General features: G+C 36.8%; 1 protein-coding gene across 7 annotated transcripts; it reads left to right on the forward strand.

The window, feature by feature from the left end:
- Positions 1-67,483: 67,483 nt before the first annotated feature.
- NOX4 (NADPH oxidase 4) lies at positions 67,484-238,132 on the forward strand. Of its 7 annotated transcripts, none has more exons than XM_045038630.1 (18): positions 67,484-67,609; positions 68,802-68,897; positions 90,312-90,422; positions 92,262-92,346; positions 95,686-95,783; positions 99,614-99,665; positions 106,630-106,702; positions 111,000-111,080; positions 130,594-130,810; positions 133,142-133,306; positions 133,439-133,501; positions 158,331-158,391; positions 184,833-184,914; positions 211,607-211,726; positions 213,960-214,068; positions 221,977-222,045; positions 223,473-223,573; positions 235,984-238,132. In XM_045038630.1, the coding sequence occupies exons 2-18, from the start codon at positions 68,889-68,891 to the stop codon at positions 236,102-236,104; spliced, it is 1,617 nt and encodes a 538-aa protein (XP_044894565.1). In that variant the 5' UTR covers positions 67,484-67,609; positions 68,802-68,888; the 3' UTR covers positions 236,105-238,132. The 7 variants fall into 7 exon arrangements, with proteins under 7 accessions (XP_044894565.1, XP_044894566.1, XP_044894563.1 ...); XM_045038631.1 differs by having other exon boundaries at positions 90,316-90,422; XM_045038628.1 differs by lacking the exon at positions 67,484-67,609 and adding an exon at positions 67,635-68,148.
- The last annotated feature ends 27,812 nt before the right edge of the window (positions 238,133-265,944 follow it).

Here is a 265,944-nt window from a genome sequence, read left to right on the forward strand (position 1 = left end):
TAATAATGACAATTAAATAATATAATACAGATCAACTCTCTCTCTCTACTTACATACACACAGACACACACATCCTTGCTCATATGCTCACACAGAATAAAGCTAAGAAAATAAGAGTCCTGGCCAATAATTAAAGAGTCGCATTTTGGAGAATCTCCTAGAAGTTCTTATAATGCTTCACTGTACTTCTCTACATGCTTCTGTCCATCCTGCCCCTTACACTTGGGATGTCTTTCTCATCCCAAATTTCCACTGACAACCTGGAGAACACCTTACCTTTCAAAATTCCATGCAAATATTGCCTCTTTCTTTTTTTTAAGTTTATTTTTATTTTATTTTGAGAGAGAGATAACAAGTGAGTAGGGGAAGGGCAGAGAGAGAGGGAGACAGAAACCCAAGCAGGCTCCGTGTTGTCAGTGAGAGCCTGATGCAGGGCTCGAACCCACAAATCGTGAGATCATGACCTGAGCCGAGATCAAGAGTCAGATGCTTCACTGACTGAGCCACCCAGGCACCCCTGCAAATATCACTTCTTATTTGAAGTGTTTTATAACAATGACAGGAAATAAAGGATAAGAAATAATAGTAAAAGCATTTTTTTAGAATTCTGGTGGTAAGTTCCAGCACACACACACACACACACACACACACACGCACGCACACACGGGCTGTATTGGAATACAAAGTGTATTTATTGTCATGGATTGTTTTAAAAAGAAGTTTGAAAATGTGGCACTATATAATACATGTAAAGCATTTCACACGATACTAACACATAGGAGGAAAACAGGTTTTGCCACAAAAGTCAGGATAGGAGATTGTCAAGGATGGGCTGATTAACAGTGTGTAATATAGCAAAGAACAAAGGGGATGAAACCTGGGAGAAGGTTATTGTGTTGGAAATAATTAACTTGTAAAAAATCAAAGGTGATCTACACAACATGATTTAGTCCATAAATATTTATTATTAATAGGATGCACAGTAACATTGCTTTATAATGCTAAATGATAGTGAAGGATATAAAAGAAATCTATACATGGAAAGAATTAGACAAGATGATTTCTACACAGAAACTGTAATAAACAATGAATAGCAGCTCCATCCCTTTAAGTTTGTTCTTTTTTTTAATTTTTATTTTTATTTATTTTTTTTTAAGTTTGTTCTTTCAAAGGAGGTACAACAGGTATACACACACACACACACCCACACACATATATATATATATATATGGTAAAACATATATATATATATATATATATATATATATATATGGATATAGATAATATAGATACAGACATAAGTATAGTTTTCTTGATCTTGAAAAATCTCCAGTTAAACAAACAGGTTTGGGACTTGGGGCATATGAAAACGTTAAGAGACTTTTTTTTTTTCCCCCATGTCTATCAGGGCATGATACTTTGGTTGCATTCCCAGTCAGGGATGGGTCAGTCTGGAGATAAGCTTTATGGTATCTCCAGCTGGGTCTGCAGACCACAAACACAGTGGTGGCTTCTAGTTCATGGTGTAAAAGAAACAAAGACTCTTGTCTGGTGCAGATAGCCTTTCACCCACTTTCTCATAAAAATACCAGCTGGGCTAAGGTTCTTAAGGTGTTCAAAGAATTATCCCCAAGGGTCTGGAAGAGTGGCATGGAAAAAAAAAAGCAGGAGAACTGGGGCAGGTTGACAGAGAGGAAGGGGAATACCTCAGTCCTCTTTCCACTGTTAAAGGGAAGGCCTCACTGCCTGAGCCTCACTGGGAGGGTCCCAATGTGCTGCCCTCACACCCCAAGTTCCCTGATCTCTTGTCCATACCCTCTAGACTTTAGCTTGTTTTCTCTAACAAATTCCACTTCTTTGCATTGTCTCTGGAATCAGTCACCCTTTGCTAAAAAAAATTATATATACTTAGTTTCCCTCTGTCTCATGGAAGGTCTTGCCAAATTATCAAGTTCACAGGTTACATTTTCAAGGCTTTTTTCTCTGTTTAATTACTTTTCCCCTGTAGGAGCACATCCATGTCTCTTTGTCCATCACTCCCTCAAAAAAGGCTCATATGTTCTTGGTCCCACACATGAAAGGGTGCAGAGAAAGACTGGGGATCTTTTGCTACATCCTGTAGCTATATTCTCCCAGCTGTGATTCTCTACCACTTCAGTATGTAGAATTACTGGGGAGCCTCCAACAAGACCCAGCCCTACGCACATCTTAACCAACTACATTAGAGTCCCCAAATGGGTCCCGAATATCATTTTTTTTTTTGGTCTCTTTATTTTATTTTTAAGCTGCTCAGGTAATTCTAATGTATGGCCAACTTTGACAACCACTGCCCTAGACAGTACTTCTCAATCTTTAATAGATTCTGTGAAAATGCAGATCCTGTTCCTAGGTCTGGAGTGGAACCTAAGGTTGTGTGTTAATAACAAATGGCCAACACATGTGAATGCTGTTGGTTCTATAGCACTACACTTTGAATAGCGAAGTCCCAGAATATTTAATCATGTCTCACCATTTAATTGCCATCTGAAATATGTCCTTTCCTACTTAAGCCCCAAGTAGGCGAATTCTATGAGCAAGCCCTGGTTTCAGACGCTGAAAAATAACTGCTGGAAAGTAAAGAGCATCTCGCCATGTCAGAAAATTCACCTCATCTTACCTCTCCTGCTTATTGCAGTTCACCCAAGTCACTGAATTCAGTTAACTACATTAACAGTATTCACTGTCCCCTGTGGCTCTGTGGAAACATATGGGGCATTGGGAACTTTTTTGTGTGTCCTACAGAGACAGAAACAGACCTAGTACAGTCCTGGATTGGGATTTAGCAAAATGGAATTTAGCCTCAGCTCTGCTGAATTCTCCTAATGAGGTATTTGGTTTTTCTAAGCTTTTAATATTTTCCTAATTTCTCATTATGGCATCTCTGAGAGTACAGAGTGGGACCAAACTCACCCTGGTAGGTCAAAGAAGCCCCTTAAAGAAGGTGATTCTTTAAAGGGGTTGAATCCATAAAAATGAGGAAGAGTTAGCCACATGGTGAAGCCAGAGGACAGAATGAAAGAACATATGCAAATGTAAAGAGATAAGAGACAGGAGGCATTACAAGTTCTATAAGTAGTTTGGTAAGGCCAGATTGGAGGGGACATTTAAGGCAGGGATGAGACAGACATGAGGCTGGAGCGAGGAGGGCCATTTCATTGACAATAATGTGGAACATCCATTATATACCTACAGTGTATAGGTATATAAAACGTCTGACACTTTCCTGTATGCTATATATACATGACTTTATATAGATTTCTTCACTTAATTCTCACACAAAGTCCACAAGGGGCAGACACTGAAAAGAAAAATCTATGAAATGGCTTAGAAACCATAAGGAACTGAAAAGATTATGTAACTTTACTTAGGTCTTGTAGCTAATAAATGCTAGAGCCAAGTCTTTATGTCTCTTGAATCCTTGCACAAATCCACGCTGCCAGCTTGAATAGAGAGTCAAAGACAGGTTTTAGACACAGAAAAAAGATAATCATTTTTCTTTTCATTTCAGAGAGATTGTCTTATCCATGTGAAGGATCAATTGGACAGGGCAAAAATGGAGGCTTGGAGACCAATAAGGAGTCTTCCTTTGAGTCACTACAATCTCATGGGTTTATCAATATCATTGAGAATTGAGACTATGTCTTCTTTTTCTTTTGATTACCAGCACCTAATACAGTTTTTGGAATATAGTAGACATGTATTGAGGGGAAAAATGATTACTACTATAATTATGTGAAAGAGAAATTATGAATGCCTAAACTAAGGCAGTGACAATGGATTTAGAGATGGAATGGATTACAAAACTCGATGAATAAATTTCTGCCAACCAAATAAATTAATGTTACTTTTCATAGCCAAAAAGTTTGAAATTCAGAGGGCTTTTCTAATACTGTTAATTCAAAGGATACACTCTAATGATGGATGTATCACATACCACTGGAAGACGAAAAAGGAAGTAATGAGGATAATGAGCTCATGGGTGCTCTTGAAATCATTACATGCAGGCAGCCTCATCCTCTGGATTAGGCAGGTGGAATTTCTGCAGATGAGGGAAGGTGATGGAAAGCTCTGATTTTCACATCAAAAAATTGTTTTCAGGACTCCTTTTTGCAGGAATAGGTAAATGACGTTGGTTAAATCAGAGCCTCTGATTTTTCATCATAACAACAGAGTATTGGTGCAGGGAAGAAATGAAATAATAATGATAATAGCTCTTTTAAAATGTATTTTTGCTGGGGCACCTGGGTGGCTCAGTTGGTTAAATGTCCGACTTCAACTCAGGTCATGAACTCGTGGTTTGTGAGTTCAAGCCCCGAATCTGGCTCTGTGCTGACAGCTCAGAGCCTGGAGCCTGTCTCGGATTCTCTGTCTCCCTCTCTCTGCCCCTCCCCTGCTTGTGCTCTTTCTCTCTCTCCCTTTCAAAAATAAATAAATATTAAAAAAATTAAAAGAAAAAAAGACGCTTAACCTACTGAGCCACCACCCAGGTGTCCCTAATTGAGTTTTAACATGTAAATCTGGTGACTTATCATAATCTGTAAATTTCCCTCTTATGACAATATTAATACTAATATTGGAGATTATTATAACTTAATGTTATATTATAAAACATATAATATTATAAAAGCCACTGGAAAATTATCTACACATTTGTATAAAATTTTCCACAGTTTTTATCATCTGCAAAGGGCTGAAATTGTTATTTTTCAAGATGCTGAAATTATATTTGCCAATGACTTTTATTTAGGAGTTATGACAGAGAAGAGGTTTATAAATTTAAAATGAGAAAAGTAATTTTTAGTGTTTCCACAGTGGTTGTCCAAGGAAGAAGATATACACAGAACTGAATGTCCAGCACCTGATATGGGTGACATTTTGCCAATCATTTGGAACAGCATTTGTTCTGCAATAACTGTCATGTATGGACAGAAATGGGACAAAATTAAAGTTATTTTAGTTTCCTTCTATTCAATGTAGAGATTACAATAGCAAGAGCACAAACTACTAGCTAATATAAATTTATTTATTTATTTATTTATTTATTTATTTATTTATTTATTTAAATGTTTTTTAATTCATTTTTGAAACAGAGAGAGACAGAGCATGAGCAGGGGAGGGGCAGAGAGAGGGGAAGACACAGAATCTGAAACAGGCTCCAGGCTCTGAGCTGTCAGCACAGAACAGATGCAGGGCTCGAACTCACGGAGTGTGAGATCATGACCTGAGCTGAAGTCGGATGCTTAACTTACTGAGCCACCCAGGCACCCCGTAATATAAATATATAAGTTCATGAGACTTTGCTAAATACGTATCCTGTTTGTTACTCAGATTACACCAAGTATTTGGACAAACTAATGTTGTTACCAGGTCTAGGTATTTCAGTAAATTCAGTATTTGGGTGGGTCACAGGATGTATATTTTCTTTGAAATAAAGTAGGTATGAATTCAAATGCAAAGTCTACATCTTTCTAGCTGGATCATTAAAGGCAAATTGCTGAATCAGTCTCAACCCTCTTGTCTTTACTGCAAAATCAGGGTTGTTTTACATAGCTAACAGCATTATTGTAAGGATTAAGAAAGACTGTGCAAGCAGAGAATCTTCCCTTCTTAAACTTCTCAGGTATTCAATAATACACATTTCTTCAATGCAGGCATCCCAGACAGATGGCCAACTAGACTTTCTGTGAATATTTTGAGTATGGCACTATGCAAGCTTACCTATTCCATTGGTGAGCACTTCTTTTACTTTATGACTTCTCTTTGGTCATTTTGTGAGAGTACTCTCTGACCCTCTGACCCACTTACCAGTTTTTACTTCTGCATTTGCCTGATTGTGCCTTTAAGAAACTGCTTTAATTCTACAGTGGAAGAGGAAAAAGCTAAAGTGTTTGTCCTTGCCCTCATGTTTTATAGTGTAGGTGAGAAGGCCAGGCAATAAATAAATATATAAAATGGGAACAGAGGTCAGGAAGATGTAAACTAAGCTAACGACAAATATTTGTTGAAATGCATTGAGATAAATTCAGCCAAATCATTGCCCATGCCTGGGCCTGGAATTCTAGAAATATAGTCCTTCATATTAGGAGAGTCTGAGGTATTAGGAAAATGGCCGTTAAGATATCTTTTCTATTTTTAAAACAATACATTTATATATTTAGAAAATGAGAGCACAGAATCCCAAAATGAACAGGAATAGGTTCCCCATCTTTCCCCTCCAGCCTCACTCTCTAAAGGCAATTACTTTTAATCTTTTCTACTTTCATTTCTCCTAGTGGCCACCTCCATTATTAGCAAAATATTTATAATTCTATTGACTGATGTATTAAATTCAGATGGCATCTATTTACTTAGCATAATGAAAAATGAGGTGTTAACTATTTGCCACCCTAAATCTGCCAATTTTTTTTATAATTCCATTACTACATATCATCATTTCTTAAATAATTATATAAATTTATAAAACATACTAAACTCTGTTTTTCAGTTTTTTCCTCCAGATTTATTGAGGTAAAATTAACAAATAAAAATTGTATATATTTAAGGTGTGCAGTTTAATGTTTTGATATACACAAACATTGTAAAATAATCACCACCATCAAGCTCATTAACATATCCATCACCTCACATAGCTTTCATATTCTTATCTTTTCTTCTGTGTTTTTTTCTTTCTTTTGTTTTGTTTTGTTTTGTTTCCTTTCTTTTTTTATTTTTGTGGTCTTTTATTTTTGTGGTCAAAACACTTAAAATCTACCCTCTTAACAAATTTCAAGTTTGCAATACAGTTGAAGGAGCGTTGACAACCCTGACTCCATCTTTGGCCCTCCATCTTGTACATGTCTGTGCAACAAACTACCTCAGGGCTACGTGTTCCAGGCTCTATGGAAGTTAATGTATGACCTGACTGGAATGCAGTAAGGCTTGTTTTGATCTTCCCTAGTTTCACACAAAAGGCACACAGAAGCCTCGCTTTAGGTAACTAGTAGAGATCCTCTGACTCACAGATGGTGTCACTTTAGATAACTACCCTGTGACCTTACCATCATATCCCTCACTCTATAAGAGCTGGAGATCAAAGTCTGAGCTGTGTGGAGAATGGGGGCAAAGAAAGGCTGCAGAGAATGGCTGCTTCTGGCCTGGATCACCAGTCTGCCTGATTCCACACCTCTCCACCCCTCTCAGTAAGTTATCCTGAATAAAACTCTGTATAAATGGTATGAAGTGGCTTGCTTTGTTTTTTGTCTTTAAAGTACCTTCTGAGTTTGGAGAATACATTACTAACTCTCCTCCACCTTCTAACAGCAATATTGTTATGTATAGTCACGTTGCTATGTATTAGATCTTTCAAACTTTCCCTATAAAATGGAAACATGTACCCCTTGACCAATATCTCTCCATTTCTCCCTCCCTCAGATCTTGGTAACCACAATTCCATTCTCTACTATTTTGGATTTCACATGTAAGTGAGATCATATAGTATTTATCTTTGTGTGTCTGGCTTGTTTGAATTAGCAGAATGTCCTTCAAGTTCTTCCATGTTGTCACAAATGGCAGAATTCACTTCTTTTTTAAGACTGATAACATCCCATTGTGTGATGTATCCCCAGGAATGGAATGCCTGAATCATAAGGTAGTTCTGGTTTTTAATTTTTTTCAGGAACTTCCATACTATATTCCAAAATGGCTGTACCGCTTACTCTCCCACCAACAGTGCAAAAGAGTTGTTACCAAACTGAACCGTTGGGTTCTCTAAAGCAAAAGAAATTGATGAGAGGCAGGGACACCTGGGTAGCTCAGTTGGTTAAGTATCTGACCCTTGATTTCGGCTCCGGTCACGATCTCATCCTTGTGAGATGAAGCTCCGAGTCAGGCCCTGCACTGAGTATGGAATCTGTTTAAGATTCTCTCTCTCTTTCTCTGCCTCTCCCCTGCTCGCTCTCTCTCTCTCTCTCTCTCTCTCTCTCTCAAAATAAATAAATAAACATGAAAGAAAGAAATTGACAAGAGGTCCAACAGGAGTTTCAAGCAAGGCTTTACTGGGGCTTATGCTCGAGCACAAGGGAGACAGCACAAAGCAAAGAATCCTAAGACTGACTTCCCGAGGAGAGGTCAGGAAAAGCTTCTTAAAGAAACTTAGGTAGGAAGAGGGTGACCTCTAAGCATGTAGAGGTGGGAATTTATTGACACTTGCACACTTAAAGGTTATATTTCTTCATGTGTTGCTTGTCTAATTAACATGTTAAGTTTCCACCTATGGGTGTGAATTTTAGTATTATAATGAGGGAAAAGTCATTGAAAGTTCAGCACTGGGGTCCATCTTGGCACAGACTGGTTTGGTCTAGTCTTTGCTAATCTTGGTAGTTGAGTCACTCCTTTCAGTGAGCATCCTGTCTCTGTATTCCAGAAAGACATGCTGCTCAAGGGCATAAAGGTTTAGCTATCTTGGAAGATACACTATTCAAGGGGCATAGAGTTTCAGCTACCAAGGAACACAGGGTTGAGAGGACCTAAATACAGTATCTGCTTTGTCTCAAGGTTCCCTTTTCTCCACATAATTGACAACATTTATTACATCTTGGATTTTGACAATAACCATTCTAACAGGTGTAAGGTGATAGCTCATTGTGGCTTTGATTTGCATGTCCTTGATGATTACTGATGTTGAGCATCTTTTCATATACCTGTTGACTAATTCTGTCTTTGGAAAGATGTCTATTCAGGTCCTCTGCCTGTTTTTAAATTGAATTCTTTGGTATTTTTGCCATTGAGTTTTATGAATTCCTTACATATAGATAGTAATCATTTATCAGATGTGTAGTTTATAAATATTTTCTCCCATTCCTAAATTGCCTTTCATATTGCTTATTGTATATTTTGCTGTACAGAAGCTTTTTAGTTTGGTGCAATCCCATTTGTCTGTATTTGCTTTTGTTGTGATATCTAAAAAATCATTACCCAGACCAATGTCAAGATCTTTTTTCTTTATTTTTTATTCTAGGAGTTTTATTATTTTAGGTCTTATGTTTAAGTCTTTAATCCACCTTGAGTTGACTTTGGTGTTTGGTGTGAAATAAGGTCAGATTTCACTCTTCTGCATGTGGCTATCCAGTTTTCCCAACACCGTTTATTGAAAACACTATCCTTTTCCTATTGTGTGTTCTTGGCATTATTGTAGATCAGGTTACCATAGATGAATAAAGTTACTAGGCTCTCTATTTTGTTCCATTGGTCTACGAGTCTGTGTTTTATGCCAGTACCATAGTATTTTGATTACTATGGCTCTGTCATAGATTTTTAAATTGGGAAGTATGATACCTTCAGCCTTGCTCTTCTATTTTGAAATTGTATTGACTATTCAGTATCTTTTGTAGTATCATATGAATTTTAGAATTGTCTTTTCTAGGGGTGCCTGGGTGGCTCAGTCGGTTAAGCATCTGACTTCAGCTCAGGTCATGGTCTCAAGGTCCGTGAGTTCGAGCCCCGCGTCGGACTCTGTGCTGACAGCTCAGAGCCTGGAGCCTGCTTCAGATTCTGTGTCTCCCTTTCTCTCTGCCCTCCCCTGCTCATGCTCTGTCTCTCTCTGTCTCAAAAATAAATAAAAACATTAAAAAAATTTAAAAAAATTGTCTTTTCTACTTTTATAAAGAATGCTTTTGGGATTTGATAGAGATTGCATTGAATCTCTAGATAACTTTGGGTAGTATGAACATTCTGATAATATTAATTCTTCCAATCAATGAACACAGGATGTCTTTTTAATTTTCTATGTCTTCTTTAATTTCCTTCAAATGTACTTTATCATTTCCAAATTATACAAATAAACAAGTCTTTCACTTCCATGGTTTATTACTAAGTATTTTATTCTTTTTGTTTCTACTGTGAATGTTTCCTTAATTTCCTTTTTAGATAGCTTGCTGTTTGCACATTAAAAAATGACTGATTTTTGAACGTTGACTTTGTATTTTGTAACATCATTGAATTTGTTTATCATTTCTAAGGTTTTTTTTTTAAATTGTTGTTATTAAGTCTTCAGGGTTTCTACATATATGATCAAGTTATCTGCAGAGATAATTTTACTTCATCTTGATCTAGTTGCCTTTTATTTCTTTTTCTTGTCTAATTGCTCTGGTTAGGACTTTTAAGACTGTATTAAACAGAAGTGGAGAGTATGAGTATCCTTGCCTTGTACCAGATCTTAGAGGGAAATCTTTCCATTTTTCACTCTTGACTATGACATTAGCTCTGAACTTTTCATATATGACCTGTATTGTGGTGAGGTAATTTCCTTCCATAGCTATCTTGTTAAGAGTTTTGTTATGAAAAGGTGTTAAAATTTGTCACTTTTTATGCACTTATAGATAATCATGTGGGGTTTTTTCTTCTATTGTGTTAATGTAGTGTATCACATCGATTGATTTGCATATGTTGAACCATACTTGCATGCCAGGGTTAAATTCTACTTGGTCATTTTTATGGTTAACTTTATGTGTTAACTTAACTGGTCTCAGGGATTTATAGATAGCTGGTAAAGCATTATTTTGGGGTGTGTCTGTGAGGGTGTTTCTGGAGGAGTTAAGCATTTAAATTGATAGACTGAGTAAAGATCTCCATCACCAATGTATATGGTCATCATCTAATCTGTTGAGCACCTTAGTAGAACAACAAGGTGGAGAAAGGATGAATTTGCCCTCTTGGCTTGAGCTAGAGCATCTATTTTTTTCCTGCTATTGGACATTGGCCCTCCCAGTTCTCAGGCTTTTGGAGTTGGGCTGAATTACTTTACCAACTTTTCTGATTCTGCAGCTTGCAAATGGAAGATTCTGGGACTCCTTGGTCTCTATATGTGCCATTTGCTATAATTTCCTCTCATACAGATATATATCCTATTGGTTTCTTTCTCTGAAGAACTCCAATTAATAGTCACAGTATATGATCCTTTTAATGTGCTGTTAAATTCAGTTTGCTAGTATATTATTAAATCTTATCTTTATTTTTCTATCAATTTTAGGCAGTATTTCTCAACTTCCTATTGTATAAGATGAAGATATTAGCATGTTTATAATTCTGTCATTTTTCCTTTCTCTCTCCCTTCTCAAAACTTCTGTCAGAAGTACATATTGCTTTTCCATTTAGGAGGGAGTGTTGAAATATATGTTAAATAGTTGATCCAGGGAACCTACTATAGGATGAAGACAGAATAGAGATTTGGGTCAGAGCTAGGGATGAAAATCATATGTGCAACTGGCATTCTCTATGTCATATGTGCTTGGATACAAACTCAACTTCCAGGATAAAAATGGGTCTTAGAATAGAAAAATTGTTATGTGTGATAGATTTTTTTTTTCTCAATCATGATGGCATACGTAGACATCCATAAGTAACAATACTGGATCTAAAAATAGGCAGTTTGGTCTCGAGGGGAATCTATGCTTACAATTCAAAATTAAATTTGCTTATGGTAGACTGAAAGAGAAAAAAAGGAAATATGCATGCTTTTAGTATAATTCCTTATACAGAATATATGTAAGAGTGTTTATAAGCATTGCATAATAACAATTCAGGGATATTTTGATATGAGTATGCCTTCTAAATTAAAATATCTTATTATACATTTTGATGCCCAATATGAAAAAATCAAATAATATATTAATTAGGTCACAATGTTTGCCTAACATCTTTAGAACATTATGAAAATAAAGTAATTCCCAGTTTTGACTAAGGACATTGGCTGACATTTTACTTCCAACATGTTACATTCTGTTTTTATATTTTTAAACAATGGCAAAAATTCAGAATATGAGAGGCCAAGCTGCTCATGTTGGCTCTGGATACGCCTTGCTTTTTTGAGTTTTAGTCGAATACTTGGCACCAGTTCAGTTTACTTTCTGATTGTTAATTTCAGAAATGGGCATAATCCCGCTTATGTAGTTCAGATGTGCTTCTCTAAGTTCTCCAAGTTCATTGTTTACAAAATGAAGATTCACAAAATGCAATCCTCTAATTGGAAGTGATTAGGGTATGAAAGAGGAAGCAAGGTTTTAAGTCAGACGGTCTGGATGCGAGTTCTGGTTTCATAACTTTTAAATCTTCAGCGATTGACTTCAACTCTCCCAGTCTCATTTCCTTGGGTGAAAGATGGGGATGGTGATACTCATCCTATGTTAGCCATAGGATCTGGCAAATCATAATCATAACCATCATTGGTCAGAATCCTGATAATGAGGAGGAGGAAAAGCAGTGGCAGTTGTGAAAGCAGTGGTAGTGGTAGTAATAGTGCTAAGAGAAACTAGGAGTAGTGTGAAGAGTGGTTACAGTAACATTTATTGCATTGCTTTTGATGCGCCAGCTACTACTTGAAGTGTTAGAATGTCTAAATCAATTTAATCTTTGCAGCAACCTCCTAACCCTAGATCTTTACATCTGAGTGGGAGTGGCAAAGGAGGCAAGAGAGAGAGAAAAACTGCCCTGGTAGAGAAGGACCAGATCAAGAAAGACTGCTGAGAACACTGCGCTTTAGTGAATGAGGTGACAGGGTTCTGTCGAAGGTGATCCAATGGGAGAGTAAGATGCCTAGAAAAAACCCCAAGAGCAGCATGAAGACAGGGTTTGGTAAAGTTTCCAGAAGAGGAAGTTCAGGTCTGTGAACTGAGAGACTGGGCTGTTCTTTCTCACTTAGGTTCTCTGTCTTTGGAAATTGTTGTCTTTCTCCATAGCTGGAATAATTCTGATCTTCTTTGTTATGCTGGTTTTTCAATGGTGTCTTTGGAAACGAAATTCATTTGTAGTGTATTATGATGGAGTATAGCTATAATTAAATTTTTATGGTTGTCATCTAGTTTCTCAAAAACTTTTGTTGAAAATTGTGAATTTAGATTCTCTTTAAATATTCTATTTAGTTAAAACTTTGTGTAAATTCTCTTATTCGTCTCTGTATCCTCAGATATTTTGGCACAGTATCTACTGCTGGAAGATGGGAGAGAAGAAAAAAGAAGAAAAGAAAGGAGGAAAGACTGATCGTGATGATAAATTCCATGGAGCATCTGATAAAGGTCTGTGCTATTGCGTCTGGCAGTTAGTTCATTGTTATTCAGGTCATTTTTTTGAGGGAGGTAGAAATATTATCTCTCACAGCTTTAGGGATAAACTAATATTGCCTACTGGACATTTAGATGCCCCTGAAATCAGTAAGAAAAGTCACTCAGGAAAAGTCACTTATGTATCTCTTGACTCAAGCACTTAAGCAAAAGGTGGTTAAAGAGAAAATAGTCAAATAACTAAAATTCCAAATGAGGTAGGATAATAAGTAACAACAAAATTTCAGAAAAATACCAACTATGATCGTAATTCTGTTTGTAACGTCTGTATTCATAAGAAATAAATGGAAAAAGAAAACAGTAGAAAAATGCTAATATTTCTTGCAGAGTGCTGAGATTGAATATTTATTTTCTTCTTCCCTGAAGTGTGTTTATATTACTTTGATACAGAAAAAATGTGGCAAGAATAAAAATAAAATTTTAAGATTGTAAAGATAGATCAAGCCCCTGTACAGAAGCTTTATTTTAAGTCACCTTTCAGTTTTATAAAATTAGACTCCAAATTCAAAGCATTCAAGTTAGGAAGGAGTTAAAATCCAACATCTTACTTAGCTTCTGTGTCAGAATTGATAGTTATCATCTACTCCTGTGCAGAGGCAGTCATAATGTAAACAACCCTATGTGCAAAGTATGCTGAAACTGGATGGTAAAGCCAAAATGATGGAAGCATAGTATAACAAAAGTCCAGTAAGGACAGCCAACCTTGTCAAAGCACCATGTCCCAAATGTTCATCTAGTTCAAGTGTGCTTTCAGGGAGGATTCCTGGGCACCCCATCAAATGAGTAAAAATAAGGATGCATGGTTGGCTCAGTTGATAGAGCATGTGCCTCTTAATCTCAAGGTTGTGTGTTCAGGCCACACTTTGGGTGTGGAGCCTACTTAATGCAAACCAAATATTCAGAAGAGCAGAATCTGGGAGAATTCTGAGGCCATTGGAACCTGATTCCCTTTTCTAACAGGACCTAACTCATAGAACTGGATCTAGCCCCAGGGAAAAGACTCTGAAAAAAAGGCTGACGGAGAAACCTGAACCAAGTCCTATGGGATGGGATATAGGACACAACAAAGTTCTACCATGAGGAGGAAACTCATGGACAATGGTGTGTGTGGTGTAGAGATGGTGTGCGGGTAGAGGAGGGAAGGTAAAGAGGGATGATGGGGAGAGTAGAGGAAGGATCAAGACTGTAGATTGTGCCAGTGAAAGTAGAGAGGAATTAGGAAACACTAAATCAGAAAAATAAGGTCTGTGCTTGCCCCAAACAAAAGCCATTCTTCCTGTTAAACCTACTCACAAAGTGTCACTGAGAGTAAGGATGACTTACATCCTTGCAGAATTAGGAGAAGGTTAAAGAGAGAAATGGAGACCTGGAGTATGTGGGAATGTGGAGTTAAAGCTGCCCTTTCTGCAATAAAGACTTTGTTCTCCCCATCGGCTCAGCATAGTTAAGCAGCTAGAGACAAGACTGACACTGTGAAGAGTGTCAGATGATACCATCAGATATCACCATGGGCTTGTGTTGGGGGAAGGGTGTGGTTAGTGGTGATTAAAAGCGAACTGGGATGGGTAAAACGGAAGGAGGTAAGACAAGCTGTGTGGAATCAACAACCTTTGCAGCAACAAAGTGTAGGAATGTGATTCTTGAGTCTAGTCTACCCGCAAAGTATCCATAGCCTGGGGCCTCGTGTTCAGAGATAGGGTTCAGGTTCTTGGGAACTAAGTTAATACAATTAATGTTAGTTGTTATGACAAAGAACCCCCAAATCTTAATCACTGAACAGAAAAGAATTTTATTTCTCACTCATAGTGAGGCTGAAAGCAGATATAACAACTCTCCTGGGAAGATTTTTTTCTAAACAATGACTCAGGGAACTGGGGCACCAGGTAATTTTTTCTGGACCCCCAGTCTGAGTTTGATGTTCGCATGCTGTCTCCTGTATTGCTACACCCAGCCTGTGCTGTTGTGTGGCCATGACCTTTCTTTCACTAGACTGTAAACCCTTGGAGGCCGCAACTATGTCTTTAGTTTGTGCTTCAGATAGTCAAAGAATGTTTGAGGCAGGAGAAAGGAAGGAAGAAAAGAAAAAAAGGAAAGAAAGGAGGGAAGAGTCTGTTATAAAGGAAGATTATATAGAAAACCAATGTAGGGAATTTACATACATGGCAATGTTACTTATTAGTGATAGGATAATAAGGTCAGAATTGTGACAATTTAAAAATAGCATTTATTGAGTGCCTACTATATGCTACACATTGTGTTAAGCACTTCACACAGTTTGTTTCTAACACATACAACCATAATTTGAGATACATACTATTATCTCCTTTTTTAAAAAAAAATCTGAGATTTAGTGAGACTAAGTGATTTTACCAAGATCACTCAGGAAACTAACATCTGGGATTTAATTTAAATTCAGGTCTGTTTGACCCAAAGTGTGGGTCTTAATAGTACTCATTTACATGACTGGTTTAGGTGTTTTAAAATCCCTGTTTCCAAAAAGAGATTTGTTGCTCAGCAAGAGGGTGAAGCCAAATGTGTGGCCTTAGGGGCCTCACAGAGAGAAATACAGAGAGAGATCTACCCAGATCTTTGTAAGAAGGACATAGCCACCAGGGTCAACTTAATCTTTGAGGCCAGTGAAATCTTGCCTGTTTATCCTTCTGATGAAAATCAACTCTGGCTTATTTGGTGTTAGAACTCTTGGGTTCCAAGGAGGGAAAGCCAGCTGGAGCTAACTGAAGCAAAACAGGACAACAAATCATAATGGAACAAGGGAAGGAACATCATGGAACTCAACAGGAAGAGTGTGACTGGGCCACAGGAAGAACTGGAATTGAGTTCTGAGAATAGAAACTATTAAGAGCGCAGGCAAAAATGGCCCTTTCTCCCCTCTATTTTTCTCTGTACATATGCTTCTCCTCTTTCTGTACAATTTGGTGTCCTCTGCTTCCCAGTTTACAAAGCCATACATGTTGCTCTTAATGCTACTTACTTGTCATTCATTTTAAAAAGCCAGAGAAAGACTATAATTATCTCAGCTTGTATCAGGTGCCTACCTCTGGACCAGTAAAACCCGGCCAGAAGGAGGGCATTAGTGTGCATGAAGTGGTGAAATGAATCATCATCTAAAAAAGCAGACTTCGAGAAGAGCCAGTATAGACCAAGTAAGAATGTATGTGTTGCAAGGGGAAGGCAATTAGGGGGTCGCTGTGAGTTAGACAACTCTGAAAGGAGTCCAGTACATTGACCATCCCTGTAGGCAGTAGTTGAGAAGAACATGAGATTTGGAGCCAAGCAGATCTGTCTCATCAATGCCTGTAAACTCGCATAGATCATTTTAGCTCTATTAATAGAGCTAAACTCAGGCTTCTTTTTATATGTAATATTGGCATTATAATTCTTAAACTTCATAATTACTGTGATGCTTGACAACAGAGTATGTAAAATAAATAACACACAGTGAGCGTGAGAAGCTGATATTTGCCATTACTAATTCTTCCTACATTTTCATTTCTTTTGTATATTCTATCCATACGAAATGTGCTGCACCCTCCAAAAAACATATACGTTTTATAATAACTTCAAAATCCGGTGAAATGGGAACCAATGTGCTAGGATTATTCTCCACACGGGTTTCTTCATCACATCCAGTCCTTGCACATTGTGTCTAATTTGGTAAACAACTCTTGATTTATTTTCCAGTCTTGGATAGATTTAGCAGTGAAAGCTTTCCAGTGTGTCACTGAAAAAAATGAAAGCATTAAACTGTCTGGAGACAGGATTTTGGAGTTTGTAAATTCCCTCTGGTCACAGTTTATCTTTTTTTAAGTGATTGGTGGTTAGCATTTTTGTCTTCTGTTCTTTTGATAGCTTCTTCAAGAATCTTCAGTTTCTAAACATCTCAGGAGACACCCTGGAATTAAAATGAAGTGAAGTATCCAAACATCATATTTGTGGCTTTTTAACAAATAACCCTTGGCTTCAGGACTGTCTAGGATCTGTTCCCAGGGTTTTACCTGTTTAAATATATTTTTTAATATTATTGCTCATTTGATATGCTGAAGGTCCATGTGTTCAGCCTACTTTTCCCTGATTTCCCCAATGCTTTCTTTCCTTTGGCCTTGCACTGACACTTCCGTTTTACTGAAATTGATTATGGCTGCAAATTGAATACATTTATACTTTCCAGTCCCTGCCTTAAAGTCAGGCTCATCAAGAGTCACACTAAAAATAAACACAGTTCTGCCCCCCCCCCAAAAAAAAAAAGCTTCAAGAGGAGTATAAACATTTAATGAGGGTCTTTTGAAGACAATGAGAATGGGATTCGATGCCACATCAAACTTAAAACTTTCTAAGAATCCTACTTGTCCATTATTATCCTCCAAAAGTCAGCTTCCTTACAGTTGCACACATTTCTTACTCTTTTTTTTTTTACTCTTTCTCTGAGTCTACACTTTCTGGGATTTGGCTTCCTCACTCTGTATCCTCACCTTCTACCAGCTCACAAAGCATAAGTTATCTTTATCAGAAACCATGCTTTATAGAAAAGGAGGGAGAAGGGGATTGTGTTAATTATAGTTTAATATCTTGGCCCTGTCACATAACAATAGTCATCATAATTCAAAGCACAGTAATAAATGCTATATATATTTTTTTTCAATAGGATATCAATACCATGGAGATAAAACATCAATCTCTCAAGTTTATATATAATAAGTATTATATATTAACCTATGTATTATATATATATATATATATATATATATATATATATATATATATATAACCTTGAAAGATTGGTATTTTTATGTCCAATTTATTAAGAAGGTGATGAAATTTCATGTGGGCATGCTCAATGTCACACAACATAAGATTTATCCCAACTAAGGTTTATATGATTCAAAACTCTGTGTTCTTAATCACTATGTATAGTTCATCACTTTGTAAGCCTTAATGCACATTTATTCTTCTCACACTCTCATACAAACATAAAAAGGTGTAAAAAATATTTATTGCCTTTAAATATCACTCTAGAGATCTCCTTAAGAAGGAAATTTTCTTTCTCAAAACACTTTGATGAGCTCTGGGGGCATCAGGAAGGCCTAAGTACTTAGTTTGCTGCAGCAAGTTTTCAGAGAAGAAATATATTGTGTGCCAAATATTTCTATTTGGAAAGATTTATTTTTAAGTTTATTTATTTTGAGAGACACAGAGATAGCGCAAGTGGGGGAGGGGTAGAGAGAGAGGGAGAGAGAGAGTCCCAAGCAGTTTCTGCACTGCCAGGGCAGAGTCCAATGCTTGCTTGGACTCACAAAACTGTGAGGTCATGACCTGAGTTGAAATTGAGAGTCAGACGCTTAACTGACTGAGCCACCCAGGTGCTGCTGGAAAGATTTTTTTACATATAAGTTTCTGGCTCCATGCATTTCAAGCCTTTTCTCCTCCACTATGCAAATTTCTACCAAAGTCAGAAGAAGATCACGTCATAATAGACCTTTCCACCAGGTCACAAAGTTGGGTCCATTGGCACAGAGGATTATCCCTACATCAGGAGAGCCTGCAATAAAGAAACTATAAATGAAAGTGAACTATAAAAGTATTTAGCTATAAACTCAAACAAAATGAATCCTCAACTCAATATTGCCTTAGTCACATCTGAAAATACCTGTCAGACACCACATCTACATCACAAGGGAGAATGTAATAAGTTGTTTCAAATGAGTGTGAATATAACTTAATGTTGCATATTTTTAAAGCGTACGAATCCTTAAAAAAATATTATCAAATTGAATCAAACAATATATAAAAAGTAACCAGTAGAATAAGGCCAAAAATCAAAACCCAAAAGGCACATCAAATGGATGAGAAACTAAACTGTTTAATTTGTAGATGGCATGATCATCTATGTGGAATTCTAAGGCATTGCAAAAAACAACTAAAACTAATAAGCTAATCTAGTAAGGTCAGGATACAAGGCCAGTATATAAAAATCAATAGCATTTCTATAAAATAACAGAAAGTTGTAACACAAAAGAAAAAATAAAATTTGTTTTCAAAAGCATCAAAAACATGAAATACTTAGGGATAAATTTGACATGTGCAAGACCTATGCAATGAGTACTACAAAATATTCTTGAAAGAAATTTAATACAACCTGAGGAAAGATATGGAAGAAATGGAAAGACATTTGCTAACTGGAAGGCTGAAGCCTTGTTAAAATATGAATTTTCCCGGGGCGCCTGGGTGGCGCAGTCGGTTAAGCGTCCGACTTCAGCCAGGTCACGATCTCGCGGTCCGGGAGTTCGAGCCCCGCGTCAGGCTCTGGGCTGATGGCTCAGAGCCTGGAGCCTGTTTCCGATTCTGTGTCTCCCTCTCTCTCTGCCCCTCCCCCGTTCATGCTCTGTCGCTCTCTGTCCCAAAAATAAATAAACGCTGAAAAAAAAAAATTTAAAAAAAAAATATGAATTTTCCCCAAATCAATCTAATGATTCAATTAGATCATGGTCAAAATTGTAGCAAGCTTATTTTGCAGTGAAATCGACAAGTAGAGTCTAAAATTTATATGGCAATTCAAAGGACCCACATTAGTCACAGCAATTTTAAAAAGAAAGATGCAAACTTACACAACTTGACTTAAAGACTCATTATAAAGTTACATTAGTCAAGACACTGTGATATCAGTATAAAGATCAGTGGAAAATAAGAGTATCCAAAATAGACTCACACATATATCGTAAATTTTGGACAAAGATGCCAATATAATTGAATGAGGAAAGTATTTTTAAAAAATGGTGCTAGATGGGCACTGACTTTGGCTTAGGTCATGATCTCATGGCTCCTTTTGAAGGTCTGAGCTCCTGTGGGTCTCTTTTGTCAGTGCAGGGCCTACTTCAGATTTTTCTGTGCCTCTACCCCCTCTCAAAAAATAAAATAAACATTAAAAAAAAAAAGTACTCAACTTCAGAGAAATGTAAATCAGGACCAAAATGACATTCGTTAGGATGGCTACATTTCGCTGTTGTTTTTTTAATGACAATACCAAATATTTGCAGGATATGAGACTCTTATTTACTGCTGGTGCAAGTGTAAAATGATATAACCATTTTGGGAAACCATTTGGCAATTTCCTCTCAAGTTAAACATACATCTATAATATTACCCAGCTATTGCACAGCTAGGCATTTAACCAAGAGGATAAAAAGATATGTGTGCAAAGGGATTTATACTCAAATGTTCATAAGAATTTTATTGGTAATAGTACTAAACTGGGAACTGGAGCCAATCTAAATATCAACCAACAGGTGACTAGATTAAAAATGCAGTATATCTTTATGATGCCATACTCTTCAATAATGTAAAAGGACAAATTACTTATAGACATAGCAATATGTAATCATCATGAAATTATTACCCTGAATTATAGAAGTCAAACAGAAAAGAATACAATTCTATTCATATTCTTTTTGAATAAAAAATTTGTATTCAACATAGAAATATAAAAATTTGCATGTAAGAAACTGCAAACTATTCTATCATGAGAGAAAACAGGTTAATGGTTGATTAGGGTTGATTGCAGCAGTTAACTGAGAATGGCATTAAAGAAATGTTTGGTGTGATGAAACTATTTTCTACATTGCTTGTGATAGTGATTGCATGAGTAGTTACATTGATTAACTCTTACTAGAATGCTCACTTAAAATGGGTACATTTTACCGACTGTAATATGTACTTTAGTACGTTAAATAAACAAATCATAAAGGAATATGAGGCAATGGTCTAAATGATCTGAGACTCAGAGGAAATTCAATAAACTTTCCGAGACTTGCGTTTTTTTCATTTACAATGTGGATTTAATTCCATCTATTACATTGAAATATATGATACAACATAAGTAAAATGTTTATATGTAATAAGTGACCAATACTTGTTAGTTTTTTCCCTTTAGATTTTTAAAAATAATTACTCTTTTGGCCTTTAAAATGTTAAATTAAAAGAATCCTCTCAAATACTGTTCAGGAAAAGAAAAACCTACTTAACATTTGTAGTAACTAGGCATTAAACAGTGCTCTGCTTTAAAAGTTTTTAAAGTCCACAAATTTTCAGCAAACCTTGTTTTTTTTATTGATTTTATTGAGGTGGAATTTATGAAGAATAACCAAGATCTATTTAAAGTACAATTAGATAAATTTTTGGCTGATGTATACACCTGTAAACCACGCGGCATCAATACAGAATATTTGCATCACCCCTGGAAGATTCCTTGAACCCTTTCCAGTACATGTTCCCTCTCCTTCTTTTCCCAAGTAATTATTGTACTTTTTTTTTTTAAGTTTATTTATTTATTTTGAGAGAGAGATGGAGAGAGAGAGAGGCAGAGAGGTAGAGGAAGAGAGAATTCAAAGCAGGGTCTTCGATGTCAGTGCAGAGTCTGACTCGGGGCTCAGTCCCACAAACTGTGAGATCATGACCTGAGCTGAAATCAAGAGTCGGTGGCTTAACCGACTGACTCACCCAGGTGCCCCTTTTGTCACCCTGGATTAGCTTGCATTTTCTGGATTTTTATGTTAAGATATCACACTATATATATTCATTTGTGTCTGATTCCTTTTGTTCAGTAGAATGATTCTGAGATTTGTCCAAATTTTGGGGTCTATCAGTAGTTGCTCCTTTCAACTGATGAGTAGTTTCTTCTTGTATTGATATATTTTGTTTACCCTACACGCCTCAATGCACATTTAGGTTTTTCTAATTTGAGGCTATTGGGAATCAAGCTACTATAACATTCACGTGTGAGTCTTTGGTGTGGACAGATGTTTTCATTTCTCTCCATTAAATAACTGGGAGTAGAATATCTGATGAGAAGATCTTTAATTTTGACCTCTATTGGGGGAAACCAATAGAGGTTAAATAATGAACAGTTAAGTGACAGAGACTGTCTCTTCTACACAGACAAATATTGTGACTTACAGGGCATCTCTTAGCCCCTGTTTGGGTGCCATCCTCTTGCCCTCATACTATTTGGCTTTTTTCAATTCTCGTCTGTCTCTACAGTCATTGTTGGGTTGTCTTTTGTCCTTCCTCCTGGCTATCATTATGCTGCCACTTCAGAGTTCTCTGCTTTCTCATTTTTGGCTAATCTATTATTGGAAGGAATCCATACAGCTGACTAAGTTAAGTTTGTCACAAGGGACGCTAATCTAAAGACATAAAACTCTGAGTGAGGCCTTCCAATTACCCAAGAACATGAGTACCAAAGATACCTAGTTTAATTACTTGAAGGACTTTGTTTCCTTTCCCTTTTCCAAATAACTGTGGTTGCTGACAAATATCCTATGATAAACTACTGTGGATTGACTCTACTTTCCTTGGTAGACACATTGCTGTATTTAAGAAAATTAAGAGTTTCGTTTTACTTTGTGAAAAGTCTTTTAAAAATTTTTTGAATCAAGTTCTTAAGTATTTTTAGTGGTCCTCATTCAAAAGTGCTAATAATTTTCTTACCAATATTTAGGATTTTTCAGCATCACCTCGCATTTTATTTATGGAATTTAAATCAGAATTGTTTTACTTCTGGAATGTGTGTGTGTGTGTGTGTGTGTGTGTGTGTGTGTGTGTGTGCGTGTGTGTATTTGCTGAGGGGCAAGGGATATATGTTTTGGAATAAAATTCCTAAATATTTTGTTTTGGTGGAGTCGCATCCTGAAATGTTATTGAATACTGGACACTTAGGGAAACCATTAGTATGTTTCTTTTAAAACCAGTAAATATTTATCAAGCAGTGACATGACAGTATGTACTTTCACATGTAGCAAGGGGGAAAATAAGGGTTTGCCCATTTTTTTTCTCAGCTCCTCAGGGCAGTAACAGTAGTGGATAACCTTTTCGTCTCCCAGAATCACTAACCCATATGAGAACTACTTTTCCTCACTCCTTCCCAGTTTTAAAGGGACCATCAGGCTAGATGGGTGATGGGTACTAAGGAGGAAACTTGTAGTGATGAGCACTGGATGTTGTATGTAAGTGATGGATCACTGAATTCTACTCCTGAAACCAATATTGCACTGTATGCTAACTAAAGTTTAAATTAAAAAAATAAATAAACAAAGGGACCATCAGTCACAGCACACTGTCTGCTCTCTGGCCACAAGGTTACAGACATGCCTGGCCAAGCATTGTAACCCATTTTATACTTCATGTTGATTAGTTTACGTAATGAACAAAGAAATGGTAGAAGCCTTCAGTGTGTTTTATATATGAATGATAAAACACAAAGAGAAATGATTTTGTAGCTGCATTGCTAAGGCTTAAAGATGTTAGCTTAGGGGTGCTTATAGGAAAAAAAGAATCAGGTCACCATTCATAGAAGATCAGAGAAAATGAGAGTCAAGAGAAGAGAGTGAGAAAGGTGATACCATTTATCTCTGAAAATAAATGTATCTGTTATTTAAAAGATACACTTGAACCCCCATATTTGTAAGCCTTGGTAATCCTATTTCCTACCTCCATAGGATTTGGTAAGTGACATTGTTGGCCACTCCTTAGTTCTGGAAATTTGGCTTAGTAAATCTCTTCTTTCTGGAATGCTTCCCCTTGTCTTTTTAATACCAGTGGACATGTCACAATTTTCTTGAAGATGTCCTTGACTTCTTTAATTGGAGGAAATTTCTGCTTCTTTTATTTTTAAAAAATTTTTTAAGTTTATTTATTTTGAGAGATACAGAGACAGGAAGAGAGAATCCCAAGCACGCTCTGCACTGTCAGCACAGAGCCTGAGGTGGGGCTTGAACTCACAAAACCGCAAGATGGTGACCTGAACCGAAACCGAGAGTCAGATGCTTAACCGACTGAGTCACTCAGACACCCCTCTGCTTCTTTTAAAATGATGAAAATTTGTATAGGTAACTTTTTTGTTGCTTTATACTTTTTATCCAATACCTTATTTACCTTCATTTTACTTTCTGTTCAAAAGTGCAACCACTTTGAAACTAGGGGTTGTTCAGTGGCATCTATAAATCTATGTATTACATAGCACAGTTTTGTATAGAAAATATCATCTACCTTGAAATGCTTTCCCTAACTTCCTGAAAACCAGGTGAAGTAATTTTGGTGTGCTTTCAGAATACTTTGCATCTATTCAAATCATAGCACTTCTCACATGGTTCAGAATTTTTCTGTTGTCCTGTCTCCCTTATTTCTTTATAATTTACTTGAGGCCTTGATTACCATTTTATATCCATAACCTAACATAGCAGCTAGGAACATAACAAACACTTAGTAAGTATTTATCGAATTAATGGATAAATGCAATGCAATGAAATCATCCTACATAAGGACTGCAAGCTACTATTTACCATCTGATAATTTATAAAATTAATCCCAATACTTATCTTCTCAGTAAAGCCTTACATCCTGACCACAGAGCGATCTTGAAGTGGAAAATTATTTGAACAACAAATTACGAAATTATTTTTTTTTAAAGTAGAATATATCTTAGATGCCCTCTTGTTGAGTCTCCTTGCTCAGCTAACGAGAGCATTGATGTCTTACAGTTTAGTGAAACAGTCCAGGTCACACAGTTCATTAAGGACAGATCTTCTCATTTCCTTTCGTATTGTCCCCTCTATTATACTGTACAACTTTTCATTAGTATCAGATCATCCAATGTGGCAAAAGTGCAGAGAAGTGATTTCAGATTTTTTCTTTTTCTCAGTGAAGGGAGAGTTGACAGACATATCTTTCTCCATTATCAGAGTATCAAAAGGATAGAGTTAACCCAGACCAAAATGCCTTGACCTATTCTTTTTTTTTTTATATGAAATTTATTGTCAAATTGGTTTCCATACAACACCCAGTGCTCATCCCAATAGGTGCCCTCCTCAATACCCATCACCCACCCTCCCCTCCCTCCCACCCCCCATCAACCCTCAGTTTGTTCTCAGTTTTTAAGAGTCTCTTATGGTTTGGCTCCCTCCCTCTCTAACTTTTTTTTCCCCTTACCCTCCCCCCATGGTCTTCTGTTAAGTTTCTCAGGATCCACATAAGAGTAAAAACATATGGTATCTGTCTTTCTCTGTATGACTTATTTCACTTAGCATAACACTCCATCCACATTGTTACGAAAGGCCATATTTCATTCTTTCTCATTGCCATGGAGTATTCCATTATGTATATAAACCACAGTTTCTTTATCCATTTATCAGTTGATGGACATTTAGGCTCTTTCCATAATTTGACTATTGTTGAGAGTGCTGCTACAAACGTTGGGGTACAAGTGCCCGTATGCATCAGCACTCCTGTATCCCTTGGATAGATTCCTAGCAGTGCTATTGCTGGGTCATAGGGAAGATCTATTTTTAATTTTTTGAGGAAATTCCACACTGTTTTCCAGAGTGGCTGCACCAATTTGCATTCCCACCAACAGTGCAAGAGGGTTCCCGTTTCTCCACATCCTCGCCAACATCTATAGTCTCCTGATTTGTTCATTTTAGCCACTGACTGGCGTGAGGTGGTATCTGAGTGTGGTTTTGATTTGTATTTCCCTGATGAGGAGTGATGTTGAGCATCTTTTCATGTGCCTGTTGGCCATCTGGATGTCTTCTTTAGAGAAGTGTCTATTCATGTTTTCTGCCCACTTCTTCACTGGATTATTTGTTTTTTTGGGTGTGGAGTTTGGTGAGTTCTTTATAGATTTTGGATACTAGCCCTTTATCCGATATGTCTTTTGCAAATATCTTTTCCCATTCCGTTGGTTGCCTTTTAGTTTTGTTGATTGTTTCCTCTGCAGTACAGAAGCTTTTTATCTTGATGAGGTCCCAATAGTCAGTTTTGCTTTTAATTCCCTTGCCTTTGGGGATGTGTCAAGTAAGAAATTGCTGTGGCTGAGGTCAGAGAGGTTTTTGCCTGCTTTCTCCTCTAGGGTTTTGATGGTTTCCTGTCTCACATTCAGGTCCTTTATCCATTTTGAGTTTATTTTTGTGAATGGTGTAAGAAAGTACTCTAGTTTCATTCTTCTGCATGTTGCTGTCCAGTTCTCCCAGCACCATTTGTTAGACTGTCTTTTTTCCATTGGACATTCTTTCCTGCTTTGTTAAAGATTAGTTGGCCATACTTTTGTGGGTCCAATTCTGGAGTCTATTCTATTCCATTGGTCTATGTGTCTGTTTTTGTCCCAATACCATGCTGTCTTGATGATTACAGCTTTGTAGTAGAGGCTAAAGTCTGGGATTGTGATGCCTCCTGCTTTGGGCCTTGACTTATTCTTGTAAGGAACACCAAGATTGCTGCTGCATATAAATTATATCTGTATATGCATATGTATATGCATATGCATATGCATATGTATATCTATACCTATACCTGTATCTATATCTATATCTATATTTATATCTATATGTAAAGATGGAATCACAGAATCATCATATAATTTTAGTTTGTGTAGCTAATAGTTCTGATTATGTTTTCCTCTGGTTTTATTGTTTTCATCATAAGCAAGTAGCACTTTTGCACTCCACACTTACCCCACCCACTTTCTGTAGTCATTATAAGAACATTGATAACTGAATTCTTGTGATCATTTTCCATAGCTGTCCAGAAAACATTTCCAAATTTTACTGGTATGAATGTGACCTGTTTTTGTTAAAGCACAATAAGTATGTTCTTATTAAATGTTTGTCTCTCCCACAAACATTTTATTTTATCTTCTTATTTCCATCCTTTACTTATTCCTAAGTGCAAATTCCTAAGTATGTCTCAACTTCTGTGGGTTTTTTTTTTCAAAGTTAAAAAAGAAAAAATCCTGACTGTATTTAGCCAGTTCATTTAGTCTTTATTCTTGTGGGATTTTGTTTGTGTGTTTAATTTCCAGTGCGACTTAAGGTCAGAAGTTTTTATACCATTGATGTTTGTTGGAATTGCTTCATTGGGACTAGAGATTATTTTAGTTTTGAGTTTTATAAATAGTTCACCAGAGATTTTGTTTTATTCACTCAGTCAATGTTCATTAAGCACCCATTATGTTCTAAGCACTGTGCTGTGTGCTGGCCATACAGTGTTACATGAGACACACTTAATGCTTATTCTTTGGTGCTTATATCCTCATGAAAACAATATATGTTGAAGTAGCTATAAGGTAGATACGCTTAAAAAAGGGGTACAGATGCTTTTGAAGCACATAAAAGGAGTCATGGAAAGATTACTTGGTCAAGTAATGTTTAACCAGACACCAGTATATTGGTAATGGTCAACCAGATAACATGAAAACTTGATGACTACCTGGAGTTATACTTAATAACTTATATGAACCTATATGAAGTTTACAAACTGGACAAATATAAAAATAATTACTTAAATTCCCAGAAGACATTGCAAAAATGGAAGCCAATGGAATTTACTTTAAAAAAAACTGTAGCCAAAAAGAAAAGAGTTACACTTTTTTGACAGAGGGTACTCCCAAACACCCAAGGGCAACAGGAAATTGCAGCTTACTAGCTCAAGGCTCCAGGGAATAGTACTTATACCTGGAATAACAGGTGTTGATAACCTGACAGTCACAGATTTCACCAGTAACCCCCCCAAATTTTGGCTCTAAGTTGCCCAAATACCAGGTTGATAGCTAGACTTCACATGCAAGGGAGATCCTAGGGGCACTGGAAAAAATGCAGCCAGAGATCAGAGAAGAATCTACACCTAAAAGATTTGGCTAAAGTTCGGGTAAGACCTATGTTTGCTATTTTTTAAACTGAGTCCATTCTCAACCCTTTGTAGATCAGAAAGATGGAGTATTGTTTTCTGAGGTATGAGAGGGAAAGCCTAAAAGGTTGGCAGAGCAGCTGAAGATTAAAGCAAGGAAAATTAGAAGCAAGAAAACTACAATTTGACTATGGTATAGCCAGGAGAGTTTTCTTTGCGTTCACCATGTTTAGAGTTTGTTAAGCATCTTGCATTTGCAGTTCCTAATGATCTGTCTTCAATTTCGCTGATTCTTTCCTCTTAATCTCTTTAAAAGGCTATGGTTATTTAAAGCCAAAATTATAACATTATATTCTGGGGTTTATAATATATATAGATATAATACATATAACAACAGGTACTAGGGATGAGGGACTGAGTGGAAATGGACTCTTAAAGGTCTGATATTTTTGTTTTCATGCTCAAGAGAAATGATAACATGTGGCACCTCAGATTTAAAGAAATTAATAAAGAGAAGCAGATATGTAAATATAAAATATATAGTAAACAGAAAGCAAGTATCAATAGAAGAATGAAAACAAAACAAAGAGACAGTGTAAACTCTTGATAAAACTATAAGTTTACTACATGAGCTCAACAGTAAAATAGAGATAACAGAAGATATAATTGGTGTAAGAAATGTTTTTCAAGATATTTGGGATATATTCAGCTAATTTTTCTGCAACAGAATAGTAAATCTAAGTAATTACACTTGTATACATGGTCAATTGATTTTCAACAAATAATGTGTTTTAAGCAAGGGATGCTAGAACAGCAGATTCCATATGTAAGAAAACAAACGTGTACCATCATCTCCTGCCATACCTAGATGGCATACCAAAATTATAGACCTAGATGTAAACGCTAGATAATAGATGTAATAGATGTAATGCACAGATAATAGACCTAGATGTTAATGCCAACATTATAAAATTTCTAGAACAAAACATAGAATAAAAATTTGGAGACATAGAATAGGCCAAATTTTCTTAAGCAGAATGTAAAAATCATAAACTTTAAATATATTAATTAATTGAACTTTATAATAATTAAAGCATTTGGTTTATGAAGACATTAGCAAAATGAATCTGCATCAGGGGCAGAATGGGAAAAATATTTATTGTACATATATGTGAAAAATGACTTGAATCCAAAGAAAAAAATAAACAAAAGAGGAAATACAACTTGAACACTTTGGAAAAGAAGATATGTGAGTGACATGGGTAATAAACACATGGAAAGGTTTTCAACATTGTATACATCCATTAAGAATGCTAAAAAAAGACTGACAATAAAAAGTGTTGGCAACGTTGTAGAACAACTGAACTTTCATATACTGCTGGTGAAGATTTAAAATGGTATTGACTACATTGGAATAAAATTTATCAGTTTCTTGTTGAGGTAAACTTCCATATACCATATGACCAGAAATTGCACTCCTAAGTATTTATCCAAGGTAATTGAAGATGAATATTGACACAGAGACTTGTACACAAATATTTATAGCAGTTTCATTAATTCTAGCCAAAACTTAAAAGCAAACCAAATAGCCATTAACAGGTAATGGGTGAAAAATATCATGTTCTACGCATATCACAGAACACTATTAGCAATAAAAACAAATGAACTACTGTTATATGAAAGAGCGTGGATGAATCTCAAGAATATTATGCTGGTCTGAAGAACAGGAACTTATTAAATGATTAAATGTATATGACACTGGCAAACCAACATATAGATTTATCCAAGAAATGCAAGTTTGGTTGATTATACAAAAATCAATCAAATGTAATACATCATATTAATAGGATAAAAATCAAAAGCTACATGACGCATCACAATAGACACAAAAAGCATTTGACAAAATCTAGCACTTTGTCATTATGAAATACAGCACAAAGCAAAAAATGAAAAACAATCCATTGACTGTTTAGGAATAAAGGGAACAGTCTTAACCTAATTAAGGGCTTCTACAACAAACCCACAACTAAAATCATATGAAAGACAAAATGTTCTCTTCCTAAGATCAGAACCATGACAAAGTTGTCCTGTCCTACTTTTAATAAACATTATGCCAGAGGTTCTAGTCAGAGAAAATAAGAAAGAAAATGAAATAAAAGGCATACAAATTATCAAGGAAGAAGAAAATTATCTCTTTTTTAAGATACATGATCAGGTACATAAAAAATCCAAGGAATCCACATAAAAAACTATTAGGGCTAATAAATGAGGTCAGGAAATTTGTAGGATAAAATATCACTTTACAAATATCAACTAAAATTCCATACACTAACAATGAATAATCTGAAAATTAAATGAAGAAAAAATTTCATTTACAACAATAGCATTATAAAAACAAAATAATTAGAAATAAATTTCACAAGGAAGTGTAACACTCATATGCATTGGAAATCATAAAATGTTATGGAAAGAAATTAAAGAAAAGCTAAATAAATGGGAAGACATCCCATGCTCATGCATCAAAAGACAATATTGTCAAGATGACAATACTCTCCAAATTGATTTACAAACCTAATGTGATATCTACAAAATCTTAGCTGTTTTTTTTTTGTGTGTATGTTGTTTATTTTATTTTTTTTTTGCAAAAAGTTGACAAGCTGAGTATAAAATTCATATAGCAACTCAAGGGACATAGGATAGATAGACCAGACAATTTTGTAAAATAACAAAATTGGGGTACTCACATTTCCTGAATTCAAATCAAAATAGTGTGGGCTGTCATACGGATAGACATAAATAGACTAGAACTGATAGTCCCGAAACAAATTTATGAGCAACTGATTTTCAACAAGAGTGTCAAGAAAATTTAGTAAAAAGAGAGTATTCTTTTTGACAAATGGCGTGAAGAAAACTGAATAGTCATATGCAAAAGAATCAAGTTGGTTCTCTTGCTTACACCACACTCAAAATTTAACTTGAATGGACCACAGACATAATTCTAATAGTCAAGGTTATAAACCTATTAGAAAACAGGAGTAAATCTCTTTGACCTTAAATGAGACAACGGTTTCATTGGCATGACACCAAAAGCATAACTTGAAAAAATACACAAGCACATATATACATAAACATACATATGTACATAAATTGGACTACATCAAAATGTTTTAAATGTGCCAAAAATCCATCAAGAACATGTAAAGACAGCCCACAAAAAATGTTAGTTAAGTCGTATCTCTGATATACATCTGATAAGGGACTGTTATCTAGAAAATAGAAAAATAGTTTACAACTTAATAAGAAGAAGACAACTAACCCAGTTAAAAATGGGCAAAGGATTTGAATAGATACTTTTCCAAAGAAGATCTATAAATGACCAAGAATCACATGCAAAGACACCCTACATTATTATGCATTAAAGAAAGCATATGAGAAATCACTTCACATTCACTGTGAGTTGGTTTTTCAGTGAGCTTGTGCTCCCTGCTATGACTTTCACAAGTGCTTCTCAGTCCCCCTCACCTTTATTTGAGACTAGAAGGCTATAAAGGACTAGAGCTGGGCATTTGCCTTCCTCACAGGAAGGGTGTAACAGGTTGCAATTGGGTATTTCCCTTCCGTATTCCTCCCAGGATTGTTTGGTTCTGGTATAATCCCAGTTGGTTAGGCTCTAGTAAAGTTTCTTTTAAGAACGGTTCTTGTTAAGACAGAATTCTCTGGAGTATTTATTTAGAAAAGGCTGCTTTGCTCCTCCCCTTGCTGGAAGTCTGAGAGTAGTTTTCCATGGTCTTCATTACGAGAACCAGGCAGGATTCTGAAGGTCAAGTTTACAAAATTGTGAAGGCCTTCCTTTAAGACTAGCCCCTCCTGGGGGCACCTGGGTGGCTCAGTTGGTTAAGCAGCTGACTTAGGCTCACGTCATGATCTTACGGTTTGCGAGTTCAAGCCCTGCATCCGGCTCTGCACTGACAGCTCAGAGCCCGGAGCCTGCTTCAGATTCTGTTTCCTTTCTTTCTGCCTCTCCCCCACTCACCCTCTCTGTCTCTCAAAACTGAATAAATGTTAAACAACAACAACAACAACAACAACAAAAAGACTAGGTCCTCTTGGCGTTTTTAACTTTCAAACTTGCCCACACTGAGCCTCTAGCAATTCATCAATTACAGTTTGGGTTTACCCACTCTGGTACCAGTTCCCAGAGACTTCAGTTCATGCGTCTCTGCTTCACTAATTGTGATTCTTTGTTATCTGCCTGTCTGTCTCTCCAATTTTGGAGGCAGTGGTCTGCCCTGTGACCTCCATTCTACAATGCATCCAAGAAGAGTTGTTGATTTTTGTTTTGTTCAGTTTTTTCCTGTTGTGTGGATGGAAGTGATGACTTCCAAACTCCTTACCTGCTGGACAGGAGACCAGAAGTCCTATTCTAGGTACATACCTAAGAGAAACAAAAACATTTCTACACAAAAATATATACATGAATGTTTATAGCAGCATTATTCATAATAGTCAAAAAGTGGAAACAATTCCAATGTCCAAGAGATAATGAATGGATGAATAAGGTGTGATACATCTACACAGTGGAATATTTGGTAATCAAAAGTGGAATACTGATACATGCTGCAACATGGATGAATTTTCACTTATGTTAAGTGAAAGAAGCCTATCTCCCCCCAAAACATATATGGTATGATTCCACTTATGTGAAATGTGCAGACAAGGCAAAAAGTAAACTAGTGTTTATTGAGGGCTTGGGATGGGAACGCTAGGGAGAAAAGGTGGAGCTGGGCTGTAACTGCTAATGGGTAAGGGGTTTCTTTTTGAAATGATGAAAATGTCCTAAAATTAAAATATGGTAATAGTGGCACAACTCTGTGAACATGCTAAAGACATTGAATCGAACTCTTTTAACAGCTGAATTTTATACTGTGTGACTTATAGTCAATAAAGATGTAAAAGTGTAAAAGATGTAAAAGATGTAAAAAGTGAAAATAAAAACATAATGATTTCCTGGAGTAGAGACAGGACTGAGTAACTTATGAGGATTGAAACTTATGAGGATGCTATAAATATCCTAGAACTACGACCTGGGAAATATCTCAATTGTGGTGGCTGTTCCACGGGTGTATACATTTATCAAAACTCAATCATACCATTAGAATGGACGCATTTTATTGAACATTATATTAGGATATATATATATAATTATATCCCAATAAATTTAATCTTTATTTATTATTTTTTTAATGTTTATTTTTGAGAGAGAGAGAGACAAGAGAGACAGACAGAGCATGAGTGAGGGAGGAGCAGAGAGACAGGGAGACACAGAATCCAAAGCAGGCTCCAGGCTCTGAACTGTCAGCTCAGAGCCCCACGTGGGGCTCGAACCCATGAATTGAGAGATCATGACCTGAGCTGAAGTTGGACACTTAACTGACTGAGCCACCCAGGCGCTCCTAAATTCAATCTTTAAAGAGTCATGAGTAGCAGGAAGAAAGCTGAATAGTTGACAGGAACATGGATTTATAACATGGTATAGTTATTCAGTGTTCTTAGGCAAATTACTTACCCACACTAGACTTGTTTTCTTCCCTGTAAAATGGGGATAAGAGTATATACATCACAGATTTGTTGTGATGATTAAATAGAATTTCAAAAGTGCCTTATTTACCTTATGTCAAATTGGAGGGACTTATAAATTGTATTTTCCACCCTGAGAATGTCAATTTTTTATTTCAGGACAATTTTACTGATTGATTGATTATTTGTTTTTTTGTTTTCATTTTTTTTTAAATTCCAGTTATTTAACATGCAGTGTAGTATTAGATTCAGGTGTAAAATTTAGTGATTCAACACTTACATACAACACCCAGTGTTCATCACAAGTGCCCTCCTTAATCTCTATCACTTATTGACACATTTCCCCACCCACCTTCCCTGTGGTGAACAGGACAATTCATTTTAAACCAGTGTCCGAGTAATTGCAAAAATTAAGATCTTTAATCAGAGGTTCTATGTGCAGTGATAGACATTAACTAGATTTATTGCAGTGATCATTTCACAATATACACAAATGTTGAATCATTACCTTATACATCTGAAACTAATAAAATATGTCAACTCTATCTCAATAAAAAAAATCAGAGGTTCTAACTTGTAATGAACTGCTTTAATGACTGAATATAGGGGATTTCCCTGACTACCATCATAAACCCCATACTCTTCAAAAAATACATAACTGGTGGGGCGCCTGGATGGTTCAGTAGGTTATGTGTCCGACTTCAGCCCATGTCATGATCTCATGATCTGTGGGTTCGAGCCCCACATCCGGCTCTGGGCTGACAGCTCAGAACCTGGAGCTTGCTTTGGATTCTGTGTCTTTCTCTGTGTCACGCCTCCATTCAAAATAAATAAATTTTAAAAAACATTTAAAAATTTTGAATAAAATGAAATAAAAATACAGAATTGAATTACTGAAGTCTTAAACATGATTTCACAGTGATATTCTTACCAAGAAGTTTTTCTATTTCCCTATGTGCAATGACTAATGAATTTCTTTATGAAAACAATTGTACTGACACTTTACAGCCTAGTTTGAATAGCGCTAATAAGAATCATCATACTGAGGGATTTATGAAGCTTTCAGCTTCTTGGATAATGAGAAATGCCCTGTCTGGTGTCTTTACAGGTGATAAATATGTGGTGCCACCAGTACCTTACGTATCACCGAAATGCCAGCCTATAGTTGCAGCCAGTCATTTGTGTGCACTGCAGGGAATGCTGGAAGGTCCTAGTGTCTCTCAAACTAACCCTCTGAAGATTGTAGTTTCTGAGATCCACATGACCTGTGACTAACCAATATCACCTAAGTAATATTACTTGCCATGAGGATTCTTAGACTTTACTGAACTTAACTGAAAAGTTCTTAACTTGTTTTAGTTAGAAGCTGAGATAGGAAAACTATGGGTTCTCTCTCTAGGCAAAGTACTTAGACATACTTGAAATATTTTCTCATAATTTCAGGATGTTTATGGACTTTATGAAGCTAATCTATGCCCCACCAAGTTAAAAAGTTCTCAGGATACAGGTGTGCTGTTTTGAAGGACACATGCACCCCCATGTTTATAGCAGCACTATCAACAATAGCCAAAGTATGGAAAGAGCCCAAATGTCCATTGGTGGATGAATAGATAAAGAAGATGTGGTATATATATACAATGGAGTATTACTCAACAATAAAAAAGAATGAAATCTTGCTGTTTGCAACTACATGGATGGAACTGGAGGGTATTATGCTAAGTGAAATTAGTCAGTCAGAGAAAGACAAAAATCATATGACTTCACTCATATGGGGACTTTAAGAGACAAAACAGATGAACATGAGGGAAGGGAAACAAAAATAATATAAAAACAGGAGGGGGACAAAACAGAAGAGACTCATAAATATGGAGAGCAAACTGAGGGTTATGGGAGCGGTTGTGGGAGAGGGGATGGGCTAAATGGGTAAGGGGCACTAAGGAATCTACCCCTGAAATCATTGTTGCACTATATGCTAATTTGGATGTAAATTTTAAAAAATAAAAAATTAAATTAAAAAAATCCTCTTATAAAGCAATTTGAACATCATTTCCTCTAAAGATAGCCCTTATTTGGGCAAAATTTCTAATCTGCATTCTTAAATCAAATGGTACATTAATATGTAATAATCCAGAAAATAAACAGTTTTTCCCCATTCTCCTTGATTTTTTCAGCACTTAAAAACAATTTTTTAATAATTTTTTAAAATATTTATTTATTGTTGAGAGAGACAGAGACAGAGTGTGAGTGAGGGAGGGGCAGAAAGAGAAGGAGACACAGAATCTGAAGCAGACTCCAGGCTTTGAGCTGTCAGCACAGAGCCAGACATGGGGCTAGAACTCATGGACAGCGAGATCATGACCTGAGCTGAAGTCGGACACTTAACCAACTGAGCCACCCAGGCGCCACCCCTTAAAAACTATTATTTAATATTATCCCCTAGAATTTTTTCTGGGATCTCTACTCAATGCATAGATTAATAATTCACAGAATACATCCTTTATGTATATGAAGATCATATTTTTCCCAACTCTAAACTTTTGCCATGTCTCTTATTCCCCAAAATTCCTTAAGGACAATTGACACTTATTTAACAAATTCATCTGCTGGTTGTCTCTACTTTCCCCAGTAAAATTTATCCAGGTTGGGGGACTTCAATTTATTTAAAGCAGGTACTCTCTTAAATTCTTCTCATTTATGCTTAAACCTGTAGGGAAGTAAGTTTACAGACCATCTGGAGGATATTTTCCCTAAACAGGGATTTTTAATGACTAAAAAAAAAAAAACAAACCTGCATTTCTTTTGCAGGTGAACTTTTTTTTTTTTTGAATAGAGCCGACTGCATCGCAAAAATAGTTTCGCTAATGTTTGAAAAATTGTATTATAAACAGATCCCTTAATGTGTGTGGCCTGTGGTCACCAGTCTCACTGGCTAGCGAGTTTCTCATTGTTTTGAATTTCTGTTTTGTGTTTGCTTTTCAATGAGATTTAAAGTCAAGGTTTTCATAGGGCCCAGTGAGTTAAGACACAGCTCGGTTGGAATTCTTTCTATAAGTGTAGTAATATTATAACAAAGAGTTTAAAGAGTCTCACAAATATTCCTCCAAGGATTTCAATTAAATATTCATTTATTCAACATATTTTCAGTGTTGAGTATGTTCTCAGCACTCTGCTAGAGTGGTCTTTAAGGACATGCAGTGGTATTTAAGGACAGAACCGTACTCCGATGTGACTTGCATAGCATCAAGTGTGGTGGTATATGCAGACCAGTAACTATAAGTGTGATGAAGGGGATAATTTGAAACATATGGCAGATTCGGGCTGATCAAGGGGTGTTTAACCTGAGATTAAGATGAATATATTGGCTTAAACAAGAGGAAAAAATGCAATATCTAAGGCAACTCTTATAATGAATCAATTAAAACATTTTTTTTAAAGTGCTCTATTGAACTCAGCTTCAAGCTTAGCAGTACAAGTACCTACAAATTACATTTATAATATTCAGACAGAGAAGATTGGTGATCTTGGCGAGAAGATGTTCCCTTAGTATGTTTGTGAATTCAGTAAATTGTGATGATTTTAAGAGGAGTAGGGTCTGTTTGAAAACAAGTCTGGGGTGTTACAGAGGCCAAGGAAAATCTAGACAGTGGTTCTTCTCTTTAGAAATTTTTACTTTGCCCAGATAAATGCAAGCCTTGAAAAACATGAATCTTGGAAAATGGTGGTTCTAAATCCTTAAATGTGCTCCAATGAATCAATTTTAGGGAGGTTCTACTCCAGCTTTAAAAATTGATCCAATTCGGTATTATTTGAAAGAAGACTTAGGCTGTCTTCTGATACATAGTATTTGTGAACAGGATCTTACCTTTGTCATCAGGATATCTGTTTGCAATTAGATAACCCAAAAAGGGCTAACCTTAAACAATAACCCTACTTAGGAAATTCATATCAGAAAAATCTTCCCTAATACTCTGTATCAAAAAGGTATAGGAACTTCAGGCACGCCTGGGTGGCTCAGTCAGTTAAGCAGGGAACCGGTTAAGTAGTCTTATTCTGTTAAACTCAGTGAGGCAAAATGTGACCTCAGGAATATGGAAAAACCTTTTGACTTCATATTTTTGCCTAGAGTGAGTTTACCCTCCTTCAGTTTAGGCAAATAGAAGCTATGCCCTGGAACAGTTTTTATCTCTAAATAGCAAACATAGGCTTCATAATAGCAAACATAAATAGGTTTATGACGAATTTGCTTTCTTCCTAACAAGTAGTTCAAATGGTAACTCTGTGTAAAATCTGAAGGAGGATACCTCCTAGAATAAGCCTGAGGGTGTGATTGCTTTGGCAAGCCTGGCCATCCCTGTCCTGGCTAGAGGCCCCAAAGGTACAATGCAAGTGCCTTTTCCATACCTTCTGATTAAACCAGGATCTAATCTCTTTATAAGTACCCACAGGTTCCTAGGAGGAAAGCAGGAATCTATTTACTGTCCTGTGGGTTCTAATTATCTTCATTACAGGAGGTTATGCCTATTTCTACTACCAACTGCCCCCAGGTCATCTCATTGACTTGTGGAACTTAGCGGTTGCCTGGCTTCAAGGAGGTAGAGAAGTGTGACTTGATGGGATACATCTTTACACGAAGTGACCGTGGGGTTTAGGTGGTTAAAATCCGGAGACACAGACAGACACACTTGTGGCTTAGTTCTGCCTCCAACCTTCAATGACCATGTGCCCTTGGGCAGGTTACTGAACTTGGCTAAATCCAACATGGTTCACTTCCTGTGGTTCCTTTCTCTATGCCTTCAAGGCTGACTCTGGCTGATATGTTTTTTCTTCAGATACCTTGTAAAGTTTAGTTTAAGTTCAGTAACAAAATTCTGGAGGTCATGATGGCTCCTTCAGGTGGTTTTGCACAGTTCCTTCCTGAATCATTATGCATTTGTTTTACAATTGCTACTCATGTCCCTAGGGTGTACTTCTCTGTGCCCCGCCCCCAACTTCTATCTCCATCTAATGCAAGTTGGGTCTCCTAGATGGACAGAGCCAGCACTAGACAGGATTTGTCTGCTTTGTAATTCCAGACAATTGCTGCCCTTACAAGTACCATGACAAATGGCAGTTGGGGGCGGGGCAAGACAGGAAGCCTGGAATGGTCCCTGACAGCATATGATATTGCCCTTTTGTTTCTGTGAAGTTCATTTTTATTCCAGATTGAAACTATTTTCAATTAATTGTGCTAGTTAATGTCTAAGAGACACTATCTGTTATATTAGTAATCAAGATATATTGTGTCTTTTGTACTTCCATTATCTTTTGGCCATGTAATTCCGCTGGAAGAAAGAAAGTAATTAGGTTTGCTCAGAGTGATTTATTCCTTACGAATATATCCTACTTATTGTTTCTGATTCTATTATTTCTTTTTTTTTTTTGAGGAAAAGAATCATAGCATTCATAACAAAAAAAAAAATAAAAGCAGTGTAAGACATATTTTCTTAAAGTCCTCCATGACATGATCTGAATTTGGATCTGAATTATGCTTCCTGAATGATATGAAAACACTTAATTTTTCCCTGTGCTGAATCTTTCTGCCTGGGAGGCTATGTAGTGCAGTGGAAATCCTATATAGTCCTTCAACCCTGAGTTTAAATAACAACTGTTACTTTGTTGCTTTGTGAATTTGGCTTAACATTTCATAGCCTCAGTTTTTCAGTCTGTAAAATGGGCTTCATAATAGCTACCTTACAGAATATTGTGAGGATTATATAATACAACATGTATAACATGCCTGGGGTAGCGCCTGGTAGATTGCTGATATTAGTTTCCTGAACTATCTCTGTAACTTCACCCTCATAAATCTTCCCAAAGAAATGTCTCCCCATGAGCAATCCCTGGTCAATTCTGAGAGTAAGGGAATAAATGTCATTTGTCAAATGATTAGGTCTTATTTCAGTGGTTAGAAACTGACACATCCTGGGTATATTACAAACATGATAAAATAGGGTTTGTTTTTTTTTTTTCAGAATACAACTGCTTTTAATTTCCCAACATGAGTAATCTTAGACTAAAGAAAAAACGGTTTTGAGATAATCATGATTATCTGGCAAGCTCTAAACAAAGAGTGGACCTGGGCTGTCTGTCCCTGGGCCAGCCAGAGAACTGCACTTTTTAGAGGGTCAGCACTCATTTATAGGACATATCACATCTATAGAACAGACATACTAACTCTGAGACTTTAGGTGAAGTCGTTTTTGAGCCTCAGTTTTTTCCACATAATGGTTTGGATCGGTGGCCCATATAACTGTGTGGTATTAAGATTTTTATGTCTGAAGAATCCTGGGGATTAGAGGAATGTTAATTAGTACACCAATAGTTACTGCATTATGCCTTTTAAAAAAGCATGTTTGATATTCCTAGTGTTATATATTCCAAACCAATGGGTGCTTAGTATAAAAATAAATTTTGTTCTGTATAAACTATGAAGGCAATACAAGGTTTCCATTGGTTGAAGTGAAAGACAATGCTTAACTATTTGGGTTTTATTTCCAAATTTTTTAGGTTCTTTGACTTTTGAATTAAACTGATTTTTATAAGAGATCTTTTTTGGGGGGGGGCACCTGGGTGGCTCAGTCAGGTGAGTGTCTGATTTGGGCTGAGGTTATGATTTCAGGGTTCATGAGTTCAAGCCCCACACTGGGCTCACTACTGTCGGTGCAGAGCCCTCTTGGGATCCTCTGTCCTCCTCTCTCTCTGCTCCTCCCCCACTTGCACTCTCTCTCTCAAAAAAAATAATAAAACAAAACATTAAAAAAAAAAGCAAATCATTTTTTAAAATTTTTATTTAAATTCTAGTCAGTTAACATATAGTGTAATATTGGTTTCCGGAGTGGAATTCAGCGATTCATCATTTACACACAACACCTCGAGCTCAACACAAGTGCCCTTCTTAATGCCCATCGCCCATTTAGCCCATCCCCAACCCTCGGTCATTTTTGTTTGTAAAGTCCCATCACTGATAACCTTGGGGGGAAAATAATTCCATCTAGAAGATTACTTCTACTAAATTCACCCATGACCTAGCTAGAGTTTGCCATCTGGAGAGTACTAAGCTGGGCACTGCAGAAAACAAGAGAAGAGTAGAGGAAAATAAGTACAATAAAGCAGAATATTACAAGAGACATCTAAAGTGAGGTAATCCCATACATTTAGGATACTGAATTGCAGCAAGGGATAGATTTAAGAATGGCTTTCAACAGAAAGTTACTTATATGTCTACACACCAGTCACTTAATCTTCTTGCAATATATATTTAATACATGTATATATACATCCTTGTATCATTTATTATATGTTATTATATATTATACATAATATTGTGTATTATTACATATTTCATATGTATTATATACAGGTTTCCCTTGTTACCCAAAAGTAGAGCGTTTCTATGAAAACTTCTGTAAGCCAAAATGGTGTAGAGCAAACAAGTACACAATGGTGTGCAATTTTATATGGCAAAATTTTTGAGCATTCCTACACTCAAAAAATAACCTCTCTTAGGCTTTTCTGATACCTTAGGATACATCTTGCTAATGAAGGCACAGAATAAATGGAGACAAAGCACAGTTCAAAGCCATGGCAGCTCGATGCTGAGACACTGAGACGCTGAGCATAGCTCCCTGGGCAGGAGCTTGGCGGGTGCCCTCTCCTTCCTCCTGTTGGGCGCTGCCTCTATAATGTCTCCCTGCAAAACAAGTGCTGAACGCTATTTTTGCTGTTCCCCTTTTTTCATAAAAGTGAAAGTCCTCTTCAGATTACTTCCATTTAACAGAAACAGGTACTAGTGTGGGTCTTCTGTAACATGACATTTTGCAAAATGGGGGATACCTGTATATACATACACATGCACGGATGCATATAACTTTATTGAGGTATCACTGATATAAATTAAGCCACACAAAATGCAGTAATTTAAAGGGTACAATTTTATAAATTTTGACATACGAATACATCCATGATACCATTACAACTAGGATAACGAATGTATCCATCACTGTCAGAAGATCCCTCAATGTCCTCCCTCCTAGATACAATCCCTTGTTGTAATTACTCCTAGGCACCCCTCCCTAGTCCATCCTACCCCATCCACAGGATATCACTGACCTACTTTCTATCAATATAGAATAGTTTGTATTTCCTAGATGTTTTTAAAAATCAAATCATGCAGTGAAAACCCTTTTATGTCTGGCTTTCACTCAGAATAATTATTTTGAGATTCATATACATAGTATATATGAAGAGTTCATTCCTTTTTATTGGTGAATAGTACTGCATTGTATGGGTATTTCAAAGTTTCCCCTAAATTATTTATTGATTCCTTAGTATCAGATAGTTTTTTTTTATTCTTAGATATTCTGATAGGTATGCAGTGATATCTCATTATAGTTTTACTTTTCCTTTTTTAAAAAATGTCTATTTATGATTTTGAGAGAGGGAGAGCAGGGGAGGGTGTAGAAGAGAGAGGGAGAGAGAGAATCCCAAGTAGGCTCTGCATTGTCAGCGCACAGCACAGCCTGATGCCAGGCTCAAACTCAAGAACCCCAACACAGGGCTTGAACTCACAAACTGTGGCATCATGACTTGATCTGAAACCAAGAGTTGGACACCTAATTGACTGAGTTACCTAGGCATCCCTTAATTTTACTTTTTCTCACTAATTAATGGTGTTTCACATCTTTTCCTATGCTTATTTGCTAACCATATAACTTTAGTTAAGTATCTCTATATTTTTCATTGAACTATTTTTTTTGTTTATCATTAAGTTTTGAAAGTCTTTTATATATTCCAGATACATGTGCTTTTCAGATATATAGGTTGCACATATTTTCTCCAACTCTATAGCTTATGATTTCATTCTCTTAACACTATCTTTGATGAGCAGAAGTGTTTTTTTTTATTTTGATGGAGTCTAATTTATCACTTTTTCTTATAAATCTTTCTTTTAGTGTTGTATTTAAGAAATTTTTGCCTAACCCAAGGTTACACCATCTATTTTCCTATATTTACTTCTAGAAGTTTGGTAATTGTTGGTTTTAAATTTAGGTCTATAATATATTTTACATTAATATCTGCAGAATAATGGAAAATAGAAATAGAACTCTCTCTTCCTCATCTTTCCTTTCTTTCTCTTTTCTTGCTTCTTTCCTTTCTTTTCCTTCCTTCCTTCTTTCTTTCCTTCCTTGCTTACTTTTCCTTCCCTTTTTTCTTCCTTCCTTCCTTTATTCCTTCCTTCCTTCCTTCCTTCCTTCCTTCCTTCCTTCCTTCCTTCCTCTTCTTCCTTCCTCTTCTTCCTTCCTTTTCATATAGGAGTATCCCAGTATTTCAACACCATTTTTAAAAAGAATACATTTTCTCTACTGAATAGTCATTGAAATTTGGTCATGAATTAGTTTTCTGTACATGTGTGGATCTATTTTTGTGTTGTCTATTCAGTCCCATTGCTCTGTCTATATTTATTCTAATGCCATACTGCCTTGACAACTATCATTTTATAAGTCTTAAAATCAGGGTAGTGCTAGTTCTCAACTTTTTTCTTTATTTGAAAAGTTGTTCTAGCTATTCTTGGTCATTTTTATTTCCATAAAAGTTTTAGAATCAACCAATTTCTACCAAAAATTTTTCATTGAGATTGCATTGAATCTACATATAAATTTGGAAAGAATTTACATTCTAACAATATTGAGTCTTCCAATCCATGAACATGGTATATTGGTCCATATGTTTAGATATTCTTTAAAATCTCTCAGAAATTTTATTTTAGTTTTTTGTATTATTAAGGTTTTATATTTTAAGAAAATTTTTAAATAGAAGGGGGGTACAGAAATTTCCCATATACCTCCTGCACTCACACATGCACAACCTCTTCCATTATCAACACCTCCCACAAGAGTGGTACATTTGTTACAATTGATGAACCCAAACTAACACATCATAAACACCCAAAGTCCATAGTTTACATTATGATTTACATTACATTACATTACAACATTACATTTAGTGTTGTATATTCTATGGATTTGGATAAATATATAATCATATATATCCATCATTATGGTATTATAGAGTATTTTCACTGCTCTAAAAATTCTCTATGCTCTGCGAATTTATCCATCCCCACCCCCAACCACTGGCAACCATGATCCTTTTATTCTCTCCATAGTTTTTCTTTTTCAGAATGTCATATTGTCAGAATCATATACTATATAGCCTTTTCAGATTTGATTCTTTCATTTAGTAATATGTATTTAAAGTTCATGTCTTTTCATGGCTAATTAGTACATTTATTTTTAGTGCTGAATAATATTCCATTATTTGGATGTACCATTTTATCCATTTACCTTCTGAAGGACATCTTGGTTGCTTCCAAGTTTTGATAACCATGAGTAAAGCTAATGTAAACATCAACATTTAGGTTTTTGTGTGGAAATAAATTTTCAACTCCTTTGGGTTAAATACCAAGGAGTACATTTGATGGACTGCATGGTAAGAGTATGTTTAGTTTCATAAGAAATTGCCTAACTGTCTTCCAAAGTGGCTGCACCATTTTGCATTCTTACCAGCAATGAATGAGAGTTCCTGTTGTTCCACATCCTCACCAGCCTTTGATGTCAGTGGTCTGGATTTGACCATTCTAATAGGTGTGTAGTGATATCTCATTTTAATTTGCTTTTTCTTGATGACTTAAGTTGTGGAGCATTTGTTCATGTGCTTATTTATCATCTGTATGTCTTCTTTGGTGAAGTGTCAGTTAAAGGTTTTTGGCTCTTGTTTTATTTATTTTTTCTTTCTTATTGTTGAGTTTTGAGAGTTCTTTGTGTATTTCATATAATGATCCTTTATTTCAGATGTGTCTTTTACAAATATTTTCTCCCTGTGACAGATTTGTCTTCTCATTCTCTTATTATTGTCTCTTACAGGGCAGTCGTTTTAAATTTTAATGAACTTCAACTGTCAGTTATTTCTTTCATTGATTATACCTTTGGTGTTGAATTTAAAATATCCAAGATCATCTAGGTTTTCTTCTAAGATGTTTATAGTTTGAGTCATTTTTAAGTCTTGTGATCCATTTTGAATTAATTTTTGTGAAGGGTGTAAGGCCTGTGTCTAGATTCACTTTTTTGCATGTGGATGACTGTTGTTCCAGAACCATTTGTTGCAAAGACTATCTTTGTTCCATTGTATTGTCTTACCCCCTTGTGAAATATCAGTTGACTATATTATATGGATCTATTTCTGGATTCTCCATTTTGTTTCATTGATCTAGATGTCTGTACTATCACAAATACTATACTTTCTGATTACTATAGCTTTATTGCTAGTCTTGAAACCAGGTAGTGATAGCCTTCTAAGTTTGATATTGTCCTTCAATATTGTGTCACCTACAATATCCAATATTGGATCTTCTACCTCTCCATATAAACTTTAGAAGAAGTTTGTAGATATCCACAAAATAATTTGCTGGGATTTTGATTGAGATTGCATTGAATCTATAGATCAATTTGGGAAGGACAGTCTTTTAAGCAATATTGAGTCTTCTTATCCATGAACTTGCAATATCTCTCCATTTATTTAGTTATTGGATTTCTTTAATCAGGTTCATAATTTTCCTTATGGATGTTTTGTAGTTTTTCACTAACACATTTGGACAGATTTAGCCATTTTTTTTTTAATTTTATTGATGTTATTGTAGAAGGTATTACATTCTAATACCAATTTATCTTTTTTTCAAGTTTATTTATTTATTTCGAGAAAGAGAGTGAATGAGAGAGCAGAGAGAGAGAGAGAGAGAGGGAACCCCAAGCAGGCTCCATGCTGTCAGTGCAGAGCCCAACACGGGGCCCATTCCCATGAAACAAACTGCCACAAGATTATGACCTGAGCGGAAACCAAGAGTCAAACCTTTAATCCACTGAGCCACCCAGGTGCCCCACTCATGTCAATTTCTGATTCTTCACTGCTAGCACATAATACAATTGATTTTTTCCCCTTGATCTTTCCTCCTGCAAATTTGACTAACTTCCTTATGAATTGTACAAGTTTTTTCCCTGAGCACCTGGGCATCATTTGGTTAAGCATCTGACTTCTGCTTAGGTCCTGATCTTAGAGTTTGCAAGTTTGAGTCCCCCATCAGGTGAGCTCAAGCCCGTCTTTGGGTGACCATGAGCCCTGCTTCAGGTGAGCATGAGCCCCACTTTGGGTGAGACCTGCTTCTCTCTCTCTCTGCCCCTCATTCACTTGTGCCCCCCCCCCAAAAAGAAAAAGTTCTTTTCCCCCTTAGATTCCAATTGAATATTCAGCTTAGATGAAAATGTCACTTGTGAGTTAATATTATTTTATTTCTCTCTTTCCAATCTGGTCACATGTTTTCCTCCTTATTATATTGGCCAGAACCTCTTGAACGATGTAATGTTGAGTTGAAATGGTAAGAGGGGATGCCAACTTCTTGTTCCTGATCTTGGGATAAAAGCAGACTTTCATCATCAAATATGAGGTTTGTTGTAAGCTTTTTGTAGACGCTCTTTACCCAGTTGAGGAAGTTACTTTCAGTTCCTAGTTTTTATAGAGTTTTTATCAGATATGTAATTATGATTTTATTAAATGCCTTTTCTGCATTTGATATTGAGATTATCAATATTGATTGATACTTGTTATTGAGATTATATTTTCCCTGTTCTAGTTTTTTATGGTCAATGTATTTATATTTATTAGTTTATTTTTATTTTTATTTTTTTGAGAGAGAGAGCGAGTGAGATTAGGGGAGGGGCAGAGAAAGAGGGAGAGAAAGAAACTCAAGCAGTCTCCACACCCAACACCCACACCCAACACGGTGTTGATCTCCCAATTATGAGATCGTGACCTGAGCTGAAATCAAGAGTTGGACCCTTAACCAACTAAGCTACCCAGGTGCCCCTATATTTATTTTTAAATATTAACAAACTTTGCATTACAAGGACAAAAGGGACCATTTAATAACGATTAAGAGGTTACTTCATCAAGAAAACATAAAAATCCTAAACATTTTACTCCTAATAACAGAGCTTTAAAATACGTGAAGAAAAACTGACACAACAAAAGAACAAAAAGATAAATCCTCACTTACAGTCAGAGATTTAAATACCTCTCTCTCAATAACTGGTAGAACATGTAGACAAAAAAAATGCAATTTGAAGATGTGGAATATTTAACCAACATTATCAGCCAACTTGACCTGACATGTGCTGAAGACTCCACCAAAAAAAAGAATATATATTCTTTTCAATTTAATAAAATGTATCAGATTTATGGCCAGAAAACAATTAACAATATGTTTAAAAGGATTCAAGTCATACAGTTTTTTTCTCTAACCACAAAGGAATTAAATTGGAAACTGAAAACAAAAAGCCTCTGAGCAAATCCCCAAATATTAGCAACCAAGTGATAAACTTCAAAATAACCCTGGCAATATGTTTTACTATGAAATCTATTTTGTCCCATCTGAAATAGCCACCCATCTTTCTATTTTTAGAAGCTAGAATAATATATCTTTGTATATATTTTTTTAAAGATCTTATTTTCAACTTACTTATGTCTTTGTACTTAAAGTGTGTGTTTTCAAGTGGTTTGTATAGTTGCTTCTTGCTTTTTTGGGGACAGTTGTTTTATGCAGTTGGACAATTCCAGATTATTAATTGGTATAGTTAGATCATCTTAATTTAATGTGATTAATTTTGTTTTGTATTTGTCACATCTCTGCTTTGTCCAATTTTTACCCCTTTTGTGCATTATTTTGGATACATTGAGCACTTTTAATGATTTAATTTTATCTCCTTTGTTAGTCTGTTAGTTAACAACCTTTTGTTTTGTTATTTTAGTGATTACTCAGGGTTAACAATATACATCTCTCACTTTTCACAATTTATATTCAAGAGATTTTATACCACTAAACATTTTGTGTAAGAATCCTACAGTGGAGAGTTCTTTTTCTCCCCATCTCCAAACTTCAGCTACTGTTGTCATATATTTTACTTTTACATATGTGTTAAAGTCCATATTGCATTTTTGATAGTTTTGTTCTATTGATTTTTTAACATTTAAATACTATGAAAGGGGCGCCTGTGTGGCTCAGTCGGTTAAACGTCCGACTTTGGCTCAGGTCATGATCCTGCGGTTCTTGAGTTCGAGCCCCACGTCAGGCTCTGTGCTGACAATTCAGAGCCTGGAGCCTGCTTCAGATTCTGTGTGTCTCCCTTTTCCTCTGCCTCTCCCCCACTTACACTCTGTCTCTCTCAAAAAGAAACATTAAAAAATATTTTTTTAAATCATATGAAAAAATCTTATACACTTACCCATTTTAGTCTTCCTTTGCGATGATTGTTATTCTTCTGTATAGATTTATATTTCCATATGGTACCGTTTTTCTTTTGCCTGAAGGATTTCATTAACATTTATTATAGTGTGTGTCTGCTAGTGATAAATCCTTTCAGCTTTTGTGTATATGAGAAAATATTTATTTCATCTTTATTTGTGAAAGATGTATTTACTAGGTATAGGTTTGCAAGCCTGGGTATTTTATATTAGATAGTAGACATTGAATTTTACTTTATTTGGTGTTGGATAGTTTTGTATTCCTGTAGATATTCTTGAGGATTTTTTCTGGGTCTCAGTTAAGTTACATAAAAACAGTGATTCTGTTGCATATTGATTTTAAGTTTTGTTTTGTGGATCAAGACAACATTTAATCTAAGGCAAATTTTTCTCCACAACTGACATAAGAGCCACCTGAGTACACTTCCTGATACCCTGTGAATTGCATAATTTCCAGGCTGAATGATGTGAAGGGGCACTCTTCCTGGCCCTGTTTGGCCACTTTGTGTTGTTCCCTCTTAACTTTTGGATAGTCTTTCTCCATTTTCAGGTAGTTTCTTCACATGCATTTACTGACAAATACTCAAGGGAGACCTCTGAAGATCTCTGTAATTCTTTTGCTGTGCATTTTCTCTTCTATGCGAAACCCCTTGGTCTTCCAGACTCTCAGCAGCATCCTGCCAATTCAGGAAGGCCATTGGGTTCCACTTTGTCCCCATTCCCCACACCTCAACCTAAAAACTCGTAATACAGTACCTGAAGCAATTGTAGGACTCACCTTCTATTGTTTCCCATTTCTAGAGTTCATTATGCTTCATCATCTCATGTCCGATGTCTTGAAAGCCATTGTTTCATATATTTTGTCTGGTGGTTTAGTTGATTCAGAAGGAACACTAACTCCTACTCCCTGTTTTACCATTCTGGTTGGAAGCAGACATCCAAATAATTGTATTGGAATGTTTTTATGCTGATAAATAGTATCACAATTTATAGTTAATTTTAAAGTTTCAAGATCTCTGTGTTTCCTTAACATTACACTTCCAGCGAATGACACAGCGTGCTTACTCTTCGGTAAATTCTTCCCCCAGTTATCTCCTTACTAGGTCGAGTCTGCCTGTATTAGCACGCTAAGCCTCATGGACTTCTACACTGATATTCTTTCTGGAATATCCTGAACCCAAATTTTCGCCTAACTAAATTCAACTCTTCTGAGTTTCACCCTAAATATCAGCTTCTCAGAAAGGCCTTTCCTGACCCTCACTTTTCCGTTATTCCCATTTATTCTCCATCCAGTGCTTTTTTTTTTTTTTTTTAAGATTTATGCCACTTCTGAATTTATATTGTTTACTCATTTAACAATTATCTGTCTCATTCAAATTTAATCTCTCTATACTTATTTTGTCTTTCCCCCTTGTGGACCCAATTCACTTAATGTACTTTGTGTCTAGCAGTTAAGACAGACAATAACAATGTCTAACTTAAAAAGTGCCATGAAGGAAAAAAAAAACTAAGGTGATACAGGAGTTTATAATGAGGAGAACTAATCGTCCGGTGTCAGGCTTTTCTGAGACCAAAGTAGTCATTAATCTGAGACCTGCCAAATAGATGAGTAACAGCTAACAAAGAGCGATGGGTAAAGAAGAAATTCCTGTACTTAGCCTGGGGAAAAGAGGGTTGCCGTGGAAGCTAGACAGAGGTAGAAGGAAAGGTGATAACTGGCATAGCTACCTTGGCATGTTTGAACTGTGCCTTGTCAAAGAGGAATTAATCATAACCTCTATCACTTTGGTGTTCAGAGGTGAGATAAGAGAATTAAGGTGGTAATTAAAGTCAGGAAATTTTGACACAGTATCAGGAAGATCTCTCTAACATCTGGAACTGTCCAAAAACCAATTATCTTTAAAATGCAGTAAATTCTCTGAAATTGGAGGTGCTCAAAGATTGTCTGACCACAGCTTAAAGGAATAAATGTGTACATTTCCGCATTCACTCAAAATGTAATATTCTATTCACAAGGACTCTGAAATATAATTTACACTGGGACTTAGACTAGCAATTGAATTTATCCATTCATTTATTCAACAATTATGCAGTGGATACCTACTATATATCAAATTATTATTATAGGTACTAAGTGAATAGAGGTCTTTAAGATAGCCCCAGTTCCTGTCCTTGAGCTTGAAGTCTAGCAAGTATCAGTCCAGATATAGCAGTGAGACTTTACATGCAATACTCCTCCTTTGAGAACTTTTTTGAAACATCTTTGTGTCCTCAACGTGGCTAGTGCAGACCTTTCCTTGAATGAAAGCAACAATTTAAGAATGAATTGATTTACATATCTCTACATGCTTGTTTTTTGGGTTTTTTTTTTTTGTCTAGAACTTTTCCTAACACCTCTTCTTTTGTCTTGCTAACTAGTACTTACACATAAGACTCAGCTCAGCAGTCACCTCCTTCAGAAAGTCTTCCCTGAACAACTATCAGTACTTAAGAGTACTTAGTGAGTACTTTGCAGCACTTACTCTTCCCTCCTAGCAGCTGGTTTGCTGTTCCCTCCTCCTCAGTTCGTGCTGACCCTAGACAAACGGTCATTCTGGGCAGGATGTTTTGGCATCGCTTCGAAATAAATTCTTTAAATGTTGTTAAGTGTTTTTTTAATGATAAGAGAAACTGAGGCGAGGGTAGAGACAGAAGACTCTTGTCATGTCCAGCGACATGCTTCTCTCCTTCATTGCTGCCAGCGCTGACTTTGGACGCATACTGGGCATTTACACTACTCAGACTTGCTGCAGTTAAAAAAAAAGCTCTCATTTTGAAATCCTCAGACCAAACCTCCTTTGTTTTGGAGATCCGCTTCCAAATTATTTACATGAAACCTCTTCTACCATTCAGAATTATGGCATCCAGTTCGTTGTCCCTTCTATTTTCTCTCTATTCATCAGCCTCCTCTCCCTCAAGTCCTGTACGTCTAGCATATATTTTTTAGTCTGCTGCCACAAGCATTTTTATCATCTTTCCATTTCCTTGCCCCTTTGTCCAGCCAAGCATCACAGGTGACTAAATACAAGATTCTCTCTGGATTTCTGGCTCTGTGCTCATGAAATTCACTTAAAGACAATGGCCCAGTGAAGCCGGGAAGTTGTTCTCTGACTCATGATTGCCTCTTTTAACTATCTCAACCAGGTCTGGCAGTATTCCTGTGTTTCGCAGGTTAGCTATTTTTCCTACTTTCTAAAACTAGTATTTTAAACTTTCTCCATTCTCTTCAAACTTCTGATCTCTTACCCCACTTCCACCAATTTCAGCAGGTAAAACTTCTTCTATTTTGCAGAGAAAAATGGAAGTCATCATGAGGAGAGCACTTCAACTTCCTGTTTCCAAATTTATAAATCTTCCTGTATCTTTACTGTCTTTTTTCTCCTTCCTTCCTGTTAAAGGATAAAGTCTACCTGTGATATGGATCTCATTCTCTTCTACCTGTTTAGGAACATTTCCTAACAGCTAGTCCCCTTCTTCTTCTTCTTCTTCTTTTTCTTCTTCTTCTTCTTCTTCTAACTTTTATTCTTATCCCTATTATTATTCGTTCTTCTCCTCCTCCTCCTTTTTCTCCTTCTCCTCCCTCCTCCTCCCCATCCTTCCCTCATTCTCCCTCCACCTTCTACCTTCCTCCTCCTGTCCTTCCTCTTTCTTCTTTCGCCATTATCTACTTTATTGGATCCTTTACATCAATGTTTAAACACATTCTCCCATCATTAAAAAAAAAAAAATCCCTGGATTTTTTCACCCTGAACTTTCAGCAAGTGTCCAATTTTTCTTCACCCGTTCATGGTCAAACAGTTGCAAAAGTACCCATCTCCATTACTTATCTCCTATTAATTTCTTAGTCCACTCACCATTCGTCAGTCAAAACCACTTCTGCTAAGCCCTCTAATGACTCCTGCGCCAATTATATTAGTAGCTTCTTTAAGTCCTCACTTTGACTTTTCAGCAGCTTTCTGTATAGTCAGTCATACTCTATTTCTAGGAGTAGCATCTTATTTTGACTTCTTAACACTAAGTGTTCTGGCAGCCTCCACCGCTGCCAACCTCTGCTACTTTTCTGATCACTTATCAGTTTTCTTGGGTTTTCTTCCTCTTTGATGTGAACATTAGATGTTGAATATCCTCAATGCTCTGTCCTGGGCCTTTTCCCATTTCCTTTTCTGCTCTCTTTTTCTGTTCTTCTCTCCTTTTCTGCTCTTTTCTTTCTATACTTTTCTACCTTGACAGCTCAATCCACTCTCATTATTTTATTTTATTTTATTTTATTTTATTTTATTTTATTATTTTTTTAACGTTTAATTACATTTGAAGGAGAGAGAGACAGAGCGTGAGCGGGGAAGGGGCAGAGACAGAGGGAGACACAGAATCTGAAACGTGCTCCAGGCTCCGAGCTGTCAGCACAGAGCCCAACACGGGGCTCGAACCCACGAACCACATGATCATGACCTGAGCTGAAGTCAGTTGCTTAACCAACTGAGCCACCCAAGTGCCCCCACTCTCATCATTTTAAATACCATATACATGGTAACAGCTCCTGTCCTCATTTTATATATATATATATATTATATATATATTATATATATTATATATAATATATATATAATATATATTAAATATAAACATTATAGATCCCAAACATCTATGAAAATTTAGACCTGTATATCCAAATGCTACTCAATGTTTTTCTTGGGTGTCACATAGGCAGCACAATTCATTATTTCAGGTTGCAATCTTTATTCTCTCTTCTTCACAAGGGGATGTAATACAAGTTGGTATATGTCATCTGCATCTACTAGCTGCTGAAGCCTGAGAGTATGGAATGACCTTTGAAATCTCACCCTTCTTCAACACTAATATCCAAATTAATCACAATTTTGGTAGTCCTAGCTTCTAATATATCAAAAATCTATCCATTTATTTCCATTTTAACTATAAGAACCCTGTTAAAATCACTGTCATCTCTCATCTATCTGCTACATTAGCCTCTGATCTGGTTTCCTCATATCTGCAATTGCTATCTACAGTACTCCTCAGGAAGAGATAATGTTTTAAAGGCAAAACCACATTGCATCCTTACTTAAAACCCTCCTATCTCTTCCCGCATACCTTTGTACAGAGTCCAAAATACATACATTTGTGTTTAAAGCTCCAAAAGAACTGACCTTGCTTGCTTGTCCTGTTTCACTTTGCACCACTTTCTCCCTCATTCTGTGTTCTCCAGCAAGACTAGCTTGATTTCAGCAACTTAATTGGGCTAAGAACTCTCTTCCATCACAGGGAATTTGCTCAGCCTTTTCCTTTACATGGATTTCCCCTATGCTTTAGGTGTCAGCTTAAACATTGTTTTTTTAATTTATTTTTTATTTTTAAGTTTATTTATTTACTTTGAGAGAGAGAGAGAGCAAGAGATAGCAGGGGAAGGGGAGAGAGAGAGGGAGCGAGAATCCCAAGCAGGCTCTGCGCTGTGAGCACAGAGCCCAAAGCAGGGCTCTTTCTCAAAAACTGTGAGATCATGACCTGAGCCAAAATCAAGAGCCGGGTGCTTAACTGACTGAGCCACCCAAGAACGCCTCGGCTTAAACATTTCTTAATCAGAGAAGATTCCCTAGCACTCTAGACTAAAACAGCTTTGTTTGCTTTACATCTTATATCATTGTCTACCTTCCTTGCTGTTAATTATTTAGTGTTATAATTATTATTATGTTCTTTGTCTTTCCACTTGACTGTAAATTCCAGAGGGGCAGAGATCATGTCTATCTTGGTCATTTACCTTCAACTTTGATCTAACATCATGCCTAACACAAAGTGCATTGTTCAACTAACATATGTTAGATGAGTTTTTAATGTTACAGGATGGATTGGGAAATGTGTAGAATCATAAAACTACAACCAGAAAACACCTTAGTAATCATCTGGCCCATCCTACTCATGTTGTAAGTTAAGACTTCAAAGTTTAGAAAGGTTAAATTACTTTTCCAAAGTAAAAGAAAACAATTCAGTGGCAGAGCCAGGATTCAGTGCACTCTGGTCTTTGAACTCCAAATTCATTTCTCTGTCCAATAGATCCCAATGCCTCCCTAACACAGCATTTGCAATTTCATAACTGACATTTCACTTATGAGGAAAACAATACCATATCCAGTATTAATGAGCTTGAAGGAGGAAATGAAATTTGATAATCAACAGGAAAATGAGTGGTAGTTTTTCCTTCCATTGTGTTAAGTACTGTGGCCCAGTTATATTATTCCTGTGCTCTCCACACATATTCTTTATTTATTCTGTTAGTGACCATATTAATGAGTATTGCCACCCAAGTAATTATCACAACGAGAACTGGATGCTTTTCCTATTTAAATTGGGTTTGCGTGGAAGAGGTTATTTGAGGACTTATTTCTGTGTGACCTCATAATATTTTGGAATACTGTAGTATGGAATTTGCCACTGAAAATTTGGCTGTGAGACTATAAAAAATATGAAAAGGAAGTTTTAAATCTTCTGCTAACAAGCACATCTCCACACTTACTTACTAAATACTTTGTCTTCTGCTGTTCTGTTGCTATAAAAGTAAATGATTAGAATTTTCTAGGACAAATAAGTCAGGATAAAGGGCAGTTTTCATTCAGATAGGACAGATATGATGAGTAGTAAGTAATTCAATTCAAACCTTGATGAGAAGGCACAAGGCTAGACATTAGGGCAACAACTATAATTAATAGATAAAGGAGGCAGATTAATGTTCATTTAAAAAGGTATTTGAATCACACAGCCATTCTTATACTTTGCTATTGTCATTATGTGAATTACTTGATTAATTAATGAGAGAAATATGCATTGATTACCATGTCAGACAATAGAATAAATGCTAGGAATATGAAGATAAAGATACAGTCCCTTACTTATCAATAACTTAAGATGTACTGACAACATTTAGAATGTTAATATTGTTGTGTTTCTAAATATCAAAAATAGTTCTTCATGATCAATCTATATTTTTATAATCTAATTATAATACATAGGGTTTAGACTAAGCTACTGTAAGATTAAAAGCACCAAAGACACAGTGAATTCATCAAGGTGGTACATTTTTCTCTCTCTAATATAGGAGTTTGTTCAATCTTGACTAGCAGGGATTTTGCTCCAAGGGGATCATTCAGGGAAACAATTTCTCCTACTGTGTTGTGCAACTTTCCTCCAGAGTGTGGTCCTCTTGATAAAAAACAGTTCGCTGACCCATCTTTGTTCCAGTGCTATAAAAGGGGAAACAGAGAGGAAGTGAAATGTAAGCGATTCCTATGTAATGGATGTGACTAGAAGGTTTAACACATTACTTCTGCTAACATCCAGTTGTCCAGAACTTAGTCACCTCTCTCTTACCTTAAAGGTAGGTCAGGAAATGCAGTTTCTTACTGGAGGTTCTATGCTTAGAGAAACTCTGGGGGTTCTATTATTAGTAGACTAGGGCAGAATGAATATACATGGACACTTAGCAATTTCTGTCATACTTTTCCCTTTTAGCTACCTATGTGTGTATCCTCATCTTTCCTCAAAAATACAGTCAAACCTTCTACAAGGGAGCTGCCTAAAATCCTTTCTAGTAATCCTATCTAATGCAGTTGAAAATCCAGGATCATAGCATAATAGTCTTCACTATTCAGTCTGAAAGTGGTCATATGGTCTGGTAACCCATCAACTAAACACAAGTTGTAAGTCTTTCCCAATTCCAATATACAATGGTAGAGTAGGAAAAGGGCTTCCCCCCCAGTTGTGTTATCCTGAGAAGGACACATTGCCTATGGAAATTTCCAGTCACAAATATATACAATGGAATATTAATCAACCATAAAAAGGAACAAAATTCTGACATTATGCAATAACATGGATGAATATTGAAGACATTATGCTGAGTGAAATAAGCCAGACACAAAAAAAGGGACAAATACTGTATGATTCTACTTATATGAAGCACCTAGAAGAGTCAAATTCACAGAGAAAGAAAGAAAGCAGAATAGTGGTTATGAGGGGACAGGGTGGGATGGGAAGTTGTTGTTTCATTGGTACAGAATTTCAGTTTGGGAAGGTGAAAAAGTTCTGGAGATGGATGGTTGGTGATGGTAGCACAATAATGTGAATGTCATGAATGCCTCTGAACCGCATACTTAAAAAATGGTTAAAATGGTAAATTTTATGTTATCTATATTTACCACAGTTGTTTTTTTTTTTAATTCAAGAAAAAAATTTAAAAAAACACCCTTTGAGAAATGTAAGGAATGTAAATCTCAGTACTTTTCAGCTAAATTCAAATGTGAAATTTTTCCAGACAGGAACTGTGAAAGCTTACTGCTGGTGGAGGAAGTTTCTTGGTCACCCTGCCCTAAAGTATCTCCCTTGTTCATTGTTCTCTTAGGCTTTTGTTATGAGTGTTTGGGAGGTTTCTCCTGTCCACCATCCATATCAGTGGAGGCAAGAAAGAGTGGAGCTTCAGGAAACTACGCATTGGGTTAGAGATTTAATAATCATAGGCTCTTGCACACTAGACTTGTGATTTCTTGGGTAACAAATTTCCTCAATACCTTAGTAGTATTCTGGTCTTTTTGCTTCTAGTCAGTTCCACGTGCAATAGCCACATTCAAAGACCTCTTTTGGATAAATTTCCACAGAGTCTATAGTCACTCATCTTTAATTTATTCTCTTCTCTACACTGCTCATCTCTCTTCCCCTTAACTTACTATTGGCTACCTTACTGCCATCTGAAATTGAAGTCTTGGGAAGCTGGCTGGGAAGCCGGTAATCTTTAACTGATCTTTGCCCCTCAGCTGGCTCTGACCACAATGTTATATCATGCTCTTTGGGGAATGGAAGCACTTGACTTTCCCAACCTTCTAGGGCTTCAAGTCAATGGCATTTTAATCCATTAAATTGCATTCACAGACAGATAGGCTCCACATTCGCAGAGCTATATTCCTTTCCATCTCTATATGCGAATGGGTCATTTTTGTCTAACTTTACCTCATGCCTCTTCTAGCACTTGGCTAAAAATTCCAAGTAGCAGCCAGTTCTCAAAGTTGTTTTTTTTACCTGATTCTCCAAAGCTACAGGCTTGGTAGCAATGTGGTCTGTTTCCAAGTTAGCATATATTTTCAAGCAGCAAACACCTTTCTAGCCTGACTATGGTTCTCTCTACCTGCAACACAACTTGCTAAATGAATGTCACATATTTTGATTTTTATGATGATGGTATTTCATTTCCAGGAGCCAGTTTCTATAATAATAGAGTACAAGCTCAACAGATATAACCTAAAATATAGCCCCTGATATAAAGCAGAATTTTTATTTCTTTCCCTTACAACAATCAAGAAGTGAGCTCTATAGAGGGGAAGTTATAGCTCACCTGCAAAGTTATCTAGGTTCTTAGTATCTTATTTCTTCATTACCATTCATTGTCCTTACCTTCATGTTTGAAGCATATTTCCAGGCTGCGTGACAGGCAAAAAAGAAAGTGGAATGCAAGCAATTTCCTTTGTAGTAGGGATGTACACATCCCTTCTGCTCACATGGCATTTGTAGAAACATAGTCAGTGCCTACTCCTGACTGTCAGAGAGGCTAGGGCATGTAACAGCCAGCTGGACAGCTATGATTCAGCTGAACCTCTGGGTGGTTTATTACTAAAATGAAGAAGAGGTATATAATAGGGGATGATTTTCAAACTCTGCTGCTCCAATGAAATCCCACTGATACGGAAACAAATATGGGTAGCAAATAATTGCATCACAGTGTAATGTCTGAGCCTATCTAAGTTTGAACTAAAGAATTTGAAAGATTAGAGGAGGCACAGTGCTTCCTTTGGTAGGGATCTGATTCAAAAGGGGCTCCAACTAAAGAATTGAGGAAACTTTGAAGAAAAGGGGAAGAGGAAGCAAGAATGCAAAGCTTTTCTCCAAAAGTTTCAATTGTAGAATATGAAGCTGGAACTCTAAGTTGTAAGATCATTCCAGTTTCTTTTAAACCTTTGATCCCATACAGTATATTTTTTCAAGATCAGTTAGACTACCCATACATTTAAGTTGTTCTGTTGGTCTAAGTGAGTCAATATGAGAGCATGAGAATAAAAACAATACTTCAAAATCCCCAATCTCAACTTTTTGGAGAGTGGAAAAAAAAAAGTTTTACCTGAAGGTTAAATTCCATGAAAATGGAGGAAGAGATAGACAAGGAAAAGTGAGTTTCTTTTCTTTTATGTTCTTGAACTTATTTCCCATCAATTCTAATGTTAAACCTTTGGCACATTCTGGGAAATTAGAATAAGATTGGTGAGTGCTGATTTCTTATTTTGAAAATAACCTTAACTGTTATTGTGTGCTAGGCTTTCATTCGTTCACTCATTCATGCAATATTTTGTGAGCAACTAGTATGTGCCAGGTTTTAAATAATGAAGAAGATTTTTCTGTTCTCAAAGTGCTCACATCTAGTTGAAAAAACAACAACCTAGGAAGTGCGTCAGTAAATGCACCTTGATAACTGCTTGGAGAGAGGGCTGCACACAGGGTGAGCCTGTGTTTCTGATCCAGCTGGGAAGAATCCACGTGGGCCCTAAGAGGGAAGCATACTTGTTGTGAGTTTGGAGACTAACTGAGTACCACTAGGTAGGGTGTGCCAGGAAGCAAAAATAACATGCACACATGGATGAAGATGGGGGAAAACAGGATAATATATTTGGGGATGCTAAATAATTAAAGAAGTTCAGAATACCATGTCCGTGTAGAAAAGGAAAAGTCAGTGTGTAAATATTATGGTAAGAGAAGCTGGGAAATCTATTCTCCTGGCATTCATCTCTTTAACCCAAAATAATCACTGGGCACTTAGTCATGTTCTAGGCCCTGGGAAATGAGAATGAATAAAAACATTACCTTTGGGGAGTTCACATTTTATAACAGAGATGGACGTGAATCAAGTAAGCTCATGAATGAATATATAAATGCAAGCATTCAGGTTGTGCAAAGGCTCAGTGGTATTGAGGGATGTTGGTGAATTTTAAGAGCAGAGAGAAGGGCTTCGGCTTCCTCTCTATAAGTGAAAGTTATGATGTTCTCTAAAACTTTTTCTCATTCAGATGTTTTTGTGACTCTAACATGCATATCATTTAACATAGATTCTAACAGCTATGACTTCAGATTTTTTATGATATGTTCAGAAAGTGATGCGATTCTGGGAAAGAAGTCCAATCTTACTTCCTTAATAGTTCAAAGCTATTTGAGGATGTGAGCAGAAATATGGAAGCAGGTGTTAAGAATATCTTTTGGCACCCTGGGACACTTCTATTTAAAACTTTAAAAACAATAAAATAACACAAACATCCAGGAATTATTCTGTTAATGGCTATGTTTAGGGAATGCCATGCAATAAAAGGACAAATAATATCATAAACAATAGATGAGACAGTCTTTTGAGAATGTGCACCATCTGGGGAGTATAAAAGCCCACTGGTAAATCCCTGTACACCTCAGATGACTGGGTGACTTGCCAATCATAGCTCCACTTGGAGTCTGAAATATTAGCTCAGAACTCATGGAAACCCTAGTCCATAGTGTCCAGGAAGGAACAGGGTATCAGCTTCTGGAATCTACTCCTTAATGTCTTGGTGATTGTGATATTGTGATTTATGATATGAAATGTATATTTGGTCTTTGTTCCCATTTCTGGCACAGAGCTTCTAAAACCTTTGGAATTTCCAAAGAGAGGGATAAAAGATATAAAAGTATCTTTTGTTATATTAAGGAGGTGAATTTTGGAAAGTACCTAAGGATGAGGGCTGGTTGCCTAAGGAGCCAACCATGTGATTAGAAGGTGGGAATTTTCAGTCCCAACCTCCTTCCATCCCCCTACCCCAACCCTGAAAGGTAGGGGAGAGGGAGTGGAAGTTGAGTGGATCACCAATGGCCAATCATGGTGATTGGGTTAATCAGTCAGGTGTATGTAACGAGGCCTTCAAAAAACTCAAAAGGACAAAGTGTAGAGTTTCTGGCTTGGTAAACATGGGGTGCTAGGAAAGTGGCACCCCTGGAGAGAGCATGGAGGCTCTACACTCTTCCACATTCCTTTCCTTATGGATCTCTTCCATCTGGCTGTTCCTGAGTTATATCATTTTATGACAAACCAGTGATCCAGTTAGTAAAATGTTTCTCTGAGTTCTGTGAGCTGCTCTAGCTAAATAATTGAACCTGGGAAGGGGGTGGTGGGAACCTCTGGTCAGAAGTACAGGTAACAACCTGGACATGAGACTGCCGTCTGAAGTAGGGTACAGAGTAGGGACAGTCTTTTAAGACTGTGTCCTTAACCTGTGTAATCTGATGCTATCTCTACATACATAGTGTCAGAATTGCGTTGAATTGCAGGACAGGCAGCTGGTGTGTGGAGAATTGCTTGTTGGTATGAGGAAACTCCCCTCCTTCTCACTCTCCACACATTGGAACTGGGTCCAGAAACAAAAGAGTGACCTTGGGCAAGCTAGTTACTGTTCATGTGCCTCAGTTCCCTCATGTATAAAATGAGGGTGAAGATAAGAATGTCTGTACCCATCTTATAGAAAAGATTATAGGCTCGAGTAATGAAAAATAATCTGAGGAGAGAGGAGGAGAAGGAGAGAGAGAGAAAGGGAGGGAGAGAGAGAGAGATAGAGAGAGAGAGAATATAATGAGTTTCTGTGGAAGCTAAAGGTATTCAAAATTTCTTACAATTTTTATTTATTTTTGGTAGAAATGAATTTTCTTTAATAAATATGGAAGTGCATGATATTCTTTTTTTTTAAAAAAAATTTAATGTTTATTTATTTTGGAGACAGAGAGAGATAGTGCATGAGTGGGGGAGGGACAGAGAGAGAGAGGGAGACACAGAATCAGAAGCAGGCTCCAGGCTCTGAGCTGTCAGCACAGAGCCTGGCATGGGGCTCGAACTCACAAACTGTGAGGTCATGACCTGAGCCCAAGTCAGTTGCTCAACCGACTGAGCCACCCAGGCACCCCAGGAAGTGCATGATGTTCTTGTTTATTTTTCATTTTAGAAGTTATCCTTTGCAGCAAAATTTGGATGGTCTGTGTTGGTTTCATTTTTTTTTTTTTTTTTCTGTTGGAAATTTTGTCGGTCTATGAAATCTGGAAGTTTAGAAAACTGTTCTATATAGGGCAATTCCAAACAAAAATTTATTATTATTCAGTTGTATTCAATGAAACTATGTCCCTGAGACCCTTGGCAAGAAAGAGCCCCTCAGGAAACCAGTGAGAAATTCACAAGTCTGGGGACAAGTTCCAGACAGTGACTCATTGTCATTTCTATACAAAAACAAGTGTAAACCATCATCTCAGTTATTTTGGAATGTCTACTGTGCACTCACACAGCTAGGTCAGTTCTTTGAGAAATACTGAAGCTAAAGAGGTTCTTACTCCCTCAAAGATACTTTGTTGGAAAATAAGGCTTACAAAGTAGTTTGCTTTCTCTTTAATGTCAGTTACTCCCACCTCTGGGATTCTCTGTCCACTCTGTCAGTAACGCTGGCATCCTAGGACAGATTTCCTATTTTCCTCTTTTCTGTTCATAAGAAAAACACACAGGCTCTTTTCATCTTGAGTTTAATGCTTATCACTCCTGATAATCAGATATGGGTTAACAAAAATAGTAAATCCAATCAGGTCAGGAAGGGGCATGGTTCCTGACTTCTTGATTTCTTGCTAACTAGTAGGAGTCTCAAATTTTACTTCTTTCTTAAAACGTTTTTTTTTTTTTCATGTTTATTTAGAGACACAGAGCACGAGCAGGGGAGGGGCAGAGAGAGAAGGAGACAGAATCCAAAGCAGGCTCCAGCCTCTGAGCTGTCAGCACAAGCCCAATGCAGGGCTAGAACGCACGAACCATGATATCATGACCTGAGCTGAAATTGGGTTCTTAACCTACCGCCACCTAGGCACCCCTCAACTTTCATTTCTTAAGGTGAATTTCCTACTACAAGCCTGACATATCTACTAGGGAAATAAAATTAACACATGTTAATTTTGGTGTTATAGCAGGGTGAAAAATGACCACCAAAATATATCAGATTCTAATCCCAGAAACCTGTAAACCTGTAAATGGTACTTTAGAAGGAAAAGGGGAAAAATGGTTTTACAGCTGTGATTAAGTTAAGGATCTTGAAATGGGGAGATTACTTCAGAGGGGGGCCAGACCCTAAATCCCTGAATATAATCAGGCATCCCTAGAAGAGAGAGGCAGAAGTGATTTGACACATACACAGAAGGCCAGTGCCCGTGGAGGTGGAGAGTGGAGTGGTACAGCCAGAAGGCAAGGTATGCCAGCTGCCACCAGACTGGGGAAGAGGCAAGGAACACATTCTCCCTTAGACTCTCAGGAAGGAGTGTGGCCCTGTCAACATCTTGATTTTGAACTAATAGTCTGATTTCAGACTTCTGGCTCCCAGACTTGTGGGAGAATACATTCCTGTTGTTTTAAACCATTGAATTTTTTTTTTTTAAATAAAGCTTATTTATTTATTTTGAGAGATACAGAAACAGCACCAGCAGGGTAGGGGCAGAGAAAGGGAGAGAGAGAGAATCCCAAGCAGGCTCTACACTGTCAGTGCAGAGCCCAATAGGGGGATCAAACTCATGAACTGTGAGATCATGACCTGAGCCAAAACCAAGACTTGGGAGATTAACAGACTGAGCCACTCAGGCACCCCTAAGCCACTGAACTTTGATAATTTGTTACTGCAGCCCCAAGAAACAAATTCAAGTGACAGCTTGTCTCAATTGCATATCTTATGGTTTGTGGTTTAGGTGACACTTATATTAAGGGGCTCTGGATCTATTGTTTGTCCTTACTGGTAATTAACTACCAAGCAGAGCAGAGACTTTTCTTCCATTACCAGAAAGTGACACTGGAGACACGAGTTTGAGACAGGCACAGAAAGAAGGAGAATATACTTAACTACTATTCACTCTGTAAGGTCCTGCTATGTTTTTTGTTTTTGTTTTTTTAATGTTTATTTATTTTTGAGAGAGAGAGAGGAAGCCAGTGAATGAGCAGGGGGAGGGCACTGAGCAAGGGAGACGAGAAACTGAAATAGACTCCAGGCTCTGAGCTGTCAGCACAGACCCTGATGCAGGGGCTCAAACCTGGGAACAGCAAGATCATGACCTGAGCCAAAGTCGGACACTTAACTGACTGAGCCACCCAGGCACCCCTAGATTAAATGAATATGTGGAAAATGCAGTAGTGATTATGGGCACGGAGTATACGAGCACACAGGATTTGGGGGCGGTGGCTAGGAAAAGTTTCCTGGCAAAGACATGCTTCTGAGCTGACACATAAAGGAGTGAACAAAGAAAGCAGGCCAGAGGGGTAAACTCTGATCAATATTTTTCCCCATGGATTTCATACTCTGAAGGACACTGTCTACCTTAGCCAGTATTTATTAAGTAATAAATAATAGATCAAAAACATCTCTAACTGCCAAACAGAGATTATAATCAGCATAGGATGGCCACTACTATTTTACTATTATTTAAGCCAAAAATAAAGGTATTTGTCATTTGATTTTTTTCCTGTGAAGTCTTTTCCTGGCAAAAAGTGATTTGTTTTTCCTTCCTTCCTTCCTTCCTTCCTTCCTTCCTTCCTTCCTTCCTTCCTTCCTCCCTCCCTCCCTCCCTCCCTCCCTCCCTCCCTCTTTCTTTCTTTCTTTCTTTCTTTCTTTCTTTCTTTCTTTCTTTCTTTCTTTCTTTCTTTCTTTCTTTCTTTCCTCTTTCTTTCTTTTACTATGATTTTTGGAATGCTGATATAGCAACAGAATTCCTCATTACTTTCAAGGACAGGCTTTCCTATCTTGGTAAAGACAGTAACTACTTCACTAAACAATCTGGCCTAGGGGAAATGATATTGAAAAGAATTGCATTAATGAGAGTTCCTGCATGACAGAGTAATAGCTCTGTCCCCTGAGGGTAGCTTGCAGTATTGTTTCCCTGTAAGGCGACACACCCAGTCAGAACCTGGGCCCCTTCTGCAGAGCTCACACGAGATAATAGTGATCAATGTAATAATCAACACTTGTATGGCATTCTGTTGTTTTACAGAAGGATTTCACAAACGGGTCTGGTTATGGGTTGTTAGAACTGGAAGCAAATCCTGTTTTGCTATTCTGATTTTGATTTTTCTATCTTTATTTTAATGTTCTTATTCTTTCAGTTAACATAATATTTTTCCAGATTTATTGAGATATAATTGACGTAGAACATTATATAAGCTTAAAGTGTTCATTTTGTTGATTTGGTATTAAATATGTTGATTTGATACTTATGGATTGTGAAATGATTATCATTGTAGCTTAGCTAACACCTCCATCACCTCATGTGGTTCTTTCTCTCTCTCTCTTTTTCCCTTTCTTTCTTTCTTTCTTCCTTTCTTTTTTGAGAAAGAGAAAGAGGAAGGCAAAAGGAGAGAGAGAATCTTCAGCAGGCTCCACACTCAACACAGAGCTGAACACAAGGCTCAATCTCACTATTGTGAGATCATGATCTGACCTGAAATCAAGACCTGGACACTTAACGGACTGAACCACCCAGGCACCCCTCTCATATCTTTTTTGTGGTGAGAACATTTAAGATCTACTCTCTTAGACACTTTCAAGTATATATTACAATATTGTTACCTATAATCATTGTGCTATATATTACACCTCCAGAACTTATTCATTATATAAATGGAAGTTTATACTCTTTAACTAACATCTGCCTATTTCTCCCACCCTCTCAGGCAAGGGTAATCTCTTTAAGTTTCAGCTTCTTTATCTTTAAAGTAGGGGCACTGACATCCACTTGGAGAACTATGAAGTGAATTAAGTGAGATTTTGAATATGAAGTACCAAGGACAGTGGCTGACAAGTAGTAGGTACATAGCAAGAGCTGGGTCCATTATTTTTGTTTGTTTTCTCCCCCCTAGAAGTAGCTGATCTGTAAAAAAAAAAAAAAAAAAAAAAAAAAAAAAAAAATGGTCTTTGACCATCAACAAGGTGAAAAGACAACCTATGGAATCAGAACAAATGTTTGCAAAACATATATCTGATAAGTGGTTAATATCCAATATATATAAAGAACCTATACAACTCAATAACAAAACCAAAAGCAAAAACAAAACAAACAGAAAACCTAAACAATTAAAAAATAGGCAAAGGTCCTGAAAAGACCTTTCTCCAAAGAAGATATATGAAAGATCACAGGTATATGCAAAGATGCTCAACATCACTAGTTTTTGGGGAAATGCAAATTAAAATCACAATGACGTATCATCCCCTACTTATTAGAATGGCCATCATCAAAAAGACAAGGCATAGATGTGGAGTAAAGGGAACCCTTGTGCGCTGTTGGTGGATGATAAATTGGTATAGCAACTATGGAAAGAGTACAGAGGATCTTCCAAAAAATTAAAGACAGGACTGCTATACGATCCAGCAATGCCACCTTTGGAAATATATCCAGAGAAAATGAAAACACTAACTAGAAAAGGTATCTGCACCCTGGTGTCATGGCAACATTATTTACAGTAGCCAACACATGGAAATGACCTAAGTGTGAATGGATGGATGAATGGACAAAGAAGTTGTCTTTATTTTAATGTTCTTATTCTTTCAGTTAACATAATATGTACAACAATATAGTTGTACATCTATATACAATGGAATATTATTCAGATATTAAAAAAAAAGGAAACCCTGCCATTTGTGACAACATGGATGGACCTTGAGGACACTATGCTACATGAAATAAGGCAGAGAAAGACAAATACTATATGATCTCACTTATCTTTTTTAAAAAATTTTTAATGTTTATTTATTTTCTGAAAAAGAGAGAGAGGGACAGAGCACAAGTGGGGGAGCACCAGAGAGAGAGACATGCACAGAATCTGAAGCAGGCTCCAGGCTCTGAGCTGTTAGCTTAGAGCCTGACACGGGGCTCAAATTCACAAACCACGAGATCATGACCTGAGCCGAAGTCGGACACTCAACCGATTGAGCCACCCAGACGCCCCATATGATCTCACTTATAAGGGGAATTAGAGAAAAACAACAACAACAACAACAACAACAACTCAGAAAACTAGACCAGACTTGTGGTTACCAGAAGCAGAGGGTCAGAGGAAAGGGGATTAGAGGAAGGTGGTCAAAAGTACAAACTTCCAGTGATGAGATAAATAAATATTAGAGACATAACATACAACATGATGACCATAGCTAACACTGTTATAGGATATATAGGAGTTAAGAGAGTAAATCCTAGGAGTTCTCATCACAAGAAAAATTCCCCCCCCTTTTCCTTTTTCTTTATTTTCATTTTATTTTATTCATATATTTTTATACGACATGATGGATGTTAGCTGATCCTATTATTATAATCATTTCACAATATGTAAATCAAACCATCTTATTGTATGCCTTAAACTTCTACAGTGATGTGTGTCAATTTCTCAATAAAATGGGGGAAAAAAGAACTAGATCAATTAAGTCAAGAAAAATTGCCTTTTATTTTACTATTCTTCAATTGCTTCATTCTTCTTCACTCATGGCAAGAACCAAAACGGTTTTCTGGACCTTCTATACCTCCCATCCATTGAACTTATGGCTCTGGGATGGTTACTTAGGGTGTAATTTGAGGAGTACCAGTGTGTCCCAGAATTTGACTTTCCCAGTGGTGACTCTCCTTGGGTTCTTTGTGTGGTATTTTTTGGGTCCTTTAGATATTACATGGTCAATATGAGTTTATAAACATGGGTTTATTCACTAATAAATTCAATAAGTAATAAATAACAAATTCAATATGAAATTATAAATAACATGCTTCTTATCCCCGGAAAGATTTAAAGCAGTTTTCAGGATTTGATATTGCATGAAACAGGAAAGTCCTTTACCAATGGAAAATGACAGGCTATTAGAAAGTTCTCTGCAAGAAATGTAACCCACACTTGATAGGGATTAATTCAAATTCTGAACTGAGGGTTGCAGTCTTTAATCAGTTCATGAAATTAGTGAGGGAAGTACATTGCTGTAGTAAGAGAAGAAATTTCAGTTTCAATTACATATTAAGGCATGTGTTTTAAAATGAATTTTGTTTTAAAAAAAGCTTAAAAGACATGAAATTAGGCTACTAGTGGTTTACCTTGTCTACCACTTGTTAGTTGTTAAAGTTTGGAAAGTCCTGATTTCATAAACTTTTGTTGAACACTTACTGTGTATCCGACATTCTTCTATGTGAATGATTTTTTTTTCTTTCCTAATATTGATAATTTGCGGTGTGCGAAAGGTAGGTAGCCTGTGTCAATGTCATACTCTCCGCACCCTTCACCAGGCCTCTGGCACAACTTTGAGAGGATTCCTATTACTAAACAGACTCTGATACTAGGTAATAAGACGCACATTTCTAAACAGAGTGAATCGGAGCTTCCCTAAAGCCCCTGAGAATGACGTCATCTTTAACCATTAAGCCGCCGGGCTCTTTTTTATTCAAAATTTTCTTAAAAGCTTCGCAAGAATGTGGGTTGGGGTAGGGGTGAGGGACTGCGAAGAGGTAGGCAGAGGGAAGCTTTAGGTGAAGGTTGTGGAGGAGGGCCTTCGTTGGGGTTGGGATGCGTTCCTGAGGTTGGGCGGGAGAAGGGGGATGTTAGTACACAAAAGGCTATTTCCGGCTCAAATTTCGTTCCCGAGCGTCTTTGAGTGGAACTTTTTTGGGGAAAACGACCCGTGCCTAAGAGCTAGGTGCGTGCGAGCGTACGAAGGGTCGGCGGGGTGCCCAGGGTACGGGTATCACTCCCCACATCGTGGTCGGTCTCCGCGAGCCTGCGGGGGGCGCCTCCCAGTCCCCAGCCGGGACATCCTGAACGGCGGCAGCCACAACAACAGGCTCGCCCGCAGACAAAGGGACCGGCGCGGCGGTGCAGACTCGCGCAGCCGGGCGGCGGGGCCGGGGAGCGCGCGCTCCGAGCGCGGGGCCGGGGCCGCCGAGCGCGCAGCGCAGACCCCGCGCGGGCCGCAGCCGCGGCGCCCGGAAGACCCGGCTCCGGGGCGCAGACCCCGCCCGGGCTGGCTCGGCGCCGGCCTCCGCTTCCACTCAGTCTTTGACCCTCCGTCCCCACCCGGCTCCCCCCCCCGCAGGCCGCACAACTGTAACCGCTGTCCCGGCCGCCGCCGCTCCTTCGCGGGCCGGCGGCCGGAGAGCGCAGAGCGGCGGGGCCGGCGGCATGGCTGTGTCCTGGAGGAGCTGGCTGGCCAACGAAGGGGTTAAACACCTCTGCCTGGTAGGATGGCGGGCAAGGCTCTCTCCCTGCGTTTTGTCTGTCGTGCAGCAACTTTGATTCATTCTCTGAGCGTGCGCGGGTGGGAAGTTGGAAGTTTTGCCTCTAATTCCAACATTCTGAACTAACAAAACTTTCCGCTGTTAATACCTGGAGATAATAACGACACCCTCCCCTCACCCCTACTCCAAGTGCATGGGAACTCTCCTGCTCACTGTTGGGAGAGCAGATGTGGAGGAAGAGAGATCACTTTTAGTGAACACAAGTTTTTCTTAACCCTTTAAACTTCTTTCCCCCTTTGCTCTTTTCCCGGATTGTTCTGTTTGGTGTTGCATTTTAACAACATGCCATGCTCGGGACTGAGTGATGTCACTAATTTCTTAGTCTCGTTTTGTGCTGCAGGGGATATTTGCAGATGGTTTAGGAGACCTGCTTGCAACCCAGAATGCTTAATCTCAGGTGCAGGGACTGAGTGAGGTCAGATTTGTTTTCCTCTGAGTGGTCTTAGGCTTGCTGGTTAATTAAGAATGCTTTCTGCAACTACTAATCCAGCTTCCACTGAAAGTATTGTGTCCAACGAATGCACGTGAGGTTTCCACTTATCAGGTAACGTTTATTTTTAATTTTTGTTTTCTCTCTTTCTTTGTGTGATCTAGTTTGTCTGGCTCTCCCTGAATGTTTTGCTTTTCTGGAAAACCTTCCTGCTGTATAACCAAGGGCCAGAGTATCACTACCTCCACCAGATGTTAGGGGTAAGTGGGACTTGGGTGACCTGGTAGAATGTGTTTAAGGCGGGAAGACATTGCTACAAGGCTTGGTCAATTTTTCCATCTATTAAAGAAACTTTGGTTCTTCACTTCAGAAAGGTTTGTCATTCTCTAAAGCGGTCAGGTTTTCCTGATGTATTATTTACACTCGTCTATGTTAAAATGATCAACTCTTTTAAGAACCAAAAGATAACTATCTGCTGAAGTCGAAGGAATGAACCTGCAATACCAGGCTAGTAGTACCTGAGAGAAGTTGCTACATCTTGCCAGCTGCCAAGTGCCTTGAAGGATCTGCTTCACCATCAGGACCAGCCAATGACGGGCTTGTAGTTTTTACCAGTCAAGCCTTCAGCCTGCCCATAAGCTTATCCGGAGGATTTCTGCACTGTTTCCTTTTACTGCCAGTTCTCACAAAGTCTGTGTCCAGTGCAGTTATTCATTTCTGGGCATTTCTCAACATCTTACCCTAGGTTTCTGGTTGATTGTGGTTGCAGGGTTCTGGTCTAATATGAGAATGATTTTGTGCAGAACTTCACTCTGATTTATCTCATGTTGATATTCTTTTCTCTATTCCATGACATTTCTGATCTCATTATTTCCACTCCCTTTCTCCTTGACTCCTTAACAAAAGACAGAGGCACTGAGGACTTCTTACTTTGTATTAGGAGATAGCATTTTCTAAGCAACAAGCAAAAAGTATAAAATGTATTGAAAAGTTTTGGGATGTCTGAAAAGGTAGATTTTGTCTTTCCTTTTCATTGGGCAAGAGAACCCATTGTGAGTAATAGATCCATGGTTTTCTTTTCCATAGTTTAATGATTATTTAAAATTGCTATCAGCTCACATGAATTTGGTGGAAGCAGCTTTCCAAAACCTGCTTTACATTTACAGATCTTATTTAGCTTTAAGCCACAGCTCTGAGAGTAGTGTGCTTGGTACGTGCTAAGACTGCAATAAATTGCGGCTGAATTAGTTAGCGGGTGTTTTTATATAACAGAATACTATTTTTCATTATCTATTGATCACACAATGGATATTTTTAAGTTTAACACCTATTTTTTTAAGAGTTTTTTTTGTTTTTGTTTTTGTTTTTTTTTTTAGAGCTGTTTAAGGTTCACAGTAAAACTGAGAGTAAGGTACAGAGATTTCCCATATGCTCCCTTACCCCCACACATGCATAGCCTCCCCCATTATCAGCATCCCCAACCAGGACGATAACATGTTATAATTGATGAACCTAACCGACATGTTATAATCATTGCTCATCTCTGATTTTAACTAATGGGTTAAGAATAATAGTCTCAAAGATTAAACTCACTGGTAACTCTTAAATCTGAAATTTTCTTTCATTTTTCATCCAACCAACCTTCCATTTAACCAGCAAACTGTTGTGAAACCTGCACCTTTCAAATGGGTACATACAGAGCAAGAGCTTGCCCCTGGCCTCAAGTTGCTTATAGTCTAATGGAAAATCAAACAAGTAAATACTTATAATTGAAGAAACAACTTAAGAAAAATTTTCTCTAATAGACATATGAAGGTCTGCTGACTTATCTTTTTAATTTTTTTTTTTTTCCCCTAGAAAGTCCCCCTTAGGTGTGAATTAGTGAACACGAGATTTTTCAGTAGGAGATAGCTGGCCTATTATGTAACTATATGAATAACTTGGAGAAAACTCTAAAGAGTTATGATGGTAAATTTTGCTATCAAAAGTGGTACATTTTCACCAGGAGATATTTGTATTAAAATAAAATCTAAGAATAGACAAGTTGGAAGCCACAACTGAGTATTGGATCTCACTCTATGACATTTGTATAAGCTAAAATAATAACTTACTTACAAATTATGTTGGAAACCGAGTTAATTTTTCTGAACTTGGATGCGGTGTGATAACCTCAAATTTATTTTTGTTGACAAGTCAGATATGATGAAGAATACACACATACACACACATCTAACCCAACTAATAAAAAAAAAAAAAACAAAAACAACGCTATGTGTGTTTTGCCTCTCTCTACTTCCATCTTACATTAGTGCTTTTGTTTGAATAATATGACAGGCTAGTGAGGTACAATGGTGAGGCCTGCAGACCAGCTGGCACACAGGAAAGGCTCAGTAAATATTCATCAGATGAATAAAGAAAAAATGATAAAAGGACTAAATGGAAAACTATGAGTGAAAAATACAAGAAACAGATTAAAGAAGAGAGAGGTCATTGTAAATTAGTTTTTTTTTTAATTTTTATTTTTTAATTTTTTAAAATATTTTTTAAAATGTTTACTTATTTTTGAGAGAGAGACAGAGCATGAGCAGGGCAGGGGCAGAGAGAGAGGGAGACACAGAATCTGAAGCAGGCTCCGGGCTCTGAGCTGTCAGCACAGAACCCAATGCTGGGCTTGAACCCTTGAACCCTAGAACCAAGAGGTCATGACCTGAGCCAAAGTAGGACGCTTAACCGACTGAGCTACTCAGGTGCCCTGTAAATTAGGTTTTATGGAAACATAAGAATGATTGTATCGCAGTGAGCTGACCCTTAAGCCATCCCGTCAGGAGTCAACATTGTATGAAAAGTCACCATGGGGAAGGATGGTTTTTCTTCCAGGCATCCTGCTGAAATGTGAAAGATGACTCCCAAACTTCTCACTTTTCAGTAATCACCTATTGAGTTTTCTAGGCATTAATTTATCTAAATCATTTTGGAATATTTTCAGTCTATATTACTCTACTTTTTAGTGAAAAAGGAACTCTATAATTTAGCTATTTGCTTTATGAAGGAGGATTTAATTTTATTTGTCGTAAGCTTATCTTTCCTAATCTTTTGATTATTATGGTATTACTTCATAGTATAAGAATTTGCAGGCATTTTTCAAATCGCAAAGAAAATAGAGTATAACAATAAGATATAATTAATTTTTAAATAAATATTTCTGGCTCCCATATTTTACATGTTTAATAACTATGCTTCATTATTATTAACTTAAGGTCACAGATAGAGTGTCTTTGGGCCTACTAAACACTCATAAGAACAAGGTCCCACTGTGATGAATTTTAGAAAGCCTGAAAAGAACATAATAAGTATTCTGATATTATTAAGTGTCTTTAAGGTGAATCCTAGGTTCATAAAAATCATGATGGTATTCCTGGAAATGAATTTGCTTCCACTAGAAGACACAAATGGAAAAAGTACCTCCAGTTGTTGAATATTTTGATAATAACATTGAGTATAAAGGTTGCTATTACTCATCTTTAAAAGTAAGGTAATAATAAAGTTGCACTAGTATTAGGGGAAGGAAGGGTCCACAGAATATAGCCCATTTGCAAGAAGGCATAGATATTGAGAAGTAGTTAATTCTTAGTAGGTTGAGATCTCTGCTTTCTACTGAAAAACAGCTATTCAACTGTTTCTTTATTGCTATGATATAGCAGGCACTTTACAAATGTTTTTTTTTTTTTATGCGAGGAAACTATTCTTCCCATTTTACACATAGGAAAATGTAGGCTGAGGAAGCTGGCGACTTGTTCAGTGTCAGAGCTAGGATGTGAATACCGTCCTGCCTGACCTTTTTTGCTTTTTGCTCATGCTACGCAGATTTTCTAAATCACTTCACTGGCTCATCTCTGATACTTGTGCCACTGGTTACTGTTACTCATCATCATTGCTGCCCAATAGAAATGTAGTATGAGTCATATGCAATTAAAAATTTTCTATAGCCCACTAGAAAAGTAAAAAGCAGTGGCATTAAATTTAATAATTTATTTTATTTTAAATAATAATAATATCCAAAGTATTGTAATAGATTGAAGTATTCAACATGTAGTCAGTATTTTTAAAAATATTCATGAGATATTCTATATGCTGTTGCCTACTCTTTGAAATATAGTATGCATTTTACACTTGTGCACATGAAAATTCAGTCACCAAATTTTCCTCAGAAATACTTGACCTGTGTTTAGATTTTGTAAAATTCTACAAATCAAAAAGTGAATGAATCCACATACCCACGTTGTTCCAAACTTATTTAAACATTTTCTGATAACACAAAGGAGTGTCAGCTCTTAATTAATTAATTAATTTGTACAGTTTATTTATTTATTTTGAAAGAGAGAGAGAGAGAGAGAGAGAGAGAGAGAAAGAAAGAGAGCCTAGCATGGGTGGGGGAGGAACAGAGAGAGAGAGAATCCCAACCTGGCTCCACGCTGTCAGCCCAGAGGTGAGGCTGATGTGGGGCTGGAACTCATGGACCATGAGATCATGACCTGAGCCAAAGTCAAGAGTTGGATGTTTAACGAACTGAGCCACCCAGGCTCCCCTCAGCTTTAAGTTTAAATTAAAAAAAAAATTAATAAACCTAAAAACTCAGTTTCTTGGTAGGTGGGCCTACATACACTTCAAATGCTCAGTAACTCCCTGCAGTGAGTGGCTCCATCTTGGACAGTGTGAGTGTAGACTGTGGGGGAAAATATTCCTACTTTCATGGTCATATGCATGTATCATTTTGTTTTACAGCAAACAGCTGGCCACTAACCAGCCCAATAAAAAGACATCGGGATGTGGGTAGTTTTCTTGCTCTCTGTCTCCAAAACAGGAGTTGATATTGGATGGGAAGTTGTGGGCTCTAGTTATTTGTGTGTAACTATAAACAGATCTCTTACTTCTCTCTAAATATCAGAACTTTTTGGTGGTGGGAACGTTTGAGAATGAAGGTAAAATCATTTAATTCTCAGAACCAGTGTACCCATTTTTTTATTTTTTTATTTTTAAAAGATTGGGTGATTGTTCAGACCAGAATTAAAGATTAAAACAATTGCATAAGAATTGATGGAAAAAAGAAGATCTAAACTGATGGAAGATAAAATAACATTGAGGTTAATGTATCTTAAGGAGTTTTCATCATGACTGTTCTTTCCCAGGCTGGTCTGACCCAGACCTGGAGGCAGCATGGTCACGGCTGGTTTATGCCTGAGTTAATGTGCTAATCAGACTGTGTAGTTCCTAGAAGATGTTTAATTATGACATGCTGTGAGTTTTGGAATCTTAAAATTAAGCTATGAAGAAACGAAAGTCTTTTGAGGGAAGCAAAACAACACACACACATACATACGCACACACTCAACACACAACCAAACAATAACCCCCTCCTACTTCCCATAACAACCTTTTAAATAAAGGAGTACTTTGATTTTTTAAGATGACATCTATTTTTGATTTATTTATTTTCAGGGAATGGAAAATGTGATTGCTTGTGCTTTACTAGAAAGTCCTAATGTGTTGTGACCAACTCAGAACTTTCGTTTCCTAGATTTTTTGAAATGTTGGAGCAGTTCAACTCAAAATATTATCCATAGAAGCCTTCATACTCAAGTTCACCTGTTTCTGAGTTATATTTCTGACACTTAATAATTAACAGATATAATTTAAATGATAAGAACATGTTAATTTGAAAAGAGAATGTGTTTTATGGTACCAGATTCAATGTGTCTTCATTTTATACCTTTTTCCTCCTAAACTAACATTTGTTTAATGACTTTAATTTCATCCCAGTTATTCTCATGGTGCCATAATGAGAAATTTAATTTTGTTGCTTTGTCACACAGTTATTATTTTATTTTTTTAAAGTATTTTATTTTTAAGTAATCTCTACACCCAGCATGGAGCTTGAATTTACAACCCTGAGATCAAGAGTTGTAGGTTCTACTGATGGAGCCAGCCAGGTGCCCCTCACAATTATTATTTTAGATCTGCTGCATGGTCATGAAGATCTTCTCTCTTTTTTTTAAACCCCCCCCCCAAAAAAATGTTTATGTATTTATTTTGAAAGAGAGAGAGAGAGGGGCAGAGCACAAGCCGGGGAGGGGCAGACACAGAGGGAGGCAGAGAATCCCAAGCAAGCTCTAGGCTATCAGCACAGAGCCCAAAGTGGGGCTCGATCTCACAAACAGTGAGGTCATGACCTGAGCCAAAATCAAGAGTTGGACGCTTAACCTACTGAGCCAGGTGCCCCTCATTTTTTAAACTTTGATTGAGATATGTATGTTAATTGGAAGAGAGCTGTGAGCACTGAGATTTTTTTCTAGTCTTTGTGATGATCTTTCTTTGGTCAATCATTATTGTCTCAAAAGTCCTAGAAGTTCTATCATAATTAACAGTTTTCTGAGACAGAAATCTGATGTCATGTGAATTTGTTAAGGTCAAAGATTAGAGTCTCTGTACAAATGGACCCAGGATTTTAAGTTGGTATTGGTTTCATAGCTGACCCAGGTGGCTTTAGTTCTGTTGAGAAGGAGTATATACCATCTATTATTTTCTAGAAAAGGCTTGATCATTAGTTCTTTCCATTTATTGCACAAAATATAATAGTTACTACCTAGATTTGCCCAGGTATGTATTGTGGTTTCAATCCAGGAGATATTTTTAACTGAATATTTCTTTGTGTTTTTTTGTTTGTTTCTAGCACTCTATTATTTGAAAATGATTTACTTCCTCTTTATAAACAGGTGAAATGACTTACATTTCATTGATGCAATCATATTCTTAAACTGTTTATGGTAGATAGAGAATTGTAGAATTTTAGAATTGGAAGTAAGCTTTGGTATCTTAGATTTCTTCCTCATTTTCTCAATCAGAAAAATGCAGTTAAAGTGATTTGCTCATCATCACCCACTGAATGAGTGGCTTGGTCACTTTTCTGGTCCATTAATCCTCTCGGTCCAATATTCAGTCCGTTAAGTTGACAATACATATGCACAAATTAAACACCACACTGTATAGACCTCTAGCTTTCCATCTTAAGTGAACTGATATTTAGATGTTTAGCAATTTAAGAAGTCAAGGAAAATTACTGATTCACCCTCAAGATAACATTATTTTCAGAATTATAGTTGTTTTAGATTTGTCTCAGACAAATTATTAAGGTATTATGAGACTTATTTTTATTTCAATTATTTCTGTTTTCATAATATTCATCAGACTTTTAGCAATGTTTAACTTCCTTATTATATACATCTGAATGCCCTCTGGATAATTTTCTTTTATCAATACCATCCAAAACAGTATAGAATTGGGAGGTGGAATTAAAATCAGAGATTTTCAAATCTTTCTTCATTTTGTTATTAATAATATTAGTAACATTAATAGCAGATTACATTCATTGAGGACTGTCTTGATAGCAGGTTTTAGTCTAATAGCTTTGTATGGACTAATTTGTTTAATCTTTCTATACATCCTGTGGATATACTTTTTTTAATGTTTATTTATTTTGAGAGAGAGAACAAGAGAGCATGAGCAGGGGAGGGCAAGAGAGAGAGGGAGAGAGAAACCCAAGTAGGTCCCACACTGCCACTGCAGAATCCAGCATGAGGCTCAAACTCATGAACAAACCATGAGATCATGACTTGAGCTGAAATCGGGAGTCAGACACTTAACTGACTGAGCCACCCAGGCACCCTAAGGAGTAGATATTTTTAATTTTTCAGCCGAGAAACTAAATTAGGGAAATTCTGTAACTTGTTCCTGAGTGACAGAGGTGGGACTTCAACCCAAACATCCTGGTTCCAGAACTTATATTATTATTATTTTTTTAACGTTCACTTATTTATTTTTGAGAGAGAGAGAGAGAAAGAGCAAGCGAGGAAGGAGCAGAAAGAAAGGGAGAGAGAGACTCCCAAGTGGGCTCTGCACTGCCAGCCCAGAGCACATTGTGGGGCTTGATCTCATGAACCCTAAGACCATGACCTGAGCTGAAATCAGGAGTCGGAAGCTTAACTGACTGAGCCACGCAGGCGCCCTAGTATCCACAATTTAATGGAACTGTGTGATGTGACTGTAATCGAGCAATGTGGTAAAAGACCTTGTGAGAAATAGTTTCTTTAGTGTTTTGGCAGAGTGGGACTAGAGAAAAAGTAGATTAAGGAGGAGATGGAGTTTGCATGAGCAGTAGAATGTTTACGATTTTAGAAATTGGAAACTTGAATTTGACATTGATGCCTATCTATGGATAAATGAATCAAACAAGTTCTATGGGGAACTTGCTTTAAATTACATGCTTTAATGGTTTTCATGAACTAGGAAATTGTTAAAGGTCTCCAGACGCATACCAAGGATATCGGAGTTAAAGGCAAGAAGAGATGAGTGATGTACACAAAGTGAAAGTATTTTATAACCTGAAATTAAAAAAAAAACAACAAGTAGGCACTTCAGCACTAAGATAAATCTAAGAAATGGTTTGTGATGAATGCCTTTCTGACTATATTCCTTTTTCCTATGATAGGATTATCAAATAGCTGATTTCAAAGTGCAAGTAATTTCATTTCATGTGATCTTCAAAAGCTCAGGTGCATAGGAAGGATATGAAATGGTAGTGATCCAAACAAGTTTCTTTTTTCTCCACGCTACACTTTTGATTCTCTTTGCTAACTTCCTCCCCCGCACCCCAAATGCTCTGCCTTGTGCCTTCTAATTAGCATCTTACCTGAGTAACTGGCTGTCACCTTACCTTGAATGAGGACATTGGTTTCCAGGCTGGTGAGGGTGCCCCAAGAGAATTGTGGAACAAGAAAAGAAGAACCACCTCTTGAGAATATGTTGAAACAGGGTGATAAGAGTACTTTTACCTCTCATTGATTTCCCTTGGCCAAGTTGCTTTTGAGAAGTTACTTTGGGCCTTTAAGCTTTGTTAATTCTCTTAGTCTGAAAAGCATGGACCGAAAAACACATTTGTAAAGTGCTTTGAGTCACGCAAACAAAGGTGAAGAATACTTTTTTCTTTCTCTCTCTCTCCCTCCTGCTCCACCCGCCCTTATAGCTCAGACTATCAAAAGGCAAAACTAACAAAGTTTCATCAGTGGTCTATATTAATGGATTCCAGTTGGAAAAAGAAATGACTCATATTAAGCCACAACAATGCAGAGCTTCAATATGAATGTTCTTCTTCACTTGAGAACTAGCCTTTGCTGTTGGGCATTGTCTGTATCCCATTTGTTACCTCCCATGGAATTTTTCTGTAGGGCTGGGGCTTGGTTTGGACTGTGTAGAACCCATCACTGAATTATTCATTTTGATCTTGCACATTTTATAAAATGTAAGAGGGGAGGAATGAGTCAAATGAACATCTTAGAAGAGCTTATACTTACAATGGGTCTATAAGTTTATTTAATTTTGCTTTGCCTGAAGAAAACTAGTCTTGTACTTGTTTTAAAGCTTGAACATGTCATTCTTCTTTTTTTTTTTAATGTTTATTTTTGAGAGAGAGAGCAAATAAGCAGGGGAGGGGGAGAGAGAGAAGGAGACACAGAATCCAAAGCAGCCTCCAGGCTCTGAGCTGTCAGCACAGAGCTCAATGTGGGGCTTGAACTCATGAACTATGAGATCATGACCTGAGTCGAAGTTGGATGCTCAACCAACTGAGCCACCCAGATGCCCCTTGAACATGTTGTTCTTAAAGAAGACAATATATCTTGTTAAACCCACAGATTTTAGATATATGAAATTTAATTTGTTGAAGTCTTATATGACATGTCTTCTAATTCTTTTTTTTTTAAATTTTTTTTTCAACATTTATTTATTTTTTGGGACAGAGAGAGACAGAGCATGAACGGGGCAGGGGCAGAGAGAGAGGGAGACACAGAATCGGAAACAGGCTCCAGGCTCTGAGCCATCAGCCCAGAGCCCGACGCGGGGCTCGAACTCACGGACTGCGAGATGGTGACCTGGCTGAAGTCGGACGCTTAACCGACTGCGCCACCCAGGCGCCCCGACATGTCTTCTAATTCTTGTTAAAACCAAGTGTCTGTGATCACCTTTTCCTCAGCATGGACTATTAGTTTAAATTTCAAATATAGTAATACCTGTGAAGATTCCAAAATATCAATGGAAACAATATAATGTAATGAAAAGAACATGGATTTTGTAGACAAACTGACCAAGTTTGTCATGACTTTGCCTTTTAAGAAATGTGTTTTTAAGTAATATATTGAAATAGTTTCAAACATAAGAAAAGCTTATGTTTCCTCAATTTTAAATTGAGAATTATAATATTAAGTTGAACTACATAAAAATTCCAGTATTAAAATGTTCTGTCTTACAAAAATGGCAGTTTAACATAGTTTAACCTAATACCTCTTGTAGGGTTTTGTTTTGTGTTTTGTGGAGAGGATTGAGTAGGATGAGGAAGAAATGAGTATGAGGCCTTCAAAAAGCATGACTTCCCGGAGCTCCTGAGTGGCTTAGTCAGTTAAGTGACCACCTTTGGATCAGGTCATGATGTCACAGTTTGTGGGTTCGAGCCCCCATCAGGCTGTCTGCTGTCAGTATGGAGCCTGCTTGAGATCCTCTGTCCCCATCTCTCTTTGCTCCTCCCCCACTGGTTCTCTCTCTCTCTCTCTCTCTCTCTCTCTCAAAAATAAATAAATAAACTTAGAAAAAGGAGTATGACTTCCCTTTCTGGGAAGTTGTAGTAGACAATGCTGGAATCATTTCTTTCAGGCTACATTTTGAAGTTAAAAATGTTTTGATGTTGAAATGTTTATAAATGGTTGCTAATGACTAAAAATTTCCAGCACTGAAGAGACATTAACTCAACTCATTTCATACAATGTATACCTTCTAAATTATTTAAAGAGATTTTGCAGGTGGCAGTATGTTTTTCTTTCTGTTTATTTATTTTGAGAGGTGGGGGATCATGGGCAGGGGAGGGTCAGAGAGGGAGAGAGAGAATCCCAAGTAGCCTCCGCAGTGAAGAGTCCCATAAGGGGCTTGAACTGACGAACCATGAGATCATGACCTGAGCCAAAATCAAGAGTTATATGCCTAACTGACTGAGCCACCCAGGTGCCCTGTTTATCTTTTCTATAATTCATTCCATTCTATCCACCTATCTTTTACATGTTCTCTCCTAGATTAATTCATTTCCTATACTCCTAAGTCTGATGTTGTATGTGTTATCATTGTTTCTTTTCCCATAACTGTTATTTTAATACAACTGTTTTTTATTTTAATTTTTTTTAATGTTTATTTATTTTTGAGAGAGACAGAGACAGAATGCGAGTGGGTTAGGGGCAGAGAGAGAGGGAGACACAGAATCTGAAGCAGGCTCCAGGCTCTGAGCTATCAGCACAGAGCCCGACATGGGGCTCGAACTCACGAGCTGTGAGATCACAACCTGAGCCGAAGTCGGTCACTCAACCGACTGAGCCACCCAGGAGCCCCTTACCATAACTGTTTATATGACTTTTTGTTTGTTTGTTTGTTTAAATGGTTAATATTATGGGCAACACAGAAAAAAAAAAGCCATGGGAATACAGAAATTAAATAATACTTAAAATAGTCACCCAGTAACCTTTAGATTTCTCACTGCAAACCAGTAAATACAACTGAGTGTCCATTTTTAGAAGTACTCCATGTTTGACATCACCTCCACCTTCATCTTAATCTCACTAAAAACCATATTAATGAGTATATAGAAAGATCCTACGGTGTGTTACAATTTGAACAGGTTAGTTGTCCTTCAATTTGGTGATATTTAATGTTGAGACCCATTTAAGTTGTAGTAGTGGTAAAGAATCAGTAACTGTTCTCACGGCCTCCCATGATCCCAGTAGTTATTCTGTTGATTAACTGGAACCCCCCATCCCTTGCCAGCTGTAATGTCACTCATTATAACTTGCCCTCTTTCCTGTTCCTGCCTGGTTCTGTCCCATCCTGTTCTGTCCTATCTCATCCTGTCCTGTTCTGTCTTGTCCTGTCCCGCCCTGTCCTGTTGCATCCTATTTTGTCTTCTACTGTCCTTTCCTATCCTATATTGTCCTGTTGATCCTGAACTTTAAATAAATATTTTCTCATTTATCAAAAGTCTGGAAAAAAGAGGCCAGTAGCTTAATGTTCTTCTGAAAGCTATCACTTTAAGCCATAAATATTTGCAACATAATTTATAAAGGTTTGTCATGTATTTTATGAAAATAATGCATATGATTAAGGGGAAAAATGGAAAAATGAACAAAAGTTGAAATAAAAGGAAAGCAGCCTTTCATATTTTCATTATTTAAAGATAATATTACTCCTCAAACATTACTTTTAAGACTTTTCCCATTACATTTTCTTTGGAAAACAATCTTTCTTGTGACTTTCAAATTTATTAAATCTTTTTCATATTTACTATAGAAAATGAGAGAAAATGCAAAATAAGTCATTTATATCTCAGCACCCACACATAACCACTGTGAACATTTTGGTGTATTTCCTAAATACAAGTTTTTGTTTTTGTTTTTTTTTAATAATATGATCGTTCATGGAGCACCTGGCTGACACAGTCAGTAGAGCATGTGACTCTTTTTTAATATTAAAAAAAAATTTTAATCTTTATTTATTTTTGAGAGACAAAGAAAGAGAGCACGAAGTGGGGAGGGGCAGAGAGAGAGGGAGACAAAAAATCCGAAGCAGGCTCCATGCTGTCAGCACTAGCCTGATGCCTGATGCGGGGCTGGAACTCAGGAACCACAAGATCATGACCTGAGCCAAAGTCGAATGCTTAACCCACTGAGCCATCCAGGTGCCCCAAGCATGTGACTCTTGATCTCAGGGTCCTGAGTTCCATTTTGGGCATGGAGCCTAGTTAAAAAACAAACAAAAACAAAAACACACAATACTATGATCATTTAGAATAAACAATTTTGTATTTTCCTTTTAACATTTAGTGTTAAATATTACATTAGATTTATTTCTATTGTTATAGATTATGAAGCTTACATTATTAAACATACATTTTTTTTATTTTTAATATTTCACTGAATAAATACAAATGCACCTATCTTAAACATTCCCAAATTTGTGCCTGGGTGGCTCAGTCGGTTAAGTGTCCAACTTCGGCTCAGGTCATGATCTCACAGTCCCTGGGTTCGAGCCCCGCGTCGGGCTCTGTGCTGACAGCTCAGCCTGGAGTCTGCTTTGGATTCTGTGTCTCCCTCTCTTTCTGTTCCTCCCCTGCTCATACTCTGTCTCTCTCTGTCTCAAAAATAAATAAAAACATTAAAGAAAAATTTAAAAAAAAATTCCCAAATTTTTAGACATCCAGTTGGCTTCTGTTCACTATTCCAGAAAATGCTGTGAAAAACATTGTGGGGAGCCCAGGTGGCTCAGTTGGTTAAGTGTCTGACTCTTGATTTTGACTCAGCTCATGATCTCATGGTTTGGGAGTTTGAGTGCCATGTCAGGCTTCGTGCTGACAGTATGGAGTCTGCCTGGGATTCTCTCTCTTTCCCTCTCTCTCTCTGCTCCTCCCCTGTTCATGCTGCATGCTCTCTCAAAATAAATAAATAAAGTTAAAAAAAAAATCATTGTACAGAATACCCCCCTCTGTTTTTATAATTATTTCCTTTGGCTATGTTATTAGAATTTCAAAGTATAATAACTCATTTAATTATACTTACTGTGAATTTCTTATTGTAATCTATCTGTTTAGTTCTTGGTACTTAATTGTTAAAATAAAGTACATTTCAAAAGAAATACATACTTCTGTACCTTGAATACTGGTGTCACAATAGAAAAAAAATTAGAAACTCCCCTTTACATCTAAGAGGTAACTAATGACTTCTGTACAATCTATAAACATAGAATCTATATAATCTGTGTTAATCTAGTCTGCATCTATCTCTCTCTATATATGCCTATATATACAAATACACATATATGCACCTGCATATTAATTCAGCAATATATTATGGATATTGTTATTTAATTTCCATTATACAAGTTTAACTTATTTCCAATGGCTAAATACTATCCCATAATGTGTAGTTAATTTGTTGTATATTTCTCCACTGTTAGTCATTTTAGCTGTATTTGTTTTGTTTTTATATCACATACCATACTGCAGTGAGAATCCTTGTAGAAGTTTACATGCACACTTGGACAAGTATGTCTGTGTGCTGCTTTTTTTTTTTTTTAAAGAAATTCCAACATGAGTTATTTTGGACCTATTAAGTGTTAGCTTTTTAGGGAAAAAAAGATTATTTTTGATTTATACTTCCTCTCCTATACCGATTTATCATCTTACATTTGATGGAATGTGTTGTTCTACACTGTAAGTTGACCAGTTAAATTCTGAAGAATTTGTTGGAAGAGTCTAATGTGTAAATATGTATGCATCAGGAAGTTTAGACAGATAGTCTGTACCAAACAGTACATTCATTCAGTCCATTTTACTGAGCACCTACTCTCTCAGGTATTTTGGCCATTTTGATGCATCCAGAATTCTTTTTCTTAGAATTGACAGCTTCTTCTTGGAGACAGTTTTTCATTTTGTTTTGTTTTGATTTCCTCTAAAGAAAGACTAGAAGAAATTCACCTGGATTCAAAGTTGAAAGCTAGGGTTAAAAGACCAGCCGAGTTAGCTAACTAGATTGCTAGTGTTTTGAGGGCAAAGATAGCACTTAAAGATAGCTTTATAGATTCAATGAAGAAGAGTTATTAACAAATAGGATTGAGTTCAGGAGGAGTAAAATAGAAATGCTTAATTGACACTCATGTGAGAAAAATCTTAATATTGAAATCCTATATTCAGTCCATGAGTTTTAATATATGTCATTATGGATAGTCTGATTGCAGTCTTAACCAAGTGAGAGCGTACCATTGCTATGACTGTTGTTTCCTTCCAAAAATTATTCCATGCATTCAAGCCACTAGTATAACTGTTTTGGCTTCTAAATCTTAGGAGGAATGTTGAGAAATTAAAAATGGTTTAAAGATGAGGAAGAATGATGCAAGGTTTTGGAATGATTGTTTCTGATGAAGAGTAGCTGAGGGTGACTAAATAAATATTCAGTAATTGTGATCAGATGTGCTGGATCTGTGATGGAGGAGAAACAGGGTCTGTCTCAGCTTTCCAGCCACCCATGCTCTACAAAATACATGCCATTCCTTGGTGCCTTTCCCTGTGCATGAATAATTCCTGCAGGAGGAAGAAATGTAGCAATGACATGAAAGCAAATGCACTGTAATTCTTGAGATCCTTGTTCTTGTGCTGTAGATAGGAGTAGAAGATAAGAGAGAGATAAGCAGTGAACATCCACAGGAATGTAAAGGGTGAATTAAAAAAAAAATCCATTTTGTCAGCTAAAAAGGTCAAACCATTTTTATTTGATATATTTTTACCCTTTAGAATAGGTCTATGAGAGAAAGTGGAGGAGGTTTTTATTATTGTTTTGTTAAGTTCTGCAATTCTACATTTTAGAGACAATGACCTTGGTAGAGGTCACAGGTATTAGCTGTGATAAAAATGCCATACCTCTTAATCTGGTGACCTGTTCAGTAGACAGCATTGCCTGTAGAAAGCCAGGAATGTGTTCAATGCAATTCTGGATCCCATTTATGTTGAACTTTAACTTTTGTAGACAGACACATGGTCTAGAAGTGAATCTCTTCTGTTCTCTGGGCTTTTGGCACAGGAAAAACAAGGTGGACAAAATCCGGACAGAAATACCATGTTACAATCCTGCTTTCTTCTCTCTATGTAAGAGCTACATTTCTTTCTGAGTTATAATAGACTTCTAAGGAAAGACTACATTCCTACTGTAGTCCTACTGAAAATGAAAGAAAGTTTATTTCTAGAAAGGGTAGAATGAAGGGTGATGACATATAAAAGAAAGATTTGAGTTAAGCAAAAGGAATTATGGATGTAAAGTCAGGATGACTTCTGTTCTTTTAGTGGTCCCTTTAATTATATGGAAACAAATTTTTTCCTCCAGCTTCTTTCTTTAGAGACAGTGTTAAAAAAAAAAAAAAGGATTATAGATTGGAAGAGAGGTCAACTTGAGTCAAAAATTACATCATAGTTAAAAGTTTCCAGGGCAGTTAGTTGACAGAAACCAGCTAGGATCATTTGGCATGAATTATAGCTTATAATGGAATAAGGGACATTCATGAGCTTTTGGATATACCCCAAGACCACTGAATTGGTAGTTTATTGTAGAATTTTTTTTAAAGAAATAATTACTCCAATTATTATTAACTGCTTTCTGATAGCTCATGGCATTTTATCCATTATTTTCATATGAAACTGTGTCAAAATAGGTAGTCAACTTTTGAAGTAACCTTTCATTGAAATATCATTTTTTTAATCCTTAAGTACAATCTTGTCTGCATGAAATAGCTATCATATTCTAAATTTATATCTCTTTTATAATATATTAATGGTACAAAGTGAAATTTAAACTATGACCAAAAGTTTGATTTAGAGGTATAGGAAAACTAAATTGTTCTGATTGTCTGTCATGGTTACTATAAAGACAATGAAAAATACCATTGCTTTGGAAAATTCTGTAGACTACTTTATGGGGTTTTCTCTCTTTGTTCATGTAACTGTCTCATGGTTACTTTTCTTTGGCTTTCATTGCTAAAAGCATATTTTCCTCAAGGAGTACTTTTTCAAGACAATTTTCACTATTAACAAGCATGAATTTTTGAGGTCCCCAACAACAAGAGGCAGTTTGGGCATTGCCATTTTGCAGTGCTGCCACTCTCTAACTTTGGGGGGGGGGGCACAAGGAGATAAACAGGTAAAATATTACAATATAATGTGTGAAGTTCTGTAGAGGAAGTGTGGAGGTTGGAAGAGGTGGAATGCTATCACAAACAGAAGGAATGGCAATGCATGAGCCATGGATGGGGAATGGAGATACCGGGTGAAACTTGGAATGACTAGTCTGGGTAATGCATCCAGGAGCAGCATTAAATATAAAAGTATAGCCAGTTGGCCCTATGAGGAGAGAGAGAGGGAGTGAGAGAGGGAGAGAGAGAGAGAATCCCAAGCAGGCTCTGTGCTGTCAGCACATAGCCCAAAGTGGGACTCGATCCCATGAATCGTGAAATCATGACCTGAGCTGAAACTTCCCATTTGAGAGCAAAATGTTCATTTGAAAGTTAATTTACCAGAAAAGGTTTTTTTTTTGTTTTTGTTTTTGTTTTTTGCAAGTCAACTATTTCCACGGGATTTTGTTACACTTTAATAGGTCTGTCAAACACTTGGATGGAGAGGTGGAAAACATGAATATAAAGTTTTCAGCTAAAGCACAATTGAGAAGAAAAAAATATCAGAATATAGTATCTATACCCAATATGATAGAATAGTCTAAAACCGTATCATTCTTGCATATATATGTGCTCTCTCTCACCTTCATTTTTTTTTTTTTTTCCACTGTAGGATAGGGGTCATTGCTTTGTAGTAATTCATGGGAGAAATCTCTTATGTTGTAAACTCAAGATGAGCCATTATGTAACATAGTTGCCCTATGATATAGCACAGTCTTAGAATTAGCAGAGATCAATCATGTGCTTTGTGAGGGAGATGAGGCTCTTCAGTACTGCCTGCTACTATTAGTCTATGTTGAGGATGTGCTGAATTCTGGTGAACTGTGAAAAGTCACTGAGGTGAGAGGGAGTCCTAAAATTTTTTCAAGAATTTCAGAGACAACTAATTGTGTTTAGCATGAAGAAAACAAGATTGGACTAAGAAATCATTCTTTTATCTTCAGGTTAGGAATATTATTATCTAGAGGTGCCTGGTGGGTGGAAGTTACAGAGACATGGACTTCATGTAAGTGTAAGAAAGCAAAAGAGGTTTTTGACAGTGGAATGGCTGCTGTCTCTGGAACAATTCAACAGAAGCGTAGATTACCTTTGGTCAGAGCAATCATAGAAGGAGTGAGACTGGGGGACAGTGGGGTGTGGGGTAGGCTCTTTTAGTACTCCAGTTTTAGAGGTACCTGTTTCAGTAAAGTATTTAGCAACATAAACTCACTTATGCGTACCATATTTAGTCAAAACTGGATCCTTTCTATATGCAAGACTGGGTCATAGTTACCATAAGATGTAATTCTTGTCTCAAAATTTTTGTGATGATTAGCCGCACAAAGAAATGTGATGGCCCAAATTACTTTCTTCCAATTTGCTCTGCATACTTCCTTCAGACTAATCATTAGCACATTCTCACCTCTTTATACTGCCGTCCTACTTAAAACACATTCACTCTGCACTGATATTGGGATAAAGACACACATTCTTAATGTGACCTACACAAGCCAGCCAGGTCTATCCCTTCTCCAGTTTTATGTTGTGGCACCCTCAATTTCCAATCCTTGGATTGGAATCCTGACCTGCTATTAAATTCTCATATATACACCATATTCCCATTTGCTGTGCATTGGTTTTCACGCTGGTTTTCTCTGCGTGGATGTCTTTCTCCTTTTTGAATGACTTGTACTATCACCCTCAAGATCTCAGTTCACTTTTCACGTAATTGGGGAAGCCTTCCTGACCTTCTTATTTAGCTTTCATTTCCTGTTATACATGCTCATACTCTGTATTTCTCATTCACAGAATTGATCATTGTTAGAATTTACATTTGATTATATAGCTATTTGATTAGTGTCTGTTTCCCCTACTAAAATGCAAACATCTTAAGGAATAGGCATTCTCTGTTTTAGAACTCCTGGTGCCTTGGGATATGTACATATCACACAAAATATGTATTGAATGAATGATATAAATGGAACAGATAACATTTACAGTAGAAGCATAGAAGAGAAAATTTAGAGAAAAGATGCGATATAGTGACACCAAGGCAATAAATTAATTTTGTATAGTGCTTGCATATTTTAGACTGATTTTTTTAGTTTTCACAAAAGTTCTAAGAGCTAGGATTATTGTATCATAGCATATTGCATTCATTTTATAGATAAGAAAAATTATCCCTCTTAATTTTGCAGAAAAGGACAGTTAACTAGCTCAAGATGAATATTAAATAGCAGATTTAAGATAAGAAACCATGTGTTTGAGATTTTTAGAAAAATAACCATATACTTGTTATACCCAGATGTTATATTCTTTTATAACTTGCTTCAAATGGCATATTTCCTTATGATTTTTCTATAGGATTACATTAGGTCAGTCTGCTATAACAAAATACTATAGATTAGGTGGCTTAACGAATGTTTGCTTCAGTTCTGGAGGCTGGGAAGTCTAAGATCAAGGTGCCAGCAGAATTGGTCTGGTGAGATCCCTTTCCTGGTTTGCAGAGAGCCACCTTGCTCTGTCCTCACAGAGAGTCTACAGAGAGCTATGGCCTTTTCTTCTTCTTATAAAAGCACTAATTGCATAATGGGGGCCCTACCCTCAAAAACTTAATCTAAACCTAGTAAACTCTCCCAAGCTCCACCTCCAAATACTATGACATTAGATTTCATCATATGAACTTGGGGGGAACAGACATCCAGTCCATAACAGGGAGGAAGCTATGTTTTCTTTGTATTTGCTCAACTAAAATATATTCATAGTTTTAAAATTACATATGGATTTCTCAGTTAATTATGTTTCAGAGACCTTGACAGGTAGAATTTGAAACATGAAAGTAACACTGCCACCTAGTGACAACTAACTTGAATGAAGTTGGAAAAGCAAAGCAGCAATTAAGTTCTCTTGGAATGGTGACACAAGTCGTTCAGGTAGAGTGGGCAGGGCACCAGACTTGGGCGGTCATTTCTTTTTAGTGAATATTTGAGATAGTTGATTCTTTCAATGATCATGCATTAATAATGACGAAACAAAACAAATTCCCTTAGCTGTAGAATATTAGCCATGTAGTAAATGGATAAAATGAATTCCTGGGAAATCGTTGACTGGGATCTGTCTCCATTTTCCTCACTCTTTCCATTGCTTCCGAATGAGGGAGGTTTGTATTCTGATAACCTAATAAAAAGAAGTTTTCATCTTAATTTAGAGAACTAAGGATATTCAGGAACAAACATGTAGGTAGAAATGAGTCCTTGATAAAATTTCCGGTTAGATTTTACAGCATTGTAAGGAAGAGGTGGAATGCCAAAGATAAACTCCCATCTATCCTAAGGGGACACTTAAAGCCACTTTGAATTAAATTACTATGTGATTTAATGTAAGCACAACAATAAAACAGTTCCAGACATGCAGTAAACGGTTAGAAAATGAGGAATATAAGAATTTTCTTTAAATCATTGAACCACAAAGGAAAATTGAGTAATTTATTTGTATCTTTTAAGTCCTACACTTATATGATAGATTTTAGCTGAAAAAATTTAAGTGAATTATTGTCCTGGTACATTAAGATTGCAGATAAAATTATCATCTAAAATCCCTTGAGCTAAAATTTTCTTATCGTGTGCAGATGCCAGATCAAAAGAGATAACAATTATTCTATTTCTCTGGAGGCCTAAATAACAAAAACCCATCACTCTGAAATGGTAATAATTTTGCTGATTGAGAAAAGCATGTTAGATTTAACTTTTTTTTTTTAGATAGTCTGGAGGGGATTATTTCTATTTGTCTACTTAATGGTATATTCATTGCAATATATCTCTAAGGTGTTCTAACTCATGGTGTAAAAATAGCCTAACTGGAAATATTAATTACTTTTTATATAAGTCAGTGAAAATTATTGTTTTCCTGACATGACATATTACCCTCTCTCCCCTTCCGGAACAATATTTCATGTGCTAACAATAAACATTTTGTAATGGAGATGCTATTTGCCAAGAGTTAAGTTGGAAATCTCACGAGCATGAAGAATTTTAAGATAAGAAAAGCATCTGACTTACGCACATTTCTCAGTCAATATCCTTAAAACAAATACTTTTATGTTTATTTTAGGAGGAGAGTACAGATTTGACCCCATCTCTTGCTTTCATGTGCTACATTATTTATATGAAGAATGTAGATAAGTACCAGACAAGAGCAGATGACAATCTAGCAAGATAGTTGCCATGAAGTATTGCCTGGATACCAAGGGTTCCGATTCTTTGGGAAAAAAAAAAAAAGATTGCACAATGTGGTTTTGATAATCTTCATATGGGACACAGCTGATCTGGATCCCTCCTAACTTTGGGTCACTGAAGAACTCTAGAGGTGTAGTTCTTAAGGTGAAACCAGAAAGATGGGTAGAGTCAGTAAGGTGAAGAGCTGAAAGGCAGTGGTTTGGAAGGGGGTTGTGTAGTCAGAGCTTTGAATTTTTTGGTACCTTATCCATAAAAAAAGGATTCAACTACACCAGTGTGGAGGTGCATAAAATACTGGGGCTCTCTAGGGTTCTTAATACCCAGAACAGTATAGTGGGGGCGGAATAAGAAATTGACTTCACACCAGAAAAATGTACTTGGGTGATTCTAACACTAGTAGAAAGAGGGGAGACTAAGTTTCATGGCAGTATAGAGGAGAAAGAGACCAGTTTCTTTTAGGGGTTTCTGGTGAGAGGTGAGTCGTTCAAGATTCTTGAAGGAGTTGGCGTTTTTGCCATGATCCTTGAAGGAGGAACAGGGTGAGGCCTGTAGTAAGTTTGTAGTCTGTTTTTGCCTGGCCGTGTTTTGACCCTTGCCTTATTTGTTCAGCTAGGATTGTGTCTAAGCAGAGCCTCCGCATCTGTTCTTAACCTCAACTGCAGCCTTATCCTTCTACCCATGTGCCGGACACTCCTGGCCTACCTTCGAGGATCCCAGAAGGTAAGCACGAATAATCCTAGTCAGAAATCAAGTGTAACAGTGGCATGTTAGTAGCACTTAGTTTTCATGGTCTGATTTTCTACTAGACTGATTTCTCTCATTGGTTGTCATTTACTAGATGAGAGTAAAGACCTCATCATCTGTCAGGATGATCCGTGGGCTACTCTACAACGCTAGATAAGGGCAGTGGATGGGTAGAAATGGTTATTAATAGGGGCACCTGGGTGGCTCAGTCGGTTAAGCGTCCGACTTTGGCCTAGGTCATGATCTCACCATTCCTGAGTTCTAGCCCTGAGTCAGGCTCTGTACTGACAGCTCAGAGCCTGAAACCTATTTCAGATTCTGCGGCTCCCTCTCTGTCTCTGCCCCTTCCCTGCTCATGCTCTGTCTCTCCCTCTCAAAAATAAATAAATGTTAAAAAATTAAAAAAAAAAAAAGAAATGGTTATTAACAGTGGTATCAGGCACTGTGCGAAGCATTCCACATATGTAGCTAGGAGTCCTCACAGTGATTCTGCAGGGATTGCTGTTGAAGAACCTGAGGCATAGAGACGTTAAGTAACTGGACCAACATCATGAGACTAGTGAAATGGCAGAGCTAAGATCAGTCCCAGTTCTGAGCTTTTTCCAGAATACTATGCCTCATTGAGACCTTGTGTTTTCATTTAGTTAAGTGCAGGTGAGCAAGCGAGAGCCCTGTGGACTTTGGGCAATATATAGGGTGACTGCTGGTGTTGGTGGTGATTTACCTCCTTTTCAAACACAGACATGTTTTAAGCTATGTAGTAGGATTGGAGAAGATGTCTTGATTAAGATGTGATGTCGTGTGTGATATTTAGTGTTGTAAAATGAAGGTTGTAAGAAAACAGAAAAACGTTTTGGAAATTGAAACTCAATTGAAATTATTTTTTGTCTTCGGTTATCCTGGTGTGTGGTGTGTGTGTGTGTGTGTGTGTGTGTGTGTGTGTGTGGTTTCTTCATTGAGATAGTAAGGCATTGCTGGATCAATACTGATACTTTAAAAGAAGTTGTTAATATGAGGTCACTTTGATGTTCTGTGAAGTTTATATAAGCGGATTTACTGCAGTAAAACTTCTCAACCTTTTCATGTAATTATATTTAGAGACTCTTTACTTTTAATACAGTAATTTGTGGAAATAACTCTTTCTGTAGGTTGCCTGCCATTGTAAAATGCTAGGTTTTGATGCCTATGGATGGCTATTGGCTTGGTGAGAAGAAAGAGAAGATAAACAGCAGGAAATGAAACGTGCCCACCTAAGTCTCTCAGTATTTAATAAGTCTTAAAGAACTGTCCCCTGATGTTTAACTAGGTACTCAAAGATGCTTGACATTTTATTTTTTATAAGATTATGAAGACATTTAAAACCATAGATGAAATTGCTTCATTTAAAAATAATCTTATTTTCTTGACTACAAAAGGAAATAATATATATTGTACAACTCAAACATTACAGAAATCATGATCAGGGAAGGTTTCTCCTAATATTACTGATTACAGTTTGGGGTAAATGCCTTCAGATTGGCATATAGTGCCATTGACTGTAAACAATATGGGATTATAGTATAGTTTACATGTTAAAATTGCTTTACCTAGCTGTTGTCTCACACATCTTTCCACATCAGTAATAAGCCTTCTTACATTCTCTGTAATGTTCGGGTGTTCCACTGATTAGATATATCATAATTCATCTCACCAGCTTTTACTTCCTAGGTTTCTGCTGTATTTCCAAAACTTTGACATCATAAACAATGCTTTAATGAAAAACTCTACAGGTATCTTATTTGCTGCATGATTTTCACCAGGGCAAATTTTATTTAGGTTCCAAGCAGGAGAACCAGAAGACTGTTGGATAAAAGCAGAACATTCCATATAACCTGTGGTGTTACTATCTGCATTTTTTCAGGTGAGAAAACCAAAAGATATTAACATACTGTGTTAGAAGAACACATTTTATGAATGGTATTTTTATTGTTTCATAAATTATTTGCTGTCCAACTTGTGGTTTTCTTACTATATACCTTAATTTTTCTTTACTGTGTATTTAAAGAGAATTGCCTAATGGTGTTACAGAAAATGAACATATCTTATACATTAAATATATATATGTGTGTGTGTGTGTGTGTGTGTGTGTGTGTCTGTATGTGTGTGTTTCACATTATAATGTATGAAAGTTGGCCCTCAAGCTGCTAATGTTTTCCAAAAGTAAATAATTTCATTCAGAAAGATGAAAAGAAATAGAATAGAAGTTTTTAAAGTTTAAAAAGGAAGGTATGATAGGAGTTTAAATGCATACAAATTAGAATGTGGACTGTACCTTCATACAACGTGAGTCCATTCAATTATATTTGATAAATGTTTCTTTGATATTAATACTTGGGTTGAAGAGTAAATGTCAAAAAGCTTGTGGAAATGTATCCTGTTCAATTCTAAGTTAAAGTATCAAGTGAGAATCTTTTGGTTTTTAAAAGAGTCCTTTTAAAATAAATTTTTATTTTGAACATTTATATGATACTTTTCAAATTTTTGGAACAGAAAATAATAAACATATTTATTAACTACATGGACTCTGGAGATGAATTGTGTACGCTCTATCCCCAACGCCCTCCTGCCTTACTGTGTGACATAAGCTCTCTGATCTTTGATTTGGTGTTGTTTTAATCATAAAATGGATTCACAATAGCTCCTGCCTCATGGTTTTAAGACTAAAATGAGGTCACCCATATGAAGTTTTTAGGATAGAATTAGTTATGGTTTGTAATCTCAGGAGTTAATTATCTCAGTGGCGTAGCAACTGACATTTCTGTCTGGCCATTATTTGATAGGACATAGCTGTTTTGACATCAGGGACATTGGTCTGGATATGTATGTATGGCTATTTTGAATCAGACATGTTTTGATGCAGCTATTATCAAGAGATCATTAAGCTTTCAGCTTTTAAAAAGTTGCCAAGTATTGTTGAAACAGGCATCTGCACCGTTTTATCCCTGGACATCCTTGTATTGGTGGTTTCCACCTCTGGAGGCGAGAGACAGGGAGAGGCTCAGGGGTGGGATCAGGAATCCATCCAGCCCAAAAGTCTGGGTATGGAGTAAGAATCCAGGATGAGATGAGGACCAAGGGTGTGGTAAGGGTTAGGGCTGGATTAGGACACAGAGAGTGAAAGGTCAGAAAAGGAGGAGCATCAGGGAATGTTGACATATTTGTAACTTGATTTGTTCTAAACTGTAGCTGTGTCCAAATATTCTGGTTCAGCTGGCGAACAACCAGACTGAGACCGGGTAGAGTCTTGCCGTGAATAAACATTCCAGAGGGTTTGCTTTCTGCCACTCACTAGTTGTCTGACCTTAGCTACGTTGCCTCTTTTAACCTTAGTTTTTTTTTTTTCTTCTTCTTTTTTTAATGTTTACTTACTTATTTTGAGAGAGGGAGAGAGAGAATGCACACGTGTGTGCAGGTGGGGGAGGGGCAGAGGGAGAAGGAGACAGAGAATCCCAAGATGACAGTATGGAGCCCCATGCTGTGATCCCACAAACTGTGAGATCATGATTTGAGTGGAAATCAGGAGTTGGACACTTAACTTAACCGACTGTGCCACTCATGTGCCCCAAGCCTTAGTTTTCTTATCTGTAGAATAGGGATGCTTCTACCCACCTAATTGTTTTGCTGTGAGAATTAAATGGGAATATCTATTCAAAATGTCTGGCCTGGCTTTCTCCCTGCTCCCTAAAATTAGAAGCCCTGAATGCTTTTGACCTAAAAGATCTTTAAAGAAGGTGAATGTATCCCTTAAGGGTATATCTCATACAGCTGTTACCTAGGGCTTTTTTTTCAGGAGAATTCAGAAAGAATGACCCATAATCTATGTATGTAGTTAACATATAAACCTTTAATTTAAAATGAAGGGATTTTTTTTAAAGCTTATATATTTCAGACATGATAAAGCTATAGGACACACAATTTTGCTTAAATTACGCTTTATGCCTATGCCATAGTTGAGTCTCACCTGGGCACCCTTTTAAAAATTTCCTTAACTCTGTACTTGCTTGTTAGTTAACCCACTTCTAACTTCCTGTCTGCTTTTTATGGGATCTTTTCCCTTTTTGATTCTGGCAGGAGCTTATCAATCAGTTAGCTAACTTTTTATTTAGCATTCTAGTCTTTCTCTTCTGTGTGCTTTCTGAGTACTTTAGAACTTTTGGCATATCTACATCTCATATGCTAGGTTGGAGGGGACCATAGAGTTTTCCAGTTTCCACACCATGTTTTCTGTTGAAACAGAAAATTTGTGTAGACTGTAATTGTTCACAAACCAGTTTCAGGTTACTTATCTCATTAAATCTCCTATTTCTGTCATTATCATTTTACAGAGAACTAATCTGAGGCATTGGTAGGTAAACAGTGTGGCCAAGAAAACTGGATTTCCAACTATTATCTGTTGTTCTTTCACCTCCCTTATTTCACCTACAAGAAAAGATTGGGAAGGGGGAATGTGGTATCATTCAATGCACAAGTTTGTTTTCTGCTTCCTTTCCAGCCTCTTCAAGATAATTTTCCTTTTCCCTGGCCATGCCAAAATGAATTTGTCTTCAACTCTGTAGTAACTTCCTAACATGTGCATCTTTTGCAAGAGCTCTGAGTCAGTTGAGCTCTCTGTCTACTGTGCCACTGTAGATAGATTGTTAAATGGTAATTATTACTTTCCCGAGTTTTTAATACCAACGAAGTGATTGCCAACACTTTTGCTGTTGGGTTTAGGATGCTATGATTTGAATTTATGGGTTGTGAGAAATTTTGACTAGTTAAAAGCCTTCCAGGGGGTCTATATTTTAGGTTGAGTGGCAGTGGAAAATCACAAGATATATGCAACAGATTTAGAGCTAGAGGAGAGATGAAAAATGTAGAACAACTCAAATATTCAGGAGCTGTTAAATAAGTAAATGCACGCTCATATCCTCATACATTTACGTGTGTAAGTGTGTACGTATGAGTTTCCTAACCCTCACTTGCTAGGGTTATTTTATTCTAGCTTTTGAAAATTCAGTTTCTTTACATGATTTCTAATACTAAACTGTCAGTAATCAAGATTTTTGTGTCTTTAAAATTTCCCCTTTCAATTTAATATTTTATTGCTCAGATCAGCTGTCAAAGTTTGACCCTGTGTTTACTGAGGGAGAGGAAATGAGCCCTCTTTGTGGAGCGTATAGAAAAGCCCCACTGATTTGGGCCTCATGTGATTCCGTAGGTGTGCACGTGGCTGCCCATCTGGTGAACGCCCTCAATTTCTCAGTGAACTACAGTGAAGATTTCGTGGAACTGAATGCTGCAAGATACCCAGATGAGGTGGGTGGTCTCCCTCTTCTCATTTTCCTTTCACTTTTGGTGAGGTGACTGATGAAGGTCTGTGATTTTCACGGAAAATTTGTACCTTGCTGCTCCCTTTGAGTGCTTTTAAAATGCAGTTGTCAAGTTGAGTTTTGTTCCTTTTCAGTAGAAAATATAGGTAATTACTATTTCACAGTCTCTCCTGCTGCAAATGGGAGGTGGAGAGTGTCTACTTTTTATATTTCGCCGTGTTCCGACGGCTGCCACTCAGGCCTGCCTTCTGCCTCCCAACAGCGTTGTCTGGTTCCTATCCAGCGGAGACGGCCAGCGGTGTCTTTACGGGGCAAAAGTTCTTTTTTTTTTTTTTTTTTTTTAAGAACTTGGGCAAGAAAGGGCAGAGACCCAGGTTGACTATTTGAGGATCCTGAGTAATCAGTTTATTTGACTTAAAAAAGTATTATTGAGTTGTAGTGGTTACTCGGTTTTGTTTTAATCCTTGAAATAGGTGACCTGGAGCTGAATTCTGGTGCGGGCATTATTATTTAGGGCTGCTTTTCTCCATGTGAAGCTACGCATGAAGTGAAATTGTATGTGCGGGGTGGCGGGCCAGAGCCTGATGAACACATGTATAACCCTGGTTAGGTTAGCTCTCTATTGCTCAGTACTTTCATCCTGACTTTTCCTCAGTCTTCCTTTGCTTCATGGCAAGACTGCATCAAAATCAAACTACTGGGCATCGAATTTGATCACAACCCCTCCCTGTTCTGCTAAGTCTGGTAGTGACTTTGTAGGATTGTTCCCTCTCTTCCCCAGCTCCATTTTCTCTTCCACGTATCACCTGAGTTATCTAGACGAATACTGCTATGGTTATGTGCTTGATCTCTTTTTCAAAACAAAACAAAGGGAACACCAACAACAAACACAGAAACAAGTCACAAAACCAAAATAGCAAGCAGCCTTTGCTAAGTTCTTTGACCAGACACTAGTATTCTTAAAAAAGCCAAAATGGTTTAACTGGTGTGCATTGGGGTCAAGCGTTGATAATTGCACTGAGCACCCAGCATTAAGAACCACTGACAAATCCAGCTTCGTTGCATGCCAGTGGAAGCTCTTCACGTGTAATGATTTCAGAATGGAGCCACCACTTTTTCCATCTCCTGCTACCTACTCCTATTCCTGTATCCTCCTCTCTCCATAGCACACGGATTTCCTGGTTTCCTGCCTCTGCCACACAGAGATGTCCTGCCATGCCAAGGACGTCGCCAGGACCGAAGCGACTCCAGTCTTTATCTTTCCTTCTTTGCTTCTCTCTTTTGTTTTGGTAATCTTAAGTCTTTAATAACTATAATGGTTCTATCATTTTTTTAAATGTTTATTTATTTTTGAGATGGACAGAGAGAGAGAGAGAGAGCAGGGGAGGGGCAGAGAATGAGGGAGAGAGAGAAGCTGAAGCAGGCTCTGCACGCTGTCAGTGCGGAGTCCCATGTGGGGCTTGATCTCATGAAACCGTGAGATCATGATCTGAGCTGAGATCAAGAGTCAGGCGCTTAGCCAACTGAGCCACCCAAGTGCCCCTAAAGGTTCTATCATTTAAATGTCATATGCTTTTGCTTAATATTTTAATATTTTTAGTCATATTAGGGTCTGTAGTTATTAACTTTATTTAACTTTATGCAGCTTACATGCTCAAAAGAAAATATTTTAAAACTCTCAAGAAAATGAAGTTTAAAAAATGAAACCCTTTTCTCCAAAAGTAGCCACAGTTAATAACTTTCTGTTCTCTTATAAGATACTTTGAGTGGTATTTTATGAAACATACTCATCAACAATTTTCTTATTTCCATAATTACATGTGCGGTAGCTTGCTGTATCAAAGAGTATAGATCTATCATTCTCTTCGTACTAATGTGTGACAGTTTATTTTAGACTTTTCCTTATTCACAGATGTTTAGGTTGTTGTTGAGTCTTTGTTATGAACCACTCTCCAATAAATCGATTTTTTTATATGCTTCCACTAGACAGATCCCTAGAAGTAGAATTTTGTTTCAAAGGTGTTCACATTTTTAGTTTTTTTTTTTAATTTTTTTAAAGTTTATTTTTATTTTGAGAGAGAGAGAGAGCAAGAGAGAGCAGGGGAGGGGCAGAATCCCAAGCAGGCTCTGTGCTGTCAAGGAGGAGCTGGATGCAGGGCTTAAAGTTGCAAACAGCAAGATCATGACCTAAGCAGAGATCAAGCGTTGGCTGCTTAACTGACTGAGCCACCCACATATTTAATTTTTGCGCCCTGCACATTTTTAATTTTGATGGACATTGCCAAATTGCCTTCCAAAAAGGCTTCACCAGTGGACATACTTCTACCAAGTTTGTCAGAATGCTTATAGCTACACCTGCCTTGTTTTTTGTTTTTCTTTAATTTCTGCCAGTCTGATGGATGAAAAATGGTAACTCATTGTTTTAATTTATATTTCTTTCTTTGTTTCCTTCCTTCCTTCTTTCTCTTTTTTCTCCCTCTCTTCTTTATTTTTGAGCAACTTGTAGGTATCAGACAATGTGCTAGATGAAGATGAAAACACAAGCACACACACACACGCGCACACACACACACGCGCACACACACACACATGCACACACACCCTGCACGCATAAAGAGAGTCTTCTGTGAATTGTCTTTGAGAAAGAAGGATTTGTGACAAGCAACCTTTGTACATGCTTTGTGGTCTCTGTCTGTCTTCAGATTTCTAGTGACCCACCCTCAGGCTACTGGGTGGCACACTCTTGATGGCCTACCCGAATCTGCCTCATCCTGTCATGTGTGAAACTGTCTCCTGCTCTCTCACATTCCATCCTCATTCCCTGGCAGTAGTAATTGTTCCATCCTCTGAATTCCCACAGCTATTGGTTCAGATTTCTGGTGTTACCTCTTTGGTCAGCTGTATTTTCACTAGCTGTTTATATATTAGGTTACTCTAGGTTACCCTTTAGCTATGTTCCTAATGTCAGAGATAGAAGTCAGCTGGCCCCGGCAGGATGAAGTTATGCTCTTGCTGGGCAAGTGGCCCTTATTCAAGGCTTCTGCAATTATTTCATATAAATGGCTTCCCACTTTGTATATAGGTTGGGCTGACTCCAGCTTCAATGGAGGCATAGGAAAGAATTTCAAAAGTTGTGCAATATTAAGCACCATTAGGATGAAAAACAAATCCACAAATCTACTGGGGATTGATCTCAGAAGATACAAAGGGAGTTGCCTAAGGTCCATTACACCACAAGAGATGTAGTTTAAAGGAAAGATTACACTAACAAGATTAATTTTTATATTTCTGAGTAACAGGAGCCCATCCTCTTTATTTGAATATCGTCACTACTTTTCATAGTATTTGAAATATTGTAAGTATTCCATTAGTATTCTTTGCACTGAATTTACAGTGTACAGCCCTCCCTATATATTTTATTACTTTTGATTTTCACTGTCTTGACATCTTAAAGGTGCAATTTGACAATTATGGTGGACAAAGTATGTATGAATGTTTCCACATTATAGCCAAAGATATTGAGTCTCCAAATGGTCATAGTGTGGGCTTCAGGCCACTGCTACTAATTTGTAATTAGCCATGAAGTTGAAAGTCTACACTTTCTGACTCTTCATCCCGTGCTCCTTCTTTCTCAGAAGGATAGTCTTCTCTGTGTGATTTTGCACTTGTTACGATCTCCTCTAGTGTCATGAAAACATTATGAAACTTAATTGAATTTCTCATTTCCATTGGGAGAATGCATCTGAAATGCCTAATGGATCTGATACCCAGCAGATTCCTTGTAGAATTTTACATTATCAATGTTCTATTTTTCAGTCAATTTTTTTCCCTTTTTCTCAGGATCCTAGAAAACTTCTCTTCACAACTGGTAAGTTGTTATTCATTGCTCTTTCTGCAGATTCAGGGAAATCTTTGAAAATAAGCATCATCAAACTACATAGCAATTAAATATATGTTAAGATATAACATGGAAAATTTGCAATCAGAACCAATATTAGGAGTTTAAGCGTAAGTTGCAACGAAAGCAGGGGACAAGGCAAACAGTGGGGTTCAGATGAACTAAGAGTAAAAATAAGTAAATCCATTTGCCTTCCATATGTTCTTCCAATAACAACAATGTGATGCCATAGGCTTTGTGCCCACGGCTGTGATAGTCCTGTTGGAGATGATACACATGGAATAGTCTCTTGCCCTCAAGGTACTGGAAAGAAACACCAAGCATTCTGAATATCAATGTGGCTCTTATAACTCAGTAATTTAGTAGGATATTTTGTCATCTTTATAACCTATGTAAAAAGGGGAGAAACAGTCATTAAAATCCATTAGTTTTCTTGCAATGGGACTCCTTTTTCATTTGTCATTTACTTTTCCTTTCCAAGCATGTTGTCCATGAAAGCTCAGTCTAGACTATTAATTTGTTAAAGCGCATTTAAGCATCTCAAAATTTTGTCCTGTTGTTAGTATAATTCTTACTAAAATTCTTCTCTTTCTCAACCTTACGTGATGAAAGGAGAAAACTGCATTTGGGGGATTTTTAGCACATATTTCAGTGGTAAGGACAATTAGGTAGTTGAGACGGTCTGTCATAAAGGCTTGGCTATCACAAACACCCTATTAAGGATCAAAATTGCATCGGAGACTGAGGTGCATGGCTCTGTCAAATGCATTGTTTTTCTTTTCAATCAATATTATGATGAAAATAATAATAATTCAGATGTTTTTTCCCCTTCCTTGTCACAAGTGAGGACACAATGGTATATTTTGATTTATAAAATATATATTTTTTTCTGATGCAAAGTATTCCACAGTTTTCTCTGTAGGAACACAATTTAGTTTTGTTTACAACTTTGCTCATTGAAAATATGTTTTTCATTTAAGCCTTAAGAATTGGGATGAGAAATAAGAGGCAGAAAAAGCAGAAAAACAAAACCTTATGTGTGAATCAATGTAGTTTTTGGTTCATATGAATTAATTTTACAGAAATATCCAAGACCTTTGTTTTAATATTATTTTGTATAGCACAAAGTATGGGTGAAACATGGAGACATTTAAAATGTTTGGGAAAGTTTAGTTTACAGACATATAAAAAGATGTCTTATATGACCAAGATATTACATTCAGAGTCTTAGTGTAATGAATACTTATATATAAGCAGGTGATCTCTCCATCTAGCATGAAACCCCACCATCCCATGTTTTTTCCCAGAAGTTTCATGAGTGATGTTGGACTAAGTAGAGATGATACTTAAAAATACGAATTTCCAGATTCCATTCTAGAGAACCTCTCTCTGTAGTGTGACCTGACCATGAATGTTGTTAACCTTCCCAGGTATCTCAGGAGCTTCTGTTTCACCCTTACGGAACATCTCATCATACTGTTGTAATTCCCTTCTCGCAACACCTAACTTTTGTCTACTCTCTTACCCTATTCTCTCTCTCTGTCTCTTTTTTTTAACCTGCTCAGCTTCTGCTCAGCCTCCAGCCTCAGCTGACACACCCCATCATGCACAAATTCCTCCTTGGAGGCAGAGCTGCTCTCTTCTTTGGCATAGGTTCCTAAAGACACATAGTAAAATACTATGCTGGAGAATACTTTATTTCCCGTACATGCATGGTCTTTTCCACCTGAATGTGAGCTTTTCCAGTGTAAGGCAGGGCTGCCCCTAGGGCATGCATAGCCTCAGGTACATTTTTTTGTGTTGTTTTGTTTTGTGGAGTTTCTGTCACTACAAACAATTTGAAAAACAAACCAGTATATCACTATCCTTTTAGTGTCCCAGTCTACACCATTTCATGAAAGAAATTCGGTGCTGGCCAGAAGGTGCCAGGTTCTCAGGTTGTCAGCTTGGAACACAGCCCAGAAGCCCTATGTATGAGTCTGGAGCTTCTAGAGCATCTGATTGACCCTACTGAGTAGTAGGTGAGAGAACAAAGCAGAATCAAAGGATGGCAATGGGAGAAGGGATGGTTTTCTACAAATAGACTTAGTCTAGCTTTGTGTTACTAGTAAGTCTATGATTAAAATACCGTTTCATAGCTACAAATGTTGTTAGGTACAGTGCCGAGGAAAAATCAAGTTTCTTTTTTTTTTAAATTTTTTAATGTTTATTTATTTCTGAGAGAGAGAGACAGAGTGTAAGCAGGGGAGGGACAGAGAGAGAGGGAGACACAGAATCTGAAGCTGACTCCAGGCTCTGAGCTGTCAGCACAGAGCCTGATGAGGGGCTCGAACTCACAGACCGTAAGATCATGACCTGAGCTAAAGTTGGACACCCAACTGACTGAGCCACCCTAGTGCCCCAAAAATCAAGTTTCTGATGGAGGAATGCATGCATGTTTTTAGATTTTCTAGTGATAAAGTCTACCTTTTATTGGTTAATATATTTCTTAGATTTTAGGTTGTTTAATGTTACATAGAGTTTTCTCTCTGTCTTTAAATATTTTTCAATGTAATCTACAACTGAGAAATTAAGGTGGTTTTGTAGAAAATAAAGTCTGTGGCAGTTCAAGTGACATGAAATATGGTAGTTAGATCACTCAGTAAGAAATGTTAAAAACATTAAGAATTTAAAACTTAAAAAAAAAAAAAAAGGGGCGCCTGGGTGGCTCAGTCGGTTAAGCGTCCGACTTCAGCCAGGTCACGATCTCGCGGTCCGGTCCGTGAGTTCGAGCCCCGCGTCGGGCTCTGGGCTGATGGCTCAGAGCCTGGAGCCTGCTTCCGATTCTGTGGCTCCCTCTCTCTCTGACCCTCCCCCGTTCATGCTCTGTCTCTCTCTGTCTCAAAAATAAATAAACTTAAAAAAATTTTTTTTTTAAAAAAAGAATTTATAAAATAAAACAAGTTTAAAAGATTGTATTATTCAAACATGGATTTCAAAATATTTAGTATGTCATTTCCAAATTTGGTAGTACCTTGTATGATGAGAATAAAATGCATACTATTCAGTTTCAATTAGAAAAGCCTTCAAAAACAAATAGAATTGTGTTTCCAGTTATGTTGGAAAAAAACAGGATAATGAGTACAAGATGGTATATTTCTGACCACATCTGGATGTGGATGAAAACGTTCTGTCAGTTTCTTCTAGACTTGGGAGTATACTGCAGTCCTTTTAAAGGCAACTAATTAATGAAATCTAATATGCATAGATAAAAAGTAATAAGAATAAACATACAAGCATGTCATTTCCTAAGGAAACAAGTGTAGGTTTTGCTTTATAATTTGAAGGATTCAGAGAGTTCATAATGTACTTTCTGGCAGGTAAGATGGCCCAGTAAGCTTTGACTAGCTCCATAATTTCCAACCTGTGCTTCCTGACTTTTGGAATGTGTGTAGTAATAGAAACTAATATATTGGGTCTTAGATGAGCTGTCATGGAAAGCTAGGTTAGGGTGCCCCTTGATGTACCCTGAAAACACTCAATGCTTAGCTCTCTTTAAGCACTTAATGCCCTTTGTTGCATTTGTCTGCTTATCTTGCCTCCCGTACTGGACTAGAATTTCTTTTAGAGCAGGATTCATTTTTTCTATCACCTAATAGTACATTACAGATACCTAGAAAAAATACACTGAAGATAAAAGCCAGTTGTGTAACTCTACTACTTGTTACATAGATCTTTACAACATCTAGATAATCAGTTAGCTAACCTTTGTTTAATTCCAGTGTCAGAAATTGTAACTTCTTAAGGTACGCCCCTTTTTTTGACCATTGTAATTATAATAATTTTTCCTTTTCATTGTTAATTATAAGTAACTTTTTCTTCTTCATTGAGCTGGCCTATTACTTTATAAATTACAAAGTCTGATCTTTTTATATTCTGGGAGATAGAAAGGAAACATGAATCCTTTAGATAAAAAAGATAACTTCATAAATCTGAAAGAACATTAAAAATTGTTGAATTGATTCTCCTCCAGTGAGATTGGAGTTTGGCCTAAGGGACAGTAATGGGAGCATTAATCCCAGGATGTGCATCCCATCAGCCAAGGTGTCTACTTCATCTTCAAGTGACTGATGTCAACTATTTCACCTCCTCTGAATCTTTCCAGTATGTTTTCCGTGTTCTGTTCTAAAAGGTGTTCACTGGTTATATGTTTGAGGAAAGATCTGTTTCTGGTTTCTTAGTGCTAGTACTTCCCAGAGACTTTAATATACTAATGTGTTCTGTGACTCTGTAAGGAATTATTATTATACTTTTGAGAAATAGAAATTAATATCTCAAAGAATTACTGTTCAAATAATATACTTTGGAAATTATGCCTCTACACTAAACATACTCAGTTTTTTCAGGTGTCCTGATGAAGTGATTTGTAGACATTCCATAGCTAATCCTGGCATATTTAGAACCACATGGGAAGCCTTGTATGCAGACACAGTAGACCTTAATAAAGTCCCAAGAAAATTATTGGAAAGGCCTCTGCAACCACAAATTTTACATCATGGAACCATCTGGGATTCTATCATTTATTTATTCATTTGGTCAAATAAGTTTTTTTTTTTTTTTTTAATTACTTGAAGCCAGAGAGAAAGACCTCCTCTTTTTTTTTTTTCTTTCTCAAATTTATTGACTTATAATTGGAGCCCAGTAGATAATGCATATGTAAATTATGCTATTTGATTGATTTTTGACATATATATACACTTGTGAAGCCAAGACCAAAATCAAGATAACAAATATATTTATCATTCCACAAAGCTTTTTGTGCTTTTATAATGCATCCTGAGACTGATCTGCTTTCTATCACTGGAGAATGGTTTGGATTTTATAGAATATTATGTAAAAAGAATCACAGAGTTTGTACTCTTGGGATTTTTTAAGTGGAAGAATGTCTGGCTGTTTTCACTCAGTCTAATAATTTTGTGATTCATGTATGTTGTTGCATATAGCACATGGTGGTTTTTTTAAATTGCTGTTTAGTGTTTCAGGTAGAGATAATACCACATTTACCCATTCATCTGTTGATGGAGATTTCAATTGTTTATAGGCCTTAACTGTTAAAAACATAAAGTGACTATGAATATTTTTGAACATGTCTTTGTGTAGATGTGTATTTGAGATTCTTTGGGGGAAATACTTGGGGGTGGAAAGGCTGGGCCATTTTGTAGGCATGCTGTTTTTTGTAAATACCATTTTTCTGTACTGTTAGTCCTTAAGTGTGAACTAGTTATATATAGTTGTCTTGTTCTTCTCTTACCCCTAGGAAGTTAGTATTCACCTGGGGCAATGGCAAAGAGGAAAGGGAGGGAGGGCCCTGGAAAAGAAGTATAGAGAAGAGATGATTTGGATTAGGCATATCAGGAAAGGCAAGTATTGTTAGGCTTCCAAATCTGTATATTGGGAAGACCAAGGAGGAGAGAGTGTTCAAGTGTTAAGCATACAAACACTAGCTCCTTAATTTCTCATGTGGCCCTTTATAAGTAGAAACTTGTTTCTACTGTACTGAGATTTCTAGCATTTTCCAGTGATTCCAAACTGTTGGAATCCTAATGATGCACACCTGTATTGCTCTTGTATTGTTCCCAGCTTGTCTGCTTCTGCTAGAGGCTTACGGTTCATGATGGCCCTTCTATGTTCTAGGTGGTTCCCTGGCAAGGAGAGAAGTTGGCGAATGCCTATACTTTTGGAGACACAATTGTTTCAATAGCTTTCCATAAAGATTTAAGATGGAATCTCTCAGGTTATTTAGGGCTTACTGTTGCTTGTATGATTGTAAGAGCAAATAACAGTAGCTTATAGACGGGATATTTTATTTGGTATTAATAAGATAAATCGAAATGCAACTATTGTGATTTTAGTTGTTTTTGATCCAGCATATCAACTCTTCATTTTGGATATGCTGTACCAACTAACATTGGATTTAGCCACCTATCACATCAGTATTAAGTTTGCAAAGCATTGCACATTTTTTTCTTTGTTAAAAAATGATTATTATATCAGAAACGCTGATTAACAGCCTGTTTTTCCATACTAAGGTGATAGGCCTGCAAGTGTTCTTAAAACAGCAGCACTGTAATTCTTTTTTCTTGAACTCTACCATTTTTTGTTCTACAGTTGAAGTTGTGGTTTTTAGAAAGCTTTAGGTTTTGTTTATTTTTTCTTTAAAATTACTCCGGATAGTGAAGCCCAAAAGAAATTATTTGAATTGAGACTAGAGGAGCTATTAGTTCCATAAAAGGAGGGCTGAGGGAGTCAGGGAGTTTTCATACTGTGGTGGAAAAACCAAAACGGTAAAAGGTGTTGGATATCAACTCAGTCCCATTGCATATTTTTTCCTCCTTTAAAACAGCTTTATTCATGTAGAATTAGGATACAATTAATTGCATCTCTTTAATACACACTCATGTTTCATAACTTTTAACACTTGGTATGTTTACAAAACCATCATCACTATCAATATAAGGAATAGATCTTAACACTCACCCTTTAAAATTTTTTTGTGCCTTTAGAAGTCTTTCCCTCCTGCTCCTCCTTGCCTCCCCATTAAACATGTTTACTTTTTCTCTGTTGTTTTCATTATTGACATTTGATATCTTGTGTGCATTTGGGATAGCATGTTCCCGCAGAAGTGTGTACACATCCAGCATTCTGAGTGGGATACGTGAAAATACTAAGGTGGACTCTTCTTTTAAAGGTAGAAAAGATTGCTTTGTTTTAAGTACCTTGAATCTGTGCTAATTTTAAAAGGGCTTTTTTTGAGAAGGAACATACAAAGAGATATGTGATTTGAATTGGGCTTCCCACAGAGCACCGTAGCCCTTTGGATTTTAAGGTAATAATTTTTTGTACTTTTTTTCTCAGTATGGTTTAAGTTAAATGTACTTATATACCTTTTTTATAGTTCCTGGCCTGACAGGGGTCTGCATGGTGCTGGTGCTCTTCCTGATGATTACAGCTTCTACATACGCAATACGGTGAGTGTCAGGCCCATTATATCAATGTTTACTGGCCCGAGTATTTAAGTTTTCCTCAGATTATCTTCGTTTTCATATGCAGAAAAAGTGTTGATTAACTGGAATGCTTAGCAAGTGCAGCCAGTATTTTGGTTAATGGCCTATTCTGGAAAACTAAGAGTGAAGTAGAGACATTTCCATATATCATTTCCTGCTTTTGAAAAATCTCTTTGTTTAGTCAGATGTTCTGTGTTGGTAAGGAAACATGTGGAGACTTTTTGATGACTGAGGAAATTTGAGTTCTTCAGGGTCATCCTTCTGAAGGATAGTGTATCTCTACAAGACATGAGATTGAAATCAACATGTATGCAAAGGAATATAACATAATTATTTTATAACTCATTTCCTGTTGCAGTTTATTGTAGTATTTTAAATGAAGCTTTGGGAACATGGTTAGTTGACATCTGCTAAAATAATCAAAAATATCTGTATGCATATTTATTCTTCTGGTTATGAGATTTTGAGCAATTGCAGGCATACATTTTCATGAACACTTTCACATGTTCTTTTTGATAGATACATTCTGTATGTCATAATATTTTACAGCATCTTATGTTTCTAGGTCCAACTTTTTGGTTCAGAAAGCAAAAAGAAGAAATAATACATAGTATACAAAAATCCCCAATTACTGTATTTGAGATGGGAAATTTAATGGAAAAACATGCATACACATTTTGAAAATAATTACCTAATAGAATATCAAAATGATTCTATCTTTGCACTTCTGAGAACATCTCTGCACACATTCACACACCCCAAAATGTCGCAAGTAAACTCACCAGAGTTTAGCACTATAAACTTTCTGGTTTGATGTTTATAGGCTTAATCTTTCTTGCCTTTACTCACTCAGTCCTCACCTCCTACCTCCACCATCACTCTCTTTTTTCCCCCTTTCACACTACTGATCTCTCTCTTCATATGTCTATGTATGTCACTAATACAGAATCATGTTATAGATGTTATTTTAAATCTGCTTCTTATTTAAATATGTTAGGAACATTTTTGTACATTAATAAATATCTCTCTGTCATCCTCTTTACTGTTAGAACAGCATATCATCCTATATACATAACTTTCCCAATTCCCCTATTGTTGGATATTTTAGGTTGATTCCATTTTTTATAGTATTTCAGTTCTGAAGCAAACACCCCCATCCATATGTCTTTGCATACTTTTGCACTTACGTCCTGAGGAAAACTATCTGGATGTAGAATGGCTTGGCAAAACAGTAAGCACACTTTTAAGACTTCTCATAAGAATTAAAACTCACCTTACAGAAAGGCAAATCAAATCTCTAACATTAGTGCTTAAGAGTGCCAATTTTGTGGGGAGAAATTTTATTTTAGTTAGGTAAGGCATATTAAAGAACATACATTTTTCAGTTTTCAGTGCTCTTAAAGGAAAATGAGGGCATCTGACATACTTATTTGCAAGATTGAAGATCTATGAATGTTCTACATCGATTAAAAATCCTTAATTGAGAGATAGTTTTATAAAATGGAGTATAAAGATCAGCTTGTATTTTCAACCAAGCCCTTATATTTGTACTCATAATAATTCAGGGAATGTTCATCAATCTTCAGTTTTTCATGTCTTTAAAAGAGACTAAAACCAACTCTGCTTTTCTCCAAGCTTTATTGTGAATTCTTAAATGGATCACAGAGATAATCTTCTTCTTCCTCTTCTCTTTACCAGTGAGGAAATAAAGCATTAGAGAAATTAAGAGAATAAATGGCTCCAATGTTTGATTTCTTTTTTTCTTCTAATGGTTTATCTTTTTAAAAAATTTTTTTTAAACATTTATTCATTTTTGAGAGTGAGAGAGACAGAGCATGAGCAGGGGAGGGGCAGAGAGAGAGGGAGACACAGAATCAGAAGCAGGCTCCAGGCTCCGAGCTGTCAGCACAGGGCCCGACGCGGGGCTTGAACTCACGGACTGCAAGATCATGACCTGAGCCGAAGTCGGACACTCAACCGACTGAGCCACCCAGGCGCCCCTAATGTTTGATTTCTAACAGTTGAATGTAGTCTAGTAATTCACCAATGGTTCAGTATGGGTCAACCTATTAAAATAAGTAAATATTTTAATAGCAGGTGACAGGAATACAAACATATTTTTATCTCAATAGATTTTTAAATGGTGGTTATTAAATCTTAGCCCTAGTTATGAATTAAAATAAGTAAACTAGGAATTAATTTCCTTTATAAAATTAAAAAGAATAGAAAAGCCAGAACTAAACTCATAAAAGAAACATGAGATACATTCCTAAGAAAATTATGCCAAAAGTGATATTTTTAATTCTACCATTATTATATATGATAAGAAATGAAACATTTAGAATTAGTAGAAAGAATGCAACAATAAATCATCATTATTTCCAGAAAGGTATATGTAATTGTTCTGCCAGAGAATCCAAGAGAATTATGGAAAAAAAAAAAAAACATTAGTGTTATACCAAAGAAAAGAATTGTAATAGGTAAATGAATACAAAACAAATATTAAAAATAGCTTTTATATAATAGCTATTATCAGTTTGAAATTGAATAAAACTAAATAATAGAAACATGGAATATCTAGAAATAAACTTAATAAGAAACTTGTTAAAATCTATATAGAAAAACACAGAACTGCATTGAGGGAAATAAGTAGATATTTTAATAAAGATTGCATACTGGAAAAATGGAGTTCTTCCTCAGTCATTTTGTAGGCTTGTTGCAATTCCCATCAAAATCAAAGATAGATTATTTTGTTTTTTGAATTCAGCAAAAAACAGTTCTAAAGTTCACCTGAGGGAATATCCAAGTACATGTTCCAAAGAGAAGTAAAAGGGAATGTGGCTTACCAAACATTACCACAATTAAGCTTCAGTAACTTCAAACAGAATAGGACTTAATTGCAAAAATTACCAAGGAATTGAACCTAATGATAGAGTTGATAGAAAGCCCTGTAGGAGACTTTGATATATATAAGAAGCTGCTAAATAATAAAGATGCCATTACAAACTTATGAAGAAAGTAAGGCTTAAGTGAATGAAATTTGAGATAAATTAGAGGTAACTGTAAAAAAATTATGCCATTAAAATTTAAAAGAAACTTTGCCCAATAATAAATTCTTACAATCTTATGGAACATGCTTAAATTATATGGAACATGCTTAAAATTTAAACAGTTTACACACAACAATTAAGAAAAATATACTGTAGAAATGGATAATTATCATGAATAGATAAATCACAGAAGAATTTAAGGTAACACAGAAAGGAAATCATATCCAATTCCACTTACATAAAATAATGAAAATGTATAAAGTGGAGTTGGGGTTTGTGGAAACAGGCTTACCTACTGTACAGTTGGGTTTATAATTGATAAACATTTTCAGAGAGCAATTGCCAGTGTGTATGAAAAACAAAATGAGTGTCCTTCAATGTAGCAATTCCCCTTCTAGGAATTTAGGTTCAAAAAGAATCAGCTATGTGCAAAAAGGCGTATGATCCAAGGATATGAATGATCTTGCTTATAATAACAAAAGCTGTAGATGAAGCTGTAGATGAACCCCTGGATATTGCTTATCTCAGGCGTTCTGAAAGTTCTAGGGGTTGTATCAGAATCCTCTAAGAAGCTTTTACTAATATCTGCCTTCCACCTCCAAGATTCTAATATTTGAATATCTACCCAGACATATGAAATAAAATATGTTAGTCTTCTTACTTTTCTCAAAAGTTTCATAAATTGTGCTCACCATACCACTTCTTTTGAGGCTCTTTGTTTCCCCCAGGGCAGTAACACCAAGGTGTTTTTTTTTTTTTTTAACATGTAGGCTGTTCAGGAAAAGAATATAAAACTTTAATGAGCATCTATTTAGTTTCTCTCAATTTTACTTTCCTTTGGACTACTCTCACACTATGTATTAGGATAGGAGGATTATTTGTTTTAGGTATCATCTGAAAATTGAGAATATTGATCAAAAGGACAGTGAAAGTACATATTATCAGCCTATTACCTACTCCTCAAACTCATAATTACTTTAAACATTTCATTTTAATTCTTTCCATGTATCTTTATTTGAAATACAAGGAATCTTCAAAATTATGAAGTGTCAGTTATAATTTTGTCAGTTCTCTCTGCATGATATGTTAATCCTTTTGTCTTAATAGATAAATCTCAGATGAACTCCTATTTTAACTTTCTTCAGTTTTGACATATGTTTGAAATGATGGAATGTAAAGTGGCATTGAAATTAAGTTATTTGTTTTTTCAGAGTTTCTAATTATGACATCTTCTGGTATACTCATAATCTCTTCTTTGTCTTCTACATGCTGCTGATGTTGCATGTTTCAGGGTAAGTTTAAAAAATATTTAAAATATTTTTAAAATCATGTATACCTAAAAATAGGGTAATGATAGATAAATCTAGAGAAATTTTGATAGAAAGTGGTAAAATTATTTGGTTATATGGAATTGAGGGTAGTGTCAAGAATGAAGAAATAGTTCTGTGTTTATCATAGCATATATATTTTTTAAAGTTTTATTTATTTATTTTTTTTTTTTCGAGAGAGAACTTACACACATAAGTCATGAGCAGGAGGGACGGGGCAGAGAGAGAGGGAGAGAGAATCCCAAGCAGGCTCCATGGTGTCAGCCCAGAGCCCGGCACAGGCTCGATCTCACAAAATGTGAAATCCTGACAGGAGCTGAAACCAAGAGTTGGGCACTTAACTGACTGAGCAACCCAGGCATCCCTATCATAGCATATTTAATGAATCTAGTATAAAAGTATATTAAAATTGAAAGACAGTTACTTCTTTTACAACGTTGCAGTTTTTAAAGTCCATGTAGTTATATCGTGATAACCTCTAAGAGAAAGTTAGTAAGAAATAAAGAACTTCAAGAAGGTATTTTAATGTTTCTTAAAAGTTTAGGAATTCCTAATATCTTGCTGCTGTGGAATTTGTAACAATAGATTTACCAGGTTTTAGTTTAAAAAAGCCTAGCAGCCTGTAGCAATATTTTTCTAGATATATCTTCTGAGGCAAGGGAAATAAAAGCAAAAAATAAACTGTTAGGACTACATCAAAATAAAAAGCTTCTGCACAGCAAAGGAAAAAACATAATTAAAAGACAACCTACTGAATGTGAAATGATATTTGCAAATGACATATCTGATAAAGGGTTAGTATACAAAATATATAAAGAACTTACACAACTCAGCACCAAAAAAACAAATAATCCTATTGAAAAACAGACTCTTTTCCAAAGAAGATATCCAGATAGCCAGCAGACACATGGAAACATGCTCAGCATCACTAATCATCAGGGAAATGCAAATCAAAACCACACTGAGATATCACCTCACACCTGTCAGAATGGCTAAAATCAAACACACAAGCAGCAACAAGTGTTGGCAAGAATGTAGAGAAATAGAACTCTCCCCTTGTATTGTTGGTGGGAATGCGAAGTGGTGCAGCCACTGTGGGAACATTATGGGGGTTACTCTAAAGTTAAAAATAGAACTGTAGGGCACCTGGGTGTCTCAGTAGGTTAAGCATCTGACGTTGGCTCGGTCACTCTTTCATGGTTCGTGGGTTCAAGCCCCATGTTAGCCTTTGTGCTGACAGCTCAGAGCCTGGAGCCTGCTTCAGGTTCTGTGTCTCCCTATCTCTCTGCCCCTCCCAGCTCATGCTCTGTCTCTGTCTCAAAAATAAATAAACATTAAAAAATTAAAAAAAAATAGGACTATAGAACTACCCTGTGATCTAGTGATGACACTATTGGGTATTTACCCAAAGAATACAAAAACGCTAATTCAAAGGGATACACATATCACTAGCAGCATTATTTACAATAGCTAAATGATGGAAACAGCCCATGTCCATAAATTGATGAATGGATAAAGAAGATGTAGTATATACACACAATGAAATATTATTCAGCCATAAAAAGAATGAAATCTTGCCATTGGCAACAATATGGATGCGCTTAGAGAGTACAATGCTAAGTAAAATCAGTCGGTCAGAGAAGGACAAATACCATATGATTTCACTCATGTGGAATTTAAGAAACAATACAAATGAGTAAAGGGACAAAAAAGGAGAGAAGCACAAACCAAGCAACAGACTCTTAACTCTGGGGAACAAACTGATGGTTACCAGAGGGAGGTGAGTGGGGGGATGGCTGAGATAGGTGAAAGGGCTTAAAGAGTATACTTATTATGATGAGCAATGACTAATGTATAGAGTTGTTGAATGACTATATTGTACACAAGAAACTAATATAACACTGTATGTTAACTATACTGGAATTAAGGTACAAAACTTAATATAAATAAATAAAATTAAAAATTAAAAAAAACAAAAAAACAGGGACGCCTGGATGGCTCAGTTGGTTAAGCATCCGACTTAGGCTCAGGTCGTGATCTTGCTGTCTGTGAGTTCGAGTCACGCATCGGGCTCTGTGCTGACAGCTCAGAGCCTGGAGCCTGTTTCAGATTCTGTGTCTCCCTCTCTCTCTCTCTGACCCTCCCCCGTTCATGCTATGTCTGTCTCTGTCTCAAAAATAAATAAATGTTAAAAAAAAAAAACAAAAAAACAAAAACCAAAATAACAACAAAGTAAAAAGGTCTACCCACAGTAGTAGTTGCAGAGAAAGCCTACATTGGTTTATAATGATCTGAGAGAAGGATCTGTCAATATCAGAAGATCACAAAGGGAAAAAGAAAGTATCCTAAGCTTGTTACAAAGAATATACACCAATTATTCTGAAAATGTGTGTCAACCCAAGCAGTGTACTCAAAGGTATAGTGCTTAAAATAATCTGTTTGGTTAGAGGAAGGAAATAATACATTTTTGTGTATGCATGTGTCTGTATGATCACTAGAGTGGACTATGGTTTTGTGTTGAGACTCATACTAATATGACACAATAGACCATTGTTTGGCATCAGGTTCACTTGATTGAGTAAATGATACAGGGTAGAAATATAGAAAAGTCAATAGGATAATGTCAGGTCGTTCTTCTGTGATGGTCTCTCTGGTTCTCCCACCTCCTCTCCCTTACCTCCCATGTAGTAGCTCAGTTTTGAGATTAATAAATAATAATTAATAAGTAATTCCAAGGCATAGACTACCTTGCTTTGGGCAAGACTCATGCTCCATAGGAACCAGTTTCTTGGTAGCGGCCCAGATCTCTTCAAGGGATACCCTCAGTTACAAGAATACACTGCACACAGGAAACTGAGGTCTGTGAGTCCTACATAGTTCATTCATAGTCTTCCTGGTGCAAATGCATTCCACCATTAATAAACAATGTTGCCTGGAAACACAGCTGGCATTCCCTGTTTATCATAGCCCAAAATGTTTCCAGGGAGACAGTGTTTGGAGAAAGCTTCAGATTTGCTGTTAATCTTTTCCTCAGAATGTTTTATAATGTACTTTGTCAGTACAGTAGGTCATATACATAAATTGTGTATTTATTTCAGGGTGCATGTTCAAAATGTTTTTTTTTTTTCCTCTGATTTTGGAGGCCACTGGTTTAAATAGCAGTTTTATATGGGTCTCTCTTCCATGTCTTGGCTCAATTTGTTCTATACTGGGTTCTAGAACATACAGTTGTAGAGCATCAGAAGCATGGCCACATATTATAATCATGGCTTCCAGTTAGTCATTCCTGCCACACAGGGAAGAGGGCCATGGTCTGTGGAACCTCTGGATTCTATTCTTTTCCCTTTTTTTTTGGGGGGGGGGATAATATGTTCTATGGACTATTAGGACACCAAGAAATCTCTCTGTACAGAAAATTTGTTTGCCTGTCAGAGCTATTATCATAAAATGGACTATGAGTAAGCAGATGTTACTGATGATAACAGTAATTGAAAACAATTACATAATGCTTACTATATGCCAAGGATAAATTCAAAATAATTGAGATACTTTGTGTCTCCAAGGATCACAGTTTTATGAAGATAAACAATACTGTCACAACCCCTTAACAGGTCAGAAAACTGAAGTATAGAGAGAGTAAATAACTTCTGAAAGTTTACCTAACTGATGGATCCTGGATACAAATTCAGGCATTCTTACTCAAAACCTCCTTTTTTTTTTTTTTTCAACTGCTAGGTTCTGTATTTTTAGAGAACTCTGTACTTAGAATTTAGTGTTAAGATTTTTTTTTTAAAGGTTAATATCTTGATTTACCTGGGATTGTGATCTCTTTCATATATCTATCTGTAACAGAGAGAAAAATGCAATCATTTCTTAGTATAATTAATTATGCATTCTTTTGCCTTTATGTTGTATTAAGTTAAAACTGAAAATGTCTGTTTCTTTGTAATTCAAAATAGAGTCAATTTTTTTAAAGGTTCAGGAGTTCAAACAGATTTCTTAAGCTTAAAGAGGATTGTATTGAGAGTTCTTCATTTTTTGGACATAAAAGAAAGCCTTCTTACATTTTGATTTTACTTTTGTAGAACAAGGGTCACAAACAGAAAGTGACTTTGATTTTTGCAAAGAAATAACAAAGGCATCTGCGGGATGAATTACATATAATCAATTTCTTATACCAATTTAATAGTTATATATTATTAGTAAAAAACAATTATTCTAATATTGAAATCAGTGTCATACAACAAATACATAACCCTATAAGCATTGTATAGTGCACAATTTTATGAAATTAAATTTTTATTTAAGTATAATTGACAAAATAATATATTTATAGTATATTGCAAATTATATATCATTTAAGTTTTTTTTTTACAATGTGATGATAAACATATATGTTGTGAAATGATTACAACCAACCAAGTGAATTAACACATTCATATCACTTCAGTTACCTTTTTTTTATTTTCTGCTGGTGAGAACGCTTAAGATCTACTGTCTTAGGAAATCTCAAGTATACAATACTGTATTATTAACTGTAGACATCATGCTGTACATTAGATCCTCAAAACTTATTCTTCTTATAGCTAAAAGTTTTTAACCCAATGACGTTAAATTTTGAATACAGTCACACAGATTATGCTTCTGGTGTGGGAAAACTTACTAGTAGTAAATCTTGTTTTTTTTTTTTTTTTTTTTTTAATGTTTATTTATTTTTGAGACAGAGAGAGACAGAGCATGAACGGGGGAGGGCCAGAGAGAGAGGGAGACAGAATGTGAAGCAGGCTCCAGGCTCTGAGCTGTCAGCACAGAGCCCGACGTGGGGCTCGAGCTCACGGACCGTGAGATCATGACCTGAGCTGAAGTCGGACGCTTAACCGACTGAGCCACCCAGGCGCCCCTACTAGTGGTAAATCTTACAGCTTTTTCAAAATGAAACATTTCTCAAAAAAGTCTTTTTATTCCTAAAAGATCTGTCTGTAAGTAAATCTGTTGAAATTATTATCATTTGTGCCAATATTGAGAACTTAGACGTATCTTTGCTTATGAAATATCTTGATAATTTCATTCTATAACTTTTGGATATATGAGTAAGGTGCAGTTATTCAAAGTAAGTTTCTTGGATTTATACTGAGATTTCTGTTAAAGAGCATACTTTAGATTGGAACAGGAAATCAGTATTTTCTGGGCATCTCTCCATCAGTGTGCTAACTACTATAATGAAGTATAGAAGAACAATATATGATCTTTAGTCTTCCAGCGTTGGTAATTAGTTTGCAATTGAAAACGTCAGTTGAAAGAGCTGGAGAGGGGTGCCTGGGTGGCGTAGTTAGTTAAGTGTCTGAGTCTTGATTTTGGCTCAGGCTCAGGGCATGACCTCATGGTTCATGAGATCAAGCCCTGTGTCAGGCTCTGGGCTGATAGCATGGAGCCTGCTTGGGATTCTTTACCTCCTTTGCTCCATGCCCCTCCCCCATGTGCACGTGCTCTCTCACTCTCTTAAAATAAATAAATAAACTTAAAAAAGAACTAGAGAGAATTTTAGACTGCATATTTTCCAGCCATAAACATATTTTATTTTCAAGAATTCTAGTAGTTCAAAGAACAGAAGAATCAATGTAGGCTAGAAATTTTAGAAAATTTTAGGCTTCAAGGATGAAGCCATGAGAAATTGTTGACTGACTAGTTTCTCTATCTAAGCAGACTTTTGCAATAGGAAGACCAGTTGTTTCTGATGGTTTTCAAAGGTCCATTTTACTTTTGTAGAATCTCCAGTTTTGAAGGAAGCTTAAACGATATCTTGAGAAAGATGATTTTTGTCTCCCATGCAATCTAAGTAAATATCTAGTATTGAAAAGCCCATTCTGTCTTTGGGAAGCTCCTGTTTTCACAAAGTTCTTTTTCTTTTGAGCCAGAATTTATTTTACTTTAATTTAATCCAATGACTTCGATGTCTATGACTCTGTAGGCCATCAAAATTCAGTCCCCTCTCTTTTAAATTATGTTCATGTGTTCCTTGCTTTATGATATTTCAAGTCTCATCATTATTCGAAATTAAAAAAAAACATATTCATAGTTAATATTCATTGAGCACTTATCTTGTACCTTACTAATGTTTGATCTCATTAAATCCTCCCAACAACCCTGGTAAAATATGCTGTTGTTATCATTATTATTATTATTTTATATTATTATTATCATTATTGCTATTATATCTTGTCCAGGTGATAGAACAGGGACAGCGAGAGGTGAAGGAACTTGTTAAAAGTCGTGCATAATAAGTAGAAGAGTTTGGGTTTGAACCCAGGGATCATCAGATTCCTGAGGCCACATTCCTCATCACTAAATTAGGCTGGCTGCAGTTTGGTATGGCTTCCTTTGTATCCCCCCCCTTTTTTTTTTCTAAATTTTTTTTTTTTGAAGTTTTATTTATTTTTGAGAGAGAGCACGGGCGTGCAGGCGCACAGGCACCTGAGTTGGGGAAGGGCGGAGAGAGAGGGAGACACAGAATCTGAAGCAGGCTCCAGGGTTCTGAGCCCTATGTGGGGCTTCAACTCCCCAGCCATGAGATCATGACCTGAGCCGAAGTCAGATACTTAGCCAACTGAGCCCCGTTTTTAAAAGTTTTTTTACTGATTTATTTATTTTTGAGAGAGAGAACTTTGTATCCCTTTTAAAGTTGGAAACCAAACTAAATGTAGTGCTCTGGTGTATGTAATATGACATTGGCAACATAGAAAGTTTATCTTTCTCGCTGCAAATATTACGGTCATTATTTAGGACCTGATTGTCTTGTTCCATGATTATCCATGCACTTAGCTTAACTTAATTTTTATACTTGTTACCTATGTTTTGGAATTTTTAAATTCTTTCTCAGCAAATCTATTTATTGGGTGACATCCTTAAAAGAACACATTTCATACAAACCAAATCAGATGTTTCTATTCGGTGGTCAAATGTATCTAAAATATGCTAATTTTCCTTTTCAAGAGATCAGTAGAGCATGGCAATTAAGAGCTATACCATTAATAGCTCTATGACCTTGCCAGATAATTTGTCCTCTTTCTTAACTATTAGATGGGATTAATAAAGTCACCTACATTATAAGGTTGTCTCAGGTTTAAACAAGTGAATGTAGCAATATAGGCATAATAGAGACATACTCAAGTATTAGAAAAAAAATTATACCAATACTAATAGCTGTATTAGGATGAAACTCTACATTTAACTGTTTGAAGAATCTTTTTTGTATAAATACACAGCACTTTTGAAGAGCCCAGATTTTCCTATCTGTAATCTGATAAATGTATAATGAAAACAGCTTAGCAGATCAAAAGAATATTCCTTGAAAGGGCAACATTTTTTATGACATTGTTAGGTCTCAAAAATTCAATTGGTGTTAACAATAAAGGTTTATTTTGGGATTTGCAAGACAAGCATCCTCCTGGGGAATTTTTTTCTTTTAATTTTTAACACACTTTTCTAGGAGTTTTGCTATTTGTGTGCTATATTATGGATATTTCAATTTGGAAGACGTTTGGGGAAAAAAAAAAGCCAAAACTGTTTCCTCTTTTCAGACATGAATGTAACCGGACACTTCTTTATTTTCATTTGAAAAACTCATCAGGAGGAGATATATACTGCCGTTCTCACTTACTGATAAAAGGGATATTGGAGTGAAAAGCAATTATGAGTGTCACAGAGCCTCAGCGGAGAGACTAACCCTACTCCTTTGACAGGCATGTGGAGAGAACATATTGTAAATGAGATCTGGGAACCTTGCCTCTCAGTCTTACCACAGTCACCACCCACTGGCTTTAGCTTGTATGTTGGGTGGATAATAATTGTATTTTGCTTTTTTATTTACATGAGAGAGGAATTATAATGTGACAGTTCTTAAAAAGAGAGGGGGAAGGGCCTTCTCAAAAGCACATGTGGCAATGAGCGCCAGCTAATTGTATAAATAATTTTTTTGTGCTAGCTCTGCTGGGCCTCTCAGACCTCATTTTATTATATAAATTAATACATATTATTTATATATTACATAATACTTATTCTTTTAGACAGAGCTCTTTGCCATTTGGGACTATTTGCTGGCAAGAGTTCATTGTAGAGTGTGATTTATATTCTGTTTGAATCATGTTTTCTAGGGGGATTTAAAAGAATGGATTTCCATGTGCATGTTTCTAAAATCATCTGTTCTTTAAACCAGGGAGACACAGTGGGCAGCCTTTGTCAACAATGACATTAATGAACGAGAGGCACTGTTGGCTTCATAGGAGTTTAGGCTCAAGAAGTTAACCAGGGTTAGACAAATATTTATGAGGTTAGGCTTATTGCACTGGCTTATCCTCCTTCTACTATGCCCTTAGGAGAAGGAAATTAAGAACATTCTGTTGGGGGATGGAGGTATTTATGCAGTATAGACAAGTGCTGAGAGTTGCTGATTCCAAATATCTTCTCTTCTAGAAGCCACTTGCACTGAGTGCTCTTTTCACCCACACTGGCTTGTATGATCTTCCTACTAGAGAGAGGCATTTGCACTTAAAATGTCAATGGGAATTTGGTGAAGCCCAGGGAAAGGAAGGCCCAGAGGTTTTATGTTAAGCCAATCTATTCTAGCACTGGGAGAGAAAAATTTATTTCCCTACACTTTCCTTTCAATTTTCCTTTCATTGCCTCTAGATTTGAATTGGCTATATAATTTATTGTTCAAACTAGACACTGAGAATGAAATGGGATACTGTGGATAATTAAGCAGTGACTTGTGGCTGAACCAGGACATATGGTTATTCTACCTATTCCTAGGCATAGGGGAAAGTTCTAGAGAGACTGAATCACAAAAGGAAACCTTACCTCAAATAGGGGCTCTACATGGGTATGTGGGAGCCTAGAACCTTCAAATAATAAACACAGTAGATTTGCCTAGCTTTGTCCCACTTTAGAGATCATAACTGGATGTGCTCTACCATGTTAGGTAGAAGGTTGAGGAGTTGCACGTTCATGGGAATTGCTAAATCTTTTGTATACTACGTGTCACCCTTACAAGTGACCTGTTCTGAATAGTTTCTAGATGCTTAATTTCTACTAGGTGTGCATAATTATTTTAACGTTGATGCCCTTTATTTCTACTTCAAAATCCTACTTCTTTTTTAATAGAGTAGGAGTTCTCTACTTGGATTCATAATCTCTAGGAATCACTGAATGGGTGCCGGGGATCCATGAATTCCTGGAATACACCCACCCACCACCCCCACAGTAGCTTGCATTAGATTCCCAAAGCTATTTGTGTCCCAAAGGAAGTTAAAAATAACTGAATGAAGCCTAAGCTAGGTTTTTACTAGAGAGCTATAATATTACATTGATACATCTTATATTTCCACTTGTTTTATCCAGAATTAGAAACAATAGATTGTGGGGAAAATTAGAAACACTGGGACAATTTTCTTCTCACATGAAGGTTTCTGTAAGGAGAACTTACTGATAAATATGATTATGCATCATCATTTTATTTTATTTTAAATGTTTGTTTATTTTGAGAGATAGAGATAGAGAGAGAGAGAGAGAGAGAGTGTGTGTGTGTGTGTGTGTGTGTGTGTGTGCATGTGTGCAAGCAGGGGAAGGGCAGAGAGGGAAAGAATCCCAAGCAGGGTCTGTGCGTCAGCTCAGAGCCTGATGGTGGGGATTGATCTCACAAACCATGACATGATGACCTGAGCCGAAATCAAGAGTTGGGTGCTTAACAGAGTGAACCACCCAGGTGCCCCTACATTATCATTTTAGAGGATAATAATGATACTATTGCTAATAATTTCCAAGTTTTATATAATATTCAATATGTTACAGGTACTGTTCTTAGCAATTTATGCCACATACATATATACATATATAACCTCTCACATGCACACATTATGGAGTTTTTTGTTTTTGTTTTGTTTTGTTTTGTTAATCTCATAGCACTATGAGGTCATTTTACAGATGGGAAAATGAGGCACAGAAGGTTAAATTAAATGATTATTTAAAGGCACCTGGCTAGTGCCTGATAGGGCTGGGGATTGACCCACATTCTGACCCCAAAATTTATACATTTAATTTCTAAACTTTTCTTGAATTAATGAATTATTTATTCATGGTTTGGAGGGTACTTTGCTTTTGAATGAAATATATTCATGTCATGTGAAAATCTGGGATAATTTTCTAATTTATCTATAAAAGTTGGCGAGTGTGTATGTGGTGTTTTGTGTATTTTGAGTAAGAAGTTCAGTTTTGTTACAAGCTACATAGATTTCAAGGTTTTGAAATATAGTCCTCCCAGAAAACTGTAAGAAAATGGAACTTTTTTTGTGTTGCTTTATAAATGTTTCTTAAAATGTACAACTTTGTTAAGGCATATAGTAAGTATAACTACAATAATTATAATAATAAATTATATCTATATAGTATTTTAACCTCCAAAATTATTCCACATAACTTGAAAATAGCAATGATTAAAGCTAGGATCTATACTAGAGCTAATAAAAATACAGTAGAAGAGATACTCTCACCAGTATTCTTTTTTTTTTTTTGATTAAGTTGGTCCAATTAGTTTATTTATTTATTTATTTATTTTTTAATATATGAAATTTATTGTCAAATTGGTTTCCCACCCAGTGCTCATCCCAAAAGGTGCCCTCCTCAATACCCATCACCCACCCTCCCCTCCCTCCCACCCCCATCAACCCTCAGTTTGTTCTCAGTTTTTAACAGTCTCTTATGCTTTGGCTCTCTCCCACTCTAACCTGTTTTTTTTTTTTTTTTTTCCTTCCCCTCCCCCATGGGTTCCTGTTAAGTTTCTCAGGATCCACATAAGAGTGAAACCATATGGTATCTGTCTTTCTCTGTATGGCTTATTTCACTTAGCATCACACTTTCCAGTTCCATCCACGTTGCTACAAAAGGCCATATTTCATTTTTTCTCATTGCCACGTAGTATTCCATTGTGTATATAAACCACAATTTCTTTATCCATTCATCAGTTGATGGACATTTAGGCTCTTTCCATAATTTGGCTATTGTTGAGAGTGCTGCTATGAACATTGGGGTACAAGTGCCCCTAGGCATCAGTACTCCTGTATCCCTTGGGTAAATTCCTAGCAGTGCTATTGCTGGGTCATAGTGTAGGTCTATTTTTAATTTTCTGAGGAACCTCCACACTGCTTTCCAGAGCGGCTGCACCGATTTGCATTCCCACCAACAGTGCAAGAGGGTTCCCGTTTCTCCACATCCTCGCCAGCATCGATAGTCTCCTGATTTGTTCATTTTGGCCACTCTGACTGGCATGAGGTGATACCTGAGTGTGGTTTTGATTTGTATTTCCCTGATAAGGAGTGACGTTGAGCATCTTTTCATGTGCCTGTTGGCCATCCGGATGTCTTCTTTAGAGAAGTGTCTACTCATGTTTTCTGCCCATTTCTTCACTGGGTTGTTTGTTTTTCGGGTGTGGAGTTTGGTGAGCTCTTTATAGATTTTGGATACTAGCCCTTTGTCCGATATGTCATTTGCAAATATCTTTTCCCATTCTGTTGGTTGCCTTTTAGTTTTGTTGGTTGTTTCCTTTGCTGTGCAGAAGCTTTTTATCTTCATAAGGTCCCAGTAATTCACTTTTGCTTTTAATTCCCTTGCCTTTGGGGATGTGTCAAGTAAGAGATTGCTACGGCTGAGGTCAGAGAGGTCTTTTCCTGCTTTCTCCTCTAAGGTTTTGATGGTTTCCTGTCTCACTTTCAGGTCCTTTATCCATTTTGAGTTTATTTTTGTGAATGGTGTGAGAAAGTGGTCTAGTTTCAACCTTCTGCATGTTGCTGTCCAGTTGTCCCAGCACCATTTGTTAAAGAGACTGTCTTTTTTCCATTGGATGTTCTTTCCTGCTTTGTCAAAGATGAGTTGGCCATACGTTTGTGGGTCTAGTTCTGGGGTTTCTATTCTATTCCATTGGTCTATGTGTCTGTTTTTGTGCCATCTCACCAGTATTCTTTTACACACCGTGGGTTTGTGGCTCTTCATCCAGTGAACAGGTGGTCCACATCTTTTTTTTTTTTTTTTTAATATTTATTTATTTTTGAGAGAGAGAGACAGAGTGTGAGCAGGGGAGGGCAGAGAGAGAGGGAGAAACAGAATCTGAAATAGGCTCCAGGCACAGGGCTCGAACTGACAAACCAAGAGATCATGACCTGAGCCAAAGTCAGACACTTAACCAACTGAGCCACCCAGGTGCCCTACATCTTTTAAAGTCTGTTACCAAGCCTCAGAATGGTGCCTGTCATTGCTACAATATAGATTAAGGAGAATGGGAATTGCACAGAGAAAAAAAAAAAAAGAACCTACAGATACACTCCTTGAAAATATCCAGGGGAGAGAGGAATTTCACATAACCACCAAAAATCCTAAAGTACAGAAAAGTATACACTGTGTAAATCCTTATGTAAAAGGGAGAATGTTGGGCTATAGCTGAAGTCGAAGTTGAATAGTAGAAAATTCCAGGGTTGTTTTCTGCCTACCCCATTATGTGTCTGTGAGTTCCAATATAAAAGAGAAAAGGCAACACGGCAGTGATATATCGTAGGTAAACTATGGTGTTTTTGAGGGTCAGAAGGTTTCTTACCCATTTTTATCAAGGGAATCCCTTTCACAAGCCATTACTCAGTTTGTGTTGGATTAAGGGGAATTATATTATTTGGCTTTTAGCTAGGAATTTGTTGTCCTTCTAAGCTCTTCCAAATTTCCTCAATTATCAAAGCACGCTCGGTAACAATAAAAAATAATCTGTGTATTTGTTTAAACGTAACTTGGATTCCCATTTTGGGACTCTCGTTTATATTTGTTGTTGTCTGGGTAATAAGTTCTTACACTGACTAGAATATCAATTCCTATGCCAGAGGAATTAACTTTTAGGTCTTAACTGTTTTGGTTGTTTTGTAGATTGGCAAATTTTTGTTGGGGATTTTTATGTAATTCTGTGGCTAAAAATTCTTTGGATCACAGAAGAAAAAAAATTCATCTCTTTGTTTTCTTTTACTTTTTGGCCTGTGAATTTTTCATCCAAGTATATAGGGTGAATAAAATTCCTGGAGAATGAAGTCTTTCTTATATGAGATTCAAATCTCCCTCATATAATATTTACATATTTCCCATATGTTAATAATATCATGTTCTATACAAATATGATCTTTAAGAAGCGTTTTTTTTCCCCACTTCTAAGTTCCTATTCGTAGGACTGTTTTTCATTTTTGTGTAAAAATGATTCCTCTATATTATCCAATCTGGACTAAGGTCTTATGATTTATTTACTTTTGCTGATATTTTATACTGGAAAAAAGTAGGGGTAAGTATTGAGGTCATGTGGTATTTTCTCCCATAAGGATGCCATGTGTATAGGTAGATATAGTATATACAGAGCATTTTCATGTACATAAATTCATTTGTGCTATAAGCTACTTTTGTTCATGAATTTTTAGTCTAAACTGAGTGTACTTCTCCCCCACTTAGAGGATAGAAATAGTGAGTTTTCAGACCAAATACTTTCTCACGTAATTTTAATCTCAGTTTTCCTCCTGGGACCTTATGCATAATAACAAGTGGTCCTGGCTGAGGTACAGGGTAAGAAAGTTGAGGGAAGGAGAAGGAACAAGGGCTACATTTAAGAAACATTTTAGTACATTCATGTTTTTCTGAAATGTGAAGTAATCCTTGTATTCCCACTGCCATTTTTGTAAAGCCTGAAACCAGAGAATATACTAAGATATGTTGGATACTTGCATATTTTTTTCTTCCCAAGAGATCAAAGTCCTTTCCTTTATATTGTGACTTAGACAGTAACGTGTGCTATCTCACTTTTTCAGCCAAGGGAAATGAGAAAAAAAAAAAAAAAGTAAAATGGCCTGTTTAGTAAAATGTCCTATTTCACTTCACACACTTAGGAAACATTCTGGTCTTGATCCTGTGTTCTTAGGCTCTAATGGTTAGTTTTGCCAGCTGCATAGTGTCTGTGGCTGGCAACTTCATTTGCAGGGCCCACTGCAAAATTAAACTGTGAGGCTCTTTGATAAAACATTACTAAGTATTTCAAGATGGTGACAACAGAGCATTGAACAAGCCACGGGACCTTTCTAAGAGAAGGTTCCTTGAGACTGCAAAAGTCACACACCTGTGATGCTGTCCCTGTGTTGCCTAGTCTCATGTCTTGGACAACACCATCAGCAAGAACAAGACAAAGTATGTGCTACAGTCAAGTTGCAGGATGCGAAAACACTCAGGCATCAGTTGCAAGTGCCCAGGAGAGAATGCAGAGGCAAGAACCTGGCTAGACCAGACCAAGTAGGGATGGGAATAAAAGCTCTGGTTTGATACATACTCAGGTGCTTGGGGTTTCCCTGATGTGTGCTGGAAGTGGAGGCAAGCACTCCACTTCTACATGCTGCTACTAAGTAGGTTGATAACTTGACTCTCATGATAATTTGTCTGCTTAGATAAGAATTGGCTTAGGGTAAGGACAGGGCTGAAATCTTGGGTCAAACTTAGCAGTACTCAAGGGTAAAGAGGGATGATGTAAGTTGCAGACTGATTTCATGCTATTTCTTGTATACATGGTTTACTTTATTTACTAAATATCATTTCCTAACATCTAGGCATCTTTTTTGAAGTTGGATTATGAGTTCCAATTCCCTTCTGTGTTTGTTAGAACCAGATGATGACTCAATCATGTGTTTCAACAACAACCAAAACAAAAAGTTGTTTGTACACTTCTGGTCATTCAGTAATTCATTCCATGAATAGATATTGAATGCTTGCTATAGATTGTATGCACTGTTCTAGTCACCAGCAATGCAGCTGAGGTACAGGACACATCCTTGACCTTAAGTAGTGTGCATTCTAGTGGATTCCACACAATCCAGTGAATTCCAGTGGGTTTTGAAATGATGAATTAGGGTGTATTTTCTTAAGCTCTTTTTTTTTTTTGTACTTGAAGCAGGGTAAAAAGAACAGTCTGAAACAGGTTGTTCTATTTTTTCTGTAAAGACAAGAAACATTTTATGTTATAGAATACTAGGAAAAAAGTAGGTTCCTCATGGGACAAGGATTTTTTTTTTCTCCACTGTAAAAAAGGTTTAAAATCATAAGCATAAAGGTTACGTAAGTGACACTGCATTTGTTAGACATTTTTAACGTGCAGTTAAAGTAGGAATGATTTTGTGTTTCTCCTTTCTGCAGTGTGGCATTTTGTAATATTTAATTTTTGCCATAAAATATTTTTATGATTTCTATGTGGTAACCTAGTGGGATTTATTCTGTGTATTGTATTATTTTCTGTGACTTTTTCATATAAAAAATGGTAGTATGTCTATAATGTCTCTTAAGGAAAAAAAGGACAAAAAGAAAGAAACCTATTTTTTGAAACTCTGTTGAGTTTTGAAAGCACATCTTGAAATCCTTATGAGTACAAAAATAATAGCATCCACAACCACGTATTTGATACACCATAAAATCCATGATTTCTCATGATAGAAGAACACTAGACATTCCAAAGATATTTCAAAATCTGTCCTTTGGAACATAATAAAACTAAAAAAAAATGAGTAATAAGTATTCCTATTCCTACACGGTCTGTGTGCTTCCTCCCCTTACCGCCTGCTCTGTCACTGCCTTAAGTTGGCAAGACTCTTTGTTTACCATTCATGGACATCTTTTTCCCTTCCCGGTTTTTCCTTTCAAATTATTTATCATTTAATATGAAAGACACAATAAAACATACAAGAATATTTTCTTTTTATTTTAACGTCTATGCACTTGTTATATTCAAACAAATTATGGGATTATTTGCTATTAAAATCAATTCACTAGAAATTCATTGAAGATTTACTGTCTGCCAGAAACTTGCTAGAGAGAGGACAGGGTTTGGCAGTGAGTATGGACATATGGGTGGATATGTAAATGCATAAGACATGATCCCCTCTACTAATCTGGGAGCAAACCATGTGCATTTGTTCATACTATCCCTCTTACTGGAATGCCATTCTCCTGTTGTTAAACCATTAACATCTTCACATTTTTCAGTTGCTTCCTTCATGAATCCCTTTCCAAATTTCATAATCAAAGTTCACCATCCCTATATACTCTCAAGCGTCACCCTACTAATCTCCAATATGTGCTCACTTTGCTTTTTTGTTGTTACTGCTTTCATGTCTGATCATAGCTACTCAATTTAAGTTAATTAAAATGAAATAATGTGACAAATTCAGGTCTTTGCCTGCACCAGTAAATTTTTGTTCAATATATACATTGGTCTTTAATTTCATAGGTCTTTGTTCATAGGAAGAATGGAAGGGTGAGAGGGTTGGCCTTGTACAGGGGAGGGAGCACGGCCTTTGTTTGGACTTGGCCACTGGCTGACAGTGTGGTCTTAGGCAGATAACAGCTCAAAATGTGTTCACTTATTCTAAGATGGGGCCACTGATCTTTACTACATAAATTTGTTATAAAAAAAATCGGCAGTGAGGCATGAAGAACCTGTCTGGTATGCCCAGCACTTACCCTGTAAATACGGAGTTTGGAATGTGCCAGTATCCTTCCATATGAACCCATCAGTATCTTTTACTACCTTATTTAGCCAAATCTAACCTGAGATTCTGTGCTTGTGGGTTTTTTTTTAATGAATGATGTTTTTTGTTATCATTGTCTCTCTATAGATCTTTTCTCTCTTATCCCTGACTATTTGTTAGCAACAATTACAAACCGAGACAAAGAAAACATTTTAATGGGGTTTTAAGACAGAGGTAACCTATGCCATTTAGCTTGAGTGTAGCTTAAAAGTAACATACAGCTTTCAAAGTAAAAAGGGATTTTAGCATATTACATAGCCCTTGAAATACCAGGAATGGCAGTGTTTTGTTTGACTGAGCTGGCCCAAAGATTTGTACTGCATAGTAATGTTTGTCATTCTAAGGACCTCAGCACATGGGTCTTGCCCACCTGAACACTGTTAAGACTTAGGAGGAGTAAATAATGTTCCTTTTCCTGGTGTGTTAAACAGCCCCATCCAATACACACACACACACACACACACACACACACACACACACACACACACACGATCTGACTTTATTTCCAGGCGTTTGTTCATTTTGAACCTTCTTCCTTGATGTCTACTTCTTTAATCAACTGATTTGCTTTATATGATATAGGTTTGTAGAAGGAAGGAGATGATGTTTCTGAATCCCATGCTTAGACTGCCATTTGGTTAATTTCTTACCCAAACAAAGCCTTAAGTTTCTCATCTGTGTAATGGGAAATCAAAACACTTATGCTGTATGATTATTTTGTTTTCAAGTTTAAGTGAGAAACAGATGTTTAAAAAATTCTTGACATACTTTCTTAATAAATATTAATCTTCCTCTTCCTTACCTTTTTCACAGGTATGTTATAAGGATCCAATGAATTAACATTCTGTATAGTGACAGGTGGAGAGTTTAGAATTTCAGTCAGAAATGGGTTCAGATATTGGCACTGCCCCTTACCAGCTATGTGACCCTGGGGTGTTATTTAATATCTATGAAAATAGTTTCTTAATTTGTAAATGGGAATAATAATTACTTGCAGTTGTTGCATATATATGTGAAATGTATATGAATTCCTATGTTTGGGGCCTGATGTCTACCAAACGTTACTAAGGTGTATTAAAATACTTTATTCCAGTTATTCGTGGTCTCAATTCCATTAAGCTTCTCCCAAGATGTCTTCTAACTAGATTTTATTTGTTTAGAGGTTCAGGGGCCAGATTTGACTCCTTACTGAACTTTGTAGAACCACCTAGAATAGTACCAAGTGCATTATGCCAATGTTTGTTCAATTTGAGGCTAGTAGAATAAATGTCTGAGATTTTTGACCTACCTACCTGATAACCACCACCCTTGGGATGGTCAGTAGGAGCAACAGGTTTGGGTAATGGCCGCTGAATAAAATTCATAGGTTTTCTAACTATAATGCCACAATGATTATTTTATATGACTAGAATTCTATGAAGGTTCTGTATTTGGTTCACATTTCTGTAATAATAATTAATTCTTCTGTACCTAGGCCATATCTACTGCATTACTTTAAAAGATGGGTGTGTGGCCTGCCATTGATGTTACATAATACATCTTGCTCCTTAATGATATACTATAACATATACTATATGCTCTTTAATGACTTCATTATGATTAGTTATAAGGAATAAAGTAATATAAAAAGAAGGGATAAAAGGAATGAACATGAGCAAAAGGAAAACGATCAGGTTGAGTAGATGTTGAATTCCATAAAAGACTGCCTTGGCCCTTTCTAACTTTCATATATTGGATCTATTTAGTCTTATTATTCGTGTTATAATTTTTGTTGTTCCAAAATATTATCTTTGTAAAATCACTTATAAAATCACTATAGCTGTGATGTTCTTAAAATATACATTTTTTAAATGTATTAAAGTTAATTATTTGGTAACTTGAAGAGTAATTTAAAAATATATTCTTGGCTAACCAGGAAAAATAATTTTGGACACCAAAATTTTAATGGCCTTAAAATAGAGATAAAACACACTGACAAATTTCCAGTGCTTTTCAAAATCTTAATTTTTTCCTTCAAGATTTGCTTATGCAGTAGTGATCTTTTTTGATGTTTTATATAATCTATCCATTGATGCACTATTCCCATGAAGTAGGTCTTGACTTTTTATTAAAATTTATTAAAAATTTATTTAAAAAAATTTTATTATGTTTTTATACAAACATAGAAAGTTGAATGGTTTGTCTTAGAATGTCAGAAAATATACAACAATCAGAATTGATTTTAGGGGTTAGGCCCTCCTTCCTGATTAATTATTTTGAGTCTTTTATATGGTCTTCTTTATGGAGAAATTTTGAAAAGTAAACATGGGTAGGGTCTAATTGCTGTATATTAATTTGCAGACCAAACGAGATGCCAACTTCTAGTTCTTGTTATTGTGTTTGTTTAATATTTCTCTGTAAATCACCAAGGCCTGATTTATCCAGTCTCAGCCAAATCAAATATGATCCCTACACTTTCCCATTTGTGTTTGAAGATATAGCAAAAGTACTCATTATTATAGTATTTATTGAAGTGAAAACTTGTATATGGTTGTACGAATGCCTAATAGAGTTGAAATAAAGGCTGTGAAATTCCAGAGTAGTTGGAAATATTGATGTATTCTTCCCAACCATGTATTTGTGGCCTTTGTTTAAGGGCTAAAAATCTTGGTTTAGTCCCATAGTAAAGAATTAATTAAAAGTTTTAGGATTTCTCAATTGCTCCTAAGTAAGATATATGAAAAGCACTTTCCAGATAAATGCTATGGAAAGTTAACAAGAAAAAGAGGCTATTTTCTCATACTATGTCCCCTGATTTCCATTTCATTTTCACCTTCTTTTTTTTTTTTTTTTAAATTTAATTTCAGAGGGCTGCTGAAGTATCAAACTAATTTAGATACCCACCCTCCTGGCTGCATCAATCTTAATGGAACCCACTACCAGAATATTCATTTACAAGATTATCTCTCAGAACATTTTCGTGAATCTTTTCCTGAAGGATTTGCAAAGCCAGATGAACTTACCCAAAAGAGATTTGTGAAGATTTGTATGGAAGAGCCCAGGTTCCAAGCTAATTTTCCACAGGTCAGATTGATTTTGTATCTTTGATTGTCTCTGCAAAGTCCATATTTCCATAATTGTTGACCAACATTACATTTAAACATGTTTTTGGAGGTATATAAAACAATTGTTCTTGTAGAAAAGAACATTCTAGGATGTTTCAACAGCAAGAGAGCACCTGTTTTTCCATTATAGGTAGCTGGTGTTCAAGGAGAAAGCCCTATGATATTATAGACTATGGAAAATTCCTGCTTAATTGACCATGTAATCTTTGCATACTGTGGCACTGGTGCTTGCCCTATCCGTTGAGAAAAATAGGCTGAATAATAAAAACAATAGTGAAAGAACTAACACTAATAGTAATTATTATTATGGTATAGAATAATGTTACGGTACGATATTTTGTATAATACTATAAATAATAAATTGTAAAGTCAATTTGTTGAATGCTTAGTATCATCTGTTATGTATTGTGCTAAAATGTACTGTATGCATAATTTCTTTTAATGTTCACAATAGCTCTTTGAAGCCATTACTATCATCCTTAATTTTCTGATGATAAAATTGTGGCTTAAATACATAAAATACCTTCAGCAAACTCTGCAACCTACTACATGACAGAAGTAGAGTAGAAAACCAGGTCTTTGACTAAAATGTTTACTCTTAGAAAATATTCTTACCCAAATACCCAGTGAGTAGTTCAGCAAGGGTCCTGATCTTCCCATGTGGCTATGGGAGCTGTCCACATGGGAATTAACACCCTGTACTCTTTGCCTATAGCAGGTGGAAGTATGGTACAGTATGTCAAATGTCTGTTTTCAGAAGAGAAAAAGGAGTCGAAAAGTAGAGTGAATTTGTAGATGACTTTGGAATAAGTATATTAGTCTTGTGTTTATTGTCAGTAACAATCCTCTAGATTTCTAATAGACTTTGCAGTTTTCAGAATTTTCCGGGCTTCACACAATGCTATATGTTAGGCAGGGCAGGTATTGTGACTCCCATTTTACTTACATGGCACTTGATGCTCAAAGGGTAAGTGACCATCTCAGAGTTGCCAGCCTGCTGCATTGCAGAGCTTGTCTTGTGATGTCTGCTACTCACACAGTAGCAAACAAAATACTGGGAAGAGGCATGATCTGTCTGCAAGGAAGGAGGAAGGTCTGAAATAGCTATGTAAGTAAGGTTTAAAAAAGTAACCATTAAAATAAGTTTGGATCAGAGGTCTCCAAGTGATGAGGGAAATAAAGTGTGCAGTTCTAAAGGAAGGGTTGATCACACAGGCTTCCGTACTTCTGAGAGCATGCAGCTAGTTATCCTGGGATCTGGGATATCTATACAGCACACATGTGAAATTGTCACACTGCCCAAATTCTATATGTTATCTTCTGTTCCTATTACTTTTATTATGTAAAAGTTGTAAGCAGCATGCGTAGTATGTCCTATATTTTAAAATCTATGCATAAACATATTTTGCATTGTATAAACGTGGAACAGATAGTAGCTGTACTTATCGTGAACATAGTATAATGTGTAAACTTGCCATATCACTAAGTTGTATACCTGAAACTAATGTAACATTGTGTGTCAACTACACTCAAATAAAAAATAAATAGATAAAAGTATTTAAAAAATACTCTAAATAAACTTACCTGACATTCTGAAGAATTCCAACTGCTCCTGCAAACTAAAACATTTTAATACCTTAAAAATAGAAAGAAAAATACATATATATCCAGGATTTTCTTTTTTTTTAACAGATATTGGAGTGGTACAATTTTTTCTGAAATCATCTTCAAATTGATTTGAGCACTTAATTTCCCTTCTCTCTTTAGATAAAATACTGTATATACATGCATTATGTGTTTATGGTATACATAGAGGAACATATGAAACAATGTATGCATACCTGGTAATATGGCACATCAGTTCCCCTTTTATTTTTCATTATTTATTTATTTTTAAAGTTTATTTATTTGAGAGAGAGAGAGAGTGGAAGAGGGGAAGAGAAAGGGAGAGAGAGAGGATACCAAGTAGGCTTTGCACTGTTAGCATGGAGCCCACTGTGGCACTTGAATTCACGAACTGTGAGATCATGACCTGAGCCGAAATCAAGAGTCAGATGTGTAACTGACCGAGTCACCCAGGTGCTCCTCCCTTTTTATCTCATACTTTAGTCTTGTGTGAATAAGTTGCAGTGAGCATCTTATTTTTCATTCATTTTTCTTTACATTTTATTATTCAAAATATAGATTAAAATTTCATTACTGTAATGTGTGACATAAACAATTGAGCAGGAGATAAGGATTCCTACAATACAAGTATTTCTTAAAGTATATTTAAAAAATTCTCCACTAGACTTGGCTTTGGATTTCTGGACCTTTGTGCCTGTATTGTGCTGAAAGACTTTACAGGTGTATCCGGAGCAATAAGCCAGTCACCATCATCTCGGTCATACGTCATCCCTCAGATGTCATGGAAATCCGAATGGTCAAAGAAAATTTTAAAGCGAGACCTGGCCAGGTGAGTCAGTGTTTAGTAACTTTTAAATTCCCTTTATCTTGATATAAGTTTTGAAAATCAGCATTCATGCCATCATTGGAATGCTTGAACTTCTCTTTTGGTCACTTAGAAACTATGTTTGTTGTTTTTTAGTATATTATTCTACATTGTCCCAGTGTGTCTGCGTTAGAAAACCATCCATTTACCCTCACAATGGTAAGAAACTTGTTTTTGATTTTAAGAATTTTTTTAGAGTGAAATGTGTATTTCTTTTGTGTGTGTATATTCCACGTCATTCTAAAAATCATGCAAGGCTATCACAATATCCTACATGTCTAACTAAGCCTTTTTTTTTATCCAAAAAAATATCTGTTCAGAAACTTTGTAGCTATTTATTATTTTCTGAGAGTTTACAATCCAGGAAGCAATACATTTAAATGTATTAAAGCTTATTGATTCAAAATACAGAAAATTTCCTGGCTATTTACATTTTTCCCATTATGAACTGTGTATCCAAATATAATATGTATGGTTTTCTTTAGAGAGGTTGAATTTAATGATAAAGAGGGTACTCTGAGTTGAGTGGAAGCCTAAGAAAATCCAAGCAGTGTTTAGAAAAGAAAAAGTCCAGTGTAATTGGAGCCCAGGCTGTGTGTTGGGAGGGAAAGGAAAACCAAGTTAGAGAAATAAAATGGAATAAATAATGGGTAGGGGGAAGATCTGGCTAAGTAATGACTTCATCAGATATTTTTAGCCTGTCAGCACATTGTTTAACATTCTTTTCTGCATTATAAATATAACATGAGTCTATTATCAAAAAGTAAACAATTCACAAATAGATGAGATAAAATGGGAACTTTTCCTCATTCCCCCCACTTTTCAATCCTTTCTTCCAGAATCTGGCATATATTCTTACAGACATTTTCCTGTAGAGTTAGGCATATATAGATGTTTGATATCTGTTTGCTAGATCATTTGTTTTATAATTTGCTCTTTTCACTCAGCAATATAACATGGCTGGAGAGCCTGGGTGGCTCAGTTTGTTAAGTGTACAAGTATTGATTTCAGATCAGGTCATGATCTTACAGTTTATGGGATCTAGCCCCCCACTGGGCTCTGTGCTGACAGTGCAGAGCCTTCTTGGGATTCTCTCTCTCTCTCTCTCTCTCTCTCCCCCCCTCCCTCTCTCTCTCTTTCTCAAAATAAATAAACACAACAAAAGAAAACACAATATATCATGGACAGCTTTCCATGTTACTATATTTGTGTATGTCGCATTGTTTTTAATGACTGCATAATATTTCACAGTAGGAAAGTACTGTAATTAATTTAGTATTTCCAATTGATGATGGAAATTGAGATTTTTTTTTCAATTTCTAGCAAAAGTAACTAAGAACAGGACCCACATGTTTAAATATATGCTTAAGATATGCAAATAAAATTGAACAGATGTGGGGGGGTGGGCAGCAAAATCACTGGTGCCTAAGTGCTGGGATGCAGGGGTAGGGTTGTACTGGGAATGGCAACCACTTTCAAATTTGATGTGTTATTTAAAAAAACTTTTTTTTTAAATTTTTTTAATGTTCATTTATTTTGGAGAAAGAGACAGAGCCCGACAGAGCAGGGGAGGGGCAGAGAGAGAGGGAGATACAGAATTGGAAGCAGGCTCCAGGCTCCAAGCTGACAGCACAGAGCCCGACATGGGGCTCGAACTCATGAACTGTGAGATCGTGACCTGAGCCAAAGTCAGATGCCCAACCGACTGAGCCACCCAGGGGCCCCTTAAAAATTTTTTTAGGGGCGCCTGGGTGGCGCAGTCTGTTAAGCATCCGACCTCAGCCAGGTCACGATCTCGCGGTCCGTGAGTTCGAGCCCCGCGTCAGGCTCTGGGCTGATGGCTCAGAGCCTGGAGCCTGTTTCTGGTTCTGTGTCTCCCTCTCTCTCTGCCTCCTCCCCCATTCATGCTCTGTCTCTCTCTGTCCCAAAAATAAATAAACGTTGAAAAAAAAATTTAAAAAAAAAAAAAAATTTTTTTTAATGTATATTTAATTTGAGAGAGAGAGAGAGAGAGAGAGAGAGAGAGCGAGAGAGCAGAGGAGGGGCAGAGAGAAAGAGAGAATCCCAAGCAGGCTTCCTACTGTCAGTGCAGAGCCCCATATGGGATTCAGACTCACTAGCCATGAGATCATGATCTAAGCTGAAATCAAGAGTCTGACGCTTAACTGACTGAACCACCTAGGCACCCCTCAAATTTGATGTGTTATGTTGAAAACTTGGAAACCTTGGCCAAGTTATTCATTTTTCTGTGCATTTATTCCACCAGAGTAATATTGCCATATAAACACATTGTCTATTCCTAGGTATGTTGTGTGTTTAAATGATCTTCTACAAGTAAAGTATGTAGAACAAAGCCTGGAACATGGAAAGTGTCAGGTACATGTAAACGTATGCTAGCAATTATTATGATTTGTATTTTCATTGTGAGTTTGTCCCTTGAGAACATATCCTTGTAAAGACAGCTAGGCCAGAAAAATCTATATTTAAAGGATAAAGGAAGCAGAAAGGAAGTGTCAAATGGTTAGAGAAAACACAGACATTTGCTCAATAGTATTTAATTGCTTCAAATTTCTCATTCTGTTTGTACATAGCAAACTTATTTATTAATGATTAAGGAAAGGTAGCTTGGGATCTAGTCCAGTGATTGACAATATCCCGTTTTATCAAGAAAGATGGGAATGCTGGCCTACTTTGTGGCAGACATTAATTTACAGTTGTTTATTCAGTCTGGTGACACCCTTTCATCTGGTGCCATGTGGGCAGCTGGATAGAGTGAGAAGGGAAATATGTTGTTTTGAAGACCAGTGCAAACTTAGTTGTCCTCATGGGATTCAAAACCAGGACCACAGAGTCTAGGACCCAGCTGTTACCGGGAGCCATGGAGCCACATCATGGCCTTCACTCCTTTAGGATATGTATACCCTACAATGGGGTTAAATATTGCCCTTGTTCCATGAGACAGTAGGATGCTTGGCTAGTAAATGTGATGAAAAGACCTTCCTGTATGATGGTTTGGCTGAATCATGAAGCCATTTTCACACAATTGCATCCACCACACCATGTTTAGTTCTGGTAGTTGTATGATGCATTTCCATGTCTTTGATTTCATACATCCCATAAACATGAAATTGGTAACACTAATGAGAAAGGGAAGAATGGAAAAGGGAGAAAGTGCACACATATGTTTGTCTCTATGTAAGTAGTTTAAAAAGTTTGGTCTACTCTTGGGGTCATACAAAATTTACTTCCGAAGTTAATCTTGTATTTGACTCTATTTTTTCCCAGGTTTATAGATGTGTAATTGAAAAATGAGAAATTGTGTATATTTAAGGTTTACAACATGAGGCTTTATTTTGAAAATAGTTTCTTCACCATAGCATTAAATAGAGAATATGGAAGGAGAAAGGAAGATGGTTGCTGAATGTTAAATACAGAGAAGAGGGGTTTTTTACTTTTTTACAAAAATATTTCCCAACATACATAAAAGTAGAGAGAGTGGTATAATCGACCTCCATGTTCTCATCATCCAGCTTCAATAAAAACAGAAAAGATAGTTTACATTGTATCACTGAAAATGTTTATGCTCTCTCAAAACAGAAAAGCCAAGAATTTTTCTCCTATGCTACATGCCTAGTAGAAGCTTCTAGATCTACTCTCTTTTGGTTGTCCTAGGACCATTTCACAGGGCAAAAGGAGAAATTTAAAAGAGTGGCATGTAGGACATAAGGGCTTTTGGCAAGTGCCTCCAGTGGCCTCATCTGTTTCCCAAACAGGTGATGGGGAAAAAACTGTGATAGCCGTGGAGCTGGCTGCGGGCACAGGTAGTGATAGGAAAAATCTGTTATAAGATGGCCGACAGAACTGATAGGGAAATTCCGGTCCCACCCGAAGACTCCCCTCCAGGTTCTTCTGCCTACCCCGCTTGCCACGTGTGCCAAGTTACTACTAATGTGGAATGCGGAAGTAACAGACGGTAAATGGTTCCTTCTGCTTATGCTCTGGGCTCAGACCTCTGGAGAGTGATCTCTGAGCCTGCAGGTGTGAAATAAACCTCCTGCCTTCCAAGATCTCCGAGTGCCAGAGTGCCACTTGGTTCTTCCTCCGGGTAATCCAGACCAGGTTCTGTAACAGTAGGAGGGAAGGAAGAGGGGGCCAGGCGAAAGACAGAAGAACTGAAAGTAGGACAGAGAGTTGAGAAAAGGATTATATGTGATGTGAAAGGGTAGTGGGTATTCACACAAAGAACATGAAGTTGATGATTCAACCCCAGCTCTGTTGCTTATGAGTTCTGTGCCGGGAGTGTATCTCTGATGGGGGTCAGTACTTGGTAACTATACTATTATTTTTTTTTCATAATCTCAAAATGTTTCCTTTTAATTTGGATTATTGCCTTCACTTTTGCAATTATGGTATATTGCTTTTTCTTTTTGTTGTTGTTGTTGAGGAGCAGGGATAGGACATCAACATGTGGTTTTTCAATCTGAAAATGAGAAATTTGGGGGATATGACAGTAGTCTCAGCATTTGAAAATCTGTCATGTAGATGAAGAATTAGATGTTTTTCCTCTGGGATCCTAAGGTGTACAAATAGCTAAAAAGTTTTAGAGAAATAAATTTTGATTCAATATGATAAAAACATTTCTAACAGTGAGACACCAGTCCAGAACCTTAGAAAGCTGTCTCCCCAGGATGTTTAGAAGGATGTTTGTGCTAGATCAGGACTTTTCAACCTCAGCATTATTGACATTTTGGGTTAGATAATTCTTTGATGTGGCATGTTGTCCTGCACATTATAAGATGTTTACCAACATCCTTAGCCTCTGCCAACTAGAATGTACTTATGGCAAAGGTGCTTGGAGGAGATACACTAAAGGCAAAGGGAAACAATCCATGGAAAACATCTGGTCAGAAACAAGTCCTTTTTCACCTCCCATCCCCCACTCCCTGGGCTCACAGTGGAAAAATTCCTTGTTCCTAATTTCTGTGCTTATCTGACAAATCCTATCAGTATTTTTTAGGTTTGACTAGCAACCCATACATTGAAATAGGTCTTTGTTTTGCAAGTTTAGGTTTTGTATTCAAAATGTTCTTATTTTAAGTATATATATATATATTTGTATCTCTATCTCATAGTTTAAATTGTAACAATGGTTGGCTTCCAAAAAAAATTAAGGCAAAGGAAATTCTTTTCATCGGACCATCTGTGTATCGTGTACTTGTGTAGGCTTAGGAAATGGTTTGTAGCCTTCCCAGATTTCGGGGGGTTACTGGCGGACTCAACTCCTACTATCCCCCAAGGGAGTTTCTATTTTCATAAGAGGGAAAAGAGGCAAATCTTGCTGCTGCCTAGAAATGAATTTGAGTAAAACAAACATTTCTAAGCTAAATTTTATGTCATGCCATTATGTTAATTTATTGTCTTTTCCTGCCATTTCTTTGTTTTTGTCCAATTACTTCTACTTGGCACTACATGTAAAATGCATGCTTCTCAAACATTTTCACTGGGTATTTCCCTTAAGGGTTCCTTTAAAATAAAGCAAAACAAAGCAATTTCCCACTTGCTGATTCCCACTAAAAAGTATGTAAATTAAGGTTAATAGTCCCTACTAATTAAGTGCCTCAAAGTTCTTTCATAAGCTTTGAAAATATATTTTATTTATTTTTAATTTTTTTTTGATGTTTATTTTTTGGGGGGGGGGTGTGAGTGAGTGGGGGAGGGACAAAGTGGGAAACACAGAATGTGAAGCAGGCTCCAGGCTCTGAGCTGTCAGCACAGAGCCCGATGAAGGGGCTCGAACCCATGAACTGCGAGTTCATGATCTGAGCTGAAGTTGAACACTTAACCGACTGAGCCACCAGGCTCCCTGAAAATAGTATATTTTTAATTTTTATTATATTCCTATGAAACATGTATTGTTCATCTTGTATGATGTAGAAAATAATGTGCCTTGGATTAAATAACATATCCAAAGTCATACAGCTCTTTTGTGGCACAGGTGAGATTCAAACACAGACCTGCCTGGCAGAAAATCATGTTGCCAGCTAAGCTATTCTATACTCTCTCCTGACTCATCATCCATTGATGTTCAGGGCATTCATAGTTCTGAGACTCCTATTGCTTTTGGAAATCCTTGTTGCTGGAGAAAAGAGAACTGCCATTAAGAGAGAAATTTACTGAAACTATAAAAATGTTAGATAAATATGCAATTGAAAGTTTTGGATTGTGCATACTACTAAGTTCTTCTGTGTAGTGCAGAGTTGAAGTTCAGATTCCCCTACTAGAAAAGAATCTAATGCCTATTTTCCTATACAGTGCCAATGCACAGAAAAATAAAAACTATAAAATATACAACTATAAATTCAATAGTTTGACTTTTATCTCATTTTTTAAAAATGAAGATAAAACTTTTAAAACTGAAAATACAAAAACTGAGTACAAAAGATAATGTACAGAAGCACTATGTTACGTTTCACAATTTCAAAGTAAAACTAAATTTTGAGTACTGATTTAATTAGGCATGCAGAGGTTGGAGTTTTCATTCTTTAAAGTGCTTCAGCATTTCTTACACTTGACATTGACTTTCTTACACAAGGAACGTGTGTTAATCTGGTGGTTGTTCCCAGGAATTCGTGATTATTTTCTTCGAATGCACCTGCATTCTCTCCAGCAGAACCACCAGGCATGTGTTTGCTGACAAGATTGATGGCAATCAGAGGCCATCCTGTAGTGTTAGACCATGGAGTTTGGAATCATACAGCTTGGATTGGAGGCCTAGATTCCCCCACTTGGTCCTATGACTACTGACATAGTTTGGTTCACTTCTTTATTAAATGTGGCTAGGTTTCGAAGGCTCTCGAGGGAAGATGGCAGCGTAGGAGGACACTGGGCTCACCTACTCCTACTGATCACTTAGATTCCACCCACATCTGCCTAAATAACCCAGAAAACTGCCAGAAGAATAGCAGAATGGACTCTCTGGAACCAAGTGTAGACAAGAGGCCCACGGAAGAGGGTAGGCAGGGCGGAGAGGTGGTGCGTGCTACACGGACTGGCAGGAGGGAGCTGGGGTGGTGGAGGGGCAGCCTGCCGGGCAAGGTAGAGCCCCCAAAGTCTGGCTTGCAAAAGCGGAGGGGCCGGACTCTATGAGTTCTGACAGCCAGTGGGACCTAACATCTGGAATGTTAAAAGTCAACAGCTCTGCTCTCAGAGAGCGGGGAGGGCGAGAGGACACCAGGAAGGAGAGTTGCTGAGCCCCGGAAGACAGAGCTTAGTTCGGTGGGGAACAAAGGCGCTGGGAAGCGCCATCTCCCTCTCCCATCCGCAGCCGAAATTCCAAAGGGAACCAGCTCCTGTCACCGAACTTGCTTGCACCTTGCAAACACCCAATGCTGTGCTTCTGTGGATCCATCCCTCTGAAGGGTCTGCCTCCCTCCTGGTGCTGCAGGGCCCCTCCCGCAGGGGACCACTGACAGCAAAGCAAGCTAAGCCTGCCCCTCCTGCCCCTGTGCACCTTGTGGATCCACCCCGGCTAATATGCCAGATCCCATCAGAGCAGCACCACAAGCCCGGCAGTGTGCAAGTAGCCCAGACAGGGCCACACCACTCCACAGTGAGTCCTGCCTCTGGGAGAGGGGAAGATAAGGTACCCACCAGTCTGATTGTGGCCCCAGAGGTGGGCTGGGGGCAGACATTGGGTCTGACTGCAGCCTTGCCCATGAACACAGGTTTCTCCAGACAGCACAGGGGAAGTGCCCTGCAGTTTGGAGCTACCGCAGGGTCTACCCAAAGGGACAAAACAGAAGAATTCTCCTCAAAAGAAACTCCAGGAAGCAGCAACAGCTAATGAATTGATCAAAAAACGATTTAAGCAATAATGGATCAAGAATTTAGAATAATAGTCACAAAATTAATCGCTGGGCTTGAAAAAAGCATAGAGGACAGCAGAGAATCTATTGCTACAGAGATCAAGGGACTAAGAAATAGTCATGAGGAGTTAAAAAATGCTATATATGAGGTGCAAAATAAAATGGAGGCGGCCACAGCTCAGATTGAAGAGGCAGAGGAGAGAATAGGTGAATTAGAAGATAAAATTATGGAAAAAGAGGAAGGTAAGAAAAAGAGAGTTAAAAAAATCCAGGGGTATGAAGGGAGAATTAGAGAACTAAGTGATGCAATCAAATGGAACAATATCTATATCATAGGAATTCCAGAAGAGGAAGAGAGAGAGAAAGGGGCTGAAGGTGTACTTGAACAAATCATAGCTGAGAACTTCCCTTATCTGGGGAAGGAAAAAGGCATTGAAATCCAAGAGGCATAGAGAACTTCCTTCAGACATAACTTGAATGGATCTTCTGCAAGACATGTCATAGTGAAACTGGCAAAATACAACGATAAAGAGAAAATTCTGAAAGCAGCTGGGGATAAACAGGCTCTAACTTACAAAGGGAGACCGATAAGACTAGTGATGGATTCATCTACTGAAACTTGGCAGTCTAGAAAGGAATGGCAGGAAATCTTCAGTGTGATGAACAGAAAAAAAGTATGCAGCCAAGAATCCTTTATCCAGCAAGTCTGTCATTAAGAATAGAAGGAGAGATAAAGGTCTTCCCAAAAAAACAAAAACTGAAGGAATTCATCACCACTAAACCAGCCCTACAAGAGATCCTGAGGGGGATTCTGTGAGTGAAATGTTGCAACGACCACAAAGTACCAGAGACATCACTACAAGCATGAAACCTACAGACATCACAATGACTCTAAACCCATATCTTTCTATAATAATACTGAAGGTAAATGCACTAAATCTTCCAACCAAAAGACATAGGGTATCAGAATGGATAAAAAAGCAAGACTCATCTATTTGCTGTCTACAAAAGACTCATTTTAGACCTGAGGACACCTTCAGTTGAAAAGTGAGGGGATAGAGAACTATCATGCTACTGGAAGTCAAAAGAAAGCCGGAGTAGCCATACTTATATCAGACAAACTAGACTTTAAATTAAAGGCTATAACAAGAGATGAAGAAAGGCATTATATAATAATTACAGGGTCTATCCATCAGGAAGAGCTAACAATTATAAATGTCTATGCACCGAATACAGAAGCCCTGAAATACATAAAACAATGAATCACAAACATCAGCAACCTTATTGATAAGAATGTGGTAATTTCAGGGGACTTTAATATCCCACTTAAAACAATGGATAGATCATCTAGACACAGAATCAGTAAAGAAACAAGGGCCCTGAATGATATATTGGATTAGATGGACTTGACAGATGTATTTAGAACTCTGCATACCAAAGCAACAGAATATACTTTCTTCTTGAGTGTGCATGGAACATTCTCCAAGATAAATCACATACTGGGTCACAAAACAGCCCTTCATAAGTATAAAGAATTGAGATCATACCATGTACACTTTCAGACCACAATGCTATGAAACTTGAAATCAACCACAGGAAAAAGTCTGGAAAACCTCCAAAAGCATGGAGGTTAAAGAACACCTTACTAAAAAATGAATGGGTCAACCAGGCAGTTAGAGAAGAAATTAAACAATATATGGAAAGAAATGAAAATGGAAAGACAACAATCCAAATGCTTTGGGATGCAGTGAAGGCAGTCCTGAGAGGAAAATACATTGTAATCCAGGCCTGTCTCAAGAAACAAGAAAAATCCCAAATAAAAAATCTAACAGCACAGCTAAAGGAACTAGAAGCATAACAGCAAAGACACCTCAATCCCAGCAGAAGAGAAATAATAAAGATCAGAGCAGAAATAAACAATATAGAATCTAAAAAACTGTAGAGTAGATCAATGAAACCAAGAATTGGTTTTTTGAAAAAATAAACAAAATTGATAAACCGGTAGCCAGGCTTCTCAAAAAGAAAAGGGAGATGACCCAAATAGATAAAATCATGAATGAAAATAGAATTATTACCACCAATCCCTCAGAAATACAAGCAATTATCAGGGAATACTATGAAAACTTATATGCCAACAAACTGGACAACCTGGAAGAAATGGACAAATTCCTAAGCACCCACACACTCCCAAAACTCAAACAGGGAGAACTAGAAAGCTTGAACAGACCCATAACCAGTGAAGAAATTGAATCAGTTATCAAAAATCGCCCAACAAATAAGAGTCCAGGACCAGATGGCTTCCCTGGGGAATTCTACCAGACATTTAAAGCAGAGATAATGCCTATCCTTCTCAAGCTGTTCCAAAAAATTGAAAGGGAAGGAAAACTTCCAGACTCATTCTATGAAGTCAGCATTACTTTGACTTCTAAACCAGACAGAGACCCAGCAAAAAAAGAGAACTACAGGCCAATATCCCTGATGAATATGGATGCAAAAATTCTCAATAAGATACTAGCAAGTCAAATTCAACAACATATAAAAAGAATTATTCACCATGATCAAGTGGGATTCATTCCTGGGCTGCAGGGCTGGTTCAACATTTGCAAATCAATCAGTGTGATACATCACATTAATAAAACAAAAGTAAAGAACCATATGATCCTGTCAATTGACGCAGAAAAAGCATTTGACAAAATTCAGCATCCTTTCTTAATAAAAACCCTTGAGAAAGTCGGGATAGAAGGAACATACTTAAACATCATAAAAGCCATTTATGAAAATCCCACAGCTAATATCATCCTCAATGGGGAAAAACTGAGAACTTTCCCCCTGAGATCAGGAACATGACAAGGATGTCCACTCTCACCGCTGTTGTTTAACATAGTGTTGGAAGTTCTAGCATCAGCAAACAGACAACAAAAGGAAATCAAAGACATCAAAACTGGCAAAGATGAAGTCAAGCTTTCACTTTTTGCAGATGACATGATATTGTACATGGGAAACTCTATAGACTCCACCAGAAGTCTGCTAGAACTGATACATGAATTTGGCAGTGTCGCAGAATACAAAATCAATGTACAGAAATCAGTTGCATTCTTATACACGGATAATGAAGCAACAGGAAGACAAAGAAACTGATCCCATTCACAATTGCACCAAGAAGCATAAAATACCTAGGAATAAATCTAACCAAAGATGTAAAAGATCTGTATGCTGAAAACTATAGAAAGCTTATGAAGGAGATTGAAGAAAATATAAAGAAATTCAAAAACATTCCATGCTCATGGATTGGAAGAATAAATCTTGTTAAAATGTCACTACAACCCAAAGCTATCTACACATTTAGTGCAATCCCAATCAAAATTGCACCAGCATTCTTCTCGAAGCTAGAACAAGCAATCCTAAAATTTGTATGGAACCACAAAAGACCCCGAATAGCCAAAGTAATTTTGAAGAAGACCAAAGTGGGAGGCATCACAATCCCAGACTTTAGCCTCTACTACAAAGCTGTAATCATCAAGACAGCATGGTATTGGCACAAAAACAGACACATAGACCAATGGAATAGAATAGAGACTCCAGAATTGGATCCACAAAAGTATGGCCAACTAATCTTTGACAAAGCAGGAAAGAATATCCAATGGAAAAAAGACAGTCTCTTTAGCAGATGGTGCTGGGAGAACTGGACAGCAACATGCAGAAGAATGAAACTAGACCACTGTCTTACACCATCACAAAAATAAACTCAAAATGGATAAAGAACCTGAATGTGAGACAGGAAACCATCAGAACCCTAGAGGAGAAAGCAGGCAAAAACCTCTCTGACCTTAGCCGCAGCAATTTCTTACTTGACACCTTTTCAAAGGCAAGGGAAAATGAACTAAAAATGCAAAAATAAAAGCACAAATGAACTATTGGGACCTCATGAAGATAAAAAGCTTCTGCACTGCAAAGGAAACAAACAAAACTAAAAGGCAACCAACGGAATGGGAAAAGATATTTGCAAATGACATATAGGACAAAGGGCTAGTATCCAAAATCTATAAAGAACTCACCAAACTCCACACCCGAAAAAAAAACAATCCAGTGAAGAAATGGGCAGAAAACATGAATAGACCCTTCTCTAAAGAAGACATCCAGATGGCCAACAGGCACATGAAAAGATGCTCAACATCACTCCTCATCAGGGAAATATAAATCAAAACCACACTCAGATACCATCTCATGCCAGTCAGAGTGGCTAAAATGAACAAATCAGGAGACTATAGATGCTGGCGAGGATGTGAAGAAATGGGAACCCTCTTGCATTGTTGGTGGGAATGCAAACTGGTACAGTCGCTCTGGAAAACAGTGTGGAGGTTCCTCAAAAAATTAGAAATAGATCTACCCTATGACTCAGCAATAGCACTGCCAGGAATTTACCCAAGGGATACAGGAGTGCTGATGCATAGGGGCACTTGTACCCCAATGTTTATAGCAGCACATTCAACAATAGTCAAATTATGGAAAGAGCCTAAATGTCCATCAACTGATGAATGGATAAAGAAATTGTGGTTTATAGACACAATGGAATATTACGTGGCAATGAGAAAGAATGAAATATGGCCTTTCGTAGCAACGTGGATGGAACTGGAGATTGTTATGCTAAGTGATGTAAGCCATACAGAGAAAGACAGATACCATATGTTTTCGCTCTTATGTGGATCCTGAGAAACTTAATAGAAGACCATGGGGGAGGGGAAGGGGAAGGGGAAAAAAAAAGTTAGAGAGGGAGGGAGACAAACCATAAGAGACTCTTAAGAACTGAGAATAAATTGAGGGTTGATGGGGGGTGGGAGGGAGGGTGATGGGTATTGAGTAGGGTACCTGTTGGGATAAGCGCTGGGTGTTGTATGGAAACCAATTTGACAATAAATTTCATATTAAAAAAATGTGGCTAATACTAGTAACTTCTCTAATGCAGTTACTCTGAATCTTAATTACAAAGATATCATCAAGTGCTAAGCCTGGTACTTGGTATACAGTAAGTTCTCAGTAAGTTAGAAGCTGTTATGGTTGTAATTTCAGAGAATGACTGGAGAGCCACGATGCGATTAAATGGAATGGAATTGTTTGTTTCGTTTTGTTTGCCTCATTCTGCAGCATGCAGTGACTAAGTTCTGGCCCCAGATTGGTTTAGAAACAGTCATTTGGAGCAATGGAAATTTTGCCTCCTGTGGTTTACTAGCCTGTAGGATAAATGTTTTAAGTTGAGTTTCCTGGGAAACAGACTGAGAAGTAGAGATTTTCCTGAGGGAGGTTTGTGGAGAGCGCACTCAGGACAGCACCTGAGAACACAAGACAGGAGTTGAAATGCTGGGTAAAGGCTCAACGGAGGCCTCAGCAGTTCTGACAGCCACTACACATAAATGGTAGTTCAGGTTGTCCTGTATTGAGGTCAGGAAGCTACATCTTTGTACTCTGTAATTGGCCAGTCACTAGAAGTGAGATATCTCCAGGAAAAGACACTTAGAGATGGGCATGCAAGCTTCCTTCTGTGGCTAGCAGTTCCTGGGGAGGGGTCTCAGGAATGAGCTCTACAGGAAACATTTTCAGCAGTGGGGAGGTTGAGGAATTCGTGTTTTGAACCTGAAAATTGGGAAATGGGGGGAGGAAGAAGATGTGAGCAGTGCACCACCATTTCCACTACAAATGACATTTAAATGTATGTATTTAAATTATATATTTACATTCACTTACGTATTTATAAATACATTAAAAAGTATATGAAATACATATTTTGTGAAAAAATCTTACTTTTTTAAAACTTGAAATTATATATGAGACACATAAAAAATCTTAGTTTATCAAAATTCATTGAACTTAAAAATATTGTAGTCCAAGGAGGATTAAGAGGTACAAACTTCCAACTATAAAATGAATCAGGGGCGCCTGCGTGGTTCAGTTGGTTAAGCGTCTGACTCGACTTTGGTTCAGGTCATGATCTCATGGTTCGTGGGTTCAAGCCCCACATCAGGCCGTCTGTTGGCAGCGTGGAGCCTGCTTGGGAGTCTTTCTCTGCCCTTCCCCCACTTGTGCTTGCTCTGTGCCCTTTCTCAAAATAAATAAATAAACTTTAAAAAAAAAATAAAGTCACAGGAATAAAAACAGCATAAGGAGTATTGTCAATAAGATTGTAATAACTTTGTATGGTGATGGGTGGTGGCTACTCTTGCTATGGTGAGCATTTTATAAAGTACATAATTGTTGAATTAGTGTTGTACACCTGAAACTAATATATCATATGTCAACTATACATCAATTAAAAAACAGTTTGTAGTCCAAGCACCAGATTTATTTGTTTGCTTATTGTTGGGGAGAGGGGATATCTAAAGCATAGATTCTTTAAGTGATCAAAGCAAGTAACACCATTGATGACAAAGTTAGATCCAGAATTCATGTTTTCAGGTTCTTCTCCCTCTTTGGGCCTTCATTGGCTTAAAGTCCAGGTAGAGTTTTACATGTTGTTCTTCAACCGTGTAATGGATCTTTAACAGTGTTTTCCTGTCATGCTCTATAATTGCCAAAGTTTGGATTTTCTACCCGAATGAATCTATTCTATTCTGGTTTTTTCTTTATTCTATTCTTTAATCTATTCTTTTAAAGTATGCTTTCACCTAATTTATATATGTGAATCGGAGATGATTTTAAGAAGACCAAGCTGGGGCGCTTGGGTGGCTCAGTTGGTTGGGCATAAGGCACTCAATTCAGGTCTTGATCTTAGGGTTGTTGAGTTCAAGCCCTGCATTGAGCTCCATGTTGGGCATGGAGCCTACTTAGAAAATGAATGAATGAATGAATATCAAAACTTAAAGTATGAAAACTACTGCTTACAATGAAATAATAGCATCTCTTAATATTTAACTGAGATAGACATTAATTATGTTCAATAATATTTTTCATGGGTTCTCAACTAAAGAAATAATGCAGAATCTGCTTTTTTATGGAATTGACGTTTGCATGAATACCTCTATATCCTTCCGTTATTATTTTTAATCATGTGCTTTCCTGACATCTGTATTCTAAGTTGTGTGATTCATTATTTTTAAGCTGGGATAACCTGATTTCACATATTTTTCCATGAGTCAGAGGCAAGTCTAGCTGTTGGTTTGTTATTGTCTGTGCTTTTACATAGCCTGTGCTTGCCATCATTTTTCTGCTTTGTAGTTTTAATCTCTTAACCAGTCATTTTGGGAATAGTCTTTCCAGTTTTCAATGAAAACCAGACAAGAATGGTCATGGATTCCTTAAAGATTAGCAAATTTTTTGCTATTATTATTTATTTAATGTCTTGGGTTTAAATACAACCAGGAAGTCTGCATCAGCTGTTTTGATCTTGGGTCTTGCTTTCATTTGTGTAATTCTTAAAAAAAAATTGTTTTTCTCTAGTTTTCACAAATCTTTTGCTTGGGCAGCTTAGAAACTCAGCTGGGATAGATGATAGATTAGCAAAGCAACAAGGTACCTTAACCATAGACCAGACATGGTCAAAATTGCCCCAAAAAGGTCACTAATGTTCATGAAACATAACAGGACATCTGAATTCCCTGAAAATTAAACATCTTCTAACTGCTGTAGTTTCATTTTTTTTTCCAGGGGTAAAGAAAATATTCCTTCAGTGCCTAATGAGAACCTGCATGATAAATGTGAACCTAAATAGGTCAATGTATTCAGAGAAAACCAGCTGTTTAATATTAAATTTGATTTATCCTATTGGTATTTTTAGATGCCTCCTTTTACCTAGGTACAAAAGAGAAAATTGTGAATAAAAGCTCCTTTCTTAAATCACATCCCCTTCCAGGTACATTTCCACTCATTTTGTCTTAAATCCACCAACTTTTTGCCCACAGCACCCTAGAAAAACATTTTCAAGGTCAGCAATGACCATGTTACTGCTGCGTCCAGTGGTCATTTCTGAGTCCTTGATGGAATTGACCTTTTAGCAGCATTTAGCACAGCTGATCACTTGCTTTATTGAAACACTTTTTTCATTTTGCTTCCAGGACATCCAATTCACCTGGTTTTTCTCCTCATTTTCTGGCCACTTTTACTCAGTGTCTTTTTGCTGTTTCTTGCCAATCCTACAACTTCTAAATATCAGAACAGTTCAGTGCCCATTCCTTGAACCCCGTCTTCTCTAGCTAAACTCATTTCTCTCGTGATCTCATGCAGTCTTACTGATGCATCTGTGTGCTGTCATCTCCCAAATGTATATTTCCAGCCCCGCCTCCCAACTCTAAAATTCAAGCTCATGTATCCAGCTATATTCCAGAAACTTCCATCTGGATGTCTAAAGGATATCTTAACATGTCTAAAACTGAACTCCTAATCTTCAACCTCCCAAATCTGTTTCACCCACAATCTTTCCCACCTCAGTTAATTCCAGCTCCATTATTCAGGTTGCCCATGCTGAAAATCTGGATATTACTCTTGTTTTTATTTTTTGTTTTTTGTTTTTTGTTTGTTTGTTTGTTTGTTTTGATATAGTCAGTAATCTGTCCACTCATGTTCTTAGTTCTGTCTTCAAAACATGTCCACCATTTCTGCCGTGGCCCCCTGGTCCAGTCTACTACTGTCTGGACAGCCTGCTAACTGATCTCCCTCTGCCTGCCCTTGCTCACCTGCCATTTAATCTTAAAGCAGCCGGAGTGATTATTTTATTTTATTTTTTATTTTATTTTTAAACGTTTATTTATTTTTGAGACAGAGAGAGACAGAGCATGAACAGGGGAGGGGCAGAGAGAGAGGGAGTCACAGAATCTGAAACAGGCTCCAGGTTCTGAGCTGTCAGCACAGAGCCCGACGCGGGGCTCGAACTCACGGACCGCGAGATCATGACCTGAGCCGAAGTCGGACGCTTAACCGACCAAGCCACCCAGGTGCCCCTGGAGTGATTATTTTAATTTTTTTTTCAACGTTTTTATTTATTTTTGGGACAGAGAGAGACAGAGCATGAACGGGGGAGGCGCAGAGAGAGAGGGAGACACAGAATCTGAAACAGCCTCCAGGCTCCGAGCCATCAGCCCAGAGCCTGTCGCGGGGCTCAAACTCACCGACCGCGAGATCGTGACCTGGCTGAAGTCGGACGCTTAACCGACTGCGCCACCCAGGCGCCCCCGGAGTGATTATTTTAAAATGCAAATCATATCATGTCATTTCTCTGCTCAAAATCAGCCAGTTTTCACCATGAGTTATACTTAATGCCAGTTGACTTGTAAGTGTATATATGTGTGTGCCCAAGTGTGTGCATGGAAGAGGGGAGGTCAGTGTGGCTAGAACACACTAAGAAAAAGGAAGGATGGTAGGAGATAATATCAGATAAGTCACGAGGAGTCAGCTTATGTAGGGTTTATAGGACATTGTAAAGATTCTGGATTTTACTTAGAGTGAGGAAGGGCCATTGGAGGCTTCTGAGTAGTGGAAGAGCATGATCAGACTTACTTTTTCATAGGATTACTCTTGCTGCTGTGCTAAGAGTAGATGAAGGAAAATGAACAGAAGTGGGAAGACCAGTTAAGAGGCTGTTGTGGACATCTGGTTGAGGTATGATGATTGTTTGGATGAGGGTGGTGACAGTGGAAGTAGTGAGAAGTGGTCATATTCTGAGTATATTTCAAGTTAGAGCTAACTGGATTTCTTTTTTTTTTATGTTTGTTTATTTTTGAGAGTCAGAGACAGAGTACGAGTCAGGGAGGGACAGGGAGAGAAAGGGAGACATAGAATCTGAAGCAGGCTCCAGTTTCTGAGCTGTTATTAGCACAGAGCCCAACTCAGGGCTTGAACCCACAAACTGTGAGATCATGACCTGGGCCGAAGTCGGATGCTTAACTGACTGATCCACCCAGGCACCCCGATCTAACAGGATTTCTTGATAGATTGGGTATGGAATGTGCAATAGAAGAGTCAAGGTTATCTTCACAGTGTTTGGTCTGAGCAGCTGGGGCTGCATTGAGATAGGGAAGACCATGGAGAGAGCAAATCCTGATGAGCATTTGTAGAGCTTAGTTTTGGAATGTAAATTTGAGATGGCATTTAGTGTGCATTCATTAAATATTTGCTGGGGTAATCATAAAAGTACCAAATATCAGCCCTACTTTCCACTGTGTGGGTTATTCCTGCATCTAGAGCCCCTTTTGTCCCACCTCCGATTGTCTTTGGGTTTGTGGAGGGGTAAGATGATTGTAGGGGTCAGATTATTTCACATACAGATAAGAACAGTTTCTCTTTCTCTTGTTTTTAATCATAAGCTGAGGTCTTCTGTGAGCAAAAGGTGGGCTTCTTCTTTTGCTCTGAGGTCTATTTCTCTGAGGTCTTCTGTGAGCGAAAGGTGGGCTTACTTCTCAAGGTGACCCCACTTATGAAGGTAGTGGGGTTTCAGTTTCATCTGTTTCTTTCAGTCTATTCCCCAGCCACCATGTCATCCACATTTCTCCATTACAGATTTTGTTGATACCTCTCCATTGTTATCACACCCCATCTTATCTTTGCTGTTTTAGTTTGTGTTTTTATATCCCTCAACTGTCATGTTAATGTTTTGTTTTTATGAAAGTTGAGATAAATACACACATTCCATCACAGTTCATAAACATTTCATGTACATACTTTTCCAGGATCTGTCTGTTTTAAGATTGAGTATATTTTTTCATGCAAGTATGCAAGTAAACACTAATTTTTTTCTTCAAGTTAACAAAGAAACATTAAGATGTTGTATTTGTCAAAATGTTTGGAGTCACATGTTGCATTAATTGTAATGAGTTCTGTGCTCCTGGCTCATTATCTCTTCTCTTACTTTTAGACAATCCTTATTTGTGAAATTGCATGAGCTCCTAGTATAGTCTCTGGAACACTTTGGACTCATTTGTTGAATGTATGAATAAATTATAGAAGAATTGCCCATTATTGAAGTCCTTATTCATTCTCAGGTTAATTCTCCAATACTTCACTGAATTGATATTTGAATGTATACCCACTATGGATAATATGCTATGGATATATACAGTAATGACTTAGAAATAGGCCTTGATCTCAAGACATTGCAAATGTATACTCATACAGAGAAAAAAATTACATACAGTTAAAGAGATGGACCATAATAAAGGGCATAGAAGTCAAATAATTTAGCGGGGGTCAGGGAAGTGAGGGATTTTCATGGCAGGGAAAATTAGGATTTCTTCATGAAAGTGGTAGCATTTGAGATGGGTCTTAACGAATTGCTAGTGTTCAATATGAGAAGTGGGAATGGAGGCTAGTAAGTGGGAAAGTGACGGGCAGGGAAATATATTAGCTGATCCATGTTGTCTTTGCTGGATTAGAGTGGCCAAAGAGGAACTTGCAATATAAAGTTGGAAAGAATTTGGAGCAGATGTGGTTGGCTATAGACTCTAGGAAAGAAAGAATGTGGGTGTTTTTCCTTAGGAAGACACAAAAGGTTAATCAATAGGAGATTGCTATAATCATACATTTTCTTTGGTAAGATTATTGTAAAGGACTTAAAAATTGATTGAATGTTGGCAGGAAGAGATACACATGATATTCCTCTGATATTTGAGCCCCTATTCTGATAAGGGCATGGGTTCTATGTTTGGACATAAAGGAATCAGAAAAGAAGGCAATATGGGAAGATACTGGGGTTTTTACATGTATTACATTTAGAGTGAATTTCAGGTGGGAATGTCTAACAGGGGTAGAAACTAGAGCTTTGGAAGAAGGGACTAAAAATAAGATCTGACACATTCTGTTCTGTGATCGTTTTCTGTGGTTTAACAAATTTGTTACATTGAAAATTTAGTTCTTAATATAGTAACATCCACTTTAGAATCATTTTTATTTTTTATTGCAAGGCTCTTGATTTAAAAACAAACACATTGTGGCTTTTAAATTTCTTTTCCATGTTGAATAAATCATTGTGCACTGACATCATTTTTACATTTAGTTCTTAAATGTAAGATGATTACATAATATCTGTTTATATTTTTGTGGGGCTGTTATAAAATTATTAGTCATTTGAGTACTTTTAAAACTCAATGCCATAATGTACAAATAATTTGAAGGAAAACATTTTTACTCAAGGATATCAAAATAGAAACTCCTCCAGATCTGTTCTTACAAATTCTGTCACTTTATTTTCTTACCCTTAAAGTACGTGTTGTGTATTCTGGTGTATATATTATAGTCAACATAAGCCATACTCTTTGTCTTCATCTAGGAAACTTAAATGAGACTAAGTTGAGGGGCACCTGGGTGGCTCAGTCAGTTAAGCGTCTGACTTCAGCTCAGGTCATAATCTCACAGCTTGTGGGTTTGAGCCCCACATCAGGCTCTGCACTGACAGCACGGAGCCTGCTTTGGATTCTCTCTCTCCCTCTCTCTCTGCTGCTCCCCCACTCCTACATGTGTGCTCTCTCTCTTAAAATAAGGAAACTTAAAAAAAAAAAAGATGATTTAAGTCTGAACTTTGAAGACAATGCCCCTTTTATCATCAAGCTTGGAATGGGTGGTAGTAGCCAAATGTGATACCAATCTGAGTTCTTTTTATTTCTTCGGAAGCAACTTGTTTATGTTTTCCATTCTGAAAGCTTACATAATTTTCCTTCACATTCAGAAATTTTGCCAAAATATTTCTAGGTTTAAATCTTTTTATCCCATCATATTTGATGGTTAGCAAATGCTTTAATATAAAAAAATGGCTTAAGATTATTGAAATTTATAGTCCTGGAGATGTTTATCATATTCACTCTATCCACCTCTTAGGTTTGATTACTTATATAGAATTAATATAACCGGATGGGGTGCCTGGATGGCTTAGTCAGTTGAGCGTCCAACTTTGGCTCAGGTCATGATCTCATGGTTCATGAGTTCGAGCCCTGCATCGGGCTCTATGCTGACAGCGCAGAGCCTGGGGCCTGCTTCGGATTCTGTGTCTCCCTCTCTCCCTGCCCCTCCCTGCTCACTCTCTCTCTCTTTCTCTCTTTCTCAAAAAATAAATAAATATTAAAAAAAATAAATGAGACTAAGTTGAGACTCAGTAATGTATTATTGCTTACATTTTAAACTTCTAAAATATTTAAAATTATAAACATTATAAAGGCTAATAATAAATCTTAAAAGGGAGATAGGTATGAAATGAATTCTTTTTTCTGTCTTCAGTTTTACTTCCCAGAAGTTAATATTCCTAATGCCATGTTATGTATTCTCTTCAACTTATTTCTATATATATATAATAATTCGTATCTTTTTTTTATATTAATAATGTGAACTTAAGTATGTATATTATCCTGTAACTTTTTAAACCAAAAACTTGTCATAAGTATATTTCCTTATTAGGCTTCTAGGAAAGTCAGAGAGCCATGGATATCTGTACTTTACTATTTCATCCTGTTGAGAAGTTTTCTAAACGCTATTAAAAAGATAGTGAAGAGGCTTATCTAGGAAGAAGTTGTCATGGCCGTTGCCAAAGAGGTTACTCTGTGTTCTCCTCTATGATTTTTATGCTTTCAGGTCTTACATTCAGATCTTTAATCCATTCTGAATTTATTTTCGTTTAAGGTGTAAGAACGTGGTCCAGTTTCATTCTTTTGCATGTTGCTCTCCAGTTTGTTATGTATGCACAATGGAATATTACTCAGCCCTAAAAAATAATGAAATCTTGCCATTTGCAACGACATGGATGGAGCTAAAGAGTATAATGCTAAATGAATTGAGTCAGAAAAAGACAAATAACATACTTCACACATATGTGGAATTTAAGAAACAAAACAAACAAACAAAGGGGGAAAAAAAAGAGACAAACCAAGAAATAGACTCTTAACTATAGAGAACAAACATTGTGGGATGAGTTAAATAGGTGATGGGGATTAAGTGCACCTGTTGTGATGAGCACTGGGTGTTGTATGGAAGTGTTCAATCAGTGCATCGTACACCTGAAGCTAATATTATTCTAACTGGAATTTGAATAAAAACATAAAAAAATAAAAAAGATAGTGAGGAGACATTAAAGAATCACTACACTATGTTTTTAGCTACATTAGTGAATCTGAACATTATTTGTGCAAAGCTGCTAGAATGTGATTCTAAGATCTCCAGTCATTGTTTCAAACCACACATGCTGAAGTCATTCTGTGTGTTAATCTGTGCAGGCCCCCTTCAAATGTGAGGCGATATGATTGGACAAAGACAATGTTAAATCCTGTATTCTTATACCTAGCTAGTTTGAGAAAGTATCAGTAACATAAAGGCATCTTTCCCAGACTTTGAAAGAAACCATACTATGTTTTATCTGTTTGAAATCAGATCAACCTTAAAAACTATACTGATGCATTTGGCTGGCATCACATGAGGGAGGTTTATAGGCTCCTACAGGACCTGAGGGGGTGTTAAACACCACATGCAGTTATCTTTTGCAATGTTTACACTGAAAGATGGAATAGAGATATGAATATTTGGCAAGTTATATGTTTTCCTTTAGAGAATGAGATTAAATCAAATGCATGCTCAGACTTACCAAAGCTAACCTTTTTTGCTCTCTATTCTGATGCCTCCTTGACTTAGATCTTTTTTTAACCTAAGATGTAGTTCACAATGAGGGAATCATCAAGTGACATGTGGACAGATTGCACGCTTGGGTTTTTGCTTTCTGGGAGCTACAACTTTTACTGCATTGAGGCTCTGGCCAGTCTTAAGTAGCAGGAAGTGAAAACAATGGTGGTGCCTGGGTGGCTCAGTTGGTTGACTTCAGCTCAGGTCATGATCACCTGGTTTGTGAGTTTGAGCCCTATATCAGGCTCACTGCTGTCAGTGCAGAGCCTGCTCTGGATCCTTTGTCCTCCGCTTTCTTTGCCCCTCCCCCACTCATTCTCTCTCTCTCTCTCTCTCTCTCTCTCTCTCTCTCTCTCTCTCAAAAATGAATAAACATTACAAAAATTATGGGCGGTTTTTACAGATCACATCATCTTACTAAAGGTATGATCATTAAGATTTACTAGTTATAAAACTGATCTCAGAATTATTAAAAATCACAATAAAAATGAAATAAATATTAAAGTCACAATTATAAATGAAATATCATAATTTTAATAGCATAGATAATTAAGTATTTTATAAGTGGTTTTTTTTTAATTTTTATAGTGCTAACAATAATGATTCCATTAAAATCATGATTGCAGATTCAGTGTCTCCCTCTCTCTCTGCCCCTCTTCTGTTAGCACTCTGTATCTCTCTGTCCCTCGAAAATGAATAAAAACATTAAGAAAAATTAAAAAAAAACCCACTGATTGCAGAGCAGTAGTTTGAAAATTCCATGTCACGTTATTTCCCAATCCTGAACTTGATCACATACTTTTTATTGGTTTATGATTTGCTATGACCAAATGAGTAATACCTACCTTTTTATTTTAGTGTTTTCACTGGTTTCCAAGCTACCTTTTTTGACTGTGAGTTCTTTACGTATCTCCGTGGTGTGTTTATCTTCCCTTATTTCCTGTCCTTCTAGCACCCCGGTGTGACCTACATTAGTTGATTGAAAAAGTGAATTTGAGGGTATTGGACTTGCTCTATTGCAACCCCTTGTCTATCTCAGGGCCCACCGAACCACATTGGTGCTTTGATTTTGGCCCATATTTCTACTTCATTCTTATTGTTGTACATGATTCTTGTAATCTTCAACAAATACTTTTCTCCCTCCTACTCCATTTGATCTCTCATGCTTACCTTAGTGGAGAGAGCGACTTGCCATAGTTAAGAACTACGTAGTCAGACAGACATGGGTCCAAATTCTGTCTTGTCTTCTTACTAGTTGTATGACTGGGCAAGTTAATATTTTTAAGTCTCAGTTAATTCAGTTTCCTTCAATATAAAGGACAGCTCACCAGGGTTATTGTGAGATTTTGGAAATAAAGCACTTAGCCCTGCCCTTGGTACGTGGTATTCAAGGGAAGCTTGGTAGTCACAGGTTTGAAAAGTTAGTGTTGGAAAGGGGAACTAATTTCTGTAAAAATCAGGAAAGGACAGGTATTGTGTGGTAATAAAGGGATGTTTTAGGAGGTAGGACAGTTGAAAAAGCATATATCATACAGTTAAAAATAATAATGTATATAAATTTCTTATCCATAACTCTCAGGTTAGATGTGTTTTCAGAATTCAGAATTTTGTAGATTTTAAAAGGTATGTATATTTCATATATTACATAAGATCTCTAGCAGGATATGGGGTAACATTCTTAAACAAATGGATATTTATGTAGGAAACACTTATATATGAATTTTTATACAGAAGTATTAGCCTCCCATCATTATCTCCCATAAATTCAAGTTAGATAGTGTCACCCAGTGAATTATGAAAAAACGTACTGTTACAATTTTTGAATCTTGGGGTTATGGATAAGTGTTTGGGGTTCTGAAAAATAAAAGGAGGTTCTGCATTTTCTTATTGTGAGCCAAAAAGTACCATGTGGGTGTTTTCTGTATTTCCTGAACATGAGGCCATGGATACTTTTCTTACTTCCAGTACTCATGGCTCATTCTCCTTCCCAGATACCCTTGCCAGTTCACTCCAGATTTATTTCTTCTGAGAATTAAGGGAGGGAGTGAAATACAACTCTCTCAGTAGGAGTTTCCTTGTTGGACATGGAAAATTTAGGTCACATTGAGAAATATTTCTTTTCTTTATTCCTGAAATTTGTAAGATGTAAAGTGTATAATAATATCTGGGGAGAAAAAGACATTACAATCAGTCTCCATTTCTTCCTTTGTGGTTAAAAGCCATGTCCTCTGAAATATTTTAATTCAAAAAGTATTTGGCAATATTTGTCTTTAGATGTGATATCCTAACAGTTTTAGACTATGCATATTTTACCTTTTTTGTCTAAATACTTCGGAGCTTTTAGAGAAAGATATATTGTCTTATTAACTGGTTGACGTTGCTCTTTTTTTCACTAATGAGGATCTATATGGATTTTCAGTTCATTCCTTCCTATTTTCTATTGGCTTGGGGAATTTGCTATGAGAATGAAAATTGTAATTAAATCATAGTTTGGTCATACATAACTGTTAATCAGAATTGATTCTACTATTTTATTTTATTTTTTTTAGTGTCCTACTAAAACCAAAGCAACATTTGGTGTCCACCTCAAAATAGTAGGAGACTGGACAGGTATGTAGAATATAGAGTTTTAAGATACATGCTTTGAAAATAATGGGTCATATAATAGTTTGCATGTGTTTAAGTAATAGAACTACCAACATATTTAGATGTGTATATGTTCTCAGGCTGTGGTTTTGTTTTCTTTCTTTGCTTATTCAGTTTTGACATTCACATTTTCTTTTTGTAGGATGAATTTTTGCAATTCAAATACCTTTGATATCAATAATTGTTAATAATGTATTGTTTTCTCTGCAAATCATTGGTTTCTGCCTACTTGTCAGATGCACTGGCAATAGAAGAACAATGAAATTCATGTTTTAGAAAACATGATTTTAAAATTAATGGTTGGTTTTACTCTCAAAATAATCAACACCTGCGATTGAGATACATAAATTATGTTTCAGTTCTTACATGATCTTTTTGTGGTATTACGTATGTGTACATAGCAATTCCACAGCATCTTTGGAATAATGGTCATTTTTAATAGCAAGTCTATTGATGGATGATATGTTATTTATTCAATAAAAACTTTTGTGTTATCTGAGAGATGCATTGTATTAAGAGTTCTGAGTAAATAAAAAGAAACATTATTCATTCGTCTTATTCCCTTGGTTCAACAGAGTAACTGACAAGTGAGTGCTCAGTATATATTAGCTTATTGGCTAGTTGTTTAGTTTGGTTGCTCAAGGGAAAGGATGTAGGTATAAACATGAATGCAAGTATAAATAAAAATATTTTCGAATAGAATGCTAAACTAGGAGTTGGTTTGTGAAAACTACAGGGAATCAGCAAAAGGTAGATTCAGTGTAGTCTAGGGTTATAGGAGCTTTACAGAGAAGATAGTATTTGAGCCAAACCTTGAAAATCACACAAGTGAAGTAGGTCATTTAAGTAAAATTCACAGCATTGTCAAAAATCAGAGAAGGTAATGAGTAAACCATATTTGAGAAAGGTGTGTCAATCAGCTTAGCAGAAGCAAAGATTTTGTTCTGGGGAATACTATGGAATATCCATTTAGAGTCAGCTTGGTAAAGATTTTGAATGCCTTAACAAGATACTAAAATAACTTAGAGGTGCTAGAGAACATTTGAAAGATTTAGAGCATCATAAAAAAATAGTATTTAATAATTTGCCAGTTGGATGGGTTAGAATCAAGGAAAGACTAAGACTGGAAAACAGAGAAGAGTCAGTGGGGAGAGGTGGGAATGGGTACAGGACTCGAAGGAGTGGTTTTAAAAGCACAGGTTTGGGAAATTAGCATTGGAAAGGGGGGACTAATTTCTGGAAAATCAGTAAAGAACAAGATATTGTGTAATAAGAAAGGGATATTTTAGGAAGGACAGTTGAAAGAGCTTATACAGTTAAAAAATAATAATGTGCATAAATTCTTTGTCTATAGAACAGGTAGCCAGCTTGGAATTGGAGACTTAATGAAAATGGAGAAAATATACAACATAGTATTTAATGGGAAAACAATGAAATTAATCAAAAGAGCTTTGAGCAGTAATGACCTATGGAACTGTGAAACATCAGGCTTAAGTATAGTTTAATACAGTCTAGCTCCATCCATGTATTATACCAAGTGAGATAAGTCAATCAGAGAAAGACAAATACCATGTGATTTCACTCATGTGGAATATAAGAAATAAAACAGATGAACACAGGGGAAGGGAAGGACAAAAAGAAAAAGAGAAAGGGAGAGAGGGAGGGAGGGAGGGAGGGAGAAACCATAAGAGACTCTTAAAGGTAGAAAACAAATTGAGGTTTGATGGAGGTTTGGTGGAGGATGGGTGATGAGCACTAAGGAAGGTACTACTGATGAACACTGGGTGGTGTATGTAAGTGATGAATCACTAAATTCTATTCCTGTAACAAATATTGCACTGTATGTTAACTAAAATTTAAATAAAAAATAGATAAAGTTTATTTTATTGCATTCAAGAAAATATCATGGTAGCCCCTTATTAGAAAAACACTGGTGTAAAAGAAAAGAAAAGAAAGGAAAAGAAAAGAAAAATGCTGGTGTAGTATGAAAATAGTAATTCTCATGATAAGCCCAGAACTAGTGGATATAATCGCAGCTGTTTTTCACCCGTTTGACAAATAAAGAAAGAGCAAAGTTCTTCTCTGGTAAGAATCCCAATAAAGTAAGAATTAGCTTCAGTAACGAGTGGTAATCACTTAAATTCCAAAACTCAAGGGCAACACATTGAAGATATAATTGAATTTATCATGGTAAGGAGAAACTTCATGATAGATTATTACTGGCTATTATTGTTGAGTTTCTTTATACAGTTATTTTCTATTGTCAGTAGCTCATTAGAACAAATGATTATCTCATCATTTATTTCAATCTTTTCTATTAGGAACACATAATAGTTTTAATTTTATCTTCCTATTTTATGTACTGTGCCATTGAGAGAGAAAACAGATCATTCTATTCAGAGTTTAGTTCCAGTCATATGCTTTTCAATTAATAGACCTTCTTGGTTGTTGATTTTAAATATTTGTTAACTTGGAAAAAAATGTCAAGCATTCATGCATAGAACCCCTAAATAATTCTGCCACTATCTGGCACTTTAGTTCAAAACAAGGTTTAGCGGCCTTAAAACAATGGAATTATAATTATGGAAGGAAAACTGGGGACATTACTCCTAAGATCAAGGATCATTGGATTTGTTCTAAAAGAATTGACTAAAACTCAGTATTAAGAGCAGTAGGGGTAGGAAATACCAAAGGGGTGTGTAACAAGTAGAATACCAGAGGTTTGCTTTTCCAAACTGACAGATATATTTTATAGTTACTTTTTCTTCCCTGAAATATGTTCTGCCCTGGGCAGGACTAAAGAACAGGTTTAAGACTGCCCCATGGATGATCTTTCTAAGACTAATCAATGATACCCAGCAGTAGAGTGACCAAGAAGCAATCAAAGCGGCTACATAGCACAGGACAAGTCTGGCTTTTTATTATTTATTTATTTATTTACATTTTAGAGAGGGAAGGAGAGAGAACATGTACGTGAGTGGAGGAGAGGCAGAGGGGGAGAGAATCATAAACAAGCTCCACACTCAGCATGCAATCTGATACGGGGCTCCATCCCATGACCCTGCAATCATGACCTGAACTGAAATCATCAGATGCTCAACCATCTGAGCCACCCAGGCACCCCAACTAGCTTTTTATTTTAACCAGGTCTCTGTTGTACTTCTGAAGTGTGGGAAGAACTCATTAAGTTTGGAAGACTCTTCAAACCTCTTAAACACATTTCAGGTTTTTTCTTTAAATGATGGGAATAGAGGGGGTAGAGTGAATTACTCAAGTGGATTTATCTTTGACTTAACATTTTGTTGCTTTTCTAGAATAAGTCATGCTTTCCAATTTCAAATGCATGGTTACAGATTGCCTATTGGCTTGATTACCATTCTGACTATCCAAAATTGTTTTGTTACTTTTTGCATTAGATGTCATTACTATTGAATAATGTCTGAGATCATGTTAAACTATTGGGTATTTTAATGGCCTAGATAGCAACTTACTCTAGAGAGGTTTAAGTTTTACTACAAAACCTTTTTATACACAATATATGCATTCCAATTAATCTGAAAATTTTGTCATTTTTCCATTCAGTAATTAATGGATTGACAAGTGGATAAATATGCAACAGAGGGCTTATTGTATGTATCACAGAACAGATTTTCCTTGAATCTTGGGTATTCATTTACATATTGTCTATTGAAAAATCTTGCTACAGTCAGAAGATATGGTTGACTTTGAAGACTAAAGTAGGAAAACAAGGCCATGTGACATCATGAATTTGCCTTGAATACATTGGTACTCACAGAACAAGTAACCTTATGGTTTTAGTTAAAGATTAGGCCAGAGAAAGAGGTGATAATTCTCTCTAGACATGTTTTATACTTCATCTAGCTGATTGTTTATGAAAAGATTAAAACAATATGTGTGATGTATTAAAAGTCTTTTTTTTTTCATTTGGGGAGCTCTTTATAAGTCAGATTATGACTGTATGAATTATAATAATGTTTTTATTGTATTAAAAGAATGGATTTTGAACAACTGTGGTATCCATCTTACACTATATGTATCTGTGAATGGCTTTTAATTGCTGTAAGAAAAGCAAAAAATTAAAAATACTCCTATTGAATACCAATACTATTTTAGAGAACATGCCCCCAAAAACTAGATTCCAAATAAGTTTGAGTAAACTGACCTTTCTGAACAGCACAGATCATACTTGCACATATGAAATATCATGGATCTTACATAGTGCATATTCACACAGTGTAAACTTTAGTTCAAGCCCAAAATAAGTATGAATTCTCAATTGCTGTACCTACAAAGGAGTGACTAGAAATACTCTTTTTGTTGTTGATATGACTAGCAAATTACAGTGGTTAGTCATTTGTGGAAAATAACATTTAGACTATTTGTTACTTTGGCTAATAATGAAATATAAACACCTACTGGATACCAGACACTGCACTGTGTCCGGAGATACAGAATTGACCAACACAGATAAGGTATCTGCCCTTATAAGGACTATATTCTAGTCAGTAGAGATCTCCAGTAAACAAAAAACCAAATCAATGTATAATATGTTAGATAGTGATAATGCTATGAAGAAAAATAAAGGTAAGAGAGTAAGAATGATGAAGGGTAGGAGTGCTGTTTTAGATGGGTTGTTTAGTTACATGCAAGGAGATGAGAGAATAAGTCAAGTGGATTTCAGGAAGAAGTGTATTTAGAGTACGCAAAGAGAAAGTACAAAGTCCCTGAGGCGGTAATAAGTTTGGATATTCAAGGAACAGCAAGGAGGCCAGTGGGTCTGGAATAGAGACAGTGAAGGGGTGCATAATAGAAAATAGATCAGAGAAGTGAGCAGGGGATTGGACACTATAGACTATAGGAAACCTTGTAGTTTTTTAAATTTATTTATTTAAATTCAAGTTAGTTAACATACAGTGTAGTATTGGTTTCAGGAGTAGAACCCAGTGATTCATCACTTACATATAACATCCAGTGCATTTTTATGTGATTGAGAAAAAAGGTATGGTTTTGAAATCTAAATCTGAATCATCATCCATTTTATTTTAATACATACTACCTAGTGGTTATCAGGCTAAGGTTATTTATTTATTTATTTTAAATGATTGAGTTTAGGGAGAAGGAAGAAAAAGTGGGGCTTCAGAGCATTGCAGAAAACAGGTCAAACTTTTTATTGGGGTGGGGAATGTATCATCATTTTAGAGATGATTCAGTAGTGGTTTTATCTTCTGCCATATGGTGCTGGTTTACAGGTTCTGGTAGCTTAGGGTCCCATTAGCCTTCATGGATGGTAGTAGCTTCTTTCTACTTTCTGGATTTCTCCATTGTTTTTGATTTAGCTTCAGTACTTCCTTCGCCTAAGTCATTAGTTCCCTGCATTAAATTCCTTTCACTTAAATCGTGAAGAGTTCACTTAAATCATTCTTGGTTTTGGTTGGATTTGGAGGTCAGCGAAGCCTTTTTGAACAGAACTCTGAATCTGGAGAAGTAATAATGGGGAAGATAAGAGGACATGTAAAACCCTGAGGCAGTCCAATGTTTGTGTTCAAGGACCAGTTAAAACTGGAATGTTGTAGGAAATAAAATCAGAGAATACCCATGGACTGGATGTGGTAGGCTCTTACAAACTTCAGTTTTATTATAGATGTTATAGAAAATCATTGGAGGATTTTGATTTGGGTCTGACTCACATTTTAAAATGGTAACTGTGGCTGCTGTATAGAGAATATGATAGGGGTAGACAAGAGTGGGAATTAGAAGATGAGTTAAGAGAGAAGCTCTTGCTGCTGTCTAGACAAGAGAAGGTGCTGGTATGCGTAGGGTGATGGTGACTGGGTCATGAAGAATGGGTGGATTCTGAGGGTATCTCACAGCTGTTGTTGAGGGACTGGAGGTGGGATGTAACAAGAGTTAGGAATCAAAGACAATTTAAGGTATTTAGTATCAATAGGTAAGTGGACAGTGCTTCTGTGTATTGAGATAAAGAACATTGCAGCATATCGGAGGCACAAGAGTGGACATTCAAATTCAGTTTTGTACATTTTAAATTTGAGATGCCTCTTAGACTTTCAAAAAGTAACGTTGAATAGGTCTTTACATGTGTGAGTCTGGAGGTCAGAGTAGAGATCCAAACTTGAGAATTATTATTATATTCATGGATCTAAAGATACGAAGTTGGGTAGTAATTCTCATCTATGTAAGATTTATATACATTTTAATGTACATTTATATATATTTTACATTGTATATATTATATATTGACATTGTATGTATTTGCACTGTATACCATTACGTTAATATATCTTTTATAGAATTTATGTACATTTTATATGCCTGCTTTACATTCTTAAAGTGCAATTACAGATATTATGTACACAAATAACTTATAAAAACCAATATAATGTCCTAACCTTAGTATAAAGGAGCTATTAAGATAAAGTAATTTATAGTAAATGATTTACATTTCATAATTAAATTTTCAAGCATGACTATATTAGAAGTCATAATGAAATAGGTGACTTAAACCACATCTAAAATGATCATGAATAAGACACTTCTAAATATAGAATCCCAATACAACTGAAATACTGTGAGCACTGTTTTCTTTATGGTGTGATTTTACTAAATAGTGAACTTCTTTTGGTTAAATTCTAGTCACAATAATTTACAATATTACTTCAGTGTACAGGGTGGTTGCAATGTTGGGAGTTTTGGCACATATTTAGGTCATACAAAACCTTTGCATTTTTTATCATTATAAATGAGTTTTTCATTTACGTGAATGTCTAGCAAGTCATATGAAAAGCATGCAGGAAGTGAGACAATTCCTGATGTCTAATGTCTCTGATCCCTACCCTCTAAATTTTAGTAACCACTGATCATCCTTGTGAGATCCAAATTACCTTCCCAAATTCTCAAAACTACTCCTACGAGGTGGCACTGTCCTGTCAAGAGTAACTACTTTAAGAAATGTGTGTAGAGGGGAGCCTGGGTGGCTCAGTTGGTTAACCATCCAACACTTGATTTCAGCTCAGGTCTTGACTTTATGGTTTGTGAGATCAAACCTTGCATCAGGCTCTGTACCAACAGCGTGGAGCCTACTTGGGATTCTCTCTCCCTCTCTCACTGCCCCTCCCCTGCTTGCATGCTCTCTCTCTCTCTCTCTCAAAATAAATAACTTAAAAACAAGGAAACATGTATAAATAGAGAAGAACTATAACAGAGCCCTGAGACTTTTAACATGTAGAGCCCAGCAAAAGTGACAAAGAAGGAATGGCCACTGAAGAAAGAGGGAGAGTTTGAATCCTGGACAGAATAGGGCAATATTTAAAAAAAAAAAAAAAGAAAGAAAGAAAGAAAGAAAGAAAGAAAGAAAGAAAGAAAGAAAGAAAGAAAGAAAGAAAAGCATTGATCAATTGAAACAAATGCTACTGAGAAGTGGAGTAGAGTGAGGGCTGAATAAAGACACTGGGAGCTGTGTTTTTAATGAAGTATTGGGAACAGAAGTCTGTCTGAAGTAGGCTCAAGAGATAGCAAGAGAAGTAGAGATGGTCCATATAGACAAATCCAGAGATATGTTGGGGGCAGCTCCTATGAGTTCGTTGGGTCATTGAATGCTTCTCTTCCAACTTTGTTAAGTGAGGTCATGTTTGACAGCTTTAAAATCATCCACAGTGTATTTATTCCACAGAAATTGACAGACATCATAAAATAAGGATTTAAGAAATGTTTTTAAAGACTTGCCTGTTAAGTATTTGCCAAAACACTACTGGACAAATTCTAAGGAGTTTTGATATAAATGAAATAAAGAAATAAGTCAGTAGCTGAAGGAAGGAGGATATAGAGACAAGGCAGATGTGAGAGCACATACAACATAAATACAGGTACACACACACACACACACACACACACATATTTAATGTGAACTATTGTAATATGTTTACATACTTCGGGGAACAATGAGTAATGAGAATGAAGTAGAGGGAAAGAGCAGAGTCCACAAGGGCCTTTTAATGCATTTCACATAAATTGGATTTCAATGTGCAAGTGGAGGAATTGACCGTAGATAAGGCATCTAGGCAGTTCATGCTTCATAACAGATTAGAAGACAGAGAAGATGGTTCCAGAGCATGGCTACCAATGGATTGGTAGGCTTGGATTGGGAAGTGTGGGATTTCTCTTCTGGTTTCTTCTGTTTCCTTGGTGAAAAAATAGTAAGCTTATCACTGAGACTGAGGAAGTGGGAAGATATGTTGAATTTTGAGGAGGAGGAAGTAAATTGATGAATGAAGCATGGTAGCCCTTCTGAGATATGCCAATAGGCCTACTAAGATATGTGGTCCAAAATTTAAGTGAGACAACTTAGAATAATTGTGAGTTTTTTCCCCAGGATAGCTGGTCTTCAGATTAGCTACTGAGCAGGTAGGGAGATGGTGGTGTTGGATTTTACCAGCGTTGGTCCACTTCTGATTGAATTCGCTACAACTGTCACCTCCAATTCATTCTCTGCAGTGCAGCCAAAGAAACTTCAAAGCCTGAATCACATTAAATTACTTCTCTTCAATCACTTTAATAGCTTCCCATTGTTCCTAGGATAAAGATAAAAAAATCCTCATAGTGGCCTAGAAGGGCTCCCTGCTCTGGCCCTGACCTACCTCTCATCTTGATTCAATTTGTTTCTTCTTCTTTACACTATAGCAGCACTGGCCTTTTGGTTCCTTTTATTTTGCTTGTTTCCTCCCACCCCATGTCTGTCCTGATCCATATGTTTACAGTACTCTTCAGCATCCTGCTCACCCCTACCCATACATGTACCTGGGATCTTTAGACCACAGCTCAAGAGTCTTCTTCTGAGAAGCATTCTAGACACCTCAATTTTAGGTGTTTGTTATAGGCTGCTATATTTCTTTCCTTCTTAAATTTTTTTTTTACATTTATTTATTTTTGAGAGACAGTGAGACAGAGCATGAGTGGGGAAGGGGTAGAGACAGAATCCAAAGCAGGCTCTAAGCTCTGAGCTGTCAGCCCAGAGCCCGACGTGGGGCTTGAACTAAGGTACCGCGAGATCATGACCTGAGCGGAAGTCAGATGCTTAACTGACTGAGCCACCCAGGCGCCCCATGCTATATTTCTTTCTTTAAGAGCAGTTATCTCTGTTGATAACTATATATTCAAAGTGTTATCATTGGTGTAGTGAGTTTCCTCCAATAGACTAAACCTTTTTAGGGTAGGGGGCTGTATTTTTTTTATGTTTACCATTATATTCAAAGGCCTATTAAAATGGTTGTTTGTGGTACATGTAATTATTTGTTACGAAAAGGAATGAAGAGAGGGAGGAAGGAGAAAAGCAAGCAAGGAGGCAGGCAGGCATATCCCCTGCTTTACAAACACCCCCAACCTATTAGGGACAGGAGTCAAATACATAAACAAAGTGTAATGCTGTACTCCCCCAAAATGGAGGGTACAGATGCTTCTGGGAGGGGAATTTAGGAGGCTTTCTGGGCCAAGCAGTGTCAGGGTAAACAGGATTTGTTCAGGGTAGGAGATTATTCCAGGGAAGGAGATAGCTTGAATAATGGCTCAGAGGTGTGAACTATCATGAAATGTGAGGAAAATGTCATGGGTTTGCGAGGCCAAGCTGGGATGGTATGCAAAAGCCATGTCATGGAGGAGCTTGTAGGAACTGCTGAGAAGTTTGGTCTTTTTTCCCCTAAAGATGTTGGTGAAAATTTGAAGGGCTTTAAGTAGGAACTAAAGTAAAATTTGTACTTTATATGGATCACCTTGCTGGTATTATACAGATTGAAAAGAAGAAAGACCAGGTTAGAAGCAAAGACACCAAATTGAAGATTTGTAATATTGTCTAGGAAGCTGAGGAGATAAAACGTTCTATTGAGGGAATGATGTATGGTGTCCAATTTAATAGGGCCAAACAATACCTATGGGAGAACAACAACTATGGGATTACTGCCAACTTTATAAAACTTATTGGGAAAATGCAGGGGAGAAGTTTGGGGATGGTATAGATTGCTGTGAATTACTGAGTATATTAGAGACCAGTAAATTGAGAAAATTAGTGTGCAAAAAGAAGCATATAGCAAATAGGCTTATTTCTAAATTCTTCCTATTTCTAAATTCTCCCAGATCTCTGAGAGTGACTGAATTTATAGTGTGGTCTGGCCTGTGATTCGTAGGAGATAAGTAGCAAATACGTATGCAATTCCTTGTGTATTTATCTAGGTGAGTCTGGGTCAGGATGAGGATTAACATATTATGTCTTAATGTATATATTACATATATAAGGGAACACTAATTCTGGTCTGATGTGAGTCTGTGGAAATCATTGAGGACAATTAATTAGTTAATTTGATGGCATTTGATATAACGCATTTGCTATCATAATATAATAAATAATTCAATAAATATAAACTGGGGTTAAATTTCACATTCCATAGCCTCAGAAATCAAGGAAAATTTTCTATCAGGGAAATGAGTAATTTATATTATAATTTAAATGCCCATCTGCTCTCAGGAGAGAGTATAAATTATTTTCCCTTTGGTTTCTCAGTTTATGAACATGAAATCTGTGCTGTCATTCTTTAGTAGATGACAGCTCACTTATAATGCCACAGAATATGTTGAGACCGCTCAGTAAATGACTGGAGTTCACTACTCATCAAGTTTTATTCTACTACAGTCATTTTACAACCTCAAAGAGAGTAAAATGCAAAATTTTTGTTTTCTAGCCAATAAAAATTGTGACTTTTAATTCCTGAATATAAGCAAATTCTACAATTTCTGGACCTGGAAATAGAGTTGTTATAGCAAAGTGGTTTGTTTGCATGAATTATTATGTTTTTAGTATGAACTGTTTTGTCTCTAAGAGAAGTTTGGACTTTCTGTTATCTACTATTTTCTGCTTGATTTTATATTATAATATGAAAGAAAATAAGAATAGTGAGGAGTTTTCTTGATAATATAATTTCTTAAGAATGTTAAAAATATGACAGTAAGTACTGGGCAGCCAAGAACATGTATGTCATTTTGCCAAGTTAGTCTAGTGTTACTGGATTAGCTAATTTACAAGAAGCCAAAAAGTCAAGAGTTTTGTGCCATTATCATTATCATGAGGAACATTTTTAAGTATTCGTTTGTTTGATGCACTTGCAAAGCACTTTGTAAAGGATTCTAGATGGATGTAGTTCCTGTTCTCTACACATACTATAATTTTTAAGGCAAAATTGTAACTTGATGGATTGTAACAATCCAGATAAGGTTCTTAAATGTCTTCCAAATGAACACACCAAAGACTTTAAGTATGTTAATACCAAAGGAAGGTGCTTATCTTCTGTGCATTCAAAGGAAACTGAGTTAGGGAATATGGGGAATAGTGTCTGGTGAAAATGCTACTGCATTTTTCAAGTCTAACAGAGGAGGAGGGTGAGGTATCATTAACAGATGTAAATAGAATGGTAAAATTAAATCCTTGCATGAAGTAAGATTTTTAGAAAATTTGGAGGTGACAAATAATGGACATGAAATGCTAGAGAACCCCCCCAAATGTGCCAAACTAAATAGACAGTAGAGTTAAAACTGTCTGCTGTATGTAGTATGATGAAGAGCTTAAAAATAGGAGGTGATCTTATTTTTTGTTGGCATTGTACTGAGAAACTAGTAAAATGTCTTGGGGTGCAGCTATCAACATAATTAGGGAAGAAGGGAAAGAAGAGAAGATCTATGTAAAAAAACTTTGCATATTCCAGTGTTTTTAGTGACAATACCTAGTAGAAAGCTATGCCTCTAATTAGAACAAATAAAATGTGTTTTAAGAGTGAGACTGTCCTTTAAGGAATAGTCACGTGATTTGTCATCCTTTTGTCTCCTAACTCCTTCTCATTTATGACATAGTTCTCTGACTTTCTACTTTTACAGTAATAGTGAAAAATCTTTTGTTGATGCCGGAATGGTGGACTGTTCAATGGCAGTTTGAATATTGCGTCTGATCTGGTTGAGATAGTGTACTCAACCATGCAGACTTTCAAGGCTGGCAGTGAGCATAGAAGAAAAGAAAATCAGAGCCAAGATCCAAACCAATAGCATGGGGATTTTTTCTTTTTTCTTTGCTTTGCTTTGCTTTGCTTTGCTTTTCTCTTTTCTTCTCCTTTTCTTTATTTACATGAATAAATCTTCTTATTCTTGCTTTTTCTACAGAGTGGGAACAAAAGGCAACATTTTCCACATTAACTTTCAAAAAGAGGTTAAATTTTTTTTAATGTTTATTATTTATTTTGAGAAAGAGAGAGACAGAGAGAGAGAGAGAGAGAATGAACAGGGGAGAAGCAGAGAGAGAGGGGGAGAGAGAGAATCCCAAGCAGGCTCCACTCTGTCAGCACAGAGCCCAACATGGGGCTCAAACTTATAAACTGTGAGATCATGACCTGAGCCAAAATCAAGAGTTGGACGCATAACCTACTGAGCCACCCACACACCCCTCCAAAAGGGGTTTTTAGTTGTATTGATTACATATTATATTTGTTTACTTATGTATTTAGCTGGAGAAGTTAGCCTTTGTAAGCAGTCCCCTAACAAAAAAATTCCCTAAGCCTATCAAAGACATTAATTTTGTATTTATAATTTTTACCACACTAAAAAGAATGCACAGAGGGAAAAAAACACGGATATAACTTCAATGAGAATTGAGAAACAAGCAATATCAAGAAAATGAAGGATTTTTTTTTTTTTTTTAAGGATAGAATAGTTTAGAGGGACATGCTGTTTCTAGCTATAAAGTCTGAATATTTAAAACTGTTAATTCTCCCCAAGGTAAATTACAGGCTTAATATAATTTCAGTTAAAATAAAAATTCAGGGGCACCTGGGTGGCTCAGTCCATTGTGCATTCCACTTTTGATTTTGGCACAGGTCACCTTCCCATGATTGAGCTCCCAAGTCTGGCTCCACGTCAGATTCATTCATTCATTCATTCATTCATTCTCTCTCTCTCTCTCTCTCCCTCTCCCTCCCTCCCCCGCACACACTCTCTCTCTTTCTAAAATAAAAATGAGTAAATAAATCAAAATTCAAAGTCAAAAACAGTATTAATGCTTATTTGAAAAATCAGAAGAAAATAATTAAAAATAAATTTGAAAATCTAGAACATTTCGAGTAACAAAGTAACACTGGCTCTATTAAAACATGCTATAAAGTGAAATAAACTTTACAAACAAGCTAAGAATTTATAAGGCTAAAAAGATGTACTTAGAAACATGAAGCTGTTAAGTGGATCAGTTGAGATTTGAACTCAGGCTCATTGTATGCTAAAGCTTGTGCTAATTTACCACACTTCCTCCTATAATATTGACCTAGTTTAATCTCTATGTTACTAGAACAAAAATGACAAGAAATCTTTTAACAAAAGAGAAAAGATATCCTAGAAACAGGCCCTTAACTATTTGAAAGTATGTATCATAGATAAAGGAAGGTCCATAAATCAATATGAAGTATCAGTTTGTAAATAGCTAAAACAGTTATCACTTAACTATTTAAAAAAATTAAATCTTTACTTTAGATGACCCAAAATTAATTCCAAATATATTAAATATTGTAACGTAAAAAAGTTAATCTGTAAAGGAATTAGAAGAAAATAGAAATTAATAATCAGCAACCTTTGGATATGAAAGGACTTTCTATCTAGAAGAATACACAGAGCAAACTAAGTAGGTTACACTATGTAAAAATATAAAAATTCCATCAAAACAGAAAATAGAATTGAACAGAAATTTTATCTATCTATAAATATATAAAGAGCATCAATACATATATATGGTATAAACATATATCATGCGTATGTATTGATCAATATATAAAGATTCCCTGGGGCACCTGGGTGGCTCAGTAGGTTGAGCGTCCAACTTCGGCTCAGGTCATGATCTCACAGCTCGTGAGTTTGAGCCCCACATCAGGCTCTGTGCTGACAGCTGAGAGCCTGGACCTTCTCACACTCTGTCTCTCTCTCTCTCTTTCAAAAAGAAATAAACATTAAAAGTAAGAAGAGCCCTGGAGTGCCTGGGTGGCTCAGTCAGTTAGGCTTCCGACTTTAGCCCAGGTCATGATCTCATGGTTTGTGCGCTTGAGCCCCACATTGAGCTCTGTGCTGACAGCTCTGAGCCTGGAGCCTGCTCCCGATTCTGTGTCTCCCTTTCTCTCTGCCCTCCTCTGCTTGTGTTCTCTCTCTTTCTCAAAAATAAATAAACAACGTGGATGGAACTGGAGAGTGTGATGCTAAGTGAAATAAGCCATACAGAGAAAGACAGATACCATATGGTTTCACTCTTATGTGGATCCTGAGAAACTTAACAGGAACCCATGGGGGAGGGGAAGGAAAAAAAAAAAAGAGGTTAGAGTGGGAGAGAGCCAAAGCATAAGAGACTGCTAAAAACTGAGAACAAACTGAGGGTTGATGGGGGGTGGGAGGGAGGAGAGGGTGGGTGATGGGTTTTAAGGAGGGCACCTTTTGGGATGAGCACTGGGTGTTGTATGGAAACCAATTTGTCAATAAATTTCATATATAAAAAAAATAAATAAACATTTAGAAAATTGAAAAAAAATAAATAAATAAACGTTAAAAAAAATAAAAGAGCCCCTTCAATTTAATAAGAATCTCAAAAAGGGATAAATTATGTGAACATAGAAGATAGTAATAGTATTCAAATAAATGTTTATTAGGTAAAATACAGTATTATAGTTATTCTATCAGTTAACAGTTTTTTTATTGATAATATTTATTGCTGTTGAGGATGCAAAATACTGACATTGGGAATGCATATGTAAAAAGAAAACCAGAAGTTTGTCCAACGAAACAACCTAACAAAGGAAGCAGATTCGTGCATTTGCTTGTTGCTCTTCCCTAATCCATTTTATAGGCTTGTTCTTTGGCCAGGAGCTCCTGTATTTAAGAAAAGAGAAGACCCTCACTGTGTAGTTGGTTTTTATAAGCTTGAAAAGACCACATATTGCATGCCATTAATTTTGTTAGCCCAGGGTTTTAGGTTAGAACTTCATAAAAACATAAAAGAAAACCTCCAGTTTCTTTGGATCTTGGATAAAATTGCCTGTTCCTTATAGAATATGTACCCAGTGGGTATTCAGAGTTTGTGCAGAAAGCAGGAACTGAATTAGTATCAAGCTGAGTCTTGATCACTTTGAGGTGTTTCTTTTGTTGAATGCCAACATTGTTACAAAAGTGCATTTGCTGTGACAAATGAAAATATAACATTTTCCTTAAGAAGTGGATTGTGGAAAGCTTAGTAGCAATAATGTGTTTATCCAAAAATGCCTCTCTTATTTGCTTTCCCCTGAACCTCTGTTCTTTTATTTTTCCCTTGTCAATTTTTATTGTAGTTTAGCCTCTGTGGCAACGGAAGGGAATTTATGTTTTTTAAGAAGGCTAGTTATAGACATTGATTCACTGATGTATTAAGAGGCCAAGAAGTCTGTTTGCAGTTCTTTCAAAAGCTGCTTTTGAATTTTTTTTTTAACAAGTCTGTTTAACAAGTAGGACCCAGAATAATGAGTTTTAAAGAAACATACTTTTATCACTATGTTTCCTCTGGAAATAAAAGGATCCACTAAAGAAATTACCTTCATATAATAGTGCACTGACTACCTTCAGACCTTATGATGTTAAAAGTACCACTTGTCTACGTATATACAGACTGTATATGACACTGCTGCCTTTTTCCTTCATTTTGTAACTCTTTAAGAAGAAAGCAAGAAAGGGAGGAGGAGAGAAGAGGGAATACACCAGCATTTTCTCTCCCAAGAATGAGGGAAAGGAACAGTAAGGCAGCGGAAGGAACACTGGACTGAATTTTGAGGAGTTTGCTTTGTTCTTTAATCTCTTTGCCTCTCACTAGCCATGTGACCTTGGGTTGGTCAGTCCGCCTGTCTGGTTTTTAGCTTCCTCGTCTACAACAAGCTGCATTGAGGGAGCTGTCTCATTTCTCAGCTCATTGCTTGTATAAAGCTGTATAATTCTTTTCAGAGAAATAAGCTCTAGAATGTGGATAATTTAATTCCACATAAAGTAGGAATAATAAAAAAGATTAATGTTGGTATAGTTGAAAAAAGCTCAGGGGACTCTTGTGGAAGGATATATGTCAAGTACAGGATTTTTATGCTTCTCTTTTTTCTGCCATTTATTAAGGTTCTTGTTCACTTATTTGCTCTAGTTGCATATGCATTGTGCTATATGTCTTCATCTTCTGACTTACTAATGTGAGTTTGTTTTTTTGTTTTAATTTTTTTTCCTTGTACAAGACAAGCATGATTTTTTTTTTTTAATGTTTAAAAGAATGTGGGGAGGGGGAGAGAGACAAAGAGAAAGAGAACTTCAAGCAGGTTCCTCTCTGCCAGCACAGAGCCCAATGCGGGCCTCGAACTCACGAACTGTGAGATCATGACCTGAGCCAAAAGCAAGAGTCAGACGCTTAACTGACTGAGCCATCAAGACACCCCAAGATTTTGTTTTTTTATATTCCTTTGACATTGGCCTTCATGTTTGTGGAGAAGGTAGTTAAAATAACCAGAGGGTTTAGCTGATTGCTTTTTTCTTCTAGAATTGCAGTCCATTTCCATTTTAATTCTACCAACAGATTTTTCTGTATCTCTAATATCAAAATACTTTTGCTCTGCAGCTAGATTTCCTGATTTACCTAAAATAGTATTAATTTGAATGCCTTTGATGTTGCTTTGAAAGCAGTATTTTAAATAGCAACTATTTTTATTCAATACCGTTACCATGGTAATAAAGAACATTCACTTGATTTAAACTTTTCAGAAAAGGAAAACTTAGACTCTATATGTTTCTAGTTGGTTTGAATGTACCACTCTAAGTGTGCCCTTTTGTTCCTATTTTTTGAAGTAATTTGTTTTTCTAAGATTACTGTACATATTTCTTTTTTTTTGAGAAAAATAAAACATCAAATTTTTACAAACCATTAATTTCTTTAAATCCCTAGGAGAACAGCTCTTTCCCTTTTTAAGTAATTTTGTAATTACATTTTAAATCCTTTTTCAAGTAGCTCTAATGGAATTGCAATTCTTTTGTTGTCCTGGCATTTCCCCGTGATAAACAGAGCTGCCCTTGAGAATAAGAATCTTTTGTATTCATCATGTGTGACCAATAATAGGTACTTAATAAAAGTTTGTTGAGTGGGTGAATAAATGAATAACATATGATTTAATTGATAAAAGTTCCTCCTGCTCAAAATATTAGTTTCACTCCCAATTTTAAGTTTTCTTCTGTTACAAATTATTGATATATAGTAGACCACAAAAATATCAGCAGAATTATTTACTTCATCTAGCACCATGGGTCAGAAGAACTTCTTCTTTGGTCTTTGTTTCACTTTTTAAATAAAACCTTCCTGATTCTTTTGCTTCATATTACCAGCATATCCAGGCAATGTTGGTTGATCTGTTTTTATGGACCCTTGGAGTGTACATTTAGCACTTATTTATTTGCAGGATACATATCTTTTGATGACATATGTGTTCATTACTAGACCTTAAGCTTATTGAGGACCTAACTTGGTGCCTGATCAATAAATATTTCCTGAAAAAGTAATTTTTAAATATTCATATTTTGTTTATATATGTAAACAGTACTTCCTAAATGTTATGGAAAAATAAATTTGTACCTTCTCTTTCAAGCAGCCGGTGTATGTGTGTGTGTGTGTGTGTGTGTGTGTGTGTGTGTGTGTGCATGCATGTTGTGTTTCTTCATTGGTTTTATGACTTCCTTAGAAGGTAGAGGAGTGGACAGTGTTAAAACAACTAAAATGTAGGAAATGTGAATGACAAGTACTCTTGAAGACATGTTCATGTGTATGTACAATCATGGTATACACATCTATCTTTTAAAAAATACTACTCTTAGGTATGTACTATGGAGAATACAAACAGGGTATAGGTAAAATAAAAGTTAATGCCTTTTTTTCTTTCATCTCATATCCTTAAATATATTCATTCTTGGTGTATATGTTTACAGACTTCTTACATATATTCTAGATGAAGTTACCCAGCACCTTGGGGAAATTGCACTGCTGGAGAAGATTTATTATGTATGATGGCTTATCAACTCCTTAAGTCCCGTAAAGGATATTTTTCACTATGGCTTTGGGAAATTCATTGGTGATAGACACTCTAGAACCCTGAAAAACTCCCATGGTGACTCTTTGTTAGGCTAAGAGTGATAAGTGAGAGAGGCCATTATTGAAGTGGGGAGATGATGTGGTCCCTGAGAGGCAGGGGCTAAGAGACCACACTTAACTTACAAACTCAAGATGGCTGAAACAATGTTCTGATTCGATTGATTTGTAAGATATTTGGTGTTGACTAACTGACCATGGCATCCTTAGAACTCAAATAGATGGGCAACCTATGGCAAAAAAAGGCATAACCTGAATCATCTCTCTACAAAGTACAGTCCTTCCACTTTCCAGACTTGAGCCAGTTCATAGATTTTGAACCCCTTTAGTAAAGGGATAGTCAGGTCCCTTTGAGAAAAGACCCTTTTATTTGTCAAAATTAAACTGTACAATGATCTTATGATTTGGCAGGGTGAGTGCCTGGGTGAAAGGGGAACATTCAACCTTTGGGGAACTAAACATTGACTCTACGGTGACACTATATCCTGAGGAACCAAAACATTACTGTAGCAGACCACTAACAGGGCTGTTGGGAACTTAATGGAATTTTGACTCCAGTGTGTATCGCCATAGGCCCAGTGGTCCCAGACTCCACCCCAATTTCAGAATGCATGATTGCAATAAACATACTGAGCCACTGTCAGACACCCTTGTCTATATAATCTCCTTCCCTCCCTCTTTTATATTATATTTTTCTTACTCATGATGTTTTGTGCTTTTAGGTGGAAAGGAACATTTCCCATGTTTTATTGTTTGTCTGTCTTAAGTTTACTTCATCATCCATGCCATTGTTTTCTTCTTGAAGTCCAATAGTTAGACCTCATTCTTTTGTGTTTGTATAAATATTGTTAAAGATGTGTTTAAAGACCTCGCTAACCATAACATGGTCTTTGCCAGCTTATTTTTTTTTACCTGCAATTCCCTTTCTAAAGAGAAGAATGTCCTTTGGAACTATTACTGCATTTTTATGATACAGTCAAAGGGGGTGGGTAGAAAATAGAGAAGTGAGAAAGAGGAATTTTCATTGAAATGACTTGTTTTCATTAAAAAAAGAGAAAGAACAGAAAATTGAATACGAGAGAGGAAAAATAGGAAAGAAAAAGGGAATTGAAATAAATACCTATTTTTCCCTGTGAGCATATGAGCTAGAGACCCCTGGGATATAAAAGCTGCCTTGTAATAGAGAATGTTAAGTTACACAACCCATGGAAGGAGTGTAAAGGAAGGTGTAAGAGGTTTGTGGACACTTAGAAAATATTCTTTCCTCACTCCTCCCCACCTTCCCATGTATCAATGATTTGTTTTTGAGCAATAATATGAAATTAGAATTGCTTTATTAGTATCTTTTGATGAATTGTCAATCTATATTCACCATTATGCACAGAGACCAGGCCACCTGAATAGATTCCAATTACTGTAAAGCTATTTTTTTCCCCATAACATTGATCACCTACTAGACCTTCTACATATTTATGTGTTAAATTACCATCCTTGTGCATAGTTTTCATAAAATAATGAGTAACTTGTAAAGTAGGTGCTGATTCACTGTCAACAGATTTGATTGTTTTCATGTGTTCAATGAAATCGTTATGGCCTCCTGGGTGGGTGGCAGATATTGACAAACATTTTGCTCAAGTTACACGTTCAACTCTTCTGAAAAAGTACAGTAAATTTAGTGTTTACTTTTTTATTAATCATTATGTTTTTTAGTTTAGTACTGTTGAAATGATTTCCTATACTTCATAATAAAAGACAAAATAAGAGCTTTCAGGCTGCTCTGTACAATTTAGGGTGGAGTATTTAACTCTAGTTCCTGTATAATTTTCATATCAGCCTAAATTATAGCTTTCTGCATTTCCCACTGACACCATCACCTGAAACCTTGATGGCTGTGTGTATCTCACGGACTACAGCACAGGGTCTGGTGCAACAGGCTAGTATACCACATGGCCTGTAGGGTACTTAACTTACTTCTTCCACTATCAGCCCAACCGAATGGTGTTATTTGTCCCAAGGAATGTGTGTCTGAGAGCACTTCATTTTAACAATGGGCATCTATACTTGTAATGAAGGTGTTAATTAGGTTACTTCTAGAAAGGGCTGGAAAGAAATTGATTTATACTGACCTAACTACATGCACGTGCATCTTACCCAGTGGTAGCTGAAAACATAGCAGAAGCTCTACGCACAAAGTGGAGGTCTAACAAGGCCATCTGCTGCAGGTTGGGTTCACCAGAAACAGTCTGAGAAGTAATTTATGAATGTAAAATGTTTATTAGGGATCAGCGCCCCTGAAGGGAAAAGGAAGGATGTGGGATTGGGTTGAGGAAGAACTTGAACCACCATGCAGACTCTACGAAACCTTAGCCTAACTGGTGGGAAGCCCCAGAGCAAATACCAGATGACAGATACTTCACTGAAGCAGAATGTGGGGGAGGGGGTTGCTTCTCTGTATCAACCACAGCATCCCTAGCATATTTTATTAGTAACATTTAATTTAAAAATAAGATTCTGAGATGAATACTAAATTGAGCAAAATGCTAGCAAGTATAACCAGAACCGTCCTAGGTAAATCAAGACAGCTCCCTGTAAGATTCCCTTCATATCTCCCTGTAAGATTCCCTTCCGGAAGCATATGTTCTTTAAGGGACCTGAAGTTGTAAAGTGGTTTGAAAATCACTGAACTCATCTCACTCATTTGTATATTGAGAGAAGGGATTAAGAATAGAGGCAGAAATAGATAGAGGACTCAGACTTTCTGACAACCAGTCTGGTATCTTTTCTAATATAACTTGTTGCTTCTAAGTACTGCAAACTATAAAGGAAGATTTGTTCTTTGGTCTACCCTGTATAATGCATATTCATTGATAATACTGCCTGTATTATGAGATAATCTTCAGTTTTCCTTGTAAAATAATAGTGATATTATGGTGTAATCATTTATGGATTTTGCTTGAATACTAAGAGCATGGGGATGATGTCTGTTTCCTTGCAACATTTATCTTATGGTTTCTGATACTACATTACATTATACTAGTTATTTTTGTTTTTATTTTTTTAATATGAAATTTATTGTCAAATTGGTTTCCATACAACACCCAGTGCTCATCCCAAAAGGTTATACTAGTTATTTTTAAAACTAAGATTAAGTCTTTAACAAGTCTCTTTAATATCCCTTAAGGATTTTATTTTAATTCTTCTTGAAGAAAAAAAAAATGAAAACTGGCAAATTAAGTGTAATATGAGCATTAAAAGAAAGAGGAGAGGGGCATCTGGGTAGTTAAGCATCTGGGTAGGTTAAGCATCTGACTCTTGATTTTGGCCCAGGTCATGATCTCAAGGTTTGTGAGATCAGGCCAGGAGTTGGCTCCATGCTAAATGTGGAGCCTGCTTAATAATCTTTCTTTCTCTCTCTCTCAAAAGAAAAAGAAGAGGGAGAAAATTTATGTCTATTAATAAAAATATCAGTAAATCTATCTATTAATAAAAATATCTATTAATAAAAATATCAGTAAATTCTTACCAGGTTTTTTAGGGCAACATTATCACTCTTTAGAGATGTTTTATTTGAGTTTCTTTCCTTGCCCATGATAACATAATACTTGAAGTAGTTAAAATACTCATTTCCATAGTGGAGACTATGGAGAAACAAAGGTAAGGACAATGGATTACCTGGAAAGAAACCATGATTTGGAAATGGTAAAACTTTGACAGTGTTCCTCCAGCAAACAACAGCTATTTCTTAGGTTCTTATTGAAGATACCAATTAGGTGGCTATGATAACATCTTTAGATGCAAAGGACTTTTGCGTTACAGAAGGATGGCGTCATGTTTTCGTTTTGTGCCTTTATTTTCTTTCTTTCTTTTTCTTTTTTCTTTTCTTTTCTTTTTTTTATTGTGACAGGGAGATTTTATTTTCTTATCTCAGGAGTTTGCATTTTGGTCTTTTGTTGTTATGGGAATTCTTTTTTTTTCAATTTTTTTTAATGTATTTATTTTTATTTTTGAGACAGAGAGAGACAGAGCATGAGCAGGGGAGGGGCAGAGAGAGAGGGAGACACAGAATCCGAAGCAGGCTCCAGGCTCTGAGCTGTCAGCACAGAGCCTGATGCGGGGCTCCAACCCACGGACTGTGAGATCATGACCTGAGCTGAAGTCGGATCCTCAACCAACAGAACCACCCAGGCGCCCCTGTTGTTATGGGAATTCTTATTGTATTTGTTACATCTTATGTTTAGGGAGGATTACAAAGTGGCTGTTGTTCACAAAAGGGAAAATAAAGAATTGAGTCACAATAAATGTACAAAAGTTTGAGTTAGGATTGGAAAGATTATTTTATTTTTCTCATCTTTGATTTTAAATAATTAAGTGTATTGTCTCACAATTGATTGTCTAGAGAGCCTAAATCAGTGTAATCATGTGTAGTATGCCCTCCAGATCTGATAGCCTCAGGATCATTCTGTTGATTGGGAGAAGGGAAGAGTGGGTGAAAGTCTACAAAAGCTTATGTTAATTAAAGTATATCCCCGACTGGTAGAAAATCATGTTCAGACATCATTTCATCATTAGTCAACTCATCAAAATACCATTTTTCAGAAAATCCTCTCGTTCTTTTCATTGGCTTTAATGAAATTATTCTAAGAGCTTCATAGAAGGACTGAGATCCAGTGTTTGCATAACTGTCATTTTCTTAACAAATAGACTTTGGGCCTCCTGAGAAAGCAGCTCATCTGGTGTGACATTTGCTGCAAGAGAATGAAGTATTATTTTAAAAATTTTGCTTCTTAACAAAGGAAATATCCGTCTGTTTTGGTCTTTTTCCCAGCGTCTGATAAACAATGGGTTGCTAATTAATTAGTTGATAGGCAGAAATCTAGGAGAGTAAAGAAGGACTAATGTAAGAATTCTAAATAATTTTTCACGTACTTGGATTTTTCTAAGGATAATTTCTTTTTAATGTTTATTCATTTTTGAGAGACAGAGAGAGACAGAGCATGAGCAGGGAAGGGGCAGAGAGAGGGAGACACAGAATCTGAAACAGGCTCCAGGCTCTGAGCTGTCAGCACAGTCCCCAGTGCGGGGCTCAAACTCACCAACTATGAGATCCTGACCTGAGCCGAAGTCTGACACTCAACCGACTGAGCCACCCAGGTGCCCCTCTAAGGATAATTTTTATTGTGTACTTTTATTCTCATAAAGAAAAAGTGAACAATCATACATTTATGGGATAAAGTTAGTCATATTTTGAAATTTATGAATATAATGATAAAAATAAACATTTTAAAAGGATGTAGTTTTAGGTTGCTATTTTTTATTTGTGTATATGTGAACTTTTTTTGACATTCATGATAGCTACTTGAAGGATCTTCATGTTTGCTTGGTATTGTTTGCATTTATGATATTCAGATTAAAGGATGCTTCGAATGTAGGAATATTCATTATAGATTTCATAGTTCAGGTGGCTTTGTAAATAATCTCTTACATGCTACTTTTGCTGTGTGTGTGTGTGTGTGTGTGTGTGTGTGTGTGTGTTTTAAATCCTATCAATATGTTATCTCTAGAGATTGTCTTCAGATTTACAATCAAATTTTGTGTGTGTGTGTGTGTGTGTGTGTGTGTGTGTGTGTGTGTGAAAACCTCCAGCTATTTTATGTTATGGTTGTTTACATTAGGAATTCTGATTTTTCTTTGCATTTAAATCAGTTTGAGAATCATTCAGTAAAACTTTTATTTATATTTTTAGCACCCAAGGATATATCGTATTCAATGTAGCTGTTTGATTGAACAGTTCTTTACTTGAGGTATAAAGTTCATGTTTGCTGTTGGGTTTTGGCTTTATTTTTCAAGATCTGTTTTGGGAAAGGGATAAATGGAGGGGGGAAAGGGAAAAGGAGAAACACTACAAATCATTCATTTAATGAAATGCTACAATAAATTGGAAAGTGCACTGAAAGACAATGGTCATAATCAGAAGAATTTACTAGTCCTTTCATTGAAATAAACATTAATTCTGTTCATTAAAAATAGCAGTAGATAAGTCAATAATATAATTTGATTTTTGAAAATATGAACTCAAAGAGGAAGTGTACTTGAAGAAGAAAAATAAATTGTGCTTTTTTGTTTCTGTGGACTCTTTTCTCAGTCCCTCCCCAGGTGCACTGTACGAATGTCAGAGTGGTGAACACAAGCAGGAGAATAGAGGCCAATTAAATATCTGGTTCAGTGTGTTTCAATAAATATGAAGAAAAATCCACATCCTGCTTCTCAGCCTACTTTGTAAACACTGTGTTCACAAATGTTTAACATCTGGCTCTTCAGTAACTGGGAAGTGGGGATTGTCATCAACTGCAGATTTTCAGTATTTTGTGGAAATTGCACACCTTCAGTTAGAGATGGATTTACTGCAGATTGGAGTTTCAGCTTTGCACTCTGTCTCAGCCTGATGGTGTGACCCTCTCAAGGCTGGAGGTCTGGTACCCTTGCTTTTCATGATTCATAGATGACCAGTTTTGCTTTTCTAAAAGGCATTATGATTAACTGGGGAAGTTTTCTTTATGCAGTAAAAGCGGAAATATCATTTCAACTAATATTTACCTAACATTTTACTCTGTATCAGATAATGTTCTGTATCCTGGTGGCACTATACTTCTAGAGGGAGAAGGAGAGGCGTGTAGACAATTACACGTAACATTAGAAATGTAGGATGAAACATTCTGTAAGTGTAAGCACAGAGTATACTCAGAGTACACACAGTAGGGCCATCTATTCCAGATTTTGTAGGAGGAGAGAAAAAAAAGAGGAGGCATCAAGGAAGCCTTCCCATAGGAAAGACTAGAGGTAATGAATATCTAGTTCTGGAAGTACGGGATTAGTATCAGAGTGATAGACTACTTTATGCAAGGCAGATAACTGTGCAGTACAACTATTTCTAAAGTAGAACTGAAGATCCTTCCTTACATTCCTCTTTTCTCTCTCTTTTTTTTTGCTCCCATTTCCTTACTCTCTCTCCTCTCTCTTACCTTCTTCTCTCCCTCTTTTCTCCCTTCTTTTCCCTTCCCTCCTTCCTTCATTATGAACTTCATAAGCACAGAATTTTATTAATCAAATTTTTGGTTCATGGGCCAGTGTCATCATTGGATTATCCCTGGTCTGCATTCATTTATGTATTCATTTGTGATGCAGTAGTTCATAGATATGAAATATTAACAATTATGACCTACCTTTTGCTTTTCTATTTCATCTTCTTACCCCTTCTAAAAGATAACCATTATCCTGGGTTATGTATATTATTCTTTTCTTTATTGGGCTGCTTTTTTTCATATATAACATATGTAAACAATACTTTGGTTGTTTTTTTAACTCAATATATGATATTCTTCTGTATGTAATGTACTAGTATTTTTTCCACTCACTATTTTACTATGCTTTTATTTGTAACTGAATTCATTCTGTTTCACTTCAATTAATATTCCATTGTGTGTCTATGCTACAAATTGTCAGTTCTTCTGTTGATGGGCAATTGAGTGGTTTGTCTTTATGTTGTAATGAATAGTACTGCTATGAATGTTCTTTTACTTGCTGCCTAAGACATTATGTGAACGTTTCTGCAAGTATATACATCAGAATGGCAATATAGGCATTTAGGTTGTGCAGAGGTTAAATTTAAAAGATAATCCCAAATTGTTTTCCAAAGCTATTGTACCAGTTTGCATTCCCACCAGAAATATATGAGCTTATGTTGATCCACATCCTCTCTAACACTTCATCTTGTGAGATTAATTTCTGTCAATCTAATGCCACATGATGTGAATGCTATCTATCCATATGTAGTTTTGATTGCCACTTCCCAGGTTACTAATGAGATTGTGTATTTTCTAGGTATATTTATTGGTCATAAATATCTCTTCTAATCTTTCAATTATAAGATTTTGCTAGTCTACACTAATGAGTACTTTTTATATTTGTATTTGCAGTTGTTGCAATATCTTAATCATAAAAAGAGAGTCATTAAAGTAAAATAGACATATTTTAGTACTACATAAAATGGTAGGTACATTTCTAATAAAAGATGTGCAGTGGAAATAATTGACAAATTAAAAGAATAGGTAATAATTTCATTTTGACATTATTTTCATGAATGATTTTTTTCACAACTTGATGTTTATTTTTCTTTTGACAGAACGATTTCGAGACTTACTACTTCCTCCATCTAGTCAAGACTCTGAGATTCTACCCTTCATTCAATCTAGAAATTATCCCAAGTAAGCACTAGGAGTTCAGTGGATCTTGGGAAGGGGAGGGGTGTGGTGACGGGAGAGATTTGGGAGGTAAAAAACAATGTTTTCTTTCTAAGGATTTCTGAAAAAGCTAGAATACCCTAACCTAATTAAGTAGGGCATCTCCTGTACTGTAATGTCTTAACCCACAGCTGGGTCAGAAAAAAAAGACTTGCTTGTGGTACAGCCCAGCTGTGACTGGGAGCATGTGCAGAGTGCAGACTGTAAGTTACCTGGTCTTATAGGTGCCTGGCCGTGCTTCTTTTTGCTTGAATCCATATCAGTAGCAACAGATATTTTGTGGGTGTTCCCTCATCTGGTTTCCTGTTTTCTAACCTTTAAATGCAAGGATTCATCCATGTTGTAATAAGTGGTTTTCAAATAACCCACATGTTAGCTATGATTGTAGTAATTTCTGTATATTCCTCTTTACTATCTTGATAATTATGGGAAGTGGAATCTCTTTCTTCTCTTGGATGCCAGAAGGTTATTTATTGGTTGAAGGAATATGCCTTCATCTTTCCAGAAAATAAGGAAGTAGCAGGGTTTTTTTTTTTTTTTATTAGGCATCCTTTTCCCTAAAAGATGATGGATGCTAGTATCTTGATCCCTCCTGTAGAAGCTCGGTGCACCTTCTACTTCATAAATGTCTTATTGTATTTACTAGCTACCATACAACAAGCTGGAGAGTGAATAATCTGGTATCTGATATAGAAAAGGAAGCTCACCAAGTTAAAGAATTAGAGCTTGATTTATATATATTTCATCAAAGCCAATCAATATGATAAATGACTCATTCTTTGGTTTGGCAGTGTTTTCAAGTATCCACTGAATTTCACTTTCTAGAATAATTTTTTCCTCTAATACTTAGCTTTGATAGTATTTCTTTAACTCTGATAACAAAATTAAATACAGAATCCAAATTACCTGTTCTTTGTCTTTGATATTAATCCAGATTTAATCTTAAGTAATAATCTTCTAGTCCCCTGATGGGGTTCCTCCTCAGGGACAGACAAAAAGCCTGGACAGCCTTCCATGCATACATGGTGTTTCATATACGTATTGACAGGGAGCACAGAGGAACCCGAAGGAATTGACACATGTCTGTCAGTGTTTTTGTCTCCAGCTGCTGTTTAGAGGCCACTGATGCCTGTTCTTCTGCCTCTTAGGCTTCCTGTCTGCCTGATACTTTTGCTTGAAGAGGGGAATCACAGTCATTTCTCTGTTGGTAATCTGTTTGCAGCTATTTCCCTAAGTTTCCTTAGCTGTATGTTCTTACATGTATCCTTTTGCTCTTAGATTACTTTTCTGATAGTGATGTGATTCATGCTAATATTTAACAGAGATGCCATGTGGCAATCCTTTGTCAGTGTCTAATCCTTAGGGTAATCTTGTTTTGTTTTGTTTCGTTTTGTTTTGTTTGCATCTGTGGACTGGAAGAATAAAAGTCATCCACTGATGCCACATACCCCATGTCGTGGTGATTAAGAGTACAGACTCTGAAGCAGACTGTCTTAACAGCTGACTTTGTGACTTGGGTCACCTAACCCTCTGTGCCTCAGATCCACCTGTGTGGAAGGTGTGAGATAATAATACTTACCACTTAGGGGTGTTATGAAGATTGAATAAATTAATAAATGAAAAAATACTTAGAACTCAACTTGACACATACTTCATTCTAGCTGCAAGTGTTATTCGTTTAAAATTACATATAGAATTAACTAGAATTGCATGTTTCCAAACACCTTAGGGAAATAGATCGTTCATTGATCTTATAACAGGATACTTCTGTTAACCTGCCCTTACTAATATTTAGGGAAGTACTATTTATTTAATATTTCTAAACTATTGCTGATGTGAGGCACTGCTTTGGTGACCACTTAACAGCTTTATGAGTTTCAGTTTTCTGAACTATCAAATGAAAGCATGCTAATTAAAGGTTTCTGGGTCTGAATAACATTTATGAAAAAATTCTGGATTAAATACAGTTAGTTTATTCAAGTTATAGAATATTAAGCATCTGCATCCTCCCATTGCCCATATAATGTCTAGTTTGGCAGTGAAATTTTAGGAGGTGCTGAGAACAGAGAAAGGATAATAGAATTCTATTTGTGCTGTGCCTGAGGAGTGTTAAATTGGTCCAGAATAGAGCATAGGAACAAAAACTCTGGGCATGTAGTAATGCCCATGTAAAGAATGCTGGGGTAGAAGAGACCATTGTGCTAAGGGCCATTCAATAAATATAAGTGGGCAGGAATTTGTGTATGTCTAGACCTAATTTAAACTATTTTTGAATTATTCATGGTTTTAAATATCCTCATTTAGTCTCTCATTTGTATTCACTTGCAAATATAATATCATTTATTTGTTACTGAAGATAACAAATAAGTCAAGGAATTTGTAATTTTGTGACATGCAAAAATTTCCAGAAAGCTGAAAATGTAATCAGACCATTAGTATTTGTTGCTTTCATTCATAATGCAGTATACCTGTTTACTAAGATTTTTTTCCCCTCACTTTTCTGCTTGTTTTAGTGACTCACTAAATACAGACTCTATTAGTGAGACATGTTTTAAAAGCTGAAATATGGTTTAAGAAGTAACTTGTTTGCCCTATATGGTGTAGTGTTACAGGGTGGTTTTCGCAGAGCATAGTGTAGCTGACCTTCTAGTGATCCACACTCTGCCCTGGTTAATAAAAGCTGATAAGTGGACGGTGGTAATTGAATTGAGGGTAGGATCTCCAGTCAGCATATCGTACCTATAATCTTAAGCATCTTGTTATCAAGAGATGACCTAACAGATAATGAAATAGGGAAAAGAGTACATTTTATTCAGTGAAAAAATATTTGTGAAGAAGAGAACTGACCAGTTCTTGAAGTGTGTGTGTGTGTGTGTGTGTGTGTGTGTGTGTGCGTGTGTGTGTGTTTTAATGGAAAGCCATTAGGGAAAAAAAAATGTTCCCTGCTGGGAAACATTATTCCAAAATATAATACTGTTCATTCATCACATTTTTACATTTGTGATCTTCCATTTGACCCATTGCCAAAGCCCAGCACATCCATTCTCATCAGGATGTATTTGGAGATGTTGCATCATGAAACTTCTTGGAGCATGAATAGGTGTGACCATTGTTAGAGACAGGTGAGGCGTGCCTGAGTGGCTTAGTCAGTTAAGCGCCCAACTTCGGTTCATGTCATGATCTCACAGTTCGTGGGTTCGAGCCCCGCATCTGGCTCTGTGCTGACAGCTCAGATTCCGAAGCCTGCTTGGGATTCTGTGTCTCCCTCTATCTCTGCCCCTCCCCTGCTTGCACTCTGTGTCTCTCTTTCTCAAAAATAAACATTAAAAAAAATTTTTTTTTAAAAAGAAACAGATGAATGAAAAGAAGAAAATGAATGTATACCCAGTACAAAACAAATGTTGATTCATAGGTTAGAGGAAAGAAATGGAGATAATGAAACATAAGGTTTGTTGCTCATTTCTTTGGTGTCACTGTCATTAACTTTGAAGGATTTAGGTTTATAATGTATTTAAACAAGAGAGTAGCTATAAATACTCATATCCTTATGGGTGCAGCTTGGAGGCATAAAACGATTGGAAGACATTTGGAATAATTTTACTCACAAATGACTTGCAACCATTTTAGCAATTAGGCCAGCAAAACATGATCCAATGACTCTGGAAGTTTAACCAGAATGTGCATAAAAATACTGTGAAAATGTAGGAATAAAATGTTACATATCTTTATTTGGTTCTCATGAAGATCAAGTTCTCTGGATTTGATAATTATTAAGAGAAAGGAATATTATTTACGATAAAATTCAGAACTATTCCCCTTTGATGCGGTTTACTACCACAGGATAACCTTCATTATTTAGACAATAAAAGCAATGCCTTACCATTTCTAATGGATTGCTTAAAAATGGCTTCAAATGGTGATATCATGTGATACACTTAAACTGCGAAGCCTCAGAAGACTTTTCCAGATTTCATCTGTTTATTTAAATGAGGGTGAAGTGACTTATCCAAAGTCATATGAAAGAGCTGGGTCCCAAACACAAGGTCTGCCTGGTCCCTAAATTATACCTAATTGTGCCATAGTGTCTCTCATTCATTCTTCTCTCCACTTTTCCCTTAATCCATCCTTCAAATATTTATTGAACAATTACTGTGCACTAGAGGCAGTCACAATTACTGAGAATACAAAAATAATAAGGACATAGCATGTGGCTTTGAGGGACCTAGGGTCTAGTGAGGAAAAGGCAGAATCAGACTTTAATGGAAAGGCCCATAGTTACAGATCAATGCGCTAAATTCAGTGGAAGAAGAGAAGAGAAAGTGTCTTCCTATCTAGGTAATTCATGTGATGTTTAATTTTCCCTTTGAGTAAAGTCTTGACAAATGGTATGGAGCCAGATGAAGAGGTGCATAACAGCATATAGAGCCATGGAAGTGGGTTGTTCATTGATCACCTTCAGGTATTCTTGCTGAAAAGCCTTTGTGTGTGTGTGTGTGTGTGTGTGTGTGTGTGTGTGTGTGTGTGTGTGTACATGTGTGTATGCGCACATGTATACAATATGTGTGCACATGTATACAGTGTGTGTATGTGCACACATATACAGTTTGTGTAAACACACTGAAGGGCTAGGGTGTAAGGAGAAATGAGGGCAGGGACCACTCCATGAAGGAGCTGGATGGTCATTTACAGGAGCTTGGACTTTGTTGTGAAGACAATGGAACATCATAAAAGATCTTTAAGCAAAGGAGCAAAATCATTAGATTCACATTTTCATAGTTTACCATGGAGCCAGAGAGGGACATGAGGTACATGAGGACATGAGGGCTAGCACACTAGATAGCTGATAATTTTATATTCAGGAAATCAATGAGAAAGGATCAATTTTGTGGTGATAGTAACAGGGAAAAGCAGGTAGATATCTCAGGATTTTCGGAGGCACATGACAAGAATGTCATGACTACTGGACAAAGGGCAGGAGGATAAAAACTGAAGGGGAGGGGCAGGGAGAAGAAGGAGTTCAAAGAAGGGTTTCAAGCATTTTCACTTCGATCACATCCTGGATTCATGGTCCCATGACTGGGAACAAGTGGCAGGTCTCTCTGAGCATTTTTTTTTTTTTTTTTGGTTTCTGTTTCAAATGGAGGTAATAATGGTACCATAGGAAAAACTCCCTATTTCTTTTACTCTCACATACAATTCTTCAGACACCAGATATAGGGTGTGGTTTTTCCCACACCAACCAATTCTTCAATACCAGCTGGGTGTCCTACATTCAATTCAGTTCGGACACTAACCAGAGTTAGTATAGACCCCATTCCCATATGAATGTCCACCCTCATTTCTAATGCCAACAGCAGGTAGTAGGTCCCCAGTGTACCCACAATCTCTATCCAAATTGGCTACAAATCAGAAATTCCCATGACCTTCTCCTCAGATTTAATCATTTGCAAGAACAGCTTACAGAACCCAGAAATACTTTATGGATTTACTGTGTAGTAAAGAATATGATAAAGGACACAGATGAACATGAACAGCCAGATGAAGAGATACATAGGGCAAGGTCTAGAAGGGTCTTGAGTCCCCGAGCTTCTGTCACCATAGAGTTGAGCTGCACCACCCTCCCTAGACTGTAGATGTGTTCACCAACCTGGAAGCTCTCTGAACCCCACAGCATTGGAGTTTATGGAGGTTTCATCACAGAGGCATGATTGATTATTAACTTCATTTCCTGCTCAGCTTCTCTCTCCAGAAAATATAGGGTAGAGCTGAACATTCCAAGATTTTAATCATGGCCTGGTGCTTGTGGTGACTAGTAGCCCCCTTCAACGAGCCTACCAAGAGGCACCTCATTAGAAAAAAATAGGTTCCCATCACCCAGGAAATTCCAAGAGATTTAGGAGCTCTGTGTTGGGAGCCAGGGGCAGAGACCAAAATCAGTATTTCTTACTATTTCACAAGTAGCTTCTCTCTAATATTGCTTTGAGGAATGCACAGTGCCTGGCATAATTCTACTCTGTAAGACTTTGTGACAGTTCAATAAAATAATACAAAGTACCTTGCAAATGCAGATTCTCTCCACCAGTCCTCATTCTCAGCTCTCTTCTGCCTTTTCTCGAAGCTATGCCTTAACTCAGGGTGGGGGAAGGTTCCTACCACATGGTCTGCCTTAGTGTCTTCAGTCTGGATCCTGCCAGAAGGCACCCATTGTTCTGACAAAGGCAACTGTGTACAGCTTCCACAAGTACAGCTATGCCTAACATTTTAGTCTTGCCTTTCCCTAAAGGATTATTGCTTCTCATCTTCTCATCCCTGCACTTAGGTTTTCTTTTGTGTAGTGGGTGATATGCCAATACCCATCTGGCAAGAGATCTAACAAGTTGATATTCTGACTAGAGTATGGAATGCAGTAATGAGGATCCTCAGTTCATTTGATACTCGCAAAGGTAGGCAAGCAAGATGTCAGAATTAAGCTGGAAGTAGGTCCCAGCCCCTGGGCTGACAGTCACTCATAGAAACCCTGCTGTCAGGATTGCAGAAGCAAAGTGGACCGCCAAACCCTACAAACAACCCTACAAAAACTGAGGCAGTGCTGAAATTGGGAAGACTGGCTCAGACGTGTGATAAGTCAAGAAATTATGTTAGTGCAAGGCTAGTGGGAAGGCAGCAAGGATACCTCAGTGCTGAGTGAGAGATGAGCTTATCCGGACTCAAGGAGGGGATCAAGGATAGGGCCAAGAGGAACCTGCAGCTGGGAGGCCAGACAACCAAAATCCCAAAATGAGCTGAGAAAGTAAACAGTTTCTAGGGGATAAAGTACGCATGTGTGCTTTTCTATCTAGCGCCTTTGCGAGCTGTCTACTTATGTTGTTCTGCCCCGTCCTGCACTCTCTGCTATCATATATCTTCTCAGACACTAGGTATTTTTAGTTTCTGAGATTACTGTTCGTTGGTTTGTTTGTTTTGACTCAGAGATTGTCTGTTAGGTGAGAGAGAAAGTGGCCTGAAGTTCTTCTTTTGTTACAAATCTTAAATTCCCACCTTAACTTCCTTGGAATGGAACTACCTCCTTTTTTCATAAAGTGATTTCTAGCTCTTTAACAATATTCTTAGCTCTACAAGAGGGTGGTGTCATCAGAGTTAAACCATGATTTCAGATGCTGTTTATGAATTCTATAGATTAGGTGAATTTTATCTTATTTATTCATTTTTTAAGTGTTTATTTTTAAGAGAGAATGTGGGAGGGGCAGAAGAGAGGGACACAGAGAATCCCAAGCAGATTCTGTGCTGACATCAGAGAACCCTGTTTGGAGCTCGAACCCACAAACTGTGAGGTCATGACCTGAGCCAATATCAAGAGTTGGACACTTAACAGACCGAGCTACCCAGGGGCCCCTAGATTAGGTGAATTTTAAAGCAGCCTTATATTAGTGCTGTTAGCGCAGAGCCTGGTTGGGATTATGTCTCTTCACCCGCCCCCCTCAAAAAATAAATAAACTTAAAAAAAAGCCTTATATTAAACTTATCAAGTCATAATGGTTTGTGGTGGTATGATTTTAATAATATATCTGTTTGTTAGAATTCCTTGTCAGAATTTTTCTCTTTGCAAACCCTAAATTAATTAATGGCTTCTATTCGTAAGACCTGATTGAATAATTCAGACTTTCAAGAAACAAACATCAGTCAAAGTGGTTTTTTAAACAGTGTTGCTTTTATTTATATGTGATTGAATTAGGTAAAAAAATCACACATGAAGTAGAGATTTCTTAACCCGCTGCTGGTGAAGTGTCTTTCCTTAAGTTGTTCCTAAAGTCCAAACAATGTGGGCCATCACCTATCAATCCCACCAAGTCTTAACTGACATAGGTGTTAAGGGCCTACCCTGATCAACATATTTAAAATCACCACCTGCCCCAGCTCACTCCCTATCCTCCTTATCTGCTCTACCAGCAACATCAATGTCACATGGGACAATGTTAGAAATAAAAATCTCAGATGTTAGCCCTGATTTACTGACTCTGAAAATCTGGGGGTGGAACCCAGCCCTGTGTTTTTAATAAACCTTCTAGGAAATTCTGATGCACACTAATGTTCGAGAACCATTAGAGCAAGATAGATTTTAAATACTGTTTCAGCCTTTTTAACACCCTCTCACTTCTAGTTGTTTTTACTGATATGATTATCTCCTGGGAGTAGAATGGTCTAAAATTCCAAAACCATCCTCTCCAGAGAAACAGAGGCATTCATCTTTTTCCCAGATAAAGAAAGAATTGTTATATGAAGGATGGCCCCAAACCCTTCCAGCCTGCAAAGCAGGATTTTCCAGAAGTTCCTTGGCACAGTGTGCCCTTTTCAGACTTTATTTGCCTTTTTGTTTTATCTCTAACCAAAATAATTTATTACTGTAATAAATTAATATGTGATCATTAAGGAAATGAGCTTTGGAATCAGACTCAAAAGGAACTGAATAAGTCTTTCCTGCCTCGGGAAAATTACTTAACATTTCTGAGCTTTAGTTCCTGGTCCAGCAAAAGGGGAGGTTATACCTCCTGAGAAAGCTATCATGTGGATTAGGAGGGGAGCTGTATATAGAACAAGTGTAGGCCCTGGATTAAATTAAATGTTCAATAAAGAGTATCTGTTGTTAGTACACCTCATTTTAGGATTTGGAGCTAAGAGTCTGGGATAGTTTTTGATTTTTTTTTTTCGTTAGAAGAACTTTTTATTTAAAGTGAAAGCTAATCAGATAAAGATAAGAAAGGAAAATAATTTTCCAAAAATGTACATTTAAATTAGCATTAAATGGATGTGAATTACAACCCTTTATTATTATTAATAATAATATCTAACGTTTGTCAAATGCTTACCGTGTCCAGGAACAGTGTTAAAAGCTGATCAGGTGTATTCCCATCCAGCTACATAAAATAGAAATGTAGCTTAAAATGATGAGAGCTTATTGTTCTCATGTAACAGGAAGTACCAAGATAATTGGTGGCTGGAATGTGTTCATTGTCAGCACCTCACATCTGAGGTGTCTGTACCTCTCCTCCCGTTCGCTCTCATGGTTGCAAGAGGACTTCTCAGCTTCAGCCAGCATATCCTCATTCCAGGCGGAAGGAAGAAGAGCAAAGTGCATGCAAGGTGCATGAGGGCTGAGTTGGCCTCCCTTTCAAGGAATTTCTCAGAACCCCAACTGAGAACTTCTTATACCTAGTTATCCTAAACTCTTTTTTTAAGTGGGCACATTACTATAACACCACCCAAGAGTTAGGAATGAAGAAGGAAAAAGAGATAAAGGGTAGACAGCCAGTGGCCTTTGCCTTGCCTGAATTAATTCATTTAATCCTCACAATAACCAGTGAGACATGTATTATTTAGGTCCCTGTCTATTTACAAAGAATGTAACTGAGGCACAGAGTGATAGGTAACTTGATCAAGGTCATGTAGCCACCATCTGGTAAAGCCATGATTTAAACTAGATCTGAGAATCTACATTCTAATTTTCTATGTTACTATATATTAAAAACATAGTTATTATCTTCCTTAAATTTTCCATAATAACTCTTTTAAGTTGTATTTTTCCTCCTACTAGGATTTTGAAAGGCAGATTTTTACTGTTAAAATTTCTGTACTGAAAAATATTGCTGTGGAAGTTTTGAGAATAGAATATTTCACCCTACTAAGAGCATTCTCCCCCACAGTGAATGAGGATTTGACTATAGTGGTCTTGAAGTTAAAGGCAAATGAACATGTTGAACAGATTTTATTTTTTCAGTACTTCTTTCAACAAATATTTGTTTGGTGCCTACTAATTACCAGCAACTGGAGATAACTAATAGGCTACACTATTTTAACACAGCATCCTGGTTTTCTTGGGTTTCTGAGTTAGTGATAAAACCAAAGGAAGAAATCTGGCAATGTCTAGACACTAGGGCTGGCTGTACTTAGAAAATTATGTTTTATTTTTATGGGGTTTCATTGTTTTCCAACCACTTCCATGTGTGGTATTTTGCCTGTTACACCTGTTTCTTCTGTCAGTTTTACTTATTAATTATATAATTTCCCTCTTGTTTACTAAGAATCTCTGATCAATTGTTTAATAAGCATAGAAGCTAGAATGACTTAAACTTCATGCAATAGAGTGATTATTTCATTCTGTCTGGAAAATGTTGCAGTTGGTAAATGTCTCAACATTGAAATCAACATTTTGGAGTTCACCTAGGAAAGGAAAAAAGGATGGCAGGGGAAGCTGAGGCAGGACATTAAAATCCATACACTCGTGAAATCTACTAATATTACAGTTAATTACCAAAGCCCATGCAACTTAATAGGGTGAGATTTTATTGATGGTGTTCCTGAATTTTTAGTTTCTTGGACTTTATTTTTTTAGTTCTGTGTGATTGTAGTGGTTTGGTTTGGTTTTTGGAGACTACGGTTGTATGTAATTTGGACATTAGTTGCCTGTCTTCCATTTCAACCACTTTTTTTTTTTTCTGTTAGTGCTTAGTGATTATTTTTCTATAACAGATATTCCCTGTCTCCTAGTAATGTTGAAGTCACGGGTTATGTGTGATTTTATTAGCATTCCTTGTTGATCATACAATGTTGGGAAATATTCATATTCAGATAGTAGACATTATGCTCCGGATCTTGAAATCACTAGCTCATCACTTTCAGAAACTCTCAGAGAAGATAATGTTCACAGAATACATGAGAAAAGTAAAGGGGAAATCCCACTTCACTGTTGACATTATGCAGTTCCCTGGAAGATGCACAGGAGCAGTGCTTTTCAGACTTTAATATACATGTGAATCACCCTGAAATCTTAGTAAAACACAGATTCTGATTTAATAAATCTGAAGTTGGGACTTAAATTCTCTTTCTAACAAGTTATCTGGTAAAATTGATGCTGTTGATCTGAGAACCACACTTTGAAGAGAAACGAGCCACATCATCTTAGTCACAGCCTAATGAAGGGCTTTTCATTCCCTTCAGTCACATTTTACTACATCTGTTGCCAGGGAAGAGATACATGCTCAGCATGCAAAGCAGGAGAGAAGAGAGTAGAAACGAGTCTTCCTCCTCATAGTCATCTGTCTTTGACGACAAAGGAAACATCTGAAAGCATAGATAGCTGGATTATTAGTAATTAGCAACAGTATATCTATAGTAATGTTTTTCCTTAAAGTCTATTTTATCTGAAATCAATGTAACTACAACTATTTTGCTTTTGCTAGAATTTCTCTCCTATACTTTACCCTTTAACTTTCAACTTCTTTGTATAAAGTATACAAAGTATAAGTTTTATATAAGACACCTAATCTTTTGAATCTCTTGAAAAGACCTGTTGCTCTGTGTTTTTTTTGTTTTTTGTTTTTTTGTTTTTTTGTTTTTTATTGCAGCTTGACAATCTTTTCATTTGAACGAAAGACTTTGGTTCATTTATACTGAATTACATTCTGCAACATTATTTTGCTTATTTGTCCCACCTTTTCTGCCCCACCCACCCCCACTCTCTCTCTCCTCTGTCTCTGTCTCTCCTTTTTTTTTTTTTTTTCTTTTTGGCTTTGAAGACAGCAAGATGCATAATACAGTAGAAGCCATGGTCTGTTTCTTAATTAAATTGAGCTCTCTCTAAACTAATGGAAAGGAAATAGCCAAAACAAAATATCATCTCAGGTATGAAAGCTTAAAGAAACTAAAGTTAGCCAGTGATTAAGAGAAAAGCTTTCTCTACACCTAGCTTTCAGCAGGAAGATCAGTAGCCATGTAGGAAAAGGAGAGACAGGAAAATGATGGAATGACTTGTCTGAGAAAAAAAAAATTGTAAAATATTTGAGCCTGAAGCCATAGAAGTTGACAAGAAATAAAGAATTCATTATTATCTAAATAAAAAACAGTTCAAATTAAATAAAATTTATAAAATAGGACTCTTGGTTTAGAAAAGCTGATTGTAGTACAAAAGTCTAAAATCTAAACTCAATCTTAAAGGGTGTTTATTTAACTGACTATATTCCCTCTAAAAGCTTTCAGAGGAAATTTTATTTTAGTGAGGGTTACAGCTGTGTTTAAATATATGTTAGAGTGGGGTGTGAAATTTGCCTAGATGTTACACTTGAAAATTTAGTAGGGATTGGTCAGCTTGTAATTCATGTTGCCAGTTAAGTACTAGTGTTTGAACAGTTGAACAGTTTGCTGGCTTTTCTTTAATGTTATTTTAACTGTTTTTTGCATATAAATAGAAGTTTCAAGTTGCATTCCAGCAGATCAAGCCTACATTAGCCAATACATTAAACAAAATAAAAAGAGAAAAAACATTTCTCTTTAATTTTCTATAGGGACTAAGTTTAATAGTAAGGATTCATCTACATGTGTGTGTATGTGTGTGTGTGTGTGTGTGTGTGTACTTAAGAGTGAAAAATAAATATAGCATACTAGATAATACAGCATGCAAAAAATCTAAAAATGTTTCCTAACACACACACACATACGCGCACACACACACACACACACACACACACACACACACACTCAAATAGTTTTTAATGCATGTTTGAGATGGTGGGACATGAATGAATGACATTGCTCTGGGTCATAAACCATAAGAAGTTGCTGTCTAGACTAGTAAGTGAAGTGAGTACTTGAGCTCATATTTGCTCTTACCAATGTGTCTATCTATCCCCAAATGTTAGAGCTGGTTTCAATGGGCTTATGTTGATGGACAAGAGATGAGGTCTGGGCCCTGAGGAGGGTAGGAGAGTGAATCAGAGACCCCTGCAAATGGCCTAGAATCCATTCTCAGTGTATTAAGTAGAGATTAAATAGCCTGATATACAGAAGGGGATAGTGAGGATGATTGACTCACTTTGTCCTTGGCTCTGAGAAGAATTAAAAAAAAATTCTTCCCCAATACTTAGTGACCATACATTCCATCTTGCTTGGATTGGAACAGTGAAATCATAATATGTATGTAGCCCAATAAACCCAGAGACAGAAATTTAGAGTGATTGTAAATTCATGGCATCCTCCTGTTATCTGGTAGAGAAAAATGAAAATCCTCTTTGGGGGACACATTTTAATCTCTAAAGGATTCCTCTATACAAGACACCAAGGAATATGAGCTCATAGTTTTAAAAATGAGGGGAAAAATACCATGAGTATATTTTAATAGAAATTTTGTATTCAAAAAGTATAAAACAAATGCTTAGTATATCTAAAAGAATAAACCAGAGCATTAGAATAATGATTAAGAGACAAAAGACAATCAAACTTCTCAAGGCAGCCTGGAAAGGGGGCCAATAGAGCCTCTACAAATGAAAGATACAATATCATAAACTTAGCAGATTAACACAACCATAGATTGTCAAATAGAACTGAAATAATTATCAAGAATGTGGCATAAAGAGACACAGATATGGACAGTAGGAAAGAAAGGCTTAAGAAATAGTGGATGGAGGGAGAAGTTCCTGCATTTCTTTATATTAGCCTTCCATTAGGAAGGGGAAAAAGAAAGAATATAGGCTATATATTTGAAGAAAAAATAGCTCAAATTCAGAGATACCAGTAAATCCCAAGCAACATCATAAAAATAAATTCATCATGTGAAACATTATAATTTACTTACGGAAAACTGAAAGCAGAGACTAACAATATAAAAGTAGTCAAGGAAGGAAGGGAGGGAAAGAAATAGTCAAAGAGAGACAGATAAACAGGACAAGATGACACTGTTGTTAAGTGGCTCGCCTTAACTCAGTTCTACAGTTCAAAGAAAAGGCTGTAAGACTGGAATAATAGAGCAGTAGGCAGTTTTCAAGAGATTTGCTCAAAACAGAAAGATAAAGAAAGGCTGAAAGTAAAGAAGGTGAGGAATGTGGTAGAGAAATTCTAATCAAAGCAAAATTATTTCAGATAAAATCGACTTTAAGGTAAAAATATTTCTGTGTGTAAAGGGAGTTACTAATCGTTTATAAAGCATTCAATTATTATTTCTCTGATTAGAAAACTCCTGTTTTGGAAAGTTTTGGGTTGTTTGTTTTCTAAACAGAAATGGAGTTCTTTCAGGTGGTAGACATAAGCCCCTTATTAGATGTTTGGCCTTGAGCAAATATTTAAACTTCCAGAACCTCAGTCTCCTAATCAATGAAGTCAAATAATAACATTTAAATTTTTTTTTTTCAACGTTTATTTATTTTTGGGACAGAGAGAGACAGAGCATGAACGGGGGAGGGGCAGAGAGAGAGGGAGACACAGAATCGGAAACAGGCTCCAGGCTCTGAGCCATCAGCCCAGAGCCTGACGCGGGGCTCGAACTCACGGACCGCGAGATCGTGACCTGGCTGAAGTCGGACGCTTAACCGACTGCGCCACCCAGGCGCCCCCAAATAATAACATTTAGCTCTCATTTAATAATGATAAATAATTCATCTAGAGCATTTAGCAGTGTGCCAACCACACATAGCTCCATTGTTGTCAGGATAGGCAAGGAAAAGGGTGATTGTTGTGCATTGTAGTATCTTTCCATAAACAAAAAGACTAGGCCTATAAATTTATTATGGTCAGAAAAATAATCCTTTGGCTGTATAGTTAATTAAAGATAGCAATTCCCTATAGAAACCTCACTGCTCCTGAGGCTTGTTATCCCTTGAAACGTTATTGAAAGCAATACTTCCTTTGACATCAACCCAGAGAGAATATATGGAGGAATGTACATTTTTGCCATATTTTCCTGACACACAATTGGTCTGAGATCAAATCAGAAATTCATACAAATGTGTTTTTTAATCTTTAAAACACCATAGAATTGTTGAGTGTTGTTATCCACCTAGTGACTATTACGAAAAAATATTTATTTCATCCTATCTTCGTATACTGCCTTTTCACACCCTCCATTTCGAGTGGATCCAGCTAATAATCCCAAGATCTTTTATGTCTTAGGCTAGCACATCGCATCCTTTGTTTATTCTTTTAAAATATATTTATTGAGTATAGTCTATTCTTTTATAATGTGATATTTTTAATTCCTAAGAAACTTGTGTTTATCAAAATGTAATTAAACAGTAGTTTTATGGTGACAGAGAAATCAAGGATGGAGAATTTCAGAATGGTAACCACAGAGCTATTCAACCTCCCCACCCTCATGTTGGTCCTTGGTGGAACCTCCACAACAAAAGTGTTTTTTAAACAGTGCGAGTGCATGGGTGTAACACCTAAACACCACTGAACAGTTCCAACATTTAAACCCATTTAGCTTTCGCTGAGGGCAGTGGTTCCTCTTCCTCTCACTGCAAAGACTATCATTGGCAAAGTGTCTATATGCATTCTTTTTCACTTTTATCACCTGTAGGATGGAACCCACGGCTGCTCAGACAAAGCAGCTGTGTGGCAATGGTGCTCTTCCTTTCCTGCAGGCAGAGTTAGTTCCAGGTAATTCTCACATTTGACCAATGGCCATCATGAAAGCACATCTTATTTCTGAGCAGGAAGATGCTTTAGATCTGTGACAGATGCACAAACTAGAAGGTTCTCTTTACAGACTAGACCCTGACCCTGATCTGTCTCTCCTCACCTTTACTCTTCCTCATCCTCCATCTGAACATGTGGAATTTCAGACTGGTCATGGCACCTCTCCTGGTCTCAGGGTCCTCATTTGCTATATGGGGATAATAGTACTATAACTACCTCATAAGGTGTTAAGATTATGACAGATAATATATGAAAAGTACAAAGCGTTGTGTATATATGGAACATGGATATATAACACACGTTAAGTAACTTCTCAGATGGTGCTTCATTTTATACTAAGTGCGGTGTCCCTGCCACTTCCCACTTTGCATCCCTCTTGTGGACAGACATTACAATTAGTCGTCTTTCTGTTTTGTTTTCTTTTCTTTTCTTTCCTTTTTTTGCTGCAGCAGGTAGTAGTGGGCTTTACTTATGGTAACTTTCCATTATTACATGTTAAATAAATAAATGCACTTTAATTCCCACCCACTTAATCTTTAAAATAATTTTTGCAATGTCTATTGTAGCAAAAGGTATTCTTTCTGAAACCTAGCAAGGACTATAGTCTGTTAAAGAGTAATACTTTGTCTTGATTCTCCATTTCTAACTTGTTCCCTATTCTCTAAAATCTTGGCAGATATTTTATGGAGAAACAATTTATGATGAAATAATGTTTACAAAGTATTGTTTACCCCTGCCTGGAGGTTTATAAGGCATTCTTGGCATGTGAAAGGTCTAGAGGAGTTTTCAATTAAATAAATTTTTAAATAAACAAATAATAAAAACTTCCTTAACACATTTCCAAAATTTATTTGACTACAAAATACTTTTTTCTCCCTTACAGTATTGTTCTTTGAAACTCCTTTTGGGAAATATTGGTATAATTAGTATCTATTTTCTTTTTTTTTATTTTCATAAATGTTTTTATTTATTTTTGAGAGAGAAAGAGCAAGCAGGAGAGGGGCAGAGAGAGAGAGAGAGAGAGAGAGAAACAGACAGACAGAATCTGAAGCAGCCTCCAGGCTCTGAGCTGTCGGCACAGAGCCCGACACAGGGCTCGAACTCCCAAACCATGAGATCATGACCTGAGCTGAAGTCGGATGCTCAACTGACTGAGACACCCAGCTGCCCCAATTTTCTTAAATTAATAAACATCTTTCTTACAATAATTTTATAAATTCTCAGATTGTCTAAGTTCTATTTTCATTTATTATGATATCAATTTGTTTTGAGGGAAGTAATAGGAAGTATTGAGGAACAAGATTTCAAAAGTGTTGGTTGTAATTTTATTTGTTAATATAGTTGGATTAATTTGCAGATGATGGATTTTTTCATTGAGAAAAAAGAGATCTGATATACTTGGTCTATCAGCTGATTAACATTACACATGAAAACAAGTAAATCAATTTTAAATATGTTAAGTGGATTCCACTTTCAAGGAAAAAGTTACTGAGTTTTTGAAAAAATGTTTATATATGTTCGAATGGTCCAGGGAAGAGGACCTTTCCTCTTCTTAGAATTCTTCTCTATCCAGGGTCCTTCACAATGGAACTTTTTATTAGTTATCAGCTGAAGTTTAAAAATATGTCAGGTTGATCTCACCTCTATTATGTTGTTACAAGACTTTGGAGAGTTGCCTTTAGTTTCTGTAATTTTGTCACATATATAACAATAATAGGAATATAGCATTCCTTTAAAGAGCAGGTACTAACATGGGAGAAAAATCACTGCTCATAAATTAAAGGCAATGAATTTTACACATTAATCACATTAAATATACGAAAAATGATTTCGGTAGTTTGTCTTTCTGCCTCTCTCAAAAACCCAGCTGTTGCCAAATTACCAGTAATTTCATTCTTCATCTTTCCTCCCAAAGAAGCAAAATGTTGTTTCTCCTTGTGTGAAAACACATTTCTAGCAAACAAACAAAACAAAATTTTAAAAAGACAGAGAAGATACAGGCTGGAAAGATGGCCGAGTATGAGGACTCTGAGCTCGCCTCGTCGCATGAGTACAACTAGGTAACACTCATTGACGTCGATGTTGATAACACAGGAAACAATCTGAAGATTGGCAGAACAACCTCCACAACTAAAGATAGAGAAGGGGACATACTGAAGAAGGTAGGAAGGGCGAAGGCGTGATTTGGGAGTAAAATGGCCCTGATGCTACTGACCGATGCCAGTGGTGAAACAGACAGAATAGTCTGCAGATGGCCCCAGGAGATCACTCTGTATTTCCTGGACAATAAACCAACTGTAACCAATAGTCTCCTTTCCCTGTTTCTTCCAAACTCAGCTTCCCACAGCATGGGTGGCTTCTTCCCTCCCAGCAGGAGGGGCCACAACTTCCCACCTACACCCAAGGATTCTAGATACAGGTCCCCTGACTGTCCACAGTGGGGAGAGAGCCAGGGATGTGGAGAAGGGTGAGAAACAGACTTGCACACTGGCTAGCTCCTGGACAGGGAGGACAAATCACCATAACATTTGGGTGTGAAAGCAAGAGGGGCTCAATCTCATGAGTTCTTACAACCAGTGGGACTTAAAGCCTGGAATTTTAAAAGCCAATGTGCTCAGCTCTGGGAGAACCTGGACAGCTTTAGGAAGCTGATTCCCCACCCTTAAAGAGAAGGCACTATATGCTAACTAATTTGGATGTAACTTTTAAATTAATGAATTAAAAATTTAAAAAAGAGAAATAAAGGACCACAATCAGCAGAGACACAACGTGGAAGCAGCAGTTTGAAAAACGGTGGGATGAGAAGAGGGAGAGTGATTTCTTCATCTCAGAGTGTGACCCAGAGATTAGGGATCACAGGGAGACTCCAGGAACAAAGGAGCTGGTCTGTGCGGTTTCATTCCCCTACCCCCCAGCATAAACAACAGCCACCTGTGGGAACCAATAAGGCTCTGCAACCTAACTTGGCTTGCACCACACTTCACCCCCTGTTCTTTAGCAGATCTTCCCTTCCCAGTAACATTTGCCTCAGTCCTGGTACTATGGGCCCCTGCCCCAGAAGACCTGCATAAGCCACACCATATCTCCCAACCTGCATGTTTTTCAGGGCCTCATCACACAGTGGTGGCAGGTGTCATTTTGCAGGCATACCACTGCATACCCATTAAAATGTGTCCCACCCAGCTAGGGAGCAAACACTGCCCAAAACAAGCAAAGGGAGCCTCTGCGGGCAACTGGAATGAAGGAAAAAGACCAAGACTCAACAGCAGAGCACACCATCACACCAAGTAGATATTCCCTTTGCCAGGCCCTGGGGATACTGCACTGCAGGGCACTAGAGGACCTCTTCTTCATAATGTCATTACCATCAAGAACAAGAGGCATAACGGAGCTGACTTACCTAAAACACCGAAACAGACATGAAGAGTTAGACAAAATGAGGACACAAAGAAATATGTCCCAACTGAAAAACTACCAAGCCACAGCACAAATGGCATAACCTACCAAAACTAAAGCAGGAAGAAACAGAAAATTTGAGCAGACTGATGACCAGCAAAGAAATTGAATCAGTAATCAAAAAAACACAACAAACAAAAGTCCAGAACTAGATGGCTTCATAAGCAAATTCTACAAAATATTTAGAGAACAGTTAATACCTATTTTCAAACTATTCCAAAAATAGAAAAGGAGGGAAAACTTCAAATTAATTCTATGAGACCAGCATTACCCTGATACCAAAACCAGATAAAGACACTGCAAAAAAAGAACTACAGGCCAATATCTCTGATGAACATAGATACAAAAATCCTCAACAAAATACTAGCAAACCAAATCCAACAATACATTAAAAAAATCACTCGCCATGATCAAGTGTGATTTATTCCTTGGATGCAAGGGTGGTTCAATATTTGCAAATCAATCAACGTAATACATCACATCAATAAGAGGAAGGATAAAAACCATATGATCATTTGAATAGATGCAGAAAAAGCATTTGACAAAGTACAACATCCATTCATGATAGACACCCTCAACAAAGTAGGTCTAGAGGAAACATACCTTAACCTACCAAAGACCTTATGTGAAAAACCCACAGTGAGCATCATACTATATGGGGGAAACAGAGCTTTTCCTCTAAAGTCAGGAATAAAATAAAAACGTTTACTCTCACCACTTTTATTCAGCATAGTACTGGAAGTCCTAGCCACAGCAATCAGACAACAAAAAGAAATAAAAGGCATTCAAATTGTTAAGGAAGAAGTAAACCTTTCACTATTTGCAGATGGCATGATAGTATAAATAGAAAAATCCTAAAGACCCCAACAAAAATATACTAGAACTGATAAATGAATTCAGTAAAGTCACAAGATACAAAATCAATGTAAAGAAGTCTGTTGTATTCCCATACACTAATAATGAAGTGGCACAAAGTGATACCATTTACAATTACACCAAAAAAAATAAGATACCTAGGAATATACATAACCAAGAGATAAAAGACCTATACTCTGAAAAGTGTAAAACACCGATGAAAGAAATTCAAAATGACACAAAGAAATGGAAAGACATTCCATTCTCATGGATTGGAAGACCAAATATTGTTAAAATGTGTATACTACCCAAAGTAATCTACACATTCAATGAAATCCCTATCAAAATAACACCAGCATTCTTCACAGAGCCAGAACAAACAATCCTAAAATTTTTTATGGAACCACAAAAGACCCTGAATAGCCAGAGCAACGTTGAAAAAGCGAAATAAAATTGGAGGTATCACAATTCTAAACTTTAAGTTATATTGCAAACTGTAGTGATCAAAACAGTATGGTGCTGGCATAAAACAAACACATAGATCAATGGAACAGAGTAGAAAATCTAGAAATAAACCCATGATTATATGCTCAATTAATCTTTGACTAAGTAGAAAAGAATATACAATGGGAAAAGATGGTCTCTTCAACAAATGGTGTTGGGAAAACTGGACAGCACCATGCAGAGGCATGAAACTGGGCCGCTTTCTTAACGCTATATACAAAAATAAACAGAAAATGGATTAAAGACCTAAATACGAGACCATAAAAATCCTAGAAGAGAGCATAGGCAGTAATTTCTCTGAAATTGGCTGTAGCAGCATTTTTTTAGATATGTCTCCTGAGGCAAAGGAAACTAAAGCAAAATAAAATATTGAGATTACACTGAAATAAAAAGCTTCTGCACAGTGAAGAAAACAATCAACCAAACTAAAAGGCAACCTATTGAATAGAGGATATTTGCAAATGACATATCCGATAAAGGGTTAGTATCCAAAATATTTAAAGAACTGATACAACTCAACATCTGAAAAGTCAAATAATCCAATTAAAAAATGGGCAGAGGACCTGAATAAACAGTTTTCCAAAGAAGATATACAGAAAGCCAACAGACACATGAAAAGATGCTCAACATCACTCATCATCAGGGAAATGTAAATTAAGAGTATAATGAGATACCAACTCACACCTGTCAGAGTGGCTAAAGTCAAAAACACAAGAAACAAGTGTTGATGGTGATGTAGAGATAAAGGAACACTAATGCAACAACAACTGTTGAGAATGCAAACTGCTGCAGCCACTCTAGAAAACAGTAATGCGGTTCCTCAAGAAGTTAGAAATAGAACTACCCTACCATTCAGTAATCACACTACTGGTATTTATCCAAAGAATACAGGAACACTAATTCAAAGGGATACATGCATCCCTATGTTTATTGCAGCATTATTTACAATAGCCAAATTATGGAAGCAGCCCAAGTGTCTGTCGATAGATGAATGGAAAAGAAGTGGTATATACATACAATTAAATATTATTCAGCTATAAAAAGGAATGAAATCTTGGGTCCTGGGTACCTCAGTTGGTTGAGCATTTGACTTAGGCTCAGGTCATGAACTCACGGTCCATGAGTTTGAGCCCCACGTCGGGCTCTGTGCTGACAGCTCAGAGCCTGGAGCCTGCTTCAGATTCTGTGTCTCCCCCTCTTTCTGCCCCTCCCCTGCTCTCTCTCTCTCTCTCTCTCTTTCAAAAATAAATAAACATTAAAAAATTTTTTAATAAGAATGAAATCTTGGCATTTGCAACGACATGAATAGAGTTAGAGATTATAATGCTAAGAGAAGTAAGTCAGAGAAAGACAAATACCGTGCAGAGACAAAACAAAGCAACAAAGGAAAAAAAGAGAGACAAACCAAAAACAGACTCTTATAGAGAACAAACTGATAGTTACCAGAGGGGATGTGGGTGGGAGGATGGGTGAAATAGGTGATGAGGATTAAGAGTACACATACCATGATGAGCACTGACTAATGTATAGAATCATTGAATCACTATATTGTACACCTGAAACAAATTTAACACTGTGTATCATCTATACTGGAATTAAAAAAAAACCTTAATAAAAATAAGGGAAAAAATCAATGGAAAGGTACGAAAAAACCCCAGCTGATTATCTAAGGTCCTTCACACCACATTCCCATCAACATTTCTCATGTCACACTGGACCTCTCAGTTGGCCTGACAGGGCACTGCAGGTGCTCATTGATGCCATTAACAAAGAGCATTTCTGGTATTGGTGGCCCTGTACAAGTCTTAAGCAGACTTTTTTCTGTGTCACCACATTTCAGTGGTCCTTTTTGAAGCAAGGAAATCAGATATTGAGAGGACAAGTATGTGGCCCATGATCCCAACCCTAGTAAATGTCTAGAACCCTGAATTCTTGTCTTCTTTCTAAAACTTATTCTGGAACATCAAACGTGGGGAGGGTGTATGTGGGGGGTGGGGTGGGTGGGTTGTAAAGCAGACAAGTAGGAGAGAGGTGTTTTTCATGATTTTGCTCTTATCCTTAGCTGGTCACATAACATGTCTGTCCTTGTGTCTGTTTTTTCTTATAAGAAGCAGACACAAGTAAAGAAGTGGGCAGCACCATAATTGAGGAGATATACTTGTCTATCTCTAGGACTTTGCACAAAAAAGATTCTTAATAAGTATATGCAAATGAAAGATGGGTTAGATAATCACACCAGAGAGAAGCCGTCTCCAAGGACAGGGATATTTGTCTCTTGTTCACTGCCATAATTTCCAGAGCCTAAAAAGTTCTTTTTATTGGATAGGAGCTAAAAATTTTGTTAATGAACAAAGGACGGGGATTGATCCAAACAGAGTATCAGTCCTGATAAAGAAAAATTCATAAATAAAGTTAGCAGGAGATTGAATGAAGAAACTGAGCTGAAATTTCCCGAGAAGAGTTTAGCTGGTGTGAACATATCATTCAGCCAAAATGCTTTGTTTATTTATACTTCCTGTTATTCCTGCTGGAAAGATTCTTTTTCCAGATGTTTTTGCATCTTGCCCTTTCACTTCATTCAGGTCTCTGTTCAATTGCCATATGCACAGAGACTCATTCTCTGACTATCCCTTTAAACAGCCTATGCAAAATTTCAAGCATATATAAAAGTAAACAGAACAGTATAATGCATTTTTATGTAACAGTCACATAACTTCAGTAATTATTACATTTTACCTGTTTTTAAAAGCACTTAGCACTCTATGACATTATATATATTTTTGTGTCTTTATTTATGGGCTAGCTCCTCTTCCACTAAAATCAAAGAACCAAGGGGCCAAGGACTTTTTCTTCCTTGTTCATTTCTGTTTCCCTGACACGTCAAACACTGTCACATTATAGGTGCATAAGAGTATTTGTTCAATGAATGAATGACTAAGAGAAGATTGTACTAGGTGTAATGGATTCTAAAGTAGAATCCTCCATTGCTGTAGACATTTGCAATTATCTGTTTTTGCAGTTGAAGTATTTATTTTTAAGCCCAATTTTCTTATTTAATGTTTATATTCTAGATTTGCTTACATGGTGAGAAGTGGTAGAATCAATTCACATATGTTGTTTCTGAGCCACGGATAATGTTGAGATTTCTATCAATAATCTAATGTAGTAATCTTTAGTTTTCAAATATCTTCTAGTAGCTTTGTTTTAAGGTTGTTCTTTTTCTGTTTAGTGAAAATACCTTTATAAAATGAAAATACGCATTGCATTTGAGGAGCTAAATACATTTAGGTAAATATAAAGAATCCTATCCTAAATTCTGCTTTTTAAATACATATTAAAACCATCTGCCAATTTTATCACTGATGTTTTTAAAGATATTATCTTTAAAATTTTTTTTGAAAAAAAATTATTCCTTTTTAATGTTTATTCATTTTAACATTTATTCATTTTAACGTTTATTCAGAGAGAGACAGCATGAGTGGGGGAAGGGCAGAGAGAGAGGGAGACACAGAATCTGAAGCAGGTTCCAGGCTCCAAGCTGTCAGGGCAGAACCTGATGTGGGGCTTGAACTCACAAAGTCTGAGATCATGACCCAACTAAAGTTGAATGCTTAACTGACTGAGCCACCTAGGTGCCCCAAGAAGATCTTATCTTCAGAAAGATCAAAGCATTGTAGTAATTTTTTCATCCTCCAATCCATTTAATATGATTTTCATATGAAGATGGAAAAGCTCTGGTAAGGTCATTCTTTAAAATGTTTTTTAAAAATGTTTATTTTTTGAGAGAGACAGAGCATGAGTGGAGGAGGGACAGAGAGAGAGGGAGACAGAGAATCTGAAGCAGCTCCAGGCTCTGAGCTGTCAGCAGAGCCTGATGAAGGGCTCGAACTCACGGACCATGAGATCATGGCCTGGGCCAGAGTCAGATGCTCAATTGTCTGAGCCACCCATGCACCCCTCTAGTAAAGTCATTTTTGATGTCATGGTGTCAGTTTTATCTTTGAGTCCAAAATAGTATCACAGAGCTAGTTGGCACATAGTGCATGTTTGTTGAGTGAATAATTTATAAAGTATGAATAAGATGGATGTAGTAAGAATTGGTATATTGTGTGTATCTGATCTGTCAATATTTTCTGAATTTCTGCTGTGTTTAGAACTACCTTAAGCATTCAAACTTTGGTTATTGTTCCTTGAGGTACAATAAGTAGCTTTTTTTATTAGATACAGTATTTTTTAAAGCAAAGTCCTTTGCAAAGTCCTTTGAGGATTTAAATATAAACCCTATACGTGGTGGTCATGATGGTCTAAGCTCTGCTATAGTAACTAGTCAACCTTGAAATATCCTGAAAATGTGATAAGACACAAAACAGACTTATTTCTTACTCATGAAGTGACGTTTGTGAGTCAGTGGATCCAAAACAACTGCTTCAAGTGATAAGTCAGGGATTCAGTTGCCTTTTGTCTTCCGGTTCAACTCATGGCTTTTAGTTCTTCTCATAGAGGGGACAACGCTTTTCTCTGCCTTATTCTGGAAGTAGCAAGTATTGCCTCTACTCACAGCCCAGTGGTCAGAATTAGATATATGGCTCAATATAACCACAAAAACTTCCGGGAAGTATAGTCTATAAGTACCCAGGAGGAAAGGAAACCAAATCCTGACATGGGTAGTGGTACACAACTTAGACTACATGCCATAGAGCTCAGAGGTCCAGAGACTGTCCATTCATTAATTCATTCAGCATTTAACCAGTAAGTTCACAAATGCTTGATATTAAATGATCTATCATTGCAGTCGTTCCTTACAATAAAAGGTATGTGTATCATAAGACTGACAATATGTATATTTTTATATAAATATATAAATATATATATTTATATAAATATATAAGTATATATATTTATATATATATATAAGTATAAATATATATAAGTATATAAGTATATATATATATATACTTATATATATAAGTATATACTTATATACTTATATAAGTATATACTTATATATATACTTATATATATACTTATATATATAAGTATATACTTATATATATATAAGTATAAATATATATAAGTATATAAGTATATATATTTATATAAATATATAAGTATATATATTTATATAAATATATATATGTAAAATATATAAAATATAAATATATATATAAATATATAATATATAATATATAAATATAATATATAAATATAAATATATTTTTATTTATATTTATATATAATATATAAAATATAAATATAATATATATAATATATAATATATATTATATCTAATATAAATATAATATATATAAATATAATATATATATATAAATATATAAAAAAGAGCATTAAAATGGCAGTGCCTTTAATATATCTTTAACATTAAGATACCTAGAACAAGGTAGTTTTTTAGAGGCTATATTAATTTTACAGCCATCAAAGATAAGTATTAAGCCTATCAAGTCAACATTTTAGGTACTAAGAAGAAAGAAAAAAAGGAAAGGGAGGAATAAAGAGATGCAGCTTTCAACTGAGACAGCTTCCTTCAGGGAGCCTTCCAATTTTTCCGGTTGTACTTCCATTTACGTCACATCAACAAGTTCATAGTCACACAGTCAAAATAAATGCAATAGATTTTAGGCAGTGTAGTGTTTCAGCTGGTCACTTTGCTTCCCTGAATAAATTAATGTTTTGTTATTAAGAAAGTATAGAGGAAAAATATTAAGTGAACAATTAGCAAGTTTTGTTGAAGTTAAGTATTTCACACACACACACACACACACACACACACACACACACACACACACACACACTTGCTTGAATATACAATCCCAAGTAAGTGGAGATTCCTTTGAGATTATTCTCCAGCTGTTTCTATACTAATAAACCTCAATAGGGAAAGAGGAGGAACAGTTCCTTTATTTTTTTCTTCTATTACTTTTCTGTTCACATAGTAAATGTTTCTGTAAATATTGCTACTACTGACTTTGCTATTGAAGAGAACCCTTACTTACTGAATTTAGACACAGTAAACCAATTGATATTTTAATTTAATCAAATATACTAATATGATCAGAGCTTTAACTTGTCCTTAGCTATCTGTCATGGTCCTATAAATGCTTCTCTATACTTTTAATTAATGTTAAAATATTTTTTATTTTATTTCCCTCAAAAGGGAAGGCTTAGAAACAGATGTACTTCTTTTAGCATTGAGAGTTTATACATAACATTTCTTACTCCTTTAGGTTTGTCAGTATGAGAAGTGATGAAATAAGGCCTGAGCCATACAGAGCCTAGAAATTGGATTCAGCATGTTTGCTACATACTGCAGAGAATTAATTTAACTTCTTTTCATTTTTCCCACCTTTGTCTGCCTTCTCCACAGGCTGTACATTGATGGTCCATTTGGAAGTCCATTTGAGGAATCCTTGAACTACGAGGTTAGCCTCTGTGTGGCCGGAGGCATTGGAGTAACTCCATTTGCATCAATACTCAACACCCTGCTGTATGTCATTTTGATCCATTTTATTAGTTCAAATAGGGAACTATCAATATTTCAAACATCTCCCATTTAGTATGAGGTAATTCCTCACAGAATCTGTCTACAATAGTCCTCCCTCTTGCACACAGGGAATACATTCCAAGATCCCCAGTGTATGCCTGAAACTCCAGATGGTGCTAAACCCTACATATACTCTGCTTTTTTCTGTAAGCTTAACATCAATTATGCACAATAAGAGATAATAACAAATATTAAAATAGGAAAATTATAATATACTGTGATGAAAGTTTTGTGAGTGTGGTATCTCTCTCTCAAAATATTTTATCGTAATGTAGTCACCCTTCTTGTGATGAGGTGAGATCATAAAATGCCTAGATGATGAGATGAAGTGAAGAGAATGATGTAAGCATTGTGTGCTGTTGACCTTCCGACAATATGTCAGGTGGAGCAGTGATTATCTGCTTCCCTACCGCGGATGACCGTGAGGGTAACTGAAACCACAGAAAGTGAAACCACAGATAAGGAGACACTACTTTACTTGTTGTTTATGGAACTCCATTTACTGATTGATGAGGGGAGTAATTCAGTGTTTCTCAATATGTGGTCTGTGGCTTTCAGCATGCTCTCTTGTAAAACATCACAATTTGGCATTCATCTGTCCTTTTTTAAAATAATTTTTTAAAAAGTTTATTTCTTCATTTCTGTGAGAGAGTGAGCGAACAGGGGAGGGTCAGAGAGAGAGGGAGAAAGAGACAGAATCCCAGACAGGTTCCGCACTGTCAGCACGTAGAGCGCAATGTGGGGCTCCATCTCATGAACCATGAGATCATGACCTGAGCCCAGACCAAGAGTCAAAAGCTCAGCTGATGGAGCCACCCAGGCTCCCCATTCCTATGTCCTTTGAAAATTATTCCACCAACCTTCATTTCTCTACTTCCTCATAAATAGTAAGTGGTACTGTTCATCCATTCTGTCAACAAATACTTTGGAGCACCTACATGCCAAACCATCTTATAGGGACTGGTAATACAGTCATGAATGTATAAGGCATAGTCCCTGCCCTTAAAAAGCTTCCATTCAGATGGAGCAGGTGAAAAATAAACCAGTGAGAAATTCATAATAACATTATTTCAGAAAATATTAGAACTATGATAAAAAGAAGAAATGATAATGGGATAAAAAAATAAAGGGTTGGGGTTATTGTAGAATTTTGGTCAGGAAAAGTTTTTCTCAGGAGTTAACAAATGAGCACATGATGCCTTGGCCTATTACTCAGCAAAGTTATAACAGACTGAAGAATAAAAATTTCAAATATGAGACTGCTTACCGAGTAAATACTTTTTCAGTTATTTTAGTTCTAAGATTATAAGCAAAAATTAATTGATTAATATTAATTTTCATGAAAAAATAAACATAATAGTAAAAAATTATTCTCAAATGTATTCCATTCACTTTTCAAGAAGGCACAATTTGCGTTAAAACTCTTTTATGGACTACTAAAACAAGGAATAATAAAGTTGAAATGATGTGTTTGAATGATATTCAATTTTAAATGCTTGTTACAAATTTGGGACTTTTTGGAGGTTCTTAGAAAAATAACCATATTCCAAGCCAGGAATCATTTGCTTCTGAAAACATACTGCAAGTTATTTGGGCACTCCAAGTTAAGAAAAAGAGAAAATATTTTCTTAACCTCAAGTCGACTTCATAATTATAAATAGGAATCCAGACTTGGAATTATGAGTTACTGGAATGCATTACATAGTAGGTGGCTGTTACATCTCTTTCTTTAAGGATTATTGAGAAGGGGATAAACAACCAGCTTTCTGGAATGGTTTTGGCTCATTTTGCCTGGAGGCCAGGACACGACTGATGTCCAGTGGAGCCCTGCTGAGTGATAGAATTCACAGAAAATAGAGAACTTTTTTCTGAGATGCAGGGTTCATATTATTCTGGTCCAGGAGTTTATTGCCTTCACACTGGAAATGGGTAATCTGCATATAATATTCACAAATAATAAACACTTTAATTCATGGAGTGTATCATTCCTCTGAGTCGGTATATTGCATTTTAAATTCGTTTGAGAGCTGTAGCAAGTCCTATGCCAAATGATAAAATGTAAATGACTGGTTTTTCTGTGGGTTGCTTGCTTACTAATGAAAAGCAAATTTTCAGATACAGGGATTCTTAATTTTTTTTTCATCCTAATCCCTGCTGCGTTCTTTTAATTTTACAGGGATGACTGGGAACCGTACAAGCTCAGAAGACTATATTTTATTTGGGTGTGCAGAGACATCCAGTCCTTCCGTTGGTTTGCAGACTTACTCTGTGTGTTACATAACAAGGTAAAATTCGGTTGGTTATTTTTTTCATTAAAAATACTATTTTTTTTCAAGTGACAAAAATAATACTTATTATAGAATAAACCAGGAAATATGCAGATAAGTTGAAAGAACGAGAAAAAATTCTTAAGAGAACAGGAATAGCATGTTAATAATTTAGTACGCACATTTTCAGATGTTGCTATCTGAGAATATGTGTATATATCTATGGTATTTTTTAACATAGAAATGCTCATATTTGTGTTTTAATGTAGAATATTTTAACCTGGAAATGTAGGCTCATGGTCGGTGAGGTATGCATATGGGGTGATGAGGGAAAGCACGTAGAGGGCCACATCAGCAGGCGGTTGCTACTATACTTTCCATCCTTCGTTCTGTTAGCTCTAATCTCTTATTTCCACCTTTAATATTCCAAATGGACCATCACCAAACTTTTGGCACACTAGGCAGAATGTCAAAAATCCCAAATTCTAAGTTTTATTTCTTAAATAAAAAGCAGGCCTCCTTCATCTATCCTACATGTAGCTTTTTATTTATCTGTTGATATATAGATCTTAATTTTTGCAAATTATACAAGTAATACAAATAAGCATTTTTGCTATAAATTTTTTCTTTTTAGTTGTAGGATAGTTGACATACAGTGTTTTATTAGTTTCAGATGTATAGCATAGTGATTTGACAATTACACATTACAAACTGCTTACCACAATACATATAGTCATAATCTTTCACCATAAAAAGTTATTATAAATTATTGACTAGCTCCCCTATGCTATAATTTTCATCTTTATAACTGGAAGTCTGTACCTCTCAATCCTTTTCACCTGTTTCATCTATACCACAACCCCCCTTCCCTTTGGCTACCCCCCAGTTTGTTCTCTGTATTTATGAGCCTATTTCTGTATGTTTGTTTTGTGTTTTAAAAATTTTTAATGTTTATATTTTTGAGAGAGAGATAGAGTATGAGTGGGGGAGGAGAAGAGAGAGAGGGAGACACAGAAACCAAAGCAGGCTCCAGGCTCTGAGCTGTCAGCACAGAACCTGATGCAGGACCTGAATTCGTGAGTCGTGAGATCATGACCTGAGCCAAAGTTGGACACTTAACTGACTGAGCTACCTGGGTGCCTTATTTGTTTTGTTTTTTAGATTCTACATAGAAGTGAAATCATATGGTATTTGTCTTTCTCTGATTTCATTCACCTAACATAATACCCTCTAGGTCAATCCATATTGTTGCAAATGACAAGATTTATTTCTCATTATATATATATTATATATATAATATATATATTTCTGATTTATCTCTCTCTCTATATACATATGTATATATGAACATTCCATTCATGTATCGGAAAACATTTAAGTTGCTTCAAAAATGTGGCTATTGCAAATAATGCTGCAATAAACATAGGGGTGCATATGTCTTTTCAGATTAGTGTCTGAACTTTCTTTGGGTAAATTACCCAGTAGTAGAATTACTGGATCATATGGTATTTCCATTTTTAATATTCTGAGGTACTTCTCTTATTGTTTCCCACAGTGGTTTCATTGCCACCAGCAGTACATGAGGGTTATCTTTCCTCCATGTCCTCATGAACACTTAGTATTTCTTTTTTAATACTAGCCATTTTGACAGATGTGTGGTGATATCTCATTGTGATTTTGATTTGCATTTTCACAATGATTAGTGATGTTGAGCATTTTTTTCATGTGTCTCTTGGTAATCCATATGCCTTCTTTGGAAAAGTGTCAAATCATTCAGATAAACCAGATCCTCCCTTAATATTTTCCTCACCCAATCTGTGTAACCAGAGGTAACTCAAGAGTGTTGTATAAATTCTACCGTACTATTTGTATTGTTCTATGAATTGCTTATTTTAAGCTTATCACTATGTCTTGAACATTTTTAATAATAGCACTTAATAGAGTTACCTCATTCTTTTTACTGCTATAGAGTATTTTGTAATATAGATGTACTTAGTACTTTATTTAACCATCCCTTAATGATGGATCTTTTTTATTACAAAGAACACTGCAGTGAGTTTCATACATGTCTTTGTATGCAGATATTCATTTATTCAGTCTGTCATTCTGTCACTCATCAAATAATCACTCATTGCCTGCCATGAATCACAGACTGTTCTGGGACCTGGAGCTACATTGGAGAGCAAAACAAAAACAAGTTTTTGAGCTCATCCTAAGTGGGGAAGATAGACAACAAACTACTAAATACATAGGATGCCTGATTCTGATTAGGACAAAGAAGAAAAAGAAAGTGGGATAAAGCAACAGAGTAAACCATAAAGGACACACTAATTATATATTGTGTAATTGGGAATTCAGCTCCCAGAAAGGTATTTTAGCAGAGCCCTTAGTGAAATGAATGAGCAGACTAGGCAGAAATCTTGTAGAAAAGGGGATCTAACTCCATAGGCTAGGGCTCTGATGCAGTCGTATGCTTGGTAGTTTGGGAAGATGAAAGAAATCTGTGTGGGCAAAGCAAAGTAAGAAAGGGGGAAAATAGTAAGAGAATCAATCAGAGAGAGACCTGGTGTGTATGCTGTTTTGGAGGAAAAGTGGATGACATAAAGTCTTTGGATTTTATGCAAAAAATAAATGGTTTCCGGAGATAGAAGAACTGAAAGCAAGGATTTGAACAGATATTTGTACACCGGTATTCATAGCAGCATTATTCACAATAGCCAAATAACCCAAACGCCTGGTGATGGATAAAGAAAATGTGGCATATACATAGAAGGGAATAATATTTCTTAAAAAAGAATGAAGTTCTGAGAAATGCAGTGTGGATGAACCTCGAAAATGTTATACTAAATGAATTAAATCAGACATAAAAGGACAAATATTGTACAACTCTGTTTATATGAGGTACATAGATGTCTAGTTCATAGACACAGAAAGTAGAACAGTGGTTGCCAGGGACTCAGGAAACATGAACAGAGGGTTATTTATTGTTTGATGGGCATGGAGTTTCAGTTTAGAAAGATGACACGGTTCTGGAGGTGGATGGTGGCGATGGCTGCACAGCAGTGTGGACATATTTAATGTCACGAACTGTACACTTAAGGACAGTTATGTATATTTTACCACAATTGGAAAAAAAAAGTACAGATTCCTGGGACCTACCAGGGACCTGCTGAATCAGGAGGGGACAAACGGGAGGGATGAGAAGCCATTGAAAGGATTTGAGCAAGACTGATATAAATGTAGATCTTGGAAGTGTGTGTGAAAACATCAAGCTCTGGGATATTGCAGTTTCTGGAGGCACAGAAGGTGAATTACAGCCAACAAAGGAGGCTGGTCAGACTGGCCAGTGAGTTAGCAGGAAAACCATGAGAGAGTTCTGTCTTTGAGGCTAAAGGAGGAAAAACTTTTAAGAGCAAAATCACCACTCTTCGATTTGTGAGTATTTTTTTCTGGGTTGATCCCCAAGACTGACTTTCTGAGTTGGAGGTTATGAGGAGGTTGTGAATGAATTTAAATTTTTAATATATACTGACAAAACACTCTCCAAAGAGAAATTTTCATTTCTACCAAAGAGTATGAGAGACATTTATTTTAAAACATTATATTACCAATCTTGTTAATTTCTACCAATCTCTTAAACAGTGAGATCTCATTCTATTTTCTCCTGAATGCTAATAAGATTGAACCTCTCTTCATATGATTATTAACCAGTTGTATTACTTATGGGATTTCCTAATTCTACCTTTTGTTTTTCTAATTTTTTAATCTTTCTTGAACTGATATCTAAAACCTGTACTTTTTTTAAAATAAAAGGCCATAATTGGATCCAAGATGAGGAAAGGCACATTTGAATAATAGATGTTGTATAAGGCAAGTAGTAGGGAAGGAAAGGATTAAAGGAAAGACAAGAATGTTAAGTGACTGGACCTTCAAAGGAGTTGAATCTTAAGATTTATGTTTTCATTTCAAGTTTTTTGATGGATGTGCTTTATCCTTAAGATTCTGTGGAGCAAATAATATAGAAGCTTTAAACTAGTGTAAACAATACAGTGATGACTATCTTCTATACACACTTCTGCACCCAGGTTTTGATTTTTCACATCAGTGGGATGAACATTGGTCCTTCAGTTATGCTTCTAAGGATGATGTGTTTGCAACTGTGTTACCAAGTTCAGAGTGTGTGTGTGTGTGTGTGTGTGTGTGTGTGTGTGTGTGTGTGTGAGAGAGAGAGAGAGAGAGAGAGACAGACAGACAGACAGACAGAGAGACAGAGAGATCAACTGCAATACAGCATAGTGACTTTACATACAGTTTATGTGAGAGTAGGTGAAAATGTTTTTGAAAACCAATGAAAATACAGAGTCTTTCAATCTTGTTCCCACTGTGTTTCACATTATTCTAGAATGCCTAAGACAAAGTTACCTTAGTTGCCCTAGTGACTGTCTTGGTGTCAGACTATCTGCCGTGATGACAAATGTGGATCTTAAGTGGATCTTGCTTGGGCAGATTGTCCCAACCTGGTGAATGAAGGAGACCACAGGGCCAGATGTCAGGTGATCTGGTATCAGCTCTGCTAATATCTAACCACATGACTTACTCCAAGTCACTTCACCTCTGTGGGTCATATTGGCAAAATCAAAATGAGGGATCAAGGCTACATCAGGCATTTGGATTCTGTCATTTACAATGGAACAGTGGTTCTACCTCATATGAACTGCAAGTCCTTGAGTAAATCACTTAATCTCTATAAACCTGATTTATGCTTTCAATTTGTAAAGGAGGCTACCAGCACTTGAAACCTGATGTGAGACTTAGCTTTAACATATCTAAAGTATCTGTCATTTTGAAGGCATTTAAGAAATGATTACCATGATTCCTCTTAGTGATCTATAAAGTTCCTTCCAGGACTCACATCCTGTTATTTTTTATTTGTGAGAAAAATAAGGAAGGGTGATAGGTAGGAGAAGTAAAAATGAAGAACATAGTATTTGTGCATAATCCTACAGTCCTAATCTATTTGCAAGATTATGTTGATCCATATATTTATTTTTTCCCTTATTTTTTTTTCCCTTTTCCTTTTATTTGTAGAAAATTGTTCCTTTAGTAGATATTATTATCTTCAGTGAGGGGTAGGTTAAAGTGGAGACATTGACATCATTAAAAACATCATTCAAATTTCCATAGTTCTTACTAGGGGCTGTGGGTACCAAATACCAGTTATCGATGCAGGAGTCATTGGACTGATCTCAGAACAGCATCCTGGTAAACATTTAAGACAAGAATCAACAAAAGCCACGTGTTTTTTGAGGTGTTATTCATCACTGGCATCTAGAAACTTCTGTTTTTTTGGAACTAAAAGTCGTAAATCCTGATTCAGTTCCGAAAGGGCCTAAAAATGAATTTAGCATTTGGCTGTAACTTGAGGCAGCTATTTGATGGTATATAATTAACGATTATATTTTAAGAGTATGATGGGAGCTGAGAATGATCATTTATCACTTTTAAAGTAAATATGTTTTTATTGAGGCTTCATAACTCAGAGTTTCCACCTGTCAGAAAATGTATAGTTTTACATCTGAAAAGAGATGATGACATTCAGCCCTACCATTGTCCTGATGAAAAACCTGAGGCCTAGATGAGTGAGTAAATCCTTAGAAGTCTCAGGGCCAATATGGGAAGAGAGACAAGTCACCTGCCACGTGTTCCTCCCATGGTAAATGGGGCCAGAGGGGTGATGAAACCCTACTTAACCCCCCCACCATTTGCAATGTGCCTTTTTTTTTTGCATTCCTGAAACTTCTACTTTGAGTCCCAATGTATCATTTTTTATATTAAATTAAATTAAATTAAATTAAATTAAATTAAATTAAATACTTATTTTTAAATTTTTATTTAAATTCCAGTTAGTTATAACAGACACTGTAATATTAGTTTCAGGTGTACAATATAGTGATTCAGCACTTCCATACATCACCTGGTGCTCTTTGCAAGTGCACTCCTTAATCCCCATAACCTGTTTAACCTATCCCCACCCCACCTCCTCTCTGATAACCATTCAGTATAGTTAAGAGTGTATTAAAAAAAAAAAAGTCTGTTTCTTGGTTTGCCCCCTCTCTTTTTTTTCCCTATGCGTGTTTGTTTTATTTCTTAAATTACACATATGAGTGAAATCATATGGCATTTGTCCTTCTCTGACTTATTTCACTTAGCATTATACTCTCTGGCTCCACCCATGTCATTGCAAATGGCAAGTTGTCATTTGCTTTTATAGCTGAGTAATATTCCATTGTATATATACCACATCTTCTTTATCCATTCATCAGTCGGTGGGCACTTGGGCTGTTTCCATGACTTGGCCATTGTAGATAATGTTGCTATAAACTTGGCCATTGTAGATAATGTAGATAATGTATCACAGTAAAATATAGAAATAATACTTTGAATCAGTGGATCCTCTTGCTGCAGTAAAGTCCAACAAAACATTACCATCTAAAGCAAACCTGCTATGCTGATCTCTGTTCAAGAAATGGTTTGTCTTTTGAAGAAGTGCTGTTCAGTAGATGCCTTTCCTGGGATCCACACCTCAAACACTCCTCTCTGTTCTCCAAGGAGCCCACCAGGTGGAGGTGCTCCTCTCCTTCTCTTCCACTTTTGATGCCTTGTCCTTATCGGGGTGATGAAAGGAGGCCCTAAGAAGAAGAATACTTTTAAAAATAAAAAAAATTATAAAAATTACTTTTAAACTTATATTTGTATAACATTTAAAAATATTTTAAAATTTTTGTTTAAATTCCAGTTTAAGTTATTTAAATTCCAATTAGCTAACATGCAGTGTAATATTAATTTCAAGTGCAAAAATATTTTTAAAATAACAGATTTCAGAAGTCAGGGTTCATTCAGAGGAAGGCCAATTATTAGTAGGTTCATTTTTGTCTTCTAGAAAAAGGCAGCATACAGAGACAAGAACAACCCTTTACCCTCTTTGCTGAGTTTATTTTCCTGTAGGTGATATTTTTCTTATTTTATTTTTCAAGGCATTGAAATGTTTGAGATTTTTTTTGAGACTATTTTATTTTGGCAGGTATGTTTACAGCCTCATACATTTTTGTACAAGGAAAACTAGTGCTGAGTAAGAGGAAGGCAAGAATAAGAACTTTGCCTTTTGTTTTTGTTTTTGTTTGTTTTGTATGTGTTTTTTTGTGATTCCTAGCATGCATATTTTATATCATTATTTGTGGTTTTTTTTTTTTTAAAGAAAATCATGTTCTTTAGGAGTGAACTCTTGGCTCTAATTTAGGGACTCTTAAGGAATAAAATAAGAGATATAGGGAAAGGATTTAGGAGATATCAGTGTAATATTTCACATGCTTGGTTTTGTATGTATAAAGATAACATAGGGATTCCTGGGTGGCTCAGTCAGTTGAGCATCCTACCTCTTGATTTCAGTTCAGGTCATGATCCCAGGGTAGTGGATTGAGTCCCATGTGTAGCTCCATGCTGAGTGTGGAGACTGCTTGGGATTCTCTCTCTCTCTTCTGTCTCTCTTTCTCTCTGTCTCTCTCTCTCTCTCTCTCCCCCTGTGTCCCTCTCTCACCCACTCACTCTCTTTATCTCTCTCCTAAAAAATTAAAAAGTGAAATAAGATAACAGGATTATTGTCTTGCACTGCTACCATCTACTATTCCCTTATCACTACTACTACTGCTTGCACTAATTGTGCCAATAGGCGCAGGTTATTAATGTCAGAATCTGGCATGTATATGACATGCATATATGTACCTATGTATATATACACATTTGTTAGTAAAGGTTGACTGTGATTAGACACCATACATCTTAAATTGTAGAATCACATATGTTAGAATAGGAGAAAGTCTGAGTACACGGAAGGAATTCTCATGTCTATTTACTTTTATGTCCTCTCAGTTTTGGCAAGAGAACAGACCTGACTATGTCAACATCCAGCTGTACCTCAGTCAAACAGATGGGATACAGGTATGTGGTTGGATGTTTTCATAAATTAAACAAGCCTCTTGATAATAGAAGATCTACTCTAAGGGCCATGCTGGAAGAACATTTCTGCAGGTGGTTTGAATAGAAGTTTCCCAGAGGAAGGCCTCTTTTGGAATGTGTCCAGAAAACCCATGGCTTGTCCTTGAAGCTAACCGTATTAGGTCTTTCATCTGTCCTCACAGGGAGCGGGAACAGACCTTTGAGTTCATCTCTCTCCTTTTCACTGTTATCTCAAACTCTTCACCTCCAGAAATCAGACCATGAGCGAACAGTCTCATGATTGTGTTCATCAAGGGGAGTTTTTATGTGGAGAGACAAGATAAGATCATATGTAGTTAAGCTTATTTCTCTTCAAGGGAAACTAAACAACATAGTAATAGCCATTCCGCATCATGTACTTACTATACTAGGCACCCTGTGCTCAGCATCTCATATTCATTATCTTGTGTAATTGCAACAGATCCAAGAGGTAGATGATATTGCCATCCTCACATTATAGATGAGGAAACTGAGGTTTACAGATGGCATGGAAGTGCTGCACAGGTGTATAAATCTGGGCATGAATGCTTTTACAAGTTTTATTTTAGTATTTTCCATTATATATTTTCTATACTACTTTGAATACAAACTATGAATGCTTGTCAGTTACTTCAAAACTAACCTAACCCTATTTTTTCTAGTCAGATTTCTACCCCATTTGGTATGTAAAAAAATATTTCATTTTCCTATTATCATGAAGCAAGTCAGTATCATTATTCCTCATGGTATGGCTGTAATTAAGGTATGGAGCATAAATTGCATTGGTTCTCCATTTGTCTGCCTGGGACTCAGACGCTCTCCCCCTCTCTTCTCACTTCCCTCTGACCCTTCATTGCCGATCCAGATCTAATATTCTGTTAATTGCAAACACCAACCTGTTAGAAGTTATTTTGTTGATCGACTCAAGATGTGGAGCTCTTCTGTCTTAGGCTGTCTTGTCTAGGATCATTTCCCAAAATTTATGATGACAATTTGTAGTATTTTACTCCTACAATGAGCCAAATATGACAACTGTATTTGCAGTGCAAAAACACTTCAATAAAGTCTATGTGCTACGCCCTTTTTGAGAGTAGGCAATTAAAATGCCTTCTTTAACATTGTGGTTGTTAAAAATGAAGCAACTAACTGAAGTCTAGGAAAATCAGCCATTTGTAATAATGGAATTCAAGAAGATAATGGATTTTAAAGGAAAAGAGGAAGGAAATGATGTTTCTAAATGACTATACTTAATAGCTTGCCATTTGATACTTATATTCTTTAAATCACAGCAATTTGGTAGAAAGCCACAGCACCAGTAGAAATGATGTTAGAGAAATAAGTTATTCGTCCAACTCTGTGTCATATAAAATATAGTGCTTTCTTTTTGGCAGAAGATAATTGGAGAAAAATACCAAGCACTGAATTCAAGACTTTTTATTGGACGTCCTCGGTGGAAACTTCTGTTTGATGAAATAGCAAAATGTAACAGAGGGTAAGTACTAATTCTCAGGAAATTTACCATGTGGCTAATGATCAAATTAAAGTATTCTCAAGTCATAACATGTAGTTTTTAAAGATGAATTAGGTAATGGGTTTACAAATGGCAAAGTCACTTAAACACTCAATTATCACTCTCAAAGAAGGAAGCAAGTCAGGGACCACCTCACACATATCTGTAACATCAAATAATTAAAATTTGGCTTAGAAATAGTCTATAAAGAATTTATGAAGAAACTATCCTACGTACTTTCAAATTTGCATAGACCCATGTTAAAATGGGTATTCATGGGGCGCCTGGGTGGCGCAGTCGGTTAAGCGTCCGACTTCAGCCAGGTCATGATCTCGCGGTCCGTGAGTTCGAGCCCCGTGTCGGGCTCTGGGCTGATGGCTCAGAGCCTGGAGCCTGTTTCTGATTCTGTGTCTCCCTCTCTCTCTGCCCCTCCCCCATTCATGCTCTGTCTCTCTCTGTCCCAAAAATAAATAAAAACGTTGGAAAAAAAAATAAATAAATAAATAAAATGGGTATTCATTCCAACATCATGTATCAGGTGATCACTGGAAAAACTTTTCAAAATCATGTTGGCAAACAAGGGAACTCTACCAACATTTCTAACAATGAATGCACTTAAGAATCAGGCATTTGCATTTTTTTTTTATCAGAATGAATAAACTTTTAAAATCCTTAGTGGTAATATGGAGTCTCTAATACAGGAGTATTTACAAACATAGTTTTTTTTTTCTTGGAAGCTATAATTCTATGAAGAATCTTAGTATTATGAAATACGTGTCTATGGTCTAAAGAGATTACCGTTTACGGAAAGCATTCACTGTAAGGCACAGACTAGCCACAACCCCCCTTTTTTTGTAAACTTATTGTTCAAGGCAGTGGTCTATAAGAATTCTAAGAGAATTTTGAAAACAATATACCCACTCACACATTTTAAATTTGGTATTGAAATAGTTTCATCATAAGTTTAAATAGTTGCAAAGGCTCTAATTTCTAACATATTGCACATGCTGACATTTTAAAATTAATGTAACTCTTTTAAACCTGTCTACTGGAATTGAAATATCAGTTTTTTGATACCAACCTCATATATTTGTAAAGATATACAAAAAGCTTTCGCTAGCAATTGGAAATTTTACATTATTTTTTCTTTAAAAAATTTTTTTATTAATACTTATTTTTGAGAGAGAGAGAGAAACAGAGCATGAGCAGGGGAGGGGCAGAGAGAGAGAGAGAGAGAGAGAGAGAGAGACACAGAATCTAATGCAGGGTCCAGGCTCTGAGCGGTCAGCACAGAGTCTGACATGGTGCTCTAACTCACGAACCATGAGCTCATGACCTGAGCCAAAGTCAGACGCTTAACCAACTGAGCCACCCAGGCGCCCATACATTATTTTTTCTTTTGAACTTGTATTTCCATTGTATTTAACCTATAGAATTTATCAAGATTCAATATGTTTTTACATTTGAACTAATTGTATTTTTGTTGCTTAAGTAAACATACTTCTGTAATAAGAATGTACATAAATTGAAGTTTTAATTTTTAAAATTTCCCTTGTTGCTCTCCTAGATTGATTTACTATTACAATTACTAGTATATAGTTAATCAATTCACAATTTAAAAAAAAATACATTTTTATGAATATAAAAAGGATATTTGTGAATGAATGAGACAGCTTATCAGATGAAGAGTTTTAAAAATGCTTCAGTTCATGAACTCCTAGATAAATACAGTTTATTGAAAGAATCACTGATGTATCATGGCTCCTGGCTCCATCTTCAGAGATTTTGTTTTAGGAATTGTAATGGCTCCTGGAGCCCCGGGAACAAAATTTAAAAAAAATATATGGTTGATTCCTGACAAGCATCCTTTTGTTAATTTTCTTGGTATAGTGATGAAAACTTTGGGATTTTGTTATTGTTGCTATTGTTTTTCCTCAATTCGGAAACCAAATTCTATTACAGGAAAGGATCATTTATAAGAAATTAGATTGGGATTCTTGATTTCTTTGGTTCCTTCTTAAGAATTCTCATTAGTTAAACTGTTCATGATTTAGATTGATTTTGTATGTTTATTTGCTTGGTTGTTCATTTCCTTCAAACAGCAAAGCTGGTTTAAGAAGAGCAAGTGTATACCATCTGCTGTTGACATTTTGTACAACGCTTTCACTTTCTGTATTTGCTCTGGCCAAGCACCTAAAAACGCATTATTTTTAAAGAATTTTTACATGGCATATTTAGGAAAAGAATGGATGAACATCTTAAGGTTCATTAACTAGAAAAAAGGTGCTACTTAAAGAGAAGTCCTCATTTGAGATATAAAATTTTGGTTAACCTCATGTACATGAATTACTGAAAGAATATATAAAGTCACATACATACATACTTATACATGTACATGTATATGTATGCATATATATTTAAAATCTATATACTGAAAATATGAACCTTAAATTTTAATGCAAATTGAATGAATCTATTACATAGAATTCTTTAATGTAGTCTTTTTCAGATACACTCATATATTGTTCATGGATGATTTCCATGTAATTCTACCTCACAGTATTCTACAGTATGGATATATAGGTTACCTCCAGTTCTTTACCATTACTAACAGTGCTATAGTAATTATCTTTGCACATACTTTCTCAGGCTCTTTGGGAGTTGCAGTTCAAGGTTAGAATCCTTGAAATGGAATTGCTGGCTCAAAGAGTATACACGTTTAAATACTGTCCTATCAAAACCAAAAGGCTGAATCAGTTTATGCTCAATTTACTTTGCACACATGTATGAGGTGGTTCCTTCCTTGTGTGGCTTTTTTAAATTCAGGAAATGAATTATGTAATGGTATTACATGATCAAGGAAAGTGAAGGAGCTTTTGAAGTCACCCTATTTTCATCATTATTTGACAAAAGAAGGAACTAGGACCCAAAAGGTAATGATTTATCTCAAGCTATGGTTAATGAGTCAGAATTTATACATGAACCCTATCTTCTGACTGTAAAGTTCAATGTGCTTTATTTACAGCAAAACATTGTCCCAAATAGAAAGAATAGCAATTTTATTTTACCATGTCCCTCTTAGGGACGGTGAGATGTTGCAAGTGAGATGTGTTCATTATGTGTATTACAGCAGAATATTAACTATAATATACCAAAAGTCAACAACTAATTTTTCAAAAGTATAAAAAGATTCTAGATATTACTTCATAAGCCATTCAGTATTAAAAGCATGTCAGGAAATTTTTCGTTATGCCTAACCAAAGTCCAGTTTCCTCTTACTTGTAATAAAAATGCATATCATATCATAAATTAGTCAAATTTATGCATTATACAAAAGGAGAAATAAAGGATTAACTTTATGTGGCCTTTGGAGTAGAGAACTAATACTCTGGGATTGAGTAAAATGTTTGAGACCATATCTGTATATCTTCCTCCTGGTGTTTTAAAAAATACAAATCTCTGTATCCATTCTAGCAATTTTGGGTAGAGTCTTTCAGGTTTTCTACATAGAGTACCATGTCGTCTGCGAATGGGAAACTTTGCCTTCTTCTTTGTTCATTTGGATGCTTTTATTTATATTTGTTGTTTGATTGCTGAGGCTAGGATTTCTAGTCCCAGTAGTATACTGAATAGCAATGGTGAGAGTGGACATCCCTGTCTTGTTCCTGACCTTAGAGGAAAAGCTCTCAGTTTTTCCCCATTGAGGATGATACTAGCTGTGGGTCTTTTGTATATTTATGATGATGAGGTGTGTTCCCTTTATCCCTACTTTGTTGAGGGTTTTTATCAAGAAGGGATGCTGTATTTTTTAAATATACCTGGGTCTGATCTCTCACATTCGATCTTATGTCCCTGGGTCAAGTCACTCAAACCTTCTGAATCTATATTCACAAGGAATGAATAAACTGTCATTATTATGAGATCCCACACTTGCAAATCTGCACAGAAAAACAAAGATTGGTATAATATGCACAAATATACAATATGCACAAATATGTTGAACATTATGGAACTAGTTCCCAACATCTGGCCCCAAACAACATTCTCTGCTTAACATCTATTTCTACCCATCTCAGCAAAGTTTTTGTAGATAAATCTCCAGATGGTTGTTGGACTGCAGAAACCAAATACAAATTTAGTGCAAATGGATTGCAGAGATTAAGTGTAGATCTTGAAAAAGTTACAGGATCTCATTGTTAGTGAAACTCACACTGGGGAACTCCTCAAATTACACAAAGATCTACTAGAGTTAACCTAGTTAACAACTGAAATACCAAAATGTAAAAAATATGGTATATGGGTGCCTTAAAAATGATGATTTTAGGGGCACTGGGATGGCTTAGTGGGTTAAGCATCCAACTCTTGAGTTCAGCTCAGATCATGATCTCACAGTTGTGAGATAGAGCCCTGCATGGGGTTCTGCACTAGGCATGGAGCCTGCTTGGGATTCTCTCTCTCTCTCTCTCTCTCTCTCTCTCTCTCTCTGCCTCTCTCTCTCTCCTTCTCTCCCCCTCCCTCCCAACCCCCGCCCCTGCTCATGCTCTCTCCCTCTCAAAAAAAAATAATTTAAGAGAAGCCATCAGGAAATCTGTAAAAATTGAAAAATGAACTTTATAATTGCCCTGTGAAGAAAGTAATGTTATCTTACTGTAATGCAGCATGACGGAGAATGTACACAAACAAACAATGACTCACTGCCTACTCATTTTCATAAAAGCCACACTAGGTTTTTTGTTTGTTTTTGTTTTTTGGTGGTGTAAATTGTTCAATTTTATTCAATCTAAGTAACCTAGTGTGTTACTAGGTTTCAGATCTAGTGTGTCTAGATCTGGTTTTAATAATAATCTAAATTGTATTATGTATAAGGCAATTTATTTTCGTGTTTCTTTTTAATTTTCTTCTCACTTGGGGTTTACTTAGGTTTTCTTTTGCTAGTTTCTTAAAGTAGAACCTTATATCATTGATTTCAGACCCTTTTTATTTTCTAATAAAAGTGTTCAATACTATAAATTTCCTTCCCTCTCCACACTTCAGCTACATCACACAAATGTGGATATGTTTTGTTTGTGTTTTTATACACTTCAAAATATTTTTAAGTTTTCTCTGTGATTTCTTCTTTGACCCATTGGTTATTTTAGAAGTATGTTGTTTAATTTCCAAACATGGGGGGATTTTACATACATCTTTTTGGTTTTGATTCCTAGTTCAATTGGGTTCTGTTGAGAAAAGATACTCTTTGTAATTTCTATCCTTTAAAATGTATTGAGACGTGTTTTATTGCCCAAAATATGGTCGGTGTTGATGAACATTCCTCATGCACTTGAAAAGAATTTATACTCCATTGTCTGGGGATAGAGCACACTGTAAATATTAGTTACAATTGGTTGTTAATGGTATTTAGGTCTTCAGTACGCTTACTGATTTTCTGTTTTTTCTATCAATTACAGAGAGGAGTGTTGAAATCATCAACTGTAGCTCTAGCTTTATTTGTCTTTATAGTCCTATTAGTTTTTGTTTCATGTATATCAGACTTTTTTAGTTGGAGGTTTTAATTGTAGTGTTTAAACTATTTCATTACGTATTATTATTATTATTTTATGTATAATATTATATGTATTCATTACAAAATATATTACACTTTATTATTTCATGGAATAAAAAATATTGTTTGATTTTTTTCCAGCTTTCTTGAGATATCATTAATATATTATATAAATTGAATATGTACCATATAATATTTGATATATATAATGATTTGATATATGTATATATATTGCAAAATGACTACCATAAGAAGGTTAGTTAGTCAACACAGCCAGCCATCACCTCATGTAATTACAATTTGTGTGTGTGTGTAAAGAAAACTTTAACAATCTACTCCCTTAGCACCTTTCAAATATACAACACCGTATTGTTAACTATAGTCACCATGCTGTACATTACATTCCCAGAACTTATTCTTACAATTGGAAGTTTATAATTCTCTGTCAGCCTTCACCCATTCCCTACCTCTTTTGCCTGGCCCTGACAACCACCAATATGCTCTCTGTTTCTACACAGTATTTGCCTTTCTTTGTCTGATTTATATCACTTAGTACAATACCCTCCAGTTGCAATCATGTTGTTGCAAATGGCAGGATTTCGTTCTTTTTTATGGGTGAATAATATTGTTCTGTGTGTATGCGTGTATGTATGTGTGATATTAATAGTTAATATATAAATTATATGTATATCACATGATTTCTTTATTCATTTATCCATTGATGAACACTGAGGTTGTTTCCATGTCTTGACTATTCTAATAAAGCTGCAATGAACATGGAGGGGCAGGTATCTTTCTGAGATAATAATTTTATTTCCTTCAGATGTATACATAGAAGAGGAATTGCTGGATCATATAGTACTTCTATTTACAATTTTTTTTTTTTTTTACATTTTGTTTTTATTTTTGAGAGACAGAGAGAGACAGAGCACAAGCAGGGGAGGGGCAGAGAGAGAGGGAGACACAGAACCCGAAGCAGGCCCCAGGCTCTGAGCTGTCAGCACAGAGCCCAATGCAGGGCTCGAACTCATGAACCGGGAGATCATGACCTGAGCTGAAGTTGGACACTTAACCAACTGAGCCACCCAGGCGCCCTAGTCTATTTAAAACTTTTTGAGAAACCTCCATACTGTTATCCATAGTGGCTGTACCAATTTACATTCCCAACAGTAGTGTACAAGAGTTTCCCTTTCTCCTTATCCTTGCCAACATTTGTCTCTTTATCTTTTTTGATGATAGCCTTTCTAACAAGTGTGAGGTGATATCCTAGTGTGGTTTTGATTTGCATTTCCTTGATGATTAGTGATGCTGAGCACTGTCATGTGCCATTTGGCTGTTTGAACATCTTTTTCAGAAAATGTCTATTCAGGTTCTTTGCCTATTTTTACTTCAATTATTATTTTATTATTTCTTTTTTTGCTATTGTGTTGTATGTATTTCTTATATATTTTGGATATTAACCCCTTATTCGATATGTATTTTTACAGATATTTTCTCCCATCCCATATGCTATCTTTTCATTTTGTTGAGCATTTCTTGTGTTGTGTAGAAGCTTTTTAATTCGATGTAATGCCACATATTTATTTTTGCATTTATTGCTTGTACTGCTGGTGTCCTATCCATGAAATCAATGCCAAGACTATTGTCAAGGAGATTTTTCCCTGTTTTCTTCTAGGAATTTGATAATTTCACATCTTACCTCTAAGTCTTTAATTCTCTCCGACTTAATTTTGTGAGTGGTGTAAGATAGGGGTCCGGTTTCATTCCTTTGCATGTAAATATCTAGCAGTTTACTGTTGTTTTCTATTTATCACATTTGTTCTTTTTCTTTCTTCATCTACTTTCTTTGGATTGAGTACATTTATGATTCCATTTGTTACTCCTATATTGGCATATTAGCCATACTTCTCTGTTTGCTTTTAGTGTTTTATTTGAGGTATTGGTTCCCAAACTTCATTCCTTGGACCAACATCCCCTGGAACTTGTTAGATTCTTGAACCCTATCCAAAGTCTCCTGTATCAGAAGCTCTAGGGGTGGTCCATGGACCAGGTGGTTTGTGGTCTGGGAAGTCCCTCAGGTACTTTTGATGAGGCTGAAATCAGAGAAACATTCTAGGTTTAGAGTGTATATCATTAGCTTCAGAGTGCACCCTGAATGATATTATACTGCTTTATGTACTACCATTCCCCCTGCATCTTTTTGGCTGTGGTTTCTTTCTTTCTTTCTTTCTTTCTTTCTTTCTTTCTTTCTTTCTTTCTTTCTTTCTTTCTTTCTTTCTTTTCTTTCTTTTTCTTTCTTTCTTTTCTTTCTTTGGAGAAAGAGAGCATGAGCAGTAAGGGGTGAGGACAGAGGCAGAGGGAGAGAAAGAATCTTTTTTTTAAATTAATTTTTAAAAAATATTTATTTTTGAGAGAGAAAACATGAGTTAGGGGAGGGGCAGAGAGAGAAGGGGACAGAGGATCTGAAGTGGGCTCTGCGCTGACAGCCCAACGCAGGGCTCAAACTCACAAACCATAAGATCATGACCTGAGCCAAAGTTGGACGCTTAACAACTGAGTCACCCAGGTGCCCTGAGAAAGAATTTTAAGCAGGCTCCACTCTCAGTGCAGAGTCTAATGCACTGAGATCTAATGACCCTGAGATCATGACCTGAGCCAAAATCAAGAGTCAGATGCTCGGGGCGCCTGGGTGGCGCAGTCGGTTAAGCGTCCGACTTCAGCCAGGTCACGATCTCGCGGTCCGTGAGTTCGAGCCCCGCATCGGGCTCTGGGCTGATGGCTCAGAGCCTGGAGCCTGTTTCTGATTCTGTGTCTCCCTCTCTCTCTGCCCCTCCCCCGTTCATGCTCTGTCTCTCTCTGTCCCAAAAATAAATAAACGTTGAAAAAAAATTAAAAAAAAAAAAAAAAAGAGTCAGATGCTCAACCAACTGAGCTACTCAGGCGCCCCGCTTTGGTTATTGTTCTTATTCATCCGTCTTCTTCATATACTGTAAACTCCATAACGCATAGTTATTACTTTTGTTTTAACTATCAATTATATTTTAAAGAGATTAAAAATTAAGTAAAATACACATTGTGTTTATTCACCAATTTACCATCTTGGTGCTCTTCATTCCTCTAGGTAGATTCAAATTTCCCTCTGATATCACTCTCCGTCCTGAAGAATTTCCTTTAATATACTTTATAGTGCTGGTTTGCTGGTGCTGATTTCTCTCACCTTTTGTTTAAGAAGTTCGTATTCCTTCCTCAGTTTTGAAAATTATTTGTGTTTAGAATTTGATATAGTACAGTTGACATTTTCGCTTGTCTTTCAACACTTTGAAGAGGCACTTCATTGCCTTCTGACATGCATAGTTTTTGACAAGAACTCCATCTTTCATCTGCTGTTTATTATTTGTAAAGTGTCCTTTTACCCCTCAGGCTGTTTTTGTTTTTCTCTTTGAAAACTGTCATTTTTGGTTTTACTTTAAATTGACTTACCGTGGTTTTCTTTGCGTATGTTCTCTTTGGGGTTCATTAGATCCTTGGATCTATGTATTTGTTTTCTTCAAATTTGGAAAAAGGGCAACTATTTCTTAAGTGTTTTTTTCTCTTTCCCTCTGCCTTGTCTCATGTTGGGGCTACAATTCCATCCATGTTAGACTAGTTGATATTGTGCCACAGGTCACTGAGCCTCTATTCATTTTTTTTTTTTTTCCCCCAATTTTTGTTCTTGGTGTGGTCCATTGGGATAGATTGTAGTGCTAGGTCTTTAAGTTTAATTATCTTTTCTTCTGCAGTGCCTATTTTTTTGTTAACCCATCAGTATATTTATCATTTTAAATTTTTTTTTTTTCAACGTTTATCCATTTTTGGGACAGAGAGAGACAGCGCATGAACGGGGGAGGGGCAGAGAGAGAGGGAGACACAGAATCGGAAACAGGCTCCAGGCTCTGAGCCATCAGCCCAGAGCCTGACGCGGGGCTCGAACTCACGGACCGCGAGATCTTGACCTGGCTGAAGTCGGACACTTAACCGACTGCGCCACCCAGGCGCCCCTATTTATCATTTTAAATATTGCATTTAATCACTAGAATTTCCATTTAGGCCTTTAAAAAATCTTCTGTTTCTCTTCCCATCATGTTGATGTTTACCTTTGAATATAATGAAGGGTGTTTCTCATCACTGTTTCAATGATGTCTGATAGATAATTCCATCAAATTTGTTGTTCTGGGCCTGTTTCTATTGACTGATCTTTCTCCTGTATTAGTTTGATAGGGCTTGCTTCCATAACAAAATCCCTCAGACTTGAGTGGATTAAACAACAGAAATTTATTTTCTCAAATTTCTCGAGGCAGGACATCTAAGATCAAGATGGTGGCAGGGTTGATTTCCTCTGAGACCTCCCTCCTCTGCTTACAGGTGACTACCCTCTTATTGTCTCTTCACATGGTCTTTTGCTTTTTGCATGTGTCTCCTCTCATGTCTCTTCATGTGTCCACATTTTCTCTTCTTATAAACATTCTTGAAGACTGGAGTAGGATACACTCTGACAGCTTTATTTTAACTTAATAACATCTTTAAATGTTTTATCTCCAAATACAGCTATATTATGAGGTATTGGGGGTTTGGTTTTTCAACATACGAATTTTGAGGGGACATAATTCAGCCCATAACATTCCTAGTTAAGGTTCATAATTTCTTGCTCTGTAAAGCTCTTACTAATTTTCTATTGGATACTGTACATTTTGAAGTTTAGATTTTAAATGCCACGGGGTGCCTGGGTGCCTCAGTCGGTTAAGCATCCAGCTCTTGATTTTGGCTGAGGTCATGATCTCACAGTCATGAGATCAAGCCCTGCGTCAGGCTCTGGGCTGACAGCACAGAACCTGCTTGGGATTCTCTCTCTCCCTCTCTCTGTGCCGCTCCCCCCGCCACTGTCTCTCAAAATAAATAAATAAACATTAGATGTTAAATGCCAAATTTTGATCTTTCTTTTCAATATTGTTGGACTTGTTTCAGGCATGCAGTCTTGTGACTTGGATCCAGTCTGATCTTCCTAAGTCTTGCTTTTAAGCTTTGTTAGTATAGATCCAGGGCACCTTCCATCTATGGCAAAGTTGTCCAACATCCACCCTGCCTCTTGCCTCAAGCAAGGTGATAACTTTCTAGAATACTATCCATTGCCCACATATGAAATACAGATCTTTTCATTCTGGTTTGTGGGAATATGAATTATTCACAACCTTGTGTAAACTCGGAATGGTTTTGCCTTACTGCTTTCTGCTATTTCCTTACCCAGATTCATGTAGCTTCCTCTCACACCTGAGCAAATCAGTATTCAGCCAAAGACTTGAGGGTTCACCTCTACAGATCCCCAAAGCTTCCTTCTGTGGATCACTCTTTCTTTCTTTCTTTCTTTCTTTTTTTAATGTTTATTTTTAAGAAAGAGTGCATGCAAACTGGAGAGGGACAGAGAGAGAGGGAAACAGAGGATATGATGCAGGCTCTGTGCTGTCAGCACAGAGCCCAACATGGAGCTCGAACCCACAAACCATGAGATCATGACCTGAGCCAAAGTTGGGCACTCAACTGAATGAGTCACCCAGGTGCCCCAATCTCTCTTCCTTTCCACATCCTTCACAGATTCTAGCTGTTTTGTCCTCCATGAATTCCATTCTTTGTCTCTTCAGCTCAGAGCCCCAATCTCAGCATGAATTTCTGTTTTGCAGCCTGTAGATTGCCTTCAGGCAATAAGCAGAGACAATTGCTGGACTCATCTTGGTTTCTTGTTTTTTGTTTTTTTCTCTTTTTCTAGTGAATCGCTGTTCTGTTCTACCTACTGTCAAGTATCTGAAAATATGTTACTTTATATATTGGGGTTTTTCCCCTAGTTTTTCAATGCATGAGGATAAATCTAGTCTCCACTACTCCATCATGGCTGCAAGTGCAAGTTCTATTTTTGTAGTTCTTTGTTTCATTTTTCAAGATGAAATGTTTTAGTAAAACCATTGTTTAAGTATTTATTATAAAATCTTGATACCCGTTTAAGTGGATTTACCAGGTTTGTTTTTCCAGCACCAATTATTCTCAGCCAAGCTAATGAGGACACACTATATTTGCCTAAGATATGATATGAATTGTTAGTAATTTTGATATCCCAGGAAGAATTCAATGCAAATAATAAATTTTGGAAGAAGATTAATGTGAAATACTAGTTATTTCCTGGGATTTATTTAGTCTATTTGTTAGGGATATGTATAATTTATCTACTAAAATTTTATGTTAGCAAATAATAAAATCTGTTTGGCATTTATTACAGTTCTTAGAGTGTATAAATAAAAAATGAATTGTATACAGATTAATATGCTTTTGTTTCAACTTGGATATAAATTAGTTACTTAAAATTATCCTTTCAAATTGGTAGTAGCTTTTCTTTGTCTTAATCATCACTGCCCGTGCAAATTCATGGGCTCTTTAGAGAAATGCATATAAAGCATCTAGTAAGAGAAGACTGACATGATCCAGTGTGGACGGACATCTATCACTTGCTGTTCTTGATTTTGTTTCTGCATGTAACGGAAAGGCTAAAGGCAGACTTCTCACTTTCTGTCTGATAATAAGCAAATATGTGCTTGTAGTTGCATTCTTTGAGCTATCCTGATTTCTAGTGGGAATAGCATGAAGTAAATAATGTATCTTCATGGTGATCACTTACATTTGGAAATAATTGAGAAATTAATTAACTCAGTATGCAAAGCAGCAATAAATGGATTTTGTTAATACCTTAAACATGTTTGTAACACATACTTCTTGTTATGTTCTGCCTAATTTTTCACCTGATTTTCCATTTTCTCCTCTGTCTTACCAGGAAAACAGTTGGTGTTTTCTGCTGTGGACCCAGTTCAATTTCTAAGACCCTTCATAAACTGAGTAACCGAAACAATTCATATGGGACAAGATTTGAATACAATAAAGAATCTTTCAGCTGAAAACCTTTGAGATGAACCAGGACTCTGAACAAGGAATGAGTGCAATTTCTAAGACTGAAACACAGCTGAATCAACCAGCTGTGTCATACCAAAGAGTAGCAAGGTTTTCTTATTTATGATTATTTAAAATGGAAATACAGAGAATGTGGCAAGATGACAGGTCACATTACATGTTTAATCTGGAAACCAAAGAGGCCCTGAAGAATAGTTGATGTGATGATTCACTTTTCAATGCTCAGATTAAAAGAAAACTATTAGATGCACACTGTTGATTTTTATGGCAGATTCAAGAACTCCCTAGTGAGGAGCTGTGCTTGCTCACTGTGACGCTGATAGCCTTGGTCCTCTCTAAATTGTTTTTGGTTGAACAAATGCAACATTGAACAAAATTAAAAATTCATTGAAACTCAGATTACATTTTCTACGTGAGTATAAACAAGAGTAGCTTTGATTTTGAAAAGCTTCAGGCAAATATATTAGATGCTTGAAGATATAGCACAGGACTCTATTAATACGGGTACTTTGTATCTAATCTTCCTCACTACTGATGCTAATACCTCTGTTTGATGTCTGTAGACTTTATGCTAAATGAACTTTTATAAATGTTGATATAGTATCTATTTTTACATTTTTCTTTCTTCTTTTTTCCTGTCTATAAGGAAATCTTCCCTCCTTTGCATGCATTAGAGACAGTGATTTAATAGGCCCTTTCCATCCACAATTTACTTAATCTATTACTGTTGCATAGTAATGAGGAAAATATCATTACTCTAAATTATAAAGAAATATATAGACTTTCCTTTTTCAGCATTTTGGCCTCTATTATTTTTATTTACTCCCTACCCCCCCCCCCCCCAGAATGGATTGTCTTATTTTTAGCCTGTTAAGGTACTTTAATTTGCACTTTGAGACCAAAGAGCATTGTGTCTCTCAGTGGTCACCAAGATAGAAGACATCTCTCTTTTGCCACACATTGGTTTATACTGAAGACAATGAAAGTACAGTGCCATTCCTGAACAAAAGAACATGTACTTTACTTTCTACACAAGAAGAAATACTTCATTAGTATTTAGGTTCAGAATCAAGAATATTATTTGTTGCACCATCTGGTATTCTGAGTCTTGATAGAATCTAATTATTGAATTTCAAGTCACTGTTGGGACTACACTGCATGATGCTATCAATTTAGGCTTGCTGGCCATTTCATTCTTGGCTCAGAGGAAAAGTCGTCTTCCCTACTTTAAGAATTAAGGCATTTTTGCAGTTTAGTGATTTTGTTGTGTAGACATCTATCAATTGCTATTGAATATAGCTGAAATAAGCAGAATGACTTGTCTGTTAAAATATTGCATGGTATAATAGAACATGATAAATGCTACTGTTACTTTTTGCTCTGATTCACTGATAGCAATCAAGCATGTTAAAACATCTAGCATTGAATGCCCATAAACATATTACTTATAGATATTTCTTCCTTCCCTTGGAATTTTTTCTTCTTCCTTCTGTGGAAGGATAATCAGAAAAGGATATGGGAAATGTGCAATATTCCTGCAGATTTAGCTCTGAAGGCATATTTGATAACCAATACATCTTGGCAACACCTGGTAAACTAAAAAGAATTTTCATAAACACACATAGCAGAAGTAGGAAAAAGAACTGTGAGTTAGTACAGGCTTGATGTGCAATGCTGACTCTTTACTGATCATAGTTTATTTATGTGATTGTATTAATACACCTAATTTCAGTAAAACAGGTGGAAGATTTTTCAAAAAAAGAAACATCTTTCTTGGTAGGTCTACTATTCTAGATGAACATCCTGTCTCTTAAATTCTAGCTGATGTTCAAACATGAAGTGTTAAACACAGCTAATCTTTGCTTCTGTAGGTAGTAATAAATTAGGTTTTCATCACACATGTAGAAGAGAGTTTTGTTTTTTGAGGGATTTTTTGCTCTGGGGCTACTTCTTGTCATACAGATCTTTGTCATATGGTCATTTTGGTGGCAATAAATGTTAAAATTGAAATGGAATCTTTGAGATGTCTATAACCTCGCCCTTTGCAACAAACAGTTTTTTCGCAAGATGATGCAAGTTGAAGAAACAGTCTATTTGCATGCATGTTAGCATGCATGAGCAGCCTTAGGGGTTTGAGTTTTTGTTTTTGTTTTTGTTTTTTTTAAGTTTATTTATTTTATTTTATTTTATTTTTTGAGAGGGAGAGAGAGCGTGAGCAGGAGAAGGGGCAGAGAGGGATAAAGAGAATCCCAAGCAGGATCTGCACTGTTAGTGTGGAGCCTGATGTGGGACTCAAACCCACAAACCATGAGATCATGACCTGAGCTGAAACCAAGAGCCAGTTAACCGACTGCGCCACCCAGGCCTTCCCGAGGGGTTTTGAGTTCTATGGCCTTGGATGTCATTGGCTAGTGGTGTGAATATAACAAGTTGCTCCCACTCTGGGATTAAAATTTTTCATTTAAACTAGATTAGTAGTTATCAATCATACCTGGGTAATATATCTCTTTGGAAACCTGATTAAAAGTAAATATGGGGGGAAGGGCTCCTGGGTGGCTCAGTTGGTTGAATGACAGACTCTTGGTTTCAGCTCAAGTCATGATCTCATAGTTGGTGAATTCTGGACTCACCTCAGGCTCTGCACTGACTCTCTGCCTTGGGATTCTCTCTCTCTCTGCCCCTCCCCTGCTCGTGCTCTCTCACCTTCTCAAAATAAATAAACTTTTTTTAAAAAGTGAATATTATGACATTAATACACAATATTACATACAGTGTAATTACAAATAACCTCCAACAGCAAGGACCCCAGTTTAAGAACCTCTGAACAAAATAATCCATCACTCTAGGTCTTTCTACCTATGCTTTTCTGTGATATTTTTTGCAAGAAACCATCCATTTTTATAAGATTATAGTAGGAAATTAACTCTGTGGACAAAGGAAAGGAAATTCTCTTCATATGCTCTCAGAATCCAAGTTCTCCTGCTTTATGCAAGAGAAGGCTGTGATTTTGTATAACAATAATAATGAAAGACTCAGATTCATACAGATACATACATACATATATACATACATAAATACATATATACCACACATAAATTCAGGGCTTCCTTTTTTTTTCTTTTTCTTTTAAGTCAGGTTAAAAATGAAAAGATTGATAGTTTTTCTTTTTTTTTTTTTTTTTTTTTTTCATTTAGCGACTTAAAATGCCAGTTGGAGGATTGTAATGATAGAGTCACTTAAAGCAAAGAAATAAAAACATGACAGACAAAGATAGGCTGAATTGATTTAGTCTCTATCTGCAAGTTACTTACAACTCCCCAAATCAGTGTTTACTTGGAGCATTCAGAGAGGTAATAGACTTAAATCATAAGGCATTGTTAAAGAGGATGACCAGAAGCAAATGAGCCATAGTCATCAACAGATAATGCTAGTGCTAAAGAGTGTTCATTATATTAAAGAGGAAAAAAATTTACTTAAGGTTAACCCAGCTGAACGTTGTTGTTGTTTTAAAACAATGAGACACATTTTTAAGTGCTACTTACGGTAAACATTTCCTTTTTGTGTGCTATCCAGGACATTTTCATATCCAGCCATGTTATACAAACATAACTGAAGTTAGGAGTACTCTTATTTTGTTGTCGAGAAAACTGAGGCATAAAGGGAAGTGGTAGCTTGCTTGTCATCCACTGAGTGAGAAGTATGGCATAGGGAATACATAGTAACATTTCAGTAACTTATGGTTACAGGTGGCGACTGCACTTTTTGTGGTGGGGAAAAAAAAGTCATCCATTGAGTTTGTCACAGAGCTGAAACTGGGGTTCAGCTTTCCCCATCTCTGTGTTTTCCCTCCCCATGACATACATACATATCTAGTAAGATGTATCTTACTCCCTGTGAAGCCTATTTAGTGGTAGGTGGAAAATAAGATGCTATGTGTTAAGTCCAGATTCAGGTGCAGAGAATCACTCTTATTCCCTATGTATCTTCCGATTCTAAATGTGGTAGTCCTTTATGTTTTGCAATTAGAACCTATTTCCAGAAGTCAGTTTTGAAGTATGGCAATGGTGCTAAAGTGATTATGTTCTCCAGAACTTTGTTGTGGAGAAATGTGTAATAGTGTAATTTTTAGGAAAAACTAATATTTAACTTTAAATTTGGATTCGTAAACAGAAGTCATAACTTCCCTGCTTTCTAACCTCCCAGGGAAATGTTGATATTAAAACAGACGATTGTTGTTCTCTACTCATATGACCATAATGTTGAGGAGAAAAGAATCAGCTTTTTGTTAACTAGTAAGACAGGAAATAAATGAAATCAAGCATAATGAGCATTTACTTCAACCAGCACAGAACAATGAGTATTCTCTGTCTCCTTCTGTCTAAATCTCCACTCCATTACCCCTGCTTCTTTATTCCACACTGTGGTATTCTCAAAGGACAGAGTTGCAAAAGCTAGCTAGATGAAGTTTTCTAAAGAAAAGAAGCAGAAGACTTCCAATACTTATCAAAGAAGGGTCCATTAAAAGAAAAAGCAAAAAAAGGCCATACCAGTAATTTAAAATTAGTAAAGAGTTAAGCAATGTTGCTTTAGAACAGAGACCAGAATTTTTTTTGAAGTGAATATACAGAATTTTTACTTTCTCCTATACGAAATTTTATATTCCTCTTGGTAATATCTAAAAGTGGATTTCTTATTTTACACTGGCAAATATTACCAGTAATCTTAATGCAGTGTTAGGCTACAATGTAAGCTTGGTAAGGGCAAGAAATGCCTCCTAAAAGCAAAACTAGGAGGAAGAGTCAAAGAAAAATTATTTAACACATCAGGACATGATAATGCTTTTCTTTTCATAACTCTGTAGATGTTCAAGTGTGTGGCAGAACTGACTATTACTGTGTTTTGGGAAGATGTAATGTTTGGTCATTTCACATTTTGATTGCCACTAGAATTTTAGCAGAAACTTTACCTTTGATCAGAATTACATCTGGCTTCTATAAGAATTAGAGCTTTGACAAGCTGCTGGTTGACCTAGAGACAACCCCATTTAGATGAGGGCCAGCCCTGTGTAAATGCTCTAATATATGTAGCAATAAAGAAGGGGAGTCTGCCATGGATTTTGTCAGCTGCATACACTGCATATTAGAATTCTGTCAGTGCAAGGTCATGTTTCTCAGTTCTTATCCTTCTACCCAGAGAATGAAACCTTCTTAACAAATGGGGATCCTGAGATACAGAAATTCCCTCTTGTATCTTAACAGTGTGTCTGTTCACCTATATCGGCACATTCATTTGAAACTAATTATCAGTTAGGATGACTATAATTCATTTTAGTGGTGAGAAATCTCCACAATAAAATGGGGGCCTTGCTTGTCTGCTAAAAAATGTATGGTAGAAAACACATTGGCTAGGGAGAAGTACTTCAATCTTCTAGGTTTTCCTCTCCACTGATTCTTAAAGGATTATAAAATTCCTTAGCACACATATGTTGGAATATGACCTGAGTTGTACTTCCGTGCTCTGTGATTAGATGGTTTACTCTTGATTTTGTCCAGTTCAGGAAAATTCTAGCCCTTAAGACAGCTTAGCATCTTTCATCACACAGTTGGGTGCCCACCAGGTGCAATTATATCCTTATTTAAAGATGGCCGTTATTTGCTTACCAAATGGCATTAACAGGGAAATTTTTTTCTCGTCTCATTAAAATGTGATTCAGATTCAAGGTTGGGAAAAGTAGAAATTACTTTGAAAAGTGGGAGTGATTGACTGAAGTTCTGTTTACCCGGATAATGTCAGTGTCATCATTTTATCCAGCCACCTCCAGTGTATACAGTGAACAGAATCCTAGGTTAGAAATCAGAGAATTTGCAGCCTTTATCCCTGAAGAGTATTCAGTTATGTACCTAAAAATGTGTGTAATTTCTACCTCTACCTACATCCCTTGTACTGGGATGTAGTGGGGCAAGCATATGGGGGAGAAGAGGAAAAGAATGGTCAGGAAAGAGAAATGTCCTAGGTAAATGTTCCTTAGTGGGTTTTTTTGATAATATAGTAAAAATAAAATGCCACTCTGAGAAAGTAAAAACCCAGGCTTTTATGAGTCACATTCCACTGTAACTGAAAGGGTCAGTATTTAATTATGTTTTCTGGGCAAGTAGAAAACATAAACACCACTCTCTATCTTTGTTTTCTGGAGATTCCCCTACACAAAGTTGTTGTATCCAATATAGCTGCCTTCTGGATTCCTGTTAAGATTTTGGTCAGGCCCAATATGGCTAGAGATAGCTGTATTGATATGACAATCAAGCTAGGAATTGCTGGAGGGTGATATACATTATCCTACTTACTTAAGGTTTGGTGTAGCAAAAAGCAGGTGTATATGAGACATCTTACTGAATTAAAACCAAGGCCTCTATCTTAGAACTTTAAGTAATTCTATAGTAGGGGGAAAAAAAGCACTACACAGTAGCTACTTTTTTCCTAGATGGAATAAAATTAATTTATCTTTCTTTAACTCTCAGCAAAGATACTTCACACTGTATCTTCATCAAAACTTTGTTATATTGTAGATATTTGTATTTAAATTGTGTGTGTGTGTGTGTGTGTGAGAGAGAGAGAGAGAGAGAGAGAGAGAGAGAAAGAGAGAGAGAGAGTAAATTGCCTGAATGAAAATGACATTCTGCAGTAGTGTAGAATGACACTTTCCAACTTTCATAACTAAGCATCCGATGGCGGCAGGTATGCAAAGGGAGGAACCATATTTCTCCCATCAAAATGTGCTATGCTCAGCAATCCAGGTGTGGCATTTGATTCTTGTCTGGCTAAACTGAGGTGTGTGTTTATACACTGCTAGAGAGGAAGCACTAACCCAGATTCAAAATTTGGAAAGAATTAGAAAAATATATACAGTTATTTTTTAAAAATAATTTTATTATTGTAAAGACATGGTATGTTTTAGAAAATATTGTTTCAGAAAATGGCATAGTGCTTAAAAGCTAAACAAATAAAAGTTGGACAAATATACTTAAAGTCCCTCTCATTAAAAACTAATTGTGTACCTTTGGCGCTAATAATCAAGAATTTTTCCAGGGTTTTTAGACCAAGTTAGTGTTATTTTCATCCTAATGAAGGACCCAATTATCACACTAATCTTACTTATGAAGATACTAAACAAGTAGTGTTTAAGACATGTTACTTTGAAACCTTGAACGTATTCTAATCCCAAGTTTCTCAACACTCTTGTAACTTTCATTTCATCAGATGTATAATTGGGAGTTATAGATTTCTAATCTCTAAGTTTAATATCCTGGGTTTGGGATATTGGCTTTAGCCTTTCCAAGGCTTTACCTTGGTTTCTTTTTGTGGTATTATTCCTAAATGACATAATAATGTCCATTAAAACATTGAAATATTTATACAATTTTAAGATGTCAACATTATATTTTTATGCATAGAAAACTAATAAAATGTAATGTTCATTATGAAGTCTAAACGGTGAGATTTTATACTTAATCACTGATGGTTTCAGTTTTACCTAAACATTGAGTATGTTGTAAAGATTTACGCCCATATAGTAACTCTTGCTCAAAGGATTTTGTTTATAGTATTCCCCTTTATCTGCGGTTTTGCTTTCTGTGGTTTTGGCTTCAGTTATGTGCAGTCAATGGTGTTCTAGAAGCAGATGATCCTCCTTCTGACATGTAGTCAGAAGGTCAGTCGTTGTAGCAGCAAAACACTATGTCCAGCTGCCTGTGTTGTTCACCTGACTTCATCTCTTTTTTTTATTTTTTTAATATAATTTATTGTCAAATTGGTTAACATACAGTGTGTAAAGTATGCTCTTGGTTTTGGGGGTAGATGCCCATGGTTCATCACTTACATACAACACCCAAAGCTAATCCCAACAAGTGCCCTTCTCAATGCCCATCGCCCAATTTCCCCTCTCCATCAGCCCCCCATCAACCTTCAGTTTGTTCTCTGTATTCAAGAGTCTTGTATGGTGTGCCTCCCTCCGTCTGTCTGTAACTATTTTTTCTCCTTCCCTCCACCATGGTCTTCTGTTAAGTTTCTTAAGATCCACATATGAGAGAAAACATATGATATCTGTCCTTCTCTGACTGACTTATTTCACTCAGCATAATACCTTCCAGTTCCACCCACGTTGCTACAAATGGCATGATTTCATTCTTTCTCATTGCCAAGTAGTATTCCATTGTATATATAAGCCACATCTTCTTTATCCATTCATCAGTTGATGGACATTTAGGCTCTTTCCATAATTTAGCTATTGTTGAAAATGCTGCTGTAAACATTGGGGTACATGTGCCCCTATGAATCAGCACTCCTGTATCCCTTGGATAAATTCCTTGTAGTGCTATTCCTGGGTCATAGGGTAGTTCTATTTTTAATTTTTTGAGGAACCTTCACACTGTTTTCCAGAATGGCTGCACCAGTTTGCATTCCCACCAACAGTGCAAGAGGGTTCCCATTTCTCCATATCCTCACCAGCATCTGTTATTTCCTGAGGTGTTCATTTTAGCTACTCTGACCAGCATGAGGTAGCATCTCAGTGTGGTTTTGATTTGTATTTCCCTGATGATGAGTGAAATGGAGCATCTTTTCATGTGTCTGTTGGCCATCTGGATGTCTTCTTTGGAAAAGTGTCTATTCATGTCTTCTGCACATTTCTTCACTGGATTATTTATTTTTTGGGTTTTGAGTTTGGTAAGTTTTATATAGATTTTGGATACTAACCCTTTATCCAATATGTCATTTGAAAATATCTTTTCCCATGTCATAGGTTGCCTTTCAGTTTTGTTGATTGTTTCGTTTGCAATGCAGAAGCTTTTTGTCTTGATGAAGTCCCAATAGTTCATGTTTGCTTTTAATTTCCTTGCCTTTGGAGATGTGTTGAGCAAGGAATTGCTGCGGCTGAGGTCAAAGAGGTTGTTGCCTGCTCTCTCCTCTAGGGTTTGGATGGTTTCCTGTCTCACATTTAGGTCTTTCATCCATTTTGAGTTTATTTTTGTGTATGGTGTAAGAAACTGGTCTAGTTTCATTCTTTTGCATGTTGCTGTCCAGTTCTCCCAGGACCATCTGCTAAAGAGACTGTCTTTTTTCCATTGGATATTCTTTCCTGCTTTTTCAAAGATTAGTTGGCCATACTTTTGTGGGTCCAATTCTGGAGTCTCTATTCTATACCGTTGGTCTATGTGTCTGTTTTTGTGCCAATACCATAATGTCTTGATGATGACAGCTTTGTAGTAGAGGCTAAAGTTGGGTTGTGATGCCTCTCGCTTTGGTTTTCTTCTTCAATGTTACTTTGGCTATTCAGGGTCTTTTGTGGTTCCATACAAATTTTAGGGTTGCTTGTTCTAGCTTCGAGAAGAATGCTGGTGCAATTTTGATTGGGATTGCATTGAATGTGTACATTGCTTTGGGTAGTATTGAAATTTTAACAGTATTTATTCTTCCAATCCATGAGCATGGAATGTTTTTCCATTTCTTTGTGTCTTCTTCAATTTCCTTCATAAGTTTTCCATAGTTTTCAGCATACATATCTTTTACATCTTTGGTTAGGTTTATTCCTAGGTATTTTATGTTTCTTGGTGCAATTTAAATGGGATCCATTTCTTTATTTCTTTATTTGTTTCTTCATTATTGGTATATAAAAATGCAACTGATTTCTGTACATTGATTTTATACCCTGCGACTTTGCTGAATTCATGTATCAGTACTAGCAGCGTTTTGGTGGAGTCTTTTAGACTTACATATAGAGTATCGTGTCTGTGAAAAGTGAAAGTTTGACATCTTTGCCAATTTTTATGCCTTTTATTTTTTTGTCTGATTGTTGATGCTAAGACTTCCAACACTATATTAAATGACAGCGGTGAGAGTGGACATCCCTGTCGTGTTCCTGATCTCAGGAGGAAAGCTCTCAGTTTTTCCCTATTGAGGATGATATTAGCTGTGGGCTTTTCATGTATGGCTTTTATGATGTTTAAGCATGTTCCTTCTATCCCGACTTTCTTGAAGTTTTTTTTTTTTTTTCAAGAAAGCATGCTGTATTTTATCAAATGTTTTTTTTCTGTATCTATTGAAAGGATCATAAAGTTCTTATATTTTCTTCTATTAATGTGATGGATCACATTGTTTGATTTGGAAATATTGAACCAGCCCTGCAGCCCAGGAATGAATCCCACTTGATCATGTTGAATAATTCTTTTTATATGCTGTTGAATTTGATTTGCTAGTATCTTGTTGAGGATTTTGGCATCCATGTTCATCAGGGATATTGGCCTGTAATTCTCCTTTATTGCTGGGTCTCTGTCTGGTTTGGGAATCAAGGTAAAGTTGGCTTCATAGAATGATTATGGAAGTTTTCCTTCCCTTTCTATTTTTTTGGAACAGCTTGAGAAGTATAGGTATTAACTCTGCTTTAAATGTCTGCTAGAATTCCCCAGGGAAGCCATCTCGTCCAGGACTCTTATTTGTTGGGAGATTTTTGATACTGATTCAATTTCTTCACTAGTTATGGGTTTGTTCAGATTTTGTATTTCTTCCCGTTTGAGTTTTGGTAGGTGTGGGTGTCTAGGAATTTGTCCATTTCTTCCAGGTTGTCCAGTTTGTTGGCGTATAATTTTTCATAGTATTCTCTGATAATTGCTTGTATTTCTGAGGGATTGGTTGTGATAAATCCATTTTCATTTGTGATTTTATCTATTTGGTTCCTCTCTCTTTTCTTTTTGAGAAGTCTGGCTAGGGGTTTATCAATTTTGTTTATTTTTTCAAAACGAAAATAACTGAATTTCATTGGTCTGTTCTTTTCTTTTTTGTTTTGGATTCTATATTGTTATTTCTGCTCTGATCTTTATTATTTCTCTTCTTCTGCTGGGTCTGGGATTTCTTTGTTGTTCTGCTTCTGGTTCCTTTAGGTGTGCTGTTAGGTTTTGTATTTGGGATTTTTCTTGTTTCTTGAGATAGGCTTGGATTGCAATGTATTTTCCTCTTAGGACTGCCTTTGCTGCATCCCTAAGGGTTTTGATTATTGTGTTTTCATTTTCACTTGTGTCTGTATTTTTTTTTAATGTTTATTTATTTTTGAGACAGAGAAAGTGTGAGTGGGAGGGGAGGAGCAGAGAGAGAGGGAGACACAGAATCTGAAGCAAGCTCCAGGCTCTGAGCTGTCAGCACAGAGCCCGATGTGGGGCTCAAACTCATGAACCGTGAGATCATGACCTGAACTGAAGTTGGATGCTAACCGACTGAACCACCCAGGCGCCCCAACTTGTTTCCGTATTTTTAAAAATTTGTTCTTTAATTGCCTAGTTGACCCATTCATTTTTTAGTAGGATGTTCTTTAGCCTCCATGCATTTCCTGTGGTTGATTTCAAGTTTGATAGTATTGTGATCTGAAAGCATGAATGGTATGATCTCAATTCTTTTATATTTATTTACGGCTGTTATGTGGCCAAGTATGTGATCTATCTGGAGAAGGTTCCATGTGTACTCGAGAAGAATGTATATTCTGCTATTAGGATGAAAAGTTCTGAATATATCTGTCAAGTCCATCTGGTTCAATATATCATTCAGGGCAATTGTTTCTTTACTGATTTTCTGTCTAGATGATCTGTCCATCGTTGTAAGTGGAGTATTAAAGTCCCCTACAATTACCACATTCTTACCTATAAAATTGCTTATGTTTATGATTAATTGTTTTATATATTTGGGTGCTTCCATATTGTCACATAAACATTTATAATTGTTATCTCTTCTTTTTTTTTTTTTCAACGTTTATTTATTTTTGGGACAGAGAGAGACAGAGCATGAACGGGGGAGGGGCAGAGAGAGAGGGAGACACAGAATCGGAAACAGGCTCCAGGCTCTGAGCCATCAGCCCAGAGCCCGACGCGGGGCTCGAACTCCCGGACCGCGAGATCGTGACCTGGCTGAAGTCGGACGCCCAACCGACTGCGCCACCCAGGTGCCCCAATTGTTATCTCTTCTTGATGGATAGACCCCATAATTATGATATAATGTCCTTGTTCATCTCTTGTTACAGCCTTTAGTTTAAAATCTAGTTTCTCTGATGTAAGTATGGCTACTCCAACTTTCTTTAGATTTCCAGTAGCATGAGAGATGGTTTTCCATCCCCTTACTTTCAATCTGAAGGTGTCCTCAGGTCTAAAATTAGTCTCTTGTAGACAGCAAATACATGGGTCTTGTTTTTTGTTTTTGGTTTTTTGTTTTTCTTATCCATTCTGATACCCTATGTCTTTTGACTGGAGCATTTATTCCATTTACATTCAGTGTTATTATTGAAAGATATGGGTTTAGAGTCATTGTGTTATCTGTCGGTTTCATGCTTGTAGGGATATCTCTTGTCTTTTGTGGTCTTTGCAACATTCCACTCATAGAATCCCCCTTCACATCTTTTGTAAGGCTGGCTTAGTGGTGATGAATTCCTTCAGATTTTGTTTATCTGGGAAGACCTTTATCTCTCCTTCTACTCTGAATGACAGGGTTTCTGGACAAAGGATTCTTGGCTGCATATATTTTCTATTCAACACATTGAAAATTTCCTGCCACTCCTTTCTGGCCTGCCAAGTTTCAGTAGATAGGTCTTCTAGTACCCTTATGTGTCTACCCTTGTAGGTTAAGTCCTGTTTATCCCTAGCTGCTTTCAGAATTCTCTCTTTATCCTTGTATTTTGCCAATTTCACTATGATATGTCGTGCAGAAGATCGATTCAAGTTACATCTGAAGGAAGTTCTCTGTGCCTCTTGGATTTCAATGCCTGTTTCCTTTCCCAGATCAGGGAAGTTCTCAGCTATGATTTGTTCAAGTACACCTTCAGCCCCTTTCTCTCTCTCCTCTTCTTCTGGAACTCCTATGATATGGATATTGTTCCATTTCATTGAATCACTTAGTTCTCTAATTCTCCCCTCATGGACCAGAATTTTTTCATCTCTCTTTCTCAGCTTCATATTTTTCCAAAATTTCTATTTCATTTAATCTTCTATTTCACGTAATCTCCCCTCTGCCTCTCCAATCCTTGCTTTTACCACCTCTCGTTTATTTTGCATCTCATTTACAGCATTTTTAAATTCATCATGACTATTTTTCAGTTCCTTGATCTCTGCAGCAATAGATTCTCTGCTGTCTTCAATGCTTTTTTCAAGCCCAGCAGTTAATCTTATGACTATTATTCTAAATTCTTGTTCAGTTATATTCTTTATATCTGTTTTGAGCAATTCTTTTTTTTTTTAATGTTTATTTATTTTTGAGACAGAGAGAGACAGAGCATGAACGGGGGAGGGTCAGAGAGAGGGAGACACAGAATCTGAAACAGGCTCCAGGCTCTGAGCTGTCAGCACAGAGCCCAACACAGGGTTTGAACTCATGGACAGCGAAATCATGACCTGAGCCGAAGTCGGCCACTTAACTGACTGAGCCACCCAGGCGCCCCGTGTTTTAAGGAATTCTTTAGCTGCCATTTCTTCCTGGAATTTCTTTTAAGGAGTATTCTTCCATTTCATCATTTTGGCTAGTTTTCTGTCCCTAATGTGTTTTAAAAGCTTGTTATGTGCCCTGAACCTGTGAGCACTAACATCAAAGAGGGGTCATACACTATCCAGGACCTGGCCCTTCAGGAGGTTTTTTGTTGTTGTTGTTGTTTTGACAGGGTTACTTGCTCTCTGTTGTGTGACTCTAGTCACTTTATCTCCCTACTCATAGTGATGTTTTAGACCTTCCACTAGATGTGCTTTGATTTGTTCCTTGATGTAGCCCTGGAAAGGAAAACAAACAAACAAACAAACAAAATCAACCAGAAAACAAAAAACAAGCAGACCCACAAACAGAAAACCCAAAAAACTAGAAACCCCAGCTACAATTAAACAACAGAGTGGAGGCAGTGCTGATGGAAGAGGTCTTTTTCCTTACAAATAGAGAAATGCCAGGGAGGGAAAAATAAAATAAAAATTGACCAGACAGATAAACTATATGGCTTAATCCAGAGATGGAGAAAGGAAAATAAAGAAGGAGGAAAGGAAAAAGAAAAGAAAATTGACCAGAGAAACTATACAGCTTAATCCAGAGAGAAAGGAAAATAAAGGAGGTGTAGAACATGTATCAAGAGAATAGATTAAATATGTCTGCTTAAACAAACCAACAACCAAAGTAACTAGACTAGAGGGGGGGAAGAGATAAGAAGGAGAAAAGGAAGGAAGAATATATCTATATAATAAGAATCTTCCAAGAATTAATCCAGGCAGTGCAGCAGCGCTGGTCTGGAGTAGGGGCTGTCTGGTTCATCAGCGTCTATCCTCAGTTATCAGGCACTGAGGGGTGTGGTTTGGTGTAGGCGGGTCCCGCCTCCACTGTGGGCTCCGCCAAACCATCCCTGAGGCCCTGCCTTGGTGGTGGTGGGGAGAAAAATGCAACACCCCAGTCCCTCCTCTACAACCGGGTGTCCCAAACCACTCTGTTCAAGCCATCCTTACTGTGCCATGGGCACAAACGAGGCCATTTGTCCCATTCTGCTGACTCCCATGCTTCCCTGGCACTAGGCTGGGGCTTAAACCCCAATGTATTTAAGATTCCCCCTCTGTGTGCCCTGATTTCAGGGAAGTGCTGGTCTGTTGAGCGGATATATACCTTCTTCCCACAGCACTCTGGGGAGGAAATTGCTTTCTTCCACTGAGGGCTGCGCCTCTGAGCTAGTTATCGAGCCGGGGGCTGGCTCCACTCCTCCCCAGCTGCGGGAACAGGGCAAATGGCCCCAGTCCAGAGAAAGCCCCGCAGTTAGAGACTGGACCTTTCTCCGTCAGCTCCGTGGTTTTTTTGTTGTCCAGATACAATCCTATACTTCCCCAGCCTCTCTTTCTCTTCCCTTAGTCTCTCTGCAGAAGGGGATCCCTCCTCTCTGTTTGTTTTATCTCTCTCAGTTCTCAATCACACACCTATGGCCTGTCTTGTCTCACTGGGTCCCTGAAAGCATCTCTGTTGCTTTGCCGCCCGGACTCTTGGAGTTCAAAGTCCTTTGGCCTCAACACTGCTTTGTATGAGAGACGAGGGAACTTTGGATCCCCCTACTTCTCCGTCATGTTGGCCCCTCTCCTGACTTCATCTCCTAACTTCAGCATTTTATCATCACATCATCACGAGAAGGGTGAGTACAGTACAATAAGATATTTTGAGAGAGAAAAAGACTGCATTCACATAACTTTTATTACAGTATATTGTTATAATTGTTCGTTTTATTTTTTTTAATCTTTCACTGTGCGTAACTTATAAATTAATTTTATCATAGATATGTATACATAGAAAAAATATGGTATTCACAGGGTTCACTACTGTCATTTCAGGCATCCACTGAGGGTCTTGAAATGTACAGGAGGCATATTTTTTCCAACATATCCCCATCTCCCTTGTTTAAAAACCTGTGAATTACACAAAATAAGGATACCAGTAGAGTAACTCAGGTTTTCCTGACATTTACTTAGGTGGGAAATGAGCAGGTTGCCATAAGCTCTGTCTTACAGACACCTGTGTTTCAGCACCATCTGAAAACTAGCTGTGTGATTTTCCCATCAGAATAACGCAGATGAGAAATTTGTCTAAGACTCATTCCATGTGGTCTTCTTGTGTTGGCTGTGAACCTTTAATTTGATGGTGGACAGGATGAGTGAAAATGCTTCAGTATGTATGATTGTGGTCCACCTTTAGGTCCTAAGATATGCCTCTCAAGGTATACAAAGTTGAAAAGCCCCTTTTCACTAGGAGAATGAAAAGCTATTTGCTTCAGAGTGAAGGATGTCATACTTTCCGTGGTTATAAATGTATGTTCTTTACATTAAAGTATTATTCATTGTTTTCTCTAATCTGAACATCATTCATGGGTCAAGTAAGATGCTACAGGGCTCTAATTTTGGAGCTCTTATAAGTGGCGACTTGTTTGTAGGGCTTAAGCAGGTTATTTCACTGTGTGGTAGTGTGCATTGTTCCCAATCAGTTCCTACCACGTTGCAGTCCTCCAAGTGATTTATGTTCAAAGAGTCTGCTTTCCTCAGATGGTGTCTTATTCCTGTATTTTGCCAGGATGTCATGCATTCTGTAATGGGCATTTCAATAGGTCAGGTTCAAATGCATTTAAAGGCAAGATTAGCAGTTATGTGCTCGCATTCCCTACGTGCATTATTTGCTTTGTGTCACAAAGGGGTCATGAGTGCATGCTTTAATAGCATTAGTGTTGTAAAATTACTCAGCGGCAGCAGCCAGCAAGGGAAAACCGCAAAAGATAATGGGGAAAAAATGTTTTGGGGGTGTGCAAATCAAGGAGACTTTGATGTAAATCTCAATTCTGAAGATTAAAAGTTCCTCTAAAATGCCTTCCTTTATTCATATTGATTACCCTGCTGTCAGGAATGTGTTTGCCAGAGCTCAGAAATATGAAAATGTGTGACAGTAAAAGTTCCTCATCAGACTTTTTATTAGGCACTGAAATCTGTAAGAAATCTTTTTAAGTGGCTTGTGTTGCAGGGGCTCTGTTTGCAGCTTGCTAATAAATGTGTCATCAACTGGGAAATGTAAGCAAACATCTAAAACTTGATTTTGCATTTCAGATATAGACCCAAGGTATTGTGTAAAAAACACTTCTGTGACTTAGAGTGACTGTTAATTGTGACAGATTTCAAAGTCACCTTGCACGCATTTTGACAAGGTGAGTTATGAAATGAAATTTCCAGTTTGTTCCGACAAAAGACTTTAGTGGGAGGTTTTGATTATTAAACAAATCCAGACTTCAAGTTTTTAAAATAGCTGTCTGTTTGCCTCAGGTTTCTTTTATGATGGTGGTAAGAAGTGGTTAATTATTGGTTTTTAAATCCCTGATGGGATACTTGGGGGGAAAACACATTTTGATCTTCCAGAGCAGATGGAAACAATATGCCTAGTGATGTGTTACAACTGTGTAGGTTTTGTGAGGCTTGCCTTTCAGAGCTGTTGGCCTCCCCTTTCACCACAATCTGTCAGTAACAGGAAGGGTGCTCCTAAGTAGATCAACTGGCAGACCCCTGGGAGCCACAGCCATGACCCGAACCCTTGCTATGACCACAGTTTCTCTTTTCCATGGCCTATATAAACTCCATTCTTTATTTCCTTGAAACCAGCTTTAACCTGGAACCTTTATGAGGATATAATTTTTTTCTGTTGTTTCCTAACCCAGCTGTAGATCTTAGAACCCCTGGGTCCTATAGCCTATTTGTTTAGGTCCTTGGATTAACCTAGGCTCTGCTTCTGTTTTCCATTCAACCCCTGAATTAACCTACTGTCCTTGGTTATGACTTTCCTTTGTTTCAGGGCTTACAGGAGTCATCCAGGCACTGGCTCTGACCAGCCATGGCTTCTCTGTGCCCATGGTCACTTTGACTGCCATTCACACACAGTATGCTATAGAACCGTGTATCATTATGGTAAACTTTATACGTAGAGTTTATTCACATGTGAAGTGATGTTCCAGCTACAGATAGGTCTTGGTTTTTTTCTGGTAGTTTTTTCTTCTATAAACATGCCACACACATACCGAATCAGTGAACACTAAACCATTGCTCCCATTTCAGTTCTTGTGAGCCTCTGATCACAATACTTTTTCAACCAATCGGTACATAACCATATGTGTGTATCTCATTTAGTAGAACTCATGGCCAACAGCATTTGTGACTCATGCCCAAATGAAGCTTGTCTAATGCAGTATGTTTTCCATAAGGCACATCCCTGCCATCTTACACTTAGGAACACTAGATGGGACTTCATTATTTTTAGGGACCATTTAAAAAAAATTTTTTTTCAACGTTTATTTATTTTTGGGACAGAGAGAGACACAGCATGAACGGGGGAGGGGCAGAGAGAGAGGGAGACACAGAATCGGAAACAGGCTCCAGGCTCTGAACCATCAGCCCAGAGCCCGACGCGGGGCTCGAACTCCCGGACCGCGAGATCCTGACCTGGCTGAAGTCGGACGCTTAACCGACTGCGCCACCCAGGCGCCCCTTTTTTTTAAAAAATTTTTTTTTTCAACGTTTATTTATTTTTGGGACAGAGAGAGACACAGCATGAACGGGGGAGGGGCAGAGAGAGAGGGAGACACAGAATCGGAAACAGTATAGGGACCATTTTAAGCAGTAACATCACCAAGAAAAAGCACAAACATGCAAAAAATGTGGCACTAAATAAACCATGAACAGGACGCTTGATTGTAGTATGGGAGCTGAAGCAAGAAGGCAGAGAGATGCCATATTTTACATCAGCTGGGGACACGGGCCTCAAGCGACTCAAATATTTCATTGCTCTGTGCAGGTCTGCAAATGACCAAGAAAGTGCAGCAAATATTGATTTTAGGGTTACAAAAAATTTATCAAGTAGGTCACTGGCACATAAGGAATCCATGAATAACAAGGTTCGACTATGTCTGCTTTTCCTAGATATTGTGACTGGGAAGGAAGATTCTGTGCCCTTTGGTAGCTTTTATCTTTATTCTTCACTTATTGCTGGTTTTGAACTAACCTGGAGCATCTTCTCTATAGATGAGAAAGATACTTCTCCATCTTGGTCTTCTTCTCTTCTAATCCTTTTCCTTCCTCCACCCAAAAATATAAAATGTTGATTCGACTGGACAGAGTATGAAATTTTTATTGGCTCGTATTTATTAATAGGTAGGGTTATTGTGTGTAAAAGATTGTGCATATACTTGTGTTCAGGAAAAAGTTAACATCCAGCCCTGTGACTGATGTCCTTGTTAGCAAGGCCTGCTTGCAAGGTTGGCCATTCGCTTGCAAGGTTGGCCATTCGCTTGCAAGGTTGGCCTTCGCTGGCATCTGGAAACTTATATTTCAGGTGTGTTCCCACCACCCTAACTGATAAGACTGGCTTGATGTGACTTAACTTTAAAACAGTAAGGTTTAGGGGCGCCTGGGTGGCTCAGTTGGTTAAGCATCTGCCTTCGGCTCAGGTCATGATCTCACCGTTTGTGAGTTCGAGCCCCACGTTAGGCTCTGTGCTGACAGCTTGGAGCCTGGAGCCTGCTTTGGATTCTGTGTCTCCCCCTCTCTCTACTCTTCCCTTCCTCATGCTCTGTGTCTCAATAATAAACGTTAAAAAAAATTTTTAAAATAAAAAGAAACAGTAAGGTTTATACTGAACACTTGATTTTCTTCTGGGAGTCAGAGATTTTGATAAGTGCTAGGCAGAGGTACCTGTGTGGTCAATCCCCAGCAAAAATTTTGAGTCCCTACTGAGCTTTCCTTATAGATATTTCACAAAGATTTTCACAACTTGTTGCTGGAAGAATCATGTGTATGTTGTATGACTCCGCTAGGAGGGCCTCTCGGAAGCCTGTGCCCTGTTTCCTCTGTACTTCACCCCACACACCTTTCCCGTTTACTGATTTTCCTTTGTATCCTTCACTGTAATAAATCTTAGCTGTGAGTACAACTGTACACAGAGTCCTGTGAGTCCTCCTAGAGAGTCACCCAACCTATGTTGTATTGGGCACCCCGATGCAACCTGCATGCCTTTTGGTATGTTGTGTCTCACTATTCCCCTATGTGCCTGGGAGGCAGTGGACACAGGCCCTTATCCCATACTCTCAGTTGTCTCCCCCATTTCTAAGGGCATATAGCTGATCCTTAAAGCAGCCTGTCTGAAAGTTGCTATCTTCTTTGTTGTGTGTCTTTTCTCTCTTCACTTTCTTTTCTCCATCTGACAGCCTAAGGGCAGCAAATGCCCTCGATTTGGAGTCATCCTTTACAAACAGTTGAAGGCTCCATTTGAGACTATCGCTTAAGTCCTATGCATCAACTTACCTCTACCAGAGAACCCCAAATTGGGGTTAGACACTGGCCTGGTTACTAACACCACTTTTTCTCCCCTTTACATATTGGTTACCTCTTATATAATACCTGACACACACAAAATAAGAGTACCTGACGCAAAACAGAAGTAATTGGCAGAGCAGGATTCAAACATTCTTTGATCCCTTTTGCTAAATGTCATTAAAATACCACACACAACCCTGATACTCCTTATCAGTTTCTTTTTATTTTCTACCCATCCTCTTCTCCAACCTGTCTGTCCCCAGCTTTTTTTTAGTGGGTTGTGGTGAATGTGGGCTGTGCTGTGAGGATTAGCTGTTCTAAGATAGCATTTTTTTTCTTTTTTCTCCCACTTGCATTGTCCAACCTATCTCTCTTTATCAAATCTCATAATTCTAACTGTAACTTACTTAACTTACAGAACAGCTTATATTCCCAGGAAAAAACAAACTTTACTCCATCAGCCATTTTTATTACACACTTCAAAAGTACCAGAGACCAGTTTTCCCACCATTACTTGGTTTATTTCATACAGAAGAATCACCCCACCTGAAACAGCACTCATACAGTCAACACATGACACGATGATGCCAATTTGATTGTGAATCAAGTGCCACATTCTTAGGGTTATGCTTTGTCAAGCAGCCTTTGGGTTTCTGTCAAGATGGAGGCTAATGACTTGTTTTGAATCACTTCATTTATCAGTGTCTTTCTGGATCCATGGAATTCAAGAGTTGACCACATAACACAATGGTTATACTCCCTTTTGAGACAAAGTCCCTGAATTTTAGAGTCATACTGCTTTAGTTAAAATCCTGCCTCATGTTAGCTTTGTTATCTTGGGCAATTTTTTTAATTAACTTTTTTAGCTTTAGATTTCTTACCTATTGAACGAAAATTAAATGAATGAATAGATGTGAAGTATTTAGGGACACAAAGTAAGTACTCAATGCTGTGAGTAACAATGATAATTTTATTAAATAGAGAAGATGGGTATGAAAGTCTAAAAACAGTATGGTAGAGCAGACAAAGTCTCGTTTTGTGACTTTTGGACAGGCCTCTGTTCTTTGAGCTTCTACCTTATTAAAATTAAGATAACACATCCACTTGAAGGATTTGTACAAGAAGTAGCAATTATGTAATAATTGTGCTTAGAATTATGTCTGATGTATAATACATAAAAAGGTAACTATCTTAAGTATTATGGAAGAAATTAGGCCAGCCTGGAAGAAATCCGGTAGTGGACTAAGGATAATTAGTTACCTTTTCTGTATAATGATCTTATTTATGAAAATGTGTTTTAAGATATTGCTCTGAGGTGATAATATTTCCATTACAATTTCATAGTTACTTGTCTGCATGCCTAACACCTCCAGTAATTGTTCATTTCTTTAATGAAGTGCACAATCTTAGGACCTTAATCATCTTTATATTCTGGTTCCTAGCAAAATATCTGATTCTCAATAGGTTCTCAGTAACTTCTTGCTAAATTAAATCTAGTTCTTATTGTTATTATAAGTAAGGAGCATACTGAAAGGAAATACTGGGTATTGCTAGAGGTACTTCTAAGCATAGAAAGAATCTTCAAATAGTCCTCAAGAAAGAGAAAAATATTATAAAGAAAAACCAAAAAGGATCTGTTAATAATTTTTATGATCTAAGATTATTTTTTAGACTTACACATTAATTATTTGACTAGTTAGGGAAAAGGTATACTCAGACTTCAAAACTTAAATATTAATTTTCAATTTTCCTCTCTGTTACTTATGAAACCAAGTCCTCTTAATTTTTCCTTTTTGAAATTTCTTGCATCTATCCTTTTCTCTTCCCATGGCTAATATCCTACTTGTAGATACAACTTCAATACCAGTGCATTAATCATTGGCCAAAATATAGAGTAGAATTGGAGACTGCTCACATTACATAATAGAAATGATTATTTCCATGTATTCATAAAGAATAATTGGTATCCATAGCTCTGGCCTTCTTTTTTACTTAATAGATGGCTACAGTCAAAATTCTTTTAGGCATTGACTAAGGATGCATCACAGCAAAACGTTTCAGAGAGTGCTCACCCCAGTGACCTGTAGCCAGGAGGAGGAGGAGAACAGGGCTTTGTTTTGCTTTGCTAGAAAAGCTCCATTATTATCAAAGGAAACAAACTCAAATTTCTCACATACTCTTTTCTGTCTTACATTCAAACCTTGATTCAAGACATACCAGTCATCTGCGTAAGCAGAAAGATTAGCTCAAATGTCATTACTTCCTTGAACTTTCTTAATGCTATCAGCAGATGCACACATAAACACACAGAACACACAATCACATATATGTGGCAAGTAGCTATACCAATGTACATTAGAAAATCCATGAACTTTGTAATCAGATATAGGTTTGAATCCCAACTCCACATTAGCAGTATGACCTTGGGCATGCTGATTAGCCTTTTGATATTCTAGCTTCCTTTTCTTTCAAGCAAGGAGAATACTAAACTCACAGAATTTTAGTGACAATGGAATGAGACCAAATGCATAATATGCCCAGATCTTGACATGGCATATGAAACAATCTGCTGCTGGGGCACCTGGGTGGCTCAGTCGGTGAAGCGTCCGACTTCTGCTCAGGTCATGATCTCACCATCCGTGAGTTCAAGTCCTGCCATCAGGCTCTGTGCTGACAGCTCAGAGCCTGTAGCCTGCCTTGGATTCTGTGTCTCCCTCTCTCTCTGACCCTCCCCTGTTCATGCTCCGTCTCTCTCTGTCTCAAAAATAAATAAACATTAAAAAAAATAAAAAAAAATAAAAAATCTGTTGTAAACATTAAGTTCACCAAGTCTTTAAACTCCTGTAATTCTTCTCCCCTGACCCCAGCCCACATCTGCTTTATCTTTATAGTTTCTGCATGTAAGTATCTCTTCTATTTCTTCCTGGACTTGAAACGTCATAAGAGCAGAACCTCTGTCTATTCACTTCTGTATGCCCACAAATACAAGCCTCAGGATGCCTAATTCCAGCCCATGATTTTATCGATTGCTTTCTACAAAGAAATGTTCTGATCTAAACTATTTTTATAAATTATTCCAGTATTGTATATCATTAATGACCTTTTCATCATGATTTATCATGCTATGAAAGCTCTAATGGGGATGTTCACCATCTGATCTAAGAACACTGTCGTCTAGAACCATTAGCAGATTTATCATGTCATTGTGCTTTCAATTCCTGTGAGCACTTCTCTCTTCTCGGGCTCACTATTTTCACCAGCTTTTCCATTTTCTTTTATTAGGAGTATTACCTAGTTTATTTATTTTTTAATGTTTATCTATTCTGAGAGAGAGAGATCACATGAAAGAGCAACGGAGAGAGGATGAGAGAGACAATCCCAACCAGGCTCCGTGCTGTCAGAGCAGAGCCTGATGTGGGGCTAGAAACTCATGAACCATGAGATCATGAGCTGAGTCAAAAGCAAGAGTCGGATTCCCAACTGACTGAGCCACCCAGGTGCCCCAGGAGTATTCCTTAGTTTACTGCAAGCTGGACCTTTTGCAGAACTATCAGCAGCCCTGAATGTTTGGAAGTCCCATGCTGAAGTGGGGGCTAACATTATTTTCTATGTACAAAGTGTGTTTATTCTGTTTTTAGTTTTCTCTATTTGCCGAGATCTAAGTTTTGTTGATTTCACTTTCATTCTTCCATTTACTATCTATCACATACTTACTGGAGTCCAGGCATTGGGAATATGTCTGAAAATCAATGCAGGCCTTGTCTTCATTGAGCTATATAGTGGAAGGAAATACATTAAACTACATGTACACAAATAGTTTTGTAATGCAAAGCTGTGGTAAATGCCTTGAAATATGTGATGAGAGGTTATGGGAAGAAAGATCTGAGTCAGACTGGGAAGGCTGTTTTGTGAAAATGGCATTTGAGATCTAAAGCATGAGTAGGAATTTGGGGCAAGAGTGGAGTGAAATCACAGGTGCTCTGATGGCGGGAAAAAATCACACTTTTAATGAGCTAAAAAAAAAAAAGACAAAGAAAAACAAACCATGGTGTGGCACTGCAGGTAAGAAGCAGAATGGAATGAAGTAGGTCTGAAAAGACAGGCAGACCCCAAATAAGGAAACCTTGTTGAGGACCTGGAATTTAACGGGAGAGGAATGTTAACCTTCCGAAGTGTTACAAGCATGCTTAAAAATAGCCACTTCAATTGCTGTGGGGATTAGAAAAAGGCAAGTGAAGAAGGTAGAATCCAGCCAGAGGTTTGCAGTAGTTGAGCGATAGATGCTGATGGCTTAGACCAGACCTGAAGCACAGAGCTTACTCTCATGCAGAGGGCAGGTGAGAAATAACTGGAGACTTTACACTGTACTCAAGGTAGAACTGGGGTGCCTGGGTGGCTCAGTTGGTTAAGAGTTCAGCTCTTGATTTAGGCTCAGGTCATGATTTCATGGTGAGCGCCTCATTGGGCTTCATGCTGACAGCCTGGAGCCTGCTTGGGATTCTCTCTCTCTCTCTTCCACTGCCCCATCTCTCTCTCTCTCTCTCTCTCTCTCTCTCTCTCTCTCTCTCTCTCTTTCTCTCTCTCTCTCTCTCTCTCCTTCCCCCATCCCTCTCTCTATGTCTCTCTCTCTCTCTCTCTCTCTCTCTCTCTCTCTCTCTCTCTCTCACACACACACACACACACACACACACATACATACACACTAAATAAACTTTTTTTAAAAAAGAAAGTAGAACCAAGAGTACTACTTACAGATGGAGGGTAAAGGGGGATGAGATATTAGAAGGGACTTCAATAGCTAGGGCATAGGTGTCATTTACTAATGTGTGCCAGTTTGGAGAAGGAAGTAATTTTTAGAAGGATATTAAGAGTTCATTTAGAAGTCGTTGGGTTGCTTAGCCAGTTAAGCTTCCAACTTTGTCTCCAGTCATGATCTCACAGTCTGTGGGTTTGAGCCCCATATCGGGCTCTGTGCTGACAGCTCAGAGCCTAGAGCCTGCTTCAGATTCTGTGTCTCCCTCTCTCTCTGCCCCTCCTCTGCTCATGCTCTGTCTCTCTCCATCTCTGAAAAATGAATAAATGTTAAAAAGTTAAAAAAAGAGTTCATTAAAAAATTATTTTTTAATGTTTATTTATTTTGGGGAGAGAAAGAGAGATAGAGCATGAGCAGAGAAGGGGCAGAGAAAGGAAGACACAGAATCTGAAGCAGGCTCCAGGCTCTGAGCTGTCAGCACAGAGCTGTTCACACAGGGCTTGAATTAATAAACCGTGAGATCATGACCTGAGCCAAAGTCAGATGCTCAACCTACTGAGGCACCCAGGTGCCCCAAGAGTTCATTTTTAAATGTAAGTTTTAATTCCTGCAGGATATTTATATAAATTAAAAAGTAAGCAGTTGGGGAACCCCTGTGTGGCTCTGTTGGTTGAATGTCCGATGCTTGATTTTGGTTCAGGTCATGATCCCAGGATTGTGAGATCGAGCCCCGCATTGGGTTCCATGCTGAGCATGGAGTCTGCTTGGGATTCTTTCTCTCTCCCTCTGTCTCCCCAACTCATGCTCTCTCTCTCTGTCTCTCTCAACTAAAAAAAAAAAATGAAAAATAAAAAAAAAATAAGCTGTTGGAGGTGTCTGTCAGGAAATCTGAAAAGAACCTGGGACTAGAGATAGAAGCTTGAAAATTGACAATAATTGTGGAAATTTTGGAAGAGAAAAGTCATAAGGAAAGAATGGGAAGATAAGCGTATCTTAGGGATGCTGTGTCGTGCTGAACAGATTGCTCCTTCAGGACTGAGACACTCATTTCCCGAGCTACTGGCAGTGTGGGCTGGAGATTGTGCATAGCTGAATCCCTTGCCAGGAACTGGAAGGGAATCTCTTGCCCAAATTTATACTTCCTCCCCTGGGACAGCTCATACACAATGAGTAGACAAGGTGGATAAATTCAAGTTAAAGATCCTTGGTTTGATGTGGGACAGTTTGAAAGAACTATGTCAGCTTCAAATAGCTCTAGGATCAGCTGAGACCTCTGCAGAAACCGTATGAAGAAATCTGGTGTCAGAAGTGGTCTTAGGAAGCAGGCTCTGAAATAGGAACTTGCTGTTGGAAAACATACCAGTTAATTGGCAATTAAGATTCTATCACTCTATCCCTAGTCGTCCTTGGAGAGTGGATAACTCCTAGCTTGTTGTAGTGAGTAGTTACTACAAACTTCACCTGGAATAGGCTAATGGAATGAAATGCACCTGTAACTAAAGCATAATTTAGGGGGTTTGAGAAGTTTAAGGCAAATGACTCTTGTTAAACACTATTGATGCATTGAAAAAAAAGACAATGAAAGGCTGGTAGTAATTATTTTAAGCTGAATTGTGAAAGCCAGTGAACCTATAATTCAAGCTGATATGTGAAAGCTAGAGAGCCTCCTTGGCAGAATCTAAAGAGGATTTCATCCCCTGCCACCAGAGGATAGAACCACAAGATGATCAGTCTAGGACTTACTAATAATGGGAAACTGAAACAAAGCTTGAATTTTCAACCTTGTCAATTCTGATACCTAAAGATCAGGGCTCTGGTTGGAACTAAGTGGAATCCTGAGTCAAGATGGAGACATTTCGGTTGATGCACTCAGAGATCTTGAACCCTCAGCTTCCCCTCAACTCTCTGTGCTGCAAAAGTGGTCTACTCATCCCTCTTACAGGCTAGTCCTCCCCTCTTGTTTGAAAATGATGCCAACTTTGCTATGCAAGACAACACATACCTCTTTCAGTCCCTACCTCTAATTCTCTTCATGAACATCAGACCAGTAATTGACCAATAATAGGGTCAAGTGACAACATAAACTTCTTGGCACATACTGGGTGAGTTAAAAGAGGAAAAAGTATACACACCAATGAGTTACAGATTTAGCTCATATATACCCAGGAAGATCTAGGAGAATATATAGGAGTCTGGATCCTGAGGAAGCTGATCAAGATGGGAAAGAAAAATTTACCAAAATGGGAACATCTCCCCCAATATAGAATTTAACATTCTTGAAAAAGATCCCAGAAGACAGTGCTAACATGCTGCAAGGATCACTCTTGTATATTTGAGGAAAAGATGGCCCACATTAATGAAAATGAAATGTCAGAACTCCATGGTTGATAGTGGAGGAAAGATCAAAGGGCAGGCCAGCATGGATATGGTAGGTAAGACTGGAAAAACCACTTGCTGACTGTCTCATGGTAAGGCTTCAAGAAATCTCCATTTACCAATGGGATTAAGAATTTCTTAGAAGGGCACCAGTATTTCTGAGAAGCTCACTAGTGTATGTGCTCTGTAAGTCAGAACCAATAGTAGATGTAGTTTTAAAACTGATTCCAGTGGGGATCATAGGATTCTAACACTGTACAACAAAGAAGATGTGGCAGTGAGCACATGACCATAAGATCCAGTGGGTCTGTCACATACCACACCCCCGAAAGCTGCCAGCTTGTCCATTTGAAGTTGTGGCCTGAGAATGGCACAGAGTAAGGAGGATCTGGTTTACTCACCATGTGTGTCAAGGTGGCTATACTGAACTACATGTATGTTTCTAGTTCTTTTCTGGTATGTTTCTAGAATGAACCACGAGGAAAATTCTCTCACAAAGTTGGAAGAAGCATTTAGTAGCATACACACATCTTCAGTTATTTGGTCAGGCACTAATCCAAGTGCTGTCATGAAGGGAGTTTGTAGGTATGATTAAAGGCCCTAGTCAGTTGATTTTAAGTTAATCAAAAGGGAGATCATTCTGAGCAGGCCTGACTCAGTCAATTGGAAGGCCTTTCAACAGGGTTTGGCCTTTCCTGATGAAAGAGACTCATACTGTGTAGACATTTCAGCTTATGTTCTTGGGATTCCAGTTTCTTGTTATTTTCCCTTCTGAATTAACTACCCTAAGGGCTTTAGAGTTATTTCATAATTACCCATTGTTATATAAGATATATAATATATAAAATATAAGATATATAAGATAACTCCTTATAATAATTCCTTATAATTTTTATATTTTTATAAATCTATTATAATACTATTATTTTTATATAATAATATTAATGTATATGTATATATACTATTCATATCTGTTCTAGCTGCATATATACAAACTATAACTGTATCTATATCTATGATTCTCTCTGTACCAAAGAACTTTATATCTTAATAAACTGGCAAAACAATAGAATAACAAGAAAATGAATGATTGTTACAGTTGTTAAGGTGGAATTTTCTTTCATGATTTTATACCCACATTTATTTCTCCTCCATCACTCTGAATTTCTTGATTTGATTTAGGCCAGGAGTCAAGTAAACGTTTTCAGTAATGGGCCAGATAGTGAATATCATATAGGCTTGTGGGGTGGGCACATGGTTTTTGTTGCAACCTTTCAACTCTTATCACTGTAGCATGAAAACAGCCATTGACAGAATGTAATATAAATGAATGAATGTGGCTGTGTTCCAATAAAACTACATTTACAAAAACAGGTGGCAGGCAGGATTTTGGCGATGGCCATAGTTTGTCAACACTTGTCTTTATCATGCCAAGATTTTGTTGAGACTCTCTACCACCTCATCTAATGGGTGAACTTCAAGAGTTCAATTTATTTATCCATTTCTTTTTGAAATCAATCAAAGATACGACTACCAAAGAATTATGAGAGTGGTATCGCAAATCTGGCTTTGAAGATGAAGATGGAGGGAGGAGTGGAATATTAGATGGTGTTGAGAATCTGTAAAACATAGGGAAATGACATCGTCCTCAGAGCCTTCACAAAGAACACAGTCTTACTGCCACCTTGGTTTTAGCTCAGTGAGACCCATGTTGGATTTATAATCTACTGAATTACAAAATAACAATTTTGTATTGTTTATACCACTGTGTTTGTGGTAATTTATGACAGTGACAATAACAATGAAATCAACAAAATTCTAATATTGGAGAGAGGTGAAAAAATTTTAGTCTTTATTTTCTCTGTTTCACTCTTATTTTCTCTCTCTACACACACACACACACACACACACACACACACACACATCTATGCTTTGCAATTATTCTTGCAAATATTTGCAATTATCTATCCCAACAGCTGACCCTGCCTCTGTGTTGATTCGGACTGTTTTGATGCCTTGTGCTTATTCTTCCAAGGATGGATTTCTAGCGTTGCTGGGGTTTGTTGTTGTTGTTGTTGTTTTTCCCTGCATGATAGCTTGAGGCACACACGCCTCTACCTAGCTAAGATGAACACATTTCTGAAAACATCTCATTTTGAGAGCAATTTACATTCATGTTATGCTCTATCTCTCTAAAATTGCTTCAGTCTGAATTTTCTTTTAATTTTAGTGAGAGAAAATGCCCATTGAATTGATGTTATAATTCTACAAAGATTTATGAAAAGAAGCAATACTCCCAAGTGACAATTAGGGTCTTCAGTTCCTCTCAAAGAGAATTGCAACTCTTCCTTCTTTTAAATTCTTCACCTCTTCATTTTCTTCTTCATTCCTTTTGATTTCTTATTTTTACATTTTGTCTCTGCATTTTTAAATCTGTGCAACCCTTTTCAAAAGCAGTGTGGCAATTCATTAGAAAAGCCATAAAATTTTTCATTTGCTTTGATCCAGAGATTGAACTCCTGGAAAATAATTTAAGAGAAATTAGATGCCAGATACACCCAAATATTCCATGTGGCACTAAACATAATTTAAAAACTAGATAAAACATAGAATGGCTGAATCACCATATTGTACACCTGAAACTAATTCAGCACTGTACATTAATTATACTGGAATTTAAGAAAATTAATTAAAAAATAAAAATAAAAACTAGATAAAACCTAAATGTCCAGTAGTGAGGAATTGGCAAGTGACAGCACATCAACATAATTAAATAAAAAAACGATGAAATTTGTCGTTATGAAGGAGGAATTGGATTGAAATCCCA

Source organism: Felis catus, chromosome D1 (assembly GCF_018350175.1).
Source record: "Felis catus isolate Fca126 chromosome D1, F.catus_Fca126_mat1.0, whole genome shotgun sequence".
NCBI lineage: Eukaryota > Metazoa > Chordata > Mammalia > Carnivora > Felidae > Felis > Felis catus.

Bases quoted from the DNA above. Each gene is read 5' to 3' on its own strand.
- NOX4 (XM_045038628.1), top strand. From the start codon at position 68,092: ATGGCTGTGTCCTGGAGGAGCTGGCTGGCCAACGAAGGGGTTAAACAC. The intron at 92,347-95,685 runs GTGAGAAAACCA...GTGATTCCGTAG, and splicing joins TACTATCTGCATTTTTTCAG to GTGTGCACGTGGCTGCCCAT. The intron at 111,081-130,593 runs GTAAGTTTAAAA...ATTTAATTTCAG, and splicing joins CTGATGTTGCATGTTTCAGG to AGGGCTGCTGAAGTATCAAA.